General features: G+C 45.2%; 1 protein-coding gene across 1 annotated transcript; it reads left to right on the top strand.

Annotated features, from left to right (window-relative positions):
- Positions 1-92,412: 92,412 nt before the first annotated feature.
- PRTG (protogenin) lies at positions 92,413-271,692 on the top strand. The gene is made up of 20 exons (XM_086959017.1): positions 92,413-92,473; positions 98,078-98,380; positions 172,763-172,907; positions 174,977-175,110; positions 175,529-175,666; positions 177,763-177,921; positions 178,373-178,532; positions 182,380-182,627; positions 186,113-186,277; positions 186,954-187,259; positions 190,356-190,544; positions 231,640-231,735; positions 232,624-232,810; positions 243,455-243,582; positions 253,602-253,772; positions 265,291-265,473; positions 266,520-266,640; positions 268,832-268,997; positions 269,818-269,922; positions 270,682-271,692. Exons 1-20 carry the CDS (start codon positions 92,413-92,415, stop codon positions 271,066-271,068), a joined length of 3,552 nt encoding a protein of 1,183 aa, XP_086815143.1. The 3' UTR covers positions 271,069-271,692.
- The last annotated feature ends 16,666 nt before the right edge of the window (positions 271,693-288,358 follow it).

Raw genomic sequence — 288,358 nt, 5'->3', positions numbered from 1 at the left:
TTCTCCCGAATCATCACACACATGCAATAGTACATGGGCCAGAGTGCAGGGGTGGTTGTGAGAGCTCCGATCTGGCATGAAACTAACTTACAATATGTAGATTACTTGGGGAATTACCTTTCCTACTCTCATTGTTAATATCTTGGTAAAGATTTTATGTTCAACATTCATTAGCAAGATTGGACAGCAGCTGGTGCATTAAAGGGGCTCTTTTTTTTCTTTAAAGATGATGCTAATGGTGGCTTTTTGGGATATTGCTTCTAATGAGCCCGCCTCAGCCGCCTCTTGATATACCAGCGACAGTGGAAATACCAAGAGAGGTGTACCTGTTTGCTAGAATTCACTGGGAAAGCCTTCATCCTCATGAAATGCATGGTCATCATCCATCAGAGAAAAGAGGCGTAGCAGCATCAAAAACTCATCTATTTGGTCTGGGGTTGCAGAAGACTTCGACATAAATAGAGGAGTAAAATGCTGCCACCTCTCGTTGATGTGTGAGCAAGGTACCATTCATATGTGACTGGCTGGAATGGCCATCTGTGATTCTTGTTGGCCCAGTTCAGTGGCCAGTAGTCTGCCTTTTTCCCTTGGTCATACCAGTGCCATTTTAGTTTCACAAGTGTTTTTTAGCAACATCAGTGAAAAATGTATTTAAGTGTAACTTGGAGAGCTCTAGGGGCCAGATAGAAGTACGACCATGTCATTTGTGATTGTTTTACCACCCTCTTGAAGAGGGCAGTAAATTGTGAGTCTTTTGCAACCGCAATTGCGGTCGCAAAACATTCTTACATAGGCCTCTGACTCGCTATTAGGAAGGGACACCCTTGCAATGCCCCTTCCTAATAGGGACTTGCAATTCCTATTTAGTGAGTCGCAAACAAATTGCGACTCGCTAAATAGGGATTGTACATGGCCCTATTCGCAAAATCTGGCCCTAGGTCTTTCCGGTGATCAATAGTTTGAGAGGCTGTATAGCGGCGCTGCAGGTCTCTCTCTTGATCTGTTGTGGGTCAGCACAGGCATTATGTTTCGCAACAGTGGAGTTCCGCAACAGTGACCCTCTTGGTGTTGCTTTACCAGCTGCCCAAAGATTTCTCTGTGAGGTCACAGAGCTCTCGTTGCCTATCAGGCAAGAACAAATGTGGCCCCGGAGTTGCTGTTTTGGTTTCAGCAGTTTATAGGCGAAAGGCCTTCATTCACCAGTGAACCGGCGAAGATGGGGATAAACCCAGGTCTAGTTCTAATCGAACCGGCGAATGGTTGGCGATGTAAGGCTCCGGTATTTCTCAGCAGGCGACATAGGGCAGTAATGATTTTTGGAGGAGTAAATAGTCTAATCAGGATTGAGGTCTACGTGGGCAGGAGAGAAATGTGCGTTTCCTATCCACAGGGTGGAAAAGGTGCCACCTACCAAGGCGTGGTCTGATAACAGCCCTTGTAGAATCACTTTGTCTACTCTATTGTGAATTACAGGTCTGATTGTCATGTCTCGGATTGAGTCTGGAGTCAGATTCCGGTCACTGCCTAGAAGCTGTACGGTGTAGTGTAGTTCCTATATTCCCAATAGGCTCTGCGCATTGGAATAATATATTCAGCAGTGTAGACGTAGGACTGAGGTCGACTAGGTCTCTACTGACTATATTAGACTTAAGGTTTGCCAGCTAGCTCAGAGGTCACTAGAAACTTTCTCGAATAAACGAGGAGGAGTTTAACCTCCCTGGATAGACAAGAAGGGATTAGCTTCCGACAACCATATAACATGACAACTTTGCTCCCGCAGAATAAGAGTATATCTCTAGAGTCGTGTTAAAACAATAGACAGCTAATTAACTCAGTCAATTGTGCGTTCTTAGTTTCACCAGAGTGCAGAGAAGAGAGAGACGGGCGTTTTCAATAAAAGGTATAATTCATTGAGCAGTCTTCCTTCTCATGCAAGAGAAATTAATTGCCACAGTTGCAATACTTAATATAAAGTAAAGTGCGTACAGTAAAAGGAGTATTATGAAATAATACTGTAAAAGCATTGATATGGTTTCTTAGCCATAAGATACTTTAAAATGGATAAAATATATACATACATATATATATATTGACTAACGTACTCAACTGGTGCTTCTAAAATACGCCTAACCCGGTGCACCTGACCTAAGCCTAATACGTGGGAAGGAGTAAGTAAGTAGCAGTTTAAGTTAAGTTGGTTTTGCCAAGAATCTGATTCAAGAATTCTCTTTAAGGGTTTAGTCAGCACCGTACCTTGGGAATAGAATGCAGCAGGTCTGGTATCTCTCTTTCAGGGCTCGATATCCCAGCAACCCGCAAGGGTAGGCTGGAGACGCGGAGCTGGATTTTCTCGGCTGGAGAAAAAGACAGCGTCTTTCTCAGCGAGTCAAAGAGGAGGGGCAGCGTCCGTGGGCTCTCGCATCAGCTGGGCTCTCGGCAAGTAGATAGCTGCTCTGCTCCAAAACCACCACCGTGTGTTTGCTTAAGGCAACGTTGGTATATTTATACCTGAAAGGTGCCGGGTTTGACGTAAGGTTGGACATAAGACGTCAATAAAGATGTCACTAAGAACTGGCCGTTCTTACAGTGCTCGCAGGAGTTCTATTACAAATCAAAACAAAGCAAACTGGGATTTCCCAGGTTGCTGGACATTTGGTGTGTCAAAAGAACTCGTTGTGCTTTCTAGGAATCCAAGGAAGTAGCTTCTGCCGTGCCTTGGACTGCAAGGGCTATTTACTTAAATATGGATCTGATTCTTATGCCATTATAGGGATATTATTGATTATAGCCGTACAAGGGCATAAAATAGCAATATTGATTCAGGTTCCTAGATAAAAACACAATACCCACTCCACGATCTAATGTCCATCATTACTAAAACTAAGCAATAGTAAACATTTAAAGGTGCATGTGTATTCCAACCCACCCCAAAATACATTTTTGCATTTGAAATGGTGTATGCGAAATACACGAAAGATTATTGGTACTGTACGCTTATCAAGCAGTGTAATCATTCAGTAAAAAAGGATGCATATATATTTAGCTGAACGATTTGCAAAAATTACACATGAAATGTCTCTTAATACAGAAAAGAAGGTTGAGACTATTCCATCACATATAAATACAGTTGCTTGTAAATGTGCTAGAGGCCGAGGTAATATATTGTCTCTAGAATTACTAAAAATAGAAGCTCTGTTCTTTACGAATAGTTCTACTTTAAGCAGAGTACATGTGCCAGAAAGAAGGTAAATATTTTGGAAGTTGAAAAAAAAAAATTTTGTTTTCAGGGGAGAAAATAGTTCCAAATGTTTTCAGTAGCTTTTGTTTATCAAAGCTGAAGGCCGAATTCAGAGTTCAGGGGAACGCTGTGTGCTCGTTGCTTAAAAAGTTATTCTTTCTGTTCAGGGGAGAACATCATTTCAGACAGATGTGCAAAAAAGCAGTCTACAGCTTCAGGTGAAAGTTCGACCAAGTTTTAAAATGCTGCAACAGTGCAGTCGTGAGAATGATTGCTATCATCGATGTCAGGATCAACAATGCTCACAGAAGATCGTACCTGGGTGATGTTGCTCTCATCTTGTACTTCACTGCCACTTAATCGTAGTGGTGAAGTCTCAACGAATGCCGTCATCAGGTTTGGTAACCGCTGGGGACAACACGATGCATGAGCCGTTACAGGATTTAGCAAGGTATCGATATCCATTGGTACTGCTGATTGTAGTGTAAGACAGGTGTCCAACACATATTCTTCTCCGCATAGCATACATCGAAGCACAGGTAAGATGCAGTTTTGCCAGATAGGTCTGAATGAAAGAAACCAGGTCATATTCAGATCTCTTAGCCGGGCTAATCCAAGGACTTTAGTTATGCGGTCCTGATAGCATATAGCTGGGATCGTTTCTTCCATCGTTGCTGGAGTCTTGTCTGCGATTTGGCTTGCCATATCGGAGCAGGAGGATCAAAAACAAAATTCCTGCTACGAGTCCCAAAAGTAGTAGTAGACCACCAAAGACAGAATGGACAAAATTGGGAAAGATGCCCAGAACTGTTTCAAATGGTGTTAACAGTCCCGAAAAAATTGTCTTAAATACATGTGCGATGCCACTGGTATCTGACATATTTAGAATTTGGCTTAGCATTTCTACGAAATGCACGGGGTAATTAGTTGATAAAAGTGTATGTATCTCTGCTGTTGTCCTTGCAACTTGAAGATCATACGTTTCTTTTTGATGACGTTAAAGGCACGGTTGTCTGTAAAAGAACAGACTTCATTCTGCTTAAAGTATCAATTCGTATGGAAGAGATGTTCAAAGAAGGCCAAATCGTCGCCTCTGTATCAGGAGGGCCGTTTGGATACAATACTTGCATACAGCAAGTGACCATGGAACTAACGCTTACGAGATATGCTTTCCCTGGCACCATGCCACAACAGCTGTGGTCCGTTATTAGAACGTAACTCCCGTTAGAAAGTTGTCTAAAGAATGGCTCTATCTGTGTTGCAGGTGTGCCGTGCTGGTGGCATGAAAGGTTATTTGAAGTCCCCTCACAGGCCCCATGCAAATTAATACCTTGGCACAGAAGTATACCGCTTAGTGATCGTTTACAATTGTTACCACTAAGAAATATATTCTGTTTCTTGTCACTATAACATGTGTGTGTGTAAGGTAATTTCCATGATGACTTAATGTACCCTTTACCCAACCTTTCATACTGGCCTGCTGGTAAATACTCTTGGCAGTTTTTAAATTGGAAAGTTGTTATCGGAATTGTGATTATTCTGTGTATTATCCATTCAATGACAGGTCTTTCTGACATTGTCAATGGTAATCTCTCAAGTTTTTCAATGCTCAGAATCGTATAGTCTGCCCCTTTTTGTGCCAAACTGATTTGTTTATCAGTAAGGTTAAAGATAGAGAATAATGACGTTGTGTTTATTAAACGAAATGGCACGTAGCCTCAACGCAGATTTTGCAACGTCCAGCCTAGCTGTACAATAGAACGTAATTGGGACTGACCGTGTTGTAACATTAGTAAGTCCTGATCTATTATATCGATAGCAGATGATACAATACTGTCCAGTGAATGTATTCTGGAGGACAGAGTCATTAACCCATTGTCCACAACAGAAAGTGATTTTTCCAAATTAATACGATCAATTTCTCGGATTTTCTCTGCTGTCTCAATTTGAGTTACTTTCCAAGCTTCGTTGTACGCAGCGTATATACCGGCCGCTATGAAACGTTTTTGACACGGTTTGCGTGGTCCCATTAAGAAATCACGCAAGTCAGCACCGTCTTTAAGTAAAGTCAAGTGTTGCTTAATTTCAGCCAGTGTGGATGTCTGTAGCCATTCAATGCATAGTTTCCCTACACTGTATGTTGTTACTATCCCTGGATGTTGTCTCTGGGAGTATCTAGGGTCTGTTCTGGTCATTTTGAACCCCTGTTTTTTGTTCAGGAATCTATCTTGTCAGTTATGTGTGTCTGTTGGCCAGATCAACCATTTTTTCCAATCAGGATGTGTTCTGTTTTGGTGTAAAATATGGGATACGTCTATCTCAATATCTGTAGTGGTATTACTATCAGGTATTGGCTTTGGAATAGACGGTTTACTTAAGTCTTTAATCTTAGCTAGGCCAAGACAAGTAGTCTGTTGAATGGTGTCCTTCAAGAACATTATTTGCTCTGGGATCATGCAGGCTCGAAATAATGCTTCTAAACCTTGGACCTGCCATTCTTTTGTACCCCAGATGATTTTTGTTTCAATATTGTTTTTCCAGAAATCAAAACCAAATGTAATCATTTTTTCATAAAATGTTTCAGAATAAATCAATTTAGTATTTGTCAACATAGTTTTTATCCCTGTCTTATCTAACAGTTTATAATAAAATGTTTCTGCATCACTTGTGTTAAACCCTGAGAAGTATGGGAATTTCTCAAAAAATGTTTTCGAACTGCTTTTAAGTGGAGTAGCACAATGTTCCCATTGATTATACTTAAAAACATTTCTAGGTTGAGCAGATTTATGCAAATAGTGATGTGCAAAGTGGTTATAGCAGTACATTTGTTCATAGTTCGATGAACCCTGTAAATAATCATATTCTGTAAATTTTGCTGACATTACTAAATCTGACATCATATTATTTATGCTTTCAAAGTCCCAATCATCAGAGAATGTACTTGGTTTTATAAAGTCACTTAATGAAACCTTGAACTGATGTGGATATTTCAAGAGTTCAACCGGCCATAGATTTCGTAATCCGTTTTGTCCCAAGCTACCCCACCGGGTATTGGAATGGCTGTGACATTCACTGATGATAGTTCTCTTTTCTCGATGTGAGATGACTTTTGTGGCTTTAGGACCAAGTTGATGTTCTGACTTGCTGTGTCCATTGTACTGTATTTTCCCTCAATGAATTTTCCCAAACAAAGTACCATGATGAGCCAAAGCAGGAGGAAAAGTACACCTAACACAATCCAAAATTCAATCCATGGAGAAATCAGATAGGTTTCTTTGAGTTGGTGAAAGACTTCAGTTGCTTTATCTTTGAAAGTTTTCGTTGTTGGCGTTTCTTCAGGCTCGCTTGGATCTTCAGAAAATTTATCGAAATTGATGAAGTAGCCTGATGCAGTTCTGTCAATTGTTGGAATTGCTTGTTTCATTTAAGTCCTGTAAAACAGCCAAACAATATTTGATGTCAAAGCATTTTTTCTTATCTTCTACCACTGAAGTCTGACTATCTAAATCCTGAATATACATTCTAGTTCCGAACAATAGTTCATACGGGCTGAAACCTTTTAGAGAATTTCTTGGCAGATTGTTAAGACTACGTTGGACACTTGTTAAATGTTGGACCCACCCTTCACCCGAGCCTAATACCTTTGCCGTTATAGATTGCTTTATGTCCCGGTTTTTTCTTTCCACAATCCCATTTCCCTCAGGATGGAAGGGACAAGAGTACTGCAATGCAATGCCCATGCTGGTCATGGCCTCCTTATAAGCTCGAGAGCTAAAAGCAGGACCCTGGTCAGAATGTAGCATGCCAATTGCGTATGTGCCGATAAAGACTCGCAAATCTTTTATAACAGTTCTGGCGTCAGCCGAGCGCTGGGGTCTGTATTTTTAAGTGAATCTAGTCTTAAAAAGAAATTAAATGGGACGCTGGATTTACTTATAGATAGCCTTATGCTAACTACAAAAATGGCCATGGCATAACTCCGGTCGGTTCACTACTGCGATCTCTGTTGCAGTTTGGACAGCTCTTTGCAAATTTGTAATGTTGCAGGCTCATCCCCGGCCACCAGTATTCTGATTGTAATTCTTTCAGAGATTCCTTGATCTTTCGGTGCCTTAGACCCAATCCCATGTGTGCGTCCGCTATTAAGAAGACTCTCCTGTTCGTGTTTGGAATTACTCTATCCCCCACTCCAGGGATTTGAGCAAAAGGAACGGAGTTTGTATCAATTATGTATGTATAAATGAGTGGATAGTTCACGGGTAGTGCTGCACAGTCGCCTTTTGAAGACGTTTTTACCGCCAGCATGGTTTCCCCGTCTATGTATTTTTCTGAACGCTTTTTTGTGGCTACGGAAGGCGGTTGAGTTGCTTCCGCTGTGGCCGTATTAGCCATTGAATTCCCTGCAACGTGAACGCCATCACGTTGATGACTCAGTGTATGTATCACGTGAGTCTTCTGTAGTTCTTTCTGTAAAAGAACTACCTGTTCCCAAAGCTTCTTATGCTTTATTGTGGCACCTGTGTCATCTTTGTATTCGTTTTGAACCCAGTTCTGCAAGTCATTATTGTAAGATTTGACGCAGAAATGCGAATCGCACACTATTAGTGTCGGGAATTCACGATCGGCATTTTCAAGCACCATCTTTAAAGATCTAATTTCAGCTCGCTGAGGCGAACAGTTTCTCAGTGATTCAGTTTTTGTTATTTTTGGTCTGAATTTACCACAACGCCAGCGACCTTTAACAATCGCGCATGCTGCATTGTAGGATTTATTATACACATCGTAATGTTGTGCAAATCTGTCCATATAGATTACACAAGAATACTGTTGGAGAGGCAGAATTTCGATTGGCAGAGGATATTCTTCTTCATATTTTAGATCTTTCAATTTTTTCATGTTCGGGACAAAATAGTATTTCAACTCTTCTGCAGCAAGAGAATTTTCCCACTGTATCCATTTTGGATCTAATGCCACCGTTTTTAGATTAACTGGGCTTAATAACGCCTCAAGGGCTGATTCTGCTGTAAAAACAGTTATTCTTTTGCCTCGGGCTTGGGCTCTTTCTTTTGCTATAGCAGTTTGAACCGCATTTATAATATTCTCAGTAAGACTGAATGTTTTTTCAGCTTCTGTGTACAAATGTGATTTGTAAGCTATTGGTACCGTTTCTCCCTCATTAGAGGTCAGGTACATGAATCCGCATCTTCCTGGGATGACTCGGATTACAAGGTTGCGTGTGTTGTCGCGAGTTTGTAATTTTGTTTTAGCTAACATGTCTGTTTGCAGTGATCTCAAAATTTCTGTGTGTTTCTGAGTCCAATTGATTGGTTTAAAATCAGGTTTTATTAATTCATAGAGAGGTTTAACCCTCTCTGCATAATTTAAAATGTAAGTTCTTCCGAAATTCAGGAAACCTAGTATTGATTGTAAGTTCTTCAGCGTTTTTGGTGCTTGGAGTACAGTGCACTTCTCTAAGAAGTTGTCTGCTAGGCTTTTGCCTTCACTTGATATTTCATATCCTAAAAATAGGACATGTTAGATGGGCAATTCGTGACTTTTTAAAGTTGAATTTGTAACCCTCAGCTGCAAACCCAAGTATTATGGTGTTCACTCTTTTCAAGTAGTATTCAGGTCATCATCTGTGAGATAGATGTCATCGACATAAGATAATGCCTCATCATCAAATATTTGTAGTAACTCTGTTACCCTTGCAAAGAATAATCCTGGGCTATTCTTGAATCCCTGTGGGAGTCGACAGAAATTTTTCTGTGACCCCATTATTGAGAAAGCGGTTAAATACCTGCTTTCAGGTGCAATGTTTTGACAAAAGAATCCATTATAGATGTCTAATGTTGTTTTGTATTTTTTGCAAACGATGTTATTCATTAGTACTGCACTGTGCGAGTTTTGTACCGCAAATGTCTTGCAACATGAGTTAAGGTGTCTGTAGTCCAAGACTAGAGGATATGAATCGTCTGGTTTGGAGACAGGAAACAAAGGATTGTTCATTTGAGAGGTGCATGTTTCAATCACCCCTTGGTATTCAAGTTGATCTAAGATCTCCCTGACCTGTTTTTTAGCTTCTTGCTTAATTGGGTACTGCCGTTGTGCAGTTGGTGGACATTTTAACTGAATTTTGTGAGGAGGAGAGTCCTCATCCCATCCTACATGATTCTTATATAATGCAGGTGCTTGAGCTACTGCCAATTTTCTTGCATATATGTATTTTCTTTGTATTGGAATATGATTTGAGAAGGCAGGCATAATCATTTCTTCGCCACAAGGGCACTCCCTGACAAACTCTGGTGACGATGGCTCATAGGATTCATTTTAAGACCTTGTGCTTTTCTTTTAAGATCCTTAAGATGGCCTCCCCTCAGATTCTTGACAATCTTGTGAGGCCTTATGTGCCCTCGCGATCTCTGAGATCTCTGGGCCAAAACTTGGTTATGGTTCCTCGGTTTAGACTATGCAGAGCGGGAGGTCGCTCCTTTTGGGTTCTGGCTGCAAAATTGTGGAACGCGCTTCCACCTCACATTCATGCAATGGATGAGTTGCTGAAATTCAGGAGGGCTATCAAAACGCATCTGTTACCTCATAGCTCTTAGGTTCTTGCTTTCTGCGCCTCCGCCCTGTATTGCTGTGTTATGTCTGGGTACTCTTCCTGAAGCGCCGGGACGCCCCTTGGCTGGGGCAGCTGTGCGCTATAGAAGTGTTATTAACATAACATAACATAACCAGTCTTTCTCAGCTAATAGGATGTCATAGCCTTTTGAGAGGTTATCCCAAAACAGACCCCGTACTTTCCTAGTCTTATCTCCCTCTATACGCAATGTTATTTCGTATATTTTATGAGGTTCGCTAACTCCGGTATCTGCAGTTTCGACCTGAATGTATTCATTCGTGTCTACTGTCTCCAGATGATTCATCAGGATCTTGCGAGCTATTGTCACTTCTGCTGCGCTGTCTAGCATTGTATGGGCCCACTCGCCGTTTTTCAGCTGTGTCCTCAGTATCCTCGGCATGTTTGATTATTTTAATACTTGCTACCTTCTTTCTTGGAAATTGTAATTTTTTACTTAGAGCAGGTTCCTTGTCTTTGGACTTGACGTGCTCTTCCCTGTGTTCTGACCGTCCTCTTCTTTCCGATTTCTGCGAGGAAGTCTGAAAAGATCGAGAGGGGCGTGTATCAATATCTTGATATCTATCAGGCTTTTTCAAATTATCCCTTTTTCTAAGGTTGTATCTTTTTTCAGAGGGCTCCCTTTGGGGAGACTTGTGTCTTTGGTCCGGAGATCTTTCTCTCCGTCAAGGAGACCTTCCTCTGGACTGGAAACTTTTTTCTTTGGGAGTGGATTGTTTATTTCCATCCCAGCTCTTTTTTGGAGTGTTTAGATTATTTTTAATAAATATCTTTTCAGGATTTTCAGTTAGTTGGGGTTTTACCGGTTTCCCACCCAAACTATCTCTACCCAGTTCTTCATAGGATTTTTCTATGATTCTGGCAAGTTCAATTGGTTGGTCTGCTATATCTGTTTCTTTCAATTTTTGACAGATCGCCACAGATACTGCTTCTCCTTTTATGTTGGCTAATAATATAGCAGAGACCTGCTTGAAGTATTTCAGTAATTTCATACCCAGAGTTAAAGCAGGTTCTGGACCGTATTCATTTTGAATCTGTCTTAGTACATCTGGTATTACCGCCAGAGACGGAACACCATGTGTTTTTGTGTAAATGGAAGCAAAGACTGTGCCCCACATTGGGCGCCATGTAGTGTAGTTCCTATATTCCCAATAGGCTCTGCGCATTGGAATAATATATTCAGCAGTGTAGACATAGGTCTGAGGTCGACTAGGTCTCTACTGACTATATTAGACTTAAGGTTTGCCAGCTAGCTCAGAGGTCACTAGAAACTTTCTCGAATAAACGAGGAGGAGTTTAACCTCCCTGGATAGACAAGAAGGGATTAGCTTCAGACAACCATATAACATGACAACTTTGCTCCCTCAGAATAAGAGTATATCTCTAGAGTCGTGTGAAAACAATAGACAGCTAATTAACTCAGTCAATTGTGCGTTCTTAGTTTCACCAGAGTGCAGAGAAGAGAGAGACGGTCTTTTTTAATAAAAGGTATAATTTAATGAGCAGTCTTCCTTCTCATGCAAGAGAAATTAATTGCCACAATTGCAATACTTAATATAAAGTAAAGTGCGTACAGTAAAAGGAGTATTATGAAATAATACTGTAAAAGCATTGATAATGTTTCATAGCCATAAGATACTTTAAAATGGATAAAATATATACATACATATATACATTGACTAACGTACTCAACTGGTGCTTCTAAAATACGCCTACCCCGGTGTACCTGACCTAAGCCTAATACGTTGGAAGGAGTAAGTAAGTAGCAGTTTAAGTTAAGTTGGTTTTGCCAAGAATCTAATTCAAGAATTCTCTTTAAGGGTTTAGTCAGCACCGTACCTTGGGAATAGAATGCAGGAGGTCTGGTATCTCTCTTTCAGGGCTCGATATCCCAGCAACCCGCAAGGGCAGGCTGGAAACGCCGGAGCTGGATTTTCTCGGCTGGAGAAAAAGACAGCATCTTTCTCAGCACGTCAAAGAGGAGGGGCAGCGTCCGTGGGCTCTCGCATCAGCTGGGCTCTCGGCAAGTAGATAGCTGCTCTGCTCCAAAACCACCACCGTGTGTTTGCTTAAGGCAACGTTGGTACATTTATACCTGAAAGGTCCCGGATTTGACGTAAGGTTGGACATAAGACGTCAATAAAGATGTCACTAAGAACTGTCCGTTCTTACAGTGCTCGCAGGAGTTCTATTACAAATCAAAACAAAGCCAACAAGGATTTCCCAGGTTGCTGGAGGTTTGGTGTGTCGAAAGAACTCGTTGTGCTTCCTAGGAATCCAAGGAAGTAGCTTCTGCTGTGCCTTGGACTGCAAGGGCTATTTACTTAAATATGGATCTGATTCTTATGCCATTATAGGGATATTATTGATTATAGCCGTACAAGGGCATAAAATAGCAATATTGATTCAGGTTCCTAGATAAAAACACAATAACGGTATGGTGTACTTCAGTGATGGTACGGGACAGACAGTCTAGAAAATGGGTCTTGTCTGTATTGGGAGCATAAATTGAGACAATACCAATGAGTCTGTCGAGAAAGCAGATCTTGGTGAAGATCCAGTGTCCCGCCACATCTATCCAGGGTTTTAGTATCTTGTAAGGGAAGTTACATTAGATGAGAATGCCTACACCACACTCCCAGCTGCCTACTGCTACTGGAGATAATACCCACCAAGACTTGTTTGATCTTTTGGGTTTCCATGGGGAAAAGGTGGGTTTCTTTATTGAGTACTATGTTGATACGTTGTGTGTGTAATTTTTACAGTACTTTCCCACACTTCATATAGTGTGATAGAACATTAATGTTTAAAACCAGCAGCGATAGTGATGTAGACATCTCCCTGTGTAGGTTAAGGGTAAGTTGCCGCCAGCTAGACGTAATCCTGGCAGGAGTTTCAGGTGGGGAGGAGGGGGGAAGATCTCCTAATATATTGTAAGTAAGATGAGTAGTGGGATCAGTTGGGGTATGTGTGGGCTCGGATACAAGAGGTGAGGGGGAAGAAACCTTTGAGTCTTAAGCTAATTTCTGTGCTTGACGGTGCCCACTAACTCTCAGACAGTACCACTGTATTTGCAGGGAGGGATCCGCGTCCACCTCACCGTCAGCGGTTTATCAAAAGGGAAAGTATTGGGTGCCGGGAAAGGGACAGGTGCAAGAGCACAGGATAAAGCTGTGTTTGGTAGTTGGCGTGAGTGTCAAGCAATCGATGCATCAAGTGAACCGGGTAATGTTGTCCAAATCGCTAATCTATTGGTCTAGATATGTAGGTTTTGAGGTGACTGAGCTTCTTCAGGCAGTCTTCATCTTCATATCATGCTCCTCAGCCTTCAGAGGTTGCTGGAGTGCAAATTTGACTTGCCTTTATTTCTGTTCTTACCAAGGACCTCTACTATTTGATTCAGACTAGAGGCGCTAAGGGACTGGGGGCTGATGATGTAATGTGGGGTGATGAGGCAGCGACAAGGTTGTTGCTGTGGTGGAGGTTGTTGAGTTCTGAAACAGTTGTGGAGTTCGCATAGCCATTTATCAAGGGCATACAGGAAAGACTCCAAGTCATTTTTGTCAAAGAATTCTTTGATCTTCCCATCTATGGTGACAAATATACCTGCAGGGTTCAATCAGTCATATTTAAGGTCCCAGGATCGAAGACGCAGTAAGAGTCAGGAATTGTTTTTCGTTTGGTGTTAGTGACTGAGGAATAGTTGAGATTTGTTGGCCTTCAAAGAACGATGGAGATGATGAGCATTTTGCTGCTAAAAGGATAGCCCTGGTAGGCTGCTGTTGAAGAATGCAGGCGATAATCGGTCTGGCTGATCTTGTTTGGGTTATAGAGCAGGCCTGGACATGGTATGTCCTTTGGAAGTTCAGGGACGTGGTGGTCCAGAAACGTGGGGAGTAGATTTCATAGAAAACCAACATGTCACCATTCTCTGCCTCCTCTAAGAGTCCTTAGTTGCGGAAATTGTCTGTCCATGCCCTGTCTACAAGGTCTGTGACCTTCTTTGTCAAAACAGCAGTATCTCTGCCCCCGTCTGGTATGGCCTCATAGTGGTCCTCCAGTTGATCTAGTCTTTTGGTACACCGAATTGAGGTAATTCTGAAAGAAGGTATTTCTTGTTGCATTGCTTTGACTTCAGAGGGGAGATCATTCAGTTTTCCGTCCATATCATATATGGTTCTGCCTATAGCTTGCCAGCAGTTGGTCCAGTCAAATGCTGCTTGAGCTCTTGAGGAGTGCAGGTATTTGCTGATTGGCTCCTCTTAGGTGCAAGAACTATTATCTAGAATTTATATCTGGAGTGGCCATTATGGAGGCCTGTGGAGCAGTTGGATTCCTTGCTGCTTTCTGGTTGTCTTGAAGTTGCGGAGGAAGTGAGTCATTGTGTGGCAACGACTATGAAATCAATGTGCTCCATCTCCGGGGGTATAGACTGAGTTTCATAGGTGTCAACATTAGGTGGAGGTAAGGGAGGAGAGTGTATATTGATGTGTGGATTCTTTGAGCCTGGATGTGGACTCTACTCGGATACAGTGCAAGGGGCAAAGGCAGCCCCTCTCATATCCTCATACTCCACTTTGGAAGAGTTGACTGTTGGCCTTCCTGTCTTCTTACCTCAGGCCTTAAATGCTGTGCCCACGTAATTAGACTCATGTCTCCCCGGGGTCTAGGAGGAAGTGGATATGCAAGAGGGATGAATCATCTGCAAGTATGGTGTTTGAGAAAGTCTTCCCTGGTTGCTTGGTGGGCCAGGTTTGTGCAGATGAATGAGGGATTCTGATGTGGCAGTTACTCAATTCCTTGTTGAGTCTGGGATGTGGAAGTAACCAGGGGGTCGAAGATGCACCCTTGCTGTGATGTAAGCTGGGGTAGCAACACCTCCTTGCTGTGGTTGGTCTAAAGGCCTGTGGAGCGTGTTATGCACTGATGTGCGGTGTAGAGGCTGTTTTGTTTTTAGGTTTATCTTTGATTATGAGAAGCATGTGGGATAATGCCCAATGATGTCATCTCCGGAAGGTTGGCAAGTTAGGTCTATGTGACGGCACAGGGGCCCACTGGTGGTCTGAAATGGCTACTTCCTTGGTCTCGTTCTAAGTGCTGATGTAGGGCATGATGGTTGTCACGGCTTTAGGGCCCATTTCAGGTCGTGGTCTAATTTGGGATGTAGGTGAAGTCAAAGATGGGGGTCATGCCTGTTCTGTAATGCAGCCTGCTGTTAGGACAACTTCATGCCGCTGTTGGTCTGGGGCCTGCATTATAGTAGTACGGCTGGATCCTCAGCTTAACGGAGTAGACTGGTGTGGGGTATTGCTGCCTCGGTTCACAGTCCTACCTCTAGGTCTGTAGGATCAGCTCTTTCTCTCTCAGGGCCTGCGACATATTCGTATCTCTGCATAGTGGTAGACCCCACCCTTTAGTGCACCACAAAGGGCGCCTCCACTCTCGGCAGGCAGATGTGCGTACTGGAGGAGACAGTGCTTACCAAGCGCACCATTCCCCGTTCTCGACCCTGATGATGGCTCTTCTCATGGGTGGAGAGGTATCTGGAAGCGTCACTGGAGGGCACTGAAGTTTATGTTCCATTCTCTGGTCAGCTGTTGTGGATTGGCCCTGGGTCATCTACAGGGGGCCAAGGGAGTCAGTGCATTGCGGTAGCTCTATCGGGGAGTGTCTAATGCCGTTGGCTCCTAGCTCTGTCTCCTCAACATATCTCTTTCAAAGCATTCTACGCTATTCACTTGGGGATATATGGTACAGAAGACACCTTCTGCCAAAGGAGAAACCTCAGATCCAGAATGGACCCACTTTTTGTCTTACCCTCATTCAAAGTAAATCTGCATAAAAGGGAGGTCTTTCTCATGATACGAATAAAGATAATTAACCATCTACAATTGTAGAACTCAGCAAGGTATTGACTGTTCCCTAACATCAATTTCTAGGCACAGCCAACAATGCAGTTGTATGTTTATACAAACTGTATGACTACCTCTCTCATTGGTGCATTCCTCCCCCAGCCTTAGCACTGCTACAAGTCAGCTGTGACACCTTGGAAGCTCATGTAGGACACCAAACATACAACATAGACTACACCACAAAGCACTGTACCAGCCATGCATAAGAGACAACACAACAAATTATTTGAATGTACAAAAAGTGCTTGTGGCGCATATGGGGTAAGAAAGTGCTAAAAAAATACTACAGTACAATGCTGCTCTTACCACTTCTTCTGTCGCTCCCGCTGTCTGCCTGCCATGGCATGACTATCTGATCTGCTCTGGACAAGCAGACCTGAGGCTATGTAGCAGATATGCCACCCTGTCCCACGCAACCCCCCAGTGATTATTCAACCCCTTTTGGGTCTGCGGGTATTATGCAATGCAAAATCAAACCCCGTCAGAAATAGTCAGAGGGGGACTTGATTGAAGGTGTTAAAACTCCTCCAAGGACATTACAAGCATTTGCAATGCAATAGGTCTCGCATTTGTAAAGTTTAAATTGGATGTATGAAGTTACAACGCATGCTTTTACCACGCATGCCGTTACAACTGAGTTTTTACAACGCATACCATTACAATTCATAGTGCTTTGGGGTGCTGGATAGTGAATAGTTTAATTTACTATTCCAACTCCAGTCCCCGTGGATAGTAGTGAAGGTGTTGGATAGTAAATTAAATCTATTCCCTATCCTAGAGCGCCCCCCAGCGCAATGCGTTGTAATGGTTTGCGTTGTAATGGTTGTGTCGTAATGGTAGTGCGTTGTAAAAGTTTCGTTGTAAAGGCTGTTTACCGTTTAAAGTTGTTGGTATTGTACATGGCAATGTTTTTTGCATGGTGTGATCTGTTGTGCACCCTCAGACCCCATGAAAGGCCCCCTCCCCCACCAGAGAGCATGGTCTGGTCTGTTGTGCACTCTCAGACCCCAGGAAAAGCCCCTTCCCCACCCGAGAGCATGACGTGGTCTCTTGTACACCCTTTGCCCCATGTTAAGCCCCCTCCCCCATCTGAGAGAAATATACAGTGGATATTAATAACGTTCACCCCAATGGGGTCTCTTGGCGCTGAATAACAGATGTTTATTGCTAAAAAAGCGTATAAAAGCTCCATGTTTTGTACTTTAAGTAATTGTAGAAGTACCTTCTGTTAATTCTCATTCTGCATAAATGATTGTTGGGCATACCATGAAGGAGGAATCTTTCCTGTAAGGTAAATATTGTACACAATACCTTGCTACCTAGTCTTAGAAGTAGCAACGTCAAATCTGCAATCGGTGGCGTCATTAAATTCACATTGCCTATTACATAAACAATAATACTTCCTTGACCTTCACGTAGCTAAGGACCCTGTTTACATAAAACAATTGTTTAATTGAATGTATTGCAATATTAAAAGGACTGAAAAAAACGGAACCGACAATACAACACATTTACCGAAGTAATGAAATAACAAGGATATTGTGCTGCATAATTAAATACTTATAAGGTCCCAAAGGCGAGACCTATTGGCTATGCCAATGCTTGTTCTATTTCATTTTGGGTTTGCACAGATCCTGGCAGAGTAATTAACTGGCTGTAATGTCTGCAACTGATTGGCGTTCAACCAATCACAAAGGAATGGAAGATGCAATGGGAATCAAGCTTGCGACTTGTAAGTCACACATCTTGATAGGTGCATTAACCCACCAAGCTCTACATTCTGAGACTTGTGAATGTGTGCGGTCTAAAACAAGCACTGTTCCTACATCTGCTAAGCAGGCTGGAAATGTACCTTTGGTCAACATTCAGGCAGTAGTATTATATAGTATAGTATATAATTTCACGCAAGGAATTTTTATAGCTTTGGCAAAAAGGGTCTTTGTCTTGAAACGACTTCATTAAAACTGTTTGTAAAGTGCTTTGTACTGAAATCTTAAAAAAAATTAATTGTCAAATCAACCATTCCCCTTTGAGAGATCCCCGTCAGTAGCCTATAAGCATTGTCAGCCCCACTAAAACATGTTGGTTGCAATCTTTGACCAATATGCTTTAAATGTAAAAATCATTTCTGTTCCTTGTATTGGCTGAAGGACAGCTCTGTCCCATTCTTTGAAGTGAGGCCCCGCCCCCATTGGTCGATCTGTCAGGCCCCGCCCCTATTTATTCGACATAACACGCGCCTGGCTGGTAAGTCACCACCAGGCATTTAAACGCATCACTCTGAAGGGACCCAAAGCTAGAGCTGATTGTTGAGCAGCTTTGAGACAGGTTGTTTCTGGTTTTAAAGTGTTTCTGGGGGCTAGGATTAGAGCTGTACCAGTACCTCCTGACGGCAGTCGCCCCCACATCCTCCCTTCTGTTCCTGTCTCCTGTCTAGTCCCTGTCCGGAGAGACAGAACAGTAGTAAACGTTAATTTCAAGGAGGACTCATCCACTCTTTGTGGTCCCCAGGCTTCAACAGTACCCGGTGGAACCAGTCACACGGCTCTACTCCTGTATGCAGATGGTTGAGTTCAGGAGGATAAATCATTAAAGATGGTGTCTCATTCAGTGGATCTATTATTGAACATATGCTGATTGTATGGTCTACAGCTTAGGATACAGGTCACAGTGAGTTTGATTGACCTATTACCTGGTGGATGCCTGAAGCTGTGAGGGGAATGCATACTCAATAAGGTCATTTATTTTGTGTGATCTCTTGGTCAAAAATGGCTACTCCCATAGGCACATGTCTACAAGCGGAAGAGTAAATACTTCATCATGCATTACTAGATTTTAGTGTGGGGTTTGTGTCTCTCTGTAAGAGTGGCGCCGTGTAGGGGAGGCGCTATGTGCCCTTGTTTCAGTCTTAGTGCGAAGGGCGCTTTAGCAATGGTTTCAAGTAATGCCTCTCACATAATTAAAGTAAGCTATATCTCCTGGTTGGTTTTGACAGTATCGCCAGATTGGGTTGGTGGTGCGTGGATAGGGCTGCAATACGATTCAATCTTGTCGTGTGTTGTACACTCCACTAAGTAGGAACATATGTCATCTGTCTGTGCTGCGGTTTATTAGCTTCTTTAGATGTGGGGTAGGAGTTTAACGCGGTGATTCACTCATGGTGTATCCCCAAGAAGACCAGGGAATGTCTTTTAGTAAATATACATGCATAGCTTAAAACCATGCAGTGCGTGTGTCCCGGTTTGATATAGCGCCAAGTGGCCGTGTGTTGGTTAGTCTATTTAATAAAAGCTGCTGTGGGTCTGGCTTGGTTGTCAATGACTAGGCGTAATCACAGAGCGGAGCTCGTGGTGTTGCGCTCCTTGTCGTGGTCTCTGTTCTAATCGCCGGTATAGTTCTACAGGTTTGTTCGTTAATCATCAGTGTGTAAGAAGCGGTGAACCCGGTGTACGATCGCAAGGCCCCGTTGTTTACAACTGAAAAATCTGGTTCAAAGCGAACTGCATTTTATAACAACTAAAGCTCCGGTTCAAAGCGGACTGCAGATCGGTTCCCCAACTTTATAAGTGACATATCAACTACTATGCAGTTCAAAGTACATAACATCGCTATCCTAGTTTCGGCAGGTACTCAGTTATGCAGCTAGGTGTGGGCGTCTCGTGATCTACCCTCGGGTTAAAGAAAAACAAGCCCGCGAGTGGTGCGCGCGCGCCACAGCAAGTGATCTGTTTTCAATTATCGCGCCCGTGTCTTGGCACGATAATTGAAAACAGATGTGGCCTGTGCGGGTAACCGACACCAATAGGCCGTGGGTAGAGCAAAGGCGGGACATGCACCCGCCTTTTCCGAATTGCGTGCTGTCTTTGGTAAAAAGATGCACGCAAAAGCCAATAGCCTGTAACAATAACAAAAGCACACGCATGACCGTGTGTTATCTGCCTTCAGAAACCCCTACATGAAGTCTTGCTGCAACGCTAGGCACGAGACCTAAAAAACGTGGTATCATTACTGCATTCAGACTCTCAGGAAAATATGCAAGAATCAATTAAACCATGGGATAATTTGACTGCACAAAATATGGAATGATTTGGATAATGAAGTTTCATCACCCACTTTAAATTCAACAACCGGTTATAAACAATGGCCAATTCACCTTAAGAAACAGTAAATAACGTTGGTGGTATACAGTTCTCGTGTCTGAATTGCAGGGATTGCGAGAAGCAGATTTTATCACGAAAAGGTTGAATAATTCTAGACCTGAACCAACTCAAATAGGCCAAATCTTAGATTGGGAAGTTCTAATAACTTCTGTGCTACTTTATCTATTATCTGAGCCAACACATTATGCTAAGCCTGTCAACAATCCATTTTAAAGAAAACAAACTAATATGACAATTACCAACACAAAAAACACTATCTAATGAAACTAAGATTTTTATTAAAATAAAACTTGTTTCACAGAACACAATATCTTTATTAAATGTACATAGTCAGTAAAGAGGTGAAGGTTTAAAGATTCTATTAAGAAAACAAAGGAAAATGCTTTGATAGAGTCATTTAAAACCCCAATATATTATTTCATTCTGAGCGACAGTTGGGTATTCCGTTTTGAAACTCTGTATACACGTGCTACAACGACTTCAACTCTATGGGCTGGTTATGTAAATGCGCTACCTCAGTTTAGCGAAAAAGAAAATATCTTGTTGATTAAATTTTCTCGACCCTCTTTGTGGAATTCCTTTCTCTTCAAACTTTATTAACTTATCTTCTCTATGAGATCAATACCTGAGTCATAAAAGGGCTCTGTTGTCCATCCTATTTACTAAAAGGGCCATGAATCACACCCTCACAACGATCCACTTATTGCTCTGTTGGACGGCGAGGGGAAACTTTTTGCTAAATACGTTCTCAATCTTTTAACAACCTGGGCAAATGAGAATCTCCTAATACCATTCACCCAAATGTGATATACAGGCTGTTCAACATTGGATATTATCGCCGCTCTGACCATTCTCGTGAAGATGGCAAACATTAGAATTAACACTCTCTGTGCCTTCTTTATAGATTACAGTTCTGCTTTTGAAAAAATTAATCGGGAACAGCTCTGGTACAAACTGACAAATTGGGAATAGAACCATCTTTACTCCTCCTCATAGTAGAATTGCACAAAGACACATGTGTAAGAATAAAACTAACTTCAAATGTTCTGTCTTCAAAAATGTGAACCTCCAACGATATAATACAAGGCTTCATTTTGGCTCCTCTGTTGTTTTCATTATACATCACTGATTTACCGCTTTGTTTGGAGAGACCTGGAGGTTTGCCACAAAAACGTGATTATCAGTGTGTTAACCATATTGTGCTCTTCTCATTAACCTCCAAAAGTCTGAAACATCTGTTATCCAAATTTAGCACTATACCTTGGAAAACGTACTGCAAGTCAATTACACAAAAGCTAAAGTTGTTACATTTGGAAAGAAAGTTAAAACCCACCTGGGTTTTCGAGAACAGCTATGGAACATCTAGACTGCTATGTTTACTTGGGAGTTAATTTGACTCTAAGCTACCCTGGCTAGAAAATGCCCATACAGTAAACAATACTCAACAATAATCATGAAAGTCATAGCATGATTTGGCAAACCCTAAGGAGAAGGAACAATTAATAAATCTATCACAGTTCTAACAACAAAGCGCATCCCACTGCTACTTTATGCTTCGATGGTCTTCAACCACAACACAATAATAGAATTGATAACAATGTACAAGGTCAGTATCAAACGACTTTTAAACTCACAAACAGCAGCTACCCCTCAGAGAAAACTAAGGCTGGAACTAAACTTGAGTCTTCTGGTCTGCTTTCACTACATCTCAAGGATAAAGTAGACGTGCAAATGCAGCAATGCTATTGCTTCTACTTTGAAGGGGTTCATTTTTGTGAAATTAAAATGTAATAAAAATAAAAACCTTGAACTGTACTTTGATCATATTGGTGTTGTGATCATGCAACACAACCTTCCAGACTTGAGTACTCTTTCACTTTGTCTCACTCGGAACTGAAGGTGTTCAGGACCCTTAAGCACACTACCACAAGGAAGATCTTGGCTCTCTTTTAAACTATAAATATAGTGATCTAATGTATAATTCTCCTTTTGTTTACCCATAATTCTTAAAGTAATCAAAGACAACTGTATCTTGATTCCAACATGAAGGCAATAAAGAATAGGAAATACCTCAAATTCAGGATATTTTGTATTACCTTACATTAATTCAAAAGAAAATGGAATCCTCGTCATCAGGGGAAAGGCTCATGTCGTTTATGTGGTTACAAGGCCAAATCTATTGAACATATCATCTCTATTGAACCTAATCTACTAAGCTTATGTAAAAAACGTCTTCAGATATTCTTCAAAGTGACAATTACCTGGACCATTAAAGAAGTTATTAACTATTGCTTTACCAACCAATCTCCTCCTTTTATCTGTGCTTCAATAACATTTCACTTCAATAACAATCACTTATAATTGTTTTGGTTCTTAAGCCTTCGATGTATTCTTTTCGTCTACATAATACTTTTTAACCTGTCCTTTCCATTATGCTTTTTTACTGTGTCCAACGAAATTGATTAATTATATATATATCTTTTTTTACTATCAGTCTTAAAGATGCATTTAAATGCTGTAATTATTGTAATCATCTTTTAATACTATAATAATAGTAAAATACTTACTTTCAACACAGTAATATCCACGGAGAAGGGGTGCAGTGACATTACTGATTTCATTCTCTGTTTTCCCCTGTTTTCGCCCTTCTCGCTGTGCTGGTATTGTTTTCTTTCATTTTGTCCCTGCTGTATTGTTGAATTGCTTATTTCTGTTATTTTCTCTTTGCTTGTGGTGCTTTTATTCTGTTCTCCCCTGCGTTGTGTCCCTGACTTGCGTGTGCCCTCCGTTTTCTTTGCCGTGCCATCAGCTGTTCCTCCCCGTATTTCTCTTCCCGCTGAATCCTCTGCCCCTGTTGACCCTGCCCCAGGCAAGCCTGTCTGTGACAGGCGCAGGAGCCCTAGTTATCCCACCATCCATCGCTACGACACCAACACCCTCCTCACACTCAATACCGGAAGACCCAGAGCCTGCCAACAGGCCTCGCCTAACAAGACCCACGGCAGTTCTCCTGCCTCCACTGCCGCCAGGCCTTCACCACAACCCCAGCTTCCATCATTGCCAACACTAGCTACGGCTACATCCTCAGATGCATCCTCCTCAATGCATGCTCCATACACAAGCATGTCATGCAAATCTGGAACCTACTCGGCTTCCTGCTGTCCGACTTCGCCTTCCTCACGGAGACGTGAACCAACGCCTCCTCCGCCCCCGACATCAACATCGCCATCCTGGCCGGTTACAAGATTGAGAGGAAAGACCACCCCAGTCACCTGGGAGGGGGCCTCGCCATCGCCCACAAGAGCACCCTCCACCTCGTCACCTACAGCGAAACCTTCCCCTCCGCTGTACACCTACACGTCCAGATCCAGACCACCCCCAACGCCACACTCCGAGGAACCCTTGTCTACAAACCTCCCGGCCCTCGGACACCCTTCTCCACAGCTATCACCAACATCATCGCGCCCCACGCCATCACATCAGCTAACTACATACTCATCGGAGACCTAAACTTTTATCTCGAAAACCCCAGCGACCCCAACTCCACCATCCTTTGTGACAACCTCGCCAACATCGGACTTAAACAACTCATCACCAAACCCACCCATAGAGCCGGACACACCCTCAACCCCATCTTCGCTACAGGAAACAGCGTCCACTTCTGCCACACAATGCAACCACCATGGACCGACCACCACTGAGTACATTTCACCGTTGACAAACCCAAGGCACCCAAGCCAGCCCCACGCCCTCCATGGAGGAACTGGAGCAAGGTCACAGATGAGCAACCTAACTTTACCCCTCACCCGTGACAACCACACCTGGACACCCGACGCAAACATCGCAGCCAGAAAACTCCACACTTGGATCTCCAGCTGCGCAGATGAGCTCGCCCCGCTATGCAACACCAACAAACATCAGTCCAGGAAAGCCGCCTGGTACACCACCGCCCTCCAATAAGCCAGGCGCACCGGCAGACGCCTGGAGAAGAACTAGAGAAACTCAAAAAAAACGAAAACTACTCCACCTACAAAGACGCCATGATGGACTACCACAACCATATCAGAACCACCAAAAGGAATTTCATCCACAACAAAATCCTCGCCAACTCCGACAACTCCAGGGAACTCTTCAGTGTCATTCAGGAGTTCACCAACCCACGCAGCGAAGCCAGACATCACCCCATCCCTTGACCTCTGCGACAAGCTTGGAACCTACTTCCACCTCAAGATCAAAACCCTCTATGATAACTTCATCAACCATTGTCCAGATGCCACAGCCACCCCCCAGGAACACCAGTCAACGCACCATCTCCAACTGGACACCGATCACGACGGAAGACACCGCCTCAACCATGAAAGGCATCCACTTAGGGGCCCCCACCGACCCCTGCCCTCTTCACATCTACCACAGAGCCTCAGCAGCCATCGCACCCGAACTACAACGGACCGTCAACACCAGCTTCAAAACAGGCACCTTCTAAGACGACTGGAAGCGTGCAGAAGTCAGACCCCTAGTCAAGAAACCCACTGCTGACCCTACCAACCTCAAGAACTACTGATCCCTCTCGCACCTCCCCTTCTCAGCCAAAGTGGCAGAGAAAATGGACAACAGAAAACTAACGCGATTCATCGAAGAGAGCGCCATCCTCGAACCCTCCCAATCCGGATTCCGAAGCAACCACAGCACCAAGACCGCCCTACTCGCTGCCACAGAAGACATCCGCACCCCCTGGGATCAAGGCCACTATGCAGCCCTCATCCTACTCGACCTGTCAGCAGCCTTTGACGACGTCTCTCACCACACACTAGTCGCCAGACTGCACGACGCCGGAATATGAGGAACAGCCCTGGATTGGATCCGATCGTTCCTCACCGGAGGAATCCAGTGAATCAGACTACCACCCTTCCTCTCCAACCTACGGAAATCGCCTGCAGAGTCCCACAGGGGTCATCACTGAGCCCGACCCTCTTCAACATCTACATGGCCCCCCTCGCAGCCATCGTCCAACAACACGGCCTCAACATCGTATCCTACACCGACGACACCCAGCTCATCTTCTCCTTCACCCGAGACTCCACCACCACCAAACTCAATTTCCAGAAAGGAATGCAAGACGTGGCAGTCTGGATGACCAACAGCTGTCTTAAACTCAACACCGAGAAGACAGAAGTCCTCAACCTTGGAACCACCCCGTCAGCATGGGACAACATCTGGTGGCCAACCACCCTCAGAAGCCCGCCTACCCCCTCAGTTCACAGCAAAAACCTCGGCATCATACTTGACTCATCACTCACCATGAACTGACAAATCAATGCCCTCACATCCAGCTGCTTCAACACCCTCTGCATACTCCGGAAGATCTTCAAATGGATCCCCCCTGAGTCTAGGAAGACAGTCACCCACGCACTCATCACCAGCAGACTAGACAATGGAAACTCCCTCTACGCCGGCATCAACAAATCACTACTACGCAAACGCCAGACTATACAGAACACCACCGCCAGACTCGTCCTCGGCATACCCCAGCACAAACACATCAGCCAACACCTGCGAAAGCTCCACTGGCTCCCCATGGAGAAAAGAGTCACCTTCAAAATCCTCACTCATGCCTACAAATGCCTACACAACAACGGACCCAAATACGTCAACGACAGAATCAACTTCCATGTACCCAAAATAAACCTCCGATCTTCCAACCTCGCACTGGCCGAAACCCTGAGCATCAACAGAGCCAGAGCAGGCGGAAGATCTTTCTCTCACATGGCAGCCAAGACCTGGAACGAACTACTGGCAGACATCAGACATGCTCCCTCCCTGAACACCTTCAGGAAGACCCTCAAGACCTGGCTCTTTGGCTAAACAGACCTGTGGACCCCCCTCCCCCAGAGGCTTGAGACCCTCAAGGGTGAGTAGCGCGCTTATAATCCCCTTGACTGATTGACTATCCCGCTATGTTCCGAAGCTGGGGAGAAGAAGCACTCCTATCTGGTTTCATCTACAGGATCCACAGAAGAAAAACTGCTTACATAACAATTTGTAGAGCACCATCTTCCCTGCTGAGGTAGTCTCCTTGCACTGTTGAAAGATACTGGATGTTTAGTGCAACCCTCAGACCTCTATGAATCTTCTCGATTTAATAATGCTCCACTAAGGTGTGCAGTTTTTGATTTATTTACCGGTGCGATGAATACTCAGGTTGTTTCATATTCTGCCTTGGTTTTGCATTCAAGCCAATGCTTTGGTCGTATTCTTAAGAAATGATAAGATTTATATTGCTTTCGTATTTGAAAATCCTAAATATCTTGCTGTATTGCCTGTCAGAGGGAGCATTTAATCAAGTTACACTTGTTAAGGTTCATTGCAAGTGGACAATTGTTAATAAGAAACCAAATGTATTAATTACCTCCCCATTCGTGCACTTGAGTTAGCTTTATTTTATTATGCCGCTTGTTTTGTAGTTTGATAACTTTTAATTTAAATTTCATATTTATACAAAATGCACACAAATATATTCCTGACTATATAACTATTCAATCAATTCGAATAACTGCACTTTGTACTTGGACTACGCACTCAAAAGGCTGAAGGTGACCTTCCAATGCCTGAACGGAGCTAAAATTGGAATCAGTGTAATGGGTGACTAAGCATGTCTCATTACCCCTCAGCTGCGCTCCAGGTCCTGGGTCTTACCTTCAACCACATTACAGGCCAATAAGCAAGGAATAAGTGAATGCAGTGATGAAATGGACTAATGTCCAATTAATGACCACTCCCTAAAAGTTGGGAGCAGTATGTCAGACGTAGGGGGGTAGGAGGTCCTACTAGCACCCAGGTGGTTGCTACTGCCTATATATAATGAACAATTGTTCCCCAGCTACAACGAGAAATGGTTAAAACTAGCGTCAGTGGATGCTGAACGGAATATTGATAAACATTGGGGGGCGGTGGCCCCACCAGAGGTGTCACAATGGATCGAAGACCCAGACTGGTGTCAGCATGCAGAACACACGGTCTATCAAAGCAGAGGATCTCGAAGAAATGGGAGAAAATATGGGAGCCCTGGCGCTCATACCGATGCAGGTGATGGCTGACACATGTAATAGCGATAGGTTGGGGGTGGGCGGAGGCCGATGTTGTGTGACTAAATGTATGTTTCTTGTAATCTTGTAAAAGAAGAAGGCTTGTAACTTGTATTATGCTGCAATGTATCATATTTGAATAACTCAATGCTGAGCATCTTAATAAAAAGAGTTTTAAAAAAATCACCATTCCCTAGGTGGAGCTAAGCAGACACTCGTCATGTCCCAACTAGACTGCTGCTCTATTTATCACTCTGGCCTTCTGAACATGCTCACTGCAACAAAGACTTCAAAATCAGTCATTCAAAATGTTCCTTAATCTGCCTAATTCGGAATTGATCAATCCTGCAGGTGAAAGCACTTCACTGGCTACAAGTGGAAGCCAGGTTCGAATCTGAGATTCTTTACACCATCCACAAAGCCTGTTGTGAAAGGGGCCCAACATATTTGTAGAACTTCGCTCCATGATTTGCGGAAGCCTGAAATGTTTGCTTATCAGCTGCGAGCCTGATCACCCAATGAGATTGTACAAGCAGATAAAACACTGAAGGAGATCCCTGATGCCTGAGGCCGTGAAATTCCCTCCGCCCCTTTTTGAGAACAGAACTCAATCCCATATTGATGTGTATTGTAATTGCATTTATATAGCGCTTACTACCCCTGACGAGGCGTCAAAGCGCTTTTTCGGCGAGTAGCACGCTACTCCGGGACCCATAGAGGATTAGTGTTGAATTAGTATAGTGAAACATGCAAGTACATTTTAAGTGGTGGATAGGTTAGTCAGTGATTTGGATTTGGAATGAGAGCAGAAGGATAGAGGAGGAAAAAGGTTTGTATTTATATAGCGCTTGTTACCCCTGATGGGGTGTTGACGCACGCTATTCAGGAAGCCCTTAAAGGATTAGTGGTGAATTAATATGGTGAAATATGAAGTAATTTCAGTGGTGGATATTAGTCACTTATTTGGAGTGAGAGGGATAGCGGAGGGATAAAAGGGGAAGAAAGGTTTGCATTCATATAGCACTTGTTACCCCTGATGGGTGTTGAAGTGCTTTTCTGGCGAGTAGCACGCCACTCAGGAGCCCATAAAGGATTAGTGTTGAAAATTAGTATAGCAAAATATGAAGTAATTTGAGTAGTGGATATGTTATTCAGTTATTTGGGTAGAGAAGGGTAGGTGGCGGGATAGAAGAGGGAAAGAGGTTTGTATTTATATAGCACTTACCACCCCTGAAGGGGTTTTTAAGCGCAAGTAGCACGCTACTCTGGAACCCATCAGGATTAGTGTTGAATTAGTATGGTGAAACATGAAAGTAATTTTAGTGGTAAATATGTTAGTCAGTTATTTGAATTGAGAAGGGTTGGAGAGGGGTAGAAACTCCAGAAAATTGAACTATTCAGACTCACTTTCTAAACAAGCCTTTCGAAAATTAGATAAGATCCCTCCTGAACCTGATTGGATGTGTTCTCCTCCTGGAATGCTTTCATCAGATCTCTTTGACCTCTGATGTAAAATGTCACGCATTATAACACTGTAGAATAAATGTTATGGACTACATAAGAGTGTTCTACCACAACATTTAAAGTTTCTGAATGTCTTGTTACATCGAATGAGAACTGAGGTGCATCCTCTTTCGAAATGGTGTGAAATGTTACACACGAAAATGCAACTCAAATGGCCGCTTTGCTTATATTCTAGATACAATGGGAACCTTCTGTAGAATGCTATACTCACGCATCCTGAAGAAGGGGCGGAATTAAAACCATGAAATACATAATGGGAAATAATAGTTGAGTAGTCTTCAGTGGAGATTATCTTCTGGACAACAAATAGAGTTCTGAAGTGACTTGCAGAAATTAAACTAATATGAATGCTTAGTGTGGACAAGCACAATGTAGGCTCAGCAGAATAAACGCTGTTGACAGGATGGGCTCTGTGGAAAAAGCACTGGTGGCTGCTGCTTTTCATAAGGTGAGGCGCAGCAGCCAGGGCGACTGACTCCGGAACACGGGGGCTCACGGTTCGATCCCCATCGCTGGCGGCAGGTTCGCCCAGCGGATGTATGACGTTACAACGCATGCTTTTACCACGCATGCCTTTACAACGCGGTTTTTACAACGCATGCCTTTACAACGCATAGTGCTTTGGGGCGCTGGATAGTGAATAGTTTAATTTACTATTCCAACTCCAGTCCCTCTGTTCAGTCCGTGGATAGTAGGGAAGGTGTTGGATAGTACATTAAACCTATTCCCTATCCTAGAGCGCCCCCCAGCGCAATGCGTTGTAATGGTTTGCGTTGTAAAAGTTGCGTCGTAAAGGCACTGCGAGGTAAAAGTTGCGTTGTAAAGGATGTTCCCCTCTCCCAGCACCATGTGACCCTGGGCAATAGCTCTCTTAATCTTCCCGACGGCCCCCAGTGTCTTGACACCCGCAGGTAATTGTTCACCCCTTACAAATACTGGAGGTATTATTATTATAACCATAGTGGCACTGCTGCATTGGAGGCTCGGAACAAACGACAATGGAGCATATTCTCAAGGAGTTATCGCAGAGTTATCAGCACTTTATCACAGCCAAAGTGGCGATAAATTTATCGCCCCATTCACAAGCTGGTGCTAACAGCCAATATCAACAGTTTACCTGTGATAGCAGCCGCAAAAAACATTGCCAAAGATGACCCAGTAGCTAACGCTAATGAAATGCACAAAGCCACGACAAGATCACTCCGTAACATTCTCATAGACCATCAAGTTCGGCGATAAGATCACAAAACAGGCGATAAGGTGCATTACCAGCAGGAATTTAACACCTGCTCTGACCTGGTGTAAAGTCGGACGACAACCTGCACCAAAAAAGGGAGCCCAGCCCAGGGCCACACCTGAAGAACAACAGATGCCATGGAGCTACTGATCATGCAGCCCGGAGCCCCAAGAGGGCAATAACACCCACCGCCACTACCACCACCACCAGGCCCGCCCTCCCCACGGGGTCCTACCCCGGGCACCACCCGGACAAAGATATGTTACCTCATACCACAAAATCATGCACAAAAAAATTCAACGCAACAATCAACATGCATGTGTGCTCAGAAAAAGGAGAATCACTCATTCATATTGGAATCACCAAACAAAACATTTTATTCAATAAAACTCAAAACAACTATTATGAAGAGTCATGGCGGGTCTTCTCAGGACAATCTCTAGGTCACAGCCTGCAAGACAAAATACTACATAAGAATGTGTGTCCTGAGCTCATCAAAAAACAGAGAGACTGAGGGAAAGAGATAGAGAGAGAGAGAGAAAGAGGGAAAGAGGGAAAGAGAGGGAGAGAGATAGAGAGAGAAAGCGGGAGAGAGAGAGAGAAGGAGGGAAAGAGGGAGAGAGAAAGAAGGAAAGACAGGGAGAGAGAGAGAAAGAGAGGGAGAGAGAGACAGTGAAAAGAAGAGAGGTAGAGGGAGAGAGAGTGCCGACACTGCGGACCCAGGCATCACTGCTCACCTGCAGCCATCAGTGTATTTCCAACCACGTGCCGGTATACACTGCAGTCCACCACAACCCTGAAACAGAGTCCAGATTTGTGAATGGCAGATTCCATACAATTGCACACGCCATAATTGCTTGCTCGCCCCTGCGCACCCAGGCTGCTGCACCCCAGCCCCTCCCGCTCCGAGGTGACTGCCCGCCCCTGCGTACCCATGCCTCACTGCTCACCTTCCGCCACCAGTGTTTCTCCAAGAGGGCCCACCACATGCCGGGGCAAGCCCGGGGCCCGCGAACATGGCACCCTCCACATCATGCAGCCCCGCTCCGCGGGCCACCAGGTCACACACTTTATTCTAGGTCTTGATTTCGCTATGGCCGAGATCATATCAGTGCACACGGCATCATCGCAGGCTGAACACCTGGGATGATGCCATGTGCCACTAACTCTGTGAACCGCGAGGCAACGCCACGTGCCGCTAGGCCAGCACTGGCCCCTGGCTCAGGCATTAACTGCGGTCCAGCAGGGCTCATATAAATCCTCACCAGTCCGGACCACCAGGACGGGGCATCATCGCAGGCTGCACACCCGCTCAGCACTTAAGTGCACCGAAAGTCACCGTCCCGTGGAGGTGTGCCTGTGCCGGCCGCAGTGTATCCGGTGCCACCAAGTCTGTCCGCCACAAAACATGGACCCTTTAGGATTAAGTCCTGTGGTGCGGATGCCATCATGTCAACTCCGCTTGCGAGCCTCACAGAGTTCCTCGAACTCCGCCAGCCCAGCAGCACGCCTAGTGAAGACTCCGCATTGAGACGCCGACCAGACCCGCTCACCGACCTCGGGAAGGCAACTTGTAACCGCTCCTTGATAAAGGGCCAACCGGCTCGAAATGTATCGGAGCTCGCATGGTTAACCTTGATTTCATCGCTAATTATGAACTTTGAAAATGTTTGAACATTGAAAACTGAGAATGTATCAGTTTAAAACCTGCAAGTAAACTTTGGATCTTTTGAAATCAAATGAATACTCATTGGTTATATTCATTGGAGTCAATTGTTTAACTACAACGAACCACAACAGAGTGCCCACATGCAGGGATGCATTTACACTTGAGGTAATGCACTCAACCCTTTAACAGATATTTGGCGTACCCGGACAGTTACGTCACCTGCTGGAGCACCTGAAAATTACCTGAACAGAAACACCCTCTAATACAATCCCTACTATTAAACAAGGCTGTGCGCCGTGCCTACACACCCTCTTGAATCATGTCAACTCCGGCACTGGGGAATGTGAAATGGCAGGACCCCTAGACCCTTATGCATGAATAATAACCACACGGATACACCCAGATAAAAAGTTAAAATGGCATCCAGCACGTGCGCCTGGCCCTTTTTATTGGCAGGGTCACCTGTCTTGTGACACGTGTGCTGGATGGGTGTGGTGTAGGTGTAAACCAGCCGTGAGGGAGTGGCTGTGGCATGCTGACAACTAGACCTGTGATCGGCAGAGCACCACAGGGAAGACTTGGGACATGTAGCGTTGTCGCCCCCTCCCTCGTCCCCCCCCGTGCCCTCCCTGTGAGCGTAAGCGGAGTAGGCTGGCCTGGCATATGCCAGTCCAGCGCAAGGGTGTGAAAAATGACCCCGGGGCTCTGGGCGTGGTTTCATCCTGGGCTGGACAAGGAAGCAACTAATGCATGTGTCCCTGTTGTAGTGGCGGCACCACCCAGATTGCAATCAGCAATGTGTCACCCTGTGACCCAAGTCCCCCAACATGAGCAAAATGGACATAAGGGGGAATCACTGACCAAGCATTCATCCATACTTCCACACTTGAAAGATCTGAGACATCACACATCTGTGTGAATAAGAATGTGTAATGCACATTCAGTGGATTGTTGTAGCTGGAGCAGTACAAGACCATGCAAACTCCACTTCACATTGTGGCCCCGTGGAGGGCCAGCCAGAGTCCTTCAGGGAATGGCAAGTGCAACAGAAGGGGAAGAGCTCAGTCCGCAGTCTGATTGCTGTGTCAATGGTGACCTAACAGAACATGGCAGTCCATGTCAAGGTCCAAGGTGAGTGTCTCAGAGTGTATCGGGGACAGTGGAAGGTGATGATGCAGAGGGCAGAACCAAGCAGAAACAGAGGAATGCTACTGCATCCTTCTGACCACGAAGTCAGATTCTTTTCATCTTCGTCCTCTGCTGTTTCATGTGCCTCACATGTGGGTGGTGGTGTTCTGTCTCCAGCACTGTGTGGCAGTGATACCTCAGGGGCTGGAGTTGGAATGTCTGCCGCACTGTGTGGCACTGACACTTCAGGGGCGGAGATGTGGATAGCGTGTTAGCAGCAGCATCCATCAGCGCCAGGCCTTGTGGCAGCAATGCCATGAGGGTGTTGATTAATCCAGCTACCTCTCGCTGGTGTGCAGCCGTGGCAGCCGCTCTTTCCGCCTGCGTCCACTCCATGGTCTCCATTAACTTCTGCATGTGTCCCAACTCCAGGGTGACATCGCTGGAGCCACTCTGACTAGACAGTCCTTCTTGTCTCTGAATCAGGAATCCAGCCGTGACAGCCATGGTTCTGTAGCAGGGATTCTGCTCCTACACAGAACTGTGCATAGAGACTTGGAACCTCAGTGAATTAGGGTGTGCCAAAACTCACCTTAGTAGCCAAAATCCCCTACCAGACTAGCAATCAGTGTCTCATTGGTTCTTCCATAACCCCAATGATTAGACAACCCAGAACATGGAACTTAGAATACCTCAGGCAATGAGGAACACATGAACACTCTTTCGTTATACTCTCATACCAGTCCAGAGCAAGGAGTAAAAGGAGACACGAGCATGTTTGAAATATTTATTTCTAATGCTGTGTTCTCATGCGCAGTATCTTAGCTAATACAAGCAAACATATTTCAAGCAACAAGATTATCAGCATAGTTACTATTCCATAAAATACAAAGGGAGAAAACATATTACAATGCTAAATGGAAACGGGTTAGAATACACCTATATCGCACCCTTCCTTGCTAGTAGGTTATTTTATATCTACAGAAGGTCTCTTGGGCGGCCCCATACCTCTGGCCCTAGCAGAAATGGATCACATCAGTATCTGCCACAGCTCTCTGTATGCGAATGTTCTCCTAGTGTGTGTGATCATGCCTACGCAGTGTATTATTAAACGCGCCAAAATCAGAGGTTGGCGCAGCTGCACATATGTTATGTCTAGAACGTGCGCTGATCAGTCCGAACAACAACCACTGTGTTGAAATAACCTTGAAGGCCTCGGCACTCAATGTTCAGACAAAGCTTACCAAGCAAGGCTGCTAATATTGAAAAGCATATTATTCTCATGTGAAGGTAAACACTCTGCTAAACTCTAAACATTTATAATAATGTGTGCCGTGTGCAAAGGCAGCAGAAAGGAAAAATGGCGTTTAAACTTCTAATAGCTCATGCCAATTTAACACAGTGTAAATGCAAGGCTCGTCCCCATAACACCCTCCCTTGATCCGAGCACGGATAAGAAAAAGGGGCAATTTTGAAAAGGAGAGTTCAAGAACGATAGTCAGAACCAAGTTCAAATTGCCACAGTAAAAAAATTGGAACAATTCCATAAATTGTCCATTTTAGCAACTGAAATACGGAAGCCAATAGGGCTGGGTGGAAAAAGTGAAATCGAAAAAACTATTTAAAAAAAAAAAATCTGATGTCCAACATGTGACATCGGTCATGTGAGAGAGAGAGATGCGATAACACATCGCACTCCAACAATGTATATGCAAAATATGTAGCAACAGCCTACAATAAGAAGTGACTGTCCTCATCTGAAAACAGTTCAGCCATCCAATTCAGCAAAGGGAAAGAACATACATGTTCCTCAATTACCAGAGCCTCTAGCACCATCAGAGGGCAACTCAGTGTTTCTTCAAGGAAGCTGCGTGCCAAAAAATCTTGCGCCGCTGCGAAAACATTCCAATGTCCCAGGACTCCATGCATCGCTGCAAAGGCCATAAACCCTCCTCCAGAACAAAGCAATTCACGAGCAACTAAGGGGCTCATAAGCTGATCATAATCTGCATTGGGTGACACCGTATTGCAGAGACACAAATCCAGGGCCCAGTCGGAATCGCAACTCAGGCAATGAAAGACAGGCTGGACGCATGTGAAAAAGGAAAATTGAAACGATAATCCATAAGCCGCACTCAAGGTAGCATGAGGCAGTGCTCCATAATATTCAAGCATTCGGTTGCGGAGCAGCAACAGTCGCGACAGATCTTCTCGCAACACAGGACGTGCATCCATTTTGAAATAAACAAAATAACAGAAGTATGCCTGCGTCCAGAGCCAACATTAAGGGAAATCCACCAAACAGGCTGGAAAAAATCGAATGAAAGAATGCCGGGAACACACCAAATATAGTTTGAAAAGAAGTCACAAGGCCGCTGCTAACAACTTTAAAAAAGTGAGCCAGCCCTGTGGTGGAGGATGCATTAAAGATAGTGTGAATTAATTCACTGAAATGCAAGGGCAAATCCGTATTTAATAAAGCATGCACTTCTACGCGGGTGTTTGCCAAGTGAAGGACAAATGTTTCACGAGCAGATGTGAGGGCGACTTCTTTCTGGGACAATAGAGCTCTTATACGACTCATCTTTTTGAACTCTGCTTTCAAGGTCGGAATCGTCGGACAGATGGAATAATCAAGCTTCCCATGCGGAGGAGGAAACATAACATTTTTACAACAAACTACACGCTCACTGACCGTAACCAAGTAAGGAATTCCGGCTACCATCCCACAACAATCTTCATTATTTAAAAGTAAATAACTCAGTTTTCCAGTAATGCGAATGTTGGTATGATAGCAGGTGCCGGTGTACCTTTCAAAAAACAGGCAAAATTTGGCTTGTTCTGGTTACAAGAGCCATGTAATTGGATATTCCTACACATTAATGAGTGATCTGGTGTTGTAGTGCAATCTTCACCATTCAAGTAAACCTCGTTTCCCTCCCTAAGGCACCTATAGGTAAATGGTAGAGACCAAGCTTCATGAAGATAAGCGGTGCCCAGAGGTTCATATCTGCCTAATGCGTAGTACTTCATACAGGCCTCGAATTTGAAAAGGGGAAAAGGTAAAGTTATCAACCCGTGGATAAGCCACGTTGCAGAATTTGTTTCGGCCACCGAGAAGGGTAACGGTTCTAACTTTTCAATGTGTAACATAGAAAATGTGGCATCTTTCATTGACATAAAACGTTGCTTATCAGTCAAATTAAACGGGGCAAATAATGATGAAGTATTCATGTAGTGCCATGGCACTTTTCCAGATTTTAAGTTCTGCAAGGTCCAGGCAAACTGCATAATAGAACGCAATTGATTTGTACAAAACAGACACATCTTCCTGCACAATTTCAACAACAGATGAAACAGTATTATCCAATGTGTAAATGCGGGAAGAAAGCGTGTTAGTGCTGTTATCTACGGATGCATGTCAGTACAACGCGATCTTTTAGATCACGGTACTTTACAACCCGGTTTTTACAACGCAAGTCGTTACAATGACTTGCGTTGGAGGGCATGGATTGAGAATTATTATAATTTTCTATTCCAAAACCAGCCCACGTAACAGTAGGGAAGGTGTTGGAATATAAAATTACAATATTCCTTAACCAACAGTGCCATCCAGCGCAAGTCGTAGTAACGACTTGCGTTGTAATGGCAGCGTTGTAAAGGTAGTGCGGTGTAAACACAGCACTGTAAACGATGTTTCCCGTTATCTACAACTGCTAGCTCTTTTTCTAAATTTGCTTGATTTATAGGTCTAATGCGGGAAGCTGCCTCAATTTGGGACAGTTTCCAAACCTTGTTGTAAATAGCAGATATCCATCTTTTAGATCTGCCGGAAGCCGGGCCCTTCACAAAATCATTCAGATCAACATTGTCAGTCAATTTAGATAAATGCAGCTTAACTGATTCCAAAGTCGAATGTTTGAGCCAACTCTGACATAATTTGCCTACAGAATAGGTAGTCACAGAATGGCCACTTTCAAAACGGGGATCCACCCTGACCTGTGTGTAACCCGGAGCTAACCCCAGAAAACGATGCTGCCAAGAATCTGCACTTTTCTGCCACAGCAACCAACCTTTAGGATCTAAACTGGATATGTTAAAGGTAGAATTCAGTAACAGAGTCTGTAATTCTCTGATGGAAAACTTGGTATTATTATCCCAACCAGAATATTCTTCTAATTCAGGAAAAGATGGAGCATTCAATTTTTTAGTAGTAGCCAATCCAAAGCAAGTTATTTGTGAAATTGTAGAATTCAAAAACAACATATGGTTCGGGATGAGGCATGCACGTTGCAAAGCCTCGGTGCCTTGCACTTGCCAATCTTTACAACCCCAAACAGATTTAAGATCAATAGTATCTTTCCACAGCTCATAGCCCCCAACAGCCAACTGGTCTAAAAAGGACTTCGAATACAATAATTTTGTGTGGGTAAGTCTAACCTTGGAAGTGGACTTTTCAGTCATTTTAAAATAAAATGCATTGGGATTTGACTGATTAAAATCAGTAAAATAAGTGAACCTCTTTAAAAGAGATGTGGAACTGCCTTGTACAGGAGCGGGACAATGTTCCCATTGTGTATAATTAACCATATGCCTCCTGGTGTTAGCCTTATGCAAGTAGTGATTGCCAAAGTGTTGATAACCAAACAAATCACCATAATTTGCGGATTCTAGATACAGATCTTCAGCATCAAAGGCAGCATAATATTTCAAATCAGAAAAGAAAGTCTCTACGGCCTGAACATCCCCATCATCAGAACGTATATTTTGTTTAATCACATACCCCATAGAAACTCTTAGGACATTTGAGACATTAATAACCTCAGTGGGTCCGTGAATTTGAAATCTAATAGCATCCCACACAATCCCATCAAAGACGGGCCAAGCGGTTATGTTAACAAAAGCCAGGTCCCTCTTAAATCTGTGTGACGAGGAATGGGGAGCCAATGTTACATTAATATGTCGAATGCATGTTCTCTCTTCAACATAGTGTCCGTTGACAAGGCGGAAACAATACACCACGGATCCAATAGACATGAATAGGTAAATTGAAAAAAGCACCAACCAAATGTAGGTCCAAGGAGGAATCAAAAATTTTTTTTTAAACCATGATGCAAACATTGAGATCTTTGAAGGGGTCTTCGATGTGTGAGAGTCAGTGTCAAATGAAAATCTGGACTCTGTAGCCAAACACGTTTGCAAATCAGGCATCGATAAGTTAGTGGGGTAAGTATACACAGTCTCATCAAAGTGAGCATCAGATGGAGAACTTAACAAAGGACTTGAAACAGCAGGCATCTCGAAGGCAACGTCAGGCCTGGGGTTAGGAGCCGGGGCCAAAACAGAATTTCTCAAAATCGATGGACATGAGACCGCAGGAGTCATACTAAGAAGAATCGGGCACTCTGTGTAGTTTGACATTGTCAATGGAGATGTACCTTTGTTCTTTACGACCTGGAAGTGGTGGTAAAATGATTCTTCTTGTGCCCTTCACTCCAAGCACTGGAACTGGAGCTCGATATGAGGGACCAAATTCTTTCTTGTTTTGGATCTTCTCTCGAACCAGTTCTCCAACTTGGGGTAGACAGCCAACTACCGGAATCTGCAACGCAGCATCAGATGTGGAGGGCAAGTGTTCCTTTGCAAGACTGTCTCTCGTCTCTTGTAGATCCTGTAAAACATGACAATGGCTATCTACGTCAAAGGGGGCAGCAACCGCCGCCTGGTTCGGGACGAACATTTGGATACCAAAGAGCATTTTGTTTGGGGTCCGCTCACCCAGAGACCTTCTAGGGAGATTATTAAGTGCATGGTGCACGCTATTTAGGTGGGCTAGCCAGTTCCTGCAGTGCTTATAACTCTAGCTGTCAAAGACTGCTTTAAATCTCGGTTCATTCGTTCCACAACACTATTATCCTCAGGTCTGTATGGAGACGAAAACTTGACTTGGACCCCCAACAAAGTCATGGCATCCTTGTACGCCTTAAAGGCGAAAGCAGGACCCTGGTCCGGATGAAAGGTGCCACAGGCAAAAATCCCTACAAAGACATGCAAGTCTCTTATGACAGTTCGCGAATCAGCGCTGCGGTGTGGCCACACCCACACAAAGCGTGTGCAAGAATCAACTGCAACTAAGATGTACTTATACGCAGTATCAGAGGAAAAAGGACTGCAGTGATCCAAATAAACACAACCAAGTGTTTTATTAGAAATGTACAACTGTGTCTGGGGCGGACGCACAGCAGTTGAAGGCTTAATCTGCTTGCAAATGTCACATTGAAGGACATAATCACACGTCTGTTTGTACAGTCCCCGCCACCAGAAACGTTGTTGTAACTGAGATACAGTAGCTAAAACGCCTGAATGTGCAGACGCAACACCCTCGTGAGCAGCTGTAATCAGTGTGGACCTGCGGTCCGCGTTGGAAATCAGTCTTTCACCAACGTCCGGTATTTTCACATAAGGAACTTTATCAGGGCTTAAGTGATATGAATACTTCAAAGGAAAACCCTTAGGATATTTACTTCCCTTCTAAGTAGCGGCTACAGCCGCCAAGATGTCATCATCAATCTTACTTTTGGAACGTGTAGTTGCTGCAACCAAATATGTAGATACTGCTATTTTTGCAGCCTCATCGACCAAACTTTTGCCAACAGCGTGAATTCCCACACGCTGATGACCGAGAGTGTGAATTACATACATGAGTGGCACTGGCAACTGCTCTTTAAGCTAAGCCACTCGGACCCAGATCATTTTATGTTTTATCGTGCTTCCCTTGGAATCACGAAAATCATTCTGAACCCAAAAGAACAGGTTTTCATTGTAAGACTGGACACAGTAGTAAGAATCACTCACAATAAGAGTCTTCACACTAGGATCAGCGTACTCCAACGCAAGCATCAGAGCACGGAGCTCTGCCAATTGTGCGGTACAGTCCCCCAATGTCTGTGTATGCACGACATAGGACTTGAACTCATCATTCACCATGGTACCTACCACAATGGCACACGCTGAGATGTATGCGTGCTTAGACCTATGCGCAACTTGGGCTGAACCATCAGTGTAAATGATATGATGGGAATCCTCCAAAGGCCGCATAGTCAATGGCGCAGGATGAACAAACTCATACTGCAAAAACTCTTGTGACTGTAATAATAATAATAATCCACATTTGTAAAGCGCGAACAATCACCCGTAAGGGTCTCTAGGCGCTGGGGGCCGTCGGGAAGATTAAGCAAGCTATTGCCCAGAGTCACATGGTGCTGGGCTAATGTGCCACCGGTGCCGGGGATCGAACCGTGATCCCCAGATTCCAGCATCAGTCGTCCTGGCCGCGGCGCCACACATCTTCCTCTTCCTGTAAGGAGGCATCAAAAATAAATGTGACATCCTGAGACGTCAATGATGCTGCCCATTGTATCCACCGTGGGTGCAAAGCTTTAGAATTTGGTACACTGGCCTTCGTCACTGCTTTTAGGGCAGGATACGGGTTATCTACCAACATGCGTTTTCCCTGCGACAGTGCATGTTCCTTAAGAATCGCCATTTGCACTGCTGTCAAAACTTTCTCCACAGTGGAAAACCGCATTTCAGCTGAAGTGTACAAGTGTGACTTGTAAGCGATAGGTACTATGTCACCTTCGTTAAAAGTAAGGTAAGTGAAACCCACCGCCCCAGGGAGGATTCTTATCTCCAAGTTGGTGTAGTTATCACGAGTCAGTAAGAATTTAGATTCTAGAAGATCAGCCTGCAAAGACTGCAAAATGGCTGAATGTTCAGGCAGCCAGCATGATTTGGTAAAAGTAGGTTGCATCAAAGAATACAAAGGCTTGATACGCTGGGCATATTCGGGAATGTAAGTACGCACAAAATCCAAAAATCCCAGCAAGGACTGTCCTTTTTTCAGTGTTGTAGGAGCGCGCGGCTGTGCGCATTTCTCCAAGAAGTGAGGAGCCAACCCTCGACCTTCATATTTGAGCTCGTAGCCCAGGAACAACACTGTGTACTCTGCAATGTGAGACTTTGCAAAGTTGAATTTGTAACCGAAGTCCGCAAAGTTACAAATTATGCGGTCAACGCGACACAGATGCGCCCAAATTTCGTCGTCTGTGAGATAAATGTCAACCACATACCAAAACACGCATCTGGATCAGCTCTCTCTAAGAGAGAGACGATACGGGCAGCAAACACACCTGGACTATTGTTATAGCCCTTGGCCAGGCGTTTAAATTGGCGTTGTTTGCCGCCACTGGTAAAACTGGTCCATTGTGAACTTAGACCAGACAGATTGTGGGCAAAAAAAACGTTGGATATGCCAAGTGTGGTTTTAAACCTTTTTCGCAAAAGACCATCCACTAAAGCAGAGCCATGGGTATTTTGTAATGCACAAGTACAGCAATGCGAGTTTAAATGACGGTAATCCAATACCAAACGGTATGAACCGTCAGGTTTGGTCACTGTAAAAAGTGGGTTATTCATTGGTGACACGCAAGTTTCAATCACTCCTTGATATTCCGATTGTTCAAGGATTTCCGCAACAGAAGCCTTAGCTTCACGCCGGATGGGATATTGGGGTTGAGGCTGTGGCATAGACTGTAAGGGTATCTTGTGGTGCGGGGAAATTTATTCCCACAGTGAGTACAGTACAAAGCCACCGTACAAAGCCGGCGCAAGGGCCTTAACCCACTCTTCTCCAGTATTAGGGGTGTCTTTCATAGATTCACATGCTTGAATATTCCCCGTCGTCGAAGTGGGAGTCCCACGGTACATAAATAGCAGTAATATATATGCATGTATACATGAGAAATATCATAAATAAAATATACATACATATAATGCAATAGAAATGTAAACTTGAAAAAGTACCATAGAACAGAATAGGCCCATTGAAAAGCCCAAGGGAGAATTCACTTTTGTAACATATTAGAGTCATTATGTGTTGGTCCACATTCCAGCCAATCAGGCTGTAGCCTCCTCTAGAACCTTCTCCTCAGAAGCCCAAGTCCTCAGATTTTCTACCGCACGTCGTGTGAAGGGAGTCTCCCTGAGCTCTGCTTAGTTTTTCACCAGTTCTAGCTGTTTTTCTCTTCAGAAATGTCTTCTACTAAGAAAACCTTGTTCAAGGCTTGTCCATCCTGTGGTAAATTGTGCCTTTTTCATGAGGACCCTCACAGTAAGTGTATTTACTGTCTTTACCCGGATCATAATGCCTCTACCTGCAAGTTCTGTCGCACTTTTCCCCCTAAAACATTGAGGGATAGAGAGGCCCGTCTCCTTCTGTGGCTACAGAAGTTGAAAACATCTGAGACTGTGGTTTCTGATGCTGAGAGTCTGTCATCTGGATTTTCAAAATCCTCTCAGAAGCGTGGGTCTGAGACTGAAGTACCCTCTCCTTTCCTTAAGAAGAGTAAAATGTTGGGTTCCTTCAAGGATGTCTCCCCACAGGACTTGCTTCAGGGCACGCCTACGGGACCTGGCTCTCTGGCGTCTAGACCCAAGACTATGCCCTCCTCTTCAAAAATGGGCACTGGCTCGTCGACGGGCTCGTCGACGCGTCCGTCGACGTCTTCAGCGACTACAAAGTCAGTTCTCCAGTATTAGACTCAATTGGCAAAAAATTTACCAATTTAGGGTACTTCAGTCTCAGACCCACTCTTCTGAGAGGATTTTGAAAATCCAGATGACAGACTCTCAGCATCAGAAACCACAGTCTCAGATGTTTTCAACTTCTGTAGCCACAGAAGGAGACGGGCCTCTCTATCCCTCAATGTTTTAGGGGGAAAAGTGCGACAGAACTTGCAGGTAGAGACATTATGATCCAGGTAAAGACAGTAAATACACTTACTGTGAGGGTCCTCATGAAAAAGGCGCAATTTACCACAGGATGGACAAGCCTTGAACAAGGTTTTCTTAGTAGAAGACATTTCTGAAGAGAAAAACAGCTAGAACTGGTGAAAAACTGAGCAGAGCTCAGGGAGACTCCCTTCAAACGACGTGCGGTAGAAAATCTGAGGACTTGGGCTTCTGAGGAGAAGGTTCTAGAGGAGGCTACAGCCTTATTGGCTGGAATGTGGACCAACACATAATGACTCTAATATGTTACAAAAGTGAATTCTCCCTTGGGCTTTTCAATGGGCCTATTCTGTTCTATGGTACTTTTTCAAGTTTACATTTCTATTGCATTATATGTATGTATATTTTATTTATGATATTTCTCATGTATACATGCATATATATTACTGCTATTTATGTACCGTGGGACTCCCACTTCGACGATGGGGAATATTCAAGCATGTGAATCTATGAAAGACACCAATACTGGAGAACCACAGTTTACAGGTAAGTAACATTTGTTCTTATGGCTGTTTCTACGTCGACGACCACTTGTTCCCTGTCAAACAGCTCTGCAACGACGACGACCATCTCGTCGACGAGCAGCCAAGAGGTGAGACCCATCTCGTCTATTATTAAGATCTCGTCGACGATCAAACCGTCGACGAAGAAATCATCGTCGACGCGCCTTCCGTCGACGGTTCCTCCATCGACGAAGCACAAGCCATCGTCGTCGACGACTGCTCCGACGACTGGATCTTCCTCGTCGACGACCGCTTCGTCGACGACTGCTTCGTCGACGGTAACATCTTCGTCGACGGTGGCCACTCCGTTGACGACTGGTCCGTCGACGGCTACTTTCTCGTCGCCGAAAGCATCTTCGTCGACGGCGAAGACTGCAACCTCGTCGACGACCAAAAAATCATTGTCGACCAAGAGTAAGCTGCCAATTCATACGCCTGTTTCTGCGGCGACGGCGCAAAAACAACAGGGTGGTGCTAAGACTGTGGAAATCTCGTCGACGGGCTCGTTGACGACGCACCAACCCCTACAAACTACTACCACCTTCAAAGTGGTTACTGCCTCGTCTCTCAAGACTATTCCACTCATTCAGTTAAGTCCAGTAAGGAGTGGATCTCAGCCTCCGGAGAAATTATTTCAGTCTGGAGAAGAGGAATCCGGAAATGACTCTGAAATGGATCAAACTTATGAGCCAGCATCCAGTCCTTCTGAACTACACATTAAGTGTCAAGAGTATAGTGACGAGGATGAGGATGAGGATAATAACGTCGAAGATGGGAATGTACTTTTTCCAATCGATACGGCAGAACAAACTTTTTACGAACAGGTTACGCAAATTCCTTTGTCATTGGTGCAAAACCTGCAACATATGCTTGACGACTACAATCGTAGGTTTCCACCGTCGTTGCCTACTTCTCCGGCACCTCAAGTGCCCCGGTCTCAGTCTCCAGCTCCTCGACCTCCGTCTCCAGCTCCTCGACCTCCGTCTCCAGCACCTCGACCTCAGTCTCCAGCACCTCAGCCTCAAGCTCCGGCGCCTGTCGCACCTACGTCTCCTTCGGGTACTTGCCCTGATACCAATAATGAGAACCAAACTCCTCCTAACACTGGGGATAACGACACCGATGATGACATGCATGATTGGGACAATTATAGGGCACAGACACCTTCTACTCCACCGGCATCACCAAGAGCTTCACCGCCAGTGGATATCGCGAGTTTCCATAACCTTATGGTTCGTGCTGCGAAAAGGTTTCACTTAACAATCGAGGCGCAACAAACTGAGTGTTTTTTATATGATTTTAAGGACTTACCTCAAAGGCAAACGCATACCATTCCTATAATAGACCACATATGGGAAGAAGGTCTAAGGTTGATGGAAAGTCCTAATTCCATACCAGCTGTTCTGCCCAGATTTGACAAAAAATATAAAGGGCCACCTACTTCTCCGGCCTGTTTGGTTTCTCAACCTAAGGCGGATTCTGTTATCACTCAGGCGGCACAAAAAAGATCTCGAAATCCGGCCATACCTCTAACATCTCCGCCTGATCAGGATGGCCGTAAATTAGACTCAATTGGCAAAAAATTTACTACTATGGCAGCGACAACTGTGAGAGCATCCAACGCCTTAGCTATTCTAGGTCGCTACGACCATCAAATGTGGTCTGAGATCGCTGGTCTGATCCCTCAGATGCCCGACTCCATCCGAGATGAAGCGCAGGCCATCATTCTCGAAGGAGAAAAGATTTCAGCAGAAATAATCGACTGTGCCGTCGATATATCCTCCACTGGTTTCCGGCAACTAGCGGGTGCTGCAGTCTTGCGCCGTCAAGGCTGGCTAAAATCAACCACCTTCCGTCCGGAGGTCCAATCCAGAGTTTTGGATTTACCTTACGACGGTGAATCTTTATTCGGTAAGCATGTTAATGATGCTTTGGAACTTATAAAGAAGGACACAGACACAGCAAAGTCTTTGACAACTCTACAGTATCGGAAAAGGCCATTTCGTGGGGCACGCGGAAGAGGAGGAGGAACCTCTACTTTTCGTGGAACAGGCCAATATCGATCATACAACTACAATGATAACAGACAGAGGGGCTCCTATCAGTCCCAGGGTCATTCATCCACCTCCAGACCATACCAGCGTAAGTCCAATTACAGAGGTGGTGCGAACAACAACAAAAAACAGTGACAATCCCATATTTTACCCTCTGGCGATTGTTCATCTTGGAGGTCAGATCTCAAAGTTCTTCTACAATTGGTCAAACATTACCAACGACCAATGGGTCTTGGACGTTGTTTTAAAAGGACATACCCTGGAATTCACGAAATTTCCCCCCACTCATCCACCTTCGGGTCCACCTTCTCCCCACTTCAAGGAACTGTTGGCCCAGGTGCAGCTTATGATCAAGAAAGGAGCCATAGAATTGGTACTGCAAGGTCAACGCGGCAGGGGGTTTTATTCCTGTTTCTTTCTAGTACGGAAAAAATCAGGAGAGTGGCGCCCCATCTTAGATTTGAGAGCTCTAAACAAGTTCATTGCATCAAAGACTTTTCAGATGCTAACCCTACTTCAAATCTTGAATTTCCTCATTCCAGGAGAGTTCTTTTCAACGATAGACCTTCAAGATGCATATTTCCATGTACCTATTCACCCCAGGCACAGGAAATATCTCCGTTTTACAGTCGGCCAATTTCATTATCAATTCAAGGTCCTGCCATTCGGCCTTCGATCAGCACCGAGGGTATTTACCAAGATTCTAGCCCCGGTGGCTGCCTACCTGCGTCTACAGGGCATCCAGTTCTATCCGTATCTGGACGACTGCCTGATAAAGGCCAGGACTTTTCAGTTAACGGAATAGCACACTCAAGTCTGCATATCCCTCTTCGAAACATTGGGTTTGTCCATCAATTGCCAAAAGTCACACTTTCAACCATCTCAACAGCGAGATTTTCTAGGAGCCTCGCTCGATTCTCGGCTGGGGCAAGTGTTCGTTTCGCAGGAGAGACAAGATCGAATGATAAAGAAAGTACAATTCCTACGGTCAAGACAGTACGTTTCTGTCCGTATGTACAAATCATTCCTTGGCATGGCTTCTTCGTGCCTTCAGCTGATTCCCAACTGCAGACTGCACATGCGAGTTCTACAGGAAGAACTAGACAAGCAGTGGAAGCAGATATCGGGGTCGTTCGAAGACAAGATCCAACTAACGCCCCGCATTCGAAGTGCTTTGGAGTGGTGGGCTCATCCTCCAAACATAGCGACAGGTCGTTCATTCAAAGACGAACCACTAACACTTACACTGACAACAGACGCTTCCCTAGAAGGTTGGGGGGCACATCTCGACGGGATGTCCGTGAAGGGAAAATGGACGGCGTCTCAGCGCACTTGGCACATAAATCGCTTGGAGCTACTGGCGATTTTCTTGGCCTTGAAGTCCTTTCAGAGAGTAGTGCAGGGACAAACATTGCTGGTGAGGACGGACAACACCACCAGCATGCACTACATCAACAAACAGGGCGGCCCAAGGTCTCTCGTGCTGTCACAACTGACACAGGAAATATGGGATTGGGCTATCCATCGGCAAATACATCTCACAGCTGTCCATGTGCCAGGGGTGGCCAATGTTCTGGCGGACTCGCTCAGCAGAGCCCTCTCGGACAACCACGAATGAGAAATCAATCAACCAACGTTGGATTTCGTCTTCCGACAGTGGGGGCGACCACAGTTGGATCTCTTTGCAACTGCTCTCAACAAGAAGTGTCAACGATTTGCGAGCCGGCATCCACACAAGGAGTCGAGCGGGAATGCCTTTTCAATAGACTGGTCGAACGACTTCGTCTATGCATTCCCTGCACTTCCGCTCATTCCTCGTCTGTTGCACAGAATGAGGTTCCAACCGTGTCGAATAATCCTGATCGCACCCAAATGGCCGAGACGTCCTTGGTTTTCAGATCTTCTTCTGTTCTCTCTGACAAATCCGATACAATTGCATCCTCTGCCACATCTTCTCACGATGCCGCAAGGTCAGATATGCCATCCGGACCCAGCATATCTCCAACTTCATGCTTGGAACCTGAGTACAATGAATTTGCACACATGAATATCGACAAGGATTGTAGGGCGGTGCTAGCAAGTGCTCGCGCTCCATCTACCATCAAAACTTACCAGCTAAAGTGGAAGCGTTTCTGTGCTTGGTGTTCCACTAAAACTCTGGATCCCATGTGTGCTCAGCCTGAGCAGATCTTGCCGTTCTTTTTGTCATTAGCAAGATCAGGATTATCACACTCCACTCTAAAGGTGTTTCTAGCTGCAATTTCTCATTTTCGCCATGATGGCGTAACATCTTTGTACTCCTCCAGAATAATCAGACAATTCTTCAAGGGCCTCTTTCGGATGTTCCCACCAATCCGTCGGCCCCCACCTACTTGGCGTCTGAACTTAGTTTTGTCTCAACTACTTTTGCCTCCATTCGAGCCCATCCATTCTTCCAATCTAAAATTCCTCACTTGGAAAGTGGCTCTTTTGCTTGCTCTGACTTCATCCAGGCGCGTCAGCGACATCCAAGCCTTTACTATACAGCCACCGTTTCTACAGTTCTCCAACGAGGCTGTTACTTTGAGAACAAATCCCAGTTTTATTCCTAAGGTTCCCAGTGACTTCCATCTCAATGAACCAATTGTTCTTAAGACTTTCTTTCCTGCACCTCAATCTGCAGCGGAACGCTCTTTGCACACTCTGGATGTGAAGCGCTGCCTCAAGTTTTACATTCAACGCACAGCTACATTTAGAAAGACTAATCAATTATTTGTAGCATATGGCCCAGTGTGCAAAGGACAATCTGTAACCAAACAGACTATCACCAGATGGATATCGTCTGCCATATCCTACTGTCATCAACGGGCTGGCAAGCTCCTTCCTGCTCCGGCTCGAGCTCATTCCACGAGAGCTGTGTCGACTTCTGCTGCCCTCTTTGCGGGGGTACCTCTGAGACACATCTGCAGAGCTGCTACTTGGTCTAGCAGCCATACTTTTACGAAGCACTACTGCCTGCAATCAACAGATGCCGCGGATGCGGCAGTAGGTCAAGCGGTGCTGTGGAATCTTTTCCAATAAAGGTGAGCCTCTGTTTGCTACCCGCCTCCAGTCATAAAGGTTTTTGTCATGATTTTTGGTATTTATTACTTATTAAGTGATATGTTTTGCCAAGACTTAAATTGTATACTTCCTTTATGACTAATGTATGATTTACTGCTTTCTACTCTTATTCAAGCATGTGAATCTATGAAAGACACCCCTAATACTGGAGAAGAACAAAGGTTACTTACCTGTAAACTGTGGTTCTCCAGTATTGGTGTCTTTCATAGATTCAAATGCGACCCTCCCATCCTCCCCTCAGAGGCTCTCTTCTCCTCAAGCATTTATATTTACTTGTGCTACGAAAATCTGAGGACTTGGGCTTCTGAGGAGAAGGTTCTAGAGGAGGCTACAGCCTGATTGGCTGGAACGTGGACCAACACATAATGACTCTAATATCTTACAAAAGTGAATTCTCCCTTGGGCTTTTCAATGGGCCTATTCTGTTCTATGGTACTTTTTCAAGTTTACATTTCTATTGCATTATATGTATGTATATTTTATTTATGATATTTCTCATGTATACATGCATATATATTACTGCTATTTATGTACCGTGGGACTCCCACTTCAACGACGGGGAATATTCAAGCATGTGAATCTATGAAAGACACCAATACTGGAGAACCACAGTTTACAGGTAAGTAACTTTTGTTCTTCTGCAAATTTCAGCGCATGCTCCTTAGACACTATGTGCGCGAAACTAGGGAGGATTACCTCCTCCCCTCTCAGAGCAGCGAGCACAAAAGTTGGGGGCCAGTCAGCCTCCGCTAACAAAATGTCATAGGTAGTTGTAAGATTTTCCCAAAATACCCCATTTATGGTACGTTGTATATCACCTTCAATTAAAAGGACAATTTCAAAAAGCTTATCAGGGGGAGCTACTCTAGTATCAGCTGTCTCTACAACAACATATTTGTCAGTCGCTGTCACCTTCAGTAGTGAGCGCAGGGCCTTTTGCACTATGATAATCTCCGCCGCGCTGTCCAACAACGTCAGCGCCCATGTCTGATTCCGAAGCTGCGTTCTCACTATCTGTGGCATATCTCGCTGTTAAAGCGGCAACTTTGTCTGAAACTGGGGTCTTTTCTGTGAAGAACCGTCCTGCTTGCCTTTTCCGTCTTTTGGGTGGGGCTGGTCGCGACTCTGCTGGCCACCCCGACCTCTGCCGCCGCCTCCACCACCGGACGATGAGGCCGATGTGTCCTGTAAAGAACAAGGAGAGCGTTGATCAGGAACCTGAAAACGATCAGGCGACTTAATAGTAGAGCGGTCGCGCAACTCATAAACGCGCTCAGTAGACGCAGGCACTGGTGATGGACGACAGGACTCCTGTTTCTGTTTCCCCTGTTTCTTATTTCTGTTCCATTTTTTCTTTGGAGCCGTGGTTTGAACGTCCATTTCAGACTTCGCACTCTGAGTTTGTTTTTTATCTTTAGCAGAAAAGGGCTTGACACCTAAACTATTGCGGCCAATGGTTTTATAAGCCGCCGTAATAATTCTCGGTAACTGTCGGGGTTTGTCGGCATTGGGGACCTCGCGTAAGACATTCGCCACTTAAAAGTTCACCGCATCTCCCTTTATATTAGAAAGAACCAGATCTCATTCCCAATTCAACCGCAGCCTCAGGTGCGTGCTCGTCCTGAACACGCTTACTGACCGTTGAAAGGACAGCCATTGACTTAGTGCCGAAGCACCTCGTGTACACTGCCGCAAAAATCCTACCCCATGACTCACAGTCACCAATTTCCGGTACCAAGTCCTTGGGTAAACTAATTGTAAGAATCCTGTGCTTTTCAACGGGAGTCAATTAGGAAATACTGCTTCCAGCTGATCAAACTTCTCAGCAAGCCAAAAAGGCATATCATCCTTATCCTGGGATGCTTGCCCATTACTGCATTGAACATCACAGGACTAAGCTTCATTCCGCTCGGTCCAGCTGGAAGGGCCGCAACTCCAGGGGCCCCGCCAGGGAAATTACGGGTGATATATTGAACCAGGGCCCTGATAACACTGATCGCAGAGTTATATAGGGGCCTCAATTCAGCAATGGGGACAGTCCCCGCATGAGGATGCGGGGTAAATCCAGCCAACACAGGCCAAGAAGTGCCTGGGATGGACAAAGGACCTAATCGAGCCACCGTTAAACTATGGGGAAGGGCGCAATTAAACCAAACCCGGTGCCGCCATGCAGAAATCGGAACCTCCTGTGTCCTATATGGAACATATCCTCCGGGCACGGGTGTGTGAGTATAAGTGTGAAACACCTGATTAGCCGCATCCACAGCGAGAAACGTCACCCATGAGTAGTAAATCTCAAAAGGGTATGCCACCTCAGCAATCACTACAAAAATAACTGTCATGCCCTCCAAGTCGACATTATAAGCTTGCAAATGGTTGCGTACCGCAATGCGACTATGCTGCGGTATGTCAATGTCAGCCATAGCGACACAGGGAAGTAAAGGTACAATGTAAAACAATGTAGCACAACTGGGTAGTAATTCAAAAGGAACCCGTTTTGTAAGATTCAAGCTTGAAAAAACCTATTTAACTATAGGTAGGTTTGTCTGACACAACTGTTATCCGGAAACAATAGCGAAGGGGTTAAGGACTGAATGAAGTACTACTCAAGCGTCATGTAATAAGACCACCAGCGTTGGGCGCCATGTAGCAGGGATTCTGCTCCTTCACAGAACTGTGCATAGAGACTTGGAACCTCAGTGAATTAGGGTGTGCCAAAACTCACCTTAGTAGCCAAAATCCCCTACCAGACTAGAAATCAGTGTCTCATTGGTTCTTCGATAACCCCCATGATTAGACAACCCAGAACATGGAACTTTGAATACCCCAGGCAATGTGGAACACATGAACACTCTTTCGTTATACTCTCATACCAGTCCACAACAGGGAGTAAAAGGAGACACGAGCAAGTTTGTAATATTTATTTCTAATGCCGTGTTCTCATGCGCAGTATCTTAGCTAATACAAGCAAACATATTATAAGCAACAAGGGGTTAGATGTAGGTAACTGCAATTTACCAACTCTAAAATACAGAATTTTACCGATTCGGTATTTCAGAATCGGTAAATGCAATGTAGGTAAAAATTCAGTATTTTTTACCGAATTGGTAAAATTCGGAATCTGACATTCGGAATTTACCGAATCTGTATTTACCGAATCTGTATTTCCCATTCATTCCTATGGGCCAAAAAGCCAAAAGGCCCATAGGAATGAATGGGAAATACCGATTCGGTAAATACCGAATCGGTAAATACCGAATCGGAAAGCAAAAAAAATTTAAACTTAAGTAGGCAGCCAATCAGGTGCTACCACCCTCCCCCTACCTACCAGGAAGTGGCTACACATGCAGCTGCAAGTAATTAGAAGCTGCTGGTGAGGCTGTGAAAGCTGAGCTGAGCCCCTGAGCCACAGGAAAAGTTGTGTGCTTTTAAACTGTGAAAATGGCAAGCAGCAGTAAAAACTAACTTCCAGAGAGGAAGAGAAAAATAAAATTTAGCACCATGGAGCTGCAGGTCCTCGTGGAAGAGGTGGTGAAGGAACACCAGAAATTGTTTGGCACGCTGTCCCTGACTGTGACTGAATCTGCCAAAAGGGAGATTTGGCTGGACATACAAGCAAAGGGGAATGCTGTAGGAGTGACTCCAAGGGACATAGACGACCTGAAAAAGAGGTGGTATGACCTAAGGAGCCCGACTAAGAAAAGAATTGCAGAGCTCCACAAAGAGGCAAACAAAACTGGAGGAGGGAAGAACCGTGCACCCCCACTTACTGAGCTGGAGGAGCTGGTGGGGTCCACCATTGAACCAGAGAGCGTCTGTGGGCTGGGAGATGCAGACAGCTCAGCCAGAGCTGCCACCAGAAAAGGTAAGAGGCATGCACAGCAATCACCCCCACCCCATCACCTTCCCTTTTCCCTATGTGGCAAAGTTAACCCCAGTCCAGTAGAGGTAGCACTATACAGGAGCAATGCATTATGGGACATGTAGTCATTAAATGAAACACCATGTCATACAGCACAGCAAGCAACAAGTTAGGCAAATCATATCAGACATAATCAAGCACAGGCAACATGTACAGTGTTTCAGTGTGAATCAATTAATTGTAGAGGCTGTGAGGCAGGACCACAGAGCTAATGTACGCTTGTATGTCCACAGGCGAGACATCTCGCAGGCGTACCAGGGAGACGGAAGGCACGGCGCCAGAGAGGGATGACAGCCAGGAGGCAGACACAAGTGCAGAGAATGTCACAGAGGGCACAGGTGCACCAACAACACAGACACCATCCCAAGACCTTGAAATGTCTCCACTGCTGCAGGCGTCCCCAGAACGCTTAGGATCCCTTCTGCCACTGTCCTCACCTGAACTGCCTGCGTCACTGCCTCTAACAACACCTGCATCACAAAAGAGCAAGAGGCATGTAGTTGCCCTACTAGTCCCAATGGAGTCATCAGCAGGTGACATGGAGGGGGATGACACTCAAAAACTTGGCTGGGGAAGGAAGCACTGCCACACAGCAGTCCAGTGCAGAGTGTGCCCGTACAGGTAGCAGACGCCGCAGGCCCAGAGATAGTAGTGTTGCAGCACAGGTGGAGGGTCCCAGTGTCTTCCGTGGGCTGGAGGGTAGCATGGTCAAGATTCAAAGGATGCAGGGGAAGGCCACCCAGTCTGTGCAACGCCAGATGAGGCACCTGAACACAAATATGGAATACATAGGGAAGGGCATCAGAGAACTGGTTGATGTGAACAATGAGATGTCTGCAGGGATGCGGGACATGACACAATCGGTGCAGCTTCTGTGCAGTAAACTGGCCCAGGACATGTTAGCAAGGCGCAAGGAGAGGCAGCATGCGCAGCAACAAAGTAAGGCAATGAACCGCCTGGCCACAGCCACTTCCCAGCTATGCAGACAATGCATCAACATGCATGAGGGACTCACACACAACAGCAATGAGGTGTCTAGGGGCATTGCTAGGAGGACCAGTGCTATAGAGGTGCTGATTAATGCACAGACAGCACAAACTGCTGCTCTGGATGTACCGGAAAGGGAGGAACGCGCCAGTAGGAGAAGCATGACAAGCCCCCTTGTTGTTGAGACATGGAGGAGCAGCAGGCGCCATGGTGAGCCAACAGCCCAAACACACAGTGAAGACAGCCAGCCACTTACATCTGGCACTGGTAGGCGTGGGCGGAAATGACTTATACAGTAAATGGGGAAGTGACCCAGGACTACCATCATTACATGGATTACATTTGTGTTGCACATTTGTTCTTTTGAGTACCTGCGCAGTGCCAAATATTAAACTACGTTGGGTGCATACTTCACCTGTCTGTGTCTCTTTACTTACTTAAAAGTAGTTGCGTGTGATCTCTGCCCGTCTGTGTCTGCCATCTGTTGGTGTCGCAACTCCTGCTGTGTTGGGTTCAGGCAGTGCATGCTCATCATCATGGTCCTCATAGTCGCTCAATTCCACCTCGGTGCCCTCCTTAGTAGCAAGGTTGTGCAACATTGCACAAGTTGCAATCATCTCACAGCAGATGATTGGTGAGTACTGCTGTGCCCCTCCACTTTAGTGGAGGCAGCGGAACCTGCTTTTTAACAGCTCAAAGGTGCACTCCACAATGTTCCTAGTAGATTTGTGTGCCACTTTGTATCGTCTCTGGCTGGGGGTTGAAGTGTTGAGGTAGGGTGTCAGGATGAAAGAGCGGACGGCATATGCACTATCCCCTATTTGAAAATGAAAAAGCCATTACTCACATGCACACATACACATACATCTGCAATATGTATCAAGGGAGTGTCACACAGTGTTTTACCTAGCAGGTATCCTTCGCCAAATTCCCCCGCTGTCAGGCGTATGTAGATCCCACTGTTCTGAAAGATGTAGGAATCGAGGGTACTTCCTGGGAACTTGGCCACTATGTCCGTGATAATGTTCTTGGCATCACAGATTACCTGTACATTGATTGTGTGGGTTGACGTTCTGTTCCTGTAAATGTACTCTGTGGCAGCAGGTGGGCATATTGGGATGTCGGTGCCATCAATACAGCCGATGACATGTGGGAAATGTGCAATTTGATAAAAGTCAGTCTTGGCCTTGAGCAGTTTGGCGTGAGTTTCAGGTAAGCTGATGTAATGATACATTCTCTGCATCATGGCCTCTAAGAACTTCCTGAAGAAACGGGACAGGCAGCTCTGGGACACCCCACCTACCGCAGCAATCACACTCTGGTAACTCCCAGATGCAAGCAGGTGTAGGCTACACAGCACCTGCATATGGGGTGGGATGGCGTGCGCCCTTGGGGTTGGGTGCTCCAATAGTGGGTGCAGGTCCCTGAACAACTCCAGGATGGTGTGGGGGTGTAGCCTGTACCTTTGCAGTATCTCTGGCTGTTAGTTGAAATATCGTTATCTTCTGCCTGTAGTCTTGCTCCTCCCTCATCCAGACCCTCTCGCCTGCTGCCTGTAGCCTTAGCCGCCTTGCTATCACGTAGAATGCCGCTATTCTGGTCACACTGTGGCATTTTGGGCCCTTTTTTATGCCCTGCACCTGGTTACCACCTGCTTTCAATCCATGGTAAATACAGACTCTTATGAACCGAATTTCATGAAATTCGGTATTTTAGAAGTTACCTACATCTCAAAACTAATTTTTTTGCATTTCTTATTTACCAATTCGGTAAAATTACCGATTTGGTAATATTACCGACTCGTATTTACCGAATCAGTATTTTTTGTGACCCTACATCTCAATATCCAAATACCGGTCGGTAACAGCCAAAATTCGGTATTTTCGTCCGTTACCGACCGGTATTTGGCTATCTACATCTGGCCCAAGGTTATCAGCATAGTTACTATTCCATAAAATACAAAGGGAGAAAGCATATTACAATGCTAAATGGAAACGGGTTAGAATACACCTATATCTTACCCTCCCTTGCTAGTAGGTTATTTTATATCTACAGAAGGTCTCTTGGGATTACAAGGGCGGCCCCATACCTCTGGTTCTAGCAGAAATGGATCACATCAGAGAGCTGTTTCTGCCACAGCTCTCAGCATGCGAATGTTCTCCAAGTGTGTGTGATCATGCCTACGCAGTGCATTATTAAATGCAGCAAAATCAGAGGTGGCCGCAGCTGCATATATGTTATGTCTAGAACGTGCGCTGATCATTCCGAACAACAACCACTGTGTTGAAATAACCTTGAAGGCCTCTGCACTCACTGTTCAGACAAAGCTTACCAAGCGAGGCTGCTAATATAGAAAAACATATTATTCTCATGTGAAGCAAAACACTCTGCTAAACTCTAAACATTTATAATAATGTGTGCCGGGTGCAAAGGCAGCAGAAAGGAAAAATGGCGTTTAAACTTCTAATAAATTCTCTCAGGCCGCTCACAAAGTGTCAGTCTGGGCTCCTATCGTTCTACATCCAGGGAGCTCACTGAGGGGGTCCCACAAGGCTCATGCCTAAGCCCCACATTATTTAATGTGTATGTGGCCCCCCTAGCTGACATTGTGAGAGCACATGGATTTATTCCATTGTCATACGCCGACGACACTCAGCTTCTGTTTCCATTCCAGACCCTTACTCCTGCGATCAAACACTCCTTTGCCGAAGGTATGAGAGCGGTGTCCGACTGGATGGCCTCCAACTGCCTACAATGCAATGTAGGCAAGACCGAGGTCACCTATGGTCACCGGATTGGTGGCCACTGGACCTAGGACCTGTCCCCTGTCCCAAACAGACAGTCAAGAACCTGGGCGTGCGACTGGACCAGGGATTATTGCTAAAAGAACATGCAAACCTGGTGACTGGATCCTGCTTTCGGATAATCGGACTTCTGAGACGCGTGTTTCCGTTTTTGTCGGACGTCTTCAGAAAGACCCTTGTCCAGGCCCTTGTAGTCAGCCGGCTGGATTATTGCAACGGCCTTTTTTTATCTGCCAATGAAGATGTGCTTAGCAGACTGCAAGTGGCTCAAAACACAGCGGCAAGATTGGTCCTAAATGTCCCGCCCAGAACACCTTCTCGCCCCCTTCTGGAAAAACGCCACTGGCTGCCCATTCGCCAACGGGTTAAGTTCAAAATCTGTTGAGTTATACATAAAAGCCTCTTTGGCTCAGGCCCTCAATACCTGGCTGAAAAACTCAGGATTTATAACCCCGAACGCCTCCTGCGCTCCAGCAACCAACTACAGCTAAAAGTTCCGCCAATTAGAAGGGCAAGGCAAGGTGGTCGAGCACTCTCGTACATGGGCCCCACCCTCTGGGACAAACTTCCCCTCAGCCTGAGACAAAACTCCAACTACCTTATCTTTAGGAAAACACTAAAGACACATCTGTTTCTGACAGCATAATCTCTTGCACATCTCTAAAAGCTCTGTTTCATGCACATATGGCGAACCAAGCGCGGAGATACCCCTATGGGGATCGAGTCCAGCGTCATACAAGCATATAAATACATAAATAAATAAATAAGCTCATGCCAACTTAACACAGTGTAAATGCAAGGCTCGTCCCCATGACAGTTCATTGGAGAGCATGGAGCGGACTGTGAGTGTCAGTTTGGGATTGGGAGAGGTCCTCGATGGGACTTAGACACCCACGTATGGCATTGAGTTTGGCTGAAATGCTGTCGAACCCCACATGCACCTGTTCAGCCAGCTTCTCCTGGCATCCCAACACACAGCGTTGGAAGGCCATGTGTTCTTTGTGGGGTTCCTGGGAGGCAGCCGTGGTGGTGGATGCTGCCTGCTGTATGGTCTGCGCAGGGGGGGTCTCCTCATAGCAGCTGGGCTGCCCTGCTCCACGAGCATTTGGAGGGTATCTTGAATCCAGTGGCAAAGTGAGCAAGGGATCCACGTCTGGGCATACCCTGCCAACTTAGGAGGAACAAAGCAAACACAAGGAGATAAGGGACTGAGCGCTGAAACTTTTCAGACAGTCACCCCCTTTGCCACTCCAGTTCAGACCCAGCCATATGCAAATCAGTCTTCAACCTGTGCCTCATGGCAACAGTCCAGACATAAATGCCAAGCCAGGCCTTCCCTGGACCGGAAACAAGCCTCCTGGGACCACTTTTGGGGTAACACCCCTCATCAGCCAGGATATTTAAATCCAGTGGCAAAGTGAGCATGTGACCAACGTCTGGGCATACCCGGCCAACTTAGGGGGAACAAAGCAAACACAAGGAAATGAGGGACGGAGCATTGAAACTTTTCAGACACTCACCCCCAGTCACAGTTCTGGGTTGAATTCATCATCGTTCTTTAGCTCACTTCGCCCACCAGTTCAGACACTGCCATAGGCACATCAGTCTTCATCCTGAGCCTCATGGGAACAGTCCAGACCGAACTGCCAAGCCAGGTCTTACCTGGACCGGAAACAAGCATCCTGGGACTGGTTTCGTGGTAACACACCTCATCAGCCAGGTATCTTAAATCCAGAGGCAAAGTGAGCAAGGGATCCACGTCTGGGTATACCCTGCCATCTTAAGGCAAACAAAGCATACACAAGGGGATGTTGGACGGTGTGCTGAACCTTTTCAGACACTCACCCCCAGTCACAGATCTGGGTTGAATTCATCATCAACTTTTCTTAGCTCACTTCGCCTCCCCAGTTCAGACTCAGCTATACGCTAATCAGTCTTGACCCTGTGCCTCATGGGAACAGTCCAGACCGAACTGCTAAGCCAGGTCTTCTCTAGAACAGAAACTAGCATCCTGGAACCAGTTTCCGAGGTAACAGCTCTCATCACCCAGGTATACCCTGCTAACTTAGGGGGTACAAAGCAAACACAAGGAGATGATGGACGGAGCTCTGAAATGTTTCATACACTCACCCCCAGTCACAGTTCTGGGTTGAATTCATGATCGTTCTTTCACTCACTTCACCAGCCCAGTTGAGACCCAGCCATATGCAAATCAGTTTTGACCCTGTGCCTCATGGGAACAGCCCAGTACAAACTGCCAAGCCAGGTACTCCCTGGACCGGAAACAAGCATCCTGGGACCAGTTTCGGGGTTACACCCCTCATCAGCGAGGCTAGCTTGGATCCAGTGGCAAAGTGAGCAAAGGACCCACGTCTGGGAATACCCTGCCAACTTAGGGCGAACACAGCAAACACAAGGAGATGATGGACAGAATGCTTAAACTTTTCAGACACTCGCCCCCTGGGTTGAATTCATCATCATCATTCTTTAGCTCACTTCGCCACACCAGTTCAGACCCAGACATATGCAAATCAGTCTTGACCCTGTGCCTCATGGGAACAGTCCAGACTGAACTGCCAAGCCAGGTCTTCCCTGACCCGGAAACAAGCATCCTAGGACTGGTTTTGTGTTAACACCCCTCATCAGCCACGCTATCTTGAACCCAGTGGCAAAATGAGCAAGGGATCCACATCTGGGAATACCCTGCCAACTTAGTGCGAACAAAGCAAACACAAGGAGATGATGGACAGAGCGCTGAAACTTTTCAGATGCTCACTCCCAGTCACAGATTTGGGTTGAACTCATCATAGTTATTTTGCTCACTTCGCCATACCAGTTCAGACCCAGTCTTATGCAAATCATTCTTAACCCTGTGCCTCATTGAACAGTCCATACCAAACTGTCAAGCCAGGTCTTCCCTGCCCGGAAACAAGCATCATGGGACTGGTTTCGGGGTAACACCCTGTAGGAGAGTAGGATCTGCTTACCATGGTTACCCCCGCTTTTTGCTGGTGTTTCACTGTTTTTCGACTTTAGTCTGGCTGGGGCCTTGCTAACCAGGACCCCAACCTAGCTGCTTCCTCTCTAAATTGATTGCATGTACTTTAGGTACACTCCAGATTGGTTACTGGATTACCCTTGTGAGTCCCTAGTATATGGTACCTTAGGTACCAAGGCATAGATACCCCAGAGGCCTACCAGGGGCTGAGGCATGTATTATGCCACCCCTCGGAAGCCCCTCGAAAGCCTTCCAAAATGGCACCACAGGTCTGCTACTGCAGCCTGGGTAAGGTGGTGCATGCACCCCTTACTACGATATAGGTTACCTATATCTACCTTATATCACTGACACATATAAACCAATAAGTCACTACTATGGCAGGCCTTATCAATCCTGAAGGCAGGGTGCTTGGTTTTGTGTGAGAGGGTGCCCATGCATGAGCAGGACCCCTCTGCAGCTTTCGGAATCTATTCTCTGCGGCTGTTCTTTGATGCAGCCAGACCAGATATTCTCAAGTGCATTATAACCTCGCAGTAAATGCTAACCTTGGAATTGCTGCATGGAAACATGTTGTGTTTGGTGTCAAAAACTTTGTAATCCTATCCCCCCCCCGCCAGTCCTGGCGGCGGGGGTAGAATTCCACCCTTCTAGAGGGAGAAGACATGTACATACTTACTTAACCGGTAATAGTTTAAAAGAGCCCTGGCATCACAAAATGGATGCCACAGACACAGGTCTGACCTCCTGCTGCTGGACGAAACTCCGGCAAGGGAGGCCTGGACAATAGGTTTCCTGTCACAGGTAGGTGTAACCACCTCCCAGACAGGCTTTAGTGTATTGGGGCTGGGTGGGTGCATTCATAGAATGCTTTTCCGACAGTGCTGGGGGCACACTTGGTGTCCCTGTGCATACCCCAGTTCAAACCAGTTGCAGGGGCACTCAGCCCCTGCTCTGGCGCGAAACTGGACAAAGGGAAAGGGGAGTAACCACCCCCCCTCCCTTGGTCCTCCCATAGGTGGGACCCTAGAGTAAGTTCAACCCCTAAAGTTAGTATAAGTATAGGAACCCAGTCCTTAGGACTTTAAATTACACCTGGACGAAACTCTGCAACATATATCCTGGAACTTCGACATTCTACATCTACTAGAAGATTGAAGAATCTCCCTTGGGGTCAAGGAGTGACTCCCCTGTTCAAACAGGCACCAAAGAAGCATCTTGCTGGTCTGCATTTCCAAGGCTCCCGCCGGATCCCGGCGGATTTGCGACACAGGACATAGACTTCTACACATCTCAGAGGCCGACACGAGATCCCAGCAAAGCTGAGACCCGCAGCCATCACGAGAGATGTGGGACCGGAACTCCTGGACACTGTGCACATTTGCTAGTGCATCGACTTCCTGAGCTTTCCCGAAGATGTGCATTGGGCTACTTGTAGTCCAAGCCCCAAGCACCATCTGCACCGAAGATTGTGGTCCTACACTCCACGAGTGTTCCGTGGGCCCGCTTCTAGCATTTCTACTCGAGGCCCATTCGCGATCCCTGGTCCGTCGACTGGTGGGTCCCCACGAAGGTAACTCTTCTGTTCCTTGGGCTTTCCTGGTTGCTCCAGACGTGCCCTGACTCCCCTCCAAAGGTTCTTCAGATCTCCGATCTACCCTTGGATCCATCCGGACACTTTCCACTTGGTCACCTGCAGCATTTTTCCGCACGTCGCCATAGAAAACGACGACGAAACACGACACGAAGACACCAATGCACCCGGCTTCCCTGGGTGGGGTAACTCGAGTACTCCGGTGCTCCCGTGGGTATTAACTCTAGAACTGCCTAGTTCTAAAGGGGTTTGCTCCAAGTCTACTTTAAGTGTCCCTATTCTTTAAAACTCTAATACAACTTTCTCCATATGTAAATGTAAATGTAAATGTAAATGTAAATGTATAGGCATTTATATAGCGCACTGCTACCCGTAGGCGTCCTGGCGCTTCGACCGCTGCGAAACCCTTCCTGGCTTCCCTGAGAGATGGTCCCTTAATGGGTATCTCCAGGGTGAGACCAGGCATCCCCGGCGGTCTGGTGGGGCCGTTAGTGAAGATGAGGCAAGCTAATGCCCAGAGTTGCCGAGTGTGATCGCTGATCAGAGTGGGCACCGAGGCGAGAGAATTATCGAGTCCGCTGACCCTGGTCCAGAAACCTGCCGCGCCGGGAATCGAACCCTGGTCCCGGGCCGTCCTCTGCTCTCGGGTCTGCCGCCTCTAACCAGTGAGCCACACTACTTCATAGAAGTAAATGGTGATTTGAGGCTGTGTTTAGACACTGCACGCGTCCCTTGTGGGTCCCGTGTCACTACCTTGGGTGGTTCCTGGTTGCCCAGGCCGTTCTACAGGCCCTGGACCTGGTCTCTTTGTCTATTGTGGTTCTTATACCACTTTCTTAGTATATGGTTTGGTACGCCCCTAGGGATAACCATATATTGTGCTAATTTACTGTGTGCTAATTAAGTTTACTGGATGTACTTTTGCCTCTAGCCTCATAAAGAGACTAGAGGGATGTGTTTAGAATAAATACATATATTTTATGGTAAACATCCTTTACAACGTAACTGGTACAACTCGGTACCGTACGACGCAGCTTTAACCACGAAAGTCGTTACAACGACTTTCGCTGGAGGGCGCTCTAGTATAGGGGATAGTTTAATTTACTATCCAACACCTTCCCTACTATCCACGGTGACTGGTGTTGGAATAGTAAATTAAACTATTCACTATCAGCGCCCCCCCAACGCAAGTCGTTGTAACGACTTGCATTGTTAAAACTGTGTCGTAAAGGGACGCGTTGTAACGGTACGCGTTGTACCATCATACATCCATATTTTATATATATACCTGGTGTGGTTCTCCTTTCATTTGGTCATTCGTTATATTATAGACTGGTAAAACAAGCTGCTTTACATTCCTTCAAGAATGAGCCTGGAGGCTGCTCTCCACAGCTACCACTAGGATAGCTTTCTATATAGGTTGTCTTTAAACCTAGCATCAATAAGGGTTGTTTGGACTGCTACAAGGTGCCCACTAGAATAGTGGACAGCATATGCCAGGCCAACTTCTCACACATGGCTCATCAGCCAGGCTATCTTGAACCCAGTGCCTAAGTGAGCAAGGCACCCACGTCTGGGCATACCCTGCCAATTAAGGGCGAACAAAGCAAACACAAGCAGATGATGGGTGGAGCGTTGAAACTATTCAGACAGGCACACCCAGTCACAGATCTGGGTTGAATTCATCATCGTTTTTTAGCTCACTCAAAATCAGGCCCTTAGTTTCTCTGGGAAAACCTTGAGGGATCTACACATGCGGCACCTTGCTAAATTTGGAATTGTGTCTACTTTTCAGAAATCTGTAGCTTTCCTGGATCACAAATGGGTTTCACGCTGATATCCAGCACAAACTGGAAGTAGGTTGAAACACATAGATTAGGAAAAACGGTCTTCCCCATTGAACAAGCATTTACTATGCAACGGTCTCGCCTTTGCAAAAGTTAGAGCTATTGGCATTGTAAATGACAAACTTTTTATGTATGTGTTGGTTTTGAAAACAGATAAATAAATGGCATTGTCATTTACAATGCCTATAGCTTATCTCTCGCAAATGCGAGACCTATTGCATTTGCACACACACACAGAGCCACACATACACACACACAGAGCCACACAAACACAGAGCCACATACACACACAGAGCCACACACACACACACACACACACTCACACAGAGCCACACACACACACACACAGAGCCACACACACACAGAGCCACAAACACACACACAGTCACAGAGCCACACACAGCCACAGAGCCAAACACAGCCATTCATATTGTTTTGTTTGGAGATCATCAGTGCTTCTGTGTTTTGAGTCAAGACTTTGCTAGCCTCCTGTCTTGTCATTAAATCATAGTACTGCATAGTAACTGGTATTGCAAGCAGATACATATTTTTGCAGTGATCTCAAGTAACATTAAGCACACAGGCACCACTCACCACATGTCCTAAAAATATGCATAACACTTAACTTTAAACAAACCCAAGATTGAACCATCCATGTGAAGTGAGGAGGAATGAGGTGGTTATAATAATTGTCCACTATGGAAAGACAGCTCATGCTCGTTTCAGGTGACTTTGCATGCCTAAAAGGCAACTGCGCATTTGCTGCGACACCATATGAGCAGTGTGCGATACATACACACCATAGCAACTCCCACGCAGGTCAAAAGGAACTCACGCATTATTAACCGATACAATAAGATCTAATGCTTTATTATCCGCTCTATGCCCGTCACTTACACGAAACCAAGGCGCAACAACAAAACACGAGAGCATTAAGATCGCGCTACCTTTCCACGAGTGTTTCGTGCCTCGCAGGGAGTATGAGGCACTATGCAAATGCACATAAAATACCAACTCCGGGTGGGTTGCTTAGCCTCCAGGCAAATTGGAATACGGACAAATGAAATTCTAGAGTTCTGGTCGATACCAGTGCTGATTGTCACAAGTACGGCTAACACCCCAACTGCATTTATCCGAATTTAAAGTGGATAGCCCGTTTCTGAAAATCCGAATACGGTGAGAATTCAGTGGATCATGGCTAGATTTAGGGAAAGACCTCGACGCCACATTCTACCTACGCAGTACTATGTATATAAGTCATTATGGGCCTCATGTAGGTAAATAGTATTTACCGAATCGTTAAATACCGAATTTTACCGATTCGGTATTTACGAATCGGTAGATGCTATGTAGCTAAATAATCGGTAAAAAATACTGAATCGTTAAGATTCGGTATTTGCCATTCATTCCTATGGACCTGGAGGCCCATAGGAATGAATGTCAATTACCCAATCGGTAAATACCGATTCGGTAAAATTGGGAAAAAGTCAAGAGTGGCAGGGTGTCACTTTGACACCCTGTTGCACCCCTGATTAGTGCTTGTGTGCACATGTGGCACACATACATGCCCTAAGAGCATGTATGTCTGTCACATGGCACAGGTGTAAATGAAAAACAAAATTTATAGGGGGTCAAGGGAATATATTTACCGACCTATCATCTCATTTCCCTAATGAATATCACAAAACACAATAAAGAGAAAGACAGGTCAAAGATGTGTAGCTGTACTGAAGACTATGAGAATGAACAATAGTGGGTCCCATCTAAGTATCAGTTGGCTGAGATATTCCCATCAGACCACCCAATTGGCAGAGTTTCATCATGTGGGATATTTGTAACAGCATCCATCCGGCCGCTCATGTCCATCAACTGATGGTGCGGATATGAATGTGAAGCATATACTCTAGCCAATCGTATACTAGTGGGGTGGTGCTAAGGGTGTGAAGTGCAGTGCTGTGGTGAGAAACTAAAATTAGCGACCAAGATACAAAAAATATGTTTTTTTAATCTGGAAATGATCTGAGTGCCAAATTTAAAAACACGCCAGGTAGTGGAAACTTATGACTACACTATGGCGCTGTGCAGAGTAATTGGTCAACATGTTTCAGCCGCGTTCGATATATTATCCGGCTTTCGTCAGGACCTATGTTAGTAAGCTACTGCAACAAGAAAACAAGTGTCAGTGAAAAAGAAAAGAGAATTCTTACATATCTGGTGTATCTTACAGATACTATGAACCTGGAGCCCCAATGTTCATAAGGGAGCTGTAGATACTATCTCTATCCTGTAGAGGAAAGAAGAATGTGAGAAAAATAGAAAGACTTGATTTGTTCCATATCTATCTCCACTCTCTCAGAAAAACAGTACAGACAGCACATCATACAAGAAGTCTATTTATCTCTGTGTAACCTCAGAGTAGATTTTACTCATTCACAGAGACCTATTCACCATGAATACTCACCGCGCATTGCGTGGGAATAGGCCTCACCTCACCCGGCGTCCGCTCGGGAATAAGAGGCCCCGCTCTAAAGTGTATAAAACAACAAAGGCAAACATTCATAATTATATGCCTTATGCTTTTAACTAGTGCATCTTTAATCAAACTTGCTCTCTGATGGCAAACTAAAAAAATGGCTGATGACTATAAGGGACTATGGGCTATGATACATTTATGCTGAACACAGAGGGTTCTGAGTTTTTTAAAAAAAGAAAGATGAACTTAAAATTAGAGACCAATAAAAGAAAAAGGGTACTGCTAGAATAGTTTGGAGGAGCCTTACCTGTCCGTCGGTACCTCACGCTGACATCCGAGAGGAAGTGGAGGTACCGACTGAGTCAGGGCACCTTCCTTATATACCCCCGCCAATTGGATGATTAGGCTCATTAGGCTGTAAATTTACCGCCACAAGATCGTAATTGGGCGGAAACACCATATATGGTGCCGCTTACGGGTTAATCCGAGACGCGTAATAGTCTGTGCTTGTTGTAATCAAAGTCCGCTAATCTCGCTCGCATGCGCATCAAGTCACCAAATGTTACATTCGCGCATAAGCTGTCCGCCTGCCCGTATGAGCGTATGCTGATCATAGGCGCATGCGCATAATGGCTTCGAGTTGAAAAGGATCTGCGCGCATGGTGTACTGTTGCTAAGAAACGCCTCGCACTAAGAAAACGCCTCGCACTGATTTAACGTGCATGCGTGCTGCGTACCTATTAACAGGCGCCGCTGTAAGAATTACGGAGGTAGAGAGACACCGCTTCCCACTAATGTGACGCTGTCCTGGACGAGGACTAACACAAGAGATGACATGACAATTTATATGCTAAATGAAAAAAGCAGTTCATCTATGTTGAAAGCTATATATGTAAAATTGTATATAGCCCAGTGTTGTATAAAGATAGATGATAAATAAAACTTACAGGCTTGGTTTTATTTTGTAGTGTACCACCTAATGGATTGTGATCAGTGTGCCGAGAATTCACATGTAAAAACTTAAATTCGCTACTGGGTGAGAAGATGGATCTTTGTTGAGACCATCCAAGACCGCTTAACAATCACAGTCTGAGTGATGTTGTTGGTACAGTCTCATATGATCATGTGACATAACATGTTCATTGATGCCTGATGGATTTCAGTATTGTGAATTCTGTTGTTGAACCGCATAAACTAAATAGAGGTCCAAGGAATGGAATCATTGAGCCCAATGACGCCACTCCGAAGTTTGAATATCCAACGCTGTTCCTTCACAAATATGTTATGTTATGTTATCTGTTTTGTAAAGCGCAAACAGCTGCCCCAGCAACGGGGCGTCCCGGCGCTAGAACCATAACACAACCAACTGAGACGAGAGACGAGACCTACAAGGAGGGAAAGAGATGGGTTTTGGTCGCTCTGCGGAAAGCTAGCATATTGTCGATGCATCGGATGTGGAGGGGAAGGGAGTTCCATAACTTGGCCCCCAGTAGTTTGAAGGAACGCCCTCCGATGCGGCAGAACTTAGTGTGGGGTATCATGGCTAAATGTTGCCCCTTGGACCGGAGATTCCGTTTGGGATAATAGGGGGTCAACAGCGAACGGAGAAGCTCTGGACCTTCGTTCTTCAGGATTTTAAAGGCGAATATGAGGGCCTTGAATTGGATGCGGGCTTCGATGGGTAGCCAATGTAGTCTGTGAATGGTCGCTCTCGCCGAGCACCTTCTAGGGAGACCTACTATAGCCTACTATATAAAAACTTAGATTTATCGCTAATGTAGTTTGGAACATAAGGCTGCTCTAGAATCACCCATTTCAGGTCTTCTGCTCGATGTTTCTTTTCTAGAAAGTGGTTGGTAAGACAGGTAGATTGTTTGTGGCACCGAATGGTGCTTTTATGTTCGCTAATACGAACTTTCATTTTTCGAGTTGTGTGGCCAACATACTGCAGTTGGCATGGACAGGTGATTAGATATATAGCACCCTCGGTGTTGCAGTTAGTATGTTTTCGAAGTAGCCAGGGTTGGCCTGTGCCTATATCTATTTGATCTGTCTTATATGTCTGAGGACAGGCATTGCAGGAGCCACATGGAAAGTGGCCACGTACTGGCTGGGTGTTCCAAAGCGTGTTAGTGGTTGCAGTCATTTTGACTCTTGGTCTAGTGTGGACCAAACTGTCTTTGATACTGCAGGCCCTCTTGAAAGAAAATAATGGTGGTGGCATCTTAGTTTGGGCTATATTGAGAATGCCCCAGTGTCTACGCACCATCTGCTGGATCTTGTTGGACAAAGTACTAAAGGTACTAACAAATGTTAATCTTTCCAGTGGCTCTTTATCTAGTCTTTTTTCCAAGAGTGCATCCCTGTTATTGTTTGATGCACGTTTCCAAGCTCTGCGTACTAAATGGCGTGGATATTGACGGTCTTCCAAATGTCTGGACAAAATTCTGGAGTGTTTATCAAACGAAGATTTGGAGGAACAATTTCTGCGTACTCTTAAAAACTGGCCTACAGGAAGATTTTCTCGTAGAGAAATGAGATGATGACCCCCTATAAATTTAGTTTTTTGTTTCGTAGTGCAACTGTGTTGTGGGTCATTCTGTATAGTGCATTCATTGAAGTGCACTCCAAATTAGCTCTTTTCACTTGTTACTGTTGTGTATGCTTTGATTATGGCTGACTTTATGGGACTGGCTTTTGATGATGAAGCACTGAATTATATTCTAGAAAACAATCCCAGTCTGTTAGACTCATTACCAGAAACCACGAGTGCCAAAAAAGATGATTGGGTGACGCTATTGAACTTAAAGAAAAACTTTTCCCGAGTTTCAATACATGGGATAATCATGGCCGAGTACCTTCGAGGTAAATGCTCTCCAAAAGGCCTCATAGTGACGAATACACCGCGACTGTTCCTTACAGATAAAAGCTTTCTTCGTGATTGGTCACTCATAGCATGGCGATGTACGCGAGATTGGTTGATCCTCATAATCAACACCGCCAAAAAAAATGCAGATACTATTCTAATTGAAATACAGCTGCTTGAGGGCCAAATTAAGACCACACTAACAAGTCCCATTTTTAAAAAACAACTGGATGAGACAAATAAAACTAACAAAGACTATAATGACAACATTCTTTTTTCCAAATTGGAGAAATGCAAAAAGGACCTGGCACGGTTCTCGGTGACAAAAAATTTTCCATACACAAGTGATGATTGGGTGGCCCCTGATTTTAACAACAAGGGTAGACGATATGGCTCTAGCTACTCCTCATCGGGATCAGATCCTGATTCAGATACTGACAACACAGGAGGTGCGATGTCGCAATTTCAGAGAGGGACACAACAACAGCGAGGCCCCAACAGAAGGAGGGGCACACGCGGTCCCTTTCAGAATCAAACACAATGGTGGCCACCGAACCCATGGGGCTATCAGCCCGCATTTGCCCAACCAATGCAAACTTTCCCTCCACATCCCCAATTTTTCCAAAACCAGGCTTTTTTAGGACAAGGCCGAGGCCGCAACTACGGGAGAAGGAGAGGACAACAGAATGTTCAGTGGCAAACAGATCAAACCTTCCCGAACACCAGGAGTCGGAGAGTAGCTCAGGCAGCTCAGGCAACACCGACAGCAACAGGGACATAATAGTCAACCTCAGCTCACGTATACTATCAGCAGATGAGCAGTCAATATTGAATAGAGGGTTAGGATTCATCCCTACGAATAAGGGTAACCCTTTTGAGACACGGTGTGAACTTGAAAAATTCTTTAGAAAAGTCCGCCTACATTTCTTCTTTGAGAAGGAGAACACTGATCCGACAATGAGCCAAGGTCAGTTGGTCAATACAGGTTTACGCCCGAAGTCCACATTCACACCATTTGGGCACCAGGTACCTGCAAAGGTCACTGCTTTTGAACAAGCAGTAACCCATGATGTCATGGCCTTATTCGGTAATGACCAACACAGTTATCAAAACCTGTCCAATAATGAAAAAATAGCTCTAGCCCGCCTATCCGCTGACCAAACTATCATCATAAAGCCGGCGGAGCAACTGTCATTCTGGACATGGCCGTCTACCGCCAAGAGTGCTTGAGGCAATTGAATAACATTAATTTTTACCAACATCTAACCAGTGACCCCACTCCCCGCCTCCTTACAGAAATTAAAACTTTAGAGGAAGAGGCCAGTGTGGAAGGGTGGATCACTCCCCATGAAGCTAAATTTCTGATAACAACCAAACCAGTGATGCCTGGTTTCTACTGCCTTCCGAAGATTCATAAACCGACAAGGCCACCTCCAGGACGCCCGATTATTTCGGGGATAGGCTCCCTCTTGGAGCCTTTGTCCACATTTGTGGATTTCTTCCTGTGACCCTTCGTAAAGGAGATGCCCACGTATCTGCAAGATACAGCAGATGTCTTGAGACTACTGCCAGAAGTGGATTTCGACATCGAGACTGACCTATTGGTCAGTTTTGATGTCGAATCCCTTTACACGTGTATCCCTCAGGCTGAGACGTTGGAGGCAATCAGGTCTCTCCTTGTGACACGCGATTTACAAAGCATCACCCCAGTAGCTTTTATCATGGATTGTGCCAGGATGGCGATGATGCAAAATTATTTTCAATTTGAAGATCAGATCTTTCTGCAAACCTCTGGCACGTCCATGGGGAGCATTTTTGCCCCCAGCCTCGCCAACCTTTATGTTCATCTATTTGAACAGAACTTTGTACTCAACCACAGCAACCCACATTTTCATCAGGTGTTGCTGTGGAAGAGATACATAGATGACATTTTCATGGTTTGGCGAGGCTCGACATCTGAGGTAGAATCCTTTCACAGTTGGTTAAATCAACAGAATCAATATCTGAAATTTACCATTGAATCCAGCAAGGTTCAATTACCCATCCTAGATATTGTCATCTTCCCAAAAGACGGCAAATTGGAATGCGAGCCCTACAAAAAACCTATGTCCCGGAATTCTCTTTTGGCTTTTACTAGCCACCATATACGTGCTCTACGAGAAAATCTTCCTGTAGGCCAGTTTTTAAGAGTACGCAGAAATTGTTCCTCCAAATCTTCGTTTGATAATCACTCAAGAATTTTGTCCAAACATTTGGAAGACCGTCAATATCCACGCCATTTAGTACGCAGAGCTTGGAAACGTGCATCAAACAATAACAGGGATGCACTCTTGGAAAAAAGACTAGATAAAGAGCCACTGGACAGATTAACATTTGTTAGTACCTTTAGTACTTTGTCCAACAAGATCCAGCAGATGGTGCGTAGACACTGGGGCATTCTCAATATAGCCCAAACTAAGATGCCACCACCATTATTTTCTTTCAAGAGGGCCCGCAGTATCAAAGACAGTTTGGTCCACACTAGACCAAGAGTCAAAATGACTGCAACCACTAACACGCTTTGGAACACCCAGCCAGTACGTGGCCACTTTCTATGTGGCTCCTGCAATGCCTGTCCTCAGACATATAAGACAGATCAGATAGATTTAGGCACAGGCCAACCCTGGCTACTTCGAAAACATACTAACTGCAACACCGAGGGTGCTATATATCTAATCACCTGTCCATGCCAACTGCAGTATGTTGGCCACACAACTCGAAAAATGAAAGTTCGTATTAGCGAACATAAAAGCACCATTCGGTGCCACAAACAATCTACCTGTCTTACCAACCACTTTCTAGAAAAGAAACATCGAGCAGAAGACCTGAAATGGGTGATTCTAGAGCAGCCTTATGTTCCAAACCACATTAGCGATAAATCTAAGTTTTTATTTGTGAAGGAACAGCGTTGGATATTCAAACTTCGGAGTGACGTCATTGGGCTCAATGATTCCATTCCTTGGACCTCTATTTAGTTTATGCGGTTCAACAACAGAATTCACAATACTGAAATCCATCAGGCATCAATGAACATGTTATGTCACATGATCATATGAGACTGTACCAACAACATCACTCAGACTGTGATTGTTAAGCGGTCTTGGATGGTCTCTACAAAGATCCATCTTCTCACCCAGTAGCGAATTTAAGTTTTTACATGTGAATTCTCGGCACACTGATCACAATCCATTAGGTGGTACACTACAAAATAAAACTAAGCCTGTAAGTTTTATTTATCATCTATCTTTATACAACACTGGGCTATATACAATTTTACATATATAGCTTTCAACATAGATGAACTGCTTTTTTCATTTAGCAGATAAATTGTCATGTCATCTCTTGTGTTAGTCCTCTTCCAGGACAGCGTCACATTAGTGGAAAGCGGTGTCTCTCTACCTCCGTAATTCTTACAGCGGCGCCTGTTAATAGGTACGCAGCACGCATGCACGTTAAATCAGTGCGAGGCGTTTTCTTAGTGCGAGGCGTTTCTTAGCAACAGTACACCATGCGCGCAGATCCATTTCAACTCGAAGCCATTATGCGCATGCGCCTATGATCAGCATATGCTCATACGGGCAGGCGGACAGCTTATGCGCGAATGTAACATTTGGTGACTTGATGCGCATGCGAGCGAGATTAGCGGACTTTGTTTACAACAAGCACAGACTATTACGCGTCTCGGATTAACCCGTAAGCGGCACCATATATGGCGTTTCCGCCCAATTACGATCTTGTGGCGGTAAATTTACAGCCTAATGAGCCTAATCATCCAATTGGCGGGGTATATAAGGAAGGTGCCCTGTCTCAGTCGGTACCTCCACTTCCTCTCGGATGTCAGCGTGAGGTACCGACGGACAGGTAAGGCTCCTCCAAACTATTCTAGCAGTACCCTTTTTCTTTTATTGGTCTCTAATTTTACGTTCATTTTTCTTTTTTTTTTAAACTCAGAACCCTCTGTGTTCAGCATAAATGTATCATAGTCCATAGTCCCTTATAGTCATCAGCCATTTTTTTAGTTTGCCATCAGAGAGCAAGTTTGATTAAAGATGCACTAGCTAAAAGCATAAGGCATATAATTATGAATGTTTGCCTTTGTTGTTTCATGCACTTTAGAGCGGGGCCTCCTATTCCCGAGCGGACGCCGGGTGAGGTGAGGCCTATTCCCAAGCAATGTGCGGTGAGTATTCATGGTGAATAGGTCTCTGTGAATGAGTAAAATCTACTCTGAGGTTACACGGAGATAAATAGACTTCTTGTATGATGTGCTGTCTGTACTGTTTTTCTGAGAGAGTGGAGATAGATATGGGAACAAATCAAGGCTTACTATTTTTCTCACATTCTTCTTTCCTCTACAGGATAGAGATAGTATCTACATCTCCCTTATGAACATTGGGGCTCCAGGTTCATAGTATCTGTAAGATACACCAGATATGTAAGAATTCTCTTTTCTTTTTCACTGACACTTGTTTTCTTGTTGCAGTAGCTTACTAACATAGGTCCTGACGAAAGCCGGATAATATATCCAACGCGGCTGAAACATGTTGACCAATTACTCTGCACAGCGCCATAGTGTAGTCATAAGTTTCCACTACCTGGCGTGTTTTTAAATTTGGCACTCAGATCATTTCCAGATTAAAAAAACATGTTTTTTGTATCTGGGTCGCTAATTTTAGTTTCTCACCACAGCACTGCACTTCACACCCTTAGCACCACCCCACTAGTATACGATTGGCTAGAGTATATGCTTCAGATTCATATCCGCACCATCAGTTGATGGACATGGGCGGCCGGATGGATGCTGTTACAAATATCCCACATGATGAAACTCTGCCAATTGGGTGGTCTGATGGGAATATCTCAGCCAACTGATACTTAGATGGGACCCACTATTGTTCATTCTCATAGTCTTCAGTACAGCTACACATCTTTGACCTGTCTTTCTCTTTATTCGGTTTTGTGACAGGTGTAAATGCACATATTTGCATTTACATAGGAATTCGTTATTTACCACCAACTAATAGTTGGTGGTAAATAACGAATCCTTTAAGCCCAGAAGCACTGTTTGAACTGCTTCCTACATTTCATTTACCGATTCTGTAAATACAGAATCGGTAAATGATGATTCAGTAAATACCGAATCGGTAAATACCGATTCGTTATTTACAGAATCGGTAAATGTGCCCCCTACATAGGAAAAGTCTATTACCGGTCGGTAACGGCCGATTTCAGCCGTTACCGACCGGTAATAGCCTTCCTACATCTGGCCCAATATTGGTATAATATATGGTAATGGGTACCTCGTAACAAACGCATACGTGCAGAGGGATAATTGTATCAGAATATTGTCCACAAGTTATATATAGGCTCTAGTACAGTGCGCGTTCTGCCACAGGTGCGGACACTTTCCAAGCAGGACCTGCATGTGCAAAGATAAGCAAACTGCGATTTCGGCCTCGTGAGATCCAGCTCTTTCCTCCAATAAGACTCCCACACAACATGCGCCTGCTGATCGATCTCCTAATATTCGCCTCATCTTCCTTTAGTTGATTTAAAAAACGACCTACACATGAACCAATGAATTACTTCTCACATTATCGTCCCCGCGTGCAGTGGGTACTTCCGGGCAGCCTACACATTCCATATGGCGACTTCTGTCCACACATCAGTTACTCTTGTCATGACATGCCCAACATCTGCCCTCCTGTCATTATCGCCTACTGATATTACCCCGCCCTGATGCGGTGATCGGCTTCACAAAACACCTTACAACCAGCAAAGCTTTAACACTAACACAACCACCTGCCCAGCGGTGCTTACCGCCTCGCAGTAACAAGCTCTAACATACACAGTCTCTGAGATCATGGAAACCCTCTCCAGCCTGAGGCCAGGAGCAAAAACTGGTCACCTGCCACCTTGTCCTGATGAATCCTGGGCTCTCTCCCTGTCACACCGACCCAACTTTGGATTCCCCAGTGTTCCCTCTCTTTAGGAGTTCGAAGAGTGCTCGGGTGAACTCTCAGAGCTCCTTTTCTGAAGGAACGTCCCTCCTTGAAGCACGGCGCTCAGCTCCTGCCCCGTCCGCAGGTTCACCAGCCTCCCAGCCCGCATTCAAACTGTCCGTAGGATCCCAGTCACCCTTCCTTAGGTACGGTTTCTCCCACCAGCTCCCCTCCCATTCTCACCATAGCTCCACGGGCGATTCTCGCGTTCTCTACCATGGCTGGGCCTCCCCCGTACCCAGAGCCGCTCTATTGACTGAACTCTGCCGGAGCTCAAACCTCATAAGTCTACTTCCACCTCAACATCAGCCCCAGGAACACCTAAGCCCCGCCTGAGCACGAGCCCTGGGCGTACTGACGTCACCGCCGTAGTAGACCAGACGAAGAAACAAGCTGCAAGAAAGCACTGGCCACTGAAATAACATGTGCCAGTAAAAAAAAAAAAATCACAAAAGTAAACAACAGTCAAAAACACGCTCCCCAGTCTGAAAAGAACGAGGCTTAGATAGAAAGAAGAACGTCACTAGGACCTCTACTCCAATGGCTGGCCACCATTTAGGAGGCCAGCCAATGGAGAAGAGGGGCAGGGCTTAACCGCTCTAGTGATGTTCTCAAACTGTGGTAAAAAAAATGTTTTGATTCACCTGTGCCATGTTCATGAAAGCTGGGAGGATGGGGACTTTAGCACAGCAAACCGTTTGTTTATGCCATTTTTAGGAGAAAGAAAACAGACACTTATGTGGAGCACTTTTTTCCTATTTTTCACAAATAACTCAGAATTTAGCTGTAGTTTGCCTATTTGCTCAGTCCCCTTGGGGGGAATATACTAGGCCTGGGTGGCAAATTCTATTCCGCTTGTGGAATTTGGATAACTTCGCGTTCCGCGGAGAACGCGGGATTGCCAAAAATTCCATGATCCGCGGCTACGCGGAATTTTTTGCTTGTTCGTGCTTTCAAAATGCGTGTTCGCAAGATATTTCTCCCCAAGCACGCAAACAGCGTTCCTGAACAGGAAAAAAGCATTGCGAACGGGCAGAACAAGCATTTCCGCGTGTTCGTGGAGATTTTTTACCGTTTTGCGGAGCTTTGTGTAGCGCGACTACGCAAATTCAGCCCACCCCTAGAATATGCACACCCTGACCTGGGTACCTTTAGAATCCCCAGGATGCTGGAATAAAAGACATACATTTGCCGTGGATACCTTATGATAACAAAATGTTATGACGGCTTAAGCGCAAACTACACCTAACAGCCAAAAAAAGGTTCAGCGCTGGGGGCGGGGGGAAGCCCAGCAGTTAAGGTGTTAATAGCTTTGGACTAAGTCTATGAGAGATTCAGATAGTCCAATTTTCCTACCTAATGACACTTTCATTTCTTGATTAAAGCATCAACAGGGGTCCGCAGGAGATGCACAGCCAACCTGGCTGGTTTGGGTTGTGCTCAAGAACCACTGCTGCCTTGTTCTATGGAGGTCAGACAGAGTGTTTCTTCTGCTATGATCTATGGTACATCAGCAGGACAAGCACCCCTGTTCTGCTCTCTGTGGGTCAGCAGAAAAGGCACTGCTGTGCTTGTGATTGGTGTCTGAGCAGTAATGTATTTCATTGATATTAGAGTATGTGGGTATAGGTAGAATGTTTTCTTAGTGATTTCTACAGTTAAGCCCTTTTTATCTAGAACATTCAAAACACTCTTCAATCTGTCATTTCTTGTTATCTCCCATGACCAAGATACCATCTGGAAGAAATACTACCCCTAGCATATCACCAAGTAGCTCCGTCATAAGCCTCTGAAAGTTTACAGCAGCAGATGCCAGTCCAAAAGGCATACGATGGAACTGAAAACAGCCAAAAGTTGCGCAAAAAACTCGTCTGTTCCAAAGGTGTCAAGATATTTGATGATACACCGAGGATATATCTAAGGGAGAAACCCATTTGCTGTGTCTGGCAATTGAAAGCATTTCATCTATTCTTGGTAATGGAAATGGATCTACAACAATGCTGTTATTCAAACATCTTAGATCAACACATCTCTTCAATGGGCCGCCTGGCGATAACCATGAGAAATACCCTCTAATGTTTCAGTTGGTTCCATGATGCGAGTGTCTTGTAATTTTTTAAGTTTACCCTTAACTTCATCCCTAACAATAATGGAAATATTGCGTGTTTTGTGTATTTTAGAAACAGTATCAGCTTTAACTCTGATTTGATGTGTAAATCCTTTCAATTTGCCTAACTTACCATTAAATACACTAGGAAACCCCTTTAGAACCCATACTTTAGCATGTTCACTGTCATACTCAATAAACTAATTCTGGGCTGTTGGAGTCTAAAATGAAATCCAAAGCCCTCTAATATTCCCATCGCAAAACTGATAGTTCATCTGCAGCAAAATATAACTCACAAGTAGCCTGACTTTTTAAATTTAAATACACGTTGTCTAAAACCAAGGATATCGATTTTATTTCCAGTACAGCTCTCTGGACTAATGTTAGTCGGTTCCAAATGAGAGCCTATGACTTGTACAGAGAAGAAAAAAAATTCTCCAACATGATACGTGTGAGAAGGTGGCCTGATATGCAGTGCTCACTATTCTAGTGAACACTATGTATCAGTCCAGCAACCCTTATTGATGATTGGTTGTAAGTCAACCTTATAGACCAGCTATCCTAGTAGCGTGGATACGAGCAGTCTAAGGCTAAAGACTCGAGAGGGCGTGTTAAGCCAGCTGTTATACCACACATATACCCCTTGAACACCAAGTGAAAGGACACCACACAAGTGTTATGAAAATAAACAGATATTTATTAAGAATCACAACAGCCCTGTACTCTTTATGAGGACAGGGTACTAAGCACAAACCAAAACTCTTACAAAAATACTTAAGTTAGCACAGTATATACAAATGCCCGAGGGGCACGGAAAACCATATACTTGAAAAGTGGAATGCGAAATTACTAGCAGGTAAGTACAGTACTAATAGGCTTTGGAATCGCTAGGACTTGACTATAGAATCGTTAGATTACTTCTAGGAGACCCAGGGGACTCGGGTGCAGTGTGTGCACTCTCACGCGAGATGCGGGACAAAGTCTATGGTAGCTAGGAATTGCAAAGTTAGTGTTCTCGGGCGAACCCGACCTGGTAGGAAGAAAACGAAAGTGGATTCTGACCCTTGGATACTGAGGCTATGCTGGGGCACCGAAATGCCGAAGTTACCTAGCCCAGGGGCTGCAGCTGCATAGGACTCAAAAGACGTCGGGAATCCTCGTTGCCGGACCAGGAGCCTGGAAGAAAGAAGTTGCTGGCAGGCGACCAGTGAAGAAAGTTCGGTGGATCCAAGCCTGGATCGATGGAAGATGACACCTGAAAGCAGAGGGGACCAAGTTCGAGACTACTAGCCAGTAGTCAGTGGGCACCAGGAGGGCACCGGATGGTAGCCACCTCGACAAGGCGAGTGGGTGACGCTGTGCTCGAAGATCTCACGGACCAGGAGGCGTTGTCGGCGACCAGGAAGGAGGATCGAGCTGTCCCACGAAGATAGAAGCTGTCGGCGTCGCTGGACCCAGGATTGGGCAACAAAGCCTTGGCAAATTCAAGCCCACGCGGTAGACCTAAAATGGCGTCTGGAGTGGACCAGGAGGGTCCGGGGTGCCTCTCTTAAAGAAGGAAGCATGGGCCAGTCTGGAGCAACCAGACCAGCAGCAGTGATGTCGTCGGGCGTCGTTCAGAAGGCCACAAGCCAGCCGGCTAGTAGCCAAACAACGCGGTGCACAGCAAACAGCAGAAGGGCCCCACGCAGATCGTGGAGATGCAGGGAGGCTGACCTTGGGTGCTGGAGCTGCGCAGGGTCGGGGCTTCTCGGACCCCAAAGCACTCACCAGTGGAGGACACGGTGGGCTTGTTGTAAAGATGTCGTGCAGTCTTGGCGATCGTCGGTCCCTCGAGGTCTCGTCGCACTCACGGTTCTCAGCTTTGCTGTAGAGGTGAGTAGAGGTCAGAGGTGCCAGGGAAGCCGGGTCTCGTCGAGCTGGGTCGTCGGATTTGTGATGAGGGACTTGCAGCAGACCGCAGTGTTCTTTAGGATGGTGCCTGCGGATGCAGGGTGACTACTCCTTAGCCACAAGGGAGAATCTTGATGAAGAAATCTTGAAGTCCTTTCGCAGAAAGTCGTGTCTTGATTCCAAAGATGATCTAATTTGAACAGGGGGCCCGCTCCCATCTTTATACTAAAAAAGGGGGCTGACCCGGTGACTAGGTCCTGCCTATGGGTGGGACTAGGAGGGGGGTGGTTACACCCCTCTGCCATGCCGGACTTTCCCCAGGCCAGGGGCTGGGGTGCCCCTGGAACTGGTTCTGACCGGCCTATGCGTAGTGAGCACCGGGGTGCCACTCAGCAGTCACCTTCCTGAAAAGCCCTGCCTACCCAGGATACACAAAACCATGTCTGGGACGGTGCTAGCACCGCCCCGGACAGGAAACCCTTTGTCCAAGCCTCCCTCGCTGGAAGGACTCCCAGCAGCAGGAGGTCAGACTCGTGTCTGTGGTGGCAGCATCCATTTTGTGGAGCTGAGGCTTCAGTTAACTTTAACCGGGGTTCACAGTTACATACATGTCGTATCCCTCTAGAAGGGTGGAATGCTAACCCCGTCGCCAGAATTGGCGAGGGGTTAGTATTCCAATTCGTATGACACCTTACTCGACATGTTTTGATAAAGCAATACCAAAGTTAGCATTTAACCGCGAGGATTATAATGCACTTAAGAGTATATGGTATGCGATATCATGGAACAGCTATTAGGACTTGGTTCCGCAAGCTGCAGACAGGCTCAGCTCATGCCAGAGCACCGTCTCACACGATTCCAAGCACTCTGCCTTCAGGATTGTCAAGGCCTGCCATAGGAGTGACTGATAGGAATCTGTGTGTCCATTTTAGGGTTAGGTATAGGTATACTATACCTACAGCAAAGGGTGATTACACGACTTTGCCCCAGCTGTCATGCAGCCAGTTGTGTCAAATTTAGGAGGCCAGCCAGGGGTGGCATAATACATGCTGCAGCCCCTGGCAGCCCTGGGTACACCTATGCCCTGAGTTACAGGGTCTGATAAGGTGGCCCAGTACCAATTGGTAAATGCACCTAGGGTACATGTGGTAATTTAGAAAGAGAACAGCCAGGCTGTGGGTCTGATTGGCAGGCCCACAGCCAGAGAAAGTCGTAAACCAGTGAAACAAAAGCAAAAAATCTGGGTGATCATAGGATTGCAGACCCTACTCTCCTACATGACCCCCCCCCCCCAAACTTTGGGACAATAAGCTAACCTTGACCAGGTGAGTCTTCTTGTTCTAAGTGGAAATATCTGGAGAGCCCATCGGCATTGCCATGATCAGTACCAGGTCTATGTTCCACTGTAAAGTCCATCCCCTGTAGGGAAATGGACCACCTAAGCAGTTTGGGGTTTTCACCCTTCATCTGATTTAGCCACAAGAGGGGCTTATGGTTGGTCTGAATCTTGAAGTGAGTGCCAAACAAGTATGGCCTCAGCTTCTTCAGGGCCCAAACCACAGCAAAGGCCTCCCTCTCAATAGCTGACCAATTCTTCTCTCTGGGGGTCAGCCTTCTGCTTATAAAAGCAATGGGCTGGTCTTGACCATCAAAATTCAGTTGAGAAAGAACAGCTCCCACACCCAACTCAGAAGCATCTGTTTGGACAATGAATGGTTTGGAGTAGTCTGGACTCTTAAGGATAGGTGCTGTGCACATGGCCTGCTTTAGGTCATCGAATGCTTTTTGACAGCCTGCTGTCCACTGAACCTTTTTTGGCATTTTCTTACTTGTCAGTTCATTTAATGGTGTCACAATTGAACCATAGTTCCTGACATACTTTCTGTAGTATCCAGTCAGGCCCAAGAAAGCTCGAACCTGAGTCTGGGTGGTTGGAGGAGCCCAGTCCCTGATTGACTGTATTTTGCTCTCCAGTGGCTGAACCTGGCCTCCACCTACAAGGTGGCCCAGGTATACAACCTGTGTCTGCCCTATCTGGCACTTGGTGGCCTTGATAGTGAGGCCTGCTGCTTGCAGAGCCTCTAACACTTTCCTCCGGTGGACCAGGTGATCCTCCCAGGTGGAGCTAAAGACAGCAATATCATCTAGATATGCTGCACAGAAGTCATCCAGCCCAGTAAGGACTTGATTCACCAACCTTTGGAAGGTGGCAGGTGCATTTTTCAGACCAAAGGGCATTACCACAAATTGATAATGCCCACCAGGGGTTGAAAATGCTGTCTTGGGCTTGGCATCCTCAGCTAACCTGATTTGCCAATACCCAGCTGTTAAGTCAAATGTGCTTAAGTAGTTGGCAGAAGCCAATCTATCTATAAGCTCATCTGCCCCTGGTATTGGGTGGGCATCAGTCTTAGTGACTGCATTGAGACCCCTGTAGTCTACGCAAAACCTCATCTCTCTCTTACCACCCTGGGTGTGAGGCTTTGGCACTAGAACTACTGGACTAGCCCAAGGGCTATCTGAGGGTTCAATGACTCCCAGCTCCAACATTTTCTGCACTTCAGTTTTTATGCAGTCTCTAACATGATCAGGCTGCCTGTAGATTTTACTCTTAACTGGCAGACTGTCACCAGTGTCAACCTCATGGGTACACCAATTGGTCTGACTGGGTGTCAGAGAAAACATATGTCTGAAAGACTGAAGAACCTGTTTACAGTATTTCTGTTGATGCTCAGAGAGGCTGCCACAAAAGACAACACCATCTACTGACCCATCATCAGGATTCTGAGTGAGCAGGTCTGGGAGAGGGTCACTCTCTTCCTCCTGTCCCTCATCTATGGCCATGAGCAAGCTCATGTCCTTCCTGTCGACATATGCTTTGAGCCTGTTGACATGGAGCACCCTGTGGGGGCTCCTGGGAGTTCCAAGGTCCACCAGGTAGGTGACCTCTCCCTTTTGCTCAAGAATTGTGTGGGGCCCAGACCATTTGTCTTTGAGTGCTGCTGGGGCCACTGGCTCCAACACCCACACCTTCTGTCCAGGCTGATAAACAGTCAGGACAGCCTTTTGGTCATGCCAAGCTTTTTGAAGTTCTTGACTGGCCTTAAGGTTTTCTGATGCCTTCTCCATATACTCAGCCATCCTGGAGCGGAGACCAAGTACATAGTCCACTATGCTGGTTGCAGGCTTTCTGAGAGGTCTCTCCCATCCTTCCTTCACCAAACACAGGGGGCCTCTCACAGGATGCCCATACAAAAGTTCAAAAGGGCTGTAGCCAACCCCCTTTTGTGGGACCTCTCTGTAAGCAAACAGAAGGCAGGGAATCAGGACATCCCATCTACGCCTGAGCTTTTCAGGTAGTCCATGAATCATCCCTTTTAGGGTCCTGTTGAACCTTTCAACAAGCCCATTGCATTGTGGATGATAGGGTGTAGTGAATTCGTAATTAACACCACATTCCTTCCACATAGCAGTTAAGTAGCTTGACATGAAGTTTGCACCTCTGTCAGAGACAACCTCCTTAGGGAAGCCCACTCTGGAGAACACTCCAACTAGGGCCCTTGCCACCACAGGTGCTGTGGTGGTCCTAAGTGGAATAGCTTCAGGATACCTGGTGGCATGATCCACTACCACCAGTATAAACGTGTGCCCTGATGCTGTCTGGGGTTCCATTGGACCAACAATGTCAATCCCCACTCTTTCAAAGGGCACCCCCACCACAGGCATTGGTATAAGGGGGGCCTTTGTTGTGCCACCTGACTTACCACTGGCTTGGCAAGTGACACAGGAGCGACAAAACTCCTTGGTATCCTCATTCATGTGAGGCCAGTGAAAGTGTGAGATAAGCCTGTCCCAAGTCTTTGTCTGGCCTAAGTGACCTGCTAAGGGAATCTCATGGGCCAAGGTAAGTAGGAAACCTCTCTGAGACAAGGGTACAACCAGCCTCCTGGTCATGCCAGGCTTGGGGTCTCTTGACTCAGTGTACAGGAGTCCATCTTCCCAGTATACCTTGTGGGTACCTGTGGCGTTCCCAGCAGCCTCAGCAGCAGCCTGCTGTCTGAGGGGTTCAAGAGAAGGGCAGCTTAACTGGTCCTTCCCCAGGTCTTCCCTTGAGGGTCCCCCTGAACCCAAGAATTCAACTTGATCAAGTTCAAACTCTCTGGGCTCAGTTTCCCTCAACTCCTGTAGGTCAGCCTCCTCTGAGACTTGTTCCTCCTGGATCAAGGGGAAGGCACAGCCTTAACCCTACTGCTCTTTTTCTTGGAAGGTGTCTGGTCCATTGTTCCAGGATCCAGCACCTGTTCAGTGGAGCATTTCCTGACCTGTGACCTGGTCACAGCAAACACATGTGCTGGCAAGCCTAACATTTCCATGTGAGTCCTCTGCTCCACTTCTGACCATTGTGATGACTCCAAATCATTGCCCAACAAACAATCCACTGGGAGGTCTGAACTAACTACAACCTTCTTTTGGCCAGTTACCCCTCCCCAGGAGAAAGCTACAATTGCCATACTGTGATTGGTAGTGACATTGCTTGCATTGGTCACCAGGAATTCTGTACCTGGCATGATCTGTCCAGGGTCCACAAAGTTAGGTGTCACCATTGTGACACTGGCACAAGTGTCCCTATAGGCCTGAGCCATTTTTCCATTAATGAAAGGTGTCTGTCTGTATTTGCCCAAAGTATTGGGACTGATGTCAGGGGACATATCCATATCCCCTGTACTGACAAGGACAGCCTGAGTGAGTGTACCAACTAAGTTGTCACACCCCTCAGAACCCAGGGTTAACCCTACTAAACCCTTGGGAGGTGCACTACCACTGCTGGCTGTACTAGGGGGCACAGGTGCCTTAGGGGCTGCAGTGGCAGGAGTCTGCCCTCCTCCTTTCTTGGTGCACTCACTAAACCAGTGAGTTTTACTTTTGCAGTATTGGCACCACCTTTTAGATTGGCCTTCTTTCTTCTTTTGGGGAGCCTGACCCCCACCCTCTTTGGGTTGTTGGGGACCTGTCGACGACTTCTGGTCATTTTGTTCCCCCTTAGAATCTTTACCCTTCTGGTCTGCTTTCTTCTGACCACCTTGATTCTGGCCCTGGTTCTGTTTAACTCTTGTTCTAACCCATCTGTCTGCCTTCTTTCCCAATTCTTGGGGAGAGGTCAGATCTGAGTCAACAAGATGCTGATGCAACAACTGGTTCTGACAATTGTTTAAAATTTGTTCTCTCATCATCAAATTGTACAATCCTTTATAATCAGTAACCTTACTGCCCAGCAACCAGCCCTCAAAAGCCTTAGTGGCACAATCTACAAAGTCAGACCAATCTTGAGACGGAGTTTTCTGGGTATCCCTGAACAGCACCCTGTACTGCTCAGTGGTTAGGCCAAACCCTTCAACCAGTGTATTCTTCAAGACTTGGTAATTGTTAGCATCCTCTACCCTTGTGGTGAGGAGCTTGTCTCTTCCTTTACCTTCAAAGGAGAGCCACAAGATAGCTGCCCACTGACTCTGGGGAACACCTTGCACAGTGCAGGCCCTCTCCAAAGCAGTAATCCATTTGTGGATGTCATCCCCTTGTTTAAAGGGGGCACTATCTTACCAAGGTGCTTTGTATCAAAACTCCTTTCCCTATTGCTAGGTACAATGCTGCCACCAGTGGGGACTACCCCACTTAACTGTTGCTCTCTAGCAAAGGCAAGCCTTTCTTTGGCCAGGGCAAGTTCTTCCCTTTCAATCCTTAGATTGGCTGCCCTTTCTTTAGCTTCATACACTCTTCTCTGAGGGGATGTCATCCCTCTTTGAGAAGAGTTGTGAGAGCCATTGGTTTGAAGGGATCTGCCAGAGCCTCTTGACAGAGATCTGGCTCGTCCATTCCCAATGTTAAGCTGACCTGATAGTGGCCCCAGGGGTCCCCCAGTACCACTGTCATGTTTGCTTAAGTTGGACCTGGTTAGTCTAACGACTTCTACCTGTCCCTTTTCTGCCTCATCCCCAGAGGGATCCTCATCCTCATCCTCCTCCCCATTTTCGTTCTCAATGGAGAGGTGAATTAGGTCAGGGTCTCCTCTGGTTCCCTCAAGGGGAGGCATGCCTCCTTCTGGAGTAGAAGGGCTAAGAAGTCTCTCAGCCTTTCTGGCATCATAAGTCTCTAGGAGACCAATCAGAAAGGAGGTGGTGGGGTTAGCCCCTTGCTTAATCTTCCTAGAGGTACATACTTGTCGTAACTCATGGAAGCTAAGCACAGTATATCTTGAAGGGATGACCTGTGGAGGGTCAACTGACACAAGGGGGGACTCAGTGTTTCCTCCTTTGTCCGACATACTGTTTCTAGTGTGGTGTAAGTGATGCACCTACCTACACTATGTGTTTACCTACTGATCCCTTGCTAAGAGTTGCAGCCAAGGTGTGCTAAGCCTTGAGGAGCTGCAACAGCTGGTTCAGTAGAACTCAGAGTATTCTAAGCTTAGTTATATGTACTAACAGTACTTATGTGATCTTTCAACAAGATATTCTTAGGATACGTGTGGTAAAACAACAGCAAGCTCAAATCCCAACCGCTGCTCACCAATGTGAGAAGGTGGCCTGATATGCAGTGCTCACTATTCTAGTGAACACTATGTATCAGTCCAGCAACCCTTATTGATGATTGGTTGTAAGTCAACCTTATAGACCAGCTATCCTAGTTGCGTGGATACGAGCAGTCTAAGGCTAAAGACTCGAGATGGCGTGTTAAGCCAGCTGTTATACCACACATATACCCCTTGAACACCAAGTGAAAGGACACCACACAGGTGTTATGAAAATAAACAGATATTTATTAAGAATCACAACAGCCCTGTACTCTTTATGAGGACAGGGTACTAAGCACAAACTAAAACTCTTACAAAAATACTTAAGTTAGCACAGTATATACAAATGCCCGAGGGGCACGGAAAACCATATACTTGAAAAGTGGAATGCGAAATTACTAGCAGGTAAGTACAGTACTAATAGGCTTTGGAATCGCTAGGACTTGACTATAGAATCGTTAGATTACTTCTAGGAGACCCAGGGGACTCGGGTGCAGTGTGTGCACTCTCACGCGAGATGCGGGACAAAGTCTATGGTAGCTAGGAATTGCAAAGTTAGTGTTCTCGGGCGAACCCGACCTGGTAGGAAGAAAACGAAAGTGGATTCTGACCCTTGGATACTGAGGCTATGCTGGGGCACCGAAATGCCGAAGTTACCTAGCCCAGGGGCTGCAGCTGCATAGGACTCAAAAGACGTCGGGAATCCTCGTTGCCGGACCAGGAGCCTGGAAGAAAGAAGTTGCTGGCAGGCGACCAGTGAAGAAAGTTCGGTGGATCCAAGCCTGGATCGATGGAAGATGACACCTGAAAGCAGAGGGGACCAAGTTCGAGACTACTAGCCAGTAGTCAGTGGGCACCAGGAGGGCACCGGATGGTAGCCACCTCGACAAGGCGAGTGGGTGACGCTGTGCTCGAAGATCTCACGGACCAGGAGGCGTTGTCGGCGACCAGGAAGGAGGATCGAGCTGTCCCACGAAGATAGAAGCTGTCGGCGTCGCTGGACCCAGGATTGGGCAACAAAGCCTTGGCAAATTCAAGCCCACGCGGTGGACCTAAAATGGCGTCTGGAGTGGACCAGGAGGGTCCGGGGTGCCTCTCTTAAAGAAGGAAGCAAGGGCCAGTCTGGAGCAACCAGACCAGCAGCAGTGATGTCGTCGGGCGTCGTTCAGAAGGCCACAAGCCAGCCGGCTAGTAGCCAAACAACGCGGTGCACAGCAAACAGCAGAAGGGCCCCACGCAGATCGTGGAGATGCAGGGAGGCTGACCTTGGGTGCTGGAGCTGCGCAGGGTCGGGGCTTCTCGGACCCCAAAGCACTCACCAGTGGAGGACACGGTGGGCTTGTTGTAAAGATGTCGTGCAGTCTTGGCGATCGTCGGTCCCTCGAGGTCTCGTCGCACTCACGGTTCTCAGCTTTGCTGTAGAGGTGAGTAGAGGTCAGAGGTGCCAGGGAAGCCGGGTCTCGTCGAGCTGGGTCGTCGGATTTGTGATGAGGGACTTGCAGCAGACCGCAGTGTTCTTTAGGATGGTGCCTGCGGATGCAGGGTGACTACTCCTTAGCCACAAGGGAGAATCTTGATGAAGAAATCTTGAAGTCCTTTCGCAGAAAGTCGTGTCTTGATTCCAAAGATGATCTAATTTGAACAGGGGGCCCGCTCCCATCTTTATACTAAAAAAGGGGGCTGACCCGGTGACTAGGTCCTGCCTATGGGTGGGACTAGGAGGGGGGTGGTTACACCCCTCTGCCATGCCGGACTTTCCCCAGGCCAGGGGCTGGGGTGCCCCTGGAACTGGTTCTGACCGGCCTATGCGTAGTGAGCACCGGGGTGCCACTCAGCAGTCACCTTCCTGAAAAGCCCTGCCTACCCAGGATACACAAAACCATGTCTGGGACGGTGCTAGCACCGCCCCGGACAGGAAACCCTTTGTCCAAGCCTCCCTCGCTGGAAGGACTCCCAGCAGCAGGAGGTCAGACTCGTGTCTGTGGTGGCAGCATCCATTTTGTGGAGCTGAGGCTTCAGTTAACTTTAACCGGGGTTCACAGTTACATACATGTCGTGTCCCTCTAGAAGGGTGGAATGCTAACCCCGTCGCCAGAATTGGCGAGGGGTTAGTATTCCAATTCGTATGACACCTTACTCGACATGTTTTGATAAAGCAATACCAAAGTTAGCATTTAACCGCGAGGATTATAATGCACTTAAGAGTATATGGTATGCGATATCATGGAACAGCTATTAGGACTTGGTTCCGCAAGCTGCAGACAGGCTCAGCTCATGCCAGAGCACCGTCTCACACGATTCCAAGCACTCTGCCTTCAGGATTGTCAAGGCCTGCCATAGGAGTGACTGATAGGAATCTGTGTGTCCATTTTAGGGTTAGGTATAGGTATACTATACCTACAGCAAAGGGTGATTACACGACTTTGCCCCAGCTGTCATGCAGCCAGTTGTGTCAAATTTAGGAGGCCAGCCAGGGGTGGCATAATACATGCTGCAGCCCCTGGCAGCCCTGGGTACACCTATGCCCTGAGTTACAGGGTCTGATAAGGTGGCCCAGTACCAATTGGTAAATGCACCTAGGGTACATGTGGTAATTTAGAAAGAGAACAGCCAGGCTGTGGGTCTGATTGGCAGGCCCACAGCCAGAGAAAGTCGTAAACCAGTGAAACAAAAGCAAAAAATCTGGGTGATCATAGGATTGCAGACCCTACTCTCCTACAATACGTAATCTACATAACCTAATATCAAGGAAATGCATGACTCCAGTCTGCAGAACAGGCACTGCTCTATGGGGTTCCGGAGAAGATGTGTTGCTGTCCTGCTAGCTCTGGCACTGCTCTCGGTTGTATGGGACATCAGCAAGGGACACCCTCCTCTTTAGGGTATGCTGATGAATAATGCTGGATGTCGGCTAACCAACTGAAATTAAATGGGGACAAAACAGAGGTCCTCCTCTTAGGGAACAATAAGGATCTTTGGAGTGATCCCCACTGGCCGACATCACTGGGCAAGCTTCCGCCCCCAGCCACTCAGGTCAGAAATCTTTGGGTCATCGTAGATGACAATCTCTCCATGACTCAGCAAGCCAACAAAGTGGCGGGCACATGTTTTACTATTCTCAGATGGCTTCGTAAAATTGTCTGGATGTTGCCACCTACCACCCAGAAGACCGTAGTCAATGCCTTAGTAACTTCTCGGCTTGACTACGGTAACATCTTATGGGACACCCCCGCGACACCCCCGCGCCGCACGGCCACCAGCTGCTGCGTGTGCCCCATTGCCTGCCCTCTGCCTCGCTGCCGGCTGCCGGCTGACTCCGCTGTCGGTTGTTTTGGCCTTCTCTTGACCTTCATTTGTGCCTGTTTTTATTTTCTCTATTTCTGTGCCCGTGTTAGCGTCTTAATTTGTATTGTATTTGTTATTGCTATTCTGTTGCCGTGTCAGCGTTTTCCCGCCTACCTCGCCGCCCTCCGTCTTCCCTCCCCGCTTCCCGCCACCACCGCAGACCCCGCCCTTTTTTCCTTCTGTTCCCTCCCCGCTCCCGCCTCCCAGCTGCCCCGCCCACCCGCGCACTTCGCCTTATATGGCGACCGTGCGAACGCGCAGCGGTCACACGCAGCGGGCGCGCCGATTGTGCGCCGAAGGCGCGCCAAAGGTAAGCCCGTCTGCGCCCGTCCGCGACCGGATCGCGACCAGCGCCAGGACCCCTGGCCCACGAAGACCCCGACCTACCCGCCTGACGTACTCCGCCGCCACCCTCATCGCACTCAACACCGGCCGACTCCCAGATTGCCACCAAGCCACACCACGACGCACCAACGGACCCTTCAGCTGCCACGCCTGCAAGTTCACCTGCATCCGGACCTGCCTCGCACCAGCACCCGCCAAGTCGAACACCAGCAGCACCCACCTCAAGTGCATCCTGCTCAACACCCGCTCCGTCCACAGACACGCCATCGAACTCTGGAACCTCCTAGACGCCACAGCCCCAGACGTTGCCTTCCTCACAGAGACCTGGATGAACGCCTCTTCAGCTCCCGACATCGCCATCGCTATCCCAGAGGGCTACAAGATCGTCCGGAGGGACCGCAACGCCAACCAGATGGGAGGAGGCCTCGCCATCATCCACAGGAACACCATCCGTCTCACGACCAGCACCGACAACACCCTGACCACCGCCGAACACCTGCATTTCCAGATCCACACCGACCCAAACACCACCCTCAGAGGCACCCTGATCTACCGACCCCCGGGACCACACACACAATTCAGCGAGGACATCGCCGACTTCGTCAGCCCGCATGCCCTCCCCTCCGCCGACTACATCCTCCTGGGGGACCTCAACTTCCACCTGGAGAACAACAACGACCGCAACACCAGCACCCTGCTCGACAACCTCGCCAATCTTGGACTCAAGCAACTGGTGTCCACCCCCACCCACCTCGCCGGACACACACTCGACGCAGTCTTCTCTTCCAGCACAGACATCGACTTCAGCCACGCCACAGAGCTTCAATGGACGGACCACAGCTGCGTCCACTTCACCTTCAAGAGAACGACGACCCACCACCACCAGCAACAGACCGCCCGCAGAAGCTGGAACAAGATCACAGCAGACCAGCTCGCCACCTCCCTGAGCCAGCACCCTCCTGCCAGCTCAGCGAACCCCAGCCAGGCCGCCGACAACCTCACGAAGTGGATCAGCAACTGCGCGGACGAACTCGCCCCGCTGAGGACCCCGCCCAGCAGACCTGGCAGCAAGAAAGCCCTGTGGTTCACCGACGAACTCAAGAGCTCCAAGAAAAACTGCCGAGCCCTCGAGAAAGTCTGGAAAAGGGAACCTACACCGGACAACAGGACCACCTTCAAGCTGGCCACCCGGAAGCACCACCAGCTGATCCGCGCCGCCAAGAAAACTGCATTCAAGGACCGGCTGGACAACAACGCACACAACTGCAAGGAACTCTTCAACGTCGTGAAAGAGCTATCCAACCCCAGCGCAGGAAACAACGACATCACCCCATCACAAGACCTCTGCAACTCCCTCGCTTCATACTTCCACAACAAGATAGCGGACATACACAACAGCTTCAACAACCAACCAACGCACACCATGACCGAACAACCACCCCCCACCACCACCCTCCACGCCTGGACCCCGATCAGCACCGAAGACACCATCCGCACGATGAACTCCATCCACTCCGGATCACCGACCGACCCCTGCCCTCACCACGTCTTCAACAAGGCCGACGCTGTCATCGCACCCCACCTGCGAGACGTCATCAACTCCTCCTTCGACACCGCCACCTTCCCAGAGAGCTGGAAGCACGCCGAACTCAGCGCTCTACTCAAGAAACCCACAGCGGACCCCACCGAACTCAAGAATTACAGCCCCATCTCGCTCCTCCCGTTTCCTGCAAAAGTCATCGAGAAGACCGTCAACAAGCAGATGGCCGCCTTCCTCGAGTCGAATGGATCCCTCGACCCCTCTCAGTCCGGCTTCCGAGCCAATCACAGCACCGAGACCGCCCTCATCGCCGCCACCGATGACATCCGAGCCCTGATGGACAACGGAGAAACAGCGGCCCTCATCCTCCTAGACCTCTCCGCGGCATTCGACACTGTCTGCCACCGCACCCTAGTACAGCGCCTCAGCAACGTCGGAATCCAGGACAAGGTGCTGGAATGGATCATCTCCTTCCTCGACGGAAGAACACAGAGAGTCCGCCTACCACCGTACAAGTCAGAAGCCACCGAAGTCATCTGCGGCGTCCCTCAAGGATCCTCTCTGAGCCCCACCCTCTTCAACGTCTACATGAGCCCCCTCGCGGCCATCGCACGCCAACACAACCTCAACATAATCTCCTACGCCGACGACACCCAGCTGATCCTCTCCCTGACCAACGACCCCGCCGCCGCCAGAGCCAACCTGCACGAAGGGATGAAAGAGGTAGCCGAGTGGATGACGACCAGCCGCCTGAAACTGAACTCGGACAAGACGGAGGTCCTCATCCTGGGCTCCTCACCCTCCGCCTGGGACGACTCCTGGTGGCCTCCCGCCCTGGGCACCGCACCCAAACCGACAGACCATGCACGCAACCTGGGCTTCATCCTGGACTCCTCCCTCTCCATGACCAGGCAAGTCAACAACGTCTCCTCGGCGTGCTTCAACATCCTACGCATGCTACGGAAGATCTTCTGGTGGATCCCCACCGAGACCAGGAAGACCGTCACCCAGGCCCTCGTCACTAGCCGACTGGACTACGGCAACGCCCTCTACGCCGGTACCACCGCCAAGCTCCAGAAGAGACTCCAGCGGATCCAGAACGCCTCAGCCAGACTCATCCTCGACATCCCACGAACCAGCCACATCTCCGGACATCTGAGAGACCTTCACTGGCTCCCCGTCAACAAAAGAATCACCTTCCGCCTCCTCACCCACGCACACAAAGCCCTACACGACCAAGGCCCGAGCTACCTCAACAGCCGGATCAACTTCTACGCTCCCAAACGCCACCTCCGATCAGCCAACCACGCCCTCGCCGCCGTCCCCCGCATCCGAAGAGCGACTACAGGAGGAAGGTCCTTCTCCTACCTGGCCGCCAAGACCTGGAACTCCCTCCCGACCGACCTGCGCCTGACCCAAGACCACCTCTCCTTCAGGAAGAAGCTGAAGACCTTGCTGTTCGAGCAGTAGCGGCACCCCCCCCCCCTCCCCCAGCGCCTTGAGACCCTACGGGTATGTAGTGCGCTTTATAAATGTCACTGATTGATACCTGGGTGCAAACAAAGCAGTAGTAAGACGCTTACAACTGGTACAAAACGCTGCGGCCAGACTGCTTTGCAGAATACCCAGACACGCCAGGATCACTAAACATCTTAGGGATCTACACTGGCTCAGGGTTGAAAACCGTATTCGCTTTAAAACCCTGAGATATCCGTTTAAAATCAAAGCTGGGACCGCTACCAAGTATCTTCAAGATCTTGCCAAGCCCTACTTTCCCAATCGCAATCTTCGTTCAGCTACATCAGCGACTTTTGCGGTTCCCAGGTATAAAAGGGCTAGAATGGGTGGGAGATCATTTTCATATCTGGGTCCAACTCTTTGGAACACATTGCCCATCCAAATACGCAAAGAAGAAAACTACAGGAACTTTAGAAAAAGTGTAAAGACCTGGTTGTTCGACAAATAAGGACCCTCGGACTTTTTCTCTCTCTAGCTGTGCCCGTGATCTGCTAATTCGGCGCCGGGAAACCCTTTGTGGGTAGCTGTGCGCCTTACAAATGCTATAAAATAAATAAATAAATGAATGATCAACTTGTAAAGAGCGAACAAATGCCCAAGGGCTGAGGAAGCAGGGCTACTGTATTTTGGGGTGACAAAAAGAACCAATGTCCCCCTCCATGTAGAAGATGAGCAGAAGAGGCGTTGCTGTCCAGCTCCATAGGGTCTTTCGAAGATGAATTGTTGTTTAACTGAGCCTGGCCCCTTGCAGAGGAGCTACTTCAACCCGAGAGGGGTAATTGCATGAGAGACACTATTTACAGGAGTTTGGTAGAGTTTCAAACACCACCCTGTGTGTGTGTGTGGCTCAATATAAGACGAACTAATGTATATCGGAGTCTGCAAACGAAACTGTTGAGTTTGGGGTTCCGTGGAGCAGGAACCGCTGCCCCGGTTTATCCAAAAAGTAGGCGCGCTGGTAGAAAAGACACTTTTGTTATTCGGGACACTGTGGAAGAGACACCTCGGTGTCGTTGTATGAGGGGTCTCTGATGCACATCTTGGCTCCCCTCCGCTCCACGGGACTCGGGGTTGCGCTGCCTCGCTCCCTCCCTCCCTCCTTCCAGTGTCCAGCGCTCGCCGCCGGCGGACGAGCAGGATGAGGAGGAGGAATGCAGCAGGGACTGGGATCATGAGCACGTCAGCGGGAGGAGGCCGCCCCCAGGTGCCTGGTCCGGAGACAGGACTCAGCCCTTCCCCCACCCGTTTCTCAGGGGTCAAAGGGGAAAGAAGTCCCGGCCAGCGGCAGCCCCCTCCCCACCCTGCTCCCTCCGCCCCAATTGATCGCTCCTGCTGTCCATGCGCCGGAGTGCGGAGGGGGAAAGAGTCCCCAGGGGAGCCCGAGAGAGGCCAGCAGAGCACAGGCTGGAGCTGGGGGAGCTGGATGTGTCGGGCAGGGCATGCGAACAGGAGCCCGGTAAATGGCGGACCTCAGGCGACAAGCGTGCGGCCGAACCTTCGGGGTGTGCCTTCTGCTGTCAGGTGAGGAGTGCGGGCAGCAAAGTTTGCTGTTTGGGTGGAGGGCAAAGGCAGAGAGTGCCACCGGGCCGTGCATGCTTCAGGTTCGCGACCGGAAATACCCAAGTAAACGTATCCTCAGATACAGCCCCCTGACGTCGCGCTGGCGGCAGACAATGTGAAACCAGGTGCAGACGCCTCAGAGCGAGCCCCCGCGCCGACCCACCCCCGTGCAACGCAGCTACAAACACAGGGCATGTGCGCCCATGTCTATCCCAGATACCCGTCACCCTCATATAATGCATACAACTCCCGTGCAAGCACCAAATAATATAGCTACCGGGCACAAGCCAGGGAATGCGTCCTCGTGCCGAGGACGGAGAACCCATGCATCCCCGCGAGAATGGAGATCCCGTGCAAAACCCATGCAATGCGTATCTTTTGCAAGCTCCAACAGATAACAGGAATCCAGTGCAACTCCAGAGATAGGGAACCCACTGCCAGTGCCTCGTGCACAATCCGTGCAGCGTGCGTCTCCTGCAGCCACGGGAAATGTGCTTTCCATTCTGACGTCCTGGACGGAGCATCCTACGGCGGAGACCCTGATGGCTGTGTCCAAGGAGGCACTCCATCCTGAGCTTGAACCACGAGCCAGGGTTCTCCGCCAAGAGCCTTCCCAATAGCCCCCTTGCTGTCCAGTGCTTGTGGTGCTCGCTGCCCCAACTCCCCCTCGGCTCCTCAGTATACTCGTCTGCAACGGATCCCGCGCAGTCTCCTACCCTCTTCTTCCAGGAAAGAAGATATTCCACACAGTATGATAACTCGAAAACCCCCAAACATCCGGAGCATTTTAGGGTCTCGTTGAAATGTCTGGAAGTGGCCCGGGCTGGTCTGTGCATCTGTTTTTGATTTCAAGGCCCTCGTGGGCGCATTATATATCTCAGCTCCAGTCATTTGATTGCTTCTGAATTTGCTCTTCGGATTTATTCTTACTCGCCAGTGACAGTTTTTAGAGTTATTTTCTGCACTGTAATGTAATCCAAGAATGCATTGATCTTATTTTCGTGGCATGCTTGTTTTGATCCAGCAGTAGACGCATGTCAGTGTGTGGTTGAACTGTTTCTAGCGATGGCAATGCTTTGTTGCTTAAAGTACCACTGGCACGCGTGGTTTGGTACTCCTACTCGAACCCTCCAGCTGTTTATGGCCCTTTCAATGTAAGCGTTTCTGCCATAAATTGAAAACTTGGTTGTATTTTCAGACCATCCCACTGTAAACAGCATGCTTGTTACCCTCTCTTTTAAAGTGTTGAAGTAGTTTGAGTGCTCGTGCACCCAACTTCTCCCCTCTCACCCCTTACAGTCTTCACGTTTAGGTCAAAAGCTTTGCATTGCCTCTTCCATGTTGGTTGGCGGTAGCTTGGTTTGAGCCATGTGATGGGAGCACATGCCCCCTCTACCCAAAGGCTGTTGCTGCATTTCATCGAATCAGCGATGTTACTTTTTTATTATTAAATAACTTTGTGGCTGTATTGCGGTCATCCTTTTGGTCACTTAGTTCTTAGTTTTTGCAATTTTCACTTAGTTCTGTAGAGCTCGTGCGTTTGAGATCTGCAAGTAGTTGCAAATGAAGCATGTGTTGCAGCAAAGGGAGTGTGCAACTAGAATATGACGGATTGGTTGATGCTCGGACTACTTTCTGTTGTCCCATGTTCAGTCGGAGATCTGTTGTGTCTAACTTTAATGAGATCTGGGGCTAGTTTGTGAATAAGGAATGTTGAAGACCTGTTAGTGTTATGCTGCCTTTAACAATTAAAGCTGGGGCGCCAAGAAAAAGATTTGAACCCTGTGTTCGCTATGTAAATTAGGAGATTGGCCCATTGCAGGTGCATGGGTCAGTGCCAATGTAACAACTCAAGTCCATTTGTTTCGAATGCATTTTAATAAGGCAGTGTACCTCTCCTCCCACAACCTGTTTTTAGAGTCTGTTGAGAAACAAATGAGGAAACACTATGCTCTTGGTCTAAACATTAAATGTGATGCTCTATAATACAAATAAATTAAAAAAAACACCTTTTTGTGATTCCTTGCATTGTGCAACTAGTGGTGTACAGTTGTGGACTGTTTTATAATGCGATGCATTGAACTGATGATTATTGTCACAGAAGTACGTATGCATAATGCGCCTCAGTGTCTTCGGGAGGCTGGTGAAAGAGTTGTGATTCTTAAATGCACAGAAACACATGTAGCCCGAGGCTCCGTGTGAAACGATTTGGTTAGTAAGTATTTTTGGAATGAGTTCGAGCCCAGCTGTTGAACCAATAGTCTATTCCCGAGGTGTGATCTTGGCTTGCCAACTCGAATTTTGTGATTCTGCCGGGGTTGTTGCATGGTATAAAGTCGGATATCCATAACAATTGTTAATAGTATGGGAATACATACAAGCTCAGCTATACACTAAATTCTGACTGGAGGGTACCACTTCTATTGGAAGCAGTATCATTTCTACTTACTGCGAGCTAGTCATGTGGTTTCCGAAACGGAGCCTGAGAGATGTGTATTGGGCAATTAAACCTCTCCCTCCCATTGGACTGTAAGCAGCCCATTAGTTACGCATTTCTGAAAACGAGGGCAATACACAAGTTGGAAGGAAGACTGGCTAATCCCTGTGCTCCCCACAGGTCCCGATGCGGTGGCCGCCCGGCTTGCGCTTCGGAAAGGCCTGCTTGAGGTAAACAGTGCCCAGTGAGACTGAAATGGAGCCACCAGCCCGCCGCCCCTCCCCAGAGGGCAAAGTAACCACGAGGGAATTACTGCAAAATATCTTAAAACACTAAAACGGCCACATAAACGGACCTCTTCACAAACGCAGGCTCCTGCTAATGATTTCTTGTAAAATCAGCCTTTTATGACTTTCCCTGTTCTACATCTTTTTGACAAGCTTGTAAAATTAGCAAGCGGCTTCTACAACGTGCCTCACCCCCACGATGGTCATAGAACTCATTCAGTTCTCATCAGTAGTTAAAAAAAATATATATACATATTTTTTGCAATCACCTTTCCTCATTGGCAGGAAGTTTGTCATTTATTCTTAAAGGGCAGTTTTCGACCCTGGCAGTTGCAGCTGGTTGAAAATGTGATATTTCCACCGTGTGGCTTTTATGGGGCTATTATGGCTCTGTGAATGGGCGTTTATTGCTGTGTGTAGTATCTGAAAAGGAGGGCTTGGGTGGGACATCGAAGCCATAAGAAAAGCCCCCCCAGTCTCCCATTTGTGCTGCGTCCATTGAGTCTTTGAGGTGCACGACAAAATGACCTAAGCTCCACTGAGCCACCCACTTCAAGTGGATGGGTGGGGGTGCACTTCTCCTTAGAATGTGTAAAGTTTATGTCTGAATCAGTGATAGTAAATTAAATCACAGAGATGACTAACATATCGAAGGTTCAGAGAGAGCAGCAGGAGCACAGGGATTTAACTCACCTTTTGCACCGTTGCCAAGCAAGGTGCTGATTCTGGTTTTGGCCCACTGAACCATCTTCATGTTTTTTTAGCCTGAACGACCATATTAAATAGTAATAAAAATGAAGTTCTGGCTGTCCGTCTCGATTCCTACTGTATCGGTCCCCTCTTGCTCATTTCCAAGAGTTACTATTCTGTTTTCTAAATACTTTAGTTGATTAAATCTAATGTGTAAGATCGTGCTTCGTCTCATTGTGATAAACGATATGCGTATATCAAGACGCACACAGGTGTTCATGTCTGACCTTCCGCTAGGGCCTTAAAAGACTTGGCCTTCACCCTAGTACCCTGCATCATATCTCTCCCGTTGACATCCACTTTATATCAGCTCATTCTCCTGTGCATGGTCAAACACTTTTGTTCTGCACCAAACCTTATGGCCATCGTTTTAGTCCTTGTTCAACATCCTCCTCTATCGCGTTGACATGGGCCATACCCTGCTTACAGGCTTATCCGACTCAACCTTCAACCCCATAAAGGAGCATTGAACTCAGAAGTTCACTAATTAAATACCAAATACAAATGTTATCTAGCCAGACAACATTGTGTTTCAACAAATAGACACCAGCTTTAAAGATCTGATGACAAAAAGATAGATAACCTCTCTGAACAAAACAAACTAGCAAAACTAAGAGTGAGATCCTGGCAAAACCCAATAGCCGTTAGTACAACGGCAAGAGACCTCAAAGCAAGACTTCAGTGTACACCCTGAGATTCTGGAACCAGCTCTCCATTGGTATCTCTCTGGCCTATTCTTTCCAGAGAGGAAACTGCTGCAGAACACATCTGATTAGACAGTCCTCCCACTCTCCAGCATCTACCAAAATCCACAGGCATGCCCATGAAGCTGTCCAAAAGTATCCAAAGCATAACTTCAATGCACCCATCGCTGGCTGCTCAGGTCTTTTTTCAGACTCTGGTGGCCAACCTCCACATTATCTTCTAAGGTGTGAGAAGTGGCTCTCAACCTCCGCCCTCCCCCGCTGTCCTCCTTCACCCAACAATGCCAAGGACCATTACAGAACACTTTGAATCCCCCATCTGTCCATTACACTTCATGGCCATCCCTGAAATTTGGATATATTTCACTTTTTGTACAACACCAGCAGCCCTATATATTGAGTAAGACATATTCTCTCTCCACACCTCCCCGAAAAGACTTAGGATTTGATCTCCTCATCAACAAATCTGTCACATCTCATCCTATTACACCTGTCCAATGCTTATTTTAATCATCTTATTGTTTAAGTTGAGGCCCACTTCATAGATCGTATAATTGTTAGGTATTGCCAACCTGGCCCAATTCAAACAGTCTTTGACAATCTTAGCTCCATGGTGGAGCATCACAATTCACTTATGCCATTTTTTGTGACTTAACTTGAAGCTTATTAAATCAGAACACCCTATTTTCACAAGTTCTGTCAGACATTCGGTCTCTCTCGGATACTCTTACCTTACCCACACACCTACACAATACCCTGTCAATCGTGTTCTCATCTTCAGTACTCACCCACTCTACACCAATATTAAGTTGTTCACCCTCCGGTTACAACCAACTCATCTTCCCCTCCAAGTTTGCCCTCTGCACCCACCATCTGGTGTTAAATCTATTTCAAGGTAAGCCCTCTTACTAAACATGCCCCTGGCTATATTCACCAAGTTCAAACAGATGTCATCCACCTGTCTTAACTCACAATTCTTCCATTGCTTCAATCGCAGCCTTCAAGCCACACTGAAAACACTCACCCTTTTCTCACCATCAGCATCTGCACACCTAATATCGACACTTTGATCTTCTACCAAATTAAAATAAAATTGCAAGTTCACACTCTTGATGAAAATGACTCCACACACTGCCTATGCTGTGCTTCACTCTCTTTAAAGCGTTTACCTGCTTACTGTAGAGGTAAGCACTATATACATATTGTAAATATATAGAGTAGAGAAGCCCCCCCCCCCTACTTATACACAAGGAAGTACTGTGATTTAAAGTGATTGGTTCCCAGAGCAGCCCTATGTATTTGAATTATGTTGCAGACAACTTGAATGGTAACTTGTGCGTGGTTCTTATGATTGACAGCTAAACACACTTGTTCTTCTCTTCCCTAGGAGTGTGCTGTTTTAATGAGCTGTTTTTTGTGAAAGAGCCTCAGGATGTTACTGTTCCAAGGAAGGATTCTGTGGTTTTAGACTGCCAGGCCCATGGAGAAGCTCCAGTTACTGTAACGTGGCTGAAAAATGGACAGAAAGTTTCTGAGAATGAGCGAATCTACAGTTTGTCCAATGGCTCCTTGTATATCCGTGAGGTGGAAGGCAAGCGAGGCGAGCATTCCGACGAAGGGTACTACCAGTGTCTGGCGTTGAATAAGTATGGTGCTCTACTGAGTCAAAAAGCACACCTCGTACTAGCAAGTAAGTTTCCAGGTTTCTTGCTTCCTTCCGAAAATGGTCTCTGGAATGCCAAATCGGCTCTGGTCCTAGATTCACGTTTATTTACATGCTGCACTAAGTGTTTCCTGTTTCCTTCAAATGTGTCCCCTCATCCATTTAACCTTACAAAGGGCAAAAGCTTCAGTATAGTTTCAGGTCTGTTTTTCACAGAATGCCTATGCCCAGATTCAACTCGTATTTTATGTAAAATGAAAAAAAAAACGTTTTTGAAAAAGCACAGCGTGAGCAAAGGTTGCCAGAAAAATACATTTATAGCATGCCTAAATAATTCGCTCTTTAAGTTTCTTGTTTGAGGGTTGTAGTGTCGTAGTGTGCCATTGTATTCTCACTAATGCTACAGAAAAAGCAGTGCAGCCTACCTTGCAAATGGTTATTAATATCCCACACAGCATGTTTAGACTCTAAAGGCAAGTTTGTAAGTACTTTAAAATACAAAGAGCAAAACTTTAGGCCTCTGCTGTTTTTTTTTATATCACATGTATTGTTTAAAGCATAAGACTAGATAGATCCTACTTGGGAGCTGAAAAAAAAATCGTCTTTGCAAAGATAATTCAAAAAATCAAATAAAGGTGAAACCTAGCCTACACAATTTACGGTATTAGGGCCCGGACCCCCCCAGCATGCTCCCCGCCCGCCAAGACAGTTGGTACAACCCACCATCAAAATCCCATATCAGAGAAAGGGTGGGTGTAAAACGGCCATGTTAAATTATCAACATTTATAAACATGAATAAACAATACATATTAAAATTGAAAATTCAATAACACATTTTTAATATTGACATTCAAAGTTCTCAGTTATACTAGTTACTTTTCCCCCAGCACTAAGGGGCCCTCTGGCTCGTATCTCCAAATCGGAGCACCCCACGCAAGGCGCAACCCACCTGCGTCCTTGAGTGATGGGCCCCTGCCCTCTGGTCCTTGTCCGCCATATCCCGGGCCCACCCCTCGACCACCAGGCTGCCCAGGATCCTAGGAGGCTCGTAACCTGGCGCCCTTGCCTCCCCAGCCGGTGGCCACATTCTCCCTGCGGAGAGCTTACCGTCTCTCCCCTCAGTGCTGGCCTAGGGAGTACGCAGGAAGGACTCCTGTTCACTCTTAAGTCCATGTCAATGTTCTAAGGCCTCTTTACCGCAAAACGCCTCCCTTAAACTACTGATCTAAGGAACGGGTGGGTGGGAGTTAAAACTAAATGGGCGCAGTGTAGGGTCCGCCCGTCCGGCTCAGGAGAGGAAAGAGACCGGAACCACAACTCCCAGAACCTAAATAGGCCAGAGTATCCGCTCTCTCCAGGACCGGACGTGCGTCACCCGTGACCCGGAAATGAATCCAGGCCGGCCGCCCACGGGGCGAGCCGGCCGCCTACTTTACCCTGGGCGTGGCGAGGAGCCGGGAGGCCAGGCCTAAGTGCGCGTTCCTTGAGCCTCGCGCTTAGCATAGGGCCCGGACCCCCCAGCATGCTCCCCGCCCGCCAAGACAGTTGGTATAACCCACCATCAAAATCACATATCAGAGAAAGGGTGGGTGTAAAACGGCCATGTTTAATTATCAACATTCATAAACATGACTAAACAATACATATTAAAATTGAAAATTCAATAACACATTTTTAATATTGACATTCAAAGTTCTCAGTTATACTAGTTACTTTTCCCCCAGCACTAAGGGGCCCTCTGGCTCGCATCTCCAAATCAGAGCACCCCACGCAAGGCGCAACCTCCCAGTGCCCTTCTTTTTCTGCTTTCACTCACTTTGATCCCACGGGAAAAGGGAGGAGCATAGAGAACCATTTTCTCTCTGTGAAGGGTGACAACATCATCCGAGACCAGGACATCCTATTTTATTTTGCCTGTAGTAGCTCATATTAGATCCTGGAGCATCTCCTGGTCTTTGAACCGGACAAGCACACCACATTCTACCAAATATAATAGGCTAGAGAATGGCCTTCAGAGCCAAAGCTCAATACAAGTCTTGAGCTATAAATGCAATTACAATTACATTTTGTAGCCCTCACACTGAGCTAGAAATATTTTTTAAAGTGAATCTTGAACTTCAAATTGTCCCCAAGAAGGTGAACGGGTCTGAGGTTCAGTTTGTAGTAGAACCATATGTTCTGCAGTTTGATGCCATTGCAGTTTTTGCCATCATAAGTCAAGCCCGATACACAGTTACATTTCCCAAGAGCTGTCAAGAACGCAGTGTAACTAATATAAAAAATACTTGCTTCCAGGCCGGACTGTTTCCGTTGTTCTATCTGGTTAGGGTGTCTGGCACTGTTTTTCTTCGAGATATGGTTGCTTTCTTTTGGGCTGCATTGTACTTGTGTTAAACATATCAATGTTGTGAAACTGTGTTGTGGGTGTCTGTGTTAGGTCTTCCTACTTTGATTGTCCATGGATTATTTGAGCATCTCATTCATGTTAGTGGGTAAATGGAATATCTAATAAGGGAAACCCAGACATGCACAACTAGAAATGAGAAGTGAATTGTACCTACCTGTGTCCTATTAATCTTTGGGCTTGTTTGGGCCATGCTGGTTACAGAAACATACGGGAAGGAGCAGCACTGTGATTAAGTAAGAGCCCGGAAACTGGGACTCGAGTGTGCTGGGTCTCTCAACCTCAATCCACTGGGCACTTCTAAGAGGCCTAAATAGATCCTGCAGTGGCTGCAGGACGCTGCGTGATGAAGTCACAGCGCGGACCCGCAGAGCTCTGCTCCCTCGCGAGGGAGTGGCTGCACCCATTGGGTAATGCTTCTCCCTTCCTATGAGAAGTAGGGCTTAGCAAACAGCACATTGGTCTCTAGGGTCTTTCTAGAGCCACTTAGGTGAGAAATACCTGCTTGTTTCTGAGGAGGGCCGGTACTCTCCAATTCAAAAGTATAGCATTTCTCTTGAGACGTGCCGGTCCTTTTCCTCTCAAAATAAAAAAACGCCAGTACTCCATACCAGAAAGTACTACCCCATTTAAAGTACTGGATGATTCAGTCAGGTGGTCCGGAGTTTTGGATTCTACAGGAAAATGCCTAACTTTGATTAGCAGATCTTTATATTCTAATAGTTTCTACATTTTCTTCCAAAAATAAATATATATAATAAATGCATAAATTAGCTTTACATACAGCAACACTTGAAAGTCTGAGTCTCTTAACTAGTTATCCATACTTGTACATTTAGGATTATATAAATACAAAACTATCTGTCTATTGTTTTCCATATACATGTATTCCCTTCTATGAAGTTATGTATCTATATATTTATTATTTACTCCCATTATAAGAGGGGAAAACCCTTCAACTTTCTCCAGTTCCCTACTCATCCACCTTATTGTATATCTGTGATCTCTCTAATAACCCTATTAGACTCTTCCCTCCTCGAACTTATCTAAAACCTAATTTTACTCCTATGATCTCCTTATTAATCCTCTATAGATTATTTCCCTACCCCTCCTTTGATTCATCCTAAACCTCATTTTACAACTATGATCTCCCAAGTAACACTTTCTAGATTCTTCCTTCCTCTATCCCCCTTTATCCTATTCCATCAACCAACAAACTAACATGTCCACCGCTCAAAATAATGACTTATTTTTCTTATACTAATCCACTTTGTGTTCAGAAGTAGTATGCTACTTTCCAAAAATCACTTCTTCGCCTTGCATGGCGTAGTAAGCATATAAATATAATTACAGTGCAGTCCTCTCCAAATAATGCTCAAGGAATATTATAAAGTAAATCAAAAGACAAGAATTGTACTGTAAACACAGGGTAAAGATGGAAACATAGGTCTTTGGGGGTGGGTGGTGTGTATCTGCCGCCACATTGTCCTTTACACTTATGTGCTGCCAATGTTGAACCATCTAAGCTCAGCAGTCAGGCTTTCAACAAACATTGCTTTAAGAGGCGCTTCTCATGCAGGTTAAGGTATACTTTGAGCCCAGAATAGGCCACACTGAAGTAGTCCTTTCCTGATTCACACTGTGGATGTTTAGTTGTCTCACTTTCTCAGCTCTATCCATGCACAGAAGAGGTCCCCTATAGTTCCTAGGTGGATTAGGTTTCAGTGTAGTAGAAACTTTAATCACGTCTTTCAGACGAAAGCGTCTATTGATGACTATCTCCAGTGGCAGGATTTTTGCAGCAGTTGTGTGACGGAACCACGCATGCCGGTTCAACGCGTTCATAACCACGCAAGTCTTCAAGAATATGCCTTTTACCAGGCATGTTTTTACAACAAAATATGCATTTTTTAAGGCATGTATGGCAAAGACATATGCATGGTTAAAACTTACCTATATACCTCAACCTCTGGCCCAATACCTAAAATGCCCCCAGGGCAAAAATCTACTTTGAAACCAGCCCCCAACCTCTGCCTCGACCCCCCCCCCCCAACCCCGGCCCTGAGCCCTAAAACATCCCCTGTGCAAAAATCTACCACAAGCCCTAAAATGCATCCTGGGCAAAGATCTACCCTGGCACCGGCCCCCAAGGCCAAAAAGCGAACCTGATCCCAATCCCCCGTGCTGAACCCTAAAATGACCCCATCGCCAAAAAACTACCCCTCCAGCCCCTCCCTAAGACCTGAAATTACCCCACTCCCTCCTGTTTCCCTTTCCCCGCCCCCTCCCCCAGCCCTAACAACGTCACCGACTACCCCCCACATCTCCAATACCTCATTGACCTCACTGTGTCCGCTGGCAATCCTTCCTCTTCCTGCGCCCGCCCATTCCGATCATCTAGACAACGCATATCGCTTACCACACATATACGTGGTTCAGGCATATGCGTGGTTTAGGCAAGCGTGGTTGTGCTTGCGTGGTTTGATCACGTGTGGCTGAGGCGGTTTGTTCCGATCGTTTCCCTTTTGCAGCTAGTCTATTGGTGAAGAAATCATTGGTTGAACTTTTTAAAAAATCCAGCTGCTGAGATTTCACGTTTTTCTATACAAGATATGAGTAAATATCCACGCCCTGCATTTAAAAAAAAAAATTGCAGTTTAGTATTTGCAGTTCTGCTTATAAGTGTATGACAGCACAACCCAGAAACAAAATGACTGGGACACTGTAATAAGTCCATGTAGTCGAGGTGTCGTATAAAAGATGAATGCTTTATTGATACAGTTCTTAGTTGCAGGTAAGTATCAAGCATAGAGAAGTACATAACCAAATGTAGAATAGGTCTACAGATTAGAGCGAGCCACAGGCACAGAGCCCCACCAGGAGCAGCCTCCTTGCTGCTCAGCCCATCCTCTCAACTGATACTCCACACAGAGGCATTCCAGCTTACGACTTATAAATGTCGAGGGCGACTTGGAGACTCTGCAACTAGGAACATTGTGCCATGAAGTAGAAGTACGTTTGAATCATACAGATTGGCTCCAAGTCCTATTCCTTGGGCATACCCAGGGCTTTAATGGGCCGGATCTCATCGGTGCTGAGCACCGGCAGTTTTTTAAGGGGGCCTCGAAACGGGTCTCTATCGGGCTCTGTGTTGTGCGCTGGCACAGGCGGTCCGTTTGTCTCCGGACTGCAGTGACAGCGGGCACATCGATGTGCACTGCTCACTTCTCACTAGTGGAAAAGTCATGGCATGACATCAAGCCAGGTGAGCGTTGTAGGGGAAGGGAAATCCTTTAACAAATGTCATTTTCTCGTTCTTTTTGAAACTCGGGAGCAGCAACATTGTCCTTGTGTCACCAGGGCTTTGAGTGGAAGCTTTTTCAGTATTCTAAACAAGCCATTGTTGCTGCTAATATCTTATGCAACTAACAACCATTGACAAAGTCAATAGTCCTGACTTGTTGTAGGTATGATGTTACTTTTTGTATATTGTATATCTGGATCCAATTACAGAAACAGCAAGTCGCGTGGCACACTATGCTAAGTAAACACACATTTTTAGCTTACTTGTTTTAGGCCACGCCCTTAATTACATTAGCCACGCCCCTTTGAGAGACACCGCCCCTCCTGTTTTCCTCCCACTTAAAGCCCTGGGCATACCATATAGTTTTAAAGAAAGTTTTCATATCAGCACCCTTAAAATTCTTACCAGAAGGTCATCATACTGTAGATACTGGGAAGCCGTGGGTACAGCTGGGCTCTGGAGCGGGGGGGAGGGGCATATGCTGAAGACAGTAGGCTTAGAAATGAGCTCGACTAATATTGACATGTCTTTGGAGCAGTGGTTCGTTTTGTCGTTTCCGAAATTGAAGAGGAGACATTTTTTTCAGGAATTAATTAAAATAGAGGGGGAAGGGAGTTCAGGGCACACATCTGTGATGGGGCTAATATATTCAGTGGCGCTCGGTGTGCCTGTTTCCAGGAGGCAAACATAAAATGTCAAATCCCCTGGCTTTAACTGGCACACACACACGGCTAATAACGCCTTCAAAGCATGTTTTTGTTGCATCACTTTGTAGCCGGAGTCAATGGAAGTAGCTTCTTTATTGGCCTAATTATTTAGTTTGAAAGTATTCGATGTAAATTGTTGTGAACCCAAAATGACTTTGTCTCGCGGCTCAGAGGAAGGCAGTAGCTATACATACTAAACAGCGGAAGAATAAGCATTAAATGGCCATTCTTTCCTCCCACAGACGCACAAAGCTCCCCCGGTCGGCGCTAGCAGCAGGGTGCGAGGATGTGCTTTTTATGCGGCCTGCGCGGAGCTCTGGGCCCGAGATTAGCGCTCGCCTCAGAAGTGTAACGCGCCGCGCGCTGCTGGTGCAAGCCACGCACTTTCATGTGCGCCACAGTTCGGGGCCTGGACACACAGGGAGATAAGGCCTCGCTTTCTAAAGTTAGGAACTGGGCGCCCAGGGTTACCCTCCAGGCAAGAATTCCTTTATTCGTGTGTAAATGAAGAATCCGCCGGGGTCAAAGGTCAGAAACTGGCCGGGGTGAGGTTTACCCTCGTGATAAAGAGCAGGCGACCTTCCCCCATTCATTGACCGAGCCTTTCAGGGGCTCCTCTGCTGGGTTAGCGATTGTTTCTCCGGAATGCGAGGTTCGCATGTGCCCAGCCAGGCCCTTTCTGCCGTGTCGCTATGGGGCCTTATCTCCTGTGTATCTCCGAGCAGGCCTTGAGGGACAGGGCTCCCTCCAGGGGCCCCCAGGCCTGCTGCTCGGCAATGCAACAAAAGCATTTTGGACGGTCGTAGTCTTTTTTTTTTTTTATGAAACTTCTACAAATCTCTCTGTTCCGGAGGGAGATTGCCACTTATTTTTTATTTAACCTTGGATTAAACGTTTGAGATGTTAAGATTGTTTCAGTCTCACAGTGCCGGGCGGAACCCAACCAAAATGCCCCCCCCCCCCTTTTTTTTTTTTTACTTTAAAAGCTCCTTCTTGGGTGTTCCCAAAAGCCAGTACGTAAGGTTAAGTGGGCAGGTTTAAAACAGCCTGGCTCTAGAAGTGGATTGTTTCAGTTCGAAAGTGATAAGGGATTTTTGTTCTCCAGGTTTATCTCTTACTGTGGGAGGAGGGAGTTGGTAGTGGAAAGGGCGATACTGTCTATGCGAAACTGTTGTCTGGCTCCATGTGGGGTTACAATGCTGATAAGTGACGATCTAAAAGTTTTTTCCCCCCAAAGTGTAATACTCAGCCGAGTCCCTGCTCGGGGGTGATGTGAAGAGGATACTAGCAACTGGAGTTAGAGGATGTCTTGTTTATCTTTATTCCCACATTAAAAGGCTATATATTGGCTTCCTTATTGTATAAGCAAAGTAGTTGTTAGTGTTAATGGATGCAGATGTGTCAGTCCAGGAAAATGTGGCATTCTTGATTGTGTCTTTGTGATTTGGAGGAACATGCATTCGAGAATGTATGCCTAGACACACTTATTTGCCCTAGTACACCATTATCAAGCGGGTGTAGTGTTGTAGTGTGGATCCCTTGCTGGGATAATCTAAGGAGAAATCAGTAGGGATTCGCCAGCAGAGTTGAGAATTATAGGGTACAGGAGATAGGAACAGGTTCAGGTTAATCGGTGTAGGAACAGACCTGGTAGGTAACAAATACACTTTTGTATGTATTAAAACGGAGGGCAATTAAAAGTTTCTCATAATGGGCATCTTCGTGGACCTGGGGTTTATATAATGCCATACAATACTAAAGATATCACATTTAAAGTTTGATAGGATATTAGCAATAATATTGCCAATTTATGTGAAACATACCACACACTGAACTGGCCATTGCCACGTAATTGGAGGTTTTTATAACGTAACTCGATGTTCTCTCTCTCCTTTTTTTCAAAAACTTTTTGTGAAGGATGAAGGTGGAATATGCCATACTGAGCATTTGATCATGTGATCTTTTGGTTGCACGCTGTGCTCTCCATGTGTCACAGAATCACTCAAAATATTAAATACATTACCAGGTGTAGAAATGTAATTTAAATTGAGTGATAAAAACACCTATATAGTGCTGCAGGCACCAGCTGTCGCAGACTAGGCCTCTATACTGCAAGCAGGACATTGACTTCAGTTAGAGAAGCCTGTCTCAGAACCTGCGTGGTGGGGGTCTTTGGTGTACCTGAATAAGCAAATCACTTAAGCTCATTCATTTTTAATTAATAGCAGAAACATTACGATAGAAAATTACCTGTTACTGTAAAAATTAAAGGGTTCCTAAATATGGCAAATTGTTTCTATTGCTTGAGAGGCCTTTGTTTTTGAAGATGTGAGCAGGGGACCCGTGTGGCTTGTGTCTGTTTCTGACGTATATGGCCCGAATTGGTGTGTACCTGTAAGTCCCGTACCCCTGTGAGATATAAGTGAGTTGTATCAGTGTAAAACCTGTGTCGCTCGAATCTGTGCTGGGTGTGTGTGGCCCATCTTGGCGTTGGATCTGTGTGGCTTGTTTCGATATTGGGTCTCTGAGTTTGGAGCTTGCGTGCTCTGTATCAGTGTAGGGCCGGTCGGTTGGGCCTGTTATTCTTGTATCGGTTTTGGTCCTATGCTGTTGTGATTGTCTTATGGCCTGTCTGGCCTATATATTTGGGGGACCGTGTGGCCTGTATTGGTTGGGGGTGTCTATGTGGCCCATATGTTTGCTGTTGAGGTCAGTGTGATCTTCATTATAGGTGGGAACGGTAATGTTGGTTGGACCAATGTGGCCTGAATCAGTATGTGAACAGTGTTCCCTGTGTCAGACAGTGAGACCAATGTGACTGAAATCTGTGAGAGGACCAGTGTGCAATCAGTTGGATACCAGAAATGCCTATGCTGCTGAGTAAAACAGTATGGTCAAATTGCGTCAGGTTTGTTTGCCTGGTATTGTTGCTTGACCCGCTTGGTGGCAAATCATGTGGTGCTAGCATGGATGGTATTTGTGCTAGTTCTAGCATGGCTGGGATTATTGTGGCTGTTTTTAGCATAGCTAGTGTAGCAGGCAACCAGACTGGCTTGTGCCAGTTGAAAGAACAGTGGGGCCTTTGTCAGTTGAGGAGGACCTGCAGGAGTCTTTCAGGTGGGGGCACTGGTATGAACTGTATTGATTGAGGAGACCAATGTGGTCTATTAGTGTGTGAGAGAGTGGACCACTGTCGCTGTTAATAGTGGGGACCAATGTAACTTGTGTCAGTTGAGGACTAGCATTTCTGAACAGTACCAGTATATCTTGGATTTATAGTGCAGACTAGTGTATTGTTTATTAATTAACTGTGATATCAAGTTGGCTTGTATTTGTGTGGGAGGGTGCTGTGTGTGGGCTATAAAAATGGTAGGACCAGTGTGGCCTGTGTTACTATATTGTTTTAGGGTGAAAAGGCATGAATATCAGTTTCATGCATTGTGAAAGTGGATTCTCACATGGGCCATAGAAAGGTCGTCAGCATTGCCATCATGCCCACAGCAACGCAGAGTTTCTTTACAGTGGAGGTACAGAGGGAGTTGGGTAGAAAGAGGGAGGTATGGGTGATATAGCTCTTTCATGTGGAAAGAAAGCCATAACCCCCTTTTCCTTTGCACTCACTGCTAAGATTAACAAACTTCACCAAGTAGATGCTCTGAAGATAAAGGCATCATAAATCCGCTTGTGTTCAGTTTTGTACACACAGTGGGTTTTGGTGGCATCTGTGTGTAGAAGAATAAATCCTACATGAAGCTGCTACTTATTGCACAAGTGACACTATGATTAAGAAAAACATAAATGTTTGTAAGTGTTGTGTGCCAGACCCATTAAGAGTGAGCTAAGCTACACCAACAAGCTTGATTGAGCTAAAGGAAGAGAATGCATATGGTTTTGACCTCACTCCGTTTGAAGCACCAGTAAGATTCAACTAACTTTTAAAAACATTCATTATTAGTTTTAGTACACTGAGAAGATATGTATATTTAAATATAGCAACATAAGGAATCACATACAACCCAGAAATACCTCCAGTACCATTTCTGTCTCTGAACCCTCTAGTCCCGTTCAGAACTGCAACAATCATGTACATGTATGCACACTTGTGAGTCATGAATGCAATGATATTCCTTTGTTACACTGTATCCGTCAGACTTTATATCAAGACGGTTTCACATCCAACAGATATATACCACAGAATTAATTACATTATCTTCAACTGTGTAGAAGGGAGCAACATTCCTGCCCATCATCTGAGCTTTCAAAATAATATTTTTAACCATTGTATACATATACAAATTCCTACATAAGGCTTCTAAAATCAGCATTCACTGAGACTCCCAATATGCTCCAAAAAAAGATTATGTTAATATTTAATTTATACTTTTATCAAACATTGTGCCTAGTCTTCTTTCTGGCTGGTCGATACTGTATTTCCTTTACACTGCCGGGACATCAAAAGCATGTACAACTCCATAACATAATCTTGCAGTCTTGTACTATCTGACCCCTTGTTGTGTGGAAATTATATGACCTCTGATCTTAAGGCGAAATGTCTCCCACAGTTCTTGTTGGGTTCATCTTTCATCTCTACTCTGTTATGTCAGTTTATTTCCAGCAGTTGAAACCTTATTGGTCTGCTTTAATACCCATTTCCCTTATCTTTTCTTTGTAAGGAACCAAAATGACGAAATTACAAAGAATTTACTTAAAAGTTGTTTGGCGTCTGTTATGTGGGACCATGTTTGTTATGCGATTTATCAATGCAATTCTTGATGCTCTCTGCCGTTTTGCTCACTTCATTAGTCCCCTTTGTTGTAAAACTACTCTGTTTTGTTGCATTGCAGAAAATAAGGAAATATAGTTATCCGGTAGGTGGGAATGAGCCCTGTAAAGATCTTTGCCAGGCTGAAGTGCTTGCATTGATGTATACCATGGTGCAAACACTGTTGAATATCTATACTTGAACCTATTCCCTTAAGATTCTCCACTATATTTCCAAGCACCACAAAACAATGTGCATACTGCCACCCCCTGAGCCACTGTAGCATACAAGCTGCAATATATAGTCCAGGCGACAAAAAGCTTTCACTGATCCACTAAGCAGATTCATCATTTCATTGCTGATGTATGGGTCCTATTTAAATGATACTTCAGTTTTACTCTGTAGGCTAACGGCTAGAATATGTTTTTGCTGGAAAAGCTAGACTACTCCAAGATTGTTTCCATTGTTTATTTGGTCTTGGCCCAGATCAAACTCTGAGTAGGTCTTTCCTCTTTCCAAAGTTCCTAGGATATATTGAAAATGTGTGTCTCCATTCCCTTCTACTTTACCCCCACCACCCCAATGAGGCCCACAATACAGCCTGCTCTCTACCATGGTGAGAAATAACTCCATAGTGTGTCACCCTACCTGCAAAGCACCTTGAGATCCACAAAACTACCTCAGCCCCTCCAAATGGTTCTGTCCCACCTTGTTGATTTCATTGCAGGAAGCATCGACTTACCCAGGACCATTAAATAGTCTACTCCCAAGGGCCTTACTGGCAGCACACAAAAACAGGACAACACCTACCAAAATAATCTTCAAGGCTGCATCACGCAAAGCTCTGTGTTATGGCCACGGTCTGCCTAACAACCTCTTGAAGATATCTAATCACATCAATAGACAGCAATGGGGGCATCAACACAAAAAATGTGCAAAAAGGCAAGATTTAAAATTGATGTATGTTTTTGGTACAGGGAACCAGTGGTTTTGAGGCGTTAGCTGGCTACCTACCATCTTGGTGGCGCTTCGCCATATTTGTTATTAACGATTTCTGTCCAATGCCACCACCAGGAGTCAAGCACGAGTGCACACAAACACACTGCAGAGGTGTGTATGAACAGACACTTTACCCAATAACAAAAATTAAGGAGTACTTCCATTGAAAATATCTAATAACACTATCACATATTGTTTTACAAAGTCATTTTATTTGAATTTTAGTATCTCTTCAAATATTATTTTCTAAAATCAAACTTTTAAAAAGGATTCACACTCAACACAAGTCTATGAGATGCCATGTTATTAGTTCCAAAAATAGTCCCCCAAAAAGTCATATCCATGATTGCCCAGGTTTTTATTCCCATCATTGGAGTCCAAATTGACTCCTTTATTCTTTTTTGTTGTTTGATAGAGTGAGCCAAACTATTCTTCCTGAGTCGTAATTTGATAACCCATCCATCAACAAAGCTTTACGATTCATAAACAATTTCAAAATCATCATCAGCTTTTCCAACTCGGGACCCAAAGAGCCACACAATTATCAGTAAGAGTCATGGAACCCGAAGTCAAATATCTGCCAAGCAGCCAACGTGTTTCACAGCGTGCTGCTGCTTCTCCAGGGCTCACGTATCATCCCCTCAATTCATGATCTCCTTCTGGATATACATATCTATCCCATATTATTTATGAACTCCTCTCCTTCAATCACAAAAGTTATGTTTACTCTACCTCATGTCGCACAGTCGTTTCCTCAAACAATACAGCAAGACCATACAATTATAGTTCCAAAGTGCAGGTGTGTGTCAGACACAGTTCAGCAAAGCAAAATACGGTACTTGGCAGAAAGGTTTGTAAATGCACGTCTTCACAGTTCTAACCAAAATAGCTGTAGGTAACATGACCATTAAAAATACAGTGGACAGATAAAAGCCAATGATCTTTTGTGGTTTTTTTCCGCGTTGTGTTACTTTGTAGTATAGAGCTAAGATGAAGCTCCCAGCGTTGTCTCAAAAGAGCAGCCTTTTTTTTTTCATGTCACACAAACGCTTGCATTTTTTGCAGGTACCAAAGAGGCGCATTATTTTAAGATGTTACTGTTAGTTGTGGGGTTATTGAACCATCCGGGTGACCTGCCAAGGGTCCACCACCCTCTATTGCAGGCACTTTATGGCAGAGCCCAGCACTAAAGCAGAGGGTGCCTCGCCCCCAGCCATTGTCCCTTTTCTGCACGGCTTAGCCCAGGGATTGTTAACGGGGCATTCACCGTGCCCTCTTTTGTCCGCCTCCTCTGATTATCCAAAGAAAGGGATTTCACTTGTTTGCCGGAGATTTGCTGTCACGTCTTCACAAGTTTAACAGCTGGGCTATTGATGGAGATCAGGACAATCTAAAATCGGGACAAAAGAGTAGCTGCAGAAACCTAAATTCTTTTTTCACAAATACCTCCCTTGAAACTAAATGTCTTTTTTTAAGGTTAGTGTTAGCGAAGCTCTAGTGAATACTAGGTGACTTTGTAACTTCTGTATTTCTGCTTCCTGCAACGCAGAGGTAGTTCCAGTCACAGGCAATTTAGGAATTTCCCAAATTTCTATTGAGGCCACCGCTTACCTAGGCGGAATGTGGCCTCCCAGGAGGACCCCCACACTTGCCATCAACTTTATTTGACCTTTTCCGCTCTGCCGTCTTTAAAATTATAAACCAGAACTGTAGGAAGCTTGCACAAAATCCTAGAAGCCAATTATGAAATATTCTAATATATCTTAGCATGAGACATATTGACTGAGTCACTGATATGTTGTACTTTTACGAGGATTGTGTTAAATGATTCTGCGTATTTTCTATTGTGATGCTAATTTAATAGTAAACTCTTTGCCGCCTTCCTTGCTTATAAAGTTTTCTGGGGTCAGATTTCTTGAGCATTGTCGACACGTGAGAGTGGGGCCCTTGGTTATGTTGTTTTGGGTGTTCCCGAAATGCGCATTTGAAACTCCCTGGGGGAGTTTTTCTGCTGGTTTACTTGTGATCCTGAAAGCTCGCCGCATCTGGAATGCAGATCGGTTGTCTCTGCCCTCTATAGTCGTGGGTTTGATTTGTTCCCATTCACGGCTTAAACTGTTTATTGCTCGCGCGCGGGTTAGAGGTCCACGTCTGTGTTTGTGAACGGACAACATGTACGTGAATTTGAATATATATTAAAATTTCTAAGTGGCATTGGTTGTTGTATACTTGTTTGAAATAATGGAACACGCCTGATCGCAAATGTGCTGGCTTGTGGACTTTTTAAAAAATAATCGCCAGCATGAAATGGACGGGAACACCATTCATGAATCTGTTTTTGTAATGATTTGCGTGTACTGCGTGCTAAAGTGCGTAGTAGGTGTATTCAGCGTGGAACAGGGGTTAACTAATGGTCAGTATACAGCTTTCTCACTGAGAGACCCCGATCCCTTCCATCTGCCTTCCGCTTTGTACTTCTTTCTGACCCAGCGCGTGATCGTTGGTTATTTTATTCCCATGCGAGTAATTCTCGTAAAGTGCACAGTTTAGAATTGCATCAGGTTGGCATAAAGAAGAGCTATATGAAATAACCATGTGCGGTACACTGACCACATGGGGAACTTTGGAGACCGTTTCCTGGTAGTTGTCGTCTTGGTGAAAAAGGCCCGAGGGTTCAACCTTCCAAGCTCCCATTAACAGCCAGGAAGCGCCTGACCCCGAGGTCATTGTTCTATTTCTTTTTTTTTTTTAATGTTTTTCTTACAGCTTCTTGCTCTGTTGCCAGGGTAACTGTTTTCTTATCAGATAACGTTCTGCTTTCTGTGCCTTTGTCCAATCAACATGCCCCACTCACTGGCTTTACCGTACTCAGGCCACGCCTCGAGCTTATAATCAAGGCTATGTGAGCCTGAAAACACCAAACTCTGTCCCCTGTTAAGAAAGTTGAAGGTGGTCTGTGATCTGCTGCAGTGATTAGTGGACTCAGACCTTGTCGGGCCATGTTGGGTCATGTGAGTTGGGCGAATGGGAGGCACCCCAGCACTGTTTCCTCATTCGCTTTCAAAGCCCATATTTCTCTAACATTTTTATACTCGTTTAGAGGCAGGTAATTAAAAGCACAGGAGTTTGAGACATTACAAGTTCCAAGGTTTAAAAGTTGTAGTCGCAAATGTACACAATCCATATTTTTAAACTGATTTTATTTGTAGTTCATGTATTTTCAGCCAAATTGTTGATATCACGCAGCTGTGCAACACCCAAATAAAAATGTCAACCTATTTAGATATGTATATTTGTGATAAGAGTCGAGGAATCCTTCAGGCTCCGCCCACAGTTACTATCTCCTCATTCGCTATTGCTGCTGGGCGATGACCTCTGCAGAAACTGGGCGTTCTTGAACCAGTACATCCCCTGAAAGGGGGTGAGGAGCTGGTCACAGATTGGTAAAATTCTCACAACTGCTACTACAGTGCAGGGGTACTTTGTGCAGAGTGCTGTGCTAGTTCAGCCTAAAAAAGTCTAAACCGCCCTTGTGCTTCGTATTGGGCGAGTCAAGTGATCCATACTAAGCTGGCATGATGTATAGGGAAGGTTCTACATACCAGAAACTTCTGTCATGTGTATGAGAAAGAGGTCTCTGGCATTTTTATTCTAGTACATTGTACAATTTCGGTTTACGGTTCTTGGTTGGTCCCCTGGCACATTATACCAAAGCATACGTTTTCGTACAAGTATCCTGCGGGAAAGAGACTCTGTGCCATTGGTTTTATTATTGCTTCAAGGACCACTTGAACAACACAATGTCATTGCCCAACTCCTTCCTGTGGTTATGATCATAGCCAATTGTATCTCAAAGTAAGTGAGCGCTACGTAGCGGCAGAGGTGTTACCTCCTTGCCTTTTTACAGCGCCTCACATTTGGTTATGGAGGACTTGGTGTGCCACTTGCTGTTACCATGCGTACCGTCTGCTATGGCCGTGCAAGCAGAGCACAAGCCCTCGGGTCAGGGCTGAAATTATAGGCGCCCCTTCTAAATAGAGCTCATTGGCGTTATGAAGCTCTTGACTGAAGGTTATCAGTTTCAATATTAAACTCATGTGACAGCCAGGAAATCGATGTTCACCCAAAAAATAGCTTGGAACTTTTTCTTCGACTTCACTTACGGCTTACAGAATGTTCACAGTGCATAGGTAAAAGTTCCTCCTCCAGCCATGTAAGAGAAGGAGGGACAAAACAACTCCATGTTTGTACCCAACTAAACTTAAATTAAGTGTAAATGGAAACATGTGCCATGAGTTAAATCTATAGGCGACTGAGGGGTTCGCTGTTCCAGGCAGCCAAGGGTTAAGTGAGTAACCTTTGGTAAATCTGTAGCAGTGATGGTGACTGCAGGTTTCATTTTAGCAATAGCATTTGGGTATTGTAGTGTCAGTCCCATAGAGAATTGGGCACTTAGTGCACGCAGTGCTTATGGCCTATTCAGTGTTCCACCACCTAGAGATCCCAAGAAAATAGATATACATTGCTTATGTTGAAGGGTTTTATGGAACTTTGGTACATTGCTGAGAATTCCTCAGTTAACCTGTGGATTCTCTTGATATCTGCACAAAAAACAGACATAGAGGTTCCCAGTGGGTCTCAAGCTGCAAACATACAAATGTAATATTTTCACAGCTTAGGTTGATTTAATTGCAGAGGGCAATTGATCTGTTTACTATGTATATGATCGCATTCACAGCATGCACAGGCAGGAAAGGTTTTGATGTCAAAATAACATACTTTTTCCTGGTGTTTTTGTGTGTGTATTGTTGAATGTTCTGTTTCGCCTTGCACCCATCTCTGATTTGCAGCCCACCAAATGGATGATGTAAATACACACATTTAAGACTCCAATTGATTGGTTGTTGTGATTGTATGACTGGCTGAAGATTAAATAATCTGGTGTCTGAAAGAGTGATCATCCATGTGTCTCCAGTTGGTGAGGCCTAGGCTGTCTTCTGGAGGGGTTGTAGTATGGTCGGTTGTGGGACAAAAACTCAACCACAGAAAAAGTATCTACAAAAAGTGACATAAAACTGGGATTATATCTAGGGAGCATGGGGTAATTTTGAAAGAGAATTCAGGTTGAGAAGAATTGATGTCTAAATCTACTGAAATCAGCAAAGTTAAAATCCTAATTGTTGAAGAAATAAACATTTTGACCTTGGTGATTTTGAGTGTGACTATGACATTACTGATAAAGTGGACATGCTGACTTTTTGGGATGATGGGAATAATATTGGTAAAAAAAAAGGCAGGCTTGCCAAAAGAATCTTAAGTGAGAACACCTTTGGAAGATATCTCTGGTCTGATGTATTTTGGTAGGAGAAAAGGTCAAATCTGTAGATCAGTGAACCGGACACAAGCTAAAGATTTTACAAGGATTGGTTTTGGCAGTTGATGGTGGTACTTGAGGCTGCTGTGGCGTTCTCATTCAGGTTGCTTAAAACACCGCCCCTAACTCCCCTAGGGCACCTTTGGTTGTGGGAAGACTGTGGTCATCCTTGCAAGCACAGTACCTTTCATGTGATACTTTAGCTGTAATGTTGGAGACCTGTTTAATGTTCTCTGCTTAGGCTTCCATGTTACTTGGGCGTGCGTCTGATGTACAGAGTGCCACCAGGCAGCTTTCACAGTACATCCGCTCCAATGTAGTCCTAGCAAGTAGGAAGGCCCCAAGTTGACTATAGGTTGTTAAGGAGGCATATTATATGCCCCTGCTTTCCTTGGTACCCTTCACTCTCCCTATAATGAGGCGTTTCTTAATGGAACTAATTGACAAAGCATGTCTTCCAAGTGAGTAGTTTGTACATTTGTTTTGAATTGGGTGACATGCACAACACCTTTTTTTGGTGTTTTTTTATGAATGAGGGTTTATGTGGTTACAAATAAAGTAAATGGGATAATCCCTGTTACATTAAAGACATTTAATGACCTATTTTGGATCCACAAGCTGCAGGTACGGTTTATAAAGTTTGTGATTTTAGTTGAAGTGTAGACTTTCCTCCGTCCGCAATACTACCATAGTACTTTAAAAGGAGCAGAAACAAGAACTTATAAACCTGAGATTTGTGGCCTAATGCTGGGTAGTAGTCGTTTCACTTTCCTCTGTCCATCCTTTATTTCATTGATCACGAACCTGGAGCAAGCAAAAAATATACATATGTTTTAAATAGAAGTGCTGATGCTTACTTGAGCTTTGGTTTCTTTGTAAGCAAACCTTTAAGGGCTGTTCAGAGGTATAAGTTGCATTCCCTCACAGTGGAACCTACGAGGTACCACACATTTAGCAAAGTATGGGTAGGTATCCTGCAACAATTAATGTAGTTCACTCTGTGGCATGTGTTGTGCTCTTCAAATGCTTGATTGGTGGTCTTTTGCCGTAAATCTGTGCCTCTTTCCCTTCAGTTAGAGGTTTTACTGTGGATAAGTCCTCAATGGCAATTCTGCCTCTAAGGCTTGAGGCACGGCAAAATGAACCCCTCCCTGCTGCCCCTATTGCCCTAAGACTCTCAGCTTGTAGGACACCTTAGTAGAGGCAATGGCAGCCATATTCCGGTAACTCAAGTTGCAAAAAAAACATACAAATTCGATGAGGGTATACCACCTAAGATCACCTAATCTGTGTAGCATTAAAACGAAACAGAGTTTTATTATTTCCATTAAAAAGCTGAATAAAAGCATGCATATGAAATGAGCCAATTGATTTTTGACTCCTTTTCATCCACATTTGCAAGACCTTTATTTAGCCCTACAGCCACAGGTCAAAGGCCAGCACCTTCTCTAGCCACAGAGAAAGAAAGGCCTGAGGACAGTGCATCACTGGCTTTTGTGTACATTTCTACAGCTGACTGAAAGCCACCTAAGATGAATTGCAAATGCTCCATTGTCTCTGTGCATCCAAAAGGCAACTGGCCACATACAAAAAAGATTCATTCTTGAAGCTGCTTTTGCCTCCATCTTAGTCCCCAAAACCATTTTTTCTAAAGTTAGTTGTATTCCATCCTAATAGTTGGGACATTTAAATGACCTAGGTGTTTATTTTAACATGCTGCCTTTGATTACTCTAAGTACTAGCGCAAACAACACTATTTCTTCATCCTCTGCCCTTATTCTGTATTTGGTGTGACCCCCGAAGGGACTCACGTGAAACATTGCTGACAAACGTCTATTGTAGGTGAAAAGCCTTTTACTAAAATAGTTTCGATAAAAAATGTGTTCTTAGTTACATAGCACTATTAGTTGAACGTTTTGTTCTTGAAAACTTCATTTGAAAATCCTATAACCTTGCCTGAGCGACTGGCCAGGGCTTTATATATCCCTACACTATCTGCAGTCCTCGAATAATTAGAGCAAGACGCTTGTCACAGATCCTTGTCATGATACTGTTCACCGTAAGATGATAGATCTAACATAATTACCAGTATACATTAATATTGTTGTCATTTGAATATAGTGTCACTAGATAAATCACTATTACAACTATTGCTGCGTAAAAAGGGTTTTTATCTAACTAAAACTTTCCATCTAGTTTTGTTTTCCAATCAGTATATTTTTCTACTGACAACAGTATTTCGCCATAGGTCTAATGCTACCAGATCATAGCTTCCAGTTTAGAAGCACATACTAGTTGAGTGTTATAGAGGCGACAGTAGGGCATAAACACAGCCCATGCAAACCAAGAGCTGATGAAGGATGTTTCTGACTAAATGAGTAAACTTTGTAACCAGAAGTAAGAAAGCTGCCTATGCTGGGGCAGTCGTAGGCCTTGTTATTTCTGCTGAAGCTGCGATCTTTCTAACTCAAACGAAAATTCTAAGAATTTAATGGAATGCGACTAACCTTATTTGAGTTCCTGGATTATAAACTACTTCTGCAGGGAAAGCGTTAAGCTGGGAAGTTCAGACACTGCCTATGTGTTTTGCATCTGCTAGGAAAATGTATTAGTGAGGGAGAAAGCGAGATTGCAGACGAAGGCGTAAAAATGTTTGAAGCGAAGACGGTACTCACAGGTTCTTGCTTTCTTACAACAACGCTGCTACCATTTTCATAGGTCACAAAACAGCTTGCATATGGATATGTGTGTCTTGCCGTGTGTACACTGGTGGTAGATGCGGCCTGTTGGCCAAGTTTTTGACGGGCGAGCCTGCAGACCCAAGTACTGACGCCTACCTTCCAGCTTACTGTACACATACTGCATATTTCTGTGCCTTAGATCAATTCTCTGCAACAACTGGGAGCACTTATGACCATATTAAAAAGTGTAAATTCACCATGGTTTGTCTCAGAAGCTAAGCGGGACCATAATTTATGCTGTTTTGAAGCTCTTCTTTGAGGCAAGCTTGGGTCAACACAAAGTGCAGAGACAAAAGGGATGACCGCTGACAGCTGAGACAATGATCTGTGCACGGGAGATTTCAGGGAACTTTAAAAACGCAGTGGAGACCTTTAGGGGGGCACATGGGTGACCCCGTGGGCTCTGCGCTGGGCTATTGAAGGGAACCAGGCCTTTGTCCTATGGTGGCCAGTGGTCAGTGAACTCTGGCCAGCCGCCATGCCGCCCCCAGACCAGCAGCTGTTGATGGATTCACGGTGGCTGTCAGGGTGCGCATTCTTCACTCGAGGGCTTGTGGAGAGAGGGGGCAGCTCTATGGAGGGCCTTTCAATTTGAGGAAAGAAAGGGCAGGCATTATATGATTGAGTGGATTATGTGTGGGTCAGAGCCCTCTGTGCGCTGGCAGGGTTTCAGTGTATCGCTGCGTCAAAGGATGGTTGGGTAAGAACTAGGTGCTCTGCGAGTGACCCTTATTTTTGATGGTTCTTGCAGCGCTGCGAACGGAAACTTGCCTACTTAAGACACTTGCTCTACAAATCGATACAGTACCTGGCTTAATATGTGAAAACGATAACCGTCGAAAACAATAATCCTTACCTCACGTCAGAAACTGTTTATATGGACAACATATTTTACCCGAAGTCTGTTATGCGCATTTGTGTTGTGCATTTCTACCATTTTTTATGAATCTGGGTGTTATTAATGATTTTGGGATATTCTTTGACCCGACTCAGTCATCTTTGTCCCTTGTATGTGGTTGTGTGTTGCGCGTTTTGAGATAGTCAAGATTTAAATATATTGATTTGTTGTTTAGTAATGGATTATATTTGATATTGTCCGGCTGCTCTTGTTTTTTATATTCATCTCCCATGGAGTACATATGAGTATTACTCGGGTTGAAGCACACCTTTAAAGTTACTCTGTCTCGCTAATGTGCATGTAATGGGTCTCATTAAAAATGACCGTATTCATCTGATATAAATTCCAACACTGCAGATTTTTAAAGTTATTTCTCAGCAACCAATCAAAACACAGAATGAAAGGCTGTAAGGGAAGAACTAAAAGGCCTCGTATGACACACTAGGCATCTTAAGATCGCCATGTACGCCTGCAGAAGTAGACCCCTCAAGTTTCTTTTATCGCAGCCTTCCAAGGCAGGGGCCACCTTCGGAATCCAAATTGCTGCCACATGCTGCTGACTGCTATCCTTAATTGAGCTACAGGATGTTCACTCATTAAGATATGGGGATTGAATGAGTGTAGTAATATAAATTCTGGTGTCGTGGGTGTAAATTCTGGTGTGGGTGCCATCCAGACTACATTCCACATGCACATCATTAGAACCAGCTCTTATATTGCCGGTTTTATGTTTGAGGGCGGAGTCCCTACTTCAGTGTTTTTAAATTATCCCGCCCCATCAGACGCACTGAAGCATGATGGGAGAGTGAAGCTGATGGACGAATATAAGCTCAGCACATCAGTCAAATTGCAGTGCCCAGAAGCCCTGTGACACTTGTATGCTACATAAGCTAGTGTGATTAAAATACATTCTTACAAGAAGTGTACCATATGTGGGCCTTCCAGACATCCTCTCTTTTGTGCTGATAAGTTCAAAGAGGGTTGCTACAAAAAAGTGTGTTTGAACTGCCTGCAACGATTTTGAACCAGATAGGTCACTTGAGTAGTTCTGCCCAACCCTAGCCCCGAGCGTTGGACACACTTGTGGGAAGTCAAGTGTATGGTGGTGGAGTTCCATTGCCTTTGGCTCTTATTTATCCTCTGCGCATGTGCAGATGCATGCGTGGCAGCCGGTTTCTACCTTCTGAAAGGAGCGAACTGCCCCATCTGTGGTAAATCAGTGCATTATTCTGGCCCCATCACCCCCGCCCCTCCCCCGAAAAAATACAGAATAGTTATTTAGGTGAAATAACACAGCCACAGAAACACATGGCACCTATATGTGTGGAAAAGTCTGCTTCAATTGCTTCACAAAAATATTATTACTACCCCCTCACCCCCTTACCCCCCCAATAACCATCCTGGCAAAGCTCTCACCACAACCACATTTATATTCTTGCAACTGCCAACCTCAAACGTCCTGTTCTGACTGAAATGTCAACCTTACCTCTTTCACAGCTCCCTCTTTGTAGCTGCCTTGCCGCACTCAACTTGTAAATGAACTGTTTGGCAAGGGGATGGATGGATCGACACTGACTAGGCTTTTCCCATTCAGTAGAGCCTAAGGCCACACTAGCTCTGTGGGCAACAACAGGGGGAGGTGAGCTGGATAAAAGAGGATGTGATGACCAAGGCAGGGAACTGGGCGATTTGCAATGCTACTGTAAGTTTCACGTTGATATTGTTGTGTTGAGATTGTATCTACACCTTGCTTTACATTGTATGTACTTGCGGAGTCCGCTTACTCGATAGGTTTATGGAAAATCAATAAAGAAATGTTTAAGAATAAAAGCTTTACAGAAGTGTGTTCCGCCATCTCAAGTCTGCCTGCACACCAGGTGAAAGACTAACCCGATGATGGGGAAGTGACAGCAATGACCATGCAAGACCCAATCTCATACAGAACGTCATACCTGTCCGGATTACTCTACAGGTAAAGTTTAAATGTCCTAGTTGCACCTGTATCTCCCTCACCTACACTTTCTTACTCACCAACACCTCCAGCATACCCTTCTTCTTCCCTTCCGGTAGCTTACCTCCAGCATCACTGAAGCAGTCTATATTCCCAGGAAAGATACCACGGTTTCTGGACCAACTTTATTCTCCTCTGCCAGTGGTACCCCTGCATCCTCCATCAACACTGTAATTGCAGCTAACATGCCTTCGCACTCTCTTGATCCTGGTGCAACAGTGAATAAAAAAATCATCCAGGTAGTGCATTCCCAATTTCAAATCAGTCACAAACTTGAACAACTAATGTGAAAAGTGACTGTATTTTTCAAAATGGTGCACATGAAACCAAACCTCCCACAGACAAATCCTTGCCCACAAACCACTTGAAATTGTATGTTCAACTAAGCAAAATATTTTGGTGTACCGGTAGTAGACAGAACACTGCCTAAATGTCACGTAACCATTTGACCCACTCTCTGTATATCGTTGGTCATCTCTTTCCATGCCCTACTTTAGATCCTCCATCTAATTATCATGCATTACTGACCTATCCATCATATCCCTCGTACATTCACCGCTTGTCCATGGTAGCCCCCCATCATTCACCACTCTCTCCATCCAGTACATGCAAAACATCCAGGACATTCAAAATGTAATGAGACAAGGAGGCCACGCCAGACCTTCCCAGCACCGCTGCAGCTCTCTCCACCTTTGCAATGCAGCCAGCCTGTTAGCTGTGCCTTCTCGTCACCCTGGGGCTGCGGGGGTGAAGAGAGCCCTCCCAAGTCAGCTCGCCAAGAAAAACGAACAGCGTGTTAGGGGGGACATACATCTCCTGGGACTCACACATTCCCAGCTCTTTCTCCTTTTTTCTCCATTGAACACCTTCTCACTGCACTGTTTACTCCACCCGACCCTTATCTCCTCCCGCCATCTTTTTTTATTATTACCTGTCTGTTGTTCATAGCTTAAATACTCATAGGCCTACTTCTGCCTTCTTTCCTTGTCAACTCCTGCAGCCTCCCCTGCCTCTTCTAACTCTGTGTCCTCATCGCTCTCTCCCTCCTCTCGTCTCCATTTCAACATTGTGGAGACAATTGCTGATGCTATTACCCTATGGCATTTGTCCGATGAGCTTCTTGGCGTGCTCATTTTTATTTTGTGTTCCCTGCCCCTCTTCTGCATCTTTGTCCTAATATCCTCCAAATACACATGTGCAGGGGGCGGGGTGGGGGGATACTAACATCTCAAAGTGTGCCTCCCGGACTCCAAATGCTGCAACCACTTTTCGTCCAACGGCTGCTGAATCTCTTCTGAGCCTACCCCTCCCTTGCGGCTGTTCTCCTGTTTCCAAATGAATGGGTAATACAGCCATAAGTTTAGTCCGCATTGCTTCCCACCCAGCATGCTTCTTGTAAGCCGCCTGCCCCTTCGCATTGCGTCTCCCACTCCCCAACCTCTTCTCACCTGCCTCTGGATCTTCTGATGCGGTGGCGAGCAGACAAGTAGGGTCACCTCCACACCTTCTGCTGAACGCCTTGTTGGACGGGCCTGAATGCTACTCCTAGGACCTCTAAAGCACATGGGACCAGCGAATCTTCTCTGCCTGTCGTGCAGAGAGCCCTGCGGTGCATCCTCATTGCACTTCCCACCCGCAATTATGACTGCTTTACCACCCAAATCGAATCCCCTGCCTATCCTAACCAAATTCTACCCTTTTTTTCTGTTGTCGTACACTCCCTTATACTACTCCCAAAGCTTGAGGTACATCAAATGCCAACCCCTGCAAGTCCAAAGTAATTGAAGAAAGTGTGCTTATACCCCACCGCTCTGTCGCTGTTCAATCTAAAATGGCTCCTACCATTGTGTGGCTCACAAAGCAATTCCCCCTTTTAGCCCCTACACATCCGTGTTCAGCCCCAATCAGGTCTTGCAGGTCAAGGGCCTAAGGTACAAAATACTTAACATTTACAAAGTCACTTCAAATGACTATACCAGAGGTCTCCTACCGTTTTTATAATAAGAACTTCCTATGTTGAACATAAATCATCACCAGCTACTAATTTTACTGTTGTAACAGTGACCACTTTAGACAAGATTACAATAGTGACCATTATGTCCAAGTTTACAAGCAGTGATCACCTTAGCGCATCAGGAGAGTTGTTAACAGTAATGTAAGCCATCATTTGCAATGCAATAGGTCTCGCTGATGCACAAGTTTAAGCTATTGGCATTGTAAATGACAATGCCTTTCATTTATGTTTTTAAAACTAAAAGGTATTGTTATTTGCATTGTCAATAGCTCAAACTCGTGTAAATGTGAGACCTATTGCATTGCAAATGCTTGTTTGTGTTATTTAGTGGAGGTCACCCCTTTCCTGTTCATGAGAACATTTATGATGAATGAAGAGGAAATTCACCCCTAACTTGCTTGTGCATGAGAAGAGTGCTGGTGGGAGAAGAGGGGGCTCCTCCTTTATTTGTTGATGAAAACAACTCTTCGGGATGAAGAGCGGACTCACCCGTTTCTTGTCCGTGTGAACCAATAAGGTGGACAGAGAGGGGACCCACTACTTCCCTACTTGTTCACGAGGGCAGCTATGGTGGGCTAAGAAGGAGGTCACTTGTAATGCTTCTCCATGAAAACTTTCATGTGATTGAGGAGTACACATGGGTCGTTTATTAAAAAAATAAATATGGTACTTGGGTAGATTTAAACAAAAGACAACTTTCTATTTTATGGTTCTCAGTAGTATGTACAGTGAGAGTAAGCTCTTGTTGTACATGTCACCCATAACCCCACTCCACAAAACATCCGTTTTTTCAATACTTACCTATGTTGAATATAGTATCTGTAGTCTTTATGCAAAAAATGTTTTACGCTCGCTGTTGTAAAGTGATGTTATAGGATGCCAGTACGCAGCTAAATTGATTGCTTTTCTATAATGCTGTTCTAGACTTCTAGAGAAAAATCACCACATTTTGATATTTACCCAAATAGAATTCCATAGAAAGCGTATAACAAGTAAGTATTCTTTTTCAAATGTGCCTAATTTCTTTCATGTACTAGGTTTGGACGGATTTTCACCTATATATTTTTTTCATCCCAACTGTCAGACGGGGATTGCCTTCAACGTTGCAGCAGCAGCAACATTTTGTGTGATGGGTTTTACCACTCTGTCTTTTTTTTCGACTCACTTTTTAGGCTTTAACATACTCCATTTATTAACAGAAGCGGGTTAGTGTAGCCTGAACGTGTGCAAATAGTAAAATGTCACGCAAACCGGTCTTCACTTTCGAAAAAAATGCTTCAGTGAAGATTGCTTCCTGCCTCTGCTGTGTATACAACATGGAGGTGCCCTCTGCAGTTTGCTCTGTGCCCTCTCTGTTATACCCTGCGTTCCTGCTTTTCTAAAAATAGGCTATTAATAGCACACTATGCCTGACTAATGTATGCCAGGGATTCCTGAAGGCATAATGAATTGAGCGGTTTGGTAAATGCACCTCTGAAAACCTCAGCAGCTTTCTGCACTGGCTTGTTATATTCAGTACAGGCTTCCTTTTGCACACTTTCATCTTGATCTATGGTAACTAAAAAAATCCAGAATTAGGTTATTAACCGAAAAGGGTGGTGTGAGGGAACATCCACTGTGGTACGCATAGAGCTAAGAAACTAACTCCTCAGGGCCAACAACAAATCTTGCAGTTCTTGAAGTATTTTCTCTCATCTTAGAATCCGGAGAAATGCAAAGGAGAGCCAATATTTCTAATGTATTAAAAGTGCCACGAGTGTCGAGCACCTCACCTGGTGTTAGAGTTAGCTGCTTCTGTTATAAAGGGCTCATCTTGTCTCTTTCTTCTATTGCTTGGACCACTGTGCTTGAGAAAAGGGTCTCCTAATTATTAAGTGGTATGCATTGTGTTTTTGGATGTAACTTGTGGTATGATGTTTATTATGTGGCTTTTATATGACCTTTACCGTTCGCACTTTATCAAGGTGAGAATGAAGACAGATGTAATAACACCTCTGTAGGTTTGAGTCTGTTGCAGACCGAGCTTCTTTGCAGGCGCCCCTTTCTCTTACAATCTCGGTATTGGTATCAGCTCAGGTGATTCCTGTAACGGGCCCTCTTAACTCTAGGCCTAGGGACTGACATTTTCCAATGATGTATTCAGTATGGTACATTTTAAGAGCACACACAGGTTTTTATTGAATGTTTTGCCTGAAATTATAAATGGTGCATATTTCCCTGACTGTCTCATTTTGCGACTTCTCAAGATATGCATATATATTTAATTTTTTTGGTCTAAACTTCATGATCCTGGATGTATGCCAGTGGAGCGCAGTTTTTCCACTTTCATAACTGATTTGAGTCTGCTGTCCTTTTTTTCTGGGGCAAAGATTTCTCTGGTGCTGTCTCAAGATAAGGTTCTTTTTAGTGGTCACAGCCCGAGGTCAGATTTTTGAGTTAGGGTCCTAGATTGAGGCTTTAGTTCTTTACTGATGTCCGAGCCTGAGCTTATTTTTTGGTTTGTTTCACAGCCTGAGATCATTATTTTCTTTAGTGATGTCACAGCGTGGGTCATATTTCTGGAATAATTTCGTAATCTGATGCTTGGTGAGCTCCAGCAACTTGACATTAGCCCGTGATCCCAAACATGTTGCTTTGCCGTCTCTTGAAATGAGATATTGTCTCTGGCTCCTGGTGATCTGGTTCCTACTCACCTGCACATACCTATATGGCACACCTGTCTTCAAAGCTTGTTTTATGAAGGCACCACTTAACCAGAACATCAGATCTCTCATCATTCCCATCCCAAATGCAGCCCTGGCTGCTGCAATTTAAAGAATAGTGCCTGGCTACTCCTCGGAGTTTGTCCTAGCTGTATTAAATGCCTACAAATAGTACTCCTTGCATTTGGGATTTTCCCTGAAAAAAGAGTACACACCGCCCCTTGGGCTCTGAATTTTCTTTCGCCCGCTCTGGGAGAAGACATTTCTGTGGTGGCGAAGTAATATTTGCTGCTGGTCAGTTGAGTGCTGCAGAAGCTGTGCTGCTTTAAGTACTGACTATGAGGATGCTGCTGGCGCATTGGGTACTGAAAGTGAGGCTGCTGCTGGCTCGTTGCGTACTGAGGAAGATGGTGTGTCGCCGGCTGGTTGTATAGTGAGGAAGTAGCCTTTCAATGGATCAGTAAGTCTTGAGGAAGAAGCTGACTGGTGCTGTTGGGTCGTTGACTTCTGGTCAAGGAGAGTTAACAGGATCCAGGCTGTGCTGGTGGTTCTGTGAGAAGACCCTGTGATGCGGTACTATGGTACTTGGGAAGTAGCTGCCTTTAGCTGCGGGCTAATGCAGTGTAGATGAAGCAACGGTGTCTCTGGTTCATGGTATGTCAAGGTAGAAACCGTACTGTGCTCACTGAGAACGGAGGAGGAAACTTCACTTCTGGATCACTGAGGATGCAAGCATAGCTGCCTCAGTGGCTCATCAGTGCTGACTACGGACAGCTTTTGGCTCTTCCATTGCTGAGGAAGTGTCTGCTGTGTGCTACTGGCTCATGAAATGTTAAGTAAGGAGAGATGCCAATGACTCATTGAGAACAGGGCTGTGCTGCTGGCTCATGGAATGCCCTGCTGCTGGCTCATGGAATGCTGTGCTGCTGGCTCATGGAATGCCATGCTACTAGCTTATGGAATGCCAGGCTGTGCTTCTGGCTCATGGAATGCTGTGCTGTTGGCTCATGGAATGTCGTGCTGTGCAGCTGGCTCATGGATTGCCGTGCTGTGCTGCTGCTTCGTGGAATGCTGTGCTGGTCAGCTAGCTCTTTCAGTGGTTAAGTGTGATGTACTGACTGCTGGCCCCTGCCTCTGGAAGAGATATTGAGAGCAGCACATGCCAGATCTACACCTTCTAATCTGCCTCCCGTTTGAGTGAAGGCGACAGGTTGCCACTTCTGAAATATGACCTCGAGTTTCTTTTACCCCACTCCTAGGAAGGCTGACATGTTTTGATTTGGCTTATTGAAAGCATTATAGGGATTTCCAGCTGGCTGTGGGCCAGGATGTCACACTTCACCAGCAGAGAGCTTCACTTTAAAGAGGGCGTGCGAGCCGCCGCGGTGCTTCTTTTTCGGGCTCTCATCCAAGCCAGTGGGTGTTTTGTTTTTTCAGTGCTAACAGCACCGTGACGCTGCTCAGAAGAAGAGGTTGGCGAGAGACGGTCTGTGGCCCATCTATCCTTATGTCTAGTAACCCTACTATGCTGTGTGTCTTGCACACGATGCATGATTGCAAGGGTGGGATAGGTAGCTTGGTAAAGGCATTTCGGTGGCCATCTCCTGTGTTTGATCCGACCATAGCGTAGAGAAAAAAGCAGTTCTCTTTTCACAGTCTGGTATCTCTAACAATCGCCAAGAAAAGGCATTCAAGAATGTTACTTCGTTTGCTGATGTTATGAGATGTAAAATGGCTTCATTTAGTTTCTTTACTTTTCGAGTTTATTGAAGGAATGGCCCTTGTAATTCCCTTGGAAAGGTATGCAAATGTCTTGTGCATATTATTGTATCCACGTGGAGCGATAATATTACTTGGATTGCCTCTTGGTAAACTTCCTCTCAGAATGGATGGCTCCATCTTTGCAGGTCACCTTTATTACCAGCCGTAGACTTTTCCTTCACACATCATGACAAGGTGCATCCGTTCCTATGGTTTAAGTGACTCAAGTAAAGAGTGCAGTTCCCATAGTGCACTGCTTTGTTAAAGGTCTAGTAAGAAAGTGTGTTGCCATGCAGGCACGTGGCAACGCTTCTTGTGTGGTTTAGTAAAGCCGGTCATGGATTGGTCAATGTGTGTAATTGTATATGGCAGGAATGTACACATTAGACATTATATTCTACATTCTTTATAAGTAGGTTTCGTCTTGCGGCTAAATTGCCGATTTTGGAACTGAGCCACATAATCCCTAAAATAGCTATTTTTTTCTGTCATGGTAAGAACCTTGCAAGTTTTTTCAGAAGTAAGCACTGGTCATGTAAAATATAATATTTAAATAAAATATACTTTAATGTACCTCGTGATATCTTGAAAACCTGGTGCGGATCTTACCCGAGTTGTGGACTAAGATTGAGCAGCTTTTATTGCCAATGTTCACTTTCTATTCTACAGAATTGAGAGTTCTTAAACATAGGTAGAACAGCAAAATTAAACACAATTTAAAACAAACTTGATAACACCAATAGGCCATGTAGGAAAATGCTTCTTTATGCATGATCACCCCCGATCTTTTTGTAGACTGATGCTGGTAGCGTTTTTTTAGTATGTTCACTGGGACTCTGCTAACCAGAGCTTAAGTACTGTAAGGCAAACAGGAACTGCTGAGATAGTGGGTATGGTTATCCCTAGAACAATTTTCCCAATTAGTCAGGGAGGGGGCAGGATTCTCCCCCACTCATGAGCTAGTTCCGTGGACCCCCTAGGTACCCATTTCAGAACACTCTGGACCTGTTGGAGAACAAAAGATGGACTGCATCTGCTGTTTAAGACCTATGAGGAGACCTGAAGTGCTAGACCTGCTCCCAGGACAAAATTGTGAACCCCAAGAGTAAGTTGGGTGAGCTCCCTGTTAAGCTACACAGCAACAATAAGCTGCAAGAAGCTCTTTTCCTGAAGAGCCCAGCTGACCCGTTCCAACTGGGCCTGCCCAGGACTCTGGTCCTGGCTTCTGCTGGAGTGAGTCATTTTTTTTAGTTTTATATAATGCAAATTTGACCCGAAGGTATCGGGTATCAGAGCGCGCTTTACATGAGCACCAGTATTATTATTATTATTATTATTATTATTATATGAAATTTATAGCGCGCTCAGCTTACCCGGGGGCATCCCGGCGCGAAACAGACCAAAAAAGGAGAGGCTCAATCAAAACACTACTGTGGGAACAAGTAGGTCTTGAGAAGTTTCCTAAACAGTAGGATCTTGGGCTCTGAGCGAATCTTAAGGGGCAAAGAGTTCCACAAAGACGCCACCTGTACAGAGAAACGCCTGCCCCCAGAACGCGCTCTCCTTACTCTCGCTGACTGCAGAAGATGTTTTTGGTCCGAGCGCAGAAGACGTGGGGGCTTGTAAGGACGGGCCATGTTAAGAAGGATGGGGGGGCCCTTGCCATGCAAAATTTTGTGGGCTGTGCATAGCGCTTTAAATTTCACCCGCTCCTTCACGGGGAGCCAATGAAGCGTTTTGAGCGCCGGGGCAGCAGACTGCCTTCTGGGGACATCCATAAGGACTCTCGCAGCTGCATTTTGCACCTGTTGGAGGGTTTTAAAGGTCGCTTCGGGAGCACCAAGAAACAACGCGTTCCCGTAATCAAGCCTCGATAGGATTAATCCACGTATCAAAAGCTTCCTTGCTGAATCAGGAAGCAGTGGTAACACCTTACGGGCTGACCGCAGCAGACCAAAGCAAACCCCCGCGGTCTTCCTGGCGTGGGTCCTGAAGGACAGATCTTCCTCCAGCCACACTCCCAAGGACTTGATCTCCTTCTTGGGAGATGGTGGATCACCAAGAGACCGGGGCCAACAACTAGCAATAATGGAGGGGCTGGAATTACCCAAGAGCATCAGCTCGGTTTTTCTTCCATTAAGCTTTAAGGCAGAGTGAGACATCCAGCGATAGACGTTGGCAAGGCAGTCGTGTAAAACTTCAGGTTGTTCCGCCAACTGAGTGAGGCCCACCACCAGCTGAGTATCATCAGCGTAGCTGATGATCTTCACCCCTGAAGGGGCGACCACTCTTTCAAGTGGAGTCATATATATGTTAAATAAGGTAGGGCTCAGCGATGAGCCCTGCGGGACTCCACATTGAAGAGGGAATAGGGTAGACTGCTCTGCCCCTTCCCAGACTTGGTAGAAACGGTTGGAGAGAAAAGATCCCAACCATTTCAGGGCCGTCCCTGAGACACCTACCTCTGACAGACGTTGGAGGAGCACCTGATGACTCACGGTGTCAAAGGCAGCACTCAAGTCCAGGAGGATCACTGCCCCTGACCCTCCTGTATCAAGAGTGCTCCTTGCTTCCTCCACTACTGCCAATAGGGCTGTGTCCGTTTTCTGGCCGGGGCGGAAACCAGTCTGGGAGTCTCCCAGCAGGTGGTTGGACTCTAGATGATAAGAGAGCTGGCGGTTGACCAGCTTCTCAGCAACTTTTGAGAACCCAGGCAGAAGTGAAATTGGCCTGAAGTTGGTCAAGTTAGATGGATCCAATCCTGTTTTTTTCAATAAAGCTTTTACGACTGCCTTTTTCCATCTCTGGGGGACTGTACCATGAGAAAGTGAAAGATTAATAAGGTCAGTCAGCGGGGTTGACAGAGTGTTTGCCACAAGCTTGAGGTATTTTATGGGCACAGGATCACTCGGAGATCCACTCTTCATCTCTAACAGGACTTTTATAACCTCCTCTTCCGAGAAAGGGCCAAAGGATGCTAGCTCAAACGGGCATCTTATTGGACTAACAGCCAGCTCAGGGATTTGGGGGATAGATGGCAAGGAGGATAATATCTTCTCAATTTTAGAGTGGAAGAAGCTAGCCAATTCTTCACATTTTTCTTTAGGATTATCGTGCACGACTGGCGGGACCGGGGCTTTTAAAAGTTCCTTGAAAATTTTGAACGATTCTCCTGGAGAGTTACTTGCCCTCTCAATCCTATCGCTAAAGAAATTGCTTTTTGCATCCTTCAATGCACTTTTATATTTCCTCATATCTCTTTTATAATTGGCCTGACTCTCTTCCGTCTGCTCTCTCCTCCATGCACGTTCAAGTCTTTTACATGAGGTTCTGAAAATCCTGAGTTCGGGGGTGTACCAGGGAGCAGAACCAATTCTTCTCTCCCTGACAAGCCTCCTTTTATTAGGAATCAGTGAGTCCAGAGAGTTAGACAGCCATTCGCCCAAATGTTGATCAGCGATATTGGGGTCAGCTACAGGGTGAGGACAAGTTCTAACTAACTCTGCCGCCCAGCTGTCCACCGGCAGCTTCGACCAAAGTCTTTCAACCGTATGTTGCCTAGGTGCGGGGTCTCTCCGGTTCCCCAGCTGCCATCTGAACGGAATAAGATGGTGATCCGTCCAGGGGAGAGCCAACATCTGGAGAGCTTGCAGGTTCACAGAGTTGGCAAAAACCGCATCAAGTTGATGACCTCTATTATGAGTGGCTCCCACATTAGCAAGATGTAAGTCCAGTGCACCAAGCAGACTTTGTAAATCTCTTGCTACTGCATCATTGGGGTCATCAAAATGTAGGTTAAAGTCCCCAAGAATAACAAAGTTGGACGAGGCAGCAGCCAGTGGAATAACAGTCTCAATGAGGGAGTCTACAAAATTCCCCCAGCGTAGCGGGAGGCCGATATACAAGAAGGCCAGAGATGGAGACAGTAGAGGATATGCAAAGGGAGAATTGACAGCTTTCAGAGTTGTTGATGCCGCAATCTACTGCTTTGCATACGAATGTGTCTCTATACACAATGGCCACTCCACCCCCTCTCCCATCCGGCCTATCCAGATGAAAAATGAGGTAACCTGGAGGAAGAGCGTTGACAATGTCCGGACCAGAACACGTGGTCAACCACGTCTCCGTCAGGAACAAGACATCCAAACTGTGGTCCAGAAGGAGGGAGTAAATTTCCATAGCGTGACAGGGCAATGACCTGCAATTAAGCAGAGCCATAGTGGATGAATCCTGGTTCATACAGATATTATGCGGGTAACACCCAAGACACTGTTTGAATGCAGTACCCTCAGCCCAATAATAGCAGCAATTGGGATGTTTCGGCGCGCGTAGCTGGAGCAGAGATTCCCGTGAATACCTATAGGAGGGGGCCAGAGGCCAAGAAGGATTGAGCAGAGTAACATGCCCTGGGCCCGTCTGGGCCCGGACGGGCACAGACGGGCTTGACTCTGGCGAAACTCCGGCGATATTCCGGCATCCCCGCTGCGCGTGGACATGGCTGAATTTATGTCCTGGTCGCCTCCTAGAGAGAGGACTAGCGCGTGCACCCTCTTCCCCAAACAAAGATGGCCGCCAACGAGACGTGGGCACTGGACCCGCAAAGAGCGGTGGTATTACCGATTAGAGTGTGTGTGGGAGGACAGAGGTGCAAGTATGCGTGGCCGGCGTGGATAAAAACAGGGTAGAACAATTTTAAATATAATTTTAAGCAAATACAAAAACGGGAATTTAAAAGCTCAAAGGAGCAGCAGTCAAGGTCGCGCTGCGAGTAGAGTAGAAGCGCTGCGTGTAATGCGCTATCTGTCAAGAAGAAACTGACCTGATTTGCCTGAATTTATGCCCTGGTCGCCTCCTAGAGAGAGGACTAGCGCGTGCACCCTCTTCCCCAAACAAAGATGGCCGCCAACGAGACGTGGGCACTGGACCCGCAAAGAGCGGTGGTTTTACCGATTAGAGTGCTTGTGGGAGGACAGAGGTGCAAGTATGCGTGGCCGGCGTGGATAAAAACAGGGAAGAACAATTTTAAATTAAATTTTAAGCAAATACAAAAACGGGAATTTAAAAGCTCAAAGGAGCAGCAGTCAAGGTCGCGCTGCGAGTAGAGTAGAAGCGCTGCGTGTAATGCGCTATCTGTCAAGAAGAAACTGACCTGATTTGCCTGAATTTATGCCCTGGTCGCCTCCTAGAGAGAGGACTAGCGCGTGCACCCTCTTCCCCAAACAAAGATGGCCGCCAACGAGACGTGGGCACTGGACCCGCAAAGAGCGGTGGTTTTACCGATTAGAGTGCGTGTGGGAGGACAGAGGTGCAAGTATGCGTGGCCGGCGTGGATAAAAACAGGGAAGAACAATTTTAAATTAAATTTTAAGCAAATACAAAAACGGGAATTTAAAAGCTCAAAGGAGCAGCAGTCAAGGTCGCGCTGCGAGTAGAGTAGAAGCGCTGCGTGTAATGCGCTATCTGTCAAGAAGAAACTGACCTGATTTGCCCGAATTTATGCCCTGGTCGCCTCCTAGAGAGAGGACTAGCGCGTGCACCCTCTTCCCCAAACAAAGATGGCCGCCAACGAGACGTGGGCACTGGACCCGCAAAGAGCGGTGGTTTTACCGATTAGAGTGCGTGTGGGAGGACAGAGGTGCAAGTATGCGTGGCCGGCGTGGATAAAAACAGGGAAGAACAATTTTAAATTAAATTTTAAGCAAATACAAAAACGGGAATTTAAAAGCTCAAAGGAGCAGCAGTCAAGGTCGCGCTGCGAGTAGAGTAGAAGCGCTGCGTGTAATGCGCTATCTGTCCAGTGGCTTTACAGATGGGCACATTCATTTTGTTAGGCACAGGGAGATTAAGTGACTTGCCCAGAGTCACAGGATGTTGAGCGTCCCTGCTGAGACCACGAACCCAGTTTTCCAGCTTTGAGGTCCACCACTCTAGCTGTTATACGACATCCTTGACCCCAAGCTCTGTCTCTGAGGTCCTGTGACCCGTGGCTGTGTCCAAGTGTACTCCTAACATACTGAAAAACCTGGCACTTAAAATAATTCTTTGGCTCCAAAGACCTGTGGACGACTGGGACAAACCTAACCCGTCAATCCGACAAAGGTGTGTTGTGCTTGGCCGAAGATTCAGGTTGCTTCCGCTCAGAGCTTTTCCACCGCAGCTAATCTATTTCAGTGGGATGTCACGGAGAGGGTTTCCAGCCTGGTGGAGCCTTCTTCAGCTCCGGCGTACAATATTGCCAAGCTGGAGAAACCTAAGTTAAAAAAAAAGATGAATTCCAACTGTGCACTCTGCGACGGGTGAAGGCGCCAAAAGTATCAAGCTAGCGAGGGACCTTCCTTAAGCGTGAACTTTGAATTTCTTCTGTTCTGAACTTTCAGCCAAATTTCAAGGGCTTTCTGGCCTTACAGAGCACTTGTTGCACACACCCTGCTGACTTGTCCCGCTTAGGATTCTTGATTTCTGTTACAGATCCTAAGTCAGAAGATAAAACTTCAACTCGGGTCACACCTGGGGTTTGTATCCAGTCACGTTCCATCGTAATCTGCCTTAAATCACTCCTAAGTACTGGTAAAATGCAACCAGATGACCGGGGTTGGCACTATTTTTATTTTGAACTTTTTATTAAATCCTATATCCGGTTCCTCTTATTGTTTTTGATTTTTGTATCATTTTGTTAATTAAATTTTTTTTTTTTTTATAAAATGGAGTAAGATTTTTTATTGTGTTGTATTTTTGACTCATTAACTGATTTGGTTGTTTTAAATGCTTTACACATTTTATTAAGTTATGCCTGTCTGCTCTGCACCATAGGTACCGGGAGTTGAACTCGGGTTTAAAGTACTGAAACTTTAACTGAGCCTAACAAAATAAGTGACATTATTACTAGTGGTGGATTTACATCACCCCCCCCCCCCCCCCTTCCCCACTCCCCCCAACCAGTAATTCACTTGCTCACAGACCTCGATTGCATTTTGACTAAAACATTTTTAAAAAAGCAAGCAGCATTAATAAAACAAAACAGGCATTGGCAAACCCAATAGTTCGTGCATTTGGGACCTTTTGCCACTGGTTTTAGCCGAGCTGTACAGCACCCTGATGCTGTGGAACATGACTAAAAAGAGAAAAAAAGGCGTATGATGTGGTGCCTGCACCTTCAAATTAATTCAAGCACTTTTTTTTCGTTTTTTTGTTTACTGATCCTAGTTGGATCAGTAAGCAGAAATTAAAAAAAAAAACTAGTACGTATGGGTGGGATTAAGCAACGCTGGTAGGAGGATAGGGGTGGGACAGCAACAGCAGTGCGAAGGTGTGGAAGTAAGAGGAGGAATGGGAAGCAACAAGTGGTAGGGTAAGTAATACAGTGCCCAGGGAGAGAAACAAATGGTGAGTGAGGATCATGGAGCAAGGGAAAACATAGAGGCAAGAAGGGGGGGATGGGGAAAGCACACAAGCGATAAAGAAAACTAGGAGAGGGGGCTAGTGCCTCGCGGAGGTGGGGTTAGAAGTAGCACATGAGAAGAGAAAGAGTAACACTAGCGTGTAAATTGTAAATTGATATTTGTATAGCGCACTACTCACCCGCAAGGGTCTCAAGGCGCTTGTACGAATACCGCTGTGGAACCCGTCCTGGCTTTCCGTGTGAGGCGTTGCTCCTCGGCACCCCCGGGGTGGAGGCCAGGCATCCTTAGCGTTGTGGGGGCCGTTGTGGAGATTAAGCAAGCTATTGCCCAGAGTTGGACTCTATGATTAGAATAGGCATCGAGGCGAGAATTATCAGGTCCGTGGAATTTTGAGCCCAAGACCCGCCGAGGCGGGGAATTGAACCCTGGTCCCAGGCCAGATCTCTGCATCAGTGTCTGCCGCTCTAATCATTGAGCCACACTTCTCCAGCGTGGGAGAGGGGGGAAAGCACACTAGAGAGACAGCTGAAAAACACCTGTACTCTCATGGAGTGCCTAAAAAAAATGAAAAGGTAGTGCCTGAAAAATTAGCATTAGAAGCCCACAAGTAAATGCTTTCATGATCCGGAGGAGGGACAGACACAGAAAGAGAAAGTAAGGCCCGCACGGGCTAACGAATAAGAAGCAAGGAAATGAGTGACAATGAAGGCAACTAATGGGAAGCAATGGATGGGCTGTAATCCAACTATAAGCTGATTATACACTGACTCCCCTGTCCCCTTTCTGCAGAAACTGAATTCACTATTCATGTTGCAAATCTTCTGATTTCTTCGCATTATGTGAAACCATTTTTTCCTAGACTCTCAAACACTGTTTTTTGTCAGGAGAGTGTGTGCGTTGAGAAAGCCTCCCAATTCTTGAAAATCTTAACTGTGGATGTTCTAAAAAGTCACTAGCTTTCAGAGAAAACAACTGTCAGAATATTCAACAAAGTAAACCAAGATGTCACGCACCCTTAAAAATGAGTGCGCACCAGCAGCAGTGATTATGTGTTTTTTAGGGAAACCTTATCTATTCGACCCATCTCAATGGTACTTCCTGTGTTTCTAATCAATCGACTATTCATATCACAGACCATCTCCTCACATCAGCCGAGGTTCAAAAGCAGGTTAATGCAGCATAGGTATAATTTCCTGTACCGAAAAGTTAGGTCATTGGTATTAGAAATGCAAGACCGCTCTTGTTGGCCACCACATGATGGCTCTGATTATGAGGAAGCCCCTTTTTTTTTTGCTTAGGAGAGTCTTTGATTGCTACATAATGTGATGTCATTTAGTAAAAAAAAAGAATTTTCATTCGTTTTGAGTGACTTATTCTGGACTTATTTAATGTTTTATTATTTTGATGATTGTTATTAGTCTTATTGGTTATTATTATTTTTTTTTTCTTGCCTTAAACTCTAGTTTTACCATTTCTTATTGGCCATACCAGTTAAAGTTACAGAAAATCCTCTATAAAGTAAGCCAGGTTACATGTTTAGGTACCATTAAGTGTTCTGCTATAAAATATTCCATTTTGGGGAAAGGACTTTTCGCCTTCCTTCACCCTACCCAACCATAATATTGGCCCTAACTTGGACTCCTACAATTCCTCTAATCCAGGAGAGCAGCCCTTTCTTTTGTGAAACGTTGCGTATTTTCCAAAAATGGTTATACCAATGAATAGGTATTTTCTGTGTTTATTTTTAGGCCTTGCCTATAGACTGCTTTTAGATGTCTGTTGTTGAAGACATACTTTACAGTGGGCTTTGGGGCCAGCCTATTACTTACTTTTGGGTTGGCTTTCTTGACAGTCTCATATGCTTATTGGAAAACTATATTTCCCCTTCTTGTATTTTTCCTTTCCCTGGTGCTTAGCTTCTTTACCATTCTTTTGATTGCATGGCTTGTAACCTTTCACAGCGCCTACAGCAGGAAAAATGTTTCTTTCTTTTCACCACTCCACAGGAGTGCATCTGTGTTCTAGCTTTCTCTTCCATGTGCAGCATTCACCTATTTGTTTCCTACCCATTCCTTCGTCTGATAATATTTTTTCTTATTATTTGAAGTTATTTTTCAATCCCACCCTACCTCCTCCATTTCTTCCACTATGGTGTTGATTTGTACTTCCCACACAGTCACTACTCCATTGCTCTCCAGACCCTTTCATTCTTTCTTTTTTTGTTGTTGGAGGCCTGGCAGTTGTAATTTTTTGCTGGGTCGATCCCTTAATTTGAATAGCTTTTTGAAAAAAAAAATTCTTTATCACTCCACATTAGAAGTCAAATAAAGTTTTTAAAATGTGGGTGTGGCTGCCATGCTATGACGCATACGCACACTTGTGAGGACGCATGCGTGCTTGTACATCATTCCCCCCCCCCCCCGCAGTTTTATATATAGCACGAACTTGACTCGAAGGTATCAGAGCACTTTTCATGAGCACCAGTTGCGTTACACATGGACACATTCACTTTTTAGGCACGGGCGATTAAGTGATTTGCCCAGAATCGCAGGATGTTGAGCGTCATTACTGAGACTCAAACCCGGTTCCTCAGATTTGAGATCGACCACCCTAGTCGTTAGGCCACATCCTCTCCCCATTCATTATACTGCTCTATGTTTGTTTTTTTTGATGATGCTGTTCCGCTTTGGCAAACAAGTATTTTGTTTTTCAGTTGGCCAATGCAGAACACCAGCAGCAAAAAAAAATTTGCAAAGCCAAAAGGTCAGCTAATGCCGTTGAAAGGCAGGTCCTATTGACTTTGCCAATACTTGTTTCATTATTGCAACATAAAAATAGTCTCATTAATTAAAATGCTGTCATGAAGTATTCTTTGTAGAGAGAGTTCCATAACAGATCTACCCTGAAAAATTGGATTTCAAACATTCCCTATTCCTTGTGATATTTGTTACTCCGGGTCTCATGTCCTATGCTTTCAATTACACCGTGCCTCCCGCTGCACCCAAAAATATGATCTGTTTTTTGTATGTATTGCCTAAACCATCACATCCTAAACTCTGGCTGGACCACAACCGTAAAATTGTAATGTATTCCTATTGATCAAGAAGTGTTCGTCCAGTATTACTTTATAATCTCGCCTTGAGTGTCGAGAAGCACATGGACGCCGATCCCAAAAAAAAAGGCCACAATTTGTCGTTCCTGTGCTTTATAACTACAGTTACAGTACCACGGAAGAATGCTTTATCCAGCTGCTCTTTGCCAACCAGCCTGGTGCCGCTGCGGCCTAATATATTTACAGTGTGTGTGTAAATCTAGAAAACGGCTCTATTCCCTTTTGGCAGGAGGCGTGTAAACAAGCATTTGGGGCAGCGGCGTGCCAGCAGTGAGCCGCCTGCACCGAGGGCCTGGTGGAATGCTCGGTGCCTCCCCCGGGCAGGGTCTGTGTTTGCGCTCAGCTCCCCCACCCAGTGGTATTTCACAGATGGCCGATGCCAGCTTAAGCCGCCTGGCCTTGGTGTGTTAACATGGCCGATTGATCCCGCAGCCGCAGGCGGCCCTGTCATCCGAGGTGGGCTCAGGCTGACCCCAGCTTGCAGATTTCCTTTTCAAACGCAGGCCTCCCTCAACTGAGCCCAGTTCATTGGCAGCGATTCCACCGAGCAGTTTTTAAATGCCACCCTATAAACAGAGCGAGATAATGAGGGCACCGAGAAATCTACTGGAGCAGGGGGGACAGTGTCATCTTAAGAATGTTGGGGAACTGGGCAAGACCTATGTTACAGCTCTCTGTTCTGAACAACTTTACATTTTTATAACCCTCATTCTGCTAATTCAAGCCCTCGTGATGCCAAAAAGTATTGAAATATAAAATATTTTTTTCAGAAGCGGGATCACACAAAGGCAACTGAAATATATCTTGGCCGGGGCCAAATACCCTTCAGACGACATTGGATAGAGTCTGAGGTAGAGCTAGGCAGAGAGAAGGAATTAAGTTAAGATTCAGAAATAAAGGCGATATAGGGAGAAAAATCACTTAGTTTATTCGGTGCCCTTGGAAGATGATATTGATGGGTACTTCCCACTTTGCCATTCCCTAAAAAGTCACTGCACAGGGCAAGTATTTGATAGTGTAAAGAGTTAAAAGGACACATTTGACAAGTTCTACACATTCCAAAACTCCTTTGCTGCAAAATGTACAGGGACTCTTGAATGCGTTACAGTCAGAAGGTGGAGGTGCACACACTCTCACCTGCGGAGGCCATCTGTCTTAGTACTGAATTTTGCAAACGCAATGTAAAATAATGCCCTTATATACAGGTAGTTGGTAAGTGAAGTGCCTTCCATTCCAGCCTTGCACTTTCATAGCACTCAAAGTAAAAGTACTACTCCATTATCGAATAGTTATTTTACAATGGAAGACTGTTATCAAAACACTGATGCATTCATTGAAGGGAGCCTGGACCAGACCAAGTCATAGATGAAAAGCCTCCATACATCTGGAAAAGCCACCATACATCTGGAAACATGTAATGTTGTGTTTTGTTGCTAGTATTTGTGTATTGCACAGGCAGTCAGTGGCCACTTGCACGGTTGGCTATCCACATGGTTCTGATATTTTCTTTGCAGATTCGTCAATTCGATTTTTCACAATAAAATGCCATACACTTTGTCCAGGTTACTCATTGAGCTGTACGTGGGTGATTTTGGTGACCAGGCTGTTAGGCTGGAGGCTTTACTGATTGGTTACGTAACTCCTAGATCTGAAGTTTTCCAGTTGCATGCAGTTTAAATAGATTAAATGCTATATTGCTGGCTCTGTGGCACGTCATAGCTGTATGGAAAATTTGGGCAGTGTTCTGATTGAGCTTTAGATGTGTAATGCATGTGGGTGATTTGTTTCGCCCTAGTGTGACCGTTGAGTTGGAGGCATACAGAGTGGCTTGTGCTGCTGGTGCGTTGGTGATAAGTAGTGAAGAAATGTGCGTGGAACATTCTATTCTGTTCAATATGTTGAAGTTGCTTGGGTGCTGTCTCATAGTGACTAGTGGATTAAGTTGCACTATAATATCCAATATCTTAATACCAACTGCTTTCTGAACTATATGAGAGCTTTCAATAAGGCTTATCTGGGCCCTGTTGAACATTATGCAGTATGCTTTGTTTAATGCTATCAGTGGATTGGTCAGACTACAAGGGCCTGGAGCAGTGATACTCAAAGCACAGTCCAGGGGCCTCTTGCGGCCCTTCTGACTTTCAGAAGCGGTCCCCTGGCGAACAACTGTACTGGAGGGCTGTTTACTCGAGGTAGCACTAACATTCAGAAGGTTGTTAAATAAACGGGAGAGCATATATTTAAACGCTAACTAAAGTAAAAAAAACAAATTTAAAACAAATTAGGTGTGCTGCACTATTTAATTTTGAATCATTATTTATTTTAAAAGACATCTTGCAACCAATGTATAAAAATATGGGAAAGTCGCTTCAGAATTCAAAAGACTGCATTTCATTAAAATGCAGAGGCTTTCAGTACATCAGATTCTATCACTGCATTGAGAAATGTTTTTTAAAAGTGAGAGTTCTCAAAAATGAACGTGCAAACATTCATGCCTCCTTCCACCCTGACAGCAATGCCAATTGTGAACTAAGAGGCCAGTCAGTTGGCATGTGGACCTACCCCTCAGGGTGGCCTGGGTTCTTATTACACACGGACAACATTACAGTTATTACATCAAGCACAAGAGAGTTTTATATATGGCACATAATTAATTAATGTATTTCAAGTTGCTCTTGTACGTGGCAATGTAGAAAGTGGAGGTAAAGTGAAATAAAATAATTTCCTAGGATCACCCAAATTTCGTATAAAGTGGGGAAGTCGGGATTGCTCTCATGTTTTTGGTTTTTCATTCCAATTCAGTATTGAAAGTTACTTATTATTTTTACATTTGACGTTAACAAGGTAGCGATAGTAAGCGGAAAAGGCTTAATCCAAGTTGCAGTAGAGGGATGGTGATTCAGATATAGCCTAACAGAGTATTGTCAAATCTAATTCTTCTAGAGGCTTAATTTAGAGGGCTGTATGGAGTAAAGCCCTCAAAATATCTCCATTTCTCAATCCATATCATGTTCATGCTTCTCTTTTCCTATGTCCACCTTATAGCCTCTCCTACCCCCCAAAAAGCCCCACTCCCACCCTGCTGGCATCAGTGCGGCCCTCTGGCACATCACAGACGTTCATTTTTAGCCCCTGGGAAAATATTTGTGAATGCCTGGAGCATCGTTATCCGTTGTCTGGTTCAGAGCTTTCCTCTTAAATTGTCCCGTAGGCGTTCACAACAAGCATAGCCTTTTTAAGCAATGGGTCGAAATGTCTTAATCTTCTGCTGTGGCTTATTGTATGAAGTAAGGAATATACCCAGTATTTCTTGGTGCTAAATTTAACTTCAAAGAGATTGTTTAAGGCAAAAGTTGGTGGCAGCAGACCCTATTGATGTGCAGATCATGTCCCCAACTCGACCGTGTAGCAGATAGCTAAACATGTTTTAATTTTAAAAGTATTACATGCGTGGTGATCCAATAACTTTAAGAAACGAGAACTTGTTATTAAGAAAAGTGCATATTCCCATGTATTTGAGTGATTCGCACGGAAATGTAAGCAATTTCAAATCCCTTGTCATCCTTCTATGAAATTAATACAACTGCTTAAAGCGTGGCCACCATAGAAGCCAGGACCCCTGCCAACTTTCACGTTCAGCCGATGGTTTCTTCTAATGCTGTGGACTGCAGATTACTTGGAATAGTCTACATGCAACTGTTTAAGCTGCTAAGCAGAACTAATTCTGCATGGAATTGTAAGACGCCTTGAGAAAGGCATCTGTAGGATTAGGCATCAACACTACAAGGTAATCACTTGGCAAACTACTGAAGGGAAAGCTCCTCTGGCATGGTGCGGGGCAGTGTGCCCTGCTGCCCCATGCCTCAGCCAGCCACACAAGTAGCATGGCTTTAAAGCAGCCAGCTAATAGTGCCTTGTTTGAATGCCACCCCTTTTGTGTAGGTCTCTGCTGGGGGGAGATCTAGGAACTACCGTCTGATAATTCCATTAGTATGTATTGTACATTTCTGTTGCCAGTCACTGCTGCTTATGATGATAGGAAGGCGGAAAAGGGAAAATGCCATTTGGGATGCTTTAAAATGGGCCAAGATAAAATCTTATCGTACCACAGAATAGATGGGCAGCTCTTTCTGTTAAGTGAGTAGACATTCTGCTTTCATGCTCGCCCAAGCAACATATCTACCTCCGGAATCTTCAGATCCGTTTCGTTAAAGGAATTCTAGCTTGTTGCCGTAAAATGAGGGCTAACCCGAGGCTGCCTGGTCTACAGGGAAATGTGGATTTTCCAGACAGGCCACGGATTCTGATAGGCTTGTGTGATTGAGACCACTCTTTGCTTTGTTTTGCAGTGTAGGCTCCTTTGGTTCATAGCTGGGCATGCGCCGTGTTTGTCTAGGGCCAGTGTTATCAGACTTTCGAATATCTACCCCTTCTTAAAGTATCCACATTCCTCCACACTTTGGCCCACCATCTGTCCAAAACCACTGTCCTCGATGGATATCTCCATGTGTTTGTGCAGGCCATTTGTCTCTGAAGAAGAGGGTTTTACAGGTTTCCCGCCTTTGGCTTTGCTTGCTATGCAGTACCTCTGCAAACGCCAAGATGGCGCTTCACGCATCATTTGAGGCCATGTGTGCGCTGTGCGACTACGTTTCCAGTGGTTGCAGTCTGTGCCGTGTGATGCTCAAGTTGGTGTGTTTCTAGCCAATTAAGTAGAGCTCATAAAACGACCCAAGAATACGTAGCTACTGAAATATTTCTCATAAACGTCCACCCAGGAGGCTGGCCGGGCAGCGCTGTCACAGGAAGTTGTGAATCACGCAAAAGGAGTTGAGGGGTAGAGTATGTGGAGGCGAGGGCTGCGGCGATGGCCCATTGCTGACTCGGAGGTATGCGCTCACTAATTAAGCACGGCACATTCAGGAAAAGGTGCCCCGCTCCTTAAGTCAGGGTTGAGAAAAAGAAATCAATGTGACAGGAATGGTGCAACATTCTCACAGACGCCTGCAGTCCTCCTTTAGAAGGCGCTTCCCGCCCCTCTGTGAGATCTGAGCCCTAGTGCCTTTGCCTGTCTCTAAATTGCAGCAATATATCACCGACTTCAAAAGCTTCTATCTTGACTTTTATTGCAGAGCTGCATGCTCTGAGCCCCAGCAGACTCTACTGAATAGCGAAGTAAAACGCACGTAGACCAGCAACAGCCAAGCATGGCCTTGGTAAATTGGTGCGAGGGTAAATTATTATTTTATTTTTACAAACACATGCCTCAAAAAACTATATATAGGCCGTCATATACTTGTAATAATAATATCACATTTATTACAATCCATTGATATGGCTTGTTTACTAGTTAGATATTTAAAACGACAACCTTTTCAGTTGTGCCATGCATTTTGTTATTATTTGTGAAGGGGAAACGAATAAATCACCACCCAAACAAGCACCCAAATCACAGGCAGGTAAGATTTTACAATGACACTTTAAAACTGCATCATTATAAAAGAGACAGAAAATCAATTTCCTTGCAGGCAGGGAGAATAAAAAGCCAGCATTTAAAGTTTGTAATAAATAAATAAAATTAAAAAGTACACTTTGCACCAGCTTTGGTACTAAAGCGAAGGAACTATTTTTAGAAGGGTTTGCACCGTCTTTGTACAGGGACCCTAAGTGAGGGGACCTAGTGAGTAAAGTTGGCTGGCCGGTTGCCCCACGCTGTATGCTTTGGTGGTTAGAAGCAAAATGTGATTGACAATTAAACAGATAAGGATATAAAGCCCGTTGACCAAAAGACTCCCTATGTATGTATATTATGTATGTATTCTTTTTAAAAACAATAGCCCGGCGAGTTTGCTGAAACTTGTTTCAGTGGCCAGACCTGAAACGATAATTTTCCATCATACAAACTCCTTGTACTCCAAATGCACCACATAATTATGAATTCTTTTGTTATACTTGTGTTTTGTTGTACATAAACTTCAAGCTTATATGTTCTGCTTTCTTTAAATAACAGAGTTGTAGTTTAGGAAGAATTTATAAAGTTAGTCTTAAAATCTAGTAGTACACTCGCTTAATCTTGTGCAATGTCTGTCTGACGGATAGCGGGAAAACTTAGCTGCACATTGGAGCGCGACATGCATTTTAAATCAAAGATCAAAGCGTTAATATACTTTGATATGTGGTTCTTCTTTTTTTCATATCTCAATGACCATCTTCTACCGTAGGAAAGGTTTTAGAAAAGGTTTGATTGTAAAACTAAGGTGCATGGAGGTGCAGGAAGTGCTCCTTTAAACGATGGCTTGTGCTGCAGCCCTTCTCCTAAACGTTAGCAAAAAGCCACAGTGTAGAGATACACTTTGCGGTCTCATCGTTCATGGACTGTCGGATCGTCCGGCCCGTACCCTTCGATCCTCTAATCAGCATAGGTTCCAAGTTCCTAGAGTCAAGAGAGCCAGGATGGGCGGTCGCTCCTTCTCCGTCCTGGCCCCATCCCTCTGGAACTCTCTTCCTTTATCTCTTCGTACGGAACCCTGTTATCTTAAATTTCGTAGAGAAGTCAATACCTGGTTATTCAACCAATAATGCCACTTAGCCATCAAACTGTCTTCCCCTCACTTTTGGTCTCTAGCGCCGGGAAACCTCCGGGTAGCTGCGCGCTTTATAAGCTTAAATATAATAATAATAATAATATAATAATAATAAATAATAATAATAATGTTGGGCGGTCTCCTGACCCCCGCAGTAGCAGTCAGTCATTCGACCGCTCAATATCGTAATCTGGGCCTCAGTTCCCTGCAGCCAGCCCTCCAAGTTCCTTCCTCCAGTGCCGTGTGCATAGTGAATGTGGTACTAGATAGCTCTTGATTAGGACTGTTGTATAGCCCATGATGATCAGTTGCGCTCCAGGCTTATACTTTTGCAGAAGGGGGCAAGGTTATTCTTCAGTGCTCCTGGATGCTCTGACAGACTGTCAGAAAAGGCCCTCTTACTTCTAAAGAGTCAGTTAGGGCAAAGCAAAGCTTTCCTTTTCCTACTGCTAGATTTTGAATACGGCTTTCCGCTTGGCCAGGAAATCCAGGGTCGTACTGGAAACCAAAATCAATCCTAGCAAATGTTTTTAAACTAGTTCAAACCAGTAGGTCACTACTAGTGTAGAGGCATGGTTTTGTCATGTCAGTCTATCTTACTCTGAAGCAACCCTCCTAGGCTTCACCTCACAATGGCCAGTCAGGCACTGATCCTTCTTTGCAGTTTTTCCAGAGCAGCAGAAGACTCATCCTCTCCTCCGGCTCTGACTATTTAAGCAACTGAATCCTTTTCTTTTAGATCATTGCTGGTCTCCCTCTATGATCGTTCGGACTCATCTGTAATTTCAAATATCTACTTCCACCTACCATTAGAGACAGTTGCTGAATGTCCGTAGCCTTGGAATGTGCCTGCCTATTTTTTAAAACACTTATTGCCTTGAACTTTTTGAAATTAAAGGGATTGAGTGCAGAACTACTGTTTCTCATCGCTAAATGCATCACAAGTCTCCACAGTGACAACTTCTTCATCTGATCTTGGCTGCTCAATCACCAGGTCAAAACCCTACATGACGTACTTTAGAGCAATGTGGGATATTGTGGTCAACTACTGGCATGGGAAACAGCCTTCAGATCGCATGCTTTACATCGCATGCTATTACAACGCGGTCATTACAATGACCGCGTTGTTACAACGTGAATCATTACATCACAAGTCGTTACAATGACTTGCTGTAGGGGGCAGAAGGTGTTGGATTTATAATCAAACACCTTCCCTGCTGTTGCAGAAATTGAAGTAGGAATAGTAAATTATACTAATCCTGAGTCCAGCGCACACCCTACAGCAAGTCGTTGAAATGACTTGCGATGTAATGGTTTGCGTTGTAACAACGCGGTCGTTGCTACAACCACGTTGTAATACCAGGATGTAAAGCATGCCTAGTAAACCTATATATTCACTTGCACAGTCTACTTCATTGCATCGCCCCCTTTTCTCAGCAAAAGACAAACTAGAAGCATTAGCTAGCACCATCACTGTCTCTCCTTTAACCAGCCAAACCATAATATTTTACGGCTACAGCTGGAAAGAGGGATCACAGCAAGAGCACCAAGGACTCATTGGTAACATGTCTTGGTGGACAGATTAGTGAGTTTCTGTTACTAGATAGCAAAGCAATTTTGTATGATGTTTTCTCAATTCCCTACATATGTAAATTGGGAAAGACGATCTTTGTTGAAAAAGGTTACTCACAACTTGCTAGATAAACTCATTTCCATCCGTTTACCAAACGTCACAACGATTTCTTGGAAAACCAGTTTAGGCCGTTAGGGACTTCCCCTTGCTTGAATATTGATTCCTCCAAGAATTCAGTACGTTTTACAATGAACATCTATTCCTTATGGGTTCATTCATGACGTTCTTATGCCCGACTTTACGTAAAACTTGGCATTCTTAAACACCTTCAAGGTATAAATATACCTTCACTTGCTATAGCAAAGCACGGTGGTTCGGAGCAGTTCGACGACCTACTTGCCCGCAAGTGCTGAAGGAAGCCAACTCTCCAGCTGACACACTGATCAGGAAGCTTACCTCCTCTGCTGAGAAATCCAGCTCCAGTGTTTCTGACTCCCCATGCAGGGTGTTGGGAAATCGAGTCCCGAGACAGACATACCAGACCTTCTTCATTCTAAGGTATGGAGCTGATTAGAACCTAGAGAAACCTTTGGTAGATTCTTGGCAAAAACTAAACCTATGCTAAAGACCATAATTACTTCTTCCCTCGTACTAGACCTAAGTTAGGTACATTGGGGTAGGCATATTTTAGAAGCATCAGTTGAGTATTTTAGCCTGTGTTGTTTATGTGTGTATTTTTATATGGCTTAGAAACCATGCAATGCTATTACAGTATTATTTTATAATACTATTCTCGCTGTACGCATTATACTTTGCATTCTGTCTAATGATTGTAGCAGTTCACCTCTCTTGCATGAGAAAGAAGACTGTTCAATAAACCTTTTATTGAAAACGCCTGTCTCACTATTTCTCTGCAAACTCTGTAGAAACGAAGCATGCACTATTGATTGAGTGAAATACTTATCTATTGTTTCCACGACTCTGAAGATAGTTATTCCAGTACTAGAGAAACAAAGTTGTCATGTTTATGTGGTTGTCAGAAACGAATCCCTTCTTGTGAATTCGAGAAAGTTTCTAGTGACCTCTGAGCTAGCTGGCACTCACAATTAAGTTTAGTATATTCGATAGAGACCTACTGACCTAAGTCCTACGTCATATCTATAGGAGATACTATTCCAATGTGCAGAGCCTATTGGGAATATAGGAACTAAACTACAGTATGAAACTGTGGAAGGAATCATTGGATCTACCAAGAATCCACAAAACACAATAATATTCGTAGTAAACGAATTGCAAATTACTTGCATCTGAAGGAGTCAGAATACAAAGCTGCACCTCTGTATCTAGCAACATGCAAGTAATGCATATCCACTTCACCTCGCCTTGTGATCCTGGCAAATTTTTACTTTGAATGCGTCTCAGTTACTATATGTGGCAAAACTGGGGGTATTTACAAACCGGCAAGGCAATGTTAGTAAACACTATGCAAGAATGACAATGCAGATCAATAGTGTAAGTTGTTAATTTTGTGATTAGCAAAACACCAGAATCGGGTTAGGGAAATGATTGCCAGCACCGTAGTTTCTAAACGACCAGGCTTTTTAAGGCCCAGTTAGACTAAAGAAAGAAAACACTTATTTATTTGGAAACACGTTGCACGGAATCTTGCGTAGGTATTGCATAGTTTTTACAGATGTTTTTAAAACTTTACAATCTCCGATTTAAAGAAGGACACATTGTTGTCACAAGTCCACCCATTTCCATATACATTATGACCCTACAATAAAGCATGCATTGTTAGATACAATATCACACGATGGTGTTCTGCTGGTATTGCATAGTTTAAAATGTTTTTTTAATGGTACCATGTGACCTATGTAGTAGCCTTCGATTTAAAGAGGGCCACATTGTTGGTCTAAGTGCATGTATGTCTCTCTGTACAGCATCCCTCCGTTCTTGATGGGCTTATTTTGCTATAATTCAGCCGATCTGTTATCCCTGCAAACACAGTGTTTGTTAGATTGTCACGTGGCTTCGTTGTGGCTCTCTGTGTTCTTTAGTCTGGTCCAGCAAGAAGGTTCCATCCAGTTGGTGACAGCTAAAAAAAACAAAACTGTTAAGTGCCCTCATTCCCATCAAGTTTTAAAGGAGAGGACACATGTGTATGAACACCGCGGCGGATTTTCATAGCTGTCATATGCAAAGTGATTTCACGGAGGATTCATATAACTTACAGAGATCACATAGGACATAAAACTATTCAGCTTTTAGTCGCCTCTTCCGGGTTGGAGGCAGTGCTGGTTTTTAGATCACAACAGACCCCGAAGCGATCACGATGGAGCAGAATTATCAGTAATCGATAGTTATTTTAAGTGGTTATACAATGAGTTGCTTGCAGAGGGTTCTTTCTGCGTGTGTGATGGTGTGGAAGCAGAGCCTCGTCATGTGCTGCACAGCAGTTGGTGCCTTACAAACCCACTGGACCAGCTGTGATTGATTGTCAGGATGGTGGAGGCTGGAAGGCCCCCTCTGCCTATCAGGTTGTGGAGAAAGCCCACCCTTTGGTTTTGTTAGCGAGGGCTCTGTCAGGGCAAAGGTGACGGTTCCGGGGCAGATGGCCAGAACCCGCTCTCATTAGTCCATCTCCAGCCTCGCTCCTCTTCATCAGTGCCCGTCCCTGAGACTGCCGTGCCTGCAGGTGGAAGGCCCTCCTACCATGCAGTGCAGGAAGCTGCGGACATTGGGGTAGAAAGCGAACATTTCAACGGGAGATAGCGAATGCATGTTACTTCTGTCGAATGCTACAAATATCACTGCCGCGTCCTTTCAGCCTCCTTTTTTCTTTGAGGCTACATTCGGGCCTTTTGCCTGCAAAGCCGGGGCAGGGGTGTAGTGAGATTTTACGGCCAGGTTAAATCTCATGAACTGTCTGCAGCCACTGTTTATTTTCCCTGCAGTTTACTTGTTTTGCCTGGTTCAGATACCCCTTGCTGGAGCAGCGCAGGCGGGGTGCTATAAATGGAGTTAGAGGGTGTTTGCTCAACGTGTATAGGAGTCGAGGCTGACATCCATGAGATATTGCCCCCTCCCCCTTTGTCTTGCCGCTGCACACAGAGACAATAGGGTCACAGAGGCCAGCTTGCCCCTCTATCCACCACCCCTAAGGCAGCCATCCAAGGCCTTCATTGGCCGCACTGGCCTTTGAATGCCCCCGCAAGTGGCCTGGATAATATGAAAAGAGAGGGGGTAATTCTTTCTGAATAGAATACAGTCCTGTCTGCCAAATTTGGAATCTTTCATATATATATATAAGTATGGAATTATGACTGGACTTTATGATGAAGTCCGTTTTCGTACCGTGAACGTATGGGCATTGCACTACCTTATTTTACAATCCTTAACCTAATAAAAGGTGGCAACCTCTATTTTTTTGTCTTACAGTTTTGTGTTTTTGGCAAAGTGTCTCAGGACTCCATGTTTGAAGCTACTATTTTCTTGATGCATCTTCCTGGGCAAATGACTCTGCTGGCGTTGACATTGTAAATCAACAAATTGAGACTTGAAGCCTCACTGCTCCCATGTTTTGCTCACCCACGTAGCCCAGCCCTCATTTTATCCTTCTATTCTCCCAGGGATTGTGTGGTTTGGTGGGAGGAACGATCAGTATCTTTAAAAATCTACTGAAACATTTGCATAAACCTGATTTTTTCTTTTTTGTTCACTAAACTTGTATGAGTTGGCTACTGTGTTCCAGTCGATCAAAGCAGTTCCCATTGTCTTGCTGAGCCCACTTGCCCATGGATGAGTCTCTGTTATAAAGTTGTGGCTGATTCCATAGACTCTAGAATCCTGCTCACTTTGTGGTTTTCCTTCCTTCTCAAAATGGGAGCACTATTTATTTAAATTGTAAATTAAGTTCTTTTAATTTGGGATTAAAGGGTATAAGAGGCGCAGAGCAGGGACCCCACAAAGGATTTGAGGAACCACTGTGGAGATAGTGAAGCGAGTTTGGCTAATGTACGTCTTTATATGTGGAACCTAAAGCTTCTAGGAATAAATTACTGTACAAATAAGACTTCAAAGCCACTCATTAACTTGATAAAAGGAAACTATAACTGTTTTATCTACTGTACATTGTCAGGCTTTTATTCTCCAACTGGTAAGTCCAAAGACTTGGCGGGTTTAGGTATTGTTTCCTCTAAGAGCTTTACATGACCACAAATGTGATCAAAGACTAGGACTGTGAGCTGTGGCTCTGAAAATGGCAATTGTGCCTCAGGATTGAAGCTTTTAAAGTGCCCCACTTGTCTAGTAATGGAGGGGATTGGGCAGCAAAGAGTCTGGAGCGCAAGTGTACGGGCACTTTGAGGAGCACTTGTTTGACGAGGTTTAGCTTCCTCTGGAATTAGAGATTTGTAGTTTTCTCATGAAAATGTCGATGAATGGGCAATTTTGTTTTTTACGAGGCTTCTCATTCCTTCTTTGGTTGTTTGAGCGGTGTTGTCATCACTGTCGCCACTGCAGCCTCGGATGTCCCTCGCTACCTTCAAACTGCTTGGACCTGAGAGCGTGCCTATTAACATGACTTGGGATAATGGAAAGTTGGTATGTGTGTAGAAGGTGGATGGTTTGTCCATGCACTATCAGTGTTCTAGTGCTGCACAAATCACAAAAACTTCAGGGTTTAGTGGCCTTGACAGTAACAGGGCAATTTTAAGTAAGGGAAAAGTATCTCCTGCTGTAGATTATAAGATTATTGCAAGCCACCGAGGAGTGCCATAACCATACCAGTTATGGCACTGTCTATCATGAACGCCATGGGGTACTTTATCTCATTTAATACATGGGCACGCCATCACCCTTCTCACAAACCACTTAAAACCTTCATATGAAAGAGCGAGCATGCGTGCAAACCTGAAGAATAAATATAAAACATCAAGTGCAAAATTAAACACATCAGAAACCTGTTAGATATTAGTTGCAAACAGATATTAGGAACAGTTTAGTACAAGTCATTTTAAACATAAAAAAAGCCACAGTAGCTCGGAATGTGTAGAAACATGCAGAATGATTCTAGCTTTTCTCTAAGGAGCGCAAAAAATAAACATGTATGCTTGTGTTAGACCTGCCATCTTTTGGCATAGTTTCTTCTGTCTTTTGCTTCTGACCTCCTGTTTTTGACTGTGTGCTAAACTTTGTTTTGTTGGTTTTAGGACTTTAGGCACTTTACCACTGCTGACCAATGCTAAAGTGCATGTGCTCTGTATCTAAAATGTAATGGAATTTGGTTTCACCTTGATTGGCATATTTTATTTACTACTAAGTCCCTAGTACAGTGCACTATATGTGCCCAGGGCCTATAAATCAAATGGTACTAGTGGGCTTGCAGCACTGATTGTGCCACCCACATGAGTAGCCCTTCAAACCTGTCTCAGGCCTGCCACTTAAGAGCCTGTTTGTGCAGTTGTAAACTGCCATGTCAACAGGCTGAAAGCTTCCATTTTATTACATGTAAGGCACCCCTAGGTTAGTCCTGAGGCAGCCCCTTGTGCAAGGTGTAGTATATTTGAAAGGTAGGACATGTGCTTTTGAGTTTTACATGCTTTGGTAGTGAAAAACTGCTAACTTCGTTTTTTCACTACAGCAAGGCCTATCTCTCCTATTGGTTACCATCTGAGTTGCCTTGTAACACTTTACAAGTGCAGCTTCCAATTAGGAGCTAATAGAAAATTGGAGTTTGGTGTCACTGTACTCACAATTTGAAAAACACATCTATTAGATAAGTTGGTTTTTAAATTGTAGGTCTGAAAATGCCACAGATGGCATTTTCTTACTTTAACCCCTTCGCTGCTCATGATGAGCTCAGCTCGTCATGCAGTACACTAGTCGTGTGCTCATGACGAGCTGAGCTCGTCATGATCCATGGGATATAGGAACTACCAGCACAGGAGGGGAATTGCCTTAGCAGTCATGTGGTTAACCATTTGGTGCCTCTGCCTGTCTCTTGAATACATGTCTGGGTTGGATGACAGCTGGGTTTTGTGATTTCACTCTAGACAGTTGCGCACAAAGGGAGCTGAGGTGTGCCCTGCATAGTCTGATGGCCCATCACCTAGCGGATGGGTCTTCCTGAGCTGGAGTGGTGGGAGAAGTTGACACTTGCACCTGAATAGAACTGTGCCTATCCCCACACAAAGAGCGGTAGGTAGTGTGTCTGGAGCCAGGGTAAGGATGGGTGTAGTCGTGTGCACTACAAAGGCCTTTATTTGAAGTATCCCTTCTTCAAAGGCTAGAATGAGTTTAATTACTGGATTTCTAGCATCATATGCTCAGAACACTTCTGGACTGGAGATATTCTGCCAGGAAGAAGAGATGTTGTGCTTCCAGAAGGGACAGCCACTTTGCTGCTTGCTATGCTGTGTTTGCCTGCTGCATCTTACCTGGGAGCAAGAAGATTGTACTTTGCTCTCTACATCCTGCTTTCTATGGTTCTCCAAGGGCTTAACTGAGCTTGCCTCTTGTTGCTGAAGTCTCAGGGACATCAAAGACTTTGCCTACATCTTGCTACCAGCAAATGGACACCTCTGCTGAGAGTCCTGACCTGCCAAGTGGTGCCAAATCCAGTCCTGGACCCTTGGAGGTGAATGTGGTGCTGCAGCCAAGTAATTGACTCATCGACCCAAAGAGTCATTTCGGAACCCGCACATCCCTGCGAAACCGACGCATTGCCATTGCCTGCACCAAAGCTGTAGATACTGCTTGCCGAGTGTGCGGCGCAACAACATTGATTTTCAACACAGCGCCCCGCATAACCGCCCCGTGTGTGAATCTCAGACACTGCACCACCAATGCCTGTAATGCACCAACCCAACTCTGGCGCTTCCACAGCCCTGCATGGCTGCAGCCCAGCAGTTCAACTTGTACGCTGAGGAATCATAGCACCAAAGTCTTGACAACGACGCATCCCTGATCTCGCATACCCTTTAGGTACCGAGGCCTTACACCCGCAACAAACTCATCTCCTCCTCTGCACAATGCATTGTCTCAGAGTGGCAAAGCTTCAACGTCCTTTAACGGCCTTCAGAAAATGTTGCATCACGTGCATCTCAGACTCCTCACCTCCTCTGCCCCGCGCATCGTCTTTGATTTCCGACGCATCCAAGGTACTGTAAGTGGGTCTGCATAACCTCTGCATCTGGCCTGTGCGCCATTGAGGTTTGTCTGAACTTTTTGATTTGTCACAGTCAAGTGCGACCAGATAGATAGCCCCAGTTGGAGCTATAGACTTCTAAGCACAACATTTTGATATAATCTTTGAAAATCTTTGTGTGTTGGATTTTTGTCATTTTGGTTTTGTGTTACTCCAATAAATATTGACTATTTTTCTAAACTGGTGTGGAGTTTTCACTGTTACTGTGTGTGTCGGTACAAATACTTTACACATTGCCTCTTTAAATTAGCCCAACTACTCTGTGCCAATCTACCAGAGGGCGAGCACGTCAAGCTTTGTGTGTACACTAACCCTGACTAGAGTGTGGGTCCCTACTTCGACAGGGTGCATACCTTTGCCAACTAGGAACCCCATTTCTAACAGCTTGTCAAAGTAAGTTATTAAAATAAAGCAGAAGAAAGAAGAGCAACTTTCCATTTTTGCTGCTTTAAACAGCTGCTTCAGTTATGCTCTGTGACCTGACCTGCTTTCCCTCTCGGCTGCTGGCTTTGGCAGCAGGCATTGTGACATCAGAAGTGGACTGTAATAACTTATAAAAGTCAAGTTCTGACGTCTTTTTTCATAAGCGGTGACTGGGTGCGTCATTAGTCGCCGATTATATATAAGAAAAAAAAATTGAGACTGTCATTTATACAGGGATTACAAATTTTCATGCATTATGTATTGGATAAAGATAAAGTAGCCTTTCTCGTACATTATATGGAGTTTGCAAGTCATGAAGGATTTTTGAGACCATATAGAGGAATGAGGCTAAAGGCTAAGTTCTTTTATTAAGTCATGAGGCCAAAGCGTGAAACACGATAGGAAGGCCCTCGCTCTTACGTGTCAGTAACTACAAACTACAAAAATTCCGGATCGAAATGAAATAGAGAACGAAGTAATTACACAGAGAAAGCATTTTCGTTAGACCACAAGTTGGAATTAAAAAAGGGAAAGTTGTCATACATTCTCACGAGGGCAGCAGTTTTTTAAATGGAGTAATAAGCCTCGCAGTTACTCGCCACAAAGTTGATTTTTTTAAACAAACTTTGGTACATACCTGAATAGATTAGATGAATCAGCGTAGTTAAGTACTTTAAGTATTCGCGAAGTAGACGTCTCCAGACCTGCAGTTCAGCTGAGTCCCATCGTTTGACAGGAACCCAACATTCAATACCAGCTCTGTCGAAGGGTTTCATGGGAGAGACCACTCAGTATAGATAAGGAAGGAAGTGGGGGACAGGTGAGGCCTAGCATCTAGAGTACATTAAGATTATACAAATTTCCCTTTCTACAATAAATGAACAAATGTAAAAACAAAGAAACATTAACACTTTATCATGTGCAACTAACTCTACACTATTTCAGAGTAAGATAAACTGTTCTCAAAAAGAAAAGATAAGTTGCAGAATGCTGTAATGTCTAAAAAATACTAACCACCTAAGACAAAAAAGCATTATGCCACTTCAAAGTCTTTAAGCCATCCAGAAGGATGGTGGTGCCGTCTTTTACCTCTTAACCCCTTCCATGCTGATGACAGAACGGTTCCGTCATCAGCGTCGGTTGAGCTGTGCTGATGACGGAACCGTTCCGTCATGACTCCGCCCGCGCAAGGCGGAGTCAGCACAGGCGGGGAATACGCCCCGCACGCAAGGGGTTAAACTGGAATTGACACTATTAGAAACCTTTTACTCTACCACTGGAGATTCATTGGAGAGGAGCATGTTTTTCAGACAAGATGTCAATCTATTCAACCTCCACAGTCTTCCACTTTCAAGAATAACTACATTGTTTTTGACTTCCTTGATGTTCTCTAATTGTGAAATTTATCAGATGTATTGCTTCTGTTGCTTCATTTTCTTGTTAAAATCTATTGCCCTTTTTTCCATTCATTTTCCTCTCTCGCCACTTCTTATCATACCAAACCTTGTATCGGGATTGATGTTTCTCCAACTTCTCCTTCATCAAGTCTCTGTTAACAGAAATAACTTTATTTACTTTTTGGAGACAATTTCGTACCTGCTTTCCTTCCTCTCAACTACTCAAACGTAGTTAAACCAGTAACCGAATTAGGGGTCGTGTGACAACGCCACAGCATATTCCTTACTGTTTGTTCTGTGGGTTTAGAAAAGGCTATGACTAACTGGATTGATTCCTGTTGACCCTTAATAACACACCATTCCATTAGCCCTAGGGCACTATGAAAGAGTTCTAATGTGTGTAATGGATAAGTCTTGAAGACAATTCTTCATCTCCTCCTACACAAATTGAACCCCATTGTCGGTGAGCTAAGTGGCTGTAATCCCCTCAGAAGAAAACTCTTCTTGTCAAGAAATTTAAGAATGTCTTGGTATTGACGATATTTACGAACTTTGTTGTAATCCAATGAGAGTAGTAATCTACGAGGACCACAATATATTTTTCTTGTATACCAAGCCCATGAATAGGATCTACAATATCCAAACTCAATTTGCTCCACTGGACAGTAGGAACCTTAATGGTAATCAAAGGAGTCCTCGTTATAATCTTGGCTATGTCACTCAGGCTACATGAATGACAACACTTAACCTTTTCCTTCACTAAATAATCCATGTAGGGGAACCAATAATTTAGTGACATTTCTCCCCAATTGTCCCTCATGTGCTAAAGTTGCAATCTGTTCCCTTAACGCTCCTTTCCTGAGATATTTCTTCCCTAACATTCCAAAAAGGCTGTAACTCCTCTAGCAGTTGCTTACTTATTGGGCCAACCACACACAATACAACACCTTACTGCCTTCAGTGTGTGATCTCTTACCATCTGATCTGCCCACTCTGATTCAAGAATAGCTGGAATAGTGACTTCAAGAATAGTTCCTTCAATATCTTTGGTCTTTTCAGTATTTCTGAAAGGTAACTTTCAAAAGAAAATCCACTGCACTGTTTTCAGATCCCGGTACATATTCAACCTTGAAATTGAAACATTGGAGTCCTAAACCCATTTAGATATCCTGGGTGTTTTTTTTATTTCTTTCTTTGACAACAGAGGTAGCAAATGTTTGTGATCTGTCCTCCACTCAAAGGGCAAACCTCAAAGATCAAATTTAAAATAATTGATGGCCCAGTAGCATGCCAGCGCCCTTTTTTGCCACAGTGGAATAATTCGCCTCAGAGCGTACCAGAGTCCTAAAGGCAAATGCCACAATTTTCTATTTTCCCTCAAATCTCTGCGAAAAAGTGGCACCTAGGCCACGGTTAGTTGCATCTGTTGTCCTGAAAGTTCCCTATATGTGGTGCATTGATAGCTTTCTTTGTTGTTAAAGGTGATTGTATGTTCCTCTTTCTAATTGAAAGATACCCCTTTTTTAACAAATCCCCAAGAGTACATTAATATTATAAATAACAATAGCCTTTCCACAAGCTGCTGTTTTCACTGTGATTGGCTTCATATATTACTCGATAGGAGAGAACCTGATTGGTTACTTCCATTGTCATTCAAAAGGGAGGCCCACCTACATGTTCTTGTTCTCTGGCGAGGGGGGAGAATGTGGGGTGGAGCCATGGAAGGAGCTGTATCCCGCATGCACCTTCATGTGGGCTCTGTGGCATGCTCTGCAATACTGCGTGGGGTCAGGTTGCAAAGTCCACAAGAACATTGTACAACTCATCAGAGATGGGAATATTGTCATATTTCCGGTAGTCACATCTGTAAAACTGAGATTTTTTTCTTGGGTCATCTTCATCAAGATGCTATTAACACGCCACAGTTAAATCCACGAATATTACGAGAATTTTGAAAAGTATTTTACAACTGTGGATAGAAGTAGAGTCCACTGCCTCAATTAAGGATTTCTCTCCTAGTACTTCCTGATTTGACAGTAACTATTAATTTAAGGCCATTTTGCTAACGTGGGATTTGGTGGTAGTAAAGGCATGACGTAACCTAATTAACAATTGTTATCAACGGAATTACTTGTACATACTATTACAGGTTCATTAGTTTAATAAAAAAGAACGCATTCTGAAAGCCTCCCTCTTTGGACTACGCCTTTCCAGCTTTTCATATACTGTATGAGCCAGCAGGCATCCATCACTCAGACACTGGAAGCTAATCTGCCAACTCTACAGTGATGGACTGACCTGATGCCTCCGGTTGGCCATGATTGCCGGGGGCCAGTCGGTTGCATGCCTCACCTTGAGACCCCCTAAAAATGCCCTGCTCTTGTCCCACATGATCCTCTACTTGTTTGGGGAATCTCCCAATGTTGCTTTTTCCTGTCCACCGTGGTGATGCACCAATGGACCACAGTGTGATCGAGACTCGAAGAAAGTCTTGTAAACAAACTCCTTTGAGCCAGTAAGTAATTGTTTGAAAAGGAATCTAACGAAGTGGGAAAGGGTGTGTGCTCGTCGTAGATACAACAGTGGAAAGCCACGAAGGTGCAGATGAGTGAAGAGCTAGTGAGGACAGTTAGTAAATTCACCGGGTTGAGAGCCTCCAGCACAGAGAAGCAGATCTGCAGTATGAATTCTGTTGGGGCACACATCCTTTCAACCTTTTAACTTCAACAACATGAGTAGTATCGAGCTGGGTAGTAATGGCATCTATCATAAAAATGCCAAACATGGATTCTGTGTACTGTTCTCTAATATTTGTATTATTAATTAATATCGGGTGGATGTGTATATACTTCTTGCTTCTTTCTTTTTTGTGTAAAACGGTGGTACTTCTGTGTTAAGAGAAGTTGTAAAACTGTTAATCGTGTAGCTGGCCTACTCTGTCAAGGTCTTGATTCTTTCTGTTGGGCAAGGTCATGTCATGCATTGTACCAATAATGCGTCTCGTATGGAGAACACTTCTCCCTTCCACAATCTGTGTGTCCTTGTAGGTTCAGCTTATTTGGGGGACATTTTTATGTCCCTAACGGAACAGGACTCATGTTAAAGTATCTCTTTATCAGAAAAATACTTCTTGGTAAGTTGAAGTGTAAATAAAAGAAGTCTGCTGTCTATTCTGCATCAAGGAGGTGACAGTTATTTCCGTGTACAAGGGACGCTTCCGAATTCACTGTTTTGGATTGGATGCGCGGTTCTCATGTCACCTATAGATTTCTCTGTTGGGTAAAACATTGGCCATTTCTCCTTTGCCCTTCATGCTGGTCAGCCCCTTCTGTGCCTAACCACCCAGAGATCTCCCCTACTGTGAGTACTGGGCAGTAAATACATTAGAAAGTAATAGACCTTGACAGCAGCCCCACTGTGTTTAACTTGCTGCTTTGTGACGCGAAAATTATATTAGCATGTTGACGGAAGGGATGGTGTAGTGCAAACGAGATCCTATCGTCCGGCCTTTAATTAAGTTTAGCGATGGGCTCTAACCACGCTGGAAGCTTTCTAGGTTGTTTCTCAAGCGGGAAGAGGGGAGAGGGGGGGTGAGGGGGTGGACGGGAGGGACATGGGGGTGGGGGGGGGGGATTTGGGTGGTGGGCTGTTTTTTTGCAGCTTTGTCTATGCATGCCTTGGGTTCCCAGTACTCCTCCGTGTAAGTAGGGTGTTAAACCATGGCTTTTTGAAAAGTCCCCTGTACATGTTCACCTGATTTGAGAAAGCAAGGGTACTACTGTCTCTTGTTGGCTAATACTGAGGGGCAGTTTGACAAGATCTGTTCGGCTATGTTGTGCCTGTTTTTTTTTAATGGAACTCTGGACTCTTGATGGCTCTGTCCTGTACATCTCATCAATACACGTTTTCCTCGGGCTCAAGAAAGCAAAAGTATAAGGCTTTTCTGCCCTCTTCTCAAAAGGTTTTATCTACTATTCCGGGGTGCACTCGGCAGCCAAAAGGGTATTGGTGTGTACGTTTAGTTACACTATTGGTATTCATGTGTTTATGTACCCTGTTCGTAATTCTCAGAGTTGCCTACCCAGAACTGTAAAGTTCACTTTCAAACACTAAAAGTCACAGCCTTATTTTGGGGATTCAGCCATGAAACTTACACCATCTTGCTTCCCGCGATTCATTATTTTATATTTCAGGGTTTCTATGGTCGTGGTTGAGGTCTACCAACACATTTCAGAAACGTGCTCCTTTACTGGGTTTTCTACTACTAAAATCAGAAGATGCCTTGGGCGTCTGCTATGATGGAGTAAATATTTGTTGTTGATGTGATGTCTAAGTAATAAATGCAGCTAGATCAGATTAAACCAGGGAAAAACTGGATACAGTGCCTCCTTTTTTAAAAACATACTTTATTGGTTTTCATGCTTAACAATCCGGCGCGACAGCGAATCATACATTTTAGGGTTCATATAGTTGTACCATACTGTAATCACAGGTTGATCATTACAACTTATACAGTCTACAGAAGGTGTATTCACAGTAGGAGCAGTGGTAGCAGGATTTTAAATCGCAGTAACAGTATTTGAGGCGAAGGTATATTTATAAACGGTATGCCAGAATAACAAGCCCCCCCCAACACCTCCCAGGAACTAGCATTCTAAACATTCCCACCCACTCCCCTTCCTCACCCCTGTCCTCTCCTAGGCCAATAAATCGAATGGTTTTGTTTCTGTTCACATATATATATATTCCCAAATGCATGGCTTGCAGCTGTGCGTTTATCTGATTTGTTTGTTTTGGACTGATAGGTGAGTGTTTAAACTACAGCGTCTCAATATGATGAAGGTTCAGAGGATGTAAAAAGTTCTAGCATTGTGTCACCCTCCAATGAAATTGAGTTCTTCCGTAAGCCCTAATGTCTTCCCTCCTTATCACCATACTTTCAGCCCTTCACCATGCCAGTTGAGCACTGCAGGGGGCAGCGTGGATTTCCACCGCATCGTGATTGAATTGATACAGTGCCTCCTTGGTCTAGACTTGCTGTCTACCTTAGATTTATTCCCTACACCCTCGAGGTAGTTTCTCATCCTTGGATCAATGTCACTGTAAACCTTTTGCTTAACCCCATAGTTCATGGCAATTACTACGTGTGGAACTAAACACTTGATATGTAGCTGGTTGGCTTGCTTTCAAGAGTGCCACCACCAAACTCCACTATCGAATAATGCTGTCTCTACTTGCACATCTATACTTGTCTCTATGTAGTACCTGGGGACAATTAGCCCAGATATATGCCAGTCCTCTGGTATTTGTTTTATGCTTCCTTCCGGTACCAGCGTGCTTGAGAACACAGATAAAAAGTGAGATAAAGATGCCATATGTCTGAGAAATGTTTTTTATTTGGTATTGACTGTTCCTGCCCCTCAAAGGATACGTGTAAAAGATCTGTTTTCATTGTTTGATCAAGGGACATCTCATTTGATTTTAGGTGACCTAGGCGGGGGGCACATTTATGTTTCTTCTATGGCTATCTTGCACTTTAGGAAGGAGTTCACAACTGTCTGTGACTTTAATTGTCTTTAGCATTCGGAGCTGCAAATTTCCAAATCAAGACTCGCCTTTTTGTTGATTTTTTTCATCGGTTTGAGTATGCCCTGAGGCTACTTGTTAATGTATGTACATTAACCTCAATAAGAGTGACTTGTACATTATATTTTTTTGATGCTCAGAAATAATTGTACAGTTAAATACAAAGCATGGAGGCCAAAGTGGAGGGATTTATGATTGCCTGTCTAAAACTAGGGGTTAATAACTCAGTATGCTTATTAGAGAATGATGATGATATATTTATAAGGCGCTAATAATACCCTGAGGTGTCTAGGCACTGCCTTCAGACAAACAGATCTAGATGGAATAATTAAGACTCACACTTCGAAAAGCCAGGTGTTTAGGCCCTTTCTAAATTCCAGCAGATTGGTTTCTGTTTTCAGTGAGAGTAGCAGGGAATTCTAGAGTTTAACCGTAGTGACGGTAAAACTCCAGCCAACCCAGTTGGCCCTGAGCACTCTGGGCACAACAAGGTTCCCTGCTCTGCTGATCTGAGGGGTCTTGCCGGAGTGCATGGTTTAAGAAAACTTGACGTCTGCTCTGGCCCCAGTTTATTCAGAGATGTAAAAGCTATGCAGAGGGATTTGAACTGGAGCCACTTTTCCACCAGCAGCCAGTGCAGTTGGGACAGGGCCATAGAAGCGAAATCAAATCTGGTGATCCTCAGGCGCACTCTAGCTACTGCATTTTGCGCAATCTGTAGCTTTTGGGTACTGCGTTTTAGTGCGCTGGTGAAGAGGGCATTGCAGTAACCTAATCTGGATGATCTGAGTGCAGATACCACTGTTTTCCTAACATCAGTAGGAATCGAGGGGAGTATTTTCCTCAAGATTTTGAGGATTTTGGGTATGTGCTGTATTGACGCCTGGCTCCCAATATTAACACAAAATTCTCATCCGGGTTTCTCAGTCACAGTACTAGCTATAGACTTACATAGTATCTCCTTACAGCAAAGTGCGATTGACCTCATGGGAAATTGGGGATTTCGAGACAAGCTGGCATCATAAAGAATTGTATAGAGAGACCAGTGGCACTTGAATAGTCTGTCACATTTGAGTGATCCCTACCCTGTCTCATCACACTTTTAGAGGCCTGAGCTGTCAGGAATTCTCCACATTTCCTCATAGGCTAGCCTCTGTCCGTGTTCCAGAAGACCCAAATTGTACAAAATTCCCACAATATGCAGAATTTGCCTGGTGTCCATGCTCCACAGCACCCACTGCCAGAACATCCTCCAGTTCGGACAAAATCATATATTTAGATGTGATTCAGGACTTGGTGCTAGCCAATGGCGACTGATGTGGTGCTGTGGTAGTTGGGCAAGCGGGAAAGGGGGGCAAGCGGGCTGGGGGTTAAAAAAAGAAAAAGAAAAATGCACTTACCTTGCAGCGGGAGCCTGGGCATGTTCTCCACCCAGGCTGTAATGCAGCCTGGGTGGAGAACATGCAAAGTGTGGATGAGGATTTGGGCTAGCCCGAGAAAGCAAACCAAATCGTCATGTGCACTTAAGTGCACATACCACTCCTCTCTCTGCTGGCTGACAGCCCAGCCCAACTCCGACCGTCTCTTAACCACATGCGCGCTGCTCTGATTCTACTGGAATGCTGACTTTTTAAAAAACCCATTGTTCATGACGAGCTGGGCTCGTCATCAGTGTTTGAGGAGGCTACACCATGACGAGCCCAGCTCGTCATCAGCCTCGAAGGGGTTAATCAAAACTGTGCCAGTACTGGCAAAAATAAAATGATAATAACGTTATGTTATTACCATATAATTTTTCATGTGGTTGCTTTTCTGTACTTTTATTACAAAGAAAGTGCTTCTCAATATCCAGAATAACTACCTACTCGTCAGTTCAACTCTGTTCTTGTCAGAATCCTTCTGGACCCATCTAGAAATTTTGTTTGCAAATAATCAAAAATGTATATCTTGGAAGTTTAATGAATAAGTTTTTTGGTAGTCAAACTTGTTTGTATCAGTTTGAGTAACATTTTCATTTTAAGACATGCGATGATGCAGTTAAGCTGTGATATTTCATTTGTTCCAAGTGTTAGATCTCTAATTTGTATTTGTTCTTAATTTGTGAAATTTGGAGGCATGTAGTGACCACCTCAGTTGTATGATGTACAGCTTCAATAATTGAAATTAATGTTTTTTTATCCATTTTCTCTAAACCAGCGTATTACTCCTATGGGGGTATTTATATTTGAAATTGATGTATACATATAACTACAGCAGCTTACTTTAACTACAAATATGTATAAATAACGCAAAGGTACAAATCTTATCATGCTTTCATTGTTAATTTGATATGGTTCACAAGTTCCACATTTATGAATGCTTTTTAAGTGTTATTAACCTGCAATTTGGTTTTGAAGTAAACTACTAAATACGATCTCTTATGAAAGTATGAACACACTGTTTCTAGCACTCTATTGCAACTTTCTTGCCGGCTCTAATTTAACTGGAGCATATCGCTCTTTCTGCACTGTCTGCCTTCTCATTTGATATCAATTTGAACTTAAAGAGGCGTTTTCTCAGCCCTTGGGATCTCCCTCAGTGGGCCCATTGCTTTGTAGTGATAGACTTGTTTTCTATCTTACTGAAATCATTTAGGTCTTGTTTTAGAGTCCCTACCCGAGCAAGGGTTGCTAAGGGCTTCTGCAAGGGCTTGGGGTGCTACCTGTTACAAAAGAGGTGTGAGCCCTCTGGCACTAACCTCAATGCCCTTATAAAACCCATAGATTCTGACATTCACGTCTTGGACAGATCAGTAGACTCCAGACACACTCAGTCGGCAGAAACGTTGTTGTCAGAAAGAGAAGTGTACCTTCGCTTGAGACATTTTTGTGAAGGACACTGAATTCTCCATGCTTCGTTCCCTTGGAAATAGAAGTTGGAATGTGCTATGTTGGCCCTCGTATCCACTAGGTAAGCGTGCAGTTTAGCAGGGGATGAAGCCCACAGCAGGACTCCTTTCAGAATGAAGCAGAGTGCAAGCACACAATGGAATTTAATAACCTTCATGCAGCTGGCTGATTGGCAAGCCGGAATTAATGCATTCATAGACCTGATCGCACGCAGCTTTCGTAGTCAAATAAATTAGTATCAGGTAAATAGGATTAACGAAAGGGAGATTGTTAGATTAGTTGGGCATTATATCAGTGTCTCTACACAAGTTTGCACGAAATATGTCAACCCTGAAACGTGACAGTAGACACTACCTACCAGCATAGATTTCTATCTCAATTTCCGTTCCAGTCTAAGACATGAACACATTTCACAGTGGCATAAATACATTCTATAAGATTATATAAGACCACCGCGTTTGAGGTTAGACTGTGACTACTTTTGTACTCGTGATTCATCGACCCATACACCTTGCATTCCTACACACAGTGGTTAACAAACCTCCCTCACACGTTTATTTATCCAATTGTGTGTGAAATATCCATGCAAAATAGTAATGCCCCACCTTTTTCAAAACTGTTTATCTAAAATCGTTTTTATAATGGACAGATCCGTGGAGGCTGACAAGTGCTCTTAATACATTACTCAACTTGGGTTTAATGTTCTCTTCCATGTAGAATGATCTGTCTGTAGGAGGAAAATTCTCAATTTTTAGCTGAAATCTTTTTTTCCCCACCACTTTTGTTTTCATGTCGGAAGTAAAAGAGCAAAGGCAACTCACTCTCTTTTCCACAAAATATCACTCGGTCTTATATAACCTTAGTTTGCCAGTTGTTTTCCTAGGAATCCGTTTTCCAAACTTGATCTGTTGCCTCTCTAGTAAGTAGGGTTTTACTGAGAACAACCTACTATGCAAATGAGCCTCATTTAAATTCATTATATGCGCATTTCTTTTTATGACTATTCCGGCGGGATATCCTGTACCTTTGTTTTCTGTGCGTATTTTGATGTACTCCCCAGGGATTCTTTTTTAATGTTTTCCTGTTTCATATTATTGGTGTCGTTGCCTCAAACGTGGCATGTTGATCTGCCTCTCGCCACGATAATGATGCGGATAGCAGTTGACGCTTGAAAGCGAGCTCTCGCTGCGGTTCTAGGTTAGAATTCAGCGGTGTTCACGAGCCGCCTTAAGCTACGCTTCCCTCCAGTGTGACGTTCAGGACGCACGTCTCACGTGCTGGACGCACGTCTCACGGGGGAGGGAAGCGTCGGGGGACTCCTGACTCCGCATTGTAATTTTGGTTGGTGAATTATGATTGCACGAGATGCATATCTACCGCAAAGGCATTTTGCGACGTAGTTTTAGCTCTTAATAGTTGATGTAGAAAAGTGTGTGATCTCCCTGGTACAGAAACGGTGTCATCACGCTGGTAGGCGCATTGTAATTTTGGTTGGTGAATCATGATTGCTATTCTACCGCAAAGGCCTTTTGCGACGTAGTTTTAGCTCTTAATAGTTGATGTAGAAAAGTGTGTGATCTCCCTGGTACAGAAACGGTGTCATCACGCTGGTAGGGATCCTGTGTCACACGGGGCAGGGCTCTGGAAACCTTGCCCCTGGGCAGTTATTTGTCGCCGGTTCTTGTTTGCTTTCGGTGGCCTGCTGTATTTGTATCGCCAGTACATTAATGCCAGCGGCTCTCTCTTTTAGCAGTACATTGAAAAATTGCCTAGAGGAGCTGGCCGCAGGAATATTCTGGAAACAGTTGCCTTTATTGCCTTCTCCAGGGTTGTTTGTGAAGACAGGGCAGGCCTCTGAGCATGCAATAAGCACATAGCACATAGTTTATGGGGCACGGCCGGCCCTCAAACAACAGAGCTTTAATTTAAGGGCTGGGCGAGGAACGCAGGGGAAGTAGTCGCCATGATCATGAAGTGCTTTCTGTTCAAAGGGCAGTGGCATGAGTGTAAGCCAGGTGACCAGGCGTCCTGCATTTGCCAGGATGGTCCCCGTTTTTTTTCACCAGCTGTCCGGGCAGATTTCGAGAAATTTAGCTCATGTCCCGGTTTTTGGAGAGGGTCCATTAAAAACGGGGGAGGTGATTTTTGAAATGTTTTACAAAGCGGAGATAGTTAGTAGTAGTCCAAGAAAGCCATTTAATTCACAGGCAAGCTACTGGGTTTAAAAATTGCATCTTATATATGTTCTTACTGCCTGTTTGTAATTCTCTGCCGAGGAGCGCTGTCATTCCGTGCGCTTGCTTGACGTAAAATTATAGTTATTCTTCTATTTTTGTAAAATTTGCCGGTTTTCTGCTTTACAATTCTGGTCACCCTACATGAGTGGCCCACCTTTCTAACTGCACTGGCAAAGCTCGTAGATATGGCTTGAATGTGCTTGCTGCTACCATATTAAAGCCACACCATATGCTTGCAAGTATTTGTGTGACAATATACATGTACACCTGTCAGTTGTACCAACGTATCCGGAGTCACTGCATCATATATACACATACATACGCACACTGCAATGACTCCGTAATGGCTGGTCCGTGTGTACGAACAAACCTGGTATAAAGCGCGGCATGCCAAGTTGTATGGAGTTTTCAGAGTAAGACAGGAGTGACTTCTTGTGGTGCCTCCTCCATGGCAGTCATAATTAGGTGTGTGAATTTCCCCAATCTTGCTACAATACTTACTTTACTGTTGAACCGGAGAAACACAGAGCTGAGGCCTCCCTGCAGATTCTTGCTCCGTTTGCGATGAATAGCGGGCAAAGGAGGCGCAGGCGCTGATTTTTCAGTTTGGGGCAACAGCATAGGAGATGTAACTAGGATTCTTTAGCCAAGGAACATAGCCTGCACTCAATATTACCCCCCTCACAAGCCCACGCAGGGTTGAAATCTGTGATTCTTAGCGCTGGAATGGGCGGATTGATAGGTTTTGTTAATTTCGTTAAGATCTATTGCAGGGGGGAATAGTTATTGGCAGTGCTTTAAATTGAAAAATACAAGTGCAGGTACTCACTATTTAGAGTACCCGTCTGCCCCTGAGAAGTACCAGTACTCTCCCATGAAATGTATTACAGTAGTTCTGAGAAGTGCAGGTACTTTCCATTTCAAATTAAAGAAGTGTAGGTACTCCGTATCAGACAGTACCTGCTCATGTAAAGCACTGGTTAATGAGTCGAAAAAAACCCTTTTCCCATTTTAACTTCTTTAGTACATTTTGCTTACACCTACAACCAAAACCGCTTAATTGGATTTGTGCTAAACTTGGCATGAAATCATTGCAATTTTTATTAGAATCGCGATTTTAGTGCTGCAAACTCTTTTGTTATATTGCAGTCCAAAAAAAAGGGGAATCGTTCACTTTACAAAAACATGTATGAATAAAACGTGTGATGATTCAGTTTTTGAGATGTAAAATATCCCTCATGCATTGTAATGCAAGCACTCCATAAGTGATAAAATGATACATAAAACAAAATAAGGTGGGAGGAATACTCTTGGAGGAGCCAAAGTATACTCTATGTATATCTGAAAAAATCTATAACAGTATGTCATGGAGACAGCTGCGCTTTTAAGCCGGACATAAAAATCGCATTTGTTACGGTGTCTTAAAGGTGAACAAAATATATACCTTTTTTTTTTTTAACTCGTTCGCTGCGGCGGCTATTCCACCGCAGCGCTAACAGGGTGGGGCGGCCGTGCGGCGGCCGCATGCTGGTGACAGAACCGCTCCGTCACCAGCCGCGGTTGAGCTGTGCTCGTGACGGAGCGGTTCCGTCATGGCCCGCCCCGCTCAATAGAACGCACCGCGCAGGCGCGGCGGCCGGGCCATGACGGAACCGCTCCGTCATCAGCACAGCCCAACCGCAGCTGATGACGGAGCGGTTCCGTCATCAGCATCGAACGGGTTAAGATATTGGTGATATAATTATTTAGTGTCCTTTTTTAGCTGCTAAGTGCTCCAGTTCTGTGTAACACATGGCTCCCAAAGACTTGCTCTGATCATGCACAGTGTGACATATGTATTCCATTGCTGCTGCTATGGTAGCCTACTCCACTTTGGAGATAATACTCTCTAACGGTTGATTTTCCAGGCCAATCTATGGAGCTTCCCTCGATGATGATAATCTATTAGATGTATCTGACTGGTCAAGGAGTCCATAACTTCAGTCTGTATTAAATGGTCGGTTTCACCGTTTGAATCCTTAAAATAATCATTCACTGCATCATTACAGCAATTTGCATTGATCTTCGCTACATCAAGGGTCACATACTGGTAGTCCTTGCGACTTACTGCAGGCAATAGACGTGAAGCGTTTAGTTTCCTACATATTCTCATGCGATAAAAGCAGTGCAACTCGTAGCTCGATACCGATTATCCACATAGTGCTTTCTGCATTATGATTTAGTCCAAAACTCACAGCCCTTTCTTGCTTTACCTAACAGTGTAGCATTAAAAAAAGAAGTACATTTTTAGGTTTCGCTGGGGGGCGGAGCCGTTAGGCTCCTCCTCCAGAGAAATCTGTAGTTTCTAGTATGGGTGACTTGAACACGCCTCTCTGCTTCATTGGCTAGCTCCATAAATGGAGGCTAGCCATTGGAACAGAGAGGCGTCCGTCAATGCCGGACCAGACACGGGGGCGTTCCCGAGATTCTTTGGCTTTTGCCGACGTCACGCGACGCCGGGAACGCCCCCGAGTCTGTTCCGGCATTGCCGTCACCTCCCTTGCTGCTCGGGTCTCCTTATTTGTTCCTAGCTGCCCCTCTCCCGCCTCCCTCGTCCTCTCCCGCCCCCCTCCCGACGTCCGTGACCTTTCCCGCCCCCCTCGTCCTCTCCCGTCCGCCCCCCCCCCCCCCCCCCCCCCCAGAGCGGAGGAGGGAAGCCCGACTTGCCCAGCATACAGGTTTAATGTGGGCGTAGGATCCTGCTTTGAGAATCTGGTCACCCTACCTCCGGTCATCCCATTTTTCTGTAGCTCCTGTCCTGCACAGCAGTCCATCGTTTGTGTCGTGACTCTCCCGGCTCACTTACCCGGAAGCGGAAGCGGAAGCACGGTTGTCAGACGGGTCAATGTCAGCAGCAGCAGCATGGCGGCTGCGATGCTTTTGCGAGTCTTGCGGTGCGCCTTGCCGAGGGCGGGCGGGAGCCTGAGCCTGCAGACCCGGGGGATGAGGGAAGGTACGTGCAGCCTGTGCAGGGCACCTGCTGGGAAAGGGACACTGGCCGCGGCGCTCCTGGCACAGCTTGTTTTTTTTTGCACCTGCTCGCCGTCCCTACACCACCTCGTGCCCAATGCTGAATTTAATTCTCCGAATAACTCCGCGAGGGCTGGGGGCACATAATGCCCAAACTGACCCGAACACACAAGCCGTAGTGTGTGTGGTCCGTCTTGCACTCTGTTGGCTCGGGGTTGAAACACGCGTACTTTCACCCAAACAATTTCAGGGGTTTTAAGTGCAGTCAAATACCACAGTGGCTGCTCCATCCCATTTAGCTTTCCCGATAGTGTTTACATCCCCATGCCCTTGCTTCACCCATCCCTCCTCCCCTTCCTTCCCCAGTCACTGCTTGTTTTGCCCCGTTCATAAGGTTTGTTTCTTTTAAGTAATATGCACGTCGGTTGATGTTTTTTTCGGGCCACATTCAAAATTGCGCCGAAATATAAATCTAATTGTGTTTACGGTAGCTCTTCCCAGTCATTGCCGTTTAATCTGATAACAACACAGCGTCTTGAAAGGCTGCAGAGCATTCTGTGTGTTTCTGTGTGTTTGTGTGTGTGTGCGGTGGTGGTGGTGGGGGGGGGGGAATAAGGAATCAAAGCGTCAGTTTCTCTTCGTCTGCAGCTCCACCCTCACTCAACTCTGCTTCCAGTGATGGCCTGGGCCCTCAGGTGGATGGGTTGGCCCACAGCTCTCCGACTCCACTCGTTAAAAGGCTGGTGCTTGTGGCTTCTAAGGTGACCCCTTCCCTCTAGTCGCCTGTGGGACAGCCCTCAGCTTGGCTCAGCCCATGGCTTGCTCCTGGGCTGCACCGCAGGACGGGCTTCTGTCTCTATAGCATTACATTGTTACAGGTACTTCAGATGTGTCTGCACATGTGTTTGTGTTGTCCGGAGCTGCTTTACAGATGATCACCAGCCCTCTGGTTATGGTAAAGTGGCAACCTGTTCTTGGTCTCTAAACTGTGCGACTCACTGCTATAATTGAAGCTCTAGAGCACGCTAACAGTGCTGGGTGTTAGCTTTGAGCCTGCTGCGAGCGCACCACAAAGTCCCTTCATATTAGGTGGCAAGTTAGTGTTGTTGGCTGCAGGTCTGTTGGTCTTTGCATTTAGATATGCCTAAGTATGTGTTCTTTTTTTTCTCCATATATTTGCATGGCTTCTTTTCAGTGTCCTTCCTCCTGTGTATGTATGTGCTGCATGGCTAAACCTTTAAAAGGTCCCAAAGGCGAGGCCTGTTGGCTATACCAATGCTTGTTTGTGTTCACAAGCGGGCCGATTCTGTGAATCGGCCTTTTTGCGACCGCAAATTTGGTTGATACATGTGGCCCAAGGTGACATAATGACATGGAGGTTCTTATCCTGGTTTTCATATAAAATGGTTAGAAAAGCATGATGGAGATGGTTTGGGAGTTGGGTTTGGCCAAATGCCAGGATCTGCGGTCAACACCCACTGTGCATGGCCTCGCAGTCCAATGCGGAGTGGACTGTTTGGAAACGTAGCTGGCTAGGAGTAGGACCTGGCTGCTGGTTAGACAGTATACCTAAAAAGACAAGACATTCCCCAGTTAAGCTACAAACAAAAATCTTAACTCCCATCCCACATCAAAGTATGAATACGAAAGTGAATGAGAGGGAGTGGTAGTGTCTGTGAGATTTGATAATAGTGACTTTAATGATTGAGCCCGAGATTTAAATCAATTGTCTCGTTTACACGAGTGAGATTTTGGACTTGATGTGTAAAATTGGTGGATGTGTTCTCCATGATCATGCCCATGGCTTTCAGTGCTTTTTCTTGACACTGTTTTGTGTACATGGTGATGTTCCACTTCATTTCTATCTTAGTACAAGCCCACTAACTGCTTTTGAGCATTGAAGAACCTAAGGCATATCATCTATTTTGCAAGTTGTTGAAAGATTAGGAATATCCTCAGTGATGCAATATACCATGTTATTTGGCCTATTATCTATATTGCTATTTTTGAGTTTATAAACCATGCCTGCTGGGGGTGGAAGATAAGGGTGCATCAGTACCTAAATGTGAATCCTTGCTTTGTCGAAATTTATTTTTTTACTTTTTATCAGGATTTGTGGGTACTGTAAGAGGACCTTATTACACGGGGCTGTGTTTACTGTTTTACCTGGGGCCTTAATGATTATTTTTTATTTAGATCCTGTGTGGGTGTGGTAAGAGCAGGTTCCTGTTCTTGCATGGCACTTTTTATTAGGCGGGCAGTCTGCTAGTCTTTATACTTCGGCGCTCCGCTCTGAGCATGCATGGTATCCAGGATTGATATTTATTTGTGCCCACTATGCATCTGAACAGTGTATGCCCTGGCTGCATGCCAAAGGCAAGCCTGTCTGTCTGCCCAGGCCTAGACGGGCTGGGTGTCAGTCACTATGTCAGTGATAGGAGGCCTTTTCGGTAATGCCAATAGCTCTAACTTTTACAAAGGCGAAACCGTTGCATTGTAAATGCTTGTTTGAAGATGTTTTAAAATTCCTAATTGCTGAGTTATTGTGGGTGTGGATGAGGGCAAGTTATCCCCACTCTGTCAAAAACAGTAAGTACTTGTACATGAGCCCACTCTCAATCAATCAATCAATCACGGAATTTGTAGAGCGCGCTACTCACCCCTGGGGTCTCAAGGTGCTGGGGGGGGGGGTGTTGAGGGGGGGTGGTGTCCGCTACTGAGCCAGGTCTTGAGCTGTTTCCTGAAGGAGAGATGGTTCCGGGTCAGTCGTAGGTGGGTGGGGAGGGAGTTCCATGTCTGAAGTTCGCACTATTCTGCGAGGTGAGTTAATGGTGCTACTTTAGTTGAGTGGATGGAGACCCCTTGCCCTGCAGGCGCCTTTCATTGGAGGGCCTCCCAATGCAACAAGGATAACCTAATGTGTCTGTCTATGCGTGGACAGCAATGAAACACCGTCACTTGGGGATGCCTCGTACTGCTCTTGGTAATGCCTCGTACTGCTCTTTTTAGCTCGTCTGTCTGACAAGAAATTCAACCTGATTCCGACAATTGTATAATAATAATAATAATAATAATAACCCACATTTGTAAAGCGCACAATACGTAAGGGTCTCTAGGCGCTGGGGGCCGTCGGGAAGATTAAGCAATCTATTGCCCAGAGTCACATGGTGCTTGGCTAATCTGCCGCCGGTGCGGGGATCGAACCGTGATCCCCAGATTCCGGAGTCTTACAGATTGTTGAGTAAATGCTGTTTCCAAAAGTAGCATCTGAACCATCATTTTTAACTGCAACAATTTCCATTTTTTTCCTAGGCATGTCTGCGTTTGAAATGCAGCCAGTTTCCATCGAGGTCCAAGAAGGAGGCGTGGCACGATTTTCTTGCAAAATAACTGCAAACCCTCCCGCCATCATCACTTGGGAACTGAATCGAACAACTTTGCCTCTGGCCATGGACAGGTGTGTAACAGAAATATCGTTAGCTCCCTCACCCCCTCACCCCCCCCCCCCTTCAGCAGTACCTCGGGAATATTTCTAAGCAGTCACCCAGACAAACTGGAGACAAACTCGTTGTGTTCCCTTGCACTTATTTAGAAGTTGATTATGTCAAACATACAAAGTTAGCAACTTCTTTGTATCCATACTTTTCACAGAAATGTAAAATAATTTGTGAAAATAACACTGGGAAAGCTCTCTAGTGTGTATTAAATGTAATTGGACACAAAACTGAATATTAAAAGTAATTGAACACGATGCAGTGAACAATGTGTCTTGACTCACAATCACTTTTGATAATTAAGTTGCTCCTGAAAGTGAAGGTTTAGTGCTGTTACCATCCCATGACACTTGGACATAAAGGATTAAAGTATTGGTCCATGACTTCTCGCATCACCACCCAGGCCAGTCCACAGATATACTCCCCTCACCCTCAGAACACAACTGAGACAGGGCCTGCAAACTCTCGGAGGGAGATTCTGTAAAAAATTAGCACCTGCTTCTCTAAGGGCATGTTTGTGGTGTTGCTTAATTGTGCGCTTCACACAAGCAAGACTTTGCCGGCCAGCACAACATTCTGTGACTGAATAGGGCGAATAATGTCTCCCCAATTCTTTGCAGAGGGAACACCATGCACCATTGTTTTCCACACTCTCTGTAATTGTGTAATGTTTTTTGGTCATTGTGCATTCATAGCCATTCTGTAAAATGGCATGGAGGGGATGGTCATTGAGGCATCAGTTTGAGATAGTGTGGGCCTGTTCTGCTGGGTGACATGGCTGCCCGATGGTATTAATTGGTGGCTCAACGACTCCAGTGCATGGGGAGGCGGAAGCTCCAGATGACACCTATTTTCGCAAAGGCCAGGTGTTGATGGGAAAGCCTTGGAGGACCTAAGCCTGTGATCTCCTTTTTTGCAATTGTAGGGGTAATGAGTACTGTGTGCTGCTGTTTGCCTACAAAGCAACTTTTCTTAACGTGCCAGGCCAAGTTCACTATAATAGTATTCACAAGAGATGGGTTATGCACAGGATCACCATAGATGATTTCTTGTGTTGAAAGATGATGTTATAGTGTGCCATTTATTTAACGGTCCGAGACACTGAACTTAATTCCTGCAAGGTGCTTTTGTGCAGCCGGTCCCATGGTTAAATCATAGTGAAAGAAGTACTGCAAAGTAACGGCAATATAGTTCATTATTTCGTTTCTTTTTTTTTTTGCACATCACAGGCACTTGCACCATGTTTTCATTAATGGGACCGTGTGAAGTATTTATTGGGCTAAGCTATGGAATAACTTTTGAGCAGTTGTGTTTTTGTGATCATATATCATTTTCACCTTAAATAGTGCTCTCAGCAGTTGTTCATGATCATAAAACCGTGTTATTTATAATTAAAATTACAAGAGGCTTAAACAAAATAAAGTACAGTGAGCTTAAAACTAATTGGGGTACAGCTCTTTCCAAACCCCACACTCCTCCGGGGAATGTCGATAGGGGTGCGAGATTCTGCGAAGCATGAAACCTCAAGCTGACGTAGTCTCTTTCCAAGTGTCTCTGAAAAGCAGGAGCGTTTTGTCAATATTCTTGGTAAAATGTGTTTTTAAAGAAAATTGTACGTTTCAGCAGCATGTGAAATGTGTAATAATGAGAAAATAAAGCCATGAACAGTTTTTGTAGTACACCTCCATATCAACCAAAGGACAATTTAAGGACAATGCGACTTTTTGACAAGTAAAAAAAATGGCCTCAGAGTCACAGGAGGCTTTGTAGGCTTTCATCTGTGGTAACATTGTAGGTTCATAGCAGGTTGCACCACCGCAGCATGTTATGCACCAGAACGTAGGAAAGAATTTGTTCTGAGATGATTTTGTTTTTCTCCTTTTTTCTGAGCTTGGACCTCTGTTACTGGAAAATGCAGACTTTTTTGTAACGGTGTTACTGTTAGCATTGACAAATCTGCTGCATTTTCGATTAGGTGTCGGCGAAATATGTGTCCTCTGGTAAAACATTGACATGGGTTTCTTCCTGACAGGATAACGGTCTTATCAAGAGGAGTTCTTCAGATCCATGGTGTTGATCGTAGAGATGCTGGGAATTACCGCTGTGTTGCTACCACTATTGCAAATAGAAGAAAAAGTGTTGAGGCAGCGCTCACCGTCCTTCCAGGTAATGAGGATGCATTGAACACTTTGCATGAGGGAGTTATTTGGGACAGGGCTACCCAGCTCTGGGTGCTGCGAACCCAATTTTAAGGTGAGTGATAAGTGGCAATAGTCCTGCTCTCTGTAGTGCTTGCAGACGTACCACCAGTACGCTTTCTTGACAGTCACATGAAGTACCTTTATTTTCCTCATTGCGGCTGCAAATTGAGGCATGGGGGGGCTTAGCATTGGCATAAATGTAGCAGTTCTTGTTGCAATCTGCTTCTGTCATTTAATAAATGCCCCTGGCGTTGCAGTGATGGAGGAGTAGGAAGTTTGTGTCACACCTGCTTATACTCGCTTCAAATTCGGGTTCCTATGTTACAAGAATATTGACAGCCAGGCCTGGCTTCTTACAAGTCTTTGTTTCCTTTTTTTAACAGTTTCTGATCCTGAGGCTTTCCAGAAGCCGGTCATTCTTGCTGGACCACAGAATATAACAGCCACTCTGCATCAAACGGTCATCCTTGAGTGCGTGGCCACAGGAAATCCCAGACCTATTGTATCATGGAGCCGGTTAGGTATGTCTATGTAGCTCTAGTCTCTGCTTCAAGGAGGTGACAGACAGGCAGCATGCAGTCTTCGATTTTGGTACAGAGCTCGATTTTGGTACAGTGCTCCTCGGTGCACGTAGGGTGGTTATTGATATGGACACCTAAATATAGATTGGTTGAGGATGGTTATTTAAGTCTTATGGCACATATTTGCTCCAGTAAAACATACTAAGTAATGCATTTTCTCGAAAGTGCATTGCACACTGCAGATGAAGCTATTTGATGTGCTGTGTTTATTAACTTTAGAAGCACAGGATTCTCTATTTTCATCTCCCTAATCTGTGTTAAGATTAATGAAGATAAATTAAAATAAATAGACCTTAAACTGCTGGCCCTTAAAAAGGACTGTAGCGAGAGATCATGTGAATTCGATTAGTTAAATAGAAAGTTAGGTGGATGTCAACTAATTATTGAGAACTTTTCTTTAGATTCGCCTGAGATCTATTGAAACTAGGTGTTTAGCCTGGTAAAAGTGACATGAGAGGACACAGATTATGATGAGAAGCCTGGGGAGAACCATTGTCCTTTAGTGATTCAATGCGTCTCTTGGATACATGAAGATGGCAAGACTTTTATACAGGTCACACCTCTTTAGGTAGATGGCAACTAATTATCGAGATCCTTTCTCTTGATTCACAGGGGACGCTAATCAAATTAGGGTTTTTAGGCAGGTAACAGTGACATGAGGGAACATAGGTCATTGGCTGAATCAAAGCTTTGTTGTCGGAACGGGCACGAGATGAGTGGGAAAGGTGTGTTGTGGAACAGGAGACAATCCGGTCTTTCACTGGTCTGCTGCCTACATTCATTGACATCCAGGGGGATGGTTGGCTGCTGTCATGCTAATCAATTACTTTGTTTTGTGAGGGTATTAGTAGAGTAAGCAAGCACCATTAAGCTTCATGGCTCTAGCAGCTGAGCAAAACTGATGGTAAACGGAAATTGAGCTGCAAACAGTTTTTAGTTTATTTCTAAATGTAAGAAAAAAGGGCTCTCCATTGAGGAGGAAAACTATTTAAGGCAGTGGAGGACAGCACAGAGAAAGAATCCCCACTGTCCTCCAGCTGTAGTGCTTGTACGAAGAACGTATTAGAGACTCTGATGAGAAGAGCAGGAGTGCAGTCAAGAATACGGGGCAGGAGATGAGTTTGGAAGAAAAACAGGGGCAGTTCCATGAATTGTGCAATCTTGTATGAACAGCAAATAGAGATAGCAGATATTTGAAACCATTATCAGGTTTTTAACCGCTTCCGCGTTTTCCCGCTGTGCGCTGGATTTTCAAAAATTGCGGGTTACGTGACAAAGCCAGCTCGTCATGCGCGTAGCGCAGGTAACGCCCATGACGAGCTGGCTTTGTCATCCGCGCGGAAGTGGTTAAAAATATTTTGCACTGTTCTGAGAGTCAAGATTTGAAAGACTTGATTGAGAACTTGCGGAACTAAAATAAATACCATTGACTTACTAAGCCGAAATGGCTCCCAAGCAGTAAAAGCCAAGTTCTTAACAAGTAATAATAGGAAGAATTTTCAGCAAGATCTGTAGAGGTAAAAAAAATGAATGATCTAACTGGGGACTTTGTGGGGAGAGTGCTTCTCTCTGGACTGATTATGTTTGGTCTGTTGCAATTTGCTGTACCACAATACGTTTCTTGAGGTGACCAGTCGGGTGGTGATGTTGCTGTGAAGGCAGGCAGCAGTTTGCTTCACAGATGTGTAAAGTGGTCTGAGGTGGTACATGCTAGGTTTTGAATGTATTGAAATGGGTAGGGAACACTGTTAACTATTGTTCCAAAAGAGACAGAGACCTAGAAGAAAAAGACATTTTGTATTCTTTGTGAGATTTCATTACATTACCAATTGCGTATTGCTTGTGCAGAGATAAAGGTATCTGTATAGGCGGTTTTGATAATAGTATAAAAGGCTTTTAAGGTTTTATTGCTGGATAAAAAGTCTTTTGTGGAACTATCTGTTTAGAGGTTCCATCTTGTTCATCCCAAATTGACTGTAATTTAATATTTTAACTTGCCTGATGGGTGTTTCTAACTCGGATCTTCTCTCGAACAGATCACAAGCCAATTGATGTCTTCAACACTCGAGTGCTGGGAAATGGAAACCTCATTATATCAGACGTAAAGCTGCAACACGCTGGCGTGTATGTATGTCGTGCCTCCACGCCAGGCACGCGCAACTTTACAGTTGCTATGGCAACCATCACTGTTTTAGGTAAAGCTATTGCGCTGGGATGCCCCAGGGTAGCCATGCTCATTACAAATGCGTATTCATTCATTCATTCATTCATTAATGCATTGGGATAATAAAAACTTCATTAGAGTTCAAATATCGTTTTTTTTTTCACCGTGGTCCTTTTTGGGGTGGGTTTGCCAAAATGGCGATTATGTGTTACATTTCACAACCAATTAATATCCTTTCCTTTCTGAATGAATACAGTTTTTCTTTTCGAATGAATACAAGTACATAGTGTTATCTGTATTGGTCCTTTACATTTCTGCATACGTTAATGCAATGCTGGAGTGATTCAATAACTGGGAAATCCTTTCAGCTTAAATTACATGCAGAGGGTAGAAAGGACAACGTGTGTGTGTAAAATAAATTCACTTTGCACAATCTACTGACTTGATAAATTTGATGTTCCTATTGCATTTTGTGTCTTTAGCTCCCCCTTCCTTCATCGAGTGGCCAGAAAGTTTGACACGGCCCAGAGCAGGCACTGCTCGATTTGTGTGCCAAGCGGAGGGACTTCCAAGTCCCAAGATATCATGGCTGAAGAATGGGAGGAGAATACACTCCAATGGAAGAATAAAAATGTACAACAGGTAAATACTCTCGTGCCACAGAGTTTATCGGAAGGATTATCAGTTTTCGCATTGAAGCGAGTGAGACTTCTCTTTGTGTCTGGGTTTGGTGGAACCATTGGCTGGGCAGAGCTGTGAGTGATAAACGAAAGGAGTATTTTAGGAGATGATGAAACCTATGGCAAAAAATGTTTGAGGTGAGAGGTGGTAACAGTCTGGGGTAACTAAGGAAAAGCAGGAAAGTAAAAGGACTTGCCTGTTTACCCAGTAGGAATAGGACCCGGACCTCCCAGGTTGTTCCCGGCCCCACTTCCGTCAACACCACAATCAATGACTTACTATCAAGCATTGTGGGTGAAAGAGGCCATGTTTATTAAAACCATCACAATTAAACATGACAATACATTTTTGTAGCATGATCTAAAGATTCAAACATGAGTCTACATTAAAAGCACACGTTTCAAAAATCATATTTACGTGGATGCGGATCTTCTCCGCATAAGAATAGCAGCAAAATGACAGAATCATTGTTATATACAGAAGACAAGTACATGAGCTGCTCGCATGTTTATCTATCTATCCAGCACGAAGGGGCCTTCCGGCCCGCCCCCGCCCCAAAGGAGAACCACGCAGGTGTAACCCAGCTGCATTCTTGAGAGGTGAGCCCCTGCCATCTACTTCTTTTCTGCAACCCTAGGGGCCACCCCTCCAACAACAGGCTGCCAGGGGGCTCATACGGTATAACCAGGGGCAGCAGCCCTATGCTCTAGCTTGCATAACCTAGCGCTTTTGCCTCCAGCTGGTGTACCTATTCTCTCTGGGGTAAGCTTATCACCCCCGCCCCCTCAGTGCTGGCCAAGGGAGTATGCAGGATGACTCCCACTTGACGATGTAAGGCAATCTATGTGGTCTCCTTACTGCAACTCTAACTCAACTTGTTAAACACTCCCAAAATCTTCTTCAAAGGGATGGATGGGTTGGAGATTCCGCGTAAGTACTGCGCACCCGCGCTGGCGTTGGTGGTAAATGGTAAAGAGGAAGAGGGCCTGCTGCCCTAATAGGCCACCCAACCATTCCTCCACCACTCCCCCTCCCCCCCCCCCCAATCAACATCCGGAGCCGGCGGAAGTGACGCCACTCGTCCCCCAGAAGTGATCGGGCAATCCTACTGCAGCTGATCAAGTTGCAGTTAGCCACGGGGCGTGACAAGGACCCTGGGGGCCGGGTCCTAATGGGGCGCCTCAGTATGGTATGCGCTTTTCCAAAGTGTATCGTGATAAGACATATTGTAAGTCCTGGCCCGTTCGTATTTTCAGTTTTGATTTTACTATATTCTTTTTACAATACAAAGTGAGTCTTCTCTTGGTTCTTGTTCGACCTGCATCTCCAAAACCAGTGTTAAGATTCTGTGTTTATTGGGGGCGGTATGTTTTATGGATGATTTCGAAACTAATAAATATCTATGTGCTCTGAACTACAGTTTTGAAAAGCCCTATATTGAGACTTTTTTCTCAGTTTTAATGGCTCTTTACGTTGAGGTGGTCAATCAGCCTCGCTGGCTCAAGATTTTCCGTTTTCTTTTGCCATGCATTAAAAATTACTGAGCCAACTCAAAACGTGAGGGCTGGCATTCTATACAAGGCTTACATTTCCTCATAGACTTGCAGGGTGATGCATGGCAGCGTTCCTAGTTCTGGTTTAATATTCATAATTATTACACATGCCAAAACATTATGGCATAAGTCATACCTGCAGATGTGTGGAGAATAATATGTTAATATAATCCAAAATATTGCATCAAAGAATTGTGGTGACATAAGCCACAAGACGAAAGCCCTAGTGGTTTGTAAACGTCTCCAAAACCCTGAGATGGCAATATGGGACCATAGTCCACGTGTTACTCCTTCTATATTTTTTATATTAATTGTTTATTTTGTTGTAGTTAGTTTGGAAGAGCAGTTTTCTTCAAAGTGCAGTTAACGTTCATCAAACAATGTATGAATGAATGAATGAGTTGTGTCTTGTACCGCGCAACTTAGCCCAAGGGCATCAAGGCGCCTAGAGATTGTGCAGCTTGTAAGTGTTGGAGAGCCAGACTACAGATAAGCCTCTACAAAGAGGTACGTTTTCAAAGCTTTACGAAAGAGAGTGCTGGATGATTGTCCTGCTAGTTCGGGAGGGAGAGAATTCCACAGCCTGGGAGCCAGGGAGGCAAAGGCTCTCCCTCCCCACCTAACTTTGTGGAACCGAGGGACTGACAGAAGATTTTTGTTAGAAGAGCGGAGGGCTCTACAGGGAGAGTAAGGGTGATGGAGGGCCCTGATACCCTCCGAACCGGAGCCGTATAGAGCCCCATGGGCAAGACAGAGAATCTTGAAGGAGATCCTGGACTGTATTGGGAGCCAGTGGAGGTCCTTCCTGGCGGTGGAGGCTGAGGAGAGTCTAGGGAGGTTAAGGACCAACCTAGCCGCCGCATTTTGCACTACCTGTAAGCGCTGAATCAGGTTTTTGTTGATACCTGAGTAAAGCGCATTACAGTAGTCAAGCCTTGAAGAGACCAGGGCCACAGTAACCTGCTTCCGCACTTCGGAGAGAGGAAGTGGGCAATCTTTCTCAGGATCCTGATGATTCCACAGCATGTAGAGACCGTCCTGCTGACCTGACGGTCGAAGGCGAGGTTGGAATCAATCAGTACCCCCACCTGGCAGAATAGGATGGAATAGGACTCGCCCCTAGGGACGGGGGCCACCAATCACTCGACCAGATGTCGTGATTAGCACCAAAGATCAGGACCTCTGCCTTCTCCCCGTTCAACTTCAGGAAGTTCTGAATCATCCAAAAGGAGACTGCTTCCATACACCTCCTGAAGTTAGAGGCGGAGAGACTGACCAATTGAGTGAGGGATACCATGATTTGGGTGTCGTCAGCATATGACAACACCTCTAGGCCAAAAGATCATACTAACCTGGCAAGTGGGGCCACGTAGATGTTAAAAAGTGTGGGGCTCAGGGAAGAGCCCTGAAGAACCCCACACTGCACAGGTTTAGAGGGAGAGAGGAAGTCGCCCAGCTTTACCCTCTGTTCTCTTTGACTAAGGAAAGAGGACAGGAGGTTTAAGGCAGAGCCACCAACTCCGATCTCCCGAAGGCGGGCGATCAGAACGGAGGGGGACAAGGTGTCAAAAGCCGCCGTGAGGTCGAGCAGGACCAGCACGGAGGTCTGGCCCATGTCGACCTTCACTCGGATGTTGTTGATAACCACCGTAAGGGCGGACTCCGTGCTGTGGGCTCTCCGAAAGCCATGCTGAGAGGAGTCTAGCAGGCTGGCGTCATCCAAAAAGGCGCTTAGATGATGATTAAGGTGGGCCTCGAGAATTTTAGCAGGGGCGGGAAGCAGAAAGATTAGACGAAGGTTCTTTAACACCCCAGGGTCGAGTGTGGCCTTTTTCAGTAGGGGTTTGACAACCAACATTTTCCACGAAAGTGGGTAGTTTCCTTCCACAATCACTAAGTTCAGTACCTCTAGGAGGGGAGGAATGACCACTGATTAGGACCAGTGGATGTATATGGTTTTGTGGTTGCAGAGTTAACCACAAATACCCAGGAATCACAGCCTTTCTGTCCCTCAACAATGGGAAAACCTAGCATTTTTTTCTCAATGCATTTACTATGTTTGTGTGTGTTCTTTTGTCATTAATGCTTACAATTCCAGGCAGTATTAGAAACGACTGCCCTCTGTTACCATGAAATATCTTTGGTTTGTCCATCTGCTGTGGCCAAATATTTGTCCTCCTTAACATGCCTATGGTGATTTATTGTTGAAGAAAAGAAATCGAACTTAGCTATCTTCTTTTGTTTTTGATTTTTAGCAAGTTGGTGATTAACCAAATTATTCCAGAAGATGATGCAGTGTATCAGTGCATGGCTGAGAACAGCCAAGGATCAGTCCTGGCCCGGGCCCGATTGATTGTGGTGATGTCTGAAGACCGGCCCAGCGCGCCCCGCAACATTCGTGCAGAGACCATGTCAAGTTCTGCCATCCTCCTGGCCTGGGAGCGTCCCCTCTACAACTCTGACAAAGTCATTGCATACTCTGTACACTACATGAAAGCTGAAGGTGAGGGATACGGACAAAATGTATCTTAATCCGCTTTATGCCCCATTCCCTAAACATATAAAAATAAGGAAGATTCATACTCTGACTTCCTTTTATCCCCCTTGCTGGCTGTTGACAATTTATTTGACAATACTCGCAAACAGTGGCACCACTCACTATTGTGCTTTCAAACACTGCAAAAATCATAGTTTTGCTAATACTTAGCAATTTACTTTTTGCCATATTTAATTTATGTGAACGTGTTCGAAAAATAGGCACTAGGGTATATGATGCTAAAGTTCACCGCAGTTCAGAATGGGAAAATCTGCTCAGTAACACATGATGCTATAGACAATGGACCAAAAAAGCTTCAATTTCTGTAGCCATGATGGTGGAATGCTCTGCCTGATAATATCAGACAGGAGGAATCCAGGACATTAAAGTAGTCCTCTTCAACCAATAGAAGGGTGCCTGTGTAAATGGAACTAAAGACCACTCTCTTCTCTGAGCTTTGTGCAGCTTGCCCGCTAGTGAACGGCCAAACTGATTTTGTAATTTGGAACTTAGAAGTTGGTTTCTTGGAAGTTTCTGTCTAAAATTCGTTTTCAAATGTTAATTCAAGTAATAAGTCTCTGGAATCCTTGCAAAATGCAAACATCTCATTTGATGGCAGATGCACTAATGCCACACCTGCAATTTGTGATACTGTAGGATGTGGAATTATGCAGATACACAATTACTGCCCCATTCAAAGTCTCGTACCTTATAAGTGGGTAATGTGGTAAGTGTACATGTTTGCTCCATTACAACGTGCGCAGAATCCGAATTTGCAGTGTTAACTTGCACACTTTGCTCCAGCCTTTTTTTGCTCGTGTGTGCAATTAACTTACAAACTCCCGTATGCACCCAAATCGGGATTTGTGCAGGACATTGCTTTTCCAGTATGCAGAAAGTATTTCCCCGGGTAATTTTATTTATCCTACTCTTCTCCTATTGTTGAATTTTTTTAAAAATATTTTCCTAAAATCTGCAGGAAAGGTTTGTGTTCTTAAAAAAGACAGTTGTCTCTTACCGTCAGATCCAACTCTGAGGTCAACTGTTATTTGATGATGTATAAACCAAGCCACCTCCTTCATTCTCCCATAAGATCTAACTTGCTGTTTGTTTCTTTTTTTTCTTCGGTCACTTACTGACAACTTTGTTGCCCCTCTCCTTACCATTTTTGGGAGGGGAAGGCCATACTGATCCTGTATTCCGAATTGCTTCACATTGTAAACAACTCATTGTGCAAGATTCAATTCCCTTCCATGAACGATTAAGAAATTGAGTGGGACAATTTCGGCTTTAACCTAAAAAACACGGGCTATAATTGATCACATCTCAGCCCCCCCTTTTCGCGACCATTCTGTGCAAACCTCATTTGTAGGTAATTGGACCGCCAACCTGCCTTCTTTCCACTTGCTCTTATGCCCATAATATGGCAAAGTGGCTCCACTGCAATATCGCTTTCCCAAGCAAACTGATTCTCCTTTAGTGTAACGTATACATAAGATCACTGTCTGGGGACCGATTTTCTTTGTAGTTTTTCAGATTTTTAAAACTCTTTTTGCAATGACTGAGTCTGCCCGAATCCTGCTGGCCTTTCGGAGGCGCAGCTAACAAAAAATATTTCATTTTCAAGCGTGTTCACTTTATTTTTTTATGAATCCCAATATTTCACTCCAGCAAAAATCTTTTCTGGGCATCCTACCTGAAAGTGCAATAGAGTAGGATTTTTGTAGGGTGACCCATTAGGAATCTATTCTTATTTCATCCTAAAACGGCACCTCATACTCTTTAAATTCGTTATTAGAGCTGTTTCAAAGCGCGAGATGCAGCAGAATAAACTGTCTTGTGTTCATTTGTGTTCCATTTTAATGGTCGTTTTTTAAACTGATGAAACAAAAGGGTATTGCATAGAAGCGCCTAAGCCCGCTACCCTTAGCAAAACGTTCCCATTACCCATTCAAATAGACATGGTGGTGTTTTTTTATAAGGTCTCAAAACGTTCACAACTGTAGAACAACGGAAATATCTAAAAACACTAATTACGCTCCATTTCAAAAAGTTGTAGTTTTTTCAGTTTGTTCCAGGAGGTGATTTAAAACAAAAGGCCATGTTTCTTAATTCTAGAGCCTGCCGCGCAGATTTGAGAATTCGCTGGGAGTCCTTGGCAAATCCCAGACCCACCGCGCCCTGGTCTTGCCCGCCATGCACACACACAAACAAACAAAACAAAAAGATTCAGTGTTTCATAAAGTTAGTTAAAGAAACCAACAGGTGGGTGCTTTGTTAAAGGATATTTTGCATTTTAATCGTGTGGTCATAGTCCTCCCACATAATGAGGGCCCGGCGAGAGTGCATGTTGGAAGCGGGTTAATTCCTTGTTAGGGGGTTTTGAAACGGGACAAAAGGAACCCTGATTGTGGTGGAAGGCCGGCTTGTCCTCTTTTATGCCAGTTTCATTAGGCCTCGGCAGGAAGCCCCATGGATTCATTCAGGCACCGAAGAAGCCCTTTTAATTTGAGCTCAAGGGTGCCGTTCGGCAGGTCAGAAATCACGCCACGCCAGTCCTAATTAACAGGCCATCACCGGCTCTGTTGTGAGATGCTGGTAATCTTGTCTAATTAAAATGCTATCAAGTTTATTCATAAATGTGGGAAAACCTAATAGCAGAGTTTGCCTTTGGTTTTGTTTGTAAATTCAGTTGTCGAGAGGAGGGTCCGGGCCCTTGCAGGGTTTTGATTAAGTGGGCATGCCTCCACCGTGAAGCATGGCGGCTTTCAGGCAGGCTTGTTCCACTTTACAAGTTTGTTCTATAGGAATTAAACCCGACAAAGGCAAGCACCACTCTATACATCGCCATGCATATTTTAATATGAATTGCGCTGAATTGTTTTTTTTTAGAGGACGCTCATTAGAAAGCAAGCAATTTACAGAGGAGCATTCTCCACCAGTCCTATTGACATCTTTTAATCCAATATCATAATGGGTTTCTCAGGGGGAAAATAAGATCTCTCTCAGAATGGGTTCATTTTGTTTGTTTTTGGTTTTATGAACAGAGTAGAGCCTTCACATTGCCCATAGTCCATCATGATGGCTCCCTAAATAGGCTTTCATTGAGTCTGGGTTTAAATAAGTGGAATTAAAGATGCCTTTGAACGACAAGACCATTAGCGATATCTGCTGGATTAAGTCTCTCCTGCTTTATTGTGACTGATTCTTGAATGAATATTGAAGCAGCAGATTGCCAGGGTTCTGCAGTTATTCTGAACCACTCGTATGAGGAGTAAGACACAGTAACTGCAGGGCACGCAAGGTGGGCTACGCTCCAAGGGCTGACACAAAAAACCACACAAGACCACTGTGGGTGATCTGGCCGCCTGCCGCGCCTGCAGTGGCTGTTTTTCTAAAGGGCGGATGTTTCATTTTTCTCAAGTGCCTGTGTTTTAATCATCTTTGTCTAGGTTTGAACAACGAAGAGTACCAAATAGTTATCGGAAATGACACCACCCATTACATCATAGACGACTTGGATCCTGCCAGCAACTACACTTTTTATATCGTAGCCTACATGCCAATGGGAGCCAGTCAGATGTCCGACCATGTGACTCAGAATACCCTGGAAGATGGTAAGTGAACGCACTACTGTGAATGATCTTGATTATTTATTCTAAGAGCAAAGAACACAGTTCTCTTATACTCTGTGCGTCTTTCAAATAATTTAATTGAGTCCTTACTAATAAGAAAGGATCTAATGTTTCTGCTCATTAATAACACTGGCTTGGAGGAGGTCTGGTGCAAGCAGTTTGGCCTCTGCATCTTGTTTGAAGTCTTGCTAGGTCCATCACTGATGAGACAGTTTAAACTTTCAAAGTCATCTTGACCTCTTAGCTTAGAGGATAGTAGCACCCACTAGGAGCACACAATATGACTTAGTCTACGAGAAGGCATAGGGACCTGGAGGATTTGTATTTTGCAGTAGTGCTCGGTGCCTTGACCTATCTAATAATTGATATGAGACTAGACAGAACAGATTCACCTGTTGATTTTGCCTATAAACCTTTTTAATGTGTCACTTTGTAAACATCAGTCTGCAAGTCGAGCGTTGGATTCCTGGCATCATGCTTTCGAAGACAACGATTTCTTGGTTGGTCATAGTCAATTCTCTAGAAATTTCTAGGTAACAAATGTAATGCTAAAATTGGTAATTAATGAAGGCCACCTCTGCCAGTAATCTGTCTTTTCTACCATACCTGCTTGTAACTTACTGTAAGATAAGGAATGCTCTTTTTTTCCGATTTGCAGTTCCCCTAAGGGCACCTGAAATAAGTTTGACCAGTCGAAGCCCTACCGATGTACTCATCTCTTGGCAGCCAATCCCTCCAAAGTTCCGAAGGGGTCATGTGGTGCTTTTCCGTATCTCATTCCGCCTGAGCGCAGAGAACTCCATTCACATTCTAGAACTTCCAGGATCCACAAATGAGTACCTCTTAGAAGGTTTAAAGCCAGACAGTGTCTACATGGTGCGAATTGCTGCCGCAACAAGTGTGGGCTGGGGCGAATCTTCTGTGTGGACTTCCCATAAAACCCCAAAAGCCACAAGCGTTAGAGGTATTTTGTTTCTTCCAGTATTTATCAAGCAATTGCAAATTTTGTGTTTAATGCATGGAAAATTGGAATCTTAGCACTGGCAAGTAAAGATAAATAAACATTCTTTATTTTGAGTGGAAAGAAAAATACACGGTTATGAACAATTATTGATTGATTAATATATACCTTTTGAGCCGTCATATTGTATGCATTTTTAGCTGTCCTCAAATGCATGTATCTATGGATTCCTTATTTTGTGCGTACGACAGGCTTGTATATCCCTGAAGAATATGCTAATTATCTGGAACGGAGTTTGTCAATTAATGTTCTTTTCAGAATATCAACACAAGTCAGTACTTAGATTTTGTATTAAATCAACCATTGCCAGAAATCTGAACGAATCAGCCCAGGGCAGATACTTTGGTAATAGTTTTTGACTGGTGCAGCTAATTGTTTACATCATACAGGGTTTAGAAGAGATCCAAATGAGATTTAGAAGACAGAAAATGTTCATAGTGACAGGTAAAGCCATGGAACTTTGAATAGTAGGCCACGCATCATACCTAGTGTTCCTACAGTTCCTGTAATATCCTGTTTCTGACAGCATTGTGGTTAACAGATTTGAGATTGCATACATTTAAGGCTGTTGGATCAGAGTTTCCCGATCAAGCGGGTTTTCAGAATCTAATTTGTATCTGCATGGACCACCTCTATTACATTTTAGTAAGTTATGTATTTTTTCAGTTTTGTTTTAAGGTTCCCCTTGTTGGGGCATCCCGAGGGGAATACTTTTTTTGCTTTCTTGAATAGACCCTGCTAGGAAAGAAAATTCATGGGCTAAATTTTAAGACTCAGACAATCAATTCTAATGCAGATGTAGGATCACATAGTTCCATCCATGATTTGCAAGCAAAAACAGGGATTGCATTCTGATTGAACAATTATGGGTCTTTTTTAGAGTTAGCAGATGGGATGTTCTGTCAAAACCTGATGGATATCCTTTCTGCTGTTTTGTGTTATTGACTATAATGCTTCTGTAATATGATGGACAGGACAATGTCTAAATAAGGCCCTTAGTGTTTTGTTTACCTACTTTCTTGCTTATCGCCATTGAATTACTCGTATAAGATTCCTATGACATATAGGTTTGGTAGGTTGTTCAGATTTAGAGGCCATTCTGTGTCTTCTGTTACTTAGATTAGGCGTTTATGCATGTATGTATTCATGGAGAAGTGTGGCTCAATGGTTAGAGCAGCAGACCTTGATGCAGGGTGCTGGTCAGGGACCAGGGTTCGATTCCCGCCTCGGCGGGATCGGGCTTAAATTCCTCTGACTGGATATTCTCGCCTCAGTGCCGAATCTAAGCATGGGCCCCACGCTGCAACTCTGGGCAATAGCTTGCTTAGTCTCCACAACAGCCCCCGATACACAAGGGATGCCTGGTTTCACCATGGGATGCCCAGGAGTGGACACCTCACAAGGAAAAGCCAGGAGGGGTTCCCTTGTGGTAGGAGTACAAGCGCCGGGATGCTTACGGGTTACTGTTTGCGCTATACAAATACAACACATTTACATTTACATGCCTTGATGTTTATAAAGCTCAGATATAGCTTGAAAGCTGGACCATGTTCTACAGAATTTGAGACATGTTGGTTGTCAGAAATGCACCTCTTTAGTCTAGGATCTTCTAAGTATTACCAGTGTTGGCTAGATTTTGTTTTCTTCCCTCTAAATCTCTTTCTGGAAAATCTATCCTCTTGGACCGAGTGGCAGAAAAATTAACTTTGTTTCTCATGAAAACCAGCCCTTAGTTCCCCTGTCAAGCTTTACAACCAACGCAGGGGGCTAAGGGTTTAACATAAATAATGGCATAATGTGTAAAGTGGATATCTATGCTGCTTAATCATATAATTTAGCAGATTTTTCTGTTTTAAGAGGAAACAATTCTGCCACAACTTAAAAATAGCACATCTATGTGTATGAAATGTTGCTGTCTTTGTCCGAGATATTAACATTTTTTTTTTTGCGTGCGGTATGTATTGTGCCTAAATTGAGTGAACGTCCTCATAATGAGTCTGCCTGTGGTACCAAAGAAACCTTTGCACATTTTCTAAAGAACATCAAAACAGTTGTTAAGTGGCCTGGGGGTGCCACGTAAGGGAATGAATGATAAATCGCTAAGCGTGTGCATGCTTTCTGCTTCTCAACCCAATCCTGAGAACTAACAGGCACATTTCAAAAGGTGTTTATTTGAAATTGAGAGCACACAACATTCACAGGTAACTTTATATATACACGTGGGACCATTTCACAAGGAGGCAGACTAGGCTAGGAAAAGTACAGCCTTGCCACTTTCTACCACAGAAATGAGCACATTATTTTTTCCCCAGAAGATCTGTACTCTAAACGTCTGTGGTGTATGCCATTTATTGCATTTATATAGCGCTTGCTCCATAGTATACACGTTGTGCTGTGTTCTGAGGATATGATATTATTAATTCTGGGAAGGATTGGGAGTTTATTCTCATGCTCTTGCCTGTGGAAGACCAATAGGTCTGAGCTGGTGTTGCTTGGCATGTGACTTGCTTTGCCCCCCCTCCATTGGTCTCTTGGAAGTTCCAGTCCCTCTCTACAGGTTATCCCTTTTCGGCATCTGAAAGAAAAATGTTGATTTATCGGTGTGTGACACTTGTATGGAGAAGGGTCGCCATAGAGAATATACGAAATGTACCTTTACTCTTGGTGAATATTTTCAGTGAATGCTTTGTTTTAGATGTAAGGCACAAATGCGCCCCTTGCTAACCGTAGACTAATCTCTCTTGGGCATAAAGCCTTCATTCTGTACAGTAAACACCCAGAAAGGCCGGTTAGGTTCGGCAGTAGTTTTTTTGGGCACTTATCAGGTGTCTGCTGAACTTTTCTCCTACCTTGAGACTCTACGCACGCCAACATCAGTTTACAAAGAGGATTTCCGGAGCACTGTCTGATCAGAGGATGGTCACAATGGCTATTTGAAGCGACAGAATCCCAGCTTAAAAAGTATCACAAATATGATAGCAAAGTATTTTTGGTGCTGTAAAGATTTTGGTTTTGATATGTGTGTTGTTTTAACTTTAGCACCGAGGTCTCCAGAACTTCACCTAGACCCTCTAAACTGTTCCACTATTGTGGTGAACTGGCAGCAGGACCCCGATGACCCTGCAGCCGTGCGAGGATACAAACTTTTCTACAAGGAGGAAGGGCAGTTGGAGACTGGGCCCTTTCTGTTGGATGCCAAGAACCTCAAGTACACAATTGTGGGACTAGGTAGGTCATGTTTGTTATGGTCTTACTAGGACAACAATGAATTGGTTTGACGAGGCTCTCAAAACAGCAGAAGTTTGAAGACTAGCCTAATATATCAGAATGAGCCAGTTTGATTTACAATTGTAAAATGTAAGTTTTAAACAGGCTTCTTTATGCTTTAAAGTAAGGCTGATTTATATTTGGAATTCTGTCTTAGACGTATATCGTTACTTTACACCAAGATGTTTCAAGACTAGACATGTCTGGTCAGCACTAATGTTCAATGGAATCCTTTGGAAGTAGTGGATTGCTTCTTAAATGCCAAATCATGACTTTTCCATGGACTGTGCCATGCAGAAGCACCCATGGCTGTCCCTATCAACTGTATATACTAGGTTATTATATCATCTTAAGGCCATGGCAGCGTAAGTGGTGGTAGTTTGGGCATCCTCCTTAGTAAATCTTAGCGTACGGGGTCTGACCTGTTGTGACTTTCTGATAGATACTTCTAACCACAGATTCCTCACCTTAGAATACTCCCCAGGTGCCAGCCTGGGGCTGCAAACTCTTCTACAGCAATAGTCTCTCATACCACTAGATGGCACCGTTCAGCTCGCCACTGGCTCTGTACCACCCCTGAAGCGCCAGAGCAGAGCCTCATATAAGCACCCCTCCCCCCGTTCGCTGATGTCCGTTCCTGTTATTTGCTCCTCTCCCTGTTTTGTTGGCCTTACGACAACTTGTAAACAAAGCATATTAGGTAACGATGTTCCCATCTAAAACAATAGGTTTTAAACCATTCTATGACTTGTCGGTCTCGTACTAGCACAATGTGTGTCTGAGGTGTGTGAGCTCAGACACAACTTTTTTTTTTTAACATACTTTTATTCAAACACCTCCACATCGTAAAAGTAGGATCACTCATAACAAATAAGGCGTTTTGTTTTTGTTCAAATCTCATACATAATACACATGTGACAATGGAATACTGAGTGATTACAAATATTATTCATCAGTCAGCTACTAAGGTGGCCTTACGGATACTTCCACGTCCGGGGTTAAGAACTTTACATCGAGATCAATAAAACCAAGCACGTTAATGTATGGATTAACTCTGTCTAACTAAACTGATCCCATCCCCCTTCCTCCCCACCCCCTTCCTGGTCTGCCATTCTTCAATCATATGATCGTCCACTGGATGACCACCGTGATGTTATGCGTGCTTCTCTGTCTGAGATCCTTGGTAAGTGGGCTGGGGTCTGTGCTGGTCTATTTATATCCCCATGAAAAAGGAAGGGAACTATCCTGGTACAGTGTGTTGCGTAGGAGTTAAATCGAGTTGTATAAAGGCCTCTAACATAACGTCCCATTCCATAGAGATAGGCAGTTTGCGTAATCCCCTTGCCTCCCCACTGTGTCATATCCTCTTGCCAGCTGGAGAGTGTCGGACATCTAGGGGATTTCCATCTCATGGTGAGGGGCCCGAACCACCAGCAACAGTGCCAGGTCCAGGAAACGGCGTTGAAGTTTTTGTGTTTTCTTATGCCTGCGGAGCCCCAGGAGACATTCCAGGGCATTGTCTCGATCCGTGATTTGAGGGACCACACCCAGGTTGTGCCGAACTCCATTCCAGTAATCTATTATACACGGGCATGACCATACCTTATGAATAAAGTCCGCCTCACCACCTTGGCAGCGTGGGCAGCTGTGTGGGGCCTCTGGGAACATCCGGTGTATTCTTTGTGGAGTGAGATAGGATCTATGTAGTATAATTGTTTGGATGAATTTCAATTTTACATTTCGGGACACCTTCTTGGGATGTTCTAGCATACTCGCCCATGCCTTATCAGTAAGTTCCATACCGGCATCCTCAGTCCATTTCGTCCTAAGTGGTACAAGTTTTGTGCCAGTATGCGCTCTGATACCGGTTTACAACCACTTGATAAGATGTCCCCCTGTCCCCATATAATACAGTAATTGAACCAGGTTGTGCTGTGGGGGTTCCTTGCACTGTGGTGCCCAGGTGTTCCCGATGTAGTGTGAAACGATTGCGTGCAGTAGGTACTGATAGCTCGGCGCTCCAGTAACCTGCACAAAGGTGTCGGGATCCAGGAGGTTGCACCAACCTCCTCTACACCAGCCTCCGTCCAGGCACGTATCCTAGCCCTCGTGAGCCTACCCCGGGGAAAGGAATACCCAGTAATGGTATGTTTTTAGCCTAGGGGGTCACTCCGGAGGTATACAGCAACGCTTTCCTCCAGCACAGTATTGCTGTCTTCAGTAATGGGGGCCCCTCTCGGGGAATTTTAACTTTGGGCAGAATCAGGGAATGTAGCCTACCCCGGTCAATATCTCCCAATGTGAATCCGATTTCATGTAGGTTCCTCCCGCTGTCCAGTACGACAGCCATTGGATTTGGCAGGCATAATAATAAGCCCAAAAGTCCGGGACCCCCAGTCCCCCTTTGCAGGATTCCAATTGAAGTTTTTGAAGGCTTACTCTCCGGCGACCTGCCCCCCATATAAGTTCCACTAGGAGAGAGTTCAAGGTGCGGAATATGGATTGGGGAACCACTATAGGCAGGTTAACAAAATAATATGATAAACGGGGGAGTACCACCATCTTGGAGATGGCGATTCGCCCCATTACTGAGAGAGGTATAGACGTCCAAACGGCCACACTCGAGCGTAGGGCCGTGATGGCCTTCAAGAGGTTACCCTCCAGCATGTCCACCTGTGATCTATACACCTGGTTTCCCAGGTATTTGAAAGTAATTTGGGCTACAGGTAAAGTGTTGGAACTAAGTAGTACTTCAGCTGGGTGTGGTCCTTCCCGAAAGAAAAAGGCATGGGATTCCCTCGAGTTAATAACAAGGCCCAATATCTTCCCAAAGTCCGAGAGAACAGTGGGGAGGGGCGTAGCGTCAGCAGACAAATCACAGAGATATAAAAGGATATCGTCTGCATATATAGAAGTAAGGTGGGCCGTGCCATCAATGGATATTCCCAGCTGGTCTGCTGACTGCCGTAGAGCTATTGCTAGGGGTTCCAAGGCAAGTACAAACAACAGGGGGGAAAGAGGGTATCCCTGCCGCTTTCCTCTGTGAATCGTGTACTCCCGAGAAATATGCTGTCCGGTACGAGCCCTTGCCGTAGGGGAGGTGTAAAGTAAGTGCACCCATTTAAGATAGCCGTCCGGGAAGCCAAAGCAATGTAGGGTATTGAACATGTAGTCCCAGGTTATAGAGTCGAAGGACTGGTGTAGGTCTAACGCTATGCAACCTGCGGCTGGATAATCGGAAGGGGTAGCGGTCATAACATAGTGTAGCCGTCTAGTATTAAGGGACATGCTACGATTCGGTAGGAATCCACAATGGGCACTGTGTATGAGGGTGTTAAGATAGGGCTTTATGCGATTTGTGAGGGCTTTACTCAAAATGTTGTATTCTGATGCTAGGTGAGATAAGGTTCTGTAAATAGTAATGTCCGTGCCATCACAGCCTGGCTTGAATATGGAGGTGACCAGGGCCTGCATGGTGGATTGTGGCAAGTGACCAGCCTCTAGAGCTGCCTTATATACCTCTTCTAGTTTAGGGACCAGAGTGTCTGCATATGTTTGATAAAATTCTATCAGCAGGCCGTCTAGGCTAGGGGCCTTATTTCGGTTTAGACCTTTATTTGCAATATGTATTTCTTGTTGGGTAATAGGGTCCGCCTGTATATCTGAAGTCAGGGAGGGGAGTGTTAGGCCTTGTAGAAAATCCGCTATAGAAGTGCCGGTGTCATGTGCTGGGGCTGCGTAAAGGCTGCTAAGATAAGTGCAAAAGGCTTCATTTATATCTTGTTGCGAGTGGGCTGAGGTACCGGACGGTGTGTGGATATGCGTAATAATGCGCAGTTCAGGTACTATTCGGGCTAAGAGCGTTCCAGCTTTATCTGCTTCCGAGTGCTTCCGCTGTGTAAAGGCCCTGCGGTCTATGTCCCGCAATGTTTCAAGTGTTTCTACATGATCAATACGAGCACTCTGCAGTGCGTCCCTTTTAATGGGGTCCGTCGCTGCCTCCTGCTCCAGGGCAGTCATCAACTCTTCTACTCTCATTAACTTCTGTTGTATTTCCTGTCTGGCCCCCACTATCTGTCCTATCGCAGCTCCTCTCACCACCACTTTAAGTGTGTCCCATTCTATCAGGTTAGAGGAGGCTGTGTTCCAGTTTTCCGAAAAATAATTCACAATGGTAATTTACAATAGTAGTGCGGAATGGGGCATCCTACTGTAACTGTGGTCCCAGTCTCCAGGTGGGAACAGGGATCGGCACTCTGCCCAAGGCGAGTGTAATTTCTAGGGGGTTGTGCTCCGACAGGGTTTTTGACCTGTGTGTCACTATGGTTTTGGAACAGAGGAACCTGTCTATACGTGTGTGGAGTTGGTGGACTGGTGAGTAAAATAAGTATTCCTTATGTGTAGGGTGTAGAAAGCGCCAAACATCCGATAATGCCCAACCCTCTAGCCAGATGTACAGCATCCCTTCCAGCTTGCCCACGCCAGTGCTGTGAAACGGGGGTGGGACCTATCCAAGGCCACATCTAGCGCTGCATTGCAGTCCCTACCCAGAGTCCATGGGATGGTATCCCACCCGACTAATGCAGAGCCCAACCGTTGATAGAATTAGTCCTGATCGAAATGCGGGGCATATATACTGCCCAGAACCACATTTGCGCCGTCCAGCGTACCCTTGAGTAGAATGTACCTTCCCTGGTCGTCTATACGACTATCTAGTACCGTAAATGGGACCCCGTGTCGAATCCAAATGGCAGCCCCTCTAGCGCATGCTGAGTAGTCTGTGGAGTAAACATGATCCCGCCATTTTTTGCGTGTTTTTTGGGCCTCGGTGTCGGTGAGATGCGACTCTTGGAGAAAGACTATGTGGGCCTTACGTCTAAGGAGATATGCCTGTACCCGGTGTCTTTTCTGTATTGCACCTAGACCCCGCACATTCCATGACAGTATATTATAGGAGCCTACGATGGTGCGATGTCTAGACATAGAGCTCTGTGACAGGTGAAGCTCCATATATTATGGAATCCGTGAGTTGCTGCAGACCAGGAGTACCCCATTACCTGAAAATTAACAAAACATGGCTCAGCTTCTAAACTGTTCTGGGCCCAACAACTAATGTCAACATACAAAGTACACATAATGGTGCATACTCTCTGTGGGGCTGCGCTGTCACCGTCCATACTACGCTTTGTGTGTACGCGGGTCCTGGCGGCTCGACGGAGCTCGGGGGAGGTATATGCACAATATAAATGTCATCTGAGTGCCACCTCCTGAGTACATGTGAATCCCAATGGATCCGGCCTGACTGTAGGTATATGGATCAAATCTAACAACCGAGCCCAGTATAGTCTTACTAGATTATAGTAACTAGCAACATTCCAACCATTCCGGGCCTTTCAACAGCTGTCAGACAATCACGTCACCAGACGGTGCAGCGGTGACTGACAGGTCGGTGTCAGTCCCACTATCTAAGAGTCCTTTCCTACTTTTATGTCCCCATAAAGGGACAACCAATTCACAATGTTTGTAGAATGTTAATTATAAACTAGATCATCTATCGTTTGAGGTGTAACTGAGGGGAACAGGGTGATACTATGCTCAGAGTCCGAGTGGAGTGTGCTGTCTTCAGAGTCTGCGGAGATCTTGTGGCTGTCATCCCTGAATGATCCGGCCAGATTCAGAGCCTCAGCCCTGTCCAACCGCTGCTGTTCTTGGGTCGGGCCACCGGGTTTGCGATTCCGATTGGCCACTCTGACTCGGCTCAAAGTTCATAATTTCCAGCCATTCTTCGGTATCACTCGGACTGTCAAAGAAATAGGTTTTTCTGTCATTAATAACCTTTAGTCTGGTCGGAAACAACAAGGCATATTTCAGTAGTGCTGTCCGCAATTTTTTCTTTACTGCTTGGTAGGAAGATCCCTGCCGCTGCACTAGGATAGTAAAATCTGGGTACAATGAAATTCTGTGATTCTCGTAGTGGATCTGTGCTTTTCCCCTGGCTTTTTGTAGGAGGACATCACGATCTCTGTTGTTTAAAATTCTCACGATCAGTGGTCTCGGGGGAGCACCCACCTTCGGCGCCCCTGTTGGTATCCGATGGGCTCTCTCTACACAGAAGAATGGTGAAAAACCGTCTTGTGCCACCTGATCCTTGAACCAGGTTTCCATGAAATCCTCTGCCCTGGAACCTTCGCTGCGCTCCCGAAGGCCAATTACGCGTGTATTATTTCGTCTTGTTCTGCCCTCTGCGTCCTCCACTTGATTCTGAAAGCTGGTGACCTGTTGTTGCAAGTGTTGCAAGTGCATCGTGTGTGTCGCTATTTGTGGTTCCCAGTCTTTCAGAGTGCGGTCATGCTCTTTGAAAGTTCCAGCTAGCTTCCCATGATCAGCTTTAATTAGCGTAATGCCAGAGGTGAGGGTCCCTATTTGTTGCTCGAGAGCCGTCCGGGATTCGCAGATTTCCGTCAGGATTAGATCTAGCTTGTCAGGGGTGCTCGCCGTCGCGGCCGATGATTGGGCCCCTGGCATGGGGGGCCTATTAGAAGTCCCAGGTGGGTTAGAGTCCCCACTCACAACCAGGTGACCATCTAATACTTTCCCCTTAAGCCTGCCCATGGCAGTAAAAGCTCTATATGGTTAATCTAGTCGAGAGTTAGAGAGATGAACAGTATAACTTAACATTATGCAAAAAAGATTAGGGGCCTTTCAATAATACTTCAGGTCTTTGGAGCTACAAATAACTTGAATACTCAATGGAATCAAACAGAATGGTTGTTAAAACAGCTCTTGAACTTCTCTCACAAATCAGATTTTCTAACGGATCCGTTGTGGTGTTGGTTAACAAGCCTAGCTTGCTGCAGCTCTCAAACCTATTTCTATTTAAAATGGGACAAGCCTGCAAGTGTTCTCCATTTTGAAGAGATATTTAGCCGTAAACGTATCCTGGTACCAACGCAACTAAGATTGTCATGATGAGGTGACCAGGTACCTACCACTGTATCAGTGGGGCACCATTTCTTCACCCGGTCTGTCCTTTTAAATATGATTGTTGCGGGGTGCATTGGTCAGCACAGTTGGTTCATGCGAAGTACTCTAAAACCAGAACTTCCAGAAGACCCTAGCTGTAAATGAAAGACCCGCATGGACCCATGGTGTCTGGATGACATGGAATCACGAGGCTCATTTATGCTAAACCTGCCGGAAGGAGAGGAGGAGATTGAAAATATGCCATAGTAAGGCTCATTTCCTTTTTTTTGCCAGTATATCTAACAAGTCTCTGGTGTTCCTGCTGTTGTTTGTTAATATCCAAGCAAAGTTAAGGGCAGGCCCTCATAAAGTATTCAAAGGCTTTCATTTCATCATTAAAACTGTACCTTATAGTAGTTCTCTGTAGGCAAGGAGTAGGGGTAGGCATAACTCGCATATTTCCTTTTAGTGCAATAACCTAAGAATTCAGCGAGATTACGCAGAATTATATGAGAAGAGAAATTCTGTGTTTAGAAACATTTCTTAGTGCAAATAGGCCCCTTTGCGTCCAAAATGAATGCGAGGATGTATTTTGCTCTAAGAAGTAGTGCTAATGTCAATAGAGCTTAAATAGCGTGCGCAAGCAAGTGCTTGCCAAACGAGCTCTTTCGGGGCAGGATTTTCCCCAAGATTACTAGTCAAATTTAACACAATTTTTCTTACCGCAAAATGCACACTTGCATCCAAAATGGACATGAGGGTGCATTTTGCACAAAGAAACCGCTCTAAATACTGCAGAACACTAATCACAAGCAGCCGCTCGATACATGTACTCTTGTAGTAAAAAAATGTCTCCAAAATTACTCTTAATTACATGAGTAGGAGTTTTCGCATCATCTCCGGTGATTCCACTTCCGAGTAACACGGAATTCTTGAAATTACTCCTATTAGTCCGGCGTACTCGAAATTCTGCCGAGGTCTCGTCAAAGGGAAACAGCCTTTTCAACGAAGCCGTTTCCACGAAATCTTTAAACACGCATGCAGTACAACGCATGCGTGGTTACCACTAAAGCCTTTACCACGCATACCTTTACTACGATGTTTGTAGTAAAGGCATATGTGGTAAAGGTAAAGAGTAAAAAAAGGGGGGTTTGGGGGGTCTCCCCCCAAATAAAAGAACTCACCAGAAGTCACGACGGAATCTGCACATAATCAGCGTCGTTTAAGAGAAATCGGAAAAAAATTCCGTTTCCTCTTAACGACGTATGACGTCACCACGCAAATAGTCGAGGTAAAGGTTATGCGTGGTAAACGAATTCCGTTGTAACGCATGCGTGGTAAAGGCATGCGTTGCAACGGAATTCGTTGTAACGTCATACATTCGTAGTCAAAGAGGTGCTGTGTTCTGAGAGCATGTTCACCAAGTCTTCCCAAAACCCCAAATCTGTAGGCATTTCCACCAACCATCACGGAGTGTGTTGTATGAGGAACGCAGGACAAATTCTGGGCATAGGGGCCCGCTTCTCGCTTACTGCTCCAGGGCCTTATCCCACAGCGACCTCCGTTTCCAACGTTAATCAAAACACACAACTCCGAGTTCTTGGGAAAATGTTACCCCACGCTTCTCTAGGCCTTTGCATTTAAAACCTACCAGGATTTTATGAAAAACTACTGTAATAAAATATGTTTTTCACCATGAGATTCGCGAGCAGTATCAATCTTCCCAGAATGAAAACGGCTTTTTCCTAAGCATAAAGAACTACGTATCGCACCGTAATTTACGTTTCCTTTTTTTGTCAATGTATAAAATAGAGGAGATTATGTTTTCCGGGGCAGCCATGCCCTTTTATCTGGTCTATGGGGGTCTGCGGCTCAGACATATTTGTTTAAGGAGCTAACGGTGTCCATTTCTTGAACATATTATGATCGAGTTATCACCGTTGACCTTTAACCTTAACACGGTACAGTGTCATCATACGCTGGAGACAGATGTTCCTATTTACTGTCCTTGTAGCACGCTGGAGGGGGGGGAGGAGAGGGGTTGAACGACCCTCCATCTGTGCCCACCACACTCGCAGCAGGTGGAGGCCGCTCATGGTTTTAGGCGGGTTCATTTTTCCACATAATGTGTTCTGGAGGGTGAAGACAAACTTGCACGAATTACTGCTGTGTTTGTACTATCATTGGCAGCACTGTCGGGGGCAACGCGTGGTGCAGGCTGCAGTAGCCTCCTGACGAGAGCCCTGGTAGTTATTGTGTTTTTTCTTCAAATTAAGCACTGCTTCCCCGTTTCAAATCCTTTCCCATCATTCTATCCCTACTCTAAACTCTACTAAACACACGAGAAATCAAGAGCGCAAACCTAACACAAGTAATGCACAAAGAAAAGAAAAAACACATTTACTAATCTACTAACCTAATCTTGGGTTCCGGAGTCGCTTGCTGTTGGACTGAAATTGCTTCAATGTCTCGTCAGGAGAGTAAACGCAGTATAAATACAATTTACGATTGGAATTGTTGGCAATCGACTGTATACTAAATATTTTGATTTTAAATGTAAGATACATCTCTTGTGGTTACTTATGCAAAAATCAAGAGAAGTCGAAATGACGTTCTCAGGATGCCGCAGAAATATAAAATAGAAATAGGAGTTATAATGGTAACAATAGTTTTAAGGCGGAAATTTTAAGTTTCTTATAAGAACATTGGCTGTACTTTTCTTTTGGTGTTATGGGTAGTTTGTTTATGAAGACAAAACTTTGTGCATATAAACATTTACATAAAAGTTAATGAACTAATAAAGGTGTTAAAACCACAGATTTCATTTACTCTTTCAATAGAGCAATCACATTAAAACATTATTTGCTGTAAAAAGCTGCTGACTCATGTATCAGCCAGAATAGAAGCAACAGTTCTGCAGCCATGCTTATAGTTCTTATACTGCCTGCTTCAAAGGCTGGAGATCTAATTTTGCACTGTAAATCCAGTACCAGCCAGGTCTTTGCTGCTTTAAGAACAATTTTTGACTGTAGTTTCCCCAAGCTGGGTATGTTTTATCTGACGATGGGCTGGAGCTTATTGCTGGGTTAGAATGTGCCGGGATACTGTGTTTTTATGGTAAAAGCAGAACACCGTCCTCTTTCAAGACTACTCTGTCCAGCCCAAACTTTTAGCTTTGGGGAAAAACTGGGCAGAGCGCAATGTTCAGGATGTGCAGAAGTCTCTACTATGAAACTTACCAATGAAGCATAAGGTTTTGTCTAAAGCATAAAAATGTGTCTAAACTGCTCTAAATAACCTGCATTTTAAATTATAATGTCTCTGCTTACTGCAAAAGTGATCATTTTTCAAGTTGAGGATGACTATGGTGCATTACCGCCTCTTACTCGCAGCTCAAGATTAAAATTCGATTATTCAGGTCTCTTTGTGGGTAGTTACAAAATAAGGTGTGTTGTGTTTGTGTAGCTCCTTCAATACCCACTGCATTCAGGAATGTTTTGGCTAAACATAAAATCTCACACACCCAGCATGCAGATTCTGATAATAGTTGAAGTCTTCAACTTAAACAGAACAGTACTTTAATATTGTCATTTTTAGGTCTCGGCGTCAACGCGCGGAAGCGCGTCTCCGCCGGAGATCTTTTGTCAGCGACTATGCTTCCCAGGAGACAGTCCCGGCCGCGCGCATCCTTCCAGGCGATTTGTAACTGGAACGCGCGCTGTGGCCAGGCGCTGTCTCCTGGGAAGCGCAAGCACCACACACGCATGCGCATACACACACACACAAGCGCCCATGCACGCACGCACATACATACATACAGAGACACCACCCCTGACACATACACACACGCGCGCACACACACAAGTGCACCGAGGCCCCCCCCCGCCGTCACCGTCGCACACATACATACACACCACACACACACGAGCATACACACACACACACACGTGCACCAATCCTGCTCCAGCCTTTTGGAACTTACCTTACCTCAGCACGCGGCGCCCAACCTCCTGCTGGCGCGGCCCCGGGGCTCTACACCGCTCACAGGAGCCCCGGGCCGCGAGACGCAACGACTCCGCCTGCCTCCTCTTCCGGTCTGAACGTGGCCCCGCCCCCGTCACAGGCGACCGTGCCTGACTTCCGGGGCGGCCGCGATACTAAGAGACTGCTGGGGACAAAGTGTGGTCTGTGGAGTTACAATGGCTGCAAGCAAGGGGTGAGTGTGAAAGTGCCGACCTTATTTATGTTGGCGTCGTGCGGCGCAGCCAGCTGTAGCATTTGATTAGTGCCTAAACAATAGCGATGCGGGCCACGAGCGGTTATTTCGCAGAACAAAGATGCATTGCAGATTGCATTATGTCGCGTCCATTGGCGCTTATTATGAGAAGTGTACGGGCCTGACGGAAAGTAATTGCTTTCCGCCGGTGTTTTGGTTGGCTGCCGTACATCAGGTAGCCTGTGTTTTCTTTGTATTCACGGGCGGCTTGTACAAGAGAATGGGCTGATTTCCCACAAGGGCATTCACGCTAATTAATTTAGTTATCTCAAGAGCTTAACAAGTTGGAGCCCATGCTGGCCGAGTAGCGGCGTTCTTCCACAGTACAATCACTTCATGGTATTTAAGATTAAGCGATGTTCCTTCCCCATGCGAACGAGCTCACGTGGTCATATCTGGGCGCGTCTTCGCTTCCCTCGGATTCTAACAGGGAGGTGTCCGCTTTCTGTATTTTTAGTGGTGAGTGGTGAGGGAAGAGTGGTGAGTGCAGAGTGGTGAGTGCAGAGTGGTGAGTGGTGAGTGCAGAGTGGTGAGTGCAGAGTGGTGAGTGGTGAGTGCAGAGTGGTGAGTGCAGAGTGGTGAGTGCAGAGTGGTGAGTGCAGAGTGGTGAGTGCAGAGTGGAGAGTGCAGAGTGGTGAGTGGTGAGTGCAGAGTGGTGAGTGCAGAGTGGTGAGTGCAGAGTGGTGAGTGCAGAGTGGTGAGTGCAGAGTGGTGAGGGCAGAGTGGTGAGGGCAGAGTGGTGAGGGCAGAGTGGTGAGGGCAGAGTGGTGAGTGGTGAGTGCAGAGTGGTGAGTGCAGAGTGGTGAGTGCAGAGTGGTGAGTGCAGAGTGCAGAGTGGTGAGTGCAGAGTGGTGAGTGGTGAGTGCAGAGTGGTGAGTGGTGAGTACAGAGTGGTGAGTGCAGAGTGGTGAGTGCAGAGTGGTGAGTGCAGAGTGGTGAGTGGTGAGTGTAGAGTGCAGAGTGGTGAGTGCAGAGTGGTGAGTGCAGAGTGGTGAGTGCAGAGTGAAGAGTGGTGAGTGAAGAGTGGTGAGTGCAGAGTGGTGAGTGCAGAGTGGTGAGTGCAGAGTGGTGAGTGCAGAGTGCAGAGTGGTGAGTGCAGAGTGGTGAGTGCAGAGTGGTGAGTGCAGAGTGGTGAGTGCAGAGTGGTGAGTGCAGAGTGGTGAGTGCAGAGTGGTGAGTGCAGAGTGGTGAGTGAAGAGTGGTGAGTGAAGAGTGGTGAGTGCAGAGTGGTGAGTGCAGAGTGGTGAGTGCAGAGTGCAGAGTGGTGAGTGCAGAGTGGTGAGTGCAGAGTGGTGAGTGCAGAGTGGTGAGTGCAGAGTGGTGAGTGCAGAGTGCAGAGTGGTGAGTGCAGAGTGGTGAGTGCAGAGTGGTGAGTGCAGAGTGGTGAGTGCAGAGTGGTGAGTGCAGAGTGGTGAGTGTAGAGTGGTGAGTGCAGAGTGGTGAGTGCAGAGTGGTGAGTGCAGAGTGGTGAGTGCAGAGTGGTGAGTGTAGAGTGCAGAGTGGTGAGTGCAGAGTGGTGAGTGCAGAGTGGTGAGTGCAGAGTGGTGAGTGTAGAGTGGTGAGTGCAGAGTGGTGAGTGCAGAGTGGTGAGTGCAGAGTGCAGAGTGGTGAGTGAAGAGTGGTGAGTGAAGAGTGGTGAGTGAAGAGTGGTGAGTGCAGAGTGCAGAGTGAAGAGTGGTGAGTGCAGAGTGGTGAGTGCAGAGTGGTGAGTGCAGAGTGCAGAGTGGTGAGTGCAGAGTGGTGAGTGCAGAGTGGTGAGTGCAGAGTGGTGAGTGCAGAGTGGTGAGTGCAGAGTGGTGAGTGCAGAGTGCAGAGTGGTGAGTGAAGAGTGGTGAGTGAAGAGTGGTGAGTGCAGAGTGGTGAGTGCAGAGTGGTGAGTGCAGAGTGGTGAGTGCAGAGTGCAGAGTGGTGAGTGCAGAGTGGTGAGTGCAGAGTGGTGAGTGCAGAGCGGTGAGTGCAGAGTGGTGAGTGCAGAGTGGTGAGTGGTGAGTGCAGAGTGGTGAGTGCAGAGTGGTGAGTGCAGAGTGGTGAGTGCAGAGTGGTGAGTGCAGAGTGGTGAGTGTAGAGTGCAGAGTGGTGAGTGCAGAGTGGTGAGTGCAGAGTGGTGAGTGCAGAGTGGTGAGTGCAGAGTGGTGAGTGCAGAGTGGTGAGTGGTGAGTGCAGAGTGGTGAGTGCAGAGTGGTGAGTGCAGAGTGGTGAGTGCAGAGTGGTGAGGGCAGAGTGGTGAGGGCAGAGTGCAGAGTGCAGAGTGGTGAGTGCAGAGTGGTGAGTGCAGAGTGGTGAGTGCAGAGTGGTGAGTGCAAAGTGGTGAGTGCAGAGTGGTGAGTGCAGAGTGGTGAGTGCAGAGTGGTGAGTGCGCAGAGTGGTGAGTGTGCAGAGTGGTGAGTGTGCAGAGTAGTGAGTGTGCAGAGTAGTGAGTGTGCAGAGTAGTGAGTGTGCAGAGTAGTGAGTGTGCAGAGCAGTGAGTGCAGAGCAAGTGTGCAGAGCATTGTGTGCTGTTGAGTCCAGAGTGCTGTGTATTGGCAATGTTAATGACAATGCCCATTTATTTTTGATTTAAAGAAAAAAAATGTCATGAGCAATGCCAATAGCTCTACCTTTAATGATGCCGAGACCATTGCATTGCAAATGCTTGTTATTTATAGCCTTAGAAGGCACTTGATGTGAAATAAATAATGCACATGAAACCCAAAGGAAGGACTGATGGAGTCAAGTTGCTATGATAAATTACATAATATAGCCAGCCCTTCCAAAGATACTATACAGCTCAGAATAGTGACACAGAGGAGCAAGGGGAATCTGCTAAAGATTAGACAAATAGAGGTGTTTTCAGGGATTTCTAAAGTCCCTGAATTAATTTTTAGGTCTAGCTTACCAGACAACTCAGCTCAGCTGTTTGATTGAAAAAGATGGATTGCCAGCTTACCAAGAAGTTACAGTGGGCTTAAAGCTAAAGTATTGCTTACCATTGGTTGGCTTTATTGGCACTCTCATTTGCTTGCTTCTTCTTCGATGGCTTGCCTTGTCCATCTTGTGTTTGTCCCTCTCCTGGAGCATAGCCTTTTTGCTTATGTACTTCCACTGCTCACTTTTAGTGAAGTTTTTTGTTTGTTGCTCAATTGCTCCATGAGAGTGCATGTGTTTTAGCTGTTGTCTCTCTTCCCCAAGCACTCCTTGTTGCTCTCTCTCACTCGCTCTCCCCGTTCCCTGTATTCCTCTCCCTTGTGTGCTACATTTCTCCCATGTCCGTTCCAGCTCCTTAGGCAGTCCTTATATTTGTAATTTTTTTTTTTTTAAAGCTCTTGCGTACTTTTGTAGGCGTAGGAATGCGTAGTCATTCATGGGCTTTTGCTTGACGCATTTGCGCACATACATCATCATGCATATATGTGCATACAAAATGCTACTTCAGTCAGCAGCTCTGTCATTGGGCCTTTTTATCTTCTTTTGTTCATGCTGTAAATTATCAGCATTTTTTGCTGATACTGTAAAGCAAAAATAAAAGGCATTGGCTGAGCCAATAGATCCCAAATGCAAAACCTAGTTGGCTTTGCCAGTGCTTGTTTTCCCTTAAGACCTCGAGGGACTAATTTCAAATAAATGGAGACCAATGTAAGAAGCTTAGGTTCCAAGGTGGCTGAAGTAAAATGCTGCAAGATACCCTTGTCCGAAGCCTTAAAGCAGCTCATGGGTTCATAGGAACGAACGTTGTTCTTTAGTTGATTCTATGTGTAAGGTAGGTGATTGTAATCATGACTCTATCTCTTGCATTGGGAAGTTATGCAGAAATGTTTGAGATGCTGATACAGGGTCCTCCTACTGAGACCTGCAGCGCTTTATAGAGGACTTAGATTGGATTGATTGTTTGTGCTTTTGTCGTAAGACAGGGTATTGTCTTTACAAGACTACAAATTCCACCCAATGAAAACTGTCCAATCTCCAATATGAAGCACATTTACATCATGTTCTTATAAAGTGACATACCTAGCTTTCAAATGTTGCCAATTTATTACACCTTAACAGAACGTGTATTTGTGAAACACACATTTACCCAGAAAGGTATCTTGGCTCTGAATAACAAATGTTTCCCATTTTATCAACCTCAGAAGGATGAAATGCTGAGTGGACCCGCCAGGGTTTGAATCTGTGACCATGAAGTCAAACACAGGCCCCTACAGTGGACGCAATAGTCCACGAAGCCACCAGACCTGGCTGTAGGTACATAAACAAACTACCCTTAAGGTGTATAAATATATTAGCCCTCCTCCCCACAAAATGACATGAATTTTTACCTGCGATTCCTTGATAGTTGGTGGTCCTCGTGGCTGCCTTTTGCCTTGAAGCCAAGTGCTTCAAGTTTCTGCTGGTTGCGTCTACAGTCCAGGTGACATATTTGAGTGGCTGCAACCACCCTGCTTCACAGGTCCTTTGTGGAAGATCTATTCTTTGGGGCCGAAGTGAAAGATGTAGTAATTTTCTTGAACGATTGCGAGCTGTTATCGATCCAGGACTTGGTGCTTCTCCGTTACTGGAGAGTCAAGGATCATTTGTAGGGGTCTTTGTCTCCGGGGCCTATTGTGCGGCTTGGTGTACTTCATTGCTGGAGAGCGTAGATCATTTGTAGGGGTCCTTGTCGCTGAGGCCTATTGTGCGGCTTGGTGTACTCAAGGCGAGTGTGGAATATAAAACTCGTCCCACATTCAATTGTTCGCTCAGCGTAATTTCAAGCATTTGTTGTTGCTGTTTACAAATGGAAGCTGCTCACTGGTGTCCTCTGGTCAGATAGAGCCATATAGTAGAAGGCCATGGCACTAAAGATCTTGTCAAGGTTCCAGATTGCTTTTAGCACTGCAGCCCAAGACCTCCAGTGTTTGATACGTTTCATCCCAGATTGGAGGGAAGGAACTTCAAAATTAAGGCTTTTTTTATTTTAGAAAAATTGAGGACAGTTTTACCTGAAGCACAGTGATAACTGCTTTGTTATTTTTTAATTTAAGCTAAGGTGACCACATGCATGCATCTGAGGATCATATAGGCTTCCGTGGCTCCTAAGCAAAGCCGAGCGTGAGAGGGACCCTGCCCACGAGAAAAGAAATAATCATCGGCAAAGCTGGTAATGCAGATTTCTTGAAATAATGAGAAGGTTTTTCAGGTGTCTTGTTTTCCGTAGAACTGGCTCTGCATGAGCTTCTCTGCAGTGTTGCTTCCTGGCCCCCAGAGGGTAGCAGTGCAGTCTTCATTAAACAAACACACCACAGGCGACAGATACAGAAAAGAAAACAGCAGTGTAGGGATTTTTAACGCTCACAGAACAGGTACAGTGCAGCCAGCAGCAGTGGAGGGCTGCCTCGCACACAGCGGGCCCAGCAAGGACCCCAGAAGGCCAGGCTCCCCTCACAGTAGCAGTACAGCACACTCTTCTCTTCACCATCGTTCTGTATCTTCTCCTCCTAGCACTCTGCCTGTGTGGCGAGCCACACCCTCACTACCTCCTCTCTGTGACTCCTTGTCCGCACTGCTAGGTTTGCTAGCATTCAGAACAGTTTTGTATTTCTTAAATAGGTTTAACCAGCGGACAAAGAAAGAAAGGAGACCTTCTGTCTCATAATTCTGTAAATATTGCAGCTCTCCCTCTGCTACCACTGTTTTACTGCAGGCGAATGAACGACCGGGCCAAAACACAATATGTCATGCAGTGCTGGGGGGCTAGTATGCATCCATTTTCTTCCTAAGAAGTGTATAATAAGTAGCCTACCATCGAATAAACGTCGGAATCTGGAACATTTGTGTGTCAGTGCTCACTATTGAAGCTTGTGTTCTTTTCGAGTCAGCATGGCGGGGAGTCCCTGCTCCCTGGACACTGTTAGCAATGTATCCTAACCTCCTACATGGACATGTCAGTGTAAAAGGTACCTGGAGAAGAAGTTGTAAACATTTATTTAACAAGAACATGTCCGCTACTGGCTACCACCAACAAATTGTATTTTCGTAACCGTTTTGTAATTAGCCGTGCTGGGGCTTGCACTATAATCTTGTGATTAACCTATGGACGACAAAATGTAAATACTGCCGTGACAGCTCCCAATCAATATTTGCCAGCAGATTTATGAATTGGATGTGGTTCCAGATAATCAATGTTGGCATTCATTTAGAGAAGTTTAATTTACAGGGAAGAATAGTAAATTGGGAAAACGTGCTGTTATTCACGTCGGGTTTAAGTACTATTGCTGCTCTTCGTGCATTGATTCACGCAGCGAAAGGAGGTGGGCCACGGTGCTGTGATGCGTAGTGTAGAAGTCGCTTTACTCGATTACTACTTAATACACAGCACCAGGCTTTCAAATGCAGCGTCAATGTGTAGGGATAGATATCCTTCCATCCATCCAAACCGAATTGCCTATGTGTGCTAACATTAGCAAAATAAGTGATACGGATCCCCCGAGCCAACAGAGAGGATGCTCCTTCTACCACCTGTCTGCCAAGACATGAAACACCCCTCCCCTGCACCTCAGGACCACCCCATCGCTCCAGCAATTCAGGAGGGAACTCAAGACCTGGATGTTCGAATGAGATTCGACCATGCAATAGTCACGAGCGCTTCAAGACCCAAACAGATGATTTGTCGCGCAATATAAACTTTTCAACTGTAATAGGGCATGTATTCCACTCTGTGACCTTCTTGTAACACACACATCCCTGGGCTAGGTTCATCAGGTCACTAGATTATCTGATCTTAATATACGGGGAAAAAAATCTTTTTTATAAAGAAAGGGTACATGTAGTGGCTAAAACGGGCATCGGTTCTCATTGTTGGGGTCAATACAAAGTTATGTTATATCTCCCCACCTCCATTGTGAAGAAATAACCTGATATTACTATCCCCCTTCCCATATATTTGATTTTAATGTCCAACATACAAAGTGTAGGTCACTATTCTGACTCCAGTTTGCAATTTTAACCTCTTACAATTTTGAGGGGTCCTTTGTTCAAACCGGTCTCAGTTAGAACCAGCGCTCTGCAACCTAATGCCCAATACCTTCTTGGTTAATTTCCCATTTGACCCCGTACCACCCACCTATTCCTCCAGCCTCACTTATGGCAGCGCTCGCCTACCTTGCCAGTTAATTTCTTCCTCAGAAGTTGCTGCACTGGGCACGTCGTTTCTTGATGTATGTTGGTTCCTTTCTCACTAACCGTGATATTCAAAGTCCAGATGTCCTCATCAATGGAGGATTGTAGTAGAAAAAGGAAGACCGTTTTAAGGAGAATACTTGTCGCAACAATTTAAAGGAAACTGTCATAATGCAAAAAGACTCCACCCCAAAGATCCCCCCCACCCCCTGTACAAAATATAGAGAGAGCCTAGATTCTGGCACAAAAGCTAAATAGACCTGAAAGCAAAGTGAAATGATGGGTACACTCTGCACCACAGTGGGTTGTTTTATCATAAAGGGGAGGAGTCCGCTGCCAGGGCTACAAGTGTGAGTACTGGGAATTGTTCATAGTGTCTCTGATGGGTTTCTGGGGGTGTTTCACCTGTTGATCTACTGTTCAGTCCAGGTCACTGATGATCCCACATGCCCCGGATAGATATGCTCGAAAGCCTGTGATATCAGTTTTTAATCTCAAATAACGTTCATCATCCCATAACAAGAAACTGTTACTGGAGCTTCCCAAATCCCCCCACAAGCCCTGTCTCCAGAGAATCACCAGAAGTAAGAAGTAATCCCCTCCTCACCCCTTGATGAAGTTGAAAAGTCAGACTCTAGGAGGAGTCAGGAGACTGTCCGAGATCAAACCGATGTGTCCCAGGGTGTTCCGTGACCCCATCACCCATAAGGAAACCAGGCACCTTCCAAGCCAGTCTGAGACTTTTCAATGTAATACCCACACCCCTCCTTGGTTAACCTCCCTTGGGACCCCCTAAACCTCCCCTCTCAAGTTTGGTGTTACCTGTCCCATTAGCCAATCTTCGTCTGATGGGTGGGAGAATGTTCAATGGCGGTGCTGCTGCTCTTGTGAATGCCCCACGCCAACTTCATGTACTACACTACCCTGGACTTCAGGCTTGGCAGCAAAGTCAATAAATGGGGCGTGGACCACTTGCGGACAGGAAGTACAGAGCACACCAGTAATGTGCAGCGCTGAGCCCCACCTCACAAGGTCTTACCTGGTCCTAGGCCAACACTGTCTGCATACTACACCCACATAATGCTGTCCCTTCGCACTGTTTCCCACCCGGACTTCTGATGTAGGGTGACCAGATTCAGAAAACCAAAAACTAGGACAGTTCACAAAAAAACAGAAGTAGGGCTATAATGTTGTATTGACTGGAGAAAGGGCGGTGACGTATGAGGATCCATAAAACATATTTGATACAATTTGGAACCTATAAGCAAATATAATGACCCTTTTCGGAACATGATATAGCATGAAAATGTGCAAACTTTTCATTTGAAATTTAAACAGTACAAATTGCCCTTTCCTTCTCTCCTACAAGTTGTGCTGAGGCTGAGGGGAAAGCTTGGGCTTCAACTGAGGCTTACTGACGAGCAGGTTTGCGCCTCCTTGCCTCCTGCTGTGGACTTCCCCGAGACACTAAAGCCCAGCAGGAGAGCCTTTAAAACAACTTTATAACAATGAACTGTTATCCCCGTGGAAATGGAACTTGAGAGAGCCCTAAAAGATGTGAGCCTGCAGCCTAGTTTAGAGCTAACGTGGAAGCTCACAGAGCTTATCACAACCGGGGCATGAATTACTTTTAATTAAAACTATCGGGACACTGGCACTCACTGGACATGAGAAACCGCGGCTGTCTGGCGGAAACCGGGGCGTTTACCGCCGGTAGGCTGAAGGGTGAAGGGGGGGTAGGAAGCAGGGGCGGCTTTAGGCATGTGCAAGCTATGCACCTGCACAGGGCCACCAAACCCAGGGGTCACCACTCCAATATATATCCTTAATATAATAATCCTCTTAGGATGGATACATATTTGTGTGGTGGCACCTGGCAAGGATTTGGCGGCCTCCGGCTCTCTTCCACTTCCAAACACCCTGACCCCCCATCTTCACTGGTCTCCGCGCTCCATCCCGCCCGGAACCCCTCTTCCGGGGCTCCCTCCCTACGCTCCCTGCCCAGGGCCACCATGAGCCTAGAGCCGCCCCTGTAGGAAGTTCCGCTTCTGGCAGGCCCCTTAGGCCAACCCCTCCGCAGGCGCATGGGCGCCAACGTGGCATAACATCAGTCCCTGGGAGGTACTATGGGGGGTCAAAGGAGGTGCCTGCGGAAAGGAATCTGATGGGCAAACGGGCCTCCTGCCAAGGTCACTCCAAGAAAGGGGGACCTGGCAAGTAGTTGGTAACAGTCATGACCTTGCACATAGGCTCATCCGGGATATGCAGAAAACAAAGTGTACATATTCCAGTTTAGGTTAGGTATGGCTATGTATGAGACTCAAGTTATGGTTAGCCATAAAAGATGTGGAAATATTGTGTATTTGAAATGTTATTGAATATACAACACAAGTCCTGTGCACACGTTATAATGAGTCAGTCAAGCAAGTATTTTTCTTTTGGATGAGCAATAATGAGCGTGAGTCTTAGGTAATGAGACAAGGTAGAACATGTGGAGATTTTCTTTCAGATGTATTAAGCCTTCTTGTGCTGGAAGGGTGATATCAACATAAAAAAGCAGCCAACACGTGTTTCGTCAAGCAAGCCATAAGCCTGTGACTCTTCAGGGCTGTGGGCGGTATGAGTAAACCATTATAGGGTGGCCGGTGATAATTCCAACCCGGCAATCACGGGTGAAATGAAAGTGTTGTAGGTGAAGGATCTCAAAAGAAATGGAACAACGGGCGGGTTCATCCGTCGTTAAATGGCTGTCTGTATGTAGAAGCCGTGTGGTAATTGTGGTGTGCTTCCGAGGTGCGGGAGAACGGTTCTCCCGCACATTTCACCCGTAATTGCCGGGTTGGAATTATCACCGTCCACCCTATAATGGTTTACTCATACCGCCCACAGCCCTGAAGAGTCACAGGCTTATGGCTTGCTTGACGAAACACGTGTCGGCTGCTTTTTTATGTTGATATCACCCTTCCAGCACAAGAAGGCTTAATACATCTGAAAGAAAATCTCCACATGTTCTACCTTGTCTCATTACCTAAGACTCAAGCTTGTTATCGCTCATCCAAAAGGAAAATACTTGCTTGACTAACTCATTATAACGTGTGCACAGGACTTGTGTTGCATCTTTTGTGTTGGGCCCTTGCCAACCCCTACAGAGGTTTTCGGGTCTCCTCTGCCCTAGTTTGCACCGTTCTTACTTTGTTGTTTTTTTACCCATACTCACCGCTACCAGCACAGGCGCCACCATTTCTTGTACACTACAAAACCCTGCATCGAACCCACAAATGTTATTGAATATGTTTAGGTTTTCTACCTATAAAAAATGTGTTATGAATTTTTTTATTATGATCGAACGGCCAGGGTTATCTGACCTCTAATTCAAGTTCTGTGTTTCGATGAGTTATTATTGATGCCTCTGGGGTAAGTGGGTGTGGGGGGCTTGGAAACCACCATCCCGGGATCCCTGTCTGGAGGGGAGTGTTAGGGGGTCAACAAATCTATCCATGGCAAAGGACTCGGTAATACCAGCCCATATATATCAGTAATACCTATTCAATGAGCCCTAAGCAGCAACAGAAAGCACTTCATGGAAACTCATACCAGTCCCTGTAATGTGCAGCCAGCGCACACCGTGACTCCACCCTTTCAAGTGGTAGCAGCGTTTTATTAACCACTGCAACTCCATGAACAACTAAATTGCCCCTTGCCTTCAACAAGAATTGGTGTTTAGATGACCAAATTTAATAATACTGATCTCATAGACCCCAATGTCACGTAGTACTGGGTTGGCACTCGGTGTGCATTCAGAGCTTGAGCCGGAACATTACGTACAGAACCAGCAATGGCATGCCTCATAACGCTGAATGACTGCGCCCTTCTCCATGCTTCCGTTTCTGCCCAACTGGTTGTGAACTGTGGTGCACAGCAAGCCTGGTGTATTCCAGGGATCCAAGCAGTGGGTGTTCCACAACTGCACTGGAGGTAGTATTTGGCTAAAGAAGCCAAGCTTGACTAGCACATGAGAGCAAGACACACGAGAGGGCAGTCAAGTGCTCGCACTTAAATGTAGTCGAAAGGATACACCCCAACAGTCAACAGCATTAGGTGAGAGGTGAGTATTTCACTCCTCGAAGACGTCATAGACATAGTCTCAAGCCATTGGCTGACAGAGACTGGTCGAATAAAGCCAATAGCTGAAAGGGGTGGGCCCAAAACATACTTTTTGTATATTGTTAGCAGTATTTCCGTCAATCCCCAGTCTTAACCAGTTTGTTGCACACCCCCCTGGGATTAGGTGTGTTGGCTTTGTGTAGCACCTCGAATAGCCTCTGAATAGTTTGATCCTGTGGTAAAACGTACTTTCCCCAATGCCAGCAGCTGTAGAAGGAGCATCCTCCTCGCCATCATCGGTGAAGCAAGATATTGTATTGTCATGGTGGAGTGGGCACAGCACCTTCTCGACACTTGCTTGGCATAGGTTCCAATTATGTTGGGGCTGAGTTTATCTTCCATCCTTTCAAGGCTGATAAAGCCCCATTTAATTAAAGCCCCCTCAAGTAGATTTGTAAGTAAGGACCCCGTTTTTCGTTTCTGGTATCTTTTTACAGATAGAAAAACAGCTATATTCCATTGTACATTTATTTGTAAAATATGGATACAAACAGAAATTATGTTGTTTTGTTGAGGGTTTCTAAATGCTGTTAGTCATGATTGCCAGACAGATAGCTGCGCGGAGTAAAAAACCACAACAAAACAAAAAGTTTCATAACGAAGCTTAAACAGCTAGCGATGTGCACAAGATTGATAGTAAAATATGCATGATTTCATATAAGTTTATACTTTTAATCATCTGTGGATGGTGATATCATTGAAACCTGTCGGGCAGTCAAATATAAGTGTGAAATCATTGGCTAAAGAAATGTGGAAATATACCAGTTTGGAAATTCGGTTTTCCAGAAAACCCAAAATAATTTTGGCTAAACACAGATAAAATTAGCAAAAAAATACATCTAGATAAGCATAGATGCACAATGCAAAAGCAAGAAAAAAACATAAACACCATAAAACCGGGAGCATTAAACTGTTTTACAAGTGCCTAGAAACAATTCAGCTGGAGTTCTGCGCTACACAAGTAGTCCTCAATATTATGTTGTGAAGTAGCCAGTGACCACCATTCTCAATTTTAGGCAAATATTTGAGTAATAAAAACTGCGTTAACTCCGCACCCGTGTTAACTCAGCAGTCAACAAAATCATGCGCTATACTTTATTAAAGCAACTTACTTCAGGTCTGTAAGTATTTACTTGCCCTGCTTATGTCCTTCTACTAAACCTCTTATCTAGCAATTCTCCTGATTGGTTATAACAGACTCGTCCCTATTACTTATCCGCTAAAACATGAAGGATTTGCAAGGGGGAGGGGGAGAGCTGGTCGATTTCTTTCCCTCTCGATAAAACCAAGAGCAGAGGGACAGATTGGAACATTTAAAAGGGCTCTTTTCATCAGCGCCTTCTGTGACCTCTTGATCTCCCAAGGACCAGAGCAGTTTTAATTTATGCATGCAGAAAGAAACCCATAGGTCCCACCATAACATGTATGTATGTACTCCCACAGAGGAAGAGAAACGTCAAACATGGATAGAAAAACACACACATTAATTAACTGAGAGAGTGTATGTGCACACACAAAATGTGCAGAACGTTTGTTGCGAGTTAGGTTTGCACAAACAAATTGAGTGCTGAGTAGGGCCCATATTGCAGGTGAAAGACCCACTTATTTATCCGTAGATGCATCCTTCTTGGAGGTATGTCCTGTAATGGCTAAAAGAACACATGAATGGATTTGTAAGGCACACAGAACCACAAACTGAATATTCTCTAACCTCTCTGCAGTGAGGTGCGGATGGGCTTCAAGTTAAGCTCTTTAACACCCAGTTGTGCCCTCTCGTCTTGTGCTTCGAGAACCCTTTCCAATAGGTAAAACCGATGCAAAACTGCAGAATATGGGAAGAAAATAGAATGATTTCACTTTTTAGTTTTTGTTTTTAGACTGATGTGTCTTAAAAGTATAGGGCTCCATTTCCAAAAATGTTCTGCACTGCAGGGTGCAGAGAAATCGTTTTCTCCTGGTGGAAAAAAATGCATGTGAAATATTTTAGATGAGCGAGAAAAATAAGAGATGCAAATGCACATTTTTGTCGTATTTCATTGTGTTGGCTATTAACACTGTAGCCTGCCCCCAGGAGTTCATGTACGAGTTTGCATGGGCATCTACAGACTGACTGGTAGCACATATATAGCTCACACCACCTGACTTGGTTGGTGTGAGGTATTCAGAGTTGCACCCTTTTACAAGCCTAGGATGCAACATTTACATGCATGTTACAAGAGATTTTTGTGGATTTCCAAATATGTTTATGGTAATTGTAGTCGTAAGTATGCGACGTGTAGATTTGTGTCTCTTACCGCATGACTGTCCATAAATCCTTAATCATTTATTTTTTCACCATATTCTGACACTTGTATAGAGCATGGAACACTTCCTTTGCTAATAGTCTCTTAGGAGTCCTCCGCTGCAGAATCTGCATTGCCTCCCAGTCTTTCTTCTCTCTTTAGTCTTGCCTGCAAGTCATTTCATTTGGAATTTGGCCAATAACTACCCACTATGTTAAACATTACTGTTTAATCTGTGATATCATGTTAAACGCCACTTTTCCAACGCTTCACATTGTTTGCTTTTTAAAGTCATCTTCGTCTTACCCACTTCATTTATAATGGAGTGGTTTAATTAAACTTTAATGTATTTGTCAATTTTTGAATTACACCACCAGCCCCTTCAATAATTTACTGGCGCAGGCAGTAATCAAGTTTAATGGGCTCCTAAAATACTGAAAGCCATAACATCTCCATGAGTAACATATCTGCTCATCATTGATTCAGATGCTGCACGTGACAGAGCACCACAATGGCTGATAATAGGAAAAATCGAGTGGAGCTCCAGGCTGCGTTGAATTAAATTCTGGATAATAATTTGGCTTCAGCGCTGTTTGGGTCACCGACACATGCTGCACATGGCTGAAATCTGACTCTTCAGAGGGAAGAAGAAAGCATTTTCTTTGCATCCCTCATATTGCTTTCTCCGCCCCCTCATTTTAACGTGTTTCTGATACCTTCAGTGAGGAGAGGCACACTCGGTTCGACTAATAATATAATCCATTGCACTGAGAGTAGAATTGTGGAACTGTTAAAGTAGTCTGCCACATCTTCTTCTTCTGTACAACCATATACCCGCACAGAGGAAAACACACACGCACTAAACTCTTTCTACCTCTAACTTGCACTTGTATCATTTAGGAATACCTGTGGTTTAAAACATGTCCACAGTTATGTATATTTCATAATGAAACTGAGAGCCTCTTAGTCGCTCTTTAAGGAATTTGCGTTTGTGTAGCTCTATCTGCCATTGTTAGGGAACCAGAACGTATAAAATGCTGATCGTTAAAGGCTGAGAGATTTTCCTGTTGTCTTTTCTTCTACTGCAAACTTTAACTTTTCACAGAATGCACTACTCCTTATTGCTGCCAAAAACTGCAGCTGAAAGAAGCATCTTTGTGACTCACATGTTCCATGTGATCTTCATTTCACCTTCAATCTCCAATCCTAATAATGGGCCTCAGTTTGTGATACTTGCACTTTTTTGCTGCTGCCACAAAGTGGGTAGGATTTCTATTAACCTGCTCCTGTCTAGGAAAACTAAAAGTATTTTTGTACGATTGCATTTTTTAATGAACAGTGGAGTTTGGCCTTTTATTTTTGGGATGCTGCATAAAGAACATTTCACTCAAGCAAATCCCTTCTACCAGGAGTTCGTAGTGCCTGCAGTTAAGAGCGTGGCATCAGGAAATCATTACTTTTGCGCGGTACCTCTAAGCTATGGTGTGGGATGCATGGCTGCACAGGTTGCCCGGATGCACGTTGCATTGAGTAGCCGAGCAAGTCCACTGTTATGGAGCCCTACACTGGCTCCAGTGGGCACTTGATGGAGAAAAGCAAAGAGTAGGTGAATAATGAGATTAGCAGGATTCTTTTGGTGTGTTGAACATGGTTAGGGAAAGAGTTCTATTCATAGGAGACAGGGCAAGGAAACAGTACATTAAACGAGAACAGAGTTAATTAAATATATGATTAGATTATATACTAAGCTGTCCTCAAAAGTTGTGTCAACACTAGCTCCTGTGTCTCGTAGGCAGTAAAAATGGATGCCCGAGACGGAGGACAGTGCGCATAAACAACAGAATATCGTTAAGGACTTATCACAGCCTTTGCGAGTTACTACTTACATCAACAATACCATACCCTGGAATATCTAACACTTCTTAGAACTTGAACTTCTACTATTCTTAAAGTGAGCTTCCCACACAACTGGTCTGCGGCTATTATCGGCCCTCATACAAATGAATATGGGCAATTTTATTCCTAGTGTTTACATGAACAATAGAGCAATCTGCACGACTAGTCTACTACCACATCGGTTATTCCAGGATTGCAATTTCCTTATCAAAAAGCCTTGAGGAAGTCACTGGATGTGACAAAACACGTGTCGGCTGTTTCTGTTTCTGCTCACTTGGACTGATGCACGTCATCTTTAAAGAAATATTCTGCCATCTATAGTCATCTTGGGACTAATTTTGAGTGCATTCAGTCTTGACAAAAACTATCATAGTAATGCTTTTTGCTTACATGTTAAAAAAATAATTCTCTATTTGTTACATTTATGAAATGTTGTCTAAGGAAATCATTATTATTATTATTATTGAAGTTTATAGAGCGCACGGCTACCTCCAACGGAAGTGTCTCGGCGCTAGCAGCTTATCCTACCTGATGGGGAAAGGAGACTGGCATAGACCGTTAACTTCAGGGCAGGCCAAATAGCCAAGTTTGTAATGCTTTTTTCATGTGTATCATTCATCTCTTGGTTCTTACCTGTAGAATGAAAGAATAGATCTTTGTTATGTTGGTGGAAAAAGGTATCTAGGTCATATACTCGTAACTATTTAAAAAAAAGATTTAGAGTGCCGGGATTCATTCAGTTACATATGCAGACTAATATTCACCAAGTCCTGAAGCCCAATTAACATTGTCATTTTTATACATGTGCACACCATGTAAACACAAACACCTCTGAGCCAAGGTTCCCAACGTCACTTGTACTTGTTTCAGTCACTAGCAGCTTTGCACTCACTGTTAGACTTTTCACACGAAACGTACAATGGAAAAGCAAACCTAATGGCCCAAAGTGCTTATAGCGGTAAACGAGGACTTACTGAGTTGTCATCTATGACTTAGAGCCAAGCTGCAGCCGTATTTTCAGTCCACCCATGGATATTTTTTCCATTGACAATTGTTCTTTAAATGTAATATTCATATCTGGCTTAGGACAGTACTACTCGCTAGGAATAGATGCTTCCAGGGTACCTAATATTTTCCTTCTCTACTGTGCTCTATTGACTGGTGTCAGGTCCACTGAAGAACATAGCCATACAATTTGCAGACCAGGACTGCCATACTCAAAAAGTCTGCTTATTGACCCTTGCCCATCTGTTGGCAATTCATGTTGACCGGTTACAGTTGTCTACTGGTACCACTGATACCATTTCGGTTTTAGGAGACTAGACTATATATGACAGTCGGATAAACCAATAGAAACTCATCTTGGTACATTAAATTAGAAAGGGATACTCTGATCAAAGATGCATCTGAAACTTTCTGCGTAGCCTCTCATTAGATGCCCAGTGGTTCATATGCCGGGGGACGCATCCTGTAGAAGCCATTTGTAACTGACCCCATGGAATTTCCACCACAGTCAGTACTGTGCCATTTGTCTGTTCTCGACCTTCGTGAATTATATAGCCACGTGTCTTTCCCAAAAAATGTAATGGATTTCTTCCTTTCTGTGAAAACCCTTATCCAGTGCTTTGGCATTTATTTTGAAAGTTTTATTTGAGCGCGATCAAGTCCTCGGAGGGCATTGGGGCACCCCACATTGATGCAGTTTAAAAGTCCAGAAAATACAAGACATACAAAGATGCCACAGTTTCGAGTATTTATACACAGGGGTGATAGTTCATAGCAAGACACAGCAAGCAACCTAGTGAGGTATAGATACAGGGTAGCAGTAATGAAACATTGCATCTTTCTTAAATGGCAGTGCCTTGAGTAACATGTATTTATTACAAATAATAAGTTGCATCATTCTGAAAAGGTGCCCTATATTAAGTGTATTTACTTGGGAAAATACAGAACAAACAGTTTTGTTTGCAAAGGAATCTCAGCAGTCTGATGGACGCTGGCTGGAAAGCCTCGTCCTTGGGTGCTTCCCTGAGAAGCGCTGCAGCAGGTGAGCGTTTCTTTAGGTGTTTGATCTGAAGGGGAAGGTTGGTTTTTGCTTCTGGATATAGGAAAGTCCCCAGAAATGGTCAGTTTCTGAAAGAGATACTTGAGGGTCTTCCGGTGTACTGCCCTGTAGATAAAAAGAGTAGTTTTGTAACTGAACCCTGCCTCACTTGCCATTTTTTTTAAGAAGATTGTGTGATAGGGTCATGCCTGTGAGAATTTGACACAGACGTGCCTGCAGCATGCAAGGCCGCCTTTAGAGGGCCAGTGGAGTGAACATGTCTCCTCTTCATACCTCGAGCGAGCAGGGGTGGCACGTGTAGCTGTCCTTGGGGCTGCTGGTAGGCGCCACCCAGTGGAGCCAGCACGCTCCTGCAGCTCGGGCCTGTGCAGTAAACATGCCCCCAGGCCTGTGAGCTGGAGGAGGGGGCGGGGTGAGAGAGGCAGAGGTCAGAGTTGGTCAGGTCACAAACCCACAGATGTTTTCCCAATGAAACCGCGCTCCTCCCAGGGAAGTCACTGAGCTGCGGGAGGTGATAGATGGTGTTTTCATTTTGTTACAAAAAGAGGTCAGGGTGGCATGGGGAGCCTGCGACAGTGGGGCAGGGAAATGTTAGTTCTAAAAGAAAATGTGTTTCATAGCCTGGGGAGAGGTTTCTTCGCACCATATAGATAGATCGTGTCTGCTGGTGTGTAAAAATGTATTGTTCGCAGGAGGCTTCCGAAGATGAGCCCTTCGATCGGCTGCTTAGGCCTAGATATTAAACCCAATGTGGCAGAATTAGAGGTGTGCTTGCTTCGTATTGATTTCGAGGGCTCGGGGTGTAAAAGGCTGCATGTGACCCTTTCTGAAGTTGAAATCCATTTGAGCTGAGAGGTGCTCTGTAACTAGGATTGACCCCAACATGAGACAATGCAGCACAGAGACCAGAATCCCATAGAATGTGTTTCTGAGCCGCATGAAATGACGGATGTTCATGCTAATGTAGCTCGTTTTTGTGCTCAAGCCGGTTATGTGCACCCACTGTTGGCAACAATGTGAACTGATCAGAGAGAGAAAGTAATTTACCCAAGGCCATGCAATATTGGTCAGATGTGAAAAGCTACGATTAGTTGAGGTCAGCTGGTCAGAGGAAAGTGACTGTTCCTCGTTTTAAGATGGCGAGAGGGGTTGAGCATGCATTCTCGGTAGCAGCTACTAGGTTATGGAACACTCTCCCAGTACACATTGCTAGCCTTACTTCTTACTCTGCATTTTGCAAAAATGTGAAGACTTGGCTATTCTCACAACTAGAATTGTCATTGCTGGTCATCCGCGTAACACCTGCTTGATGTACCGCTTTGATGGCTATGGTTTAAAGTGCTCTACAAATTTAAAAGAGTTAAATTACACAGAATCTATTCTCCTTTTCCCAGAGCTAGCACTGTGTTCGCTGGGTACCAACTTCACTAGCTTTTCTTAGTCCAAAAAAGCAAAACTCTCAAGCCCACCACCTAGTGCCCATGGCATCTGTAGTCGTGCTGGCAACCGTCCGTGCCTGGTGCCCAGAACATGGCATGCCCTGTTAGCCACACCAGATGTATTCCCATTGTAGTGGACAATGCTAGAGGAAGCAAGTCTAATTCTCACACTTTTCTCCTGTTCCTCACCCATCGGTGGAGAAAATGCCAGTGGTTTGATTTTATGCTGGTGGCCCACACTTCCTGGGTTCCATTTTGTGGATGGTTTTATGGACGGGACAGGAAGGCCACAAAATAAATTCCAATCATCAGTCCAGATGTTCCTTTTTTGTTATTACCTTTTGTTGTTGTGTGAACCTCAACATCATCTCCTACGCTGATGACACCCAACTGATCCTCTCGCTCACCAAAGACCCTAACACCGCCAAAACCAATCTACATGAAGGAATGAAAGAAGTAGCCGAGTGGATGAAGCACAGCCGTCTGAAACTGAATTCAGACAAAACAGAAGTCCTTATCTTAGGTACCTCCCCCTCTGCCTGGGACGACTCTTGGTGGCCAGAGGCCCTTGGAAAAGCACCCATCCCGACGGACCACGCACGGAACCTGGGCGTCATCCTGGACTCCTCACTCTCGATGACTAGACAAGTCAACGCTGTTTCATCATCTTGCTTCAACATTCTTCGCATGCTCAAAAAAACATTTCGTTGGATCCCCACTGAAACCCGAAAAACGGTCACCCACGCACTAGTTACAAGCCGCCTGGTCTACGGAAACACCCTATACGCCGGTACCACCGCAAAACTTCAGAAAAAACTCCAACGCATCCAGAACGCATCGGCCAGACTCATTCTAGACATTCCGCGTAAAGATCACATCTCTGGTCACCTGAAAGACCTCCACTGGCTCCCCATCAATAAGAGGATAACATTCCGCCTTCTAACCCACGCACACAAAGCACTTTACGAACTTGGACCCGAATGCCTCAACACACGACTTTCCTTCTACACCCCCTCCCGCCAGCTACGCTCCTCCCACCAAGCCCTTGCTGCTGTACCTCGTATCAACAAATCCACCATGGGAGGAAGATCCTTCTCCCACCTGGCGGCTAAAACCTGAAACTCACTTCCCACTCACCTTCGCCTCACACAGAACCACCTAGCTTTCAGAAAGCAACTTAAAACCTGGATATTCGACAAGCGCCTTGAGACCCTCTGGGTATGTAGCGCGCTATATAAATCACTGAATTGAATTGAATTGAATTGAATTGAATTGAATTGAATTGAATTAGCTCGGCAGCGCTCAGGACTTGTGCTCACTTGAGGGTTTTCAGTATTAGAGCTGTGAATCCTTCCCCAGTTGTTGTCCATGCGGCTGGGAAAGGGAGCAGAGAATCGATGCCACCTTCCTGCATCTCATCCTTCCCGGGTTTACACTTTGCATCAGACTGTGGCAGGTTGTGAGTAGAAGGTTCCTCCTGAATTTGAAGCCAAGCATGATGCATGATGTTGAGAAGTGTGGCTCAACGGTTAGAGCAGGCAGACCTCGATGCAAAGCTCTTGCCAGGGACCAGGGTTTGATTCCTGCCCTGGCGGGTCTCGGGCTCATTAATTCCCCTGACCGGATATTCTCGCCTCAGTGCCTATTCTGATCATGGGTCCCACGCTGCAACTCTGGGCAATAGCTTGCTTAGTCTCCACAACGGCCCCCACAACGCGAGGGATGCCTGGTCTGCACCATGGAGGTGCCCAGGAGTGGACACTTCACAGGGAAAGCCAGGAACAGTTCCCTTTCGATATTCGTACAAGCGCCGGGAAACCCACTGCGGGTAGCTGTGCGTTTATACAAGTATAAAAAACATTTTACATTTACATGCAGCTGTTTATGATGGCCTAACGCTGAAGAGCCAATGCCATGTCAGAGCGTTGGCTGCCGTTTCCCACCGCAAACCATGGCACAGCGTTTCCTCGCAGGTCAAAAGCTTGTTTGCGTTCTTCAAACAAGCGTGCATTCTTTGTGTGAGTGCGCGCTGTTTCGTCTGAGTTGACGAGTTTTTTTTCCTGCAAGCAGGACTTTATGTGGGCCGGGTCTCACCGGTGCTGAGCACTGGCAGTTTTTTAAAGAGGCCTCGAAACAGGCCTCTATTAGGCTCTATTTTGTGCCCTGGCACAGGCGGTCTGTTTTTTTTCGGATTGCAGTGACAGCAGGCAGATCGATTTGCGCGTGCTCACTTTTCACTAGTGGAGAAATTACGACATGACCTCATGACAGGTGAACGTTGTAGGGGAAGGGAAATACTTTAAAGTGAGTAATTTTTTCTTTGGATTCCCCTTCTCTTTTTGAAACTCAGGAGTAGCAACATTGTCGTGGTGTCACCAGGGCTTTAAGTGGAAGCTTTTTCAATATTATATACAAGTCATAGTTGCTTGCCGCTTATTTATCTTATGAAACTAGCAACCAATGACAAAGCCAATATGCCTCACTTGTTGTAGGTATGATGTTATTTGTTGTATCAGTTTTTTAAGCCACGCCCTTAATTACATTGGTCACGCCCCTTTGAGAGACCACCCTACCAGTTTTTGCATCCCACTTAAAGCCCTGGCTGCAAGATTAAATACATGATACAGGCCGCACTGCACTGTTGGCTCATTTGCTGCAAGATAAGATGGATGATACAGGCCGCACTGCACTGGTCGTGTTCCTGCTGCCAGTGCAGATGCTTGCTCGTCCCCATGGGTACACCGGCTCTCGTGGTATCTGCCAAATGTTTATCCCATCTCCTGTTCGTGGCCTTAGAACCCGTTTTGGGGGATGAATAACTTTGCGCCCTGCCTCCCTGTTCCCACCCTTCCCCCACACGCACCTCAATTCCCCTGGCCCTCGCTCTATTGCTAGGACAGGACTTTAGCCAACCCCAGATTTAATGTCAAAGGTCACGACCCAGATGTCACCGCGGCCCGGGCTGCTGACCCGTTCCCTGAATAATGGCTACGAGCTTATTGTATTGAGGGGACCGGCTGGGGGGCAGAGGGAGCCGGACCAATGGGCTGCGTGGCAGGCACCCCCCAAACAATGGACTTGGGGTTACACAGAAACCCGACACAAAAGAATACATTAGAGAGGACATTTGGCCGGAGCGGCGCTGTCCGTCCCGCAGCTTATTTAGGGTCGGAGACTTGCCTTTACCTTAAAGGAGACATTAAAACGGCGTTTGTGTCACAGAGGGTAAAAAGTGGCTAAAAGTTATCCCTGCGGCGTGTATTCCAGTTGTGTGTGTGTGTTTTTTTCCTCCTTCCACACTCGTGTTACTGGGCTTCGGGGCAAATGGGATTATGTTGACCCCGCTTGCAGTTCAAATCACAAGTCTTCCTTTTGGCTAGAGCGCTGACTTGCATTTATGGGGAATTTCCAATTCAGAGACGGCAGTTATTATCAACTCTTGAGTTTTCAAAATACATTTTTAGTTCGGGAATGAATCCAAAAGAATTGAACATCTGGGTGTGGTTTGCCGTGCCTTTCTGCCCTATTATTTGTAGCCACTTCACACAGAATAAGCTCGAGGACGCTCGAATGAGCGCCAAATTTACATGTATTCTGCACTTAGGGTTGCCAGATTTTCTACCAAGATGGCCGTTAGTTGGTGTAATGCCCACAATGCAAATATACACAAAATCAACTAAAGACATTAGTTTCCCCCTTATCACTACACACTCCAAACAATAATAATATAAGAAAAAGTGCTTCAAGGCATGATATGGCGCTGCCTTAATAATCCCCAAAGTAAAAAAAAAAGACAGAAATGCCACATTACCAATGCAAATTAATCAATTTTTATGAAGTTCTATGTACATATTATTTCTGAGCTTTTGCAGAACCTTTAGAGATGAACAAAGTGTCGCATTTTCTTCTTTTGTAACTGTGGCAACCCACCCTGCACTGCAAAAGCTGACGTGGCTGCTGGTCTCACCTGAAGGGGGTGGGGAACATATCTGTAATGTCGGCACTTAGAATGAAAAAGGAAGCATCTGTGTCAAACGCCAGTGTCTAACACGAAAAAGGCAATACCTGTCTAATATCCCTTTTTAGATAACAGGATGGACATATTGCCTTATATATAAATAGGTGGTGGACACCATCCCATGCACTGTTCGCTTATTATCTGTACTTGGTTGGAAGGTAGTGACATACTGCCTCGTTAGTGTGCCTCGCTTGCATAGGGCAGGACAGGCAGTATGTATGGATATATGTTTGTTTGGTATGAAAGCTACTGTTCACCACCCAACGCCTGTAATTGAGTAGGTCAACAATTCCTGTTTCTCTCTGTAATATCTGAGTTTGGTGGTGGAAAGGCTGTGCTTGGCGTCTGAAAAGCTGCCCCCATCTCTGCCCAGGCATGAAGGTGCCCTCCTTCCTCACCCATCCAGGGACTCTTCCTGGGGAGCTGTCGGGTCCTGCTCGGCCCATCTCCGGCCTTTTCATGGCTTCATTGAAGCTTGCTGTGACAGCGGCCTCTAGGGCTTGAAAGGCCGTTCTTTCATGGTCCTGACCTCGGATTCCGTGATCATTTTATCTCTCGCTGACCCGGTGGCTCCGGCTCGGCTCCTTTCAAGGTCTCTGCACAGCTTCGCACGCACTGCTGCAGCGCACAGAAACAATGACTGAGCGTTTAGGAGCGCTACAGCCGGTTATCCTTTTACAACCGAGGGGGGCTGAGCAGAGGGCGAGCGTTTTAAAACATAGCTTCTACCAAAGGCAGGCAGGGCTGGTGCTGAGCCGGTTACACTGCACAGTGCCCGAGGTGACTGATGTTCTACTGCAAACCTACTAGCCCATCTGATGTAAAAAAAAAACTATCCCTATGCCAGGCCTTTCCGAGGAATTTAACACCCCTAAACCGCTTCTCCGCCCCCCGGCCGGAGGCCCATTACTTTCTGCTGTCCTAGTCCGGCCTGAATCGATGGATGCGCGCGTGAAGCCTGTTCCTTGGACGCTTACACCCTCCATCATTATTATCCAGGATCAGCAGGGAGGGGACAGGAAGGGCGGGGCGGGAATGCCAATGTACAGACTGGAGGACTCACGAAGATCCAACGGACTTCTTTTGAGCCAGAGCGCAGCTGAATAGATGCGGGGAGATACAAGCGAAGGTGGCTGCGAGCTTACACTGCGCTCTCGCCGATCCTGGCCTAGTCACACGTGGCCATTTGCATCACTGCCCTGCCATGATGGGGCACTGGGCAGTCAGTGTATGAGGGCCTCTGGCAGGCCTAGACCCTCTGCCGATGAACTGTGATGGTGCAGGGCGGATCTAGTACGACGATCTAAAGTGAGTGGGTGAGATGTTGGCGGTGGCATGCGAAGAGCGAGTGCATCTTTGGTGGTTGCTTTCTCCCCAGAAGGCACATTTGAGATGCCAGCCCTCAGCTCCTCGTTTCAGTGTTGCCGGATGCAACGTGCTGGCTCCCCCTAGTGGAACCGAAGAGTACTGTAGTCTCCGAGATGAAGGCGCACCCCCTGTTGTCGACACAAGGATGTAACTGTAATCACCCCATTTGAGAGATCAAACCGGAAACGTGCAGTGGGTTAACCCATTTACGATTTTGCGAATGTATAATGTTGTATTGTAATATCTTCGATACAACGGTTATTAAACTGACGAGGAGTAAAATTAAATAACTTTTTTGTTGACAGGTTTTTCTTTAAGACAACACCATTTTTTATCGTTTTTGTTTTGTCGGTTTGCCATGATTTTGTTGTGCTTCTCCTTTGTCAGTACAGAGGTTCATACCTTGCTCTATCTACACTGTTTTAGCACGTGGACCTTTTCTGTAGCGAAATGTCAAGCGTTTTGTAAACGTCGCTCCTCTCCGCCTGTTTAAGTGGGAGGCCCGCACTACGCTGGTTAGTTAATGCCTGGATCATAAGTGGCTTGCTTGATTCCCGACAAACACTCCTCCCAGTGCAGCGAGACAAGGTGCAACATACTGTAGGAGAGCGGGATTCCAGGAAAGGCGCCCCCTCCCCGGCCCACTTCAACATAATCTGGGATCAAGCTGTGCAGTCACGTGCCTCTCCTCCCTGGCCAGAGCCTATCCTGATAGAACAGGGGCTGTCGTTCTGGCACCCGTCAAGGATTCCTGCAAATTCTGCTTCAGGAAAAGCATGAAATGAAGGACACAAGACGACCGAGTCAGAGAGAAATTTTGTCAAACGACTAATAAAAGTAGCTTGTTTTAAGTAGGGTTTCCTACCACGCTTGTTTCGAAGAGCTGTAAATAAGATTATTATCACCCATTTTTTGCCAACCTCTGGGTTAGGGTTCCCAGAAGCCTGCGTCACCAAGGACACCATGTTCCAGTCTTGGGCTTTTGTCCAGACCATCCATGCAAGTATGTGTATACACAGACGTCAGGAGACCAGGTGGTTAATAGGTCTCCGCTGCACAACAGTATGGTCTACCACTCTTTAAGACTGATGAGTGGTGAGGCGTGGTGTGACTGGGGAGCGCAGTGCAATAAACGTGAAAAAGTAAACAAAGAAAAGTGTATTATAAAATTGGATAAGGGAGCATAGAACAAACTTTATTCGGAAGACAGTTCGCATTTTTCGAACTGTCTTCAACAAATTTTTAATATTGGTGAAGCTAGCATCATCACTTGCATGGATGGTCTGGACAAATCCCAAATGATGAAGGGCGGTTCCGAGTGGTGACTGATGGGTATCTCTGACTATCTATCGAGTTGTCATTGTATACCATGCTTTTGTACAGTCAGTTTAGGGGTTTTCTTGTTGTTGGTCTGTTCCCTGCCCATTGTAGACTCACTTCTTTCTTAGACCCTCTGGTACTTCTTTGTTTTTGATTCTACCTCTGCCCAAAGAGGCACAGACCTTTTTGGTTCAGTGTTCCAAAGGCCACTCTTCTGGTCATCGCTCTCTTAGCCCTCCGAGTGCTGCCCCTCACAAATAAATGACATAACTTGCTTATAAGGTTAATAAATAATTTAATCACATTTAATTTGCACATGCAACCAGCAAGATATATTGATTTATGTTTATATAATCAAAGTATTTGTGAAGTTGGCAAATCTATTTTATGATAAAAGATTACATACCAGAGAAAAATACACAATGTAGGTAGAAATAGATTAACCAAATTAAAGAGACAAATCCCAAATGAAGTAACTTTAGGCTTGGATTGCGTGGTGCTGTTTAAACCTCAGATTAAAAGACTCTGGTTTGGTGCCCTACGTCTAAGATGTGAGAGTAGAGAGGGGCTGTGTAGATGCATGGTCCTAAGAGGGAAGGAAGCAGGGCTGCCCTGTCCAGCATGTTCACTGCTCTCGGATCCACCCAGCTCCTGTTCGCTGCACTCATGCTTATAGCAAACACCTGCGTCCCATTAGAATGTGCCTCTGTAAACCCCCCCAAGATTGTTTCACAAAAAGAAGGGTTAAAGCTAGTGTCTCTGAGGGTCCATCCTAGCAACAGCGAGATCCTATTCTGGGGCATATTTCCTCGTCTTTCTCTGTGCACTTCCAGGGTCTCATAGGATAAATAAAGTGGCCCGCCCAATAAGGGTACCTAGACTTGACTGGTAGTGATCCCCTACTCATCAGTGTTTCTGATTGACCCCAGCTCGTCCTGCCCACTCATGACTACACTTCGTGAGGGCCACACTAAAGATGCAGTGGTGGTCCATGGTGGGAATCATCTTAGATCTTCCAGTGGGCGTTGTTCTCACGAGTCTCACAAATCGTTGGGTTCGCCTCAGTGTTTTAGCTGCTGAAAGCCTAGTATTCTCCTTTAAGACTTTCCAGCCTTGAGATCTATCAAATGCTGTGAAACCCTCTGAGATACCACCTCCGTCTCATCTCCAACTCCATAACTCTGAAATGTTACCTCTTCAGTGCATCTTTAAATGCAAGCCTTCCTATGAGATGGTGGAGGCTCATTTGGGTTTGTTAGCTTACGCTCATTTACTTGTTCTGTGGGTTGCCATTGGTGGGCAGATTTGTGTATTACGACGACTATCAGCTAGTACCGGAGCCTTCTCATTTGGTGTCAAAGTGAAAAGCATTTCCAGAAATTTCGGGTGGGAGCTTATGTGCCGTCATCCGGTGACTGATATCACAGTAGGCATGTGAATGATATCACAGCAGGTGTCTAAGCCCAGCAGACGTTCGGAAATGCTTATTGTTGGTGATTGCTTGAGATGCAGGAGTGCATAAAGAACACTGTCCTTTTTTTTCTTTTCTGCACTGGACATGGAAAACGTCCTGTGCGCCGCTTAACGCCTGCAATCAATACGCCCACACTGTTGGATTGCAAATACACTGAACGGAGAGCGCTGTTCTCCAGGGGCGCGATAACAAAATCATTATTCAACATGACATGGCATTATTTAGCTTGTGTTTTGATTGCAGTATTCAAAGGGTTCGTGCTTGTGAATTGTTTTACCGGCAAACTGTGTCAGGCGAGGCTTGGCGCTGTGGGCCACGCGCCTTCCTGCAGGGCTCGTGCTTCTCTGCAGCAGGGTGGGCCTTGTTCCAAACCACGGTCCAGCTATCAGCAGGATTATTGACCGTAAGTAGCGCTTCTTGCTTAGTGACACACTGCTGCTTTCTTCCGGCATCATAACCGTGGGACTGATTGTGTGAAACTCTGTGTGAACAAGGCTTTGGGATTGGCAGCCCAGGGGGGGAACCCCTGACATCCACCTCGGCTGTACTTCACAGTAAGAGGTCTGGTCTGTTCACTGAAAGACTATTTCGGGCAGGAAGGCGACCATTCTGCAGGTGATCGGCATGGTGATAAATCGAAAGACCTGTGGCCCTGTGTCTCGCTGAAATGCAGCAGGAGATTCCCAGGAGGCAACTGAAAGGAAGGTAATGCTGCCTGGAAGGCCACCTCTTATTCCTGTGCTCCTATTTACCGGCTCTTTACCAGAGAAAATAGTTTTAAAGCAGGGCTTTTCCCATTGGCTATATTTGTCGCAAATACTTAGATATTTCTTTTGATTGAAGAGTCTTCCTTTCTTCTAGTTACCTCGTCATTGTCTTTAAAAACAAGTGGACATTTGGAAAAGTATATATTTTCCACCAGAAGTTCAGAAGTCTAAATCCACGAGAAATCACATGGCTTCTGTAAATCTACTCTTGCTTTGTGTGCCAGGATGGTGGAAGGAGTAGGTGGTAGAATACATTTTCTGTTATAGCCTGGCTTTCAGCACCCTCATCCTCACTGAACTGCGGCAGGCACTCAGCGGGGCATAGACATCCCTGTGCCTGCTGCCATATGCAGGGTGGCACAGGCTGGAATACTCTGCTTCGCTCACGACTGTGTTGCACTATTGGCCGTGTAAGGCTGATCAGGTGGCCTGCTGTTGAGCCAGCCGTTTTGTACACCTAGCCATCAGCACCATAGTTCCATAAATAATCATAGTCTCATGTGTTTGTGATTTTTCTGTGTGAACTTTGCTCAATGTTTCTTTATCCTTACATATTTTAATATTTTGTGTTTTTTGAGATATTCATAGCCATCTCCAGAGGTTTTCTAAAAAGATATTTCATCTCCACACAGCCCCTCAATAGAGACTAGCCAGAAGGAATAAAGTCAGAGCTTTGTGTTGTAAATACCTTTTGATGTAAATAACACCGTTAGTACACAAATTAAGCAGCTTTGGCCAAAGTGAAAACCTAGCGCACCCCAGATTTGTCCACTGTATACATTTTGCCTTCACATACTCCTCCCGGTATTCAGCTACTGCAAATACCACTGAAACAAAGTGAAGGAACAGTCCAAATATCCAGTTGAGGAAAGGCATGAGCATTGCCATGTGCAATATGTTCACATGATAATAAAGTCATGTCATACTTTTGACATTGTAAAAGGCAGAAAGTGTATGTGCCCATTAGACAAATAACTACAACTACGATGAGAAATGCACATGATCGGTTGCCCCGAAGAAGTTCTGTATTGTTGAAAATGAGTGAAACATGTTGGCTGTTATGTCTTATGTGATAAAGAATAAAGGGAAACTGATAACTGAGACTATTCGGCAGTTTATTACTTTAAATAGTGTGCCTTTTTGGATATATAAATAACACAGTTGTTCAGTTCCAAGAATTGCAGCATTTCGTACCTTTTATTGAACTTAGTATATAATGACATGATAGTGCAGTTCATGAGCTTGCAGAGTTAAATGAGCTTCTTTTCTGTTAGTTGCTATGATGCGAAAGCAAAGCAATGAACAGTTAACCATTTAGTGCCTTTTTAGTATGTAGTGTTAAATATAATTTAGAGACAAGAGTACAGTGAGTTCTTAAACTCGTATCTATAGGTATACAACTGATTCATTGTTGGGTGCACATTCATATGAACCAAACCATTTTTGCCGCTTCGCTGCTGATGACGAGCTCAGCTCGTCATCAGCCACGGTAGTCGTGTGCGGATGACGAGCTGAGCTCATCACGTAACGCAGCTTTTCGTAAATTGCCGCGCACAGTGGGAAAAGCCGCAGCAGCGATGCGGATAACCAAATCACCTTTGCCAATCAACAACCAATCGGATAGCAAAACTCAGCCTAACATAGCCACGTCACACAATAGTAACAGGTACAATGCCTACTGTTCAACAGTGCTATTGACCTCTTTTTTCCTGCCTTACCACTTGCACACACTTGACACTGCAGGGAAGATTAGTGTGAATACATAAAAAATACTATAGCATCTGTGTAAATCTCTGCAATAATTGTGCTTTTAGGCTCCCTTAGGTTGTGAGGCATGTAACTGGTACAGGTCCTTGGACCAGAGCCTTCTAATAAACATTTCTGTCTCTGTAGAACCCAGGCGGAAATACCATGTGCGACTACTGGCTTACAATAACATGGAGGAAGGCTACCAGGCGGATCAAACTGTCAGCACTCCAGGATGCACCTGTAAGTAGTCCATGGGTTGGTTGCATGTGCCTTCATAAGAATGTGTGCACGAAGACCACGAGGTGGCGCAGTCCTACGTGTGAGCATGCTGTTAATGAAATGGAGAGTGGACAACAAGAGCTCTCCTCTTTAAAAGTTGAGGATCTTCTATTGACCTAATCCTCCAAGGTCACAGCGTTAAGGTTTATCACCTCTTAAATCCTGAAGGACTTGCAATTCTAATAACTCTGCATTAACCTAGATAAACACTTTCTGTGCTTTCTCTTTTTTCATTTTGAAAAACATGTAATCACGCTTTGCAGATCTTTATGGAATCATGTAATATACTGCAGAATTTACATTGTAAAGGCAATATGACAAGACATTCCTCTATAAGTGTGGTATCTTTTAAAGGGCCATCCAGTGAATGAGGTGACAGTACGTCTCAAAGCCCAGGTTGATATCATCGTAGCAATTTTCATTAGTGTTACCATTGCGGGGCTGGGCAAATAACGTGCTGTTTTTTACTGTACACTGATTGCCCCCTTTAAAAATATGGCATTTCTGAGACATGTTGGATATGTGGAAGATGATGTAGATTCGTACATTTGGACGTAGCTCTACCACTTTGTGGTGTTTTGCTAAAATCCAAGCAGCCACGAACCTGATTCTGTGGAAGGACATCTTCAAAAATATAATATGTGGTGAAGTTGTGTAATCCAACAGTTACACCGAGGTTCTCTTCATTGATAAATACATGGTCCATTATAATGAAGAGAGTAATGCTGGCGTTGCAGACCACAAGTCCTGACTTGCATTAATCTGTACCCTTGCTTGTTTGACCGTAAATTGGCTATTCCACCACAGATTATCACATTAATAAATATTTAACATTGTTTACCCAAACAGCTCAGCAGGATCACATGATACCACCACCCCCACCGCCCCATCATCTGTACGCAAAGGCCAACAGTTCGTCTTCTGTCTCTCTTCACTGGGGAAGAGCAGCCTTCACCTCAGCACAAGTCATCAACTACACCGTTCGCTGTAACCCCGTGGGCCTGCAGAATGCCTCCCTGGTGCTGTACCTTCAGACGTACGTACACTGCTTGGAGTAGTTTTGGGGTCTGAACAAATTGCCACGGCAAAAAGTAGGGTTTTGTTTTTACCTTAACCAGCAGCCTCAGGTGACCATCTCTGGTAGAACACTGCAGCCTGGGATTTGCTGTTACTAAGTCTTGGGAAGTAGATAGTCTAAAGTGCTCCCACAGCGAGCGGACAGATCACTAGTTGCAATTCTGCAAAGGCAATTTTGTTTAAAAAGTACTGATTGGTAAGCCCTTTTTTCTGATTGTACTTTTTTTAAAGGGGTGTTTTTCACTACTGTTATCTAATAATTTGTTTAAAATCGAGTTTTACTGTGACGTCACTCCCGACCTTTAATAGTGAGGATCATGTGCATAGGTTATCAGGCCCAGCCCTAAGACCGTTGGAGGATTTGTAAGAAGAATACAGTGTGCCTGGTGAATAGTGTACGACCAGGAGCTCTCAAAAACCTTGCGTTGTACCCCACTTGTATGTCGGTGGCACACAGTGCTTTTGGCTTCCATTGATTTACTAATGTTGACGTCTTTGTAGCTTCATCTTATTATCATCAAGATTAGTTTGTGTCCTGTTCTTGGTCCTAAAAAAGTTACGTACTCCCCAAGATCTGTTTTTTGTTGTTGTTCCTCTTCTTAGAGATTCCATTGGGACCTCAGGTCAAAGGCAATACGCCACAGAGTGTCTTTTTGATCCTAATTGCCTCATTTCTTTTGGTTTCAACAGCATAACTGTACTTCCATCAACGCTTATAGTGCCTGTTTCCAAGTGATGAGCAATGTATTGCTGGGAGGCACTGAAGTAATCTAAGTAGGTTTGCAGCATGAATCTGTTATAGATTCACATGCTTGTATTATCCTCCACGCTGGTTGTTGGATCAGGAGTTGTTGCTGGCCGTTTACGGAGTAAGTTAAAGTAGCTCAGTGGGTAGTGGCAAAAAGGCATGTCTGTTATCAGAGCGGCTTTGTGGCATAGACAAAAACCCACAGTGCCCTCTCTGCTTTATCATTTTCAGATACCATCAGTAATTGAGCTGCTCTGCAGTTTTGTAAATTTTAACTCCACCACATGGCCAGTGCAAAAGTGTCATGATTGCAGTTGATAACAGCAGAATTGCTGGCTAAGATTAATCACGGGCAAGTCATTTGTAAAATATGAACGTTGCGTCGGAGATACTTCTCTCCAATGGGAGGTCTCCATTCAGGATTTTATTAAGATTGCAAGCAATGTTATATACTTATTGTGCACCACTTACGATGAGGCAGATTGTTCATACTGTAAGAGGGTCGCATTTAATGCACCTTAGCACCAAATGGAGAAAAACTGTGCTCAAAATCAATTCTGGAATAATAATAAGTATCAACTGACCCTGCTGAATGAACTTCTTCAATGACCATAAGTGTACAAATGTCCTTTAAACATGAAATCACAGGTAGTGATATTGAAAAAAGAGCATGAGTGACAGAATCTGATAAGCCATATGCTCGAAGTTGTCTTGTTCGTTAATGGCACTCTGTATGTATGGAGTTGTACATGTGTGGCACACCCATTGCTAGGAGGCAATGTGCAATCTATTTTTCTGTGTTGACCCACCCTCACATCTGTGAGCTTCGGCAGAAGGCTAGAAGCAATGATGGGTTTCACAATTTTGGGATCTAGGCTTTACAGTGTAACCGACAAGCAGACTTATTGCTAACAATTTACATTGAGTGGAATCTGGATTTTTCAACTAGCTTCCTACAGCCATTGGCTTGACTGTCAGTCGCATCTTGGCTTGTATTCTTCCACGACCTCTCGAGTGCTTGCACTGAACTGCATGAGGGACTCTCTCTGTCTCCCTTCTGTTTTTGAAATAGCCCATTAAACCCAGACCTATTGTCTTTGCGAATGCTTGTTTTGAAGTAAAACGCATCAACTTTGTGCCGTGCTGGTACGCTTATAGCCCACATAAACCCAAAACTTCATTAGCTGAATCTATCCAGTTGACTAAAATATTCCTTTGTGTATTTACATTTATTGGTCAAAGAGGGATAAGCTGATACTGTATAAGACATAAACTCCACCATAGATGGGATTTTTTCATCCACTGGGTTAGGGCACATATTTGGCTGCTCTGGTACCGTCACGCCACAGTTTTCAAGAACTTTGAAGCTTTTATGCCCATGGGCCTGTGTGATGATCAAAAGAGACACTGCTAATTTTGGCCAGTAAGGAACTGGAAACAGCGGCAATCTATTTAAAAGTCCTTTTTGGGCTGTAGTTCACAAGGGTGTGGAATTTAATAAAATATCAACTTGTCCATGGGGCAGGTTGCTTCATAAACCTACTTGTCCTGTAACATAATCCACTTGTCCCTTTGGTGACATATAGTGGGGAAACAAATTATGACAGCAATCTCATTATAAAAGAGCTCTGATTATGCGAGGGCTCACACTTTAGTAGTGTTTGAATACTTGCAATCCCCTTATGTTGCCACGTTTCCGCAGATCTACCTACTGGGGCTAAAGGTAGTGGTAAGCAATAGTTACAGGTTTAGAATGCCCTTTTGAGTCTGCAAACCTACTAACTTGCATGTTTTAAGGGTTTCAACAACTTTTCTCTTATTTTTTTCCATACTGAAAAATGTTGGAAGTTTACTCCTGTAAATGGCAGAAGTAAACCTCATTCCAGAGTTGAGAAAAAATTGGTTGGAGGGAAAGTGTAAATGCAAACACTCAGATTGTTTGCATGAGCAAATCGACACATGCATATTTGCTCATGGTAAAATGCAGTTCACACATATTTTCTTAAAGTACTATTTCTTGCCCTACTTCTGTAAATTCTTGGAAATTCACGAAAGCTGTACAGCTGCACTTAATGCAAGGACATATACAATGGGTGCACTTTCGAGACTTTCTTTAATAATTGGCCCCCTAATTTGGTCTGATGTTGATCATGACCTTCTGCGTTTATTAAAACTCGGACTCTCTCTCTGTATCGGCTAGCTTTACTGCGAGTGACAGCATTCTGCTCTTTCACAAGGAGCATATGGGCACACACATTAGTTTTGTTCAGTTTCAGTAACTACTGTGGCAGTGTGTGCTTTTGGAGACAAAAAAAAATGTTCGAGGCATATGGGCTGCAGACTACACACTATTGCATTAGATCACCATCTGGTGGTGGGCCCGGATGATTACACTTTGTTGTTGTCTTGGAAGAGTCTTTGTCTGTTGGATGACTTCTCCCTTAGATCGTAGTGTGCATGGGCATCGACTTCATCTTCAGATTGTTTTTTTCCTCCATCGGGCTCGGATGTGTTCCTCGTTCGGTGCCGTTACCGATCTCTTTTCAAATCCATAAATCAATCATAATACCATCCGCATCATCGTCGACAGTGATTCCGGTTACCAGCGGCGAACAGAGGCTTCACTTCTCGATTCCAGCTTCCGTCGGGCCCAACTGCGCCATTGGGCCTTTGGCTCATGGAAAGAACACCCTTCAAGAAGTGCCCCCGGTGTGGACACAAATTCCCTCACAAAGATCTTCATGAGGTTTGCAATCTGTGCTTATCTCCAGAGCACGAGAGTCGAGACTGTGAGGCCTGCGCTTCCTTCCGGTCCATGAAAACCATCAGGGACCGTCAAGCTCGAAGAGTAAGGGCGCAGTCATCTTCATCGACACCAGACTTCATTATGGACGAGGCTCCGATTGAAGTAGACGCCGAAGAACAGCAGCACGAAGACATTGCTCCAGAAGCAGAGGATTCAGCTTCTGGGGCCGAGGATCAATCCGAGGATGACTATCTTCCAGCTGGTCAACAGGTCGTGAGTACAGACGTCGACCCTGTTCAACCCACCATACCGGGACAGGATTCGGTTCCACCTCCACCTTCGGGTCCAGGTGCACACCAAACAAAACCTTCCAACGCCCCGCCTTCTGGCTTGGTAGCAAAGAATATAAATAGGCCTCCAGTTGACTCGGGCTCGAGTCAGTCTGTCGGTCCTGAAAAGCAGAAGGTCCTTAATCCAAAATTAACACCGGCACCAAAGCATCCTTCGGTACCGAAAGTGGTCGAACCGAAAGCAAGTTCGTCACCGAAAGAGGTTCCCAAAGCTACAGAACCAAAAACCACCCCGGTTCCGAAATAAGTGGACCCGAAGACGGTTCCTGTACCGAAACATACTTCGGCTCCGAAAGTAGATGAGTCCAAATGTACTCCGGGAAGAAAAACTCTGGATCCAAAGAGCACGGGTCCTAAGAAAAAGTCTTCGGAACCAAAACCAAAACCTGCTCCAATAGACACTGTTAAAGATAAGCGTTTCATCCCCAAACCACATAAATCGACGCAGAAAAAGGATTTTCCAGTAGAAGAGCTTTTTAAACCTGATCCAAAGCAAAAGACTCTTCATATTAATCCAAAGACTGGACATATCACTTCAGTGCCTGAAAAGAGAAAAACCTAAACCACTGCCAGTTCCTCCAAAAAAGCGTGCTCAAACTTCACCCATAAGGATTGCTTCGCCTGAAGTAGAAATACCAGTAGATATTTCTCCTGTACATTCACCATCTAGTACACATGGTCTTATACCACAAGATGAGGATGATGGGGATAGCTATCACAAGAGGTAGAGAGTGAACATCACATGGAGGACATTAATGACCCAGATGATATTCCTGGGCCATCAGGTGAACCATGGGAAGATTATAATGCACCAGATCTGTCACAAGATGATGTATACCCGTCTAGACCATCTCCCCCAGATGACACTATTGGGTTTACGCAGCTTATTCATAGAGCAGCCACTTTCCATGGAGCAGACTTACACACAGATACAGTGGAAGAAGACTTTCTAATGGACACACTAATGTCGTCACATAAGACCACAGCCACACTTCCAATACTTAGTGGAGTGGCAAGACATGCCCCTAAAATATTTAAAGACCCAGTTAGAGCAAGGGTAATTAACCCCAGACTAGAAAAGAAGTACGAAGCGGCTCCAACTGACCCAGCATACATTAAAGGACAGTTGCCATTGAACTCACTAGTAGTGTCAAATGCGAGAAAGAGCTAACTCGCAGACAACAGGGGAGGCTCCACCCCCTGACAAAGAGTCTAAGCTTTTAGATGCTTCGGGAAAACGTACCATTTCACAAGTAGCCAATGTCTAGAGGATTGCTAACACTCAAGCTTTGTTAGCAAGATTTGATCGAGCTCATTATGATGAGTTAGTCACTCATGCAACATTTGCCAGAACAATCTAAATCCAGGGCTTCTGACCTTATACAGGAAGGCGAGGTTATTACAAATACCTCCATAAGATGTGCACTAGACACAGCAGACACAGCCTCTAGAGCAATAAATACAGGGGTATTGTTACGTAGACATGCATGGTTACGCATCTCTGGGTAACCAGAAGTACAAGCCAGTATCTTAAACCAGCCATTTGACCAACAACATATTTTCGGTCCATCAGTCGATAGTGCACTAGAAAAGCTGAAAAAAGATACAGACACTGCAAAATCCATGGGAGCTTTACAAACACAAGCCCATAGGCCTTCTTTTAGTCGCTCCTCATATAGGGGCGCCTCTAAGGGTTTCCAAACCGACAATACCTCCTCTTCTTACAAAGCTCCCAACCAAACCTCGCCTAGTAAAGGATATTATAGAGGAGGTTATAGAGGAAACAACAATAAGAGCAGAGGTAGAGGAAACAATAAGAGCAGAGGTAGAGGAAACAACAATCGCAACACCTCTACTCTCAAACAATGCTTCCCTTCCATCCCCCCAGACCATTCCACTCCTGTCGGGGGGAGGTTACAACAGTTCCTACTTGTCTAGAACTCCATCACCACAGACAGGTGGGTAAGACAAATAATTCAGTCAGGTTATTGCCTGGAGCTCACTTCCACTCCCCCAACAATACCACCCAGACAGCGTCCCATGTCACAAGAACACCTCATACTGCTAAGACAAGAGGTGGAATCTCTACTGCAAAAGAATGCAATAGAACCAGCCCCAAAACAACATCAAAACACAGGAGTTTATTCTCTATACTTTCTCATACCCAAAAAGGACGGGTCCCTCAGACTTATTTTAGATCTAAGGCCCCTAAACCTGTACATACAATCAGACCACTTTCATATGGTCACACCACAACAGGTTCTACCGTTGCTAAAGAAGGGAGACTTCCTTGCCACATTAGATCTGAAGGACGCATACTTCCACATTCCCATACATCAGTCGTACAGAAAGTACCTGCGGTTCATTCTAGAAGGTCAACACTACCAATTCAAAGTACTCCCTTTCGGAGTAACTACAGCACCTCGAGTGTTCACAAAGTCTCTAGCAGTAGTAGCAGCACACTTAAAAAGGGACAACATTCATGTCTTCCCATACCTGGACGACTGGTTAATAAAATCCAAGTCATACAACCAATGTGTACAGCAAACGCATCAAACAATATGCCTGCTACACAAACTGGGATTTACAGTAAATCAAAAGAAGTCCCATCTCCAACCGTCCCTGTCTTAGCAGTATCTAGGTGCTACAATAGATACCTCCAAGGCAATAGCGTACCCCAACCCAACAAAAATACAAACTATGCAGGATCTTATCAAAAGATTCCAGCCACAACACTCACTACCAGCTCAAGTGTTCATGCAACTAATAGGAATGATGACATCTTGCATTTTCATAGTACCATATGCAAGACTACAAATGCGCCCCATACAAGAGTGCTTAGCAAGTCAGTGGAATCAGGCTCAGCAACAAATAACAGATCTGGTGGTGGTAGACGACCGGACATATCGCTCTCTGCAATGGTGAAACACCAAAAACCTTTCCAAGGGCCGGCCGTTTATAGAGACTGTCCCACAGATAATATTAACCACAGACGCTTCTGTCACATGGGGAGCGCATTTACAAAATCAGTACAGTACAGGGTACATGGATAATGCAACAAAAATGACTCCACATAAATCATCTGGAGTTACTAGTGATTTTTCTAGCTCTAAAATCGTTTCAGCATTACCTGTCAAACAAAGCTGTACTAGTCCGGACGGAAAACATGACAGCAATGTATTCCATTCAAAAACAAGGAGGAACAAACTCACTACAGCTCTCCCAGCTGGCGCAGAGCATATAGGAGGTGGGCCATTCCTCAAAACATTTTTCTATTAGCAGAACATCTACCAGGAGTTCAAAATCAAACAAAAGGTTTGTTGTATATTGTACAAATAACAACATCAATCCCTTAGATGTTTCCATACAAAACATCATATGCTACCTGTTACATCTGCAAATATCTAACTTAGCGTATTCCTCAATCAGGTTACATCTTGCTGCTAAAGCAGCATATCTTCAAAACAGACAACATTTGTCATTGTTTAGAGTACCTGCAATCAAAGCGTTTATAGAAGGACTCAAAAGAATAATTCCTCCCAGAATACCACCCTCTCCAGTGTGGAATTTAAATGTTGTTCTCACAAGACTTATGGGACCTCCTTTCGAACCATTACATAAGTGTGAATTACAGTTCCTTACATGGAAAATTGCTTTTTAGTAGCTGTTACTTCACTTAGAAGAGTAAGTGAAATCCAAGCATTAACAATTCAAGAACCATTTATACAACTGCATCACAATAAAGTGGTTCTTAAAACAAATCCAAAGTTTCTGCCAAAGGTCATTTCACCTTTCCACCTCAACCAGTCTATTGACTTGCCATTATTTTTTCCCCAACCACAAACAGTTACAGAAAGAGCTCTACATACATTAGATGTAAAAAGAGCGCTTCTATACTACATTGATAGGACGAAACCTTTTTGTAAAACTAAACAACTGTTCAAAATCGGGCATTGCAAGATGGATTGTTTAGTACATTAAAATTTTTTACCAAAAAGCAAAACGCACTCTATCCATTCCCCCAAGGGCTCATTCTACCCGTAAATTAGGGGCATCTATGGCATTCCTAGGAAATATACTATTAGATGACATCTGTAAAGCAGCTACATGGTCTACTCCGCACACATTTACAAAACACTACTGTGTAGATTTGCAGGCAAAACAACAAGTAAGTGTGGGCCAGGCTGTACTCAAAACATTATTTCAAACTACTGCAACTGATACAGGTGGTCGCCCCTAAGGGAGAAACTGCTGTGCAATCTATGCAATAGTGTGTGGTCTGCAGCCCATATGCCTCGAACGGAAAATGCTACTTACCAGTACGCATCTGTTCTTGGCATGTAGGGCTGCAGAACCACACACGCTCACCCGCCTCCCCGGCTATCTGTATCTGTTCCAGTATGATCGTATTTAGATACACACAACACATGGGCATCTTTATATGTACTCATACAACTCCATCATTTGCCCAGTGGCGAAAACAATCTGAAGATGGAGTTGATGCCCATGCGCACTACGATCTAAGGGAGGAGTCATCCAACAGACAAAGACTCTTCCAAGACAACAACAAAGTGTAATCATCCAGGCCCACCACCAGATGGTGATCTAATGCAATAGTGTGTGGTTCTGAAGCCCTACAACAGATGCATACTGGTAAGTAGCATTTTCCTTTTGCTTTTGCCAATGTTTCCTATTATGGTGAGGGCCCGGCAGCTCCCACAGCAATAAGGTTTTATGGAAACCACGCCAAAGCGATTCACACATTGACAAAACTAAAAAGCTGACCACCAATTTCAGACCTACTGGCTTTGCCAATGCTTGTTTGTTTTGTTTCCCATAATCTTATGTAATCTGGTTACAATGATTTTGCTTTATGAATATTTTTGGGAAATACTAGCATGCATCAACACGTTACTAAATGATGCTGCAAAGAAATGGTACCTGAAATTTTACAGTAGTTTAGTGTCATGTTTTTTTTCCTGCTTTTTTTTAATGAACCTTTTATTTAGAAAGCAAAGAATCATCAATCTTGCTTTCAAGCTTCTGCAAATATTTGCATCAAATCTGAGAGCATTCTGGGAGCGTTATACATAGCCTCATATTGCTAAACTTTGAAAACGTGTGTACACATTTTTATACTGGAACCACTGTCAGTAGTGCTGTATGAGCTTACAGCATTTACTTAAAGTGCTCACCCTAATAATAAAGGCTTTCAATTAATGAACCATGAATACAAGTTTGAACAGCATCAACATATAGACAAAAATATTACCTTACATACGGGAATTGCCCTTCCCTGATCCATAATGTGGTACTGCAAACTGGCAGCCAAAGGGTTTGTGCTGCAGGGGGTTAGGCCTACTTGTCCCAAGACAAAATGCACATGAAAACTTGTTGCCCTTGACCCCAAACAATATGTCCTGGGCATCTCGGGCTATAGGAATTCCACTTCCACATCCCTATGTCCAATACATCCAGATAATGTATTTGAAATTTCTGGATGTATGAAGTTACCACGCATACTTTCACCACGCATACCATTACAACACAACTTTTACAACGCAGGATCCATTACAACGAATACCTTTACAACGCATGACATTACATAGCAGATACTATTACACGCAAGCCATTACAACGTAAGTATAGGTAAGTATATTTTGTTTGTGAAAAATGTAATTAAATAATATTTACTTAATTAATATTAAAATTACTTAAATTGATTTATTTAATTTATTTAAAGTACTATTTTTAAAACTAAACCCTTAAAATACCCCTGTACCCCAAAACCCAGACCTAGCCCTAAACCCTAAAAATACCCCTATACCCCATAACCCAAACCTAGCCCTGAACCCTAAAAATACCCCTGTACCCCATAACCCAAACCTAGCCCTGAACCCTAAAAATACCCCTGTACCCCAAAACCCAAACCTAGCCCTAAACCCTAAAATACTCCTGTACCCCAAAACCCAAACCTATCCCTGAACCCTAAAAATACCCCTGTACCCCATAACCCAAACCTAGCCCTGAACCCTAAAAATACCCCTGTACCCCAAAACCCAAACCTAGCCCCGAACCCTAAAAATACCCCTGTACCCCATAACCCAAACCTAGCTCTGAACCCTAAAAATACCCCTGTACCCCAAAACCCAAACCTAGCCCAGAACCCTAAAAATACCCCTATACCCCAAAACCCATACCTATCCCTAAACCCTAATTTATTTAATTTATTTTTAATATTTATCAAATTAATTAAATACATTTAGGTTTTTTTAAATTAAATAAATGTTTAAAAAAAGATAAACTTACCTATACGTACGTTGTAATAGCATCTGCGATGTAATGTCATGCGTTGTAAAAACATGCGTTGTAAATACACTTGCGTTGTAAAAGTTTCGTTGTAATGGTAGTGCGTGGTAAAAGATGCGTGGTAACGGTTGTATACCAAATTTTCTCAGTGTTGAATCTACTCCCTGAGCTGGGATCCATGACAAAATGCAAACCCTTTGGCTGAACGACCTGAACACCTTAAAAAGCCATGGCAGACACAAAATACAGTTGTGTTTTTTTTTTTTTTTTTTAATTTCAAGTTATTTTATGTCTGTTATTTCATTGATGATGTTTATGGTGAAACAGCGATGTGAAAGAGGGAGCAACCTATGTTTAAGATAGCTCCCAGCTTCTATAAGAAGAGATAGGCAGAGTAGTTTAGGCCGATGGCAGCGGCCCCTTTAAAATGAATGTCTTTTTTATTCACAGGTCAGAGACTCACCTGGTTGTTCAAGGACTAGCAGCTAACACCAAATATGAGTTTGCGGTGCGGCTGCATGTGGATCAGCTTTCCAGCCCCTGGAGTCCAGTAGTTTACCAAACCACACTTCCAGAAGGTAAGTGGCTCATTCAGCTTATCCACGCATTGCGAAGGCCTCGTTATTGTGGCCTTCTAAATATCCTTCATTTACTGCTTTCCTTCTAGATTTGTACATTTTCAAGTTTGCTTAAATCTCTGATATAAAAGTGATAGATTTTCAGTGTTTAGCACTGACAGTTTATTAGGTCTTTTCTCCAGTCGTGGTTGTAAATAAGGGTTTACGGGCGGCTCTCAAGTGAATTACTGTAACCACTGGTGCCGTGGGTCCTTGGTCAGTGATGTACTTCTGAAAAGGTCTACTTTTTAGGCCGACCAATCAGAGCTTAACCTGGGAGATGAGAATTGGCTAGGAACTGAGACACAGCGCTATGTTATAAAATAGCATTCAGTAAACCACAGTTTTAACCAAAGATTTTGTCTAGCACACGTGAAATGAGGAGGAAACTGAGGTAAAAATGATGCACCATGTTCACTAATTTACTTAGCGAGGAGAGACAAATTATGCTGCATATAGTCTGAGCAAACTCTGAGGCACATTGTATGGCATTATTGTTAAGCTAGTTTGACATTTAAACAAGTGCTGATATAGAAAGGACCACAGCTCAACAGAAAATATGCATTTAAAAACATACTGGTATCAAAAGTACAACAATATAATGGAAAATACTTGAAACTCTTTTACCAAATCCTATGCAAAATACTATTCACAACCAATGATTATGTGGCAAGTGCGGATAACCCATAATGATATGTAAATCTCTGTGACCACTGAATTATGCAATTTTAGTGCCCTGGATGTAGGTTTCTATCTTCGCAAAAGACTATAAATCAGTAAGATTAATAATCAAAAAAGAAAACCAGAAGGCCCAAGCACTATCTTGGTCAGAAATGCAACCCCAGATGTTGATGTAATGTTATCTTCTCTACACACTTCATAATATGGTACCTTCAGTGGCCCACATTATCCATAAGGAGTGGGGATTATTAGAAATCTTCTCACATGGGGAGTTTACTGAGTTAGTTTGTTGCTTGAGGCAGGTCACTCTGGTACAAAAGTAAGACTCCCAAGTCTGACACAATGACCATGCTGCCTCTTTCTGCTGAACAGGTCCTCAGAGCACATCTCTGATCGGGTCTCAAGTAGGGTCCACAATGTAAGTGGTAGACTTTCTCCTCCCAGGGCGGTCCGCATCCCTGTATTCCTGACAGGGTAGATCACATTAGACACATGTTCACTGTGTGATCCTGCTCCTTAACCATGTTGGATATCGGGGCATGGGAGAGGGGGCTGGAGAACAAGCACCGACACTGCTCTCTGAGTTCCTGCATTAGACGGAAGTGAGGGCTACCTGAAGCAAACAACTGCGTCTCGAGCAATTCTGTGTGCAGCGCTGCTTGCAAAACTTGCAGTTGATCATGGCATCGCGAACTAAAAACAAATTCTTGGCTGTGGTTTGTAGCTCATTTTAGCATCCCCCGGCTGATTCTCTCCTCACCAGGTGTCAGTGCCAGGTGACCCACAACAGCGCCCTATGAGACTTATTTTTTCAAATGCAGAGAACTTCTACAGAAGTGAAAGTGGAATTAAAGAAGTGAAAACCGATGCTCAGTCACGGGACTGAAACCTTTACAATCCAGTGGGCGTATCGTCTATTCAAAGGGCGTCTTCCTGGGCTTTCTCCACAGAAAAGCGGGGGGTTAATAAGTGCACCAAAGGGCCTGCGATGGCTATTGGGTCCACATGTCCAGGCGGGCCTTCATCAGGCTTCTGTTGTAGGGCAGGTGGTCCTGGCTGTGCACGTATCCACATGAAGAGAGTGTAGGAGCTGGAAATATGGATGCAGGGGCTGCTGCAGCACGCTCAAAATATACATTCCGGAGTTCAGAATGTGAATAAGCAATAAAGATGCCTTAACATTTTCTTTGTATCTTGTCGCATTTGCAATGCTTTCAAAGGCAGGGATCTAATGTCACATGTAGCTGCTTATTCGTTTAAAAGGGACATTGGTGTTTTCTTTTTGTATCTGACTGCAGAGTGATAGGATTGTGTAAAATGAACTATATGACAAATTTTCCGGAGTACGAATAGTGTGAAAGGAAAGGCTGTATGTTGTGCACACAACATTTAAATACCTGTAAATGCACTGTACAAACATTTCAAAATATATCAGCAGCAAGAAAAGCACAAATGAGCCACAGTTTTTATTCTGATGGAAACAAAGAATTTAACGGTAAAAACGGGCCGAGACACTTTACTTGGGGATGCTCAAATTATATATATTCGCTGAAGCAAGTCTTCGTTCTCAGCATAAAAACTGTGCGCAGATTTGGTGGGGATTTCAATCAAAAATGTGCTGTCTGTAAATGACAGTGGCCACCTCACCGTGATTTCGTAATATATTTGTTAGTGTCCTCTAACATGCACAGGGCACAAGTCCTATAAAAAGAAGTGGGGGGACTGACAATATGAAAATGGCCTCATGACGTCAATTAGTGAATGTGTCCAGGTGTCTGAAAATTACACCGGGACAAGCTCAGCATATTTCTGTGGGGCCCAGCTTCTTGGCAGGGGTACGGCGTCCACCCCGTGAAAAGAGTGGGGGGACGCCGGTACCTGCGTGTACCCCCGACTCGAGCCCTGAACATGCACCACAAACGCAAACTTCATCCTCACTACTCCATTGTTGAAAGGGCGTGGCTCAGTTACTACTCTTGTTCTTGTCTATGTGAAGCTTGGATTCTTTGCAATCCCTATGACTTCTGTGATGTCACATTGATGTCAGCGCTCCACTCTGAAAATGATCCCTCGCCATTGGAAGGGGGTAGTGGGAAGGGCATCCAGCCTTCAACATGGGCCCATACATCCTGCTGCTGGACAGACTTTGAGTTGGGTGTGTTTGCAGCCCAAAGCAAGGCTAAGAAATACAGACTTGGGAGGGAAAACAGAGCCTCTCAAGATGCGAGAGGGGCAAGGACACAGGGAAGTGGAAAGACTGATTGCCCAAAATGGAGGCACAGATTCGGAGTATCATAAGGGACGCTCTACCCGACAGGTTTCCATGGTAGTGTTTGTTTTTCTTCTTGCTGTGTTTTAAACTAGAAAGAGGCAATAGGTTTAGCCCTCCCTTAGCTGGACCACCAGCTCTTGTTCATAGAGTAACTGTTAGAATCTACAGCAGTGAGCATACGGGTATCGCATGAGGCAACACTTAAGAGTGCCACAAGTGAAGAGAGAGAAGGTACTTCATTCAGTAGTTCTGTATTCCAAATTAAATATATTACTCATGGTAGTGATTCCCGAGTAATCAAATACAAGGTTCTCTACTCATTTAAGGCTTTTCTTGAACGCTCATAACTCTACGTTCTTCTTAAGCAGCCTTTTATTGCTCCTCGACTTGTCAGTAAATCACAGGGTTGTTTAACCTAGACACTGAAAACATAATGTTCGAGGCATGTGGGCTGCTGAATTCATATCTGTGCATAGATCGCCGCCTAGTGTTGGGTCTGGATGATTGCACATTGTTGTCCTGGAAGAGTCTTCGAAGTATCACAAGATAGGTGGCTCCTCCCCTGGACTACAGTGCGCATGGGCATCCTCTCCATCCTCAGATTGTTTTTTTCCGCCATTGGTTTCGGATGTACTTTCTCGACTCTAGTTCGGAAACTTTGTATTAACTCTTTCCTAAGGCCAAAAGGCCTTCGAAGCGTCGGTATTGTCTCGTTCGGTGCCTGTTTCTTTTCCACTTCTTCGAACCGGACGTCGGAAGCTGGTTCTCGCTTTCGACACCAAAGGCCCAGACTACGATGATGATGGAACGGAGCCCGTTTAAACGATGCTTCGTCTGTAATTCCAAATACCCCCACATCGATGTGCACCCAGTGTGCAATAAATGTGTGTGTCCCGAGCACGACGAGGCCAGCTGTATGGCCTGCTCGAAGTTCCGCTCCAAGAAGACGCTTAAACTTCGGCGCGCAGCGAGGCAGTCGGCGCAACAGTCGGCGCCCAAGCCAGTCAACATCTTCGAGGCCGGTGACGAAGAAGGCGTCGAAGATGAAGAAGAAGAAGATGATGAAGAGGTTCCCGAAGAACGGTCGGAACCGGCGTCGGAGCATGACTCCAACTTCGAGATGGACGAGCAAGCTGAAGAATACGTCCACGAAGAAGACATCGTCGAGGTAGGGGACGACGAAGGGGCCATCGGAGCCCTCGATGACGACTCCAGTGATGAGCCAGGCCCAACCGCAGTAGCGGGGCCTATAACTGACATTACGCTCCCTTCGGCTCAGGTCGAGGCATCGCCGAAAGGCCTTAGCCAAGATCTTTCTACACGTTCTATAGCCCCGCGTCCAAGCCAGGCTAATAACACATCTAAGGAGCAATCGGTCTATTCCTCTAAATCGAAACCAAAACCAACGGAGCAGAAATCGAAACCGAAACTACTTAAGATAGTGGTCGGTTCGACGTCGACCTCAAAGGCTATCGACGACCCTTCGGCGCCGAAAGTACCTGTCGCCTCGAAGACTGGAGCGTCGAAGCAGAGCTCAAACAGCAAACACGTCACCTCGACGCCGTCGGCGTCGACGTCAACGCACAAACATGGCGACAAGGCCAAAGGCCTCCAGACGAAGAAGGCTGTCGAGCCGAAACTCTCAGGACTGAAGCCACTGCTCAGCAAGCACCTCGAGCCGAAAGCCAAAGCCGACCCGAAACAGCAGGTCTCGTCGACGCCCAAGGCTGGGGATGCTCCACCGCCGGGAGCTCGGGTCGACGCCATCAAGCAAGCGTCCTCCTCAAGTGCTAAAGCAGCTCGAATCGACTACCACATCAAGCTCCAAAACCGTCGGACAGACTCCGATTAAGTTCGATCTTCCGCCAACGGCTCGAGCTAAGCATCACGAACTCCATAAAGGCACCAAACCTTCCAAAACGTCGTCGACGCCTTCGAAGCCCGCCACAGAAGGCGTGGTTTTCCACGAACCCTCGTACGACAACCAGTTGAAACTCTTTATCGACGCGGAATCATGCAGGCTGACCATCCACAAGTGGAAGATCGCGCCTGAACATCCCTTGGAGGTTTCAAAATTCCTCTCAAACGGAAGAAGGACTCGGCCACCTCACCAGTTCTCTACGAGCACGTTCAGGACTATTCGCAGCAAATGGCATATTCTCCAGCACGGAGTGAGGAGGACATGGGTGAAGACTATGGTCAAGCGGCCTATGCTTATAATGCTGACACTGATCAGGATGAACCACAACAGTGGTCTGAGGCTATAGATCAATCTGTGGACCCTGATGATCCACATGCTGCACCGGACGCCCAGTCCTATAACGTCAAAACATCGCCAACAGAGGACACGGCGGCATTTAACGCTCTGATAGAAAGGGCAGCACTCAACCATGACGTGGAGATGCATGCGGAGCCAGTGGATGAAGATTTCTTGTTTGACACTTTCTCCACCTCTGAACGTTTCACTAAGACTTTGCCTATGCTTAAAGGGGTCCTCAAGCATGCTGCGGACATCTTCAAGGAACCCACAAAAGCTAGGGTTATTAACCCACGTATTGAGAAAAAGTACAGGCCTGCTCCAGTGGACCCCACCTACATCAAAGGCCAGCTCCCCTTGGACTCACTCGTAGTGGCCAATGCCCGCAAGAGGGCAAATTCACAAACCAGTGGTGACGCTCCGCCTCCGGACAAGGAATCGAAGATTCTAGAGGCGTCAGGGAAACGAGTGGCAGCGCAGGCTGCAAATATTTGGAGGATTTCCAATACACAGGCCCTGTTGGCTAGATACGACAGGGCACACTACGACACACTAGAACAGTTGTTGCAACACCTGCCTGATATGTACAAGGAGGGAGCAGAGATGATTATACAAGAAGGGAAATTGATTTCGAATGCGTCCATCTAGTGCGCACTGGACGCAGCAGACACAGCAGCTAGGGCCATAAACACTAGTGTGATGCTGAGACGTCACGCATGGCTCCGCATCTCTGGTTTCAAGCCCGAGATTCAAACTACTCTGCTCAATCAGCCGGTTAACCCGGACTTCCTTTTTGGTCCCGAGGTAGACACAACCCTCGAGAAAATAAAGAAAGACACTGAGACAGCCAAATCCATGGGGGCTCTGCAATCTCAGCAGTTTCGGGGCAGTTCCTTTTGTCGCTCCGGTAATAGGGGAGCCTCTAGAGGACAGGCTTTACAGCAGGCCCCTACACCAAAGGGAGCACGCAATCCACCTACACAAAGAATACCAGGGGTGGATACCATGGGAACAGCGCCAAAGGCAGAGGACGTGGGAATAACAACGCCAGATCCTCCGCTCCCAACAAACAGTGACGCCCTATCACTGCCCCCCGACCATCTAACACCTGTCGGGGGAAGACTCCAGCAGTTCCTGCCAGTCTGGGAAAGCATTACCACAGACAGGTGGGTGAGACAACTTATCCGTTACGGCTATTGTCTAGAACTAACCTCCACCCCCCAACATACCCCCAAGGCACCGTCCTATGTCCGCAGAGCACATGCACTTATTGCAGCAAGAAGTACTCTCCATGCTGCAAAAAGGGGCAATAGAACTCGTGCCTGCAGAAGAGCAAGGTACAGGGGTGTACTCTCGGTACTTCTTAATCCCAAAAAAGAACAGATCCCTGCGGCCCATTCTAGACCTCAGACCCCTCAACCAATACATCCTTTCAGAACATTTTCATATGTTAATCTTACAGCAGGTCCTGCCGTTGCTCAGTCAGGGCGACTTCCTAGCGACACTGGACCTCAATGATGCATATTTCCACATTCCCATTCACCCAAGTCACAAGAAATATCTCAGGTTCACCATCAACAATCAGCATTACCAATTCAAGGTTCTGCCTTTTGGGGTCACCACTGCCCCCAGAGTGTTCACCAAGTGCTTAGCGACCGTGGCTGCGCACCTTCGCAGACAACATGTTCACGTCTATCCCTACCTGGACGACTGGCTCATTCAGGCCAAGTCAGCCCAGCAGTGTGACAGCCACATGTCGCGCACAATTCACCTCCTTCACAGTCTGGGGTTCTCACTCAACTACACAAAGACACACCTGCAGCCAGCCCATGTGCGACAATACCTAGGGGCAACCTTGAACACTCTGACAGCAACAGCGCAGCCGAACTCTGACAGGGTCGACAGCATGCAGCTGCTCATTCAGAGGTTCAGACCTCAACAATCACTCCCAGCGCAGGTGTTCATGCAACTGATCGGTATGATGGCATCCTGCATATTCATAGTCCCGCACGCGAGACTGCACATGCGTCCCCTTCAAGAATGCCTAGCGCGACAGTGGAACCAGGCTCATGGGCATCTAAAAGACCTAGTGTTGGTGACCGGTCGTGCTTACAACTCTCTGCATTGGTGGAATCCACAAAACCTTTGCAGGGGACGACCGTTCCAAGAGCCTGTCCCACAAATAGTGCTAACGACGGACGCATCTCTCCAGGGTTGGGGAGCGCATGTCCTCCACTACACGGTGCAGGGACTATGGACAACACAACAGCAGAAAATGCATATCAACCTGTTAGAGCTGATGGCAATCTTCATGGCACTGAAAGCGTTCAAGTTGCACCTATGCAACAAGGTTGTGTTGATCCGGACGTACAACATGACTGCCATGTATTACATCCAGAAACAGGGAGGCACACACTCCCCGCAGCTATCTCACCTAGCCCAGAGCATGTGGAAGTGGGACATTCAGAGGAACATCTTCCTCATGGCGGAGCATCTCCCGGGAGTAGACAACCAGATGGCGGACCTGCTCAGCAGGCACAGTCATCAGATGCACGAGTGGGAAATCCACCCCTCGGTACTCCAGCCATACTTCCAGCAGTGGGGTCATCCAGAGATCGACCTCTTCGCCACAGAAGAGAACGCAAAATGCCAAAGCTTCGCCGCCAGGTTCCCACACCCGCAGTCTCAGGGCAATGCGATATGGATGAACTGGTCAGGCAGATTTGCGTACGCCTTTCCCCCAGCCCCACTCATACCGCTGGTGGCGCGCAAACTGCGTCAGCACTCCATTACGCTCATCCTGGTTGCTCCAACGTGGGCACGGCAGGCTTGGTACACCACGTTCCTGGAACTTTCAGTGGTGCCTCACCAACGGCTACGCCTCACTCCCAGCCTCCTCACTCAGAGCCATGGAGACATTCAGCACCCAGATCCTCAACAATTGAGCCTAGCGATCTGGCTCCAGAGGTCATAGAGTTTGGCTACCTCAACTTGCCCCCTGAGTGTATGAACATCATCAGAGAGGCAAGGCGGCCTACGACCAGGGCGTGCTATGCAGCCAAATGGAAACGGTTTGTCATTTACTGTTCCAACAATGACATTAATCCGCAAGATGCATCTACGCAGAACATCATATGTTACCTACTGCATCTGTATCAACGCAACCTAGCGTATAGTTCCATCAGGATACATTTGGCTGCTATAGCCGCTTATCTTCAGAACAGACAGCACCATTCACTCTTCAGGGTGCCTGCCATCAAGGCCTTTTTGGAAGGCCTTAAAAGAGTGATCCCTCCCAGACACCCTCCTTCGCCTGTCTGGAATCTAAATATCGTTCTCACCAGGCTCATGGGACCCCCCTTTGAGCCTCTCCATTCTTGTGAGATACAGTTTCTTACTTGGAAAGTGGCCTTTCTAATAGCCATCACATCGCTGCGAAGAGTCAGCGAGCTTCAAGCCCTCACAATTCAAGAGCCCTACCTACAAATTCATGCTAATAGGGTGGTGCTGCGCACCAACCCCAAGTTCATGCCAAAGGTGATCTCGCAGTTCCACATTAATCAAAACATTGAACTGCCAGTTTTCTTTCCAAAGCCTGACTCAGTGGCAGACAGACTTAGATGTCAAAAGCGCTCTCCTGTATTACATCGACAGGACAAAGGACTTTCGCAAAACTAAACAACTGTTTGTTGACTTCTCTCCACAACATAAAGGCAACCCTATTTCCAAATCAGGTATAGCCAGGTGGATAGTTAAATGCATTCAAATCTGTTATCAAAAAGCTAAACGCACTTTAACAGTTCCCCCAAGGGCGCATTCCACACGCAAGCTAGGGGCATCCATGGCTTTCCTGGGTAACATTCCTCTAGAGGATATATGTAGAGCAGCCACATGGACCACCATACATACATTTACCAAACATTACTGCGTATATGTACACTCCAAACAGCAAGCTGCTGTAGGACAGGCTGTTCTCAGAACTCTCTTTCAGACTACTGCAGCTGGCACGGGCAGCCGCCGATAAGGAAGTAACTGCTATTTATTCTATGCACAGATATGAATTCAGCATCCCACATGCCTCGAACGGAATATGCTACTTACCAGTATGCATCTGTTCTTGGCATGTAGGGCTGCTGACATTCATATCGCCCACCCTCCTCCCCGGTGCCTGTCGCAGCTGTAGCACTCAGAATAATTCTCAGGCATGGTCATCACTTACTCCATCTCTGCCACAATGGCGAAAAACAATCTGAGGATGGAGAGGATGCCCATGCGCACTGTAGTCCAGGGGAGGAGCCACCTATCACGTGATACTTCAAAGACTCTTCCAGGACAACAATGTGCAATCATCCGGACCCAACACTAGGCGGCGATCTATGCACAGATATGAATGTCAGCAGGCCTACATGCCAAGAACAGATGCATACTGGTAAGTAGCATATTCCTTAATCTAAATGTCGATGACCAGGTTCCCTGACCCAAGGGCGTCCTGAAGACGTGGTTGTATGGTTATTGCACAGGCATCCCCTGTTGCCACATAAACGCGGTATAGTTGGTAGTGAACCAAAAAATTAAAATTAAATGTAAACAATATGATCCCCCGTTGCCACATAAACGCGGTATAGTTGGTAGTAAACTAAAAAAATAAAATTAAATGTAAACAATATGTTAGTAATAAGGGGCACTTTACTCCTTAAACGCCTGTGAATCATTTGTGTGCAGAATTTTCTACAGATTTGACTTAAGTTTTCACCTTGTATGTTCCCACAGCTCCAAGAAGCCCTCCAATGGCCGTGAAGGTGGCTGTGATCGAGGAGGGCACTGCACTTGTCTCTTGGAAGCCTCCAGAAGGCCTGGAAATGTCTGTAACCAGCTACACAATTTTATATGCGTCCAAGAAAGCATGGCTCGGGGGAGAGTGGCAAGTGCTTCATATAGATGGTAAGTTCTGATAGTTAAATTACGCTCAAGCTAAAGTAAAGCATTATGAGTCGTGGGAGTATTAGAGGCAATCATCCAGCAAATTTACTGCTATCCGCTTGAAAGTGGGATTTTTTTAAATGCAAAATACCAACCATTCAACTGATTAGAATAGGTATTCAGTTTACCAGTCTTCCAGAAAATCACATTACCTTTGGCTTCTGCATTTAAGAGTAGGCAAGTTAAAGGGTTTTAATAATGCTCTTTCTTTAATGTGCACAAATATATTATTAAATTCCATTGAATGGACCCATACCATATGCACAAGTCTGCAACTCTGCAAAAAATTAGATCCGCCAGCACTTAACCCGATACACAGAGCACGATATGAAAAAAGAAAGCGATACAAATGAAAGACACAAAATATTATGGTGTCTCATCACCCCGACTCTCCTATCACCTGGTCACCAATTTACTTTGGAGCAAAAAATGTATAGGTCTCCGAGCCCTAGTCTTTTCAGAAAAAATAACCTGGCATTTCAGTGTGTGTGGTGGCAGCAAATCTATTTCATTTACTCTACATTCGTTCTAAGCTGTACATTTCTAGAAATAACTTCTTGGATTTCTTTAATTTCGCTCTGTGTCAGACAGCAGCACGAGCCAATTAGCCATAGAGCAAGATGCATATCACAGCGAGGGTGACGAGCCCAGAAATATGCAGACCCGTTGACGCTGCCCCCGCAGTGGCACGTTTCACGGAGGAAGAGATGGTAAACTGGACCGTTCTGCATGCCACGAACCCTCTCTTTTTATGGGTTCCAAAGCAGGATGGCCCAGCAGGCGACAGATGGAAAGCTATCAATCTCGATTTATTGAAAGCCAATAAGCATCGCAATCGCTATTCCTGTAGTTTGGCCTGTATTTCATTGGGCAAAGGTCATGGAAAAATTCTAGCAGCCTGACAGGTTTATGGCTAGGGCTCTACCATGCCAAAGGTTATGTCAAAAAGACACGTGATCCAGCTGTTGGGAATATATTGGGAGGTATCTTGTTGCAAACTGCTCAGAAGGACTGTAGAACTTGCATATTTTAAGCAGAGGTGGTACATGCCTTTGTAGAGGGTTTTCATTACAGGGAACCTCCTCTTGACACTTTAATTGAGGGGGTCGGGTATTTGTAATTAGTAGGAGCTCAACACGCCATAGCACTGCCCTTCAAGCTAGGTGCAGGGTGTATATTTGACAGTTTGTACATTTTAAAGAGCACATATATGGTCCATCGCGTACCTTTCTTCCAGAGTATATAATACATGGACAAGTGTCTGTATGAAGTTATAAAAAATATCTAATTGCGTCCCTTTCAAGTAGCAGTTTAGGAAATAAAGCTTTTCCTTTCCTCTCTGAATAAAGATCACAATTCAACAAATAATAGGCACCTATTTAATGCTTAATTGAAAAATTAAAAATAAGTGCAGGGGCACAGAGTTTTTCTTAGGAGCCTTCTGTTGCCCCTTTTAAATGTGGGTTGGCCAAATTACAATCCAGCCTAGTCTTAATTCCTCCTCGTGCCCTTTTTTTCAGCACCCCACATTTCCTGTTTCTTTTGTTTAACCTTGCAGGTTTCTTTTCATGCCTGCTCTCTCTCCTAGCCATAGTTTTCTCATACTTCTTTTTCTCCTTTTTTCTTCATTTTATTCCTCTTTACTGCTATGAGCCAAAGTTTGAGGATTAAATACATGCCCCAGTCCTCAAAAATGATTGGTGCCCACCGCCTACAACCATTGGTACACATTAAGCACTGCAATCCAGCCTACTTAATACAGCATTAGCCCGCTGCCGACGACTATACTAGCTGAACCTCACTTATATGCATGAGCCGTAGGCGAGGTTCTATAGGGCGAGGGCCAGTACAGCTCAAGGTATAGAGGCTATAATGCTTTTAGAACATTCCACTCACTAAGGGTAAGAAAGTTGTAAATTTAAAAGGGAGAAACAGAAAACAGGTTTTGGAGCAGAAGATCTATAAAGGTCATTAATGGCCCAGAGCCACCCCGTCTTGAATGGAACTCCCAACATTTCACTGTTCTAATCATATTTTTTACAAAATACGTGTAGTGGCATACAAGTAAGAGTCTGCGTGATGCTTCAGCTGCACTGCTCAGCTGCTGTATTCCGGTAGATGTCACACTAAGCGCAGTGTCATAGTGAGGATCAAGATCTACTTCAATTGCTGAAGAAGCCATTTACTACAAAAATACATCTCTTCCTTTACCTGACATATCAGCTACTACTAAAGCATGGATTTAAACTGAAACTCGAATGCTTTCAAATAGAAATATATGTATGTAGCATGTGTTACTGTAGGTACACATTCTGCATACTCCTGTCATCTGGTGTTGGGACTAGACATTTGTAAGTTGTTTTTCAAGTCACGTGGTATACATTGACTCCCCCCTTAGTTGGCAAAGCGCCTGGACACCAACGTTTTTTTGATCGTCATCAGGCTTGGTTGTGTATGACTAGGGCTTCAAGTTAGACTCTCTACGCTTCTGTGCAGTCACACCCGGTCTATTTGTCTTTCATACTTGAAAAAGACATCATTCATAAACTTTATTCTGAAACATCTCCCGGAGACCGATCCGCCTTCGGCTCAGGAACCAGCTAGGTCTCTGCTCTCTTTAAGCCTCATGCCTCTCCTCTTTGACAACTTTGCAGTGGAGGATGTCCAAAGGGTGATGGAACGGAAGCCCTTTCAGAACTGTCTTAAACGTCACACAAAATTTTCTTGGACAGACCACCACCTTTGCTGGGGCAGCAGTGCGCTTTACAAGTACAAATTCATTTCATTTCATTTCCTCTGGTTTCGACTCTGAGCACAAAGATCATCATACAGCCATTGATTCTATGGTTTTGATCCTCAAATCAAGAACTTGGCAAGGAGCATGAGTATAGCTGATGTTGAGACACATACCAGGTCTTCTAAGAAGCTACTTGTCAAGGGAGAACACCACACGAAGGGGTCAGACGACAAGCTTTTTAACAGTCGTACTATGAAGGATCTGCCTGGGCTTCTGCTCTCTGGATGGCTTTGGTCTCCGTTGTATAGTTTGCAGGCTTTGTAGAACGTGTACATTCAGTTGTATGCAGTGCTTTTCAGAGAAGGGGCTTGTTCTGAAATAATGACACTCTAAACAACATTATTTGTTTTTTGTTTTTTTGACCCTACATAAGTAATTTTGCAGCCTACCTGCAGACAACAGAAGTACCCACATTGTGTCTCCGTTCAGGCACATAAATTTACACTGGCGCCCCAATGCCACTAGTGCTCACGCACAGAAATAGCACAGAAATACAAACTTGGGGGTTTATGGTCAGAGCCAGACAGAAGTGTCCAGTATTGGGGCTTATGCGTGTCTATGATAGATGTGTCCTTGGAGTGCTGAAGGAACTGTTCAGTTAAACACAGTAATTACGTTCACATCCACATAAATGCTCTCATAGGTGTTGGTACACAGGCTGAAATGGAAAGTGAAGTCAGAGTAGACGACTCCGGTAAACATCCTCCCCCCAGAACATTCTCCCCAATGATGGGCTGCTCTAGTGACGTCACTGAGTATACCAACGTAAAGCACACTACATCAACCATTTACTATTTGTATAAATTCATTGAAGACAAACTAATGTGTCTTTCTGAAGAGACTTGGAGGTAGTGTGAATGATAAATGACGCAGTTGTAAGAGTGTGTACAGGGGCTTGGCTTCCACCATAGCATATGCTTTTAACAGTTGAACTCATGCTTGCAGACAGCAGTGATCAAATAATCAGTAAAGCTCTGCCAGTTCTCTCGCGCACTGGTAGGTGGGTCTGTGTGCACATTGTAATATTCTCACAATTGCACGACTGCACCGGACTGGGATAAGGATTCACATCTATCTTTGAGGGACAGTCCGGGTCAGTCCCTGCGATACATGGCATTAAACTTACCTGGGCTTTTAAGGAAAAGGCCTTATGTTGTGCTCTTAGTGAGTGATCCATACCAGAGGCAAACGGGTTGGTTTGTTGCACCGAAACTACCCCTCTGCAAATGCGCTTCCAAGGGAAAACCCATAATCACGGACTCCCCGAGGTCTTAAGTCAAAACGACTCATAACACAGACCACAGAAATCTGATCTATTAATGCTAGTAAAATAACATAAACTGTATAGGCGTGTTTGGGGCCATACCTCGGCCCCAAAAGGAACTGATACCTTTTTATATCCATATAATTTGTACCACTATTTTTACTTCTCTGTAATTAAGGGCCAGTAAGGCATTGTTTCTGCAGTCTATTTCCTACTTCACGCCCGCCCTGTGCTAGCTACTAACCCATGTCCGCCTCTTAGCGTAAGCCTTGGCTGCTCGTCTTCTCTGCCATGGGGAGTCGAGCGCCTGAAATGGAGTAACTGGTTACCTAACTGGAGTCCAGCAGTGCGTGTGCTTGCACACCCCTCCCTGGCAAAGGTCTGGGGACACTGTCGGTATGCGTGGTTGATGCAGACCCAAATAACACACCCTGGAGCTCTCGAGCCTTGCATCTTCCGCTCCGAAGGGCCCGGCCGAGTGATACCGCGCGCACGGCGCACGTGCGTCACCCGGAGCGTGCCCTCGGCCGGACCCTCCACGCGAGCCCCGGATGCGGCGTCTCCGCGCGCAACTGAACAGAGAGTTCTTGTTCGTCCAGGGCTGATAAACGAGGGGCTGTTTGCGCAAGCAGGGCTTGTTTGCAGCAGGAGCCATCTCCGCGCGCCCCCGCCTCCCAAGAAGAGTTTCTTACTTCACACATCTTGACGCTGTAAATCAGCGCAGATTCCAGAGCTGTGTGAGAGGGCACTGGGTTTCAAAGGCGGCATTGAGAAAGGGCCTGCCATATTGGAGCCTGACCTTTGTCTGGTGGCGGTGTAAATATTACTTCTCAGGAGGGACGGATAACTCGTGCTCTGCTCCAAGAATGCAGTATCCTGATGAAGAAACCGATGCGCTTCAGGAGTTTTAAAACTGTGTTTGCCTGAAACGCATTCCTTTGTTTGAATTTAACAGGCACGTTTCACAGGAACGTTTCATAGGAACGCATGGCTGCCTTTCTGCACATGTCCGCTTTATTCTACTGTTACTTGGGGCCTTGGGCTAATGTCTATGTGCCGCGCAAGGCATTACACCCTGCCATGGCCTATTGCTGTTTAACTAGCTCTTGGGGTAGGGAAGGCCTCTCAACCTAACTTCTCTTAAGTTTACAGGCTAAACAACCGAGGATACCCCACCCCCTAAGTACCTTTCACTACCCAGAGGCCCTGTAACTCGGCCTTCCTCTGTTCCAGGGCTTCTTTCTGCATTACTCGACTCCCAGGCTTCTGTTGCTTTCAAATGACTCATGCGCTTGGCTCTAGGTACTGGTGCTTAATCTAGGGCTCTGTAAGGAAAGTCCGCTTTTCATCTACCCTCAAGTATTGGACTAATGTTACTGATTTTAGACTCTGAGAGTGCATTGAGGCCTGCTAACCAGACCTCGTGCCTGTGCCCTGACCTTAAACTGATATGTTGAATTGGCTTATACCCAATTAGCTAAGCTAGCTTACCTGTAAATCTGTATTAGAGGGTGCCCGGGGCAATTAAGTTAGAGAGTCCGGCTAGCGATTGCAGCACTGGTTGTGCCACCCAGGGTGGGGCACAAGTAAAACAGGACTCCAAGCCTACTATTTGCAGGCTGGAAGAGCAGTTTAACTGCTAGCCTGACTTTGCCATTTAAAGAAATGGCAAAGTCAGACTTCCCCCTGGTATATGCATAAGCCATCCCTATGGCAGGGTTATCGAGTCCCATTGCCGGGTACAACATATTCCACAGGCAGAATATGAAACTTTGCATGTTTTGTGAGTGAAAACATGAAACTATTGTTTTTATTGTGGAAAAGCTTGTTTGCCCAGTTGGCTAGTGCAAAGTTTCACGCTGACCCCTCAGCTGTGCTAACTCTGGAATGGTGTGACCTAAGTGGATCATCCAAGGTATCCAACAACTCGTTACATAAAGCCTTGATTCTCAGGTCGAAATTAAGTTATAGTATACAACTTTAGCAAAGTTGTCACTTTCTTGCCTTCATTACTCTGTGTCCATCCAAGGGTGTTCTCTGGAAGGAGATGTCACCTCCCTCCTGTAGGAAGCCACAGAGGTGTTGGCCCAAAAGACGAGCTTTAAAGGATAAACTGCCTTTGAAGGGCAAATGGGTAACATGGCAGAGGGGCTGCTCCATTGCTTAGGCAGATAGGCTGGCACTTGGGACAGGAGAGGGAAAAACAATTGTCAAACCGGTTTTCCAGGGGCATGTAGCCACACCTCAGGTTTAGGCCATGGAGCTCCACATGCTGGAAGAGGGGTCTTGCTTTATTGCAAGTGGATAGAAAGGTGCATCCTGGGATGTCCATATGCAGCACTATGTAGGAAGTGTTCATCAGGTGAGATGGAACCTGGTAGCCCATTGGCTACCAAGGGCATTTTCTCAGCATTAGCAGGGCACCCCTTGCACCTCGAACTCAGATCTCGACTGGACTGGACGAAGGACTGAGAAAGGACTGCACTACTGTGGAACCAGCAAAGAGATGCTGCACCGGAGTGCACTGTACCTGTTGAACCTGGTGGAGGGACTGTGCGTGCTGTGTCCTGCTTGAGAAGTCCTCTCCAGAGCCCAGCCAATGCCAAGAAGCTCCAAAGGTCAGTCAGCTTAGAAGCCTGCTGGGGGAAGTTGGTAGCCCAAAGTCTTCAACCAGCCGCCAGCAATCTCCGTGAAGCACCAGGCACCAAAATTTGATGCATAAAGTTGCACCAGTTTGCTGAGTCTGTGAGTGTTGTTGGGAGTGAAGCTGGGACCCCCAGAGGATGAGTTATCGACCCAGGAAGGATTGGCCTGGGATTGCAATATTGGACGACAAGTACTCCAGTAGGGACTGGCACTGAGAGGACTTTGAGGGACGTCAACCCTATGACCAGGACTGCCTCACCCCCTTTGTGGACTGACGAGTAGTCGAAGTTGACTGCATCGCATCCACAGAGTCCTTTGAGCATCTTCTCAATCCTTCATCCCTTGCATTAGTACCAATTGCATAGGAAAGCAAAGTATAAAAGTGCCTGGACCCAACTGAAGACTACTTCACATGCAGAGGGAACTAGTTCTGAGGACCTGGATGAGGACCTACTTGAGTTTGTCGCCTATAATGACCACATTACAGCTACCCTCAACTTTGTGGTAAAAAAGTTTCTAAGTGTCAAATTTGTTGAAATTGACACTGCTTGTTAGTGGTTGAATGAAATAACTTGACTTACTGTACTTGTAAAGTCTATATTTCTGGAACCCTCTGGTGGATCTTTTTCGTTGTGGTGTCTAAAAACACATACAATTCCAGTATATTTTTATAAATTGGTTTTCTTTTGCGTCTCATTGAATTTTTTCCTCAATTGTATTGGTGCTGTTTAAATGCTTGACAGTTGTTCCTCTGTGTAAGTCTTGCGTAGAGCCACAGCTACTACCTAGGGTTGGGCCAAAGGTTTAACAAACAAAACCTAAGGATTCTAAAGGGGTTGGTTCGTGGTACTACACTGTGAGGTCACACAATCACACCTTAAAATACACACCGATTCCTCACAGTTGTTCTTACTTTCATAGGGCTCAGTCACTTTTAAATCCCGGGGCTTTGCAACTAGGCCCCACCATTCTCACACAGCAGTGAGTCTCTTACAGCACCCCATCTTTATCTAAAGATTGTTCAAAGAACAGTGACTCTCCCAGGAGTCTGTCACTTTTAGAGGGCTCTGTCATTATCCCCAATTTTAGAGCTATGCTAGAGATCTCTTAGTACCTTAGATCTCTTAGTATTGCAGGTGGCTTTTAATATCCTATAGCTCTATTGTTGTCTCATGTCTTGGTAACTACCTGAGGACAATATCGAACCTTAAGGATATGCAATTTTAAACCAACTAAATCAGGAATCTAAGGCTTTAGTTTTGTTAGTGTTGGGGTGTTACTAAGATGTGGTACACAACCTTTACAACGAATCTTTTACCACGCACTACCATTACAACGCAGTAATTACAACGCAAACCATTACAACGCATTGCGCTGGGGGGCGCTTTAGGATAGGGAATAAGTTTAATTTACTACCCAACACCTTCCCTAGTGTCCAAGGGGACTGGAGTTGGAGTAGTAAATTAAACTATTCACTATCCAGCACCCCAAAGCGCTATGCGTTGTAATGGTATGCGTTGTAAAAACCGCGTTGTAAAGGTATGCGTGGTAAAAGTATGCGTTGTAACATCATACATCCCTAAGATGTATCTGTCTGTATGGCTATTTCTAAACACAGTGTACATCTTCAGTGCAAGATCTCTTGGCGCTATTGGGTACAAAAAGTATGCTGCAAAGAAAAAGCTGTAATTAGGTTTCAGGCAACCAGGTCTTGGCAGTTTCTGGGGAAAGTATGATAGGTCTGATTTTTTCCTGAGTGTTAAAAGGAGAGGTTTCCACAACCTTGCAACTTGCTGCATGTAGGATCTACCACCCCACTCAGAGCTCCTCACTTTAGGAACCCTGATGAGAAGGTTAGACGAAGACGACAAACTGTGCGAATGCAGATATTTAGTGAATTGTGTTAGCTAGAGAGAAGTAGAACGGTAAACCTGACACATTAGGCGGACTTACAACATCTTTTTTAAGGTTACTCCATGCAAGTTTCTGATTTTGGTAGAGATGTGGTAAGATATTTCAAACTGGATAATAATGGTTGTAGAGCCTTGAATATATTGACAATTGTGTTTTGATTTTAGCTTAAAAATGCACTAAGAGCAGAATGGTCTGAGAATTGTGTAGCTGATAGTAAAGTGACGTCCAACTGGTCTGCCATCCTTCTAACTAGACAAACTAGAGTGGGACAAACACCAATAGACTGAAGTTATAGACTTAAGGATTATTTTCTGTCACTAAGAGCTTGGGTTTTGAGGAGTTAAGCTTAAGTTAGTTGGTACTTATCCACCAGTGCACCTTATCAAGCACTGCACAAGTGACTGGAACTACATTTCCTCCTGGTTCTGAGTGTTAAACAGAATCTGGTTCCCATAGGCTTATACGTAAAATGAAAAGCCTAGTCTGTGCAGCAAATGGCCACTGGCAGAAGATGCAGGTTAATAAGAGAAAAAAGCAAGAATCCCGTAGTCAGTGGTGCTGATGTGTTGGTGTCAAGTTGAACCACAAGATAGTCTGAGAGAAAAGATCAAATCCAGTTGAATGACTGTCCCTGGACATAAACACTTACAGTGTCTGTAATAGTATCTGATGCACAACAGAGTATTGCTCATTCTTACAAATTAGCTGGAAAAGGCTCCCTCCATATGTAGGTAAAAATCTATCTAGTTTTTTCAGATCTAAGTTTGATTTCTTGTTCAAAGGGTAAATAAACAATTAAAAGTTTCAAATTAGTAGATAAACCTTCAGTAATAAAAATTAGTTCACTCATTGGAAAGCAAAGGACCAGCAGCCAAATCCCAAGCTGTCAGGAAAGTAAAACGCGATAAGGCTGAGGTTGAAGATGAGCATAACACTAATTTGGTTAGAGCCCATATTCAGAGGCAATTACTTCCTGCAGCCCACAACTTTATCTAACGAAAAAAGTTGGACATTTATCAGCTAGCTGTAGTTAGTGTTCCACTTTCATTAACACAAAGGGAGGGAGTAGGGTCCAGGGGAATATTTAAAGACCAGTACACAGTTATAGCCCCCTAAACAAGACACTATGCTACCAATGGATAACTGGTGGTCTGAAGTAACAGCTTACTCTGTGATCTGTCAGTGTCTAATCTCAAAACTAGTACCCTAATGAACTTATGGGATGCAACATCAGTTACGCACACTGAGCCGCCCCTTTATCATCATTTGGGCCTCTTCACAGAGTGGTCAGTCCACGTTGTAGACATTAGTTATTTATATAATGTCTACTGTCTAATCAGTTAGATACATGGACTCTACGGGCAGTTCATAGATGTAGGGTGGTAACTAGAAGCAGTGCTAAACAAAAGACGTGAGTGATAGAAGGTGCTCTATTAAAATTGGATAGTGAGTACAGAACAATTTTATTAAGAGGCAGACCACTTCCAACTATTAAAAACAGGGAGTGCAAAGTATCAGTAGTTTATAACAAATATCTACTGCATGGATAATAAGGTCAACATGTTTCTGCAGTATTTAAATCCTACCGGTAGGATCTAAAAACTGCAGAAACATGTCGACCTTATTATTCATCCAGTAGATATTTGTTATAAACTACTGATACTTTGCACTCCCTGTTTTTAATAGTTGGAAGTGGTCTGCACCCACTATCCAATTTTAATTGAGCATTCTATCACTCACGTCTTTTGCTTCTAGTTACCACCCTACATCTATGAACTGCCCGTAGAGTCCATGTACCTAACTGATTAGACAGTAGACTTTATATAAAGAACTAATGTCTACAACGTGGACTGACCACTCTGTGAAGTGGCTCAAATGTTGATAAAGGGGCGGCTCAGTGTGCGTAACTGATGGGAACAAAATCACATCGTGAATAGTCCCGTTGTATCCCATAAGTTCATTAGGGTACTAGTTTTGAGATTAGACACTGACAGATCACAGAGTAAGCTGTTACTTCAGACCCACAGTTATCCATTGGTAGTATAGTGTTCCACTTTCGCCAAGGTGGCAAATAAATGGGCTAATGTTTTCTGAAGGATGAGTTTTTGAAAATGTTTAAACTGAACCTTTAATCTTCTCAGATTTCTAAATGTCTAAAATTTGAAAAAGAAAAAATTAAAAAAGCGCCCAGGCTTCAATGGAGAGAGCGGGTAGGGTAGTGGTCCCTTGATCAGGCAAGATTGCATCAGTCAAAGTAAAACTAACTGGGAGTCTTGCTAAGCATGCATCCAATGCAATCAGGAAATATGTGCTTTCCTTGGAGTACTCTCACACCAATGGCTTTCTGTCTCCACATTACCCTCCAAGTACGTTTGAATGTTCAGAAGTCAGGGGTTCCATAACTACTTTGGTTCTGTCACCTACATTTCATCGTTCTTGGTGCTCTATCACACTAGTGGGACTCGAGTGCTACGTCATACCTCTGGGACGCTTGTCTCAAAACTCTAGTCAAAATCCTAAAGTCATGTCCAAATACTAAATTCTGTCTGCATTTCAACCTAGGGCTCTGAGTGTATCTTAGGACTGGGTTCATATAATTGGCTTTGTCCAAATTTCTAGTCTGGAACTCTTACCTATACTGCTTTTTTGCCCTTTATCTGTATCTGCGCCCTATAGCTGTAAGCAACGTGTATATCACCACTTAAGAAGAATTGTTTTTAGGCACTTGGTAGAGCCGGGAATGTTCAGCAGGCTCATGAGAAAGGAAGTTTTACCTTAATGTACGTGTACAGTTATAAGAGTATGATACCTAGCCTGTTGTGCGGTTGCTATTCATGCATCAATGTTTCTTTTTTCAGGAGCAATATCCATGGCTTTACTGGAAAACTTGGTGCCTGGAAACGTCTATGTTGTCAAAATTTCAGCCTCCAATGAGGTCGGAGAAGGTCCCTTTTCGAATGCAGTGGAACTGCCCGTCCTGACCAAGGAGAAGTCAGACATAAGCCAAAAGTCAAAGCAGTTGGATTCTGCTAACAATGAAGGTGAGTGCACAGAGACTTGCTGCATTTTACAAGCACAGGAAGCTTAGTGATGACATGGATGTTTAAGCACCTGATGAGACATTACTCCAATGTCATGCTGCATTGCCCACCTTCCCGCTCCACTTCCCCCTTAACACCTTGGCTGCTACTTGAATTTATGCCCCTGTGCTGGACATTTCAGAACAGGGTGTGGTTGTGACGGAACCATTCCGTCATCAGCACAGCTCAGCCGTGACTGATGACGGAATGGTTCAGTCACAAGCATCGAAGGGGTTAACTCCCCAAGATATCTAGCCATTGCATGCCCCTCTCAAACCCTCATGGGGACATCAAGATATTGCCATCTTATGGGAGTGTATAGTCATTGGCCACCACTGGAAACATGTAGCCATGGGCTACCTCTCGGGATATAAAACCATTGCCCTATTTTGGGGACATCCAGCCAGTGTCCCACTCTAGGAACACCCATCCATTGGCTCCTGCAAGAGACATCCAACTATTGCCTATCTCTGGGGATGATATTTAACCATTACTTCCCATTTCAAATAAAAATAGTAATTAATGCATTATTCCCATAGAACATATCCATGATGATTCGTAATAGCATTTTTTTCAAGTTCAATTTCCATTTTGTATCATTAATACTATGAGGTTCTTCTTGCTGCCAGTCTTTTGCCATTGTGCAGAGTAAGTGTAAGTGGTTGAATGCTCTTGGTTGTGCCTCTTCTTCCAGTGCCAACAGTAGCCCTCCTATTTATTCACTGTTACCCAATAATTTCCCATCCAGTGCTGGGAATATGTCTCTTTTGTGCTTCAAAATGAAAATGCCCGCTTTGCATGAAATGTTCTTCGTAGCCAGGGGTACTAATACATTATTTTGTTTATCAATTTAATCGGTATGTCAGTATTATAAAAACAGAGACTGTGAGTTAAGTTTCTGCCATTTCTTTTGTCAGATTGAAGCCTTTTTGATGTGTACCTTGATTACTGTTGTGTAAAAGCCAAGGTGTGTGGCAATCTAAGGTGTGTTTCATCTAATATTGCAGTGTACTCTGGCTACTACTCCTTGGACCAGAAGTCTATGACGGGGATCATTGTGGGAGTCTGCATAGCATTGACCTGCATCATCATCTGCATCCTTATTCTCATCTACCGGAGCAAAGCCAGGTACTCCTGATCAACTGGGGGTCTTGTGTTTTTGAATCATGAGGGTTGTAATTATGTTCCTGTACCAGAAACCCTAGTACACTAAATATAGGTTGTATAATGAGTGATCCCACCAGTAGTGCTTTAAAAGAGGATAACACACTATATATTTATACGAGTAAGACATTCTTACAAATCTATTCCTAGAAATACATGAGTAAGTCATACCTAAGCCTGGAGTAAGACACAAATACTCACAGAAAAAGCTTTGGTAATCAGGTCTTACTATGTACATGCAAGTCACATCAAAGAAAGGAGTTAAACACAACCACCCACTCTTGGAAACACGTTTTGTGTCCTAATAAAGGGCCATGGCCCTTCTGCCAAGCAATACAGTGGAGCACTGCTACATTCACTAATGTGGTTTGGCAGAGAGAATAGGATTCTAACAGCGGTATAAGAGGCTGTTCCATACTATCGGGCACTACAGACCACAGACGTGGTCAGCCTCTTGGCGAGGCTGAGGACAGAAGTCCTCGAGTGGGCAGAACTGAAGCTAGAAACAGGCAGGTCTGAACCACTATTTATTTTATTTTTATTTTGAAAGTTTTATATAGCGCGAACAAGATCTTTGCAGATATCAGAGCGCTTTACAAAGCCGGGAATACCAACAAGAGAGTGAATTTAAACATAATAAGTGGGAAGGGTAGGTACGTGAGAGAGCAAATTAGTACAGCAAATCAATAATATAAATATTACAGTTAAATGTGTGCATAGATAGTCAGTAGCGTCAATAAGACAGGTGAAATACATAGTCATAGAGTTCGAACATAATAATACAGATCGGTGTAGAGTCTTTCTAGATCCATGCTAATAGGTCAAGTGTATTTGGCCATAAAAATAGCTTTCACTTCTTTCTTAAAAAGTGTAATGGAGGAGATGAGCCTTGTTTCAGGAGGGAGTGATTTCCAGATCCTGGGTGCCATTCCTGAGAAAGAGCGTTTATAAGTTTTTTCCTTCTGGAATCTTCGAGGTTTTAGCAGAAGATTGTTTGTGCCTCTGGTGTTTCTAGAGCCGCCAGAGATTGACAGCTTCTGAGTGAGGTATCCGGGAGAGCTCAGGTGTAGAGCCTTGTGTGTCATGCAGGCGATTTTCAGATGTATTCTGGCTTCAAAAGGCAGCCAGCCTAGTGATTTCAGGTCAGGGGAGATATGCGAGTGCTTTTTTGATCCAGTGATGAGTCTCGCTGCAGCGTTTAGAGAGGCTCTTAGGGGTGCAGTAGTGGTTAACGGGAGACCGCAGAGGGCGGTGCTGCCGTATTCAATTCGCGGGATGACTAGTGCTTGTACTGCAGTTTGGAACTCTTTGGCTGGTAGGAAGGGTTTAAGTTTCCTTAGGGTATTGATTTGGAAGTTCGCTCCCTTAGTAGCCTTGCTGATATGATGCTGCATGTTGAGATTGGAGTCGAGAGTTATGCCTAGGGAGTTCGCTGAATCCACTATGGTGGGTTGGACATTGAGTGCAGTTAGCTGTTTAAGCCAGGTTTGAGTGGTAGAGATCTTCGCTGGAGGTGAGATCAGCAGGAATTCTGTTTTCAGAGCATTGAGTTTGAGATGATTATCAGCAAGCCAGGATTGGGTGCTTCTGATCGTTGAGTTCAGGAGTAAGATGTCATTGGGGGATTGTAATTTGAGATATAGTTGAGTGTCATCTGCGTACATGTGAAAAAGTACATTGGATGCTTGAAGCAAGGTGGTGAGAGGTTCCATAACTAAGTTGAACAAAGTTGGTGAAAGGGAGGATCCTTGGGGGACACCTAACGAAACAGGTATTGGAGAGGACATCAGGTTGTTACTCTTGAATTTCTGTGACCTGTTGTGTAGAAAGGAGGTGAACGACTTGAGAACAGTCCCGGAAAGACCCATTCTTGTGTTCAACAGATCAAATAATTTCTCATGTTTAACAGTGTCGAATGCTGAAGAGAGATCAAGAAGGATGAGGAGGCAGGTATCCCCTTGATCTACACTATCTAACATAAAGCACCGCAGCAGCTCTCAGCCAGATAACTAGACTTAATGCTGGCAGGGAGACAGTCATGTTCATGGAAATGGTTACAAAAGAATTTCAGTTGTTGGCGGTTTTAATTGATTGCTTTCATCTTATGCCATTGATGAATTTATTGAAGGCTGCAATTTCCCCACTTCTTTTACAGGAAAACTTCTGCTGTTAAACTGGCCCAGCAACGGAATGAGCCACTTCCCCGTGCTAGAATTGTACTGGCCCATCAGAGCCAACTGGAAAAGACTCTGAGTCAAGTGGAGGAAAACGGCGAATCCTTGATGCCGATGATGGTTGGAAACAACTTCATTGACGCAAAGGTAACGTGAGGATGAAAGTGACAAGATTAGGTCTGCGCTTGATGCCGCACATGGTTAATGCATATTGTTGTTTTTTATTCAGTAGTGGTGGGTGCAGGCCAGTGGGGTGGCATTAAATGTGCTTGCTTGTCGCACTGAGCTTAGAGCGTTAGCCTCTGTTCGGCAGTGTCGAATTTATAGAGTGTGTAGCTGCCACTAGATCACCATGGGTGCTCTCAGACTGTCCCAAGTGATGACAGGTGGAGGGGCATGTTTGATTTGAGAGGTGCAGTTTTAGTATGTCCTCTACGGTAAGAGCTGTGTGTGATCCTCTTTCATCGCAGCAAAACATTGATGATTGTATGCATGCAACTGTATGCTTGCTAAGGCTCCAGATTTCACATTGTGCAATATGCTGATGGTGAGCTTGTCTCTTAAGTGCTCCAGATTTTAGCATATGAGAGAACTGAAGCACTATAGATGAGATTCTGTTGCCAGAATGGCTCAGTTTTGTCCAGTGTGAAGGCCCGGTTTAGACCTGAAGTGTCTCTTTGAATGCTAGACCTCATGTTCATGGCTCTTGGTGCTCCAAGCAGTGCCCAGCTGGAACCAGGGGCGAACATATACTGGGTGTGGAGCTCTTCACCGTGGATCGCTGTGTGGTTCCGCCATTCCTACCAAGGCTTAGTATAGCAATACCAGGATGCACTTGAGTGGTAAGAAGAGAAAGGCCATGAGTGAGGACGGTGATTTGTTTCCTCTTGGTGCGCTCGTATGCCTTTATTTCTACAACCGTTGGCAGGTACAGAAAGAAGAAATCACAGTTCATTTTTTTCCCCAGGGTGGATCCGAACTGATCATAAATGGCTACGGGCCAGTGAAAGGGGACACCAAACATAAGAAGTGGCTGTTTTTTAAAGATTGTCAGAAGAATAAATCCAACGAGGTACGTGAACTCAGTGTTGCACAGTGACAGCCCTATTTGTTTTTGTACATGTAGAGAGTGAGTCCATTTAAAAATCCAGAAATTGCAACACGTTCCATTTCCATTTTACATAAGGTCTGAAAGCATAGACTTCTGCGAAACCCTTGCACACAAAGAACAAACGTTGGTGACTTTTTTACACGCACACTAAATGCACTGGATCTTTTGCTTATGCCCCAGTGTGTATCTCTTAACATGTCACTCACTGTATGTCTGAAGTTTTATTAGCAAACCTTCGTCTGCCACAGAACTTTCAGTTTAGTTTGTAACACTGAAATATTTGCATTCTTTTTCTGCCACCACACTTCTGTTTACTTTAGCATAAAAATTGGATTAAAGTCAGTCCAACAAATTTACAGGGACATTTGATTTAATGAGGCATTTGTCTTCTCATTGGGAATGCCACACATGCATTTGAAATTTCGGATTATGGTGGACAAGGCAATGGCTGATAGATTTATGGAGCACTGCCATCTACTGGCATGGATTAATAAATCCACTAACATTGACTGTGATTAGTAGAACGCATCATGCTTTTAGAAATTATTAACATTAGCTGATCAGACAAAGCATTTCTCCTGCACATTCTATGTATATGAATTTCAAACGTGTACGTTGGCAGTGCACGTTTACATTCCGAAACTTCTCACATTGCAGACTGTGTTTGGCTAGTTGAGAACAAAACCGCTTTATCTCTTGATTTTATTTTTGTATTTGCAGCCCAAGAGGAGAGCCGTGAGAACAGTGTGTCTGTACCAGGCAGGAACGGCAGTGTTGGTCAGCGAGGAAGACTCCCCGGTGTCGCCGGGTCAGCCCTCCTTCCAGGTGGGGTACCGGCTTACAGCCGACACAGAGCACTCGGCGAACAGCGATGGGAGCCACGAAACCGGCGACTCTGGGAGATACTCACGCAGCTCCAGTGACGAGATACACATGTACTCCGTGCTGAGCACGACCCCACCCACCTCCGGGTCTTTCACAGGCAGCGAGTCTGGGGAGGGCCAGGCCTCCGGTGACCCTATCCTGGCGCCTGGACAGACTACCTCCTCCACTCTCCACACGCAGGCCGTCGAGTCGGCTCTGCGGAAGGACGAGCTCCCGGTCTAGCCGCCCTCAGACCGCCGACTCCCGCTACGTCTGTTCGGAGGACAATGAACAACAGCCAAAACTGAGCCCGATAATCTCCACCACGCATCGGGTGCTTGACTTCCGCTGGGATGGTCGGCTATTTTTTTGTTTTACTCACTCACCTTGAATGTTCGCCTGTCGGGAATGTGAAAGAACAGTTACAGATTCTGACTGAGTTTCTAGAATTCGATGTCACTGGAGCAAAGGGAATCGTTCACGCCCTTTGCTGGATATCTACCTCACTTGGCCAAGTGGTGAACTCCAAACTGCTGCTTTACCTCATTCGTGTTCTAGTTGACTCCAGCTACACAACAGATGATACTTCCTAGTAGTATTTTCTTTTTTTTTTTTGGTCGTCCAATGAATGTTTTGCTCCAAGGAATTGTCTGGGCAGAGTGACGAGGCCATTGACTAGGAGCTCTGATTTTAGCATTAGTCCTTTCAGACAGGAGACACCCCCCAACAGTGCCTACCTGAGAACACCATGCAGGGTGAAAACAGCACCATTCCTAAAGCAGGCTATTTAAGCCTGCAACCATGTCCGGTGTAGGTGGTGATGTGTGCCAATGGACCTTTTTTGAAAAGGCCAAACTGTCCACTTCTCAAAGTAGTGTTCTGTGTTCTTGCTACCTAAGTCTTTAACAAGTAATAACACATTTACAAGAGGGTAACTGGGTAATCAGTAGTGAAATCTTGAGATTGTTCTACCTTGAGTGATGTTTCCTTTATAACCTCAAACCTCGGCAAGAAAGTGGGGGTTTTACATCTACATAATTAGGGGGGGTGGGTGTAGGAGGGTCAGCAAGAATAAAATGTCCACATTTCCTCGAGGAATTTAGTTAAAATAATAATTTTCTCAGTTAGACCTGCTGTAGAGCCCCATCTTCATAAATACTTTACCGCTAAACATACAGATCCAGTGAATGTAGCTTTAAATATCCTCGTACTTCCCAGCAACCGTGCCTTCCCTTATGTTAGAAAAATGCAACATTGCCTTATCCTCATTAGTATAAATGAAGTTGCTTCGAAGTGCATAAAGATGCCTTAATGTTAGGTTTTAGCGATCCTTCTGGACTTTAAAGTGATTGCCATTCCTGACTGTGTATTTCGACGTGTACATACAGCCATTGTATGTATCTGTGTGTGTCCATTGTTGTTTACAGTAAACTCAGGGCTCCATATTCCTGGCCTCAGTAGAGTAGGTGTTTAGTAAAGTCCCATGTGCCTCATTCTTCTAGTAATCCCAACAGTAACAGTTTGTTGCAATTTTCCCTGTTTTCTTATTTAGTAAGTGGACTATCAGAGCTCCGAGTAAATGGCCTTCTGAAAGGATGAGATTCCTGCCTCATGCCCTTACAACTCCTGTTTTATACTACCTCCTTGTAACGTTATTTTAGTGTTATACTTTTTTTCCTGGACTCAGGGAACATGTTTTTTTTTTAACTTTACTTGTGCCCTTTGGAAACTTGGGCAGACTGACAGGGTATCATGTTCATTTTTTATTAATAGAGAGATATTTACTTTGGACAGAAGTAGTAACTATTTGATATCATTATGTACCAGTACATATTCACGTATTCGTACAGTCTTTGAAGGAATAACCTCATACCAAAGAATCTTCTCTAAAAGGAAGAACCAAAGAGTTTCATATTTTATTCAACAAAAATATTGTTTGTTAAAAGTATAGGTTAAAAAACCTCTTGTATAAATAGTTACTTACCAAAAATAGGGGTTATACTTAACGTAGTAGTTGAATGAATAGAATAGATGTATATTTCTGCAATTGCTCCTAGATTGCTTGTTACTAGAACACCTAAAGAAATTTGTACATACGTTCACCAGCGGAAAGCTCCAAAGATGTCCAAGTGTAATTGCTTTGGTTTCTTCTCCTCAGCTTGCGGTCCTTGAACAATACAGTATTAGAGGTCATATTTTTGGAACACCGCAATCCGCTTGTTGAAGAAGAAATCAAATTCCACCAAAGATCTATTTTTTTGGTCTCATCTAGCAATATTTTTTGTTCACAGCAAAATACTATTTTGTATTTAGCAGTTGCGTGCTTTCTGATGAGCAAAGAATACCTGTGTAAAGGCCTTTGTGCAAGGGTAACCAGTTCTCATCCAAAGACTTGTTTGCAGGAGGTTTGTTAAAGGTTGCTTGTTCGTACACAGTGAAGCATTGGAACATCACCCCTCAGCCTGGTGAAGACCAAAGACTAGTTAGCAAGATATATGCCTCATAGTGATCATGAAGCAAACTTCGCTGATAGGTGTAATGGGGACCGCTCCATCACCGCCAAAGATTTCAGCAACTAACTCTACCAAAGACCTGTCCCAATGGCTTGCTGTGTATGGACTGAAAATTCCTTTTATTCAAATACTTCATCAGCAAAACAAAAAAACCAAAGATATTTAAGGTTACCTTTTGCATGGTAGGCAAACAAATCAAATCAAATGTTTGTGTTTGTCTTGTGTGTCACTTTTTTATGTTAACCAAATATAGCCTACATCTCCAGAGCCTCTGTACATGTCAGATCGTAACACTCCTTTTTGTGCCATCCAGGACCACATCTCTAGACCCTTTCGTACATATCAGATTTGTATACATTCTATTGTTTGACATTAAACGCTTTCACCAAGTAACACTGCTCAACATTCCTGCGCTTTAGCAATGGCTGGAAAAATAGACATTCTGGAGAGATAGTCAACTTGGCACTGTGCAATGTCTACTGTGTACAATAGATGAAATACTGCAGATTTCAGAAGTGTATGTTTCTACAACATGTGGGCAACTTTGGTGGCTAACCAAATTTGGCTGGTCACCCAAAAGACACATTCCAGTGCAAAGGCACACACAAAAATAAAGTGAGTGCAATATTGTTTTAAAAAATAAAAACTGAATCCCAAAGTTGCAGATATTTCTGTATGCTTGGAGGATTTCCGTGGTGCTTGTTGCTCCTGCTTACAAGGCAGTTGTGCAAAACTGTGAACGCTCAATGAAGAAATTTGTTTGGATCAGCAGGAACTGGGTTCTGGAGATGTACAGGCTCTCCCTGTGTCTTGTACTGCATTTACGTACATTTTCAAAGATGAACCTAACATTGGAATTGTTACATGGTTTTGAACTGATATTTACTTAATGTTTTGAATTGCAGAAGTTCCAAAATTGTTGTCATGTACGCATAGAAATGGGGTCAGTCTGTGATTTTCATTTATTTATGAAAAATAACAATTTCAACCCAAATTGCTAACTGTACGAGGTACATGGCGTAGAATACTGAACATGTTTTTTTTATCAAATAAGTTTGCAATTGTTTTAATTGCAAGTTAGGAAGATTTTAATTGTGCTTTGACTAGGTGTGAAACACATGGAGCTCATGAGATTTGTCTCTGTCTGTTCTCTGTATGACAACTGTTAAATCAATATAGGTTTTATCATTTATACTATCCCACCATTTAGATTTCAAAATAACTGCCCAATATTACTGATTAGTGCATTTCTTATTGATCATTCGTTTTAATGCAGTCTAATCCTTCTGCAGTGGCTTGTGGTGGCTGATCATGGTACAGTCATTTATACATTGAAAATATTTATTGACCATGACAGACTTTAATGATTATTACAGACTAGGTTTTTATTGCAAGGCTGGGGATGTAAAATTGTTTTAGTGTTATCTGGTGTTACTGTCCGTCTCACTTATTATACTTACCTGTTGTAAGCTGTGTGTGGTAATATTTAATCCTACACAGAAAGAGCTTTCACCTTTCAAACAAGATTGAGTGCAGTAATGCCAGATTTTTTAAAACAACGCAAAGTAAGAAAAGGAAGAGGCCTTGTGATCTTGCAGTTCACATTTAATAGACCTGCTTTCAGATTTATAGTGGTTTTAGACAAGCTCCCCAAGATGCAGGTTGACTCACTGTAACTTATCACTATTCTGTGAGCAAATGAATAGGGTGAACTCTCTGTTCCACCAGGGCCATCTGAGCTTTTCTAGTCACAAAATGCTTTTATGGCTGAACATGGTGTCGCATAATAACTCCGGGTCCCATCAAGTAATTGTTATTTGAATTTGTTGGTCTTCCAGACTACCTTGTTTGTATGCGTACATAAAACCACAAAGTGATTTTAGAGAATTGTACATGAAACATTTGTGTATGTATGTAAACATTTTATGGATTTTTTTGACATTTTGTTTTTAAGTGTGAATTTTCTTTTAAAAGCCATGTCGGTGTATGGGTTCCCTTGATTATTTCAGAATTTTTTATTGAAGCAGCTTATTTTCCTTTTTCAAATTGTGATTTACTCTCCATAAATAGTGTTTTTCAGTCGCCTTTTAGAAGAGGGCTTTTGTTACTTTTGAGAAACCTGTGACAGTCGAGTGGGATCTGTTAAGGGCAACGTATGTTATATATTTCATTAGTATTTTAAAAGAAGAAGCACATATTACTTTGCCACCAGACTGGAAAACAAAAGCTGCATTAATTACATTGGCGTTGCTTCGTGCCTGCCCCCAAACATCATATTTACTGTTAATGGAGGCTGATGCGAAGGCTGGAAGTTATAGACACACTGCATACGGAGGTGACATGATAGGTCTCCCGTTGTCTGCAAATCAGCCAGTACTGCTATTAAAGTACAAAACCATTTCTCTCAATTATATAAGGAACACAACCCAGTAGCATAAGAAAAGTAATGTTACTCACAAATCCAATGTATCTACTACTCGACACTGCTGACTAAAAAATTGCTTGTTTGATTACACTAGGCATATCAGAGATGTACGAAGATGTGCCCACACGTGGATGTGTTCTGTGGTATCTCCCGGTGCACTCCTTAGTTTCTCTTCTTTCCTGGCCCCTCTCTAGGACATTGTGATTCTGGTGTGGGGCCTCTTACAGAGGAAGAATCTGGGTGGGCTTGTACCATTCATTTTACCACTGGGAAATCGATGTAGAGTTGATTAGAAGGAGAGCATAGATGTAGCTTGATCTCATCGGCCTCAGTCAAAGAGCCATCTCAGAGCCTCGTTGAGTGCTCGCTAAGTTTGAGCATTTGGATGGACAGAAAAAGACATGCCATATTAACAGTGCATTTTTAGGGAACATTTTACTGTGTAAATGCATGATTTTAAGAAGGAAATTAAGAAGCAGCTGGAATGGGGCCCTCACCGACACGCTAAATAGAGCCAGGTCTTCCATTTCTAGGAAGCGGCTTTTAATGGGGAAGAGACACTTGAGAGAAGTGGAGGATTCAGTCAGGTATCTCATATTGTGGTGTTCTGAATTCTCTCACTCCTTATCTCTTTATTTTCTTGTAAAGGATGCAATGGCTGTCTTGTAATGAGGGAAGGGGCTGAATTTTATTAATTTTATATTTAACTCAGGGGATCGGCTCTCTTAGCTCACTTACAGGATGGACGCCAGTGTATTCCTTGAATTTTGAATGTATCTTCCCACTGTCTTTTTTAACATACTTTTTTTCTTTAATATTGTGGGTTGTTTCTTTTTTTTATTATTATTTTTATTATAGTGTTCAGTATATGTTTTCTAACGTGTTTTTAGGGCTGTTTACTTACTGCCCCAGCGATCATGCCAAAAATAAATAGAAGTTTAAATGCCAAAAAATGTTTATGGAACAGTTTTCAAATTAGTGTGATTATTAATGGATTGCACAGTTTAAATAAAAATTTTCCTACTTAAAAGTACACTTCTTTATTTTTTCTTATTTGATTGGTTTTGGGTAATTGTGTGTTTGTATGTGTTCATGTACTGGTGCGATCTTATATTGTGACTCAAGTTCAGGAACTGTTTATTCCTTTAGCTGCAATTTTGACGTCTTGAAAGTAATAGCTACTGATCTTGCTCTTATATCAACGTCCCTGGGTTCAGACTTCCCAAAGTTTTGATTAGCTCTGCTCCGTGGCTGGGACTGGAATTGTGTGAAATCCCTTTCAGAAGTCGTTCAGTGCTTTCACCTACATCTACCTGGTTGCATAGATACCGCCTTTTGCAGGCATTCCCACCATTTTGGACGAGATATTCAACAGTCAAAGGGCTGGTGCACTTATCTTACTCCACTGAGACACAGTTAAAACCCACCTCTATGAAAGCTTTACTTAATGACTGCACCATTTTGACTTGGACAACAACACTCTGAATGTCAGATGCTGGCTTATTTTAAGGGCGCCATATTGCATATGTCATATACACTTCACAACATGGGATGATATTCCCAGGAACAAAAGGATAACATTGCATGATATAAAACAGGTCTGGGAAAAGCCACTATAAAGTGCACAGTGATGTGTTTGCAGATACCTATGATAACTAAAAGGAATCCACACGAGATATCAGTCATAGGGCTTGTGGTGAGTAAAATGTAACTGCGCACAGTGGCTTTTAAAAAATATTTCAATTTTTTAGGTTCGGTCCATGCCTAAGAATTTGTTCTTAAGATCATTCTTGAGAGAGGCAGTCAGGCAATTAGGATTGTCAAACAATGCAGGCATGCCCAGACTTTGGCTTAGTTCCTAAATATATGCTGGCAATGGGATTTTCTTTGCCTTGTCCGGGCATAGACAATATTTCGAAATCGGTTGCATAAGGGTGGTTAGGATTTTGAATCAACTTGCCAAACACAAAAGAGCTGGGTGTAATTTAATTACATGATTAATATAATGCAACCCCAGTCAGTATGACACAAAAAGGTGGAAGTACTCTAAGAGACTGATAACATAGGCCTAAAAAAAAAACAATTGTCTGTTTTCTGGATGCTGTCGTACTCCAGTAGACACCATTGGTAGTAATAGAGAGGCACTTGGATTTATAAACCGCAATAGTTTTCTGATTTGGTTTGTTATCCAACTTTGAGGCAAATTGGAAAATTGCCTATGTGCTTCTCCTAAACACACCGTCTTGCTGTGGTCTATAGTAGACCAGCTGCATGAGTCATGGAAAAGTACTTCCAGGTAAGCAAAAAAGTAGGGACTGGGCTGATCTTAGTTTTGGTAACAGTAAATGACATGTTCTTGGTTCTTGGTTTAACTGGTTTATTGTGAGGTCAAGAACTTTCATAAAATGTGCAAATCAATCCAACAGCCTCTGGAGCCCAGGTGGAGTAGAGTCTAAGCCATGAGGACGACATTGTCCCATAAAGTAATGCAGGAATAGGGCAGGTGGCAACATAAGGTGGAATTACAAAGAACATTTTCCAGCCCATTGATGTACAAAATAAACTAAAAGTGGGCCAACACACAGCCCTGGCTGACTCCCCATGCAATTTGAAAGGGCTCTTACGTCTACCCATTTGGGCCATATCTAACAATGGCTGTCACCTCGATGTACAATTGCCTTAAATTAATAATATCATTGTCAACACCTACATTTTTCATTATGGCTCAAAGTATATTCCGGTTCACATGATCGAATGCCGAACTAAGATCCATAAATCCATTGTAAACAGGTCCATCTTTCACAACTGCATATTTGTTGATTAAATTATAAAAATTGAGCCATTGTTCTATTGTACGCATAGTAATAATCTCATTATCCTTAGCCCAAGATTCTAACCGATCCAGCAAAATTCTATATTACCTTGGCGGTGGAATCTCTTTGTTCCCTTTTTTAAAAATCTGCACAATGATGGCATGCGACAAGGGCCTGGGTGAGCATGCAACAGTCCCCAATATATTAGTAAGGAAGGGTGCCTACAGATATTTGCTTTTTAAAGATCAGTGGAGACCCCATCCAGGCCTTACCCATGGGACTTTTACTTATAGCTTTTAAGTCATCCTCAAGCTCAATTATAAAACCACAGGGTTTAGCTGGCACAGTCCTGAGAGATGTGACAGGTGGGTGCCCCCATTATGATTCTCTTAGAAATGAGTTCACCAATTCTCAGGGGAGGTGACCAGATCAAGCCCTTGTTAGTAGAATCATTAAATAACAGGAGATTAATCACTTGCCAGAACCCTCTCCTATCTGATTTTGAGCAGGCCTCTAAAAGGGTTTCATATGCCTCCTCCCTTATTTGTATTTTTTCCGGGTGGCAACATGTATTTTTGCAGCGTGAATCTTTCTGGATTTACTATGCTGTGCATTATTCTGTGTTCTAGTGGTTGGGTCCGGAATCGTAGTCTTTTCTTTGTTTTTTTTTTCGTAGCCCAGGTGGGCGTCGACGTCCCACCTTCTGGTGTCCTTCCTGTGACGTCGGCACGCTTCCTGCAGAAGCTCCCACCCTTGGGCACCATCTTCAGATTCTTTTTTCCGCGGTTGGGTCTGGATCGTTCCCGAGAAGGCTCCAGACATTTTTGGAGAAAAAAGACACCAAAAGCATTTTTTGGACAAAAAAAGATTGGAAAAGACGACGAGAGACTACTCCATCGAAGGGGACAACGAAGGAACAGGAGAACTTCCAGAACTTCGACGTCCATCGGAGAATGCGCCCTCAGGGGGCCCCCTGAACGCAGGAGATGGACAACACACCATTCAAATTCTGCTGTAACTGCCACCACAAGTAAGCGCAGAAGGACCAGCACCCAGTTTGCAACCGACCACGAGAGCAAGGCCTGCAACGCCTGCTCCGCCTTCACGCCGAAAACTCTTCGAGTTAGAGCGAAGCAGAGGATGGCCAATGCCAGCATGCAGGGCAAGGGCCAGCCACCATCCCTTTGAGACCTGGGGCTCTAAACAGGCGAAGAGGACAACGTCACCGGAGAAGACAACGACTACATGGTCGTAGAGACCGATAAGAAGACTCCTAAAAAGGTAGGAGACTCGACGGCCCCTAAAGCCCCGAAGGACACTCGACAGTCTGACACAGACTCTCGAAAAAATGAGGGCAAGTCCTCGAAAGCGCCGACCCCGAAAGTTTCGGCGTCCGCGGCTACATACAGGCTCAGCGGACCCTCAGAGAGGGACTCCCAGGCGCCGAAAGATGAGAACAACAAAAGTTGTCGAAAAACGTCCCCAAAAGGGAATGTTCGATATAGAAAGAAAAGGACCTGAAGAGCACTTCGGCACCGTTAAAAAACCCGAAAGCCGGTTCGGTGCCGAAAGACGCCTCAACGCCAACCAATCCACCGAAGAGAGCGGCCGATCCATTCGACGCCAAACGCGCCGCAGAAATGGAAAAGAAAAAGAGACGGCTCGAGGCCGAAATGGAGAACATCCTGCAGCGCAAAAAAGAATTCGACACCAGGATGAAAGACTTCTTAATCCCGACGAAACCAAGACCACAGGTTGTCGAGATAACCGAGGAAGAGTACTACGACGTCGAAGGACAGTCGGGAAGCCCAGAGTGGCTGGAAAATCCAGAAGAAAAAGCCTCCTACACTGAGGAGGAGGGGGATGATGACCTGAGGACAATCCTAGGCTCCTCTTTTCCTGGGAGACACAAGCCATAGAGTGGCAAGACCTCGACACAGAGAGTCCGGAGGATAGCGTGGACAGGTATCCTTCGAGATCCTCGCCGCCTGATGACATTGGGGTTTGCAACACAGTCATCAGAAACACATCAACGGACTTCAGGCTAAAACTCGATTAGGAAACGCAGAAGGCAGATTTCCTCCTAGAATCACTGTTCCCAACACAAACTTGGAGCCAGTACCTGCCGATGCTCGACAGCGTCAAGGCACAGGGGAGAGAGGCTTTCAAGGAGCCTGCAACTTGCAAAGCCATCACACCCAGGACGGAGAAGAAGTACAAACATTCCTCCAAGGACCTGCCCTACATTCAGGGATCAGTCACGGCGGACTCCATCATTACAGCTACGGCAAGGAAGAGGGCCAACAACTTCAGGGCCACCCCCAGACAAGGAAAGCAAAAGGATGGAACTGACTGGGAGAAAGATCGAACGGAATGCCGCAATGCACTGGCGCATGGCAAATTCCAAACACTGCTCAACAGGCACCAGTACCACATCTTAGACGAACTGCGCCAGTTACTCAAACACCTCCCTGAAGAACACCAACAAAGAGCTGCGCATCTTGTGGAGGAAGGGAAGAATGTGGCAAATTCATGCCTCAAAACTGCCTTGGACGAGGCTGACACGTCCAGCAGACTCATGATGCTGGGCATCACGGAAAGAAGGCAAGCCTGGCTCAGGATTTCAGGCTTCAAGCCGGAAGTGCAACACAGCATCCTGAACACCCTGTTCAACGGAGAGACACTGTTCGGTGCTCCAGTGGATGAGAAGCTCACCCAACTGAAGAAAGATAACGAGACTGCAAGATCCATGGGGGCCCTGCAATTCAGAGGGACAAAGAGGGGCACCCCGTCACAAAGACCTAACGGTAGGGGAGGAAACCAACCAGGAGCATTGCACCAGGCGTTCCAGCAGTCCCACCAGTCTGACACCCAGACACAGCAAGGACAACAAAAACAACCCTGGCAGTACCAATAAAGAGGCCAGTCCTTTCGTGGGACAGGTAATAGACGTACAAATTAGAAGAGGAGGTCAACAACCCGCCTCTAAGTGACTTTGTCACGCAGCAGTTGCCCACCCATGCAAAAACTCTCAGGGGGGAGCACGGATACAACAACAAGGGGGTACACGAGCTAAACATCTGCGATCATGTAACACCAGTGGGAGGAAGAATAAACCTTTTCTTCCAAGAGTGGAAGAAAATAACCACAGACAAGTGGGTACTCAACATCATACAGTTCGGGTACTGCATAGAATTGGAAAGGAGACCACCAAACAAAAAACCGAAAAGTGGGGTGCTAGGAAGGAAAGAGCTAGAACTACTTCAAGAGGAAGCCAAAGAACTCCTGCAAAAAAAGGCCATCGAACCAGTACCTTACAAAGAAAGGAACAGGGAGTGTACTCAACCTACATCCTGGTACCAAAGGTAGACGAGACAATGAGACCCATCCTGGACCTGAGGTTCATAAACAAGTACATAAGAACGCAAAAATTCAAGATGATGTCCCTACAAGAGGTACTTCCTCAATTACAAGGCGGAGACTTCATGATCAACATAGACCGCAAGGATGCCTACCTGCACATCCCAATGAACAGGGGGCACAAGCATCTACTCAGATTTATCATCAACAATAGATCAACACCTTACAGAACAAGGTGTTCCCCAGTCAGAAGAGAACGCTAGCGCTGCTGAAGGAGACACAACTCTACCAGAAGGGGCGAGCTCTGACAGTGATGATGGCGAGCAAAGTCATGCTTCCATTTCTAACGATAATGGCATTACTCCTAGTCCTACTCCCTCGCCTTCCTTCGATACAATTGAGGCTCCGCCTCCCACCCAGACCCACCCCCAGCATAAAAACTCTGCCCGCCCCCTCCTCCACCTGTACGTAAACAAGCCGAGCTAGCACTCAGTTGAACCGCACCGGGAGGGAGGGAGGGTCCTCGAAGGAAGGCGAGGGAGTAGGACTAGGAGTAATGCCATTATCGTTAGAAATGGAAGCATTACCTCCCGTCCCTCCCTCGCCTTCCTTCCATACAATTGAGGACATAGCAAGCAGAATAAAACAGAGACGGACAACTGAGTGATAAAGAACACCAAATTTAATACAGTGCCCAAAACACAGCAGATCAACATCCCTGGTCCTGCATAGAGGACAAGACCCTGTGGCCCAGAACATTATCCAAACGTTCCAGACTCGCAATTCGATAGTGGCGGACAAAAGTAGACGGAGAAGACCAAGTCGCCGCCCTACAAATCTCCACCACAGAAGCCCCATGCAACTCAGCCACCGTAGCAGCCATACTGCGAGTGGAACGCCCCTGAACCCCCACAGGAGGAACCACACCCTTAAGATGGTAAGCCAGCAAGACCGTGGACCTAATCCAACGACTCAAAGAGGCCGTGGAAGGCTTAACCCCTTTCCGAGCAGGCCCAAAGTTAACAAACAAAGAGTCCCCCACCCGGAAGGACTCAACAACATGGAGGTACCACAGCAAGGCCCGTCGGACATCCAAACAATGCAAGCGAGAATCCTCAGCCGAGGAAGGAGCAGGACAGAACTCAGGCAAAATCACCTCCTGACTGAGGTGAAAAGCCGAATTGACCTTAGGGACAAAGGACGGAACGGGAACCAGAACCACCCGATCCGAAAAGACTTTACAAAAAGGAAACTTGCAAGACAAGGCCCCCAACTCCCCCAAGCGCCTCGCAGAGGTGATAGCGACCAAAAAGCAAGTTTTAAAAGTCAAGAGACGCAACTCGAGACCCTCAAGGGGCTCAAAGGGAGGACCAGACAGGACATCCAACACCAGATGCAAATCCCACGAAGGGAAGGACCGAACAGGGCGGGGAAACAAGTTTAACAGACCCCGAAAAAAACGAGGCATCAGAGCCCCCTCATCCTGCAAATTACGCCAGGAGCCCCTAAACGCCTGATTAGCCGCCCACTGCACCCGCAGAGAAGCCACCGACAGCCCCAGAAGAGCCCCATCCTGAAGGAACTGCATCACCAAAAAGAGGTCAGCAAGCGTGGGGTCAACACCCTTACCAGCACACCAGACCGAAAAGACCCGCCAATGCCTGGCATAGGACAGCAGAGTGGAGGACCTACGCGACGCCTGCAAAGTAACCGCCAACTGGGCAGGAACCCCCAACCCAGCTAAGCCCTGCCGCTCAACAGCCAGGCCGTCAGGTGCAGCCTCCGGAGAGAATCCAGGGGAAGGGCCGGAAACTCCAACGGGGACGGAACCACCGGAAGGACCCACTCCCGGTCGCAACACAACTCGGACAGGAGAGGAAACCAATTCGCCCGAGGCCAATAGGGAGCCACCAACAACACCCGAGCACAATCCCTCCGGACCCGCACCAGAAAGGACCGAAGCAGCGGAAAGGGAGGGAAGGCATACAGCAGACCCCGAGGCCAAGGACAGGTCAAGCCGTCGACCCCCAGAGAACCGGGACACCTGCCCAGAGAACAGAACTGCACCACCTTGGCATTCCCCAGATCCGCAAACAGGTCCACCACAGGGAGGCCCCAACGACCCACCAACTGGAGGAACACACCGGGAAGGAGAGAGAAATCCCGAGACGACGGAATGGCCCTGCTCAACAGATCCGCCCTCACATTGTCCACCCCCCGAATGTAGAGAGCCGACAGACCCAGCACCCAGACCTGAGCCCACCGAAAGAGGACGCTGGCAATCAAGTTCAAGGACCTGGACCGGGTCCCCCCTTGACGGTTGACATAGGACTTCGCCACCAGATTGTCCGTCTGAACCAACACCCAATGCCCCCTCAAAGAGTCCTGAAAGTGCACCAGGGCAAGCACAATCGCCCTCAGCTCCCGCCAGTTCGAGGACCTCCGGGAATCCAGCAGAGACCAGAACCCCCGAACCTGCTCCGACCCCAGCCAAGCACCCCACCCGGACAGGCTGGCGTCCGTAGTCACCACAAGCGGAGCCGGGGGAGTCAGAGAAACCCCCGCCAGGAGGTGTTGGCGGCAGAGCCACCAGGAAAGCTCCTTCCGGATCCGGTCCGTCATGGGCAGCAGGGACAACAGACTCTGAGACCCAGGAGACCAACCCAACAGGATCCAATTGGCCAGGCGGAGGAGATGAAAACGAGCCCATGGAACCAAAAACACCACGGAAGCCATGTGTCCCTGCACCCGCAGCCACTGGACCGCCGGAGAAGCCTCCCGGGACATCAAGGCCCGAACCTGCGACTGAAGAGACACCAGGCGCTTGTCGGACAAGGTAACATGGCCGAGCAAAGTCTGAAAACGAGCCCCGATGAACACCAAGTCCTGAGACGGGACCAAAGAAGACTTTCCCCAGTTCACCAGTAAATGCAAAAAAGAAAAACAAAAAACGGGCAGCAACCCGTCCTACCAGGTCTTCCAGAAGAGTGTAGTCCGGGAGGAGGCATCCATGACAGCCCGACCCGGAAACACAGCCCCAGCCACAGGAGGACCGCCCAACAACGCTGCGGCTTCCCGAGTCACCGCTCTGCCCCCAAACCACGAGGGAGACGAGGAGAGGAGACACAGCCAGGAGAACGCTGCAGAGGACACCGTCGCCGCAGAGAACCAGCACGAAGACTCCCCGGCACCGCCACAGGGAGGAACTGAAGGTAAGTCCCACTAGGGAGACAAAAAAAAACAGGTGGAGGAGGGGGCGGGCAGAGTTTTTATGCTGGGGGTGGGTCTGGGTGGGAGGCGGAGCCTCAATTGTATGGAAGGAAGGCGAGGGAGGGACGGGAGGGAATGGGCATGATGGCGTCATGCATACATCTAGTGCCAAATGTACGGCTGCACATGAGACCTTTCCAAGAATGGCTACAGGAACAATGGTCACAAGTTACAGGTCGTTGGGAAGATCTAGTGGTTGTAACGCACTCAGTGCAAGAAGAGATAGCATGGTGGAACATGGGGAACATGAGAAGGGGGAAGCCTCTGACACCACCAACGGTGAGCATCAACACAGACGCATCCCAGAAGGGATGGGGCGGTCACATGGAAAAACTCAGAGTGAGGGGTCTGTGGACACCAGCAGATACGGTAAAACACATCAACTACCTAGAATTAAAGACCGTCTTCCTCGCAATAAAGGCTTTCCAGACGAAGTTGTACAACCAGAAAGTGTTGATCCAGACAGACAACACCACAGCGATGTTCTACATAAACAAGCAGGGAGGGACACAATACGCCCGCTTTCAAAATTAGCGCAAGAAATGTGGAGATGGGCCAGCCCACTCAAGATAGACCTGCTAGCCTAGCATAGATCCCGCCCACAACCCATCTAACCTAGTCCAGCACCAGATCGACACACATAGCGACAAATCACACACCCTGTCCCCCCCCTCTCTCAGTCCCCACCTCCACACGCTAACTAACCATACAGAGCACTCCAACCTCTACTCCCCCCCCACTCTCAGCCCTTACTCCCCTTCAGGCCCCCCTTTCACCACCATCATACACTCCACTTCCACCCCGCTCTCTCCGCCTGCCATGAATCCCCGCCTCCACGCCCCCAATCTCCTTCATACTTCATCCATTCCCATCGCCCCCCTATCCTCTCTCCCTAACACCAACCCGCACGACGACAACACGGAGCCCTGCATGAACACTAACCCCCCCCCCCTCCTGCACGCTAAGTCCCAGGTCAACCACCCAACCATGACTTCCACCCCCAGCACTAATACTCACTCCACGCTAGACAAAATTATGTCCTTTCTCCTACAACTCAAAGAAGAAATTCACACTATCAAGGAAGACATGCACATCATCAAAGAGCTGATCACCACACCCCCTAGACCCGCCACACTCACCACCACCTCTCATCTCAACATGCTCCCCTCCCGTCCTGACGACGCTCCTAAGCCATGTCCCACTCACCGGACCGCGATCCATGGCCACAATCGCAACAAGCACAACCGCCACACTCGCTGGACCGCGATCCCCGCCCACAATCGCAACAACCGCCCCCTCCGTACATGTAACCCCCACTCGGACCTCGACACTCTCTCCCTCCTCCGTTCCTACGACCAAGCTCCCCTAAACCTCATAACGGCTCTGCACCTCCCCATCCCCACAATACACTCAAACCCCCGTAGATCCTCCACTCTTAACAACAGAATATCCGTCCCAAATAACCTTAGAAAAGTCCCACTCTCTCTAGCACCCTCTTCCTCTCCAGACACACCCCGTCTCAAATGCACTCTCATAAACTGCAGATCGGCTTCTAAACACTCCGCCGCCATCGCTGATCTCATCCTCAGATTGGACCTCGACCTAATCATCCTGACTGAAACCTGGTTAACCGAATCCTCTACACCTATAATGGACATTCTGGTCCCCCCTAACTACCACATCATTAGGCTTGACAGGTCTGGCAAGATAGGTGGCGGTATCGCATGCATATACAGGAACAGCCTTTCTGTTCTGAAAGTCCCCGTGCCGTCCCTACCCGCTCCAACTTCCTACGAATACATCTGCCTCGATGTCATCAGTGATGGCAAACCAATATGCTCTCTCCATAGCATTTACCACCCTCCCAGAGACCACCTCATCTTTGCCCAGCAAATGATGGACCTGATTTCATCCAACGCAGGACGACAGCTCACCCAAATATACCTGGGCGACTTCAACCTCCATTGGAACGATCTCAACGATGCGGTGGTAAATAGTCTTAAAAGCTTCCTCAGCGCCCTGGACCTCACACAACTATGCAACAGCCCGACCCACAAGAAAGGCGCTATCCTCGACCTTATCATCGCCAAAGAGGGCGCTATTCAACTTGAGGCTATTCAACGCTGTGACTGGTCAGACCATCATATTGTTACATTTCACATCAATGAAAAAGTCAAACTCAACTCTGTTCAACCCACCAGACCTAAAGTCTGGAAAAGAGACCTGAAAAGACTCAACCCACTATCCCTACCTCAGAACAGTCGCGACCTCCTACTCCCCCCTACTGGCGTTACAGATGTCCAATCTCTGACTGACCACTATCATAGCGCAGTGACCTCAATAATTAATGAGGCTGCTCCCATGCAGCTAAAAGGAGTCCCCGCTAAAATCTCCAAACCATGGTACGACGGGAGTCTCAATGAAGATAGACGAGCCATGAGACTGGCAGAGCGCACCTGGAGGACAGCTCCCTCTGCACTACACCTAAAAACCCTGAAGACAAAGAGAAACGCCTACTTCAGGAAAATAAAGCGCTCGAAAGCAAACTTTTTCAGCCTCCAGCTTGACCAAGCAAAAAATCGCCCTAGAAAACTGTTTGAGTTAATCAGAACACAAGCCAAGGAACAACCCCAACCTGTCAGTACCTTGCACGAAGCACCCTCATGTGATGACTTCGCCACTTTCTTTACCCAAAAAACTGACAACATAAAGAATGACCTCCGCGCGGACGCAAGACTCCACAGCACTCTCAATTGCATAACACCCACCGAACCTAAAAACAATGCTACTTGGTCAACCTTTGAAACCTACTCCGAAGAAGAAATAGGCAAACTGCTCAACACCTTGAAACCTTCCAATCACCTCTCGGATCCCCTCCCTGCCAACGCTGTCAAAAATGTCATCCCTCTGCTCCTTCCCCTCTGGACTAAAATCATCAACAGCTCGCTCCAAGAAGGAACTTTCCCTGACTCCCTCAAAATTGGACAAGTCACACCTTTGCTAAAGAAACCTACTGCCGACCCATCCGACTTAAACAACTACCGTCCCATTACCAATATTCCCACTCTCGCCAAATTACTGGAAAAATGCGCTCAACTACAACTGACTAAACATATCGACTTGTTTGATCTCCTCAACCCGCATCAATCAGG

The sequence above is a fragment of the Lissotriton vulgaris genome, chromosome 2_1 (genome assembly GCF_964263255.1).
Source record: "Lissotriton vulgaris chromosome 2_1, aLisVul1.2, whole genome shotgun sequence".
Classification (NCBI taxonomy): Eukaryota; Metazoa; Chordata; class Amphibia; order Caudata; family Salamandridae; genus Lissotriton; species Lissotriton vulgaris.
Note: the sequence above shows the minus strand (reverse complement) of the source record. Positions and strands in the feature narration are given on the sequence as shown.

Excerpts from the sequence above, each read along its gene's own strand:
- PRTG (XM_086959017.1), top strand. The coding sequence starts at position 92,413 with ATGGCGGACCTCAGGCGACAAGCGTGCGGCCGAACCTTCGGGGTGTGC. Across the intron at positions 98,381-172,762 it reads AGCACACCTCGTACTAGCAA|GCATGTCTGCGTTTGAAATG; the intron begins GTAAGTTTCCAG and ends TTTTTTTCCTAG. Across the intron at positions 265,474-266,519 it reads GGATTCTGCTAACAATGAAG|TGTACTCTGGCTACTACTCC; the intron begins GTGAGTGCACAG and ends CTAATATTGCAG.